Below are 288,358 nucleotides of genomic sequence, written 5' to 3'. Positions count from 1 at the left end.
CATCACTCAAAACTTTTATGATCGTTCAAGCCACCGCCTTTGTTCTTAATGGCCCCCAGTAGGCAAGGGTGTGCGAGATCCATCTGTGTCGCAGAAAGGATTGCAGTACCTCAGTTGGAAGTCATAAGCTGGTGTGCTAGATGTGCAGTCCAAATTCTTTGTTCCCCAGAGAGAAGCTGAGTTAGGAGTTTCCTTTTAATTTTATGACACTGTACAAGGGAAGGGTTTATAGCATGTCTCAGCGTTTCCTACCCATTTGGTATTATGTCTTCTGCCCAATGTGTGGAGTTGCTCAGCTAGTTTTTGGATTTCTTTCAGAGGGTACTTCTCTCAGTATAGCTGTACATCTGGTGCATCCACAGAAGAAGGGATGTTCAGGAGCCTCCTATATTGCCATCTTGGTCAGATCTCCAAATGCTAGATATTTCTACTAGACATTGAGAAAATGGCTCACTCGGTACATGCCCTAACCTCTTCTACAATGCCAGGGCTAAAAAGCTTAAAAATGATTTCCCAATCTCTTTCACCCAGGTTTCCAGATTTTATTGGACTCTGGCATCCACTTGTGTTGGTGACTTGGAACAGCAGTGGCATAGTCTGGGATAGCAGCTGGAAGAGCAACTTCCTAAATTGGCAGACTATTTTTTGTTCATAGCAGAAGCTCTGGAACTGATAGTTGTGGTGATGGCGTCTTTCTGATATTACAGCATCCTAACTGTGGCAAAGGAAACAATCCCTTGACAGCCAGTATCAGTCTGGGAACCATTCCTGGAAGCTCAACCTACAATCTGTAAGCTGTTTAATACTCTGTTATGAACCTCTTTCTGCTTAAACTAGTTAGAGTGAATTTTTATTCCCCTTACCTAACAATGACCAAAATACTACTATTTCTTCTGGAGAAAATTTCCATCTTGGAAGAAGATAATTTGTAACCAAGATGGCAATTCAGAGACAGATTTCACTCCACATATTTGACTTTAAGTCAGTAAAGTGGGAAACACACTCATAAACAAAGAATGGCAAGCAATGGTTTGTAATGGGCTTCAGTGGGCATTTGGGGTATTGAAATTTGGTGTAGCATTTAAAAGTATATCTGAATTCCTTGACTATAACTTAGTTTAATAAAATAACATGCTACTGTTTTCTGCTATATATTCCTTCCTCTAAGGAATGTATCAGGCATTTTCCATATAAACACATTCAAGGAGAAGTAACTACTCATCTACATGTACTGCAGGCCCTGGAAAGGTCAAGCACTGGGTTTGAACTCTAATAGGAAGCAGAAGAGTACTCAGAATCCAGGTCTCTTTATGGCTGGGCCGTCAACACTCTTCTGCTGAATTTAGCTGCCCTTCTTTCCTCACCTCTGTGTCCTTGAAAGGCTCTTAGTATCACATCCTCTACCTTTAACCCTATTTCAAGTAGTGACTGATGAACAGCTGAGGAAGATGTGTGACACTTTCTGTGGCTTTGACTTCTATGATCCCATGATTATTTTCTAGGTGAACAAATAATAGCTATAAAATAGACCCAGTAAGTTTTTGTAGCAGATAGTCTACAGACAACAGATATTTATTGAATGCCAAAGGTATAAAGCATTCCAAGTAGTTGAGATACATTAAAAAATAAATAAACCAAGTTCTTGCTCTTAATTCACAGGCACTGACCATTTGACTTCTGACTGTTCCTGCTTACTTCTATCACAGAGATCAAATTGAAACAAAAAAAGGCACAGATGCAGACCTTAATCTAAGATGTGTTTCTACACCTACAAAATAAAACTCAGTGAAAATCCCTTTGACTACAATAAGTAATTCCCTCCCAACAGTTTATGCAGACCTAAAAAAGTCTAGAATTTAACCATTTTATACTCCCTCTGTGTGAAAAAACAAACAAATAATTCCTCTATGGAAATTTTCTGTATCTTGATAGGGCTTTGGGTAACCCTGGCTTTTGTATCAGTCAAAACTTATCTAATGGTACACTTGAGATTTGGATATCGCTGTGACATAAATTTTACCCAACATACATAAACTGAAAATAAACATTAAACTCCAATTATATGCATGCTGAAATATCTAGGAGTAAAGTATACTTATGTCTGCAACTTACTTTGCAATACATCAAAAATAAGATGGATGGATAGAAGGCAAATATAATACTATGTTAAGAATCAGACTCTAGGTAATAGGTTCTTTCAACAATTCTTTCAAATTTTCTTTATATTCAAAATTTTCATGAAAGTTTGGTTGATGGGGAGGGAATGGTCTCCTACAGACCAATCAATTTGCACAGTGGTGCCAATCCTGGGATCACAATGAGTTACACAGATAACTCTATGGAAAAAATAAAACATCAGCAGCAAATAACACAAATATGATAGATGATGAAGAAGTGCGATTTATTTTCTAGGCATATGGAGGACAGGGAGGAAAGAACATTAAAAAGCTTTTTTTTAACGTTTATTTATTATTGAGAGACAGAGAGACACAGAGCATGAGCAGGGGAGGGGTAGAGAGAGGGGGAGACATAGAATCTGAAATAGGCTCCAGGCTCTGAGCTGTCAGCACAGAGCCCAACGCAGGGCTTAAACTCACAAACTGTAAGCTCATGACCTGAGCCGAAGTCGGTTGCTTAACCAACTGAGCCACCCAGGCGCCCCAAAAAGCTCATTTAATATCACCCTGCTACAGAAAAACCTGCAACCACTAGCTGAAAACCATGAGGGAAGTTTTTTAAAAAATATCTGCAAGGTGTGGTTTTTTTTTTTTTAAGTATTTTTATTACACTTGAAAACGGAGGGTTTGGGGCGCCTGGGTGGCACAGTCGGTTAAGCGTCGACTTCAGCCAGGTCACGATCATCTCGCGGTCCGTGAGTTCGAGCCCCGAGTCAGGCTCTGGGCTGATGGCTCAGAGCCTGGAGCCTGTTTCCGATTCTGTGTCTCCCTCTCTCTCTGCCCCTCCCCCGTTCATGCTCTGTCTCTCTCTGTCCCAAAAATAAATAAACGTTGAAAAAAAAAAAAAAAAGGGTTTGGTTTCTGTTTCAGGGTAATAAACTGCCACTACTGCCTTCAAAGGAAGGGGATCACACTGAGTGAAGAGCCCTCTACTGTAGAGCACCTTGACAGGTTTGGAGGTAGGAGTAAGACAGGAAGAGAGAAGGAGGCAGAGGGAGAGGGAAGGGAAAGGGGGCAGGGAAATATGAAGGAAAGCTTAACAGAAAGAGGGAAAAGAATCTGAAGTCCAGGGCCAAGAAGGGAGAAAGAGGAACCAACTAGATAAAAGCTGAAACAAAAGAATTCAATAAAACCCCATGGTGGTGGGTGGCCAAAGGACGTTTTGAGACCTGAGAGGCTGCCTGATTCATTTGAGGTTTGCATTGCTGTTATAGAAACTCAGCTTGCTATCCTTTCTCCAAATCTTCACTAAAGGCTCTTAAAGTCATGAATGTTTAATGTGAATGGGCTTTTAGGCAGGGAGCTCAGTTTTGTTTCTGGGTCAATGGAGTGCAGAAATCCTGAGGAGGGCTTTAGACTCCCACAGGCCTTGGAATGAGAGGTGTCCAAGTCAATTTTATGGAAATCTCTAGGGCTCAGGATGAATGGGAAGTGGAGAGGGCAGACATTGGCTTATTCAAGTTAAAACTTGCCTGCAGAGGAAAAAAAATTTCAAACTCACTTTTTTTCTCATCCATTTTTAACCCAGAAAACCCTCATTGTCAGGTTTGGAAACTGAAGAGTCATCTTCAACTTTTGGTGAGTAGTCTCTTTTCATGGGGTAACACTGCCACCTACTGGTAATTGTAAAAAATACCTTTTATAATAGTTTTAAACTTGCAAACCTTAGAGAGAATTGGGTAACTTTAGAGTCTTTCATTTACTGGCAAATTCTTCCTTTGTGCTCAAACACAAACTTGTAGGAGATTCCTAGTCCTCAAAGACTTTATATTATCTAATGGCAAACTTAACAAAAGCACCTTCTTACCTTTCAGGATTCAGGCATCATTTCATCAGTATAATCTTTCTTGACAGTAGATTCCCATCCTTCTGAGACAGAAATTGACTACTCCCTCCCTTGGGCTCTACTCCACCCTGTACACATTTCTTTCTTACCACATACTACTGTACTTACTTTATTACAATTGTCTGTCTCCCATAACCAGACCATAAACTCCTTAAAATTTAAATACTGTATCTCTTCCACATTTATATCCCCAGTATCTGGAACAGAATCTGCACATTACAGCTAATATATGATAAATGAAAAAATTAATGACAATTAAAAAGCACAAGAAAGGCAAGCACCACTCTATAAAATTTTTATTAATTCAAAACAATTTTAAATACACATTTTAACTCTAAAAGTGCACATTATGTACTTCTTTGTGTAACTTTTACCTTGTCCAAAAAAACACATTTTTACAAAATCCATATATATGAAATCAGTAAAGAACAAATAGGAAGTTATGTTACCACATAATTTTCCCATCAGCGTATAAATGCATTAACTCTTGATTATCATAGGATAATCTAAAATAGGATATTAGTGGACTCTGTCATCAGCTCTTAAGAAAATCAAGTAAAAGGAAACACTCAGAGTAAATACATTTTATTTGATAATGAGTCAGCATTGCTAAGGTACAAAGGAATCTGAAGCTTGTATTACTTGAATTATCCATATTAGTTACATAACCCAGGATCAGAGAGTTGAGTTTGGGATCTATTGAGATCCTCGTATCAATTCTAGGGAACCGAGAGCACCCAGATATCTCCTTGGAAATTAATTTCCCTATGGGGAAAGATAATTGGCTCTCGACTAAGTCTGAGTATGAACAAAAACTAAAGAACTCCTGCCTTCAAAATTCTCTGGGAAGGCATTTCCAGGGAATATGGCCACTCACCTTCAGTCAAGATAGGGTCGAAGAATGTGCAAAAGAAGTGTCAGCCTTATGACCTGGCCCTGTTTCACAATGTTTCACAGGGCTCTGCGCACATGCACTGTTAGCAGATAACCTGGACACCTTACCTAAGCAAAATCTGATGTAAATTCCTTTATGTTCTTCCCATTTGCATCAGATGTTCCATTTACCATTCATTCTTCTTTCCTTCTTGTCTTCCTTTCTAAGGTTGATCTCATCCTTTCCCAGTTAAGTTCTGAGACCTTAATTCATAAACCACCTTTCTTTAGTCTTTCTCCTTTTCCTGCACCAGTTCCTCCTTATATATTAAAAAACTCTTCAAGAGTCCTGTTTCTGAAGATCCCAGTGACGTATCTTAATCTCTTCTTACTTTCACTGTTAACCTTCACAAAAGATTTTACTTACTGCTACAATTCTCTTCTCCTTTTATGGCACAATTCCTTGAAATCTGAGTTCTCCCAGATTCATGTGTTTGCAGTTTCCCCAAAATGACCAATAACCCCCCAGTTGTCAAACTCAGTTACTCCTACTCGATTTCTGAAGCCTTTGACAAAAGTGATTATTGCTCTTTACCAACACACGGTTCTCCCACTCTTCTGCACTCCATCCTCTTCATACTTCTGATCAGTTATCAGTTTCCTTCCCTGGAACCTCATCTGCCATCTACCTCTAAAATAGAAGGTAGAAGATGTACTAAACAGATTAGTCCTCATCTCGGTCTCATGTGACATACACTTCCTTAGGGATTTCATCCATTATGTATGTCCTCATTGACTTGGCAAAGACCTATTAATGGTCAACCATGTGACCAGTACTTCGTTCCTTGGAGCTTGTGATTTAGCAATGAACAAGAACTGACAAGATCCCCATTATCATTTATTGATATTCTAGTGTGCATGTGTGTTGGAAGGGAAGGGTGGATAGTGACAGATACTAAATAAATGAAAAGGGCAAATGGACAAGAAAGTATCAAAATAAATTTCTGAGCTTTGTCAGAAAAAGCCTCTGAGTTCAGCTTTCCCAAGGTTGGCATAGGTCAGCCCCAAAGCATCTAGCTACGGAGCTTGCCAGTTGAGGTTTCTGAGTCTGGGTGACGATCATGTCTCAGAGTAAGCTACCTAAGCTGAGTTGTCTCTAACTTCTGGCCAGATCTCTAACACCAACAGCCATGTCAGCCAAGAAACATCACTAGGCTCTGACCAAACTGCAGGAGAAGAGTCCAAATGCTGACAGGGAGAGCAGCAGGAACAACAAAGGACATCACCACAGCAACCAGAGGAGCCTTGAGACAGTACATGAATCTAAAAATTCTGACTTCTTCAAGCAATGAGATCATAGAAGCCACCTCTCCATCACAAACCCAGATGCTATCTTAAAGTGAAAAGCTAACAGAGACCCTGAGCAGTTATATTAAAACATTAAGCACTGTTGAAAGGAAATTTTTTAATTCTTACATGAGCCTAAGTTTTAAACCTGATTAAAACAATTTCCTTGTAATTTTTGCTGCTGTTATTTGTTTGCTCCCTCATACACTCATTCCCCCAGAGAACAGGTTGAGGACCACAAATGGTATATCAGAGCTGCTGATAGCAAATAAACTCTTCACTGTAGTTATGAGTTATGAAATGGGTAGACTCATGACATGGCCACATTTATGTCTCTAATTCTGACTTCTTGCTTGAGTTCCAGATCAGGATTGCTTTTTTTTTCTTTTTGTTTTTTAGGACTTTTTAAAAAATATTTGTTTGTTTATTTATTTTTGAGAGAGAGAGAGGGAAGGGCAGAGACAGGGAGACAAGAGAATCCCAAACAGGCCTGTGCTGTCACCACAGAGCCCGAACTCATGAACGGTGAGATCATGACCTGAGGCAAAATTAAGAGTTGTACACTCAAACAACTGAGTCAGCCAGGCACCCCCAGACCAGGATTTCTAAGTCTGGTGGCCAGAAACAAAATGTATCTCTCCCACCTACAGACCAACTTTTTCCTGAATCCTTTGAATCATTAAAATGAATTTCTGATTCTCCTAATCAATCACATTGAAAACTTTGGAGTCTCCAAACTGTCAGAAACCTAACCTGAAACACTGCTCAGATATGTTTATTTATATTCTCACTGCCATTCTACTAACTCAGGACCTCTTTAACTCCCATCTAAAACATTACAAAGTCTCGGGGCACTTGGGTGGCTCAGTAGGGTAAATGCTGACTTTGGCTCAGATCATGATCTCATGGTTCTTGAGTTCAAGCCCCGCAACAGGCTCTGTGCTGACAGCTCAGAGCCTGGAGCCTGCTTCAGATTCTGTGTGTGTGTGTGTGTGTGTGTGTGTGTGTGTGTGTGTGTGTCTCAAAAATACAATAAACATTTTAAAAGTTTTTTAAATAAATTATTACAAAGTCTCTTAACTGGTTTTCCTGGGGACAGGGCATGAGGATGGGCTTGTGGGAGTAAACACAAAGGGTACAGATGTTTGTATCACATATTAATACCCACAGAGAACACCTACCACAAAAGAGGCACAAACAACCAAGTATACAGAATACTAACCAACTGATATCTCGTAGCTTCTGCCACTGTCCCCTTAGTGCTGGCATAATGGACAAAGTAGCCATGGTGGCAGGGATGAACATTACACAAGGACCCAACAATATGGGCTCCTTCTCACCCAGGCTGATCCAATTACTACTGCAGATCATCCAACCTGCCAATAACAGAGACCAAAGCTGTGCCCCCCAATATGGCACATTCCCTCAAAGAGATCAACCAGGCACTTAGTATCAATTGATTACATTGGACCCTTTGCACTCTGGAAGGCACAGTGATTCACCTTGTTAAGAATCAACACATATTGGTAGTATGTGCCTTTCCTGACCAGTAGGATTTGCCCTTCCTGACCATAAGGCCTTAGCACCACTTCCTGAGAGCTAACAACATTTCAGGTCCATTCTAACTACATCCAATATAATATTACTTCAGACCAAGGGATCCTCTTTATAGTAAAGGATATAAGCAAAGACCATGGGATCTACTGGTCCTATCACATACTGCAACATTCAGAAGCTGCCAGCCTAAAAGCAAAGCCATTCTAAAGGCATGGCTGAAGCACCCCTTTGGAGGTGATATCATGAGGATAGTATCCACCCTCCTCCAAGATGCAGTTACACTCTAAATCAATAACCATTATATGGGGCCACACCTGTTATAAAATACATGCAGCAAGGAAACAAAGTGGGGGAAGCAGAAATGGCCTCACTTCCTATCATTCCCAGTGACCCATTTAGCAATTTAGATTTCCCTTCCCAGCAATGCTAGGTTCTAAGAACCTAGAGGTCCTGTTCTTATCAAGGGACACAGTCCATTAAACTGTAAGTTACAACCTCCACCTGGTCACTTCAAACACCTTGGTCCAAGAGACCAGAGGGCAAGCAAAGGAGTCACCAATCTGTCAGGAGTGATAGATTTTGGTCATCAGGAAGAGGTAGGACTTCTATTACTAAAGTGCAAGGAAATATATTTTTATCACCAAGATGACAAACATGTTTGTCATATTAAAGTATATATGAAAGGTATCTCTTCACACTCTTTTGCCCAGTTTTCACAACAAATGGACAGATACAACAGCCACAGTCTGGAGACTATAGTGAGCATGATGACTAGGCCTCAGAACCTCTCAGGTATAAGGGACTCAATGACCTCAGGTTATCTGCCTAGACCAGCAGAGGTATTGGCCAAAAGTAAGGGGAGATTTAGAATTGGTAGCAGAAGGATATAATGAATTATTAGTTGTGGCCCCAAGACCAGCTGTACCAAGAAAGCCTGGAGTTAAAGAGTTAAGTCCTACTTACCTACCACTACTATTTCCAGAAAGAGACCAACCATCCTAGAGAAGCTATTCCCAGATGAGGCAAACTTATCATATGAAGCAAACAGATGATAGTAGAAATTATCAGCATGCACTGTCCTGGATTTTCATAAGGAGCAGGGCACTCACCCCCAATGTATACAGTGAGAATACTGTATGCAGCAGCTCACAAATGGCATCTCCCCAGAAACTGCCCTCAATTGAAGGGAGCTTTCTCACGTCAAATAGAAGCTCACATCAAATAAATGGACCATGAGAGGTATAAGGGCCAACCCCGTTGCCTCAATTCAGGACAACTCTAAAGAGCCATCTCAGGTCCAGAGCTCCCCATTTAGAAGATGAACTGCATCACAGTTCAACAACTCTCTCTTGCAATCCTGCTTTATTTAACTCCCTTATGTGTGTTTTTCTCAAAAGTACCCCCAAATAGATCTTCTGCATGCACTCTCTGCCCTTTTGACATGTTCCTGTTCATCTTTGAGCAACTCCTTGCTTTCTGGCATGTTAAAACAAAGCAGGTTCACATTAAATGTTCCCTGCCCTGGAATTAGCCATTTCTAAAGTAGTATTCCTGAATTAGAAGAGAAATACTATAAAAGAAATTGTTGAACCTAGGTAAAAGCCTTTCAAATTTTTATTTTGAAAATCTTCAAGTTGACAGCTGGAGAAATCAGAATACTTCTTTAGAACTTACAGTAAGCATTTTCCAAGTCTGTCATTACCCAATGAGATTGAACCATGTGTGTATACTGTCAACTTTACCGTTTACCACTATTTCCTCTCTTTTTTATCTTCTCATATCCTACAGTTCCTATTCACTTTTGCTAGTATATTTCCTTAAGACTTCTCTACTCTCTGAATCCTCACACATCTGCAACTATCTTTCTCCCTGAGAAGTAACTGACAGTTTAGCCTACTATAGAATTCATGGGGTATAATTCCCTCACTAGTCCATTCACATTATCCTACCAGCATCTAGTCTCCAAAGTTGCACACAGGAAACTCAATCTCAGTCTGATTTTTTTTTCCTTTGCAAGTAACTTCTTTTTTCTGCATAGAATCCAGTAAGATTTTATCATTATCCTTAGAGTTTGAAAATTTTATAGGGATAAACATAATACCAGTTTTTCTTATCACCCTTAATTAAAATTTGGGTTGGTGTGAGGGATTAGGGTATCCTTCAAGATGCAAACTTAGATCTTTCTTCTGACATGAGGTCTTACTATTTTCTCTTTCTCCCTTTCCCCACTTGCACTTTCTCTCTCCAAATAAGTAAATAAATAAATTTTAAAACTTTATAAGACTTTTTATGAAAAACATTAGGGCCCACACATTTCAAATTGCTCACTCCAGAAGCAATTGCTTTCAACTCTTTCTGCTCTTTAGTATTTATCCCCAGTCTCTAAATAAATTCTTATAATCTTACATTCTTAGTGACTTTTAATCATAAGCTAATACCTACTAATAACATTTATTACAAAAGATGAGAATGTAGTTCTCTTTTACATACAACCACCATTGCATGCACGCACATGCAAAGATGATAGTAGAAATTATCAGCATGCACTGTCCTGGATTTTCATAAGGACCAGGGCACTCTCCCCCAATGTATACAGTGAGAAATATATTTTTATCTCACACTCACACACACACACACACACACACACACACACACACACACACAGGCTCCTTGGTTTTCTGAAATCTTATCATAATGATAGATCAAAATCCATTATTTTTCCCTACCCAATCTTTCTCCTCCATGCTGCCCCCACCCACTAACCAGATCTTTTCAAGGGCTGTAATATCAATACCACAGGATCGATGCAATAGGACACATATTCATTGTTTAGATTAATATCCATTGTTTATATTGACTATGTAAATACTACTGATATAGTATTTATCAATAGTTTACTACATAAAATTTACTACAATTATGTTCCCTAGTTAAAAATTATCTTTTTTCGTTTTTTGCTTTCCTGTATATTATATATATATATATATATATATATATATATATATATCCATCCCATATTCTCCAGAACTTGTGTAAATCTTTTCTCAATACACTCAAACCTATTAGGTATTTCATTAATTTCATCTTCTTGAAGAAGTCTCTTTGAGCCTTCTGACCTATTTCAACCTAAACTCATTTATTTCCAGGCCTGATGCACAGCTGTCATTTAGAATCTCTCTCCACCAATATTAGGTAAATTTTTTTGCCTCTCTTTTGTGTTAAGATTCTATTTGCTCAATTTTGTTTTCTTCTCCCTTGGTTTATGTCATTATTTTGATAATGCACAAGTTCCAGTAATTTCCATAGAAATACTATGTGAAAAATGAGTCTTTAAGTGAATGCCTCTGTCCCAATGTATCTTTTTGCATGTATTTGTTTTTAGTTTTTAGGTATTTCTTCCTCTTGATTTTTCCAACCCACTAATTCAGGGAGATCCCCAGGGTAAGTCTCCTTAAATTCATCTACTGAAGTTTTATTTCAAAGATTTTCGTGTGTGTGTGTGTGTGTGTGTGTGTGTGTGTGTGTGTGTGTATTGGTTAATTTTATGTGTAAACTTGACTGGCCATAGGGTACCCACAGGAAACATTATTTCTGAGTGCAGCCGTTTCCAGAGATTAGCATTTGAACTGGCAGACTCAGTGGACTGCCTTTCTCAATGTGGGTGGGTATTATCTAATCTATGGAGAGTCTACATAGAATAAAAGGTGGAGGAAAGAGGAATTTCCCCCTTTTTTCCTGCTTCATCTTTTGAGCTGAGACATCTCATCTTGCCTTCTCCTCACCTTAGACTGGGATTTACACCACTATCTCCTCTGGTTCTCAGGCTTTCAAATTTAGAATGGATTACTCCACTGGCTTTCTTGAGTCTCCAGCTTCAGGCAGCAGATCGTGGGAATTCTCAACCTCCACAGGTTCTGTTTCTCTGGAGAACCTGGACTACTACAGATTTTGGAACTGAGAGTGGGGTGCTGCTACAACAAATGCCTAATAATGTGCAAGTGGCTTTGGTACCGGTTAATGGATAGAGGCTGAAAAAGTTGAGAGATGCATACTCGAAATAGGAGCATTAAAGGGTAATTCTGGTGAGGGCGCAGAAAGAAAAGAGAAGAGCTGAAGAGAAAACCTCAGTCTTCTTAGAAAATAAATAATTCTGGGGCACCTGGGTGGCTCAGTGGTTGAGGGTCTGATTTCAGCTCAGTTCATGATGTCATGGTTCACAAGTTTGAGGCCCGCATCAGGCTCTGTGCTGACAGCACGGAGCTTGCTTAGGATTCTCTCCCTCTCTCTCTGTCCCTTCCCCCACTCACACTGTCTCTCAAAAATTAATAAAGATTTAAAAGTATACATTTAAATAATTCTGAGCAGAATGCTAGTAGAAATATGAACCATAAAGCCCACTATGATTAGGTTTCAGACAGAAATGAGGAACATGTTATTGGAAACTAAAGAAAAGATGATCCTTACTATAAAGTAGCAAAGAACTTGGCTGAATTGTGTTAATGTTTTAGTGTTTTGTGGAAGGCAGAACTTGAAAGCAATGAAACTGGGTATTTCCCTGAGGAGATCTTAAGCAAAGTGTTGATGGAGTGGCCTGGTTCCTCCTCACCACTTATGGTTAAATGCGAGGAGAGAGAAATAATAATAAGACAGAATTGTCAAGCCAAAAAAAAAAAAAGGAAGTAGAACTTAAAGGTTTGGAAAATGAGAAACTGTTTTTGGAAGAGGACACTAAAGGTATAGCAACCATCTGATAAGGAGATTAATACAAGTAGGAACCACAGACCTAAACATCCATCTCAACAGAAGCCAGGTGCTGTTCTTCCAGATAAGGAAAGAATAACACCACCACCACCCACTGCCAAGGTAAATCAAAGATCATCAGAGCTGCCACTTCCATCACAAGCACAGAGTGAAAGAGCCCAGGGGACAGAATGGTTTCAAAAGGTGAGGCTGCGTCTTAGAAGAGTCTAAACTAAGACAATATGGAATCTTACTTCTCTCAGTGAGAGAATTTACATTTTAATGTGTTCACAGTTTTATAGAAATTTCCACAGAGCAAACTATAACAAACATTTAAAAGTAAATATGTTACAATCCAGTCACTGATAATAATACTAAAAATAATTGTTAAATGATTTGAAACATCTTAATGACTTAAAAATTCTTGAACAAAGAGAAAAATCACAAACTCCCTAGAAATTAATGAAAAGGTAAATACATAAAAATTTATGGAACACAGCAAAAGCCATATTTTATGCATATTTTATGCAAAAGCATAAAAAGTTATGTCCCTAAACCCTTTCATTATGAAGACAAATGACTATAATAGCAGGAATGCTATATTTATTTTAAGGATTAAAAAAAAAAAAAGGCACAGGGGCACCTGGGTGACTCAGTCAGTTGGGTGTCCAACTTTGGCTCAGGTCATGATTTCATAATTCGTGGGTTCAAGCCCCGCATCGGGCTCTGTGCTGACAGCTCAGAGCCTGCAGCCTGCCTCAGATTCTCTCTCCGGCTCTCTCTGCCCCTCCCCCTCTTGTGCTCTGTCTCCAAAATAAATAAACATTAAATTTTTTTTTAAAGGAGAAAAAAAGGAAAATTGATAATTTCAAAATGTTTTTTTAATTGCTTAAGAATATAAAGCAAAACAAACGTTAGCAAGATTAGATGAAATGTATGATTTCCAAGAAAACACAAACCAAATAGAAACCAAATAGAAACCCCAAACTAATAACCAAAAAAGAGACTGGAAAGGTGACTATTATTTTAAATAACACACCCAAAATACCTTTAAATGTGAATTCTAACAATTAAGGAATAATTATAATGTTATTTAAATTTTTCCATATTGAAAAGGAAACCCTCATGTAATGCTGGTGGGAATGCAAACAGGTGCATGGAGAACACTATGGAGATTCCTCAAAAAGCTAAAAATATAACTACCTTATAATCCAGCAATTGCACTATTAGGTATTTACCCAAAGGATATAAAAATACAGATGCAAAAGGGAACATGGACCCCAATGTTTATAGCAACATTATCAACAATAGCCAAATAGCCAAACTATGGAAAGAGTCCAAATGCCCATCAACTGATGAGTGGATAAAGACGTGGTATATGTATATACACACATACACATACAATGGAATATTAGTCATCAAAAGGAATGAAACCTTGCCATTTGCAACAACGTGGATAGAGCTAGAATGTATCATGCTAAGCGAAATAAGTCAATCAGAAAAAGACAAATATCATATAATACCATTTATATTTGGAAGTTAAGAAACAAAACAGATGTACATACCGGAAGAGGGGGAGAGAAGAATGAAATGAAACACAAGAGACTCTTAACGACAGAGAACAAACTGAAGGTCGATGGAGGGAGGTGGGTGGGAGATGGGCTAGATGGGTGATGGGTATTAAGGAGGGCATTTATTGTGATGAACACGGGGTGTTGTATGTAAATGATGAATCACTGAATTCTACCACTGAAATCTATTAACTAAAATTAAAACATTTTTTGAAAAAAAAATAAATTATTCCATACCAAATAAAAGATGAAATGTTTCCCAATTCATTTCATAAAGCCAGCAAAACTTTATTACCAAAACTTAATTTAAAAAAAAAACCCAAAACTATTACCTTTCTAATTATTTAAGTTTCTAGGACTATATAAAAAATAATAACCCTAATACTTACTGACCAAGAAACTACTTACTTTGCTCATGAATCTGCAATTTAAAGAGGACACAAAGGATATAGCTTGTCTCTACACCACCAAGAAATTACTTACTTTGCTCATGAATCTGCAATTTAAACAGGACACAAAGGATATAGCTTGTCTCTACACCACTCAGCATCAACTGGGGTGGCTCAAAGGCTAGGGATTGAATTTAAATAAAGCCTCATTTACTAACACGTTTGGTGGCTGATGTTGTCAGATGAAACCTTGGCTGGTGCCAGAGTATCTCCACATAGCTTCTCTATGTGGCCTAGGCTTCCTTACTCTATGGTGGCTAGGTTCCAAAGGTAAGATCCTGACAGCCAGACAGAAACAGTATCACCTTTTATGACCTAGGCTTCCTTGAAAGTCATAAGGTATTACCTCTTCCACATTCTATTAATCAGTTCAAAGTCCAGCCCAGGTTCAAGAGCAAGGGAAATAAACTCAGTGGCATGGTTCTAGAAAAGCATGTGGGACCACAAATATTGTCGAAACCAATCTTCAAAAATACCGTATGCCACAGTCCACCTTCTGGCCACAGCAGTTCTCATCCTTCCAACATGCAAAAAATATACTCATTCCTTTCCCCAATATCCACATTATCAGGCTCAGGCTGGAAGTCCAGCCTGAACAGTTCCTTAAATATAGCCCCTGAGTACAGTTCCTCTTGATGTGAAGAGCTATACACAAAAAAAGAGAAGTTATCTGTCTCCACAAACATGAATACACAATGGTGGAGCAGGCATAAGTCCATTACAAGTTTGAAACTCAGTTGGGCATATGCTGCTAGTTCCTCAACTAGGGGTCAGTTGTACTGATGGGAGTGGTTTACTGTGGTTCATCTCTCCCCACTCTGGGCTATAGGTTTCATGGTAAATAGCCATGTTCTTGGCATGCTTCTTGTCTGTAGAAGTTTGAGATCCAAAGCCTCTTTTCATTTTGTACTATCTCTGTGCCTTCCAGTATAAATTAATATAAGACTTTTAAAGACTTGTGGATCAAGAGAATGAGAAAGCAAGCCACAGACTCAGAGAAGATATTTGCAAAAGACATATCTAATAAAGGACTGTTACCTAAAATATATGAAGAATTCTTAAAACTCAACAGTCAGAAAATGAATGACCAGATTAAAAAATGAGCAAGAGATATCAATAAACATCTAACAAAGAAGATATACAGATGGCAAATAACCATATAAAAAGACACTGAACATCATGTTATTAGGAAAGTACATATTAAAATAAAATACTACTACACACCTACTAGAATGGCTAAAATCCAGAAAACTGACAATACTGAATGCTGGTGAGGATATGGAATAACAGGAAATCTGATTCATTGTGGGTGAAAATGGAAAATGGTACAGACCCTTTAAAAGACAATTTGACAGTTTCTTACAAAATTAAATATATTCTTTTATAATACAATACAGCTATCACACTCCTTGGTATTAACCCAAAAGAGTTAAAAGCTTAGGTCCACACAAAAACCTGCACACGGTTTATAGCAGCTTTATTCGTAACTGCCAAACCTTAGAAACAACTAAGATGTCCTTCAGTAGGTGAATGGATAAACCAAGCAGACAACAGAATATTATTCAACGTTAAAAAGAAATGAGCTACCAAACCATGTAAAGACAGGGAAGAAATTTAAATGCATATTAATAAGTGAAAGAAGCAAATCCAACAAGGCTACGTACTGTATGACTCCAACTATATGACACTCTGGAAGAGGCAGAACTATGTAAAGAGTTAAGATTAGTTTGTCAGTTGGGAAAGCAAGCTGGTGCAGCCAGTCTGGAAAACAGTATGGAGATTCCTCAAAAAACTAAAAATAGAACTACCCTACGACCCAGCAATTGCCTACTAGGTATTTATCCAAGGGATACAGGTGTGCACCCCAATGTTTATAGCAGCACTATCGACAATAGCCAAAGTATGGAAACAGCCCAAATGTCCATCGATGGACGAATGGATAAAGATGTGGTGTATACACACACACACACACACGCACACACACACAATGGAGTATTACTCAGCAATCAAAAAGAATGAAATCTTGCCATTTGCAACTTCGTAGATGGAACTGGAGGGTATTATGCTAAGTGAAATTAGTCAGAGAAAGACAATATATGACTTCACTCATATGAGGACTTTAAGAGACAAAACAGATGAACATAAAGGAAGGGAAATAAAAATAATATAAAAACAGGGAGGGGGACAAAACATAAGAGGCTCATAAATATGGAGAGCAGAGGGTTACTGGAGGGGTTGTGGGAGGGGGGACGGGCTAAATGGGTAAGGGGCACTAAGGAATCTACTCCTGAAATCATTGCTTCACTATATGCTAATTTGCATGTAAATTTTAAAAAAAAGATTAGTTTGTCAGGGGTTGGTGGGGAGGGCTGGATGAAACAGGCAGAGCATAGAGGATTTTTAGGGCAGGAAGAATATTCTGTATGATACTCTAATGATGGAGGTGTCATTATACATTTGTCCAAACCCATAGAAAATACACCAAGAATGAATCCTAATGTAAACTATGGACTACGAGGAATAATGATGTGTCAATGCAGGCTCACTGATTTTTAACAAATGTACCACGCCAGTGCACAAGAGGGGCAGAGAGTATTTGGGAACTCTGCTTTCTGCTCGATTTTGTCCTAAACCTAAAACTTCTCTAAAAGCCTTTTTTTTTAACTGTGTGGGCTTCCTGTGAAGCATTGTATAATCCATTCTGTTACACAAAAGCCACACCCATAAATTTCAAAATAAATCCTTGAGCTTCCTATAAGGTCCTGAGGGACAGTGCTCTTAAAATTCTTAGAGAACCTTTTGTTTAATAAAGATCTGAGGTATTGCAGGTCCTCAGATCCTTAAAGAGACTATTGTCTTTGTGAGGCATGACATTAAAATCTCCAGAGGACTCAAAGAGTTTTATAATCATTCCCTTTGGCTTCATTGTTAAACTTAATTTTCTGACAATACCCTAGAATCTCTTTCCATTAGACATTTTTTTCCAAGTTTTTTTTTTAAGCTTTTTTTCCATTAGGCTTTTCTTAAGAATTATCTGCCATCTGGAGAAACTAGAAAAGAGAGTTTTATTTTTGAACTCAGTAAATTCTAGTTCCTTTATATTTAACAATTCTTTCCTTAGCTTATCTCTCTTAGCCCAATCAGACTACTTTACATGCCAGAGTGGCTTATGAACAACAAAAACTTATTTCTCATAGTTCTAGAAGCTAGAAGCCCAAGATCAGGGTGCCAGCATGGTTGGGTTCTGCTGAAGACTCCCTTCTACGTTGCAAACTGACAACTTGTCACTGTTTTCTTTCATGGTGGAAGAGGCTAGTCAGCTCTGTGGGGTCTCTTTTATAAAAACATATTATAAAATCCCATTTATGAGGGTTCCACACTCATGACCTAAGCACCACCCGAAGGTCCCAACTGTTAATATCATCGCACTGGGCACCAGGATTTAATCTAAGAATTTTGGAGGACACCCATATTCATACCATAGCACTCTCTCCTATCATATTTGACTACTAACAGCAAGAAACAGCTGGAAAATATCCCTGGAAATACCTTTCTCATGCAACTCATTACCATCATGCAAAACATTTCCTATTTTCCACATTACTATAAGTGACATTATTGCTAAGCTTTCTGCTATCACATATCAATAATCTTTTCATTATGTATCACCTAATGAGATATATATATATATATATATATATATATATATATATATATATATGTTTTTGTTTTTTTTTTTACTTTCCTTTAAATCTTCACTGACTTCCAGAGCACCTGGGTGGCTCAGTCAGTTGGGCATCCGACTCGATTTCGGCTCAGGTGATGATCTCATGGTTTGTGAGTTCAAGCCCTATGTCGGGAATCTGTGCTGATGGTATGGAGCTTGCTTGGGATTCTCTGCCTCTCTCTCTCTCTCTCTCTCTCTCTCTCCCTGCCCCTCCCCTACTTGCTCTCTCTCTCTCTCTCTCAAAATAAACAAATAAATATTTTTAAAAATAAATAAATAAATAAATAAACCTCCACTGACTTCCTCCTTAAGGGCTATCCCAGGCTTCCACCAACAGTCTCTTCAAAGTCCTCCCATCATCTGCCCACTGTCTAGTCTTGTCTAGTTTAGCTTCAGCTACTACTACATTTTTCGGTTTCTGTTATATGGCTCTCCATTTCCAAATACCAAAATCTATTTCAGTTTCTATGGCTGCATAACAAATTATCCCAAAATTTAGTGGCTTAAAAGACTATTTTGTTCAAGAATCTGCAATTTAGGCAGGGCTTTCTTCTGCCCCACTCAAAGGAGACATAAACAACAAAGAATTATATATACTATAACAGATTTAGAGTATATACGAGGGGCACAAATGAGGTAGCAGCTAATTAGCTCTGGAATATCATAGAAAAAGTAACACCTGAGCCCAAGTTGGGTGCTGACATGAAGAGGAGTAGGAATATCAAACAGGGAATCATATTTGAAAAACTGCAAGCATATTGGTATGAATATGTTCACTGAGGAAGGAGAACAGAAAGGTAAGAACTAGTAAGAGTTGAGGCTAGAAAGGAAGGCTGAGAACACTGTTTCTATAGGAGTTACTAATAAGAGGCCTGGGATCAAATCACTGTTAACACTACCAGAAGCTACAGGGGAGCAGCTGCTACTGGGAACTATTGGAGACTGAAGAACTGCAACCACTAAAGAAAGGCCCCTAAGATGAGAGTCAGTTATAAGAAAGAATGCTAAGAAGTGCTGTCATGGAGAGAGGTTGTCAAAAGGTACTTCAGTGATACCTGACAGAAAAGCCACCAGGAAGAAAAGCAAGAAATGTCCTCAACTAGAACAGCCAGAATGTCAGACTGGGGTTCCTTGAGCATTCTGTACCTCTAACTCAAACGCTCAACCTTTTTCTTGGAGAGAGAGGCCATTCCCACTATCTACTAACTAGGCAGAGGTAATAGTGACTATGAGAATTTCAATACAATTTCTCTCTGGAAAATCAAAAGAAACTCAGTGAGGCCTGCCGTTACTTATGCAGGCTGAATTATTCTCTCAGGTTCATGATGGAAAGCATAAACCTGGAAAAGAAGGTGGTATTTCTCTCTCTCTCCTTCCATCCCTCCCTCCTTCTCTGTGTATGTGTGTATATGTGCATGTGGACATGCCTTTCTCTCTTTAACCTATTAGATTTCTATATAACCACACATTAATAGCTTACATCAAAGCCACCAGAAGCCAATAGCATTAACCCTATACTAAATCCCGATTGTCTAGTACACGTTTTCTCCTTAAAAGTGAAGATTTTATTTGGCAGTGGCACTTTTTAGAATAGAAGTATGAACAACATTTAAGAAAAGATTATTACTCTATAAAATAAACACTATCTTAGTAAAACTTCCTTTCCTGAGAGAAAATCTAACTGCGCTTTGTGCCTAAAGGAGTCATGATAGCAACAGAAGATGCTGTCAGTTCCAATAGCTCAAGTGGACAAGAATTATAGCGGAAACTTCAAACAGAATCACTGGTGCAACAACTGTAACCACTCAGATAAGGATTTCAAATAGATATGTATGAAGAATGGAAGCAGAAAAAATGGTCTCCCGTTAAACTGACAAACCATGTGCACTACTCCCAGTAGTTTAAACTTCACTTATACTTAAAAACATGTTTATATAAAACTTAAATAGAAACTAATCAGATGAAAAAGGGGTTGGGGGGGTTGTTTGTTTAAGACTTGGATTCAGGGAGCTCTACCAGAAATTGGTAGATCACTATTTTACAATTTCAACACGGATATGACTCGGTTAGTTATCTGTGTTATCTGATTTCTGCCCCTGTAACCAACAGCCAATATATTGCTATAGCTTCTGTTAAGAAAGAAAAAAAAATCGAAAAGAGAAAGAAGCTCACTGACCAGAGACTGGCCATGGCCCCTATGTGGGCAGTGCCTTTGTGGCAGCATCTTATAGGCTTCTGACCTGGCTGCAGCTAGAGTGAGAGAACACTGGATCCAACAATCTCCAATTAGCTGTAAATGAGTTGGCAGAATTATATGGAACTGCACAGAACCACCATATCCAAGGAACTGCCTAGAACTGCTTTGTTGGCAGGGGCGGTGACCATAACAAGTTCTACACAGGCAAAGCTGTATCCCACTTTGGAATCTTGACATTAATATATTCTGTTCTCAGCTCTCAGACCTCAGCCCCATAACAGAGGGAACAGGAAAAGTCCCACTTGCCAACTTGCTACATTAGTCTATTCTGAAATTTACACTATTGTTTAATTATTGTTAATAATTAATTATTGTTAATTATTTAAATTATTGTTTATTTATTTAGTAGTTATATTTAAAAGCCTTTTTAAAATGAAAATCTTTAGATAAAATCTTGACTGTAGGGCAGAAAAAAATCCTTACATTCTTTCATGTATGCAGCAGTTTCTTTATCCCAAAATCATCCCTAGAGAAATCCTAATAAACCTAAAAGGACTCAGATTCCACTCCAAAATAAATAAATAAATAAATAAATAAATAAACATAAAGTTCCCCACTCTATCCAAAAGAAAATAAAACAAGATGTTTTTCCTCAGTTTAACTAAAAACCTTTGAAGGTCTTCTAGCTACAACATTACCATTTGGACTAGCTGAGTAGAATCTTGTGTAATCTATTCTCAGTAGTAAACAAATATATTTTGGAGGATAGACAAGCAGGAAAATAAAAATAATTGTGTTTGGGGATGTCTCGATGGCTCAGTCAGTTGAGTGTCCAACTTCGACTCGGGTCATGATATCACAGTTAATGCGTTTGAGCTCCAGGTAGGGCTCTGTGCTGACAGCTCAGAGCCTGGAGCCTGCTTTGGATTCTGGGTCTCCCTCTCTCTCTGCCCCTCCCCCACTCATGCTCTATCTCAAAAATAAATAAACAATAAAAGATTTTTTTAAAAAGTAATTGTGTTTGGACAGTGATCTGGGTAGGAGGAGGTTGGAAAAAAAAGGAGAACATTGCAAACTACAGCATTAGACACATACTACAAAGTACACTCTATCATACAGCTTAAAGATTCTCAAAAACAAATCTATTTTCTGCAAAATCTCCCTAAGACACCTCACAAAACTGCAAATTCATTTTGGAGGCAAGTGGTCTAACAATACAGAAACAAGAAAAGGGAAAACTGCACAACTAGAACAAAACATAGGGGAAAAGCTCCTTGCTATTGCTGGTCTTGGAAAGGACTTTATAGACATCAAAAGCACAAGCAACAAAAGTAAAAATAAATAAGTTGGACAATATCAAACTAAAAACTTCACAGCAAAAAAAAAATTAACAAAATAAAAAGGTAACCTAAAGAATGCAAGAAAATGTCTGCAAACCACATTTTGGTAATGGGTTAATATCCAAAATATACAAGGAACTCACACAACTCAATAGGGGAAAAAAAAAGCCAATTAAAAGAGTGGGCAGAGGACCTGAACAGAAATTTTTCCAAGGAAGACATAACAAATGGCCAAGAGGTATATGAAAAGATGCTCAATATCACTAATCATCAGGGAAATGCAAATCAAAACCACAATAAGATATCACCACACCTGTTAGAATGGCTAGTAACAAAATGACAACCATTGTGGCAAGGATGTGCACACTGTTCATGATAATGTAAATTGGTATGGCCACCCTGGAAAACTGTATGGAGGTTCCTCAAAAAATTAAAAATAGAAATATCATATAATCCAGCAACTCCACTTCTGGGTATTTATCTGAAGAAAACAAAAACACTAATTTGAAAAGATATATACACCCCTATGTTTACTGTGGTATTGTTTACAATAGTCAAGATAATGGAAGCAACCTAAGTGTCCATCAAAAGATGAATCGATAGGGGTGCCTGACTGGCTCAGTCAGTTAAACATCTGACTTCAGTCCAAGTCATAATCTCACAGTTCCTGAGTTTGAGCCCTGCATCAGGTTCTCCGCTATCAGTGCAGAGCCTGCTTTGGATCCTGTCTCCCTCTTTCTTTGCCCCTCCCCTGCTCTGTCTCTTTCTTCCTTTCTCTCTCTCTCTCTCTCTCTCTCTCTCTCTCAAAAATAAATAAACATTGGGGTGCCTGGGTGACTCAGTCGGTTAAGCGTCCGACTTTGGCTCAGGTCATGATCTCTCAGTTTGTGAGTTCGAGACCCACATCGGGCTCTGTGCTGACAGCTCAGAGCCTGGAGCCTGCTTCAGATTCTGTGTCTCTCTGTCTCTCAATAATAAATAAACGTTAAAAAAATTTTTTAAATAAAAAATAAATAAGCATTGAGCAATCCCTATCAAATAACACCAGCATTCTTCACAGAGCTAGAGCAAACAATACTAAAATTTGAATGGAACCAGAAAAAACCCCGAATAGCCAAAGCAATCCTGAAAAAGAAAACCAAAGCTAGAGACATCACAATCCCAGACTTCAAGCTGTATTACAAAGCTATAATCATCAAGACAGTATGGTATTGGCACAAAAACAGGCACTCAGATCAAGGGAACAGAACAGAGAACCCAGAAATGGACCCACAAACGTATGGGCAACTAATCTTTGACAAAGCAGGAAAGTATATCCAATGGAATAAAGACAGTCTCTTCAGCAAGTGGTGCTGGGAAAACTGGACAGCGACATGCAGAAAAATGAACCTGGACCACTTTCTTATACCGTACACAAAAATAAACTCAAAATGGATGAAAGATCTAAACATAAGACATGAAGCATCAAAATCCTTAAGGAGAAAGCACGCAAAAACTCTCTTTGACCTTGGCCGCAGAAACTTCTATTCAACACGTCTCCAGAGGCAAAGGAAACAAAAGCAAAAATGAACTATTGGGGCCTCATCAAAATAAAACACTTCTGCACAGTGAAGGAAACAATTAGCAAAACTAAAAGGCAACCGACGGAATGGGAGAAGATATTTGCAAATGACATATCAAATAAAGGGTTAGCATACAAAATCTATAAAGAACTTATCAAACTCAACACCCCCCCCAAAAAAAAAGCAAATAATCCAGTGAAGACATGGGCAGAAGACATGAACAGGCACTTCTCTAAAGAAGACATCCATATGGTAATAGACACATGAAAAAATGCTCAACATCACTCATCATCAGGGAAATACAAATCAAAACCACAATGAGATACCACTTCACACCTGTCAGAATGGCTAACATTAACAACTCAGGCAACAACAGATGTTGGCAAGAATGCAGAGAAAGAGGATCTCTTTTGCATTGTTGGTAGGAATGCAAACTGGTGCAGCCACTCTGGAAAACAGTATGGAGGTTCTTCAAAGAATTAAAAATAGAACTACCCAACGACCCAGCAATTGCACTACTAGGTATTTATCCCAGGGATCCAGGTGTACTGTTTCAAAGGGGCACATGCACCCCAATGTTGATAGCAGCACAACTGACAACAAAGTATGGAAAGAACCCAAATGTCCACTGGTGGATGAATGGATAAAGAAGATGTGGTGTGTGTGTGTGTGTGTGTGTGTGTGTGTGTGTGTGTGTGTGTATTACTTGGCAATCAGAAAGAATGAAATCTTGCCATTTGCAACTACGTGGATGAACTAGAGAGTATTATGCTAAGCGAATTAGAGAAAGACAAGTACCATAGGACTTCACTCATATGAGGACTTTAAGATACAAAACAGATTAATATAAGGGAAGGGAAGCAAAAATAATATAAAAACTGGGAGGGGACAAAGCATAAAACACTCTTAAATATGGAGAACAAACAGAAAGTTGCTGGAGGGGTTGTGGGAGGGGGAATGGGCTAAATGGGTAAGGGGCATTAAGGAATCTACTCCTGAAATCATTGTTGCATTATATGCTAACTTAGATGTAAATTAAAAAAATAATTAAAAATAAATAACAAATAAACATTGAAACAAATTTTTAAAAAGATGGATAAAATGTATATACACACATACATACATACACACACATACAAATATTACACAACATAAGAAAAGAATGAAATCTTTTTTTTAATGTTTATTTTTGAGAGAGAGAGACAGAGAGAGACAGAGTGTGAGCAGGGGAAGGGCAGAAAGAGAGGGAGACACAGAATCTGAAGCAGGCTCCAGACTCCGAGCTGTCAGCTCAGAGCCCGACGCAGGGATCGAACCCACGAACTGTGAGATCATGACCTGAGACGAAGTTGGACACATATGACGGAGCCACCCAGGCACCCCTGGGAAAGAATGAAATCTTGCCATTTGTGACAACATGGATGGACCTAGAGGGTCCTACACTAAGTGAACTAAGTCAGACACAGAAAGGCAAATAACATACAATTTCATTCATATGTGTAATCTTAAAAAATAGGGAAAAAAAGGAACAAACAGAAACGGATTCATAAATACAGAGAACTGGTGGCTGCCAGAGTGGAGGGGTGTGAGAGGTGGGCAAATAGGTGAAGGTACAAACTTCCAGTTATAAAATAAGTAAGTCACAGAGATGAAAAGTACAGCATAGGGAATATAGTCAATAATATTAAAATAATGTATGGTGACATATGGGGACTACACTTATCATGAGCACTGAGTAATGTATATAAATGTCAAATCACGGTGTATGTGAAACTAATATTGTATGTCAACTACACCTCAATAAAAATTTTTTAAAGAAAATAAAAGTACATCACAATTTAAAAAAAAACAAGAGACAAGGTAAGGATGTAGAGCAAAGGAAATCTTTGTGCACCATTGGTGGGAATGTAAACTGGTATACCCACCATGGAAAACAGTGTGTAGGTTCCTCAAACACTAAAAATAGAACTACCATATGATCTAGCATTCCCACTTCTGGGTATACACCCAAAGGAAATAAAATCAGGAACTTGAAGAAATATCTGCATCCCCATGTTCACTGCAGCATTATTCCTAATAGCCAAGATATGGAAACAACCTAAGTATCCATGGACAAATGAATAGATAAAGAAAATATGGTATGTATATGTGTATACACATACATACACACACACACGCGCACAATAGAATATTAGCCATTAGAAGGAAATCCTGCCATTTGCAACAACATGGATGGACCTTGAGGGCATTATGCGAAATGATGTAAGTCAGACAAAGACAAATACTATATAATCCCACTTATATATGGAATATGAAAAAAGCCAAGTTAAAAAAAAAAAGGAAAAAGCCAAGTTAATAGAAACAGAATAGAATGGTGGTTCGAGGGGCTGGGGGGGGGGGGGGAAATGGTAAGATGTTGGTCAAAAGTACAAACCTCAGTTATAAGATGAATAAGTTCTAAGGATCTGATGTATAGTAAGGTGACTACAGTTAAAAATAGTTTATATATTTGAAAATCACTAGATCTTAAATGTTCTCACTACACATACACAAAAACAATAATTATGTGAGGTGATAAAGGTGTTAACTAACCCTATTGTGGTGGTCATTTCACAAAATGTATCTGTAACAAATCATCACATTGTATACCTTAACCCTACACAATGTTATATATTAACTGTATCTCAATAAAGTGGGTAAAAAAAGAAAATGACTAACATAGAAAAAAATGATTAAGATATAACACACAAATAATGAGCAATTAGGGGCACCTGGGTGGTTCAGTTGGTTAAGTGTCTGACTCTTGATTTCAGCTCAAGTCATGATCTCATGGTTCATGAGTTCAAGCCCTGCACTGGGCTCTGCACTGACAGTGTAGAGCCTGTTTGATATTCTCTCTCTTCTTCTCTTTCTGCTCCTCCCCTGCTTGTGTTCTGCCCCCCTCTCTCCTTCTCTCTCTCTCTCTCAAAATAGATAAACTTAAAAAATAAAAAATGATTTTAAAAGAGCAATGAAAAATGTCTACTAATTTTACAAATTTATCCACCTGTGTTAATGTTTGCCTTCACTGACTAAACATTAATTTGGGAGAATATCAACTTGACTATAGGTACTTAAATATGTAAATTCAAAACCATGCCATATTAGAAAGTGTCTGGCTATCCTTCACATTCATACATTTCTCAGGTCTCAATAATAGCATTTCCTTGTAGGCTACAGTAAGAACTATGATCTTCACCTGAAGGGTCACAGAAAGTTATTGATACTTTTTAATTTTTTTTAATGTTTATTCATTTTTGAAAGATACAGACAGAGCACAAGTAGGAGTGGGGCGGAGAGAGAGGGGGACACAGAATCTGAAGCAGGCTCCAGGCTGTCAGCACAGAGCCCGACACGGGGCTCGAACTCACAAACCACGAGATCATGCCCTGAGCCAAAGTCGGACACTTAGCCAATTGAGCCACTTTTTAAGCACAAGAGGATACAACCAGATTTGCATTATAAAAGGAAGACCTCAATTGCAGTGTGGAGAATGAATTTCTGATGTGTGTGTGGGGGGGAAGGGTAGGGGGGGGGCTAGAAGGGGTAGACGAATGATCCTATTGTAAAAATTGGATAAAATAATATTGCAATGGTACATATTGAGTAGAATCTTGGATAATAATCTATGCCTAGATTATGGACTAGTGTGGTAGTAGCAGAAAAAATTAAAAGAATGAATTGCAGAGTATTTAGAATGTAAAAGTGACAGGACTTGACTTTGCATAGCATTTAGGAAATGAGGGTGAGGGAGCTCTCAAGGACAGATAGACAGCTGACCCTTAACACGGTGTGAACTGCACAAGTCCACTTACATGTGGATTTTGTACAGTAATGTAAATGTAGGTTTCTTTTTTAATGTTTCTTTATTTTTGAAAGAGAGCTCGTACATGCAAGCAGGCAAAGAAGGACAAAGGGAGGGAGAGAATCCCAAGTAGGCTCCATGCTGGGGGCGGGGAGAGCCGATGTGGCGCTCAATCTCACAACCATAAAATCATGACCTGAACCCAAATCAAGAGTCAGATGCTTAACCAATTGAGCCACCCAGGCACCCCACTCTCCCTTATTATTTTCTTAATAACATTCTCTTTTCTCTACCTCACTGTATTATAATAATACAGTATATAATACATATGACATACAAAATATGTGTTAATCAAACATTTATGTTACTGGTAAGGTTTTCAGTGAAGAGTAGGCTATTAGTAAAGTTTGGGGAGAGTCAAGTTATATGCAGATTTCCAAGTATGCAGGAGTCAGCACCCCTAACCCTCACATTCTTCAAGGGTCAAGTGTATACAGTTTATATAGATACATACACACACACACACATACACACACACACACACACACGCGCGCGCGCGCAACCATAAAACTTTGTTTTCAAAGGTAAAAAATATTTAAATATACAGTATAATATATTAATTCCCTACAATGGATGGCTGAACATAATTCTCTACCTCTCTTTGAATTAATACCCTTTGCAATATGACTTCATAGCTCTTCCCAACAAAAGATATAGTCTATTCCTTTATTTCTTGAATCTGAGCTAGCTTCTTCACTTGTTTTGCCAAGAGTCCAACAGAATCACATTATAAATTCTAAGCCAATTCCAAGTCTCTACTTCAGAAGTCCTTGCAATTCTGCTACCTTGCTTAGATCCCCAAAACTCTCATGTAAATAATTCTAGGTTAGCCTGCTGCAGGATGAGAGAGACACAATTGCCTCCAATGCCTCATCCAGGAGCTCACCACTCTCATAAACACAGCTATCGAGTTAAACTACAGCTGAACACAAATGTGAGGGAGCTGAGCTGAGACCATAACCACCCAGCTGATCCCAGCCTAACCTGCTGACCCACAAGATGGTGAGCTAAATAAATGATTGCTGTTTTAAGCCACTAAGCTTTGTTAAACCTTAGGAAATTTCCTATACAACAAAGGACAATCAATAAATCTACCTAAGCTTTTGAGAGATTTATAATAGCTAGATAGCTAGATTTAATGATTAAGTGAGTGATGACAACCAGAATGAAACCAAATGGCAATGAAGGAACATCACTAGCAGCCAAGCCTCTGCCTATACATCCTAAACTAAAGCTTTCGAGTAGATTAACCCACCCACATAGAACTCTCAGTCAGGCTCCCACTCAGGAAAGAAATCTATCAGAAGTATATCTACTTATTCAATAGTAAAGAAAACTCATGTCAGCTTCCAATAAACATCAATGTATCCTTTATTCTTAAATAAAAATAAGCTTGAAGAATTGCCAAACATATGAGGAAAACTGAGAGCAGGAAAGGAAATAAACTATTTTCAGAGATTAGTCCCAAAGATTATTAGTCCCAAAGAATATTCAGGGAGAAACAATGTAAAAAAAAATAAATTCTAACCAGTACCTTTACAGAATTTTAAGATAATGTATCTATAAAACATGAACAGGATGCCATAGAAACAAACAGCACTAAAGGAACAGAGTTCTTTGAAAACAAATGACTCCTGAAAACATTTTTAAACAGAAGAACTGAAAAATAAAGGACATTTCCTGAACATACAGCAAAATGAAAGAAAAATACAAGGAAACAAAAGATACAAGAAATAGAGAACAGATTCAACATGAGAGTAACTTCCAGCGAGAGAAAATCAAGAAAATACAGAGCAAATAAATAATAAAAGAAAATCTCAGAAAACTGAAGAAAAATACAAGCCTTCACATTGAAAAGGCTATATGAAATACCAATCAGATTAATAAAAATAAAATCAATATTTAAACATATTCTTTAGATTTCTGAGATGAATTATATAAGGAAAATATCTTAAAAGCTTCCAGAAAGGCAAGAAATAAGCAGGCATCAGGCTTCTCAGTAACAGCACAAAATTCTAGAAGGCAATGTGCCACGTCTTCAAAATTCTGAAGGAAAAATGTTTTGAACTTAAAGTTCTATCTATACCCACAGGTACATCAAGTATAAGAATCAAACAAAAACATTTTCAGGCACTTAAGAACCCTAAAATTTGTTACTAAGCAATGTTCTGAAGACACTGAAAACATTATTCAGTAAAACAAAGTGAGAAACAAAGAAAACATTGGATCTAAGACACAGAAGATCTAACCCAGGAACACAGAGAAGGGAAGATCCAGAATGACAACTATGTAGCCAATCCCGAGAGTAACAGATCCCAAGTGGAACAGAAAGACAAAAGTCTCTAAAAGAACTGTCACCAAGAAGAAAATGGATTTTATTTTTTTATTCTTCTTAAGTTTATTTACTTAGAGAGAGCGTGTGTGCATGAGCAGGGTTGGGGGGAGTGTGGAGGAGGGGGGGTTGAAGCAGAGAGGGAGAGCAAGAATCCCAAGCAGGCTCCACGCTATCAGCATAGGGCCGAATGCAGGGCTCAATCTCAAGAACCGTGAGATCATGATCTGAGCCAAGAGTTGAACACGTAACCGACTGAGCCAACCATGTACCCCAGAAAGTGGATTTTATAACCCAGTATGTCAGAGAAGCCAGATAATTTTCAGAATGAAGATAGCTTATTCTTTTGTCAATCAGAAGAAAAAACAGTAAGTCTTAACTCTAGAGGAAAAAATAATACATAAGAAAGTCAAGGTCCAATTATAAAGAAAATTAAAATATTACATAATTTTGAGGAATTTATGCAGAAGAAAAATAATCCATTTGACGGTGATCCTAGAAGCATTCTCCTTAGGGTGACGACTTTGGACATAAACAAAGAAATGTAATCACAACATACTATTTGGTTCTGTTTTATATAATCTTAATAAGTTGAATAGTTAAATGCTGTTCATTGGTTTTAACTTTTAGAATAAACTGAAAACATAAAACTATGATTACAGAAAAATTAGAACATTAACAGCAATTATTCACATAGTACTTATTTGGTACCAGGCCCTGTTTTAAATGCTTCACATATATTAAATCACTTAAGTAAGCATCATAATAATCTTGTGAAATAAGTACCATTATTATCCCCATTTTACAGTTGAGGAAAGTGAGGCACAGAAAGATTAATTAACTTGCCAGTTCATACAGCTAGGATGTCAGAGCTTGGGTAAAAACCAGGCAGCCTAGCTCTAATGTACATTCTAATCTACATTCTTAACAATGTCATACTTCTTTCTTTTAATAGAGTATAGACATTATCAACTGATAACTTTAGAGAAAATAGATATTTGGCAGAAGTTAAAAGGCAGAAAGGAGGTAAAAGAGATGAAGTAAAGGATATGAGTGATAATATCCTCACTTTATAGAATGAGAACTAAGAGATACCACTAAAAGTTAATGGAACAGGAAATGGAGTTTAGGTATATTGGAATTGCAAAGATAGAGGAAATAACATCAATAATATATAACTGTATAAAATCTGAAGTAGCACAAGAGTAGCATAAATGAACTAAATCCTCATCTTTTATGGCAAGTCATCAACAGCTATTGCCTTAGTTGATGAATCAAGAAATGATATAAGTACATTATTTTAAGTTATAGAGGCAACCATTAGGGGACAAAAATAATTAGAATTTTTTGCAGCATTTTAGATAGGCTAGTACAGTACAGCAGTTAAAAGTAAAGTATAAGCTCTGGATCAAAACTTCCTGGAATCAAAACCCCACCTCTCCACTTAATGTTAATAGCATTACTGAAGGTTACTCAATCTTCTCTGAGATTTCCTTATCTGAAAATGGCTAATTCATTTGGATATTATGAAGATTAAAAGAGTTAACAGATGTAGAGCGTTAGAACTGTGACTAACCCATGTAAGTCAGCCTGAAATAAAGGTTAGGTATCAGCTATGAATTAAAGGAAAGAACATAAACACATGAAGGAACACACACACACACACACACACACACACACACACACACACACACACTTACATGCAGTTCCTACTTAGCCAGTATCAAAAATCTCATCAGCAATAAGACTGCCACTACAAGCAGGAATAGATGTAGACTATCTCAGCACTGCTTCCGCTGGCCTGTAGAGTCATGCACTCTAGGGCAAGGTAGGGTCTAGCAATATTTGACAAGCTCAACTGTTAAGGTTCCACTTCTCTTTTATGTTGAGGGCTTACACCACCATTTGGGGAAGAACAGGCCTTAACAAGCTATACCCTTTAATGGGAAGAAATTATAAACAATCTGGGTTCCAGGATCCTGGTTCTTGAGCCAAACCTAGTGCCAAGAAGGCTACAACTTCACCTAAGAGGTGAAAACAGAATCAATATCCAGGTGTCCCCGAACAGCCTTACTTTCTCTATGTTTCTAGTGGTTAGAAAGACTGCTTCCCCATAGATTGCCTCTGAGGAGTAGAACTGGGGTTCTGATTTCTGTAGAAGACGTTAAAAATCATGGTCCCTGCCATATATCTCATTAGCTCACTAGGAAAAAAGGACACATATAAAAATATGACGAACTTTACAATACAGACAAGATAATGTGAGTGGAATAAAGACCAGAACTTTGCAAAATGAAATTGAGTAGAGAGAAGTCAAAGCATTTCAAATAAAAGGAATACAAAGAGCAAAAACAGTAAAGCAGCAACGCAAAAGGAAAGCTTAAGCAATGTAAGTACTTCAGTTTGACTGGAAAAAAATAGATTTATATGAAACTATACTGTAGAAGGCCACAGAGATGCTGCAGCCTTTGGGGATATGTACCAAGCAGAGATATGAAGGAGTAAGATATTTCAAAAAGTTTAATCTCTTTCTTTCTACACCTACTCTCCAGATGACTCAATTGGTCTCATAATTTTAAATATCATCTCTATGCTGATGACTCTCAGACCTCCTTCCTGAACTTCAGTCTAGTATACCCACATGAACCTGGACAGTCTTGCTCAGCATGGATGTCAAGCAGACATCACAAACTTAGCACATGTGAAGCTTAACTCCTCAAAATCCCCTGCCAAATCTGCCCCTCTCAGAGCTACCTACATCTCAATTAATGGCAATTCCATCCTTTAGCTGCTCAGGCCAAAGACCTTCAAATAATCCTTGACTCTTCTTTTCCTTTCATACCTTACATCCAAATCCATCAGAAAATTCTGTTAGCTCTACTTCAAATATTCTCAAACCAGAATACCTCTCACTACTCCCACTACTATCACTGAGGTCTGAACCACCATTATCTCTGACTGGGATTGGTGGTAAAGCTCCTAACTTTGATTTCCCTACTTCCCCTCTCTCCTTAATATGGGTAACAATGATTTTGCTAACACATAAGTCAGATCATTTCACTTGTATGTTCAAAGGCTAGCCATTCATTCAGAGTAATATCACACTCCTAATTGTGACCTACAAACCGTATCTTTCCAATCAATACCTCTCCCCTAACATACACCCTTAATTACTACTACTCGTCTTCCAGCTCACTATGATCCTCACCGCCCCCACCCCCTCATATTCAAACATGCCAGGCACACATGCATCTGAGGTCCTCTGCACCTGCTGTTCCCTTTGCCTGGAATACTCTTTCCCACAGATATTCCTTTCCCACTTCAATTCTTTATTCAAATGCTACCTTTACAAAAGGGTCTTCCTGCCCACTTTATCCAAAATGTCAACTTTCACGTTGACACCCCCCTTCATATGCCATCATTTTTTTTCATCTGCAGTCATCATTTAACACACTATTTATTTTGCTAATTTGTCATTCTTCTATCCTTACTAGACCAGGAGTCATACGTTTGTTTGTTTTGTTGATTATTACATCCTTAAGCTCTTAAAGAGTCCTTGGCACATAATAAGCACTCAATAAATATTTGTTAAGGGGCACTTGGGTGGCTCAGTCAGTTTAGTGTCTGACTTTGGCTCAAGTCATGATCTCACAATTCATGGGTTTAAGCACTCCACCAGGGTTCGAGCCCTGCATCAGGCTCCATGCTGACCGTGTGGAGCCTGCTTGGGATTCTCTCTCTTCCTCTCTCTCTGTCCCTCCCTGACTCTGTCTCTCTCAAAGTAAATAAACTTGAAAAAATAAATACATATTTGTTAAATAAATGAAAGAACATGGCAATGCTGTATAAAATACATTAGAAGGAGAAGTTATAGTTAGAATACCATATTCTCAAAAACATTTGTTGACTACCAACTATGATGCAAGGCTTCTAGCACATACAAAGATGAAAAAGACAATGATGAGGAGACACAATTAACTATAATCCAAAATAGCTGTTCAGGACTTTCATGTGAAAAGTTACAGAGAAAATGGTATAAAAACTGGACAGAAAATTCTATTGCTGGGGGACTAGTGTACTAATAGGCAGCAGGTGATCAGGTGCTATATTGGAGAGAGTGCCTTAAGAATGGAAAGGGTCAGATAAGATAAAGATCACTATAACGGACAGATATAGTTGACAGGATTTGGTGACTAGCTGAAAAGGGAAAGACTTGACCACTAAGAGTTAAGTGAAAGAAAAGAAAAGAAAAGAAAAGAAAGAAAAGAAAAGAAAAGAAAAGAAAAGAAAAGAAAAGAAAAGAAAAGAAAAGAAAGAAAGAAACAGAGAGGAGAGGAGAGGATGAGGTTTTAAGCAGATGTAAAATAAGTCCAACATTAGACACATTTTGTTTGAGGTAACAGCAGACCACATAAGAGAAAATTTTAGGACATAGCTCTAGATTCAGAACTATGACTCAGGGTTAAGAAATACAGACTTAAAAGTTATTTTCCGACAGAGAGATGACTGAACTGAAAAAGGTAAGATTTCTAAGCAAAAGACTAAAGGCAAAAGCCATGGGAAATAGGCAAACTTATAGACAGGAGGGGAAAGAGGTACAAATGAACATGACAGAGAAAAAGAGAGGAAGAAATAAAACCAGGACACCTATATATATATGTGTGTGTGTGTGTGTGTGTGTGTGTGTGTATGAACCATAGCTATAGCAATTTATCCAGGTTTTAAAAAAATAAGTTACCATCCATTTTCATATTTAATAATTTTGCAAACATGTTCATTTAGGTACTCAAAATTTCAGATGAAACCAAAGCAATATTTCAGTTCAATCTTATCTTAGAATTGTCAGACTGGTGTTAACGAGACATTTTCCTGGTAACTTCTGAAACAAAAAAAAAAACAAACAGTGTACTTTTGCACACTTAGTGGGGTATGCATAAGATAAAGGATATGATACAAGACTGTTACCGAGGAAACTACTTAACATGGTGACAAATTGCTCAGCCTTCTTTATAATGTAATTCAACCCTGCTCAGCATCTGCCCCAGTTCCATATATATAAGGAGTATTCAATATACATTCATTTATAATGATAGCAAACAGGACAAGTAAGAAAACATAGAAATAGGTAAATTTAAAATAATTAGTTCAGGGTAGAGAAGGGAAATGGGAAGTTACTGTTTAATGGGTATAGAGTTTCAGTTTGGAAAAATGAAAAAGTTCTAGAGATGAATGGTGGTGACAGCTGTACAATGTGAATATACTTAATGCCACTGAACTGTACACTTAAAATGGTAACTTTTATGTTATGTATATTTTTCTACAATTAACGAAAGTAACTACTTCAGCTCATATTCTGTGCTATAAGCTAAATGTTAATTCTCTAGGTACAATTGTTACACCAATATTTTTTAATCCCATGTCTCTGAATTCTGAAGTCATATAACTATACTTCAGTAATGAGGAGAAAAAGCTTTGTTCCAAGGTGAAACTGACAAAGAAAAATAGAGAACAAGATGAAAACAGGTGGGATTTTTTTTTTAACATTTTACCTTTTTTTTTTTTTTAATTTTTAAGTAACACCTATGCCCAATGTGGGGCTTGAACTCACAATCCCAAGATAAAGAGTCACATGCTCCACCAGATGAGCCAGACAGGGACCCCCAAAACAGGTATTTATAATTTAAAATAATTTTTATTAATTATTCTTCCTTAATTTTACTTACTTAGCTTAATATTAAATCTAGAATAAATTTAGCAACAACATATTAATAAGCCAACCATCTAATTTTTCTTGAAGTTTTTTTTTTTTTTTTTTTGAGAGAGAGAGAGCACATGAGCAAGGGAGAGGAGCAGAGGGAGAATACCAAGCAAGCTCCAAATTCAGCGTGGAGCCTGATGTGGGGTTCGATCCCACTACCCTGGAATCAAGACCTGAGCTGAAATCAAAAGTAAGATGCTCAAAAAAAAAAAGTTAGATGCTCAACCGACTAGGTCACCCAGTGCTCCCAACCATCTAATTTTTTAAAGGCTGAATTAAAAAGAAACGTTTCAAAGAGGCAAAATTTTAAATGTACTCACTACTAGTCTCATGGAAAATTAGCAACAGACATATGGGAATTAACAATCTTTAGCATACAACAGCTAAAGCAGTAACCAAATACAAAGAAAATGCTCATGTTATCTGGTATCTGGTCAGCTTTCTGTGCACTTGATTTTTACCTCTGCCAGGACTCTTCTCTCTGACACCTCCTCTGTCATACAAAATGTATTACCATATTTCCTACATTTGTAGTCCAAAACCTTGTTATCCCTGCTGGAAATGATGCAGTGCTTCACAACAACCCAAATGCTATTCATCCTTTAAGAAGAATAAATGAAGAAGAACAGAGATTGATTGAAGACTTGAATAAAGAAAAACTGTACAAATCAAATACTCCACCTCCACCTTCCTCTTCCACTTCCATTCACAAAGCATACAAGGAGCGCAATATTTACTCCCAGCTAAAAACAGCAGGAATATTGGGGCACCTGGGTGGCTCAGTTGGTTAAGTGTCTGACTTCAGCTCACGTCATGATCTCATGGTTTGTGAGTTCGAGCCCCGCGACGGGCTCTGTGCTAACAGCTCAGAGCATGGAGCCTGCTTCGGATTCTGTCTCCTCCTCTCTCTGACCCTCCCATGCTCATGCTCTGTCTCTGTCTCTCAATAATAAATAAACGTTAAAAAAATAAAAATAAAAAGCAGCAGGAATATAACTGTCCTTTGCAGCAAACATGGCCAACTGTTGACCAAAATGTATACACCTTCTTCTATAGTGTAAGGTTGTCCCTAAGAAGTAACTGTTTAGCCAAAAACAGCATTTCTCAGACCTTCTTACATCTAAGCAGTACCCCGTGACTAATTTTAGCCAATGGGAAGTAAGTAGAAGTAACATCATTTCTTTGCCAAAGCAATTACGAAGTGCCTCCTCCATTCTCCTTTCCCTCTGCTAGAAGAGGTCAATCACAAGGCATTTTAAGGATGGCAGAACCACAAGACAGAGGAATTTTGAGCAGGCAGAAGGAAAGCTGTTTCCTGAGAGGAAGACCTACACTGAACCATTAAGTGAAAAAATAGCTATTTTGTTAAAACATGGAAATTTTCATGTTTATCTGCTTCAGCAACTAATATCCTTATTAACTAGAGCCTTTCTCCTAAAAAGAAAAAAGAAGGGGAGGGAGGAAAAAACATCACCATAAAAATTAACTTTACACTTCGGTTTTAGTGACTCAGAGAAAAGCATTCCTCTTTGTGGCATCTGGAAGACCAGGAGCCTGATGGCTTTCTGTCCACTCGCTATAAGGGAAGCCTACAAACTGGCATGTTCCATCATACATACGTATTAATATGACAAACTAGGCAGGTGGAATGGGGGCGACATGAATAATTACAGCCAAGAGGTCAGATGTGGTAGACTGAATTTTCTTGTTGTACCCTATCCTGTCCACCTATTAGCAACCAACTCATGCTTTCAACATTCTGCCTTGAATTTTCCTTGCCCAATACTCACTTTTTTTAGTAACATTTGCTGTCTTCTGTGTTACTACAGACAACAGTTTTATCAAATATTTTTCTACTACATTATATAGTTTACCAGTTTTTCCGGCCTCCTATAATAGTTTTCTTGGTGACCACCACCCAGTCTCAAAGCCAATGACACATTTAAAATTTTTGTTACAGCAGCACCCTACTTCTAGGTACTCATTTTTATATTAATCAGATTTTGTACGCAAAATAAGCAAGTACAAAATCTCAGTAGCATACATAAAATAAACATATGATTTCTCACTTAGAAATAAGTTCTTCAGGTGAAATGAGGCAGCTCTGGTTTCATGCTGCAGGTGAAGTTGACATCTTCATGTTTCTCCATCTGGGTTCAATGGTGCCCAACAGATGACTGGGACATGTTTTATTATACAAAGGTTAGAAACTCCCTAAGTGGCAAAGAGAAACATTTAATGCCTTGTAAGGTCTACACTCAAAACTGGTGCACTGTCACTTCCTGCACTCTCTTGGCCAAAACAAGTTGCAAGACCAAGCCTCCCATTAATTGGAAGAGGAATTATACTCTTCCCATGGTGGTGGATGAAGGAGAAGTGAGGAACTGCTGAACAGCTATCTAATCTACCATAATACACCCTCCTGTACAGGAAAAAAACTGTGATTGTTGTGTAGCAAAAGCACATTAATATAAGAATGAAGAGAACACCTAAAACTCATAATTAACTATCAAATATTAGTAGAAAGATTGAGAGATGTGGGAGTAAAAGTCTTCATCTTTTATAAAAGGGAGTAGACAGATGATGTTTAATCGATCAAGGAGTGTAGGCAAAGCATGGAATTTAAAGTTACCTAAAGAACCAAACACCCAAATAGTTAAAAATGTTTGTCTCTGGGGATAGGCCTAACAATGGCAGGCAAGGAATGAGAATTGCTACTTTTCATCAAAAGTACTTTTTTGTTATTGTTACCATGTTCACGTATTACTCCAATTAAGAAAAAAAAGCAGTTAATCCTCTACTACAAAGTTCGTGCTTAAAGGGTAGATTTTAGAAATGTTAAAATCTTCCTGTAAATAAAGTGAATACTATGGAAGAAACTGTACCCTTCATGTGAATGAAAAATTTGTTATATTTTGTTTGTGGCATAGAAGTATGAGTTCCCCCCACCCCACTACACCCCTGTTAATATCCAATGTAAGTGAAGAAGTAGTTCACATTTCTAGCGAATCCAGTTAAAAGCTGACAATTTTTTATATTTAGAAATTCATTTGATAATATTGTGGCTTTTAAAAATTCTTAATTTGAAAAAAGTTACTTATAAAATTTAACACTTATGTGATACTCATAACATAAGGAATTGGCACAAATACAATCCACTGAAGAAGGTACACATAACAACAAAAGGAAAGTAGAAAACAAACACTAATATATTGTATCATTCAGAGAATAATTAACTCAAACTAGGAATAGAAAACATAGGTCATTCAGGTCAAGAATTCCAACCATGGCAGGGGTGCCTGGGTGGCTCATTTGGTTCAGAGTCCAACTCTTGATTTTGGCTCAGGTCATAATGTCACGGTTCGTGGGATCGAGCCCTGCATGGGGCTCCACACTGACAACACCAAGCCTGCTTGGGATTCTCTCTCTCCCTCCCTCCCTCTCTCTCTCTCTCTCTCTCTCTTTCTCTCTCTCTCTGCCCCTCCCCTGCTCATGCTCTCTAATAAATAAATATTAAAAAAAAAAAAAAGAATTCCAAACCATGGCAGACGTCACAATCAAACATGGCATTCTTCCCAGCAGAAAAAGAGAACAATCTCAAAATCCAAAATCCTCAACATAGTACTCCTTCACCTCTAAAACTGATTACACTTCGCGTATCAAGTGAAACCCCTTTGCCCTGGAGCAAAGTAACATTCCAATTAATGTTGTTGTATGAAAATATTCGCTTCATTTCTCCTTTTCAGCACCTAATAGGCTTAAGAGATTTCCCCAAAGGATTAAATATTAAATTCTACAATGAGAATATTGCAGTAATTGACCATGAAGGATATATGTCTTCATGACAGTCTTACAGCTATTCAACTAGTATAACCTGAAAAAGTCTAGTGAGTACACCAGGAGTAAAGAAAGCCAAAGAAAACTATTTGAAGACTAGTCAATAACTATCTAAAAGATCAGTTGTCAGCATAGGCTATTTTTGTTCAATACAGAGTTCAAGGAATCTCTGGATAAAGTCACTGAGCCATGGGACCCATGTACTAGAGAGAATTCAGAGTGGTTGCTGGCCTACACCTTGTTCTGAAGAAAGCTTCTTCTCTTCATCCTAATCGCCACATCCAGCACATTACTCCATCCTCCTAAATTCAGCTACGTGGACTATGGCAGTGGAAACCTCACTAAAATGGAGTCAGAAGGTTCAGCAGAGAAGCTCTCATGTCCTACCACTCATCAACTCCAAATCCAACAGGAAGAGATGCACCTTGCAGGTGGATACTACTCCACTGCTCCAGTAGGAAGATTAATCCATCCCAGCTTCTCAGTTGGCGGTAACCCAGTCACAGCTCAGCCAATGAAAAGTCACTATACTTTGAACTCCCAGTTTACTCCAAAGGACTTTTTGTTTATAACAGCCTTCCCAACGTCACCCTTTTATTCTACAGAAGAGTGTTCCTCTCCTTTTTCAGGTGGACTTGCCTACAGTTTTGTCATAATTTGCATGTCCTAGATTGCAATTCTCTGCTATTCCTGAATAAACCCATTGTTTGCTATTCCTGAATAAACTGGCAGTTTTATTTTTAAGGTTAACAGCAGGAACACTTTGCCTTAATCAATAGGAATGCCGCCAACTGTTCAGTATCCTATCTCCCAAAGATAACCCAGTCAGATTCTCTCAAGAATTTCAAATGAAGACAAAGAACAAATTTGCAAATGAAGGTATTGAGCTAGAATACCTTGTAGATTAGTAAAGACTAGCAGTTTGGGGCCCTAAGCAAAATGAAAAGGCAAAGGAAGCCTACCGAGAAAAATGAGAGAGACTACTGAACTCAGAGATAAAGAGAGTAAACTCAGTTCCTGTTTTTAGTTCCCCATTCTAATCTCTGGGAGGCTCAGGTATGCTCTGATGTCTGTTTATGGATGTCCTGTAAACTCCCTATAGTGTCTACAGGAAGGAAGGAAGGAAGGAAGGAAGGAAGGAAGGAAGGAAGGAAGGAAGGAAGGGATTAGGAAGGAAGGGATTAGGAAGGAAGGGATTAGGAAGGAAGGGATTAGGAAGGAAGGGATTAGGAAGGAAGGGATTAGGAAGGAAGGGAGGAAAGAAGGAAGAGAGTTAGGGAGGGAGGGAGGAAAGAAGGAAGAGAGAGAGGGAGGGAGGGAGGGAGGAAACAGAAAAGTCCCCTCATTACTTAAGCTAGTTAAGCAACCAAAGGACCCAATTTAAATGATTACTTAGAGACAATGCCCCTTGAGTAATAGTCCTATGTGGGATACTAGCTATAATGTGAGCTGTCAAACTCCAACTAAGGTAATTAAAATCAGCCACTTACTGGTTGTAACTAGAAGTCAAGGAACCCTATTGGTTGAATAAACTGCATCAAAAACAGCAATACTTGATTTTCAATATATTTTTAGCAACACAAGATACTCTAATTAAACACCCATCCACTGGAATAAAGGCAAGAAATCGATAATGCTATAAACACTTTAAACCTTTTTTTCTTTCCTATTTCTTTAAACTCTGAAAGGAATGAATGAAAAAAAAATAGCTCTGGGAGTGGACTTAAAGCACAGGTTTTAGCTAGCATGCCTGCTATTAGAACACAACATGGCCACAGCCCGCATGTATGAGAGCTCTTAGGTAAAGAAATGGTAACCTGGTATCCTACAAGTAATCCGGTTTTGTTTAGCCCACAGAATATTTGTAATTTGAATGAGCTGGCAATCAGTACATTTCACCCTTAAAAAAAAATAGTATGTTAATGTCTTCTGAAAATCTAAAAACCTTCCACCTTCCCAATGGGGGAAGCAACCTCGGTTAAGTTACAGTCCTCCCCACTTACTACCACATTGCTCAAGACCCAATTCTTCTCTCACTGCTTCTGTCTCTTAGAATATGTGCTATTAATTTCTGCTTTATTGATATAGATCTTCCAATTCACAAACTTGCACAACAAATTTCTGAAAATTTGGGAAAAAATTAGGGAAAAAAAAAAATGTGATCCTTTGTCTTGCAGTCAGTTCATCAGGGCAGACTTTCCCTGCCCTAAGACAAATTCCCTTCAATCCATCTTTTTCCTGTAATATGACCTCACCAGGAACTATTCCAATCCATCAGACAGGGTGGAGAGAAAGGAATCGGGTTCCCAATTCTATTTTCCCAGGAGGTTCCTGTGCCTCTAAGTAAATTTATGGATGCATGTTAAGAGATAATTGGAAGGAAATTATGTTATCTCCATTTGCCAACAGTGTCTGAAACCCAGACCTTGTTTAGAAAAAAAACATTTTTTCAAAAGATGCTTGTCTTTAGGCAATTTGCATGTTTATTGGTACCCTTAGTCACCTTTTCATGATGTAGCTAAAATAAAATCTGTCATGGTATTTTTTTCTGTTATAATATTGCAAGTGATTCAAAATAAAAGTTATATTTTTATAACTACTGTTTGACAACTTGCCAAATAATAATGGAGAAAGAGCTACAGTACAAATATATTTAATATCCTAATAACCTAATTGGAAAAAGCACTATGCTTGGCATGTTAGAAAAGAATACAATAAGAATACTGAATGTTTAATTTCTCTCCAAAAAAACACATTAATACAAATTAAGATAACTTCATGAAACTTGAATCAATCATAATAAGCATAAGAAAAATGGTACAAATACTTGACCATCAACAGACCAGACCAATCAACCCACCAGAGCACATTATCTATCTTGATATTATAGTCTTATCCACTATCCGTTGCCTGGGTTTCAGATCCAAATAAGTATGGGTAGTTGCTATAGTGACAATGTGCCACTTTTGGAACTACAAGCTTAGTACTACTGAGTACTTATGAGCTTTATAACGTCATTACTTCTTCCCACACTTTGAATCCTAGCTCAGAAATGATAACTTCATGCAATGCAATTTCATTCTGCTGATATAAAGTCAGTTTTGTTATTCTATCAAAAATAGTTTATACCTTATCAAGTATAGTATACATAAATGTCAAGAGAAATAATCTAACTCTATTAACATGCTAAGAATATACATACTCAATAAAGATTGAACTGATAATATTAAAAATGTCAGATTAATAAATTATATGCCATCATTGGAATATAGTTTTATTATTATAACTAGGCAAGACCATATCTTATTAATTTGTGTCTTAGCTTATTTTCATTAATAATAGTATAACTACCATTCTTCATTTAATATGAAAGTAAAAAAAAATTTTTTTTAAAACACTAAGAAACTCAATTTTATTTTATAACAGATTGATCTACTTTTATTTCCTTTAGGAACTATTCCCACTGATTAAAACTAAGAATTAATGGTATCTAAGGAAAATGTAGTTTGTTGCTAGCAAAATGCTAAGAATAAGGAAAAATAATCTCAAATCAATCAGAGAATATCTCCAGATCATCAAAAATAAGAGCCTGGAAACCCTCATACATTGCTTCTCGTATGGAAAAATGATAACAGCCACTTTGGAAAACACTTTGGCAGTTTCTCAAAAAGTCAGACATAGAACTATACCATACAACCTATCACTTTCATAGGTATCTACCCAAGAGAAATGAAAATATGTATCCACAAAAGTCTTGCATATGAATATTCACAGAAACATTCATAATCACCAAAATCTGGGAAATTAAATGTCCGTCAATTGGTGAATGGGTAGATTAAAAAAAATTCATAAAGTGGAATACTATTCAGCAATACAAAGGAATAGATTAATGACACATTACATCATGAATGAACCTCAAAAACATTACACTAAGTGAAAGAAGCAAGACACAAGAGATCAGGTATTATATAATTCTATTAACATGAAATGGTCAGAAAAGGCAAATTTATAGACACAAAAAGGACATTAGTAGCTATCTGAGGATAAGACTGGAAATTAGCTGTAAATGGGCATGAGGAATCTTATTAAAGAGATGAAAATGTTCTAAAACTAATTTACAGTGATGGCTGCACCATTTGGTAAAATTACTAAAAATCACTGACTTGTATACTTTAAATGCGTGAATTTTGTAACGTACAACTTATCTAAATAAGTTTTGTCTTCTTATTTAAGTCAGAAAATATCAGAGCTGCAGGGAACCTTGCCAAAACTCTCTATTTGTACAGACGGAGAAAATGAGGCCCAAAGAGGTTAAGCAAACTGTTTAAAGGTCACCTAGCTAGATCATGGCAAAAGCAAAAAAGATCAAAACCTAGCCTCATGCTCCAACTCAGTCCAGTGTTACATCTACTAAAAAATGTTCAAGGAATTTTTTTAATTATAATAATTACACAGAATTCTTTGAGACATGTTCTAGAAGCATCAAAATTTGAGAATCAAAAATTGATTAAAATATAACAAAAATCAACAAGTGTATGACATTCAGAAAAGTTAAAGCTACAAAAACTCAAAATTTGTCACTCTTTGAGGCCCTAAAACTTACTTTCAAAATTGGTAATCAAAGAACTAAACATTTTTTTTAACTTTCCAACAGAGGGTGTATTTCGGGGTAAGTAAATGTCGCCAGCTTATAAAAGTAAGCTTCTACTTTACAGAAGAATGCAAATTAATAAATTCAGATGGAATGAAAGAATTAGAAACTATCATTTTGCAACCCCTAATAAAATTATTGGGCGAGAATTATCAATTATTGTTAAGTCCATTAAGTGATAGGGGAGTTAGACATTTTTAGGAAGCAAAATAACACCTCATAGATTACTTTGTTTTAAGGAGAAAAACATAACAAAATACATAAATTTAGGAGGGAGATCATGATGTCACCAACATTATCAAGCCTTTAGCATTAATGTCTAGGTTTATTAGAAATTCAAGCACTAAAGAGGTAAGCTTAACACCAAGAGAAAGTAGTCAATTATAGAAGGGGAGATATTTTACAGGATAGTAAGTCTCCTCTCTTTAGCTAATCAGAAAGAAAAAAAATGTGTTGGGGGGATGACTATTCTAGATTAAAAGAGACTTGAAATACATAAAAAAAAAGTGTGGTCTTTAATTGGATTATGGTCTGTATAAAACAGCTGTAAAGGTCAATTGGGAGATAAATGGATAAATCTGAAAACACAGAATATTAGATATTAGAATATTACATAACATTAAGATGTTATAATTAAAACTGATATTTCTGCTATAGAGTTAATATGTTTTTATGGAGATGCATACTGAAGGACTTAGAAGTGGAATATCTATCTAGAGGTCTATGTTCACTTCAAAATATTTCAATGTTTACGAAATAAAAAATTAAAATCCAAGTCTCAACTTCCTAACTCACTGCTGTTTCCATTAAGTGTTCATTAATGTATTCATAAGGTATAATAATTACATAGATCACTTCCATACAGAGGTTGAGAAGTGACCTGCGATGGATAGCTTTTTTTCTCAGCAGAAAAGAACTCAGAGGTCACAACACAATATCGTTAGCAACATGGTACGTGCAAGGCACCAAAAACCATCGAAGCCGCATGAACGGAGAGCTGTGCCCTCAAAAAGTTAAAAATAATCTAGTAGAACAGCTTCTTGGTGTTTATCACAGAAGAACACGGCTGTTCCAAGATCGTAGCTAAGGCTCTGAAGCGGCAGCCTCACTAAAGCAATCCTCAATTATTACATAAAATCACTTATTCCTTTCTGACTTCACCGCCCCTTACAACCAGTTAACTACTTCCCAAGCTGTGATCAAGTAAAATGGGACACTTATTCAAAAACCCTTCTCTCAAATTAGGGGCGCCAAACTAAAGAAAACCTTTATCATAACCACAAGCTTCTTTTCAAGTGGGGCCTTTAAATCTCACAATGGGGAACTCAGAGACTCCCTCAAACCCTTAAGAGGCTAATAAATCATCTAACCAGACCTCACTGCCTTTTCTTCCCCCTCTCCCTCAAAATCCAAAGGGTGGCGCTGTCCTCACTCCTTCCCCACAGACCAGGTGTGCGCGGAGGTCACCTGCACGATGCGACCAGTATGGAAGGTCCACCTTCGGCCTTGGTCTGGGCTCTCGGCCGCGCCGCGCCGCCCCGCCCCGAGTTACTCCTCTCCCGACACAGCCCGTCCAAGTTAGCCCGAGAGTCCACCCGCCTCCCTCTGCTTAGTGGCTCTCTCTCAGAAATCTCAGAAACTCTTTTAACAATACTCTGGGCAGATGGATCGGCTGAGAAACACCTCGCACGCTGGCACTCTGGCTGAGTCCTTAGCCCAAGAACTAAGAAACTTAGAATGAGAAGCATCACGACCCCTCGTACTGACCCTAGTTCCTCCACTTCCACAGCCTGAACGCCCAAATTAACTAACTTACACTCTTGACGGGGCTCAGTCGCCGCCAGGAGCTGGGACGAGCCGCCTAGCGCAGGAACCAACCGCGCTTCCCGCCCCGCCCCGCCGGCCTTCGTGCGTCAAGAGTCACGTGCCGCATCTCCCTTCCCTGCCGGCAACTGGGCGCTCCCCTCTTCCGGAAGTCGCGCTCAGCCTCGCCGGCTCCTCCCACCACCGGTGACGTCAAACTCAGCTTCTACCACTGCTCTGCCTCCGCGTCCAGGCGCGGGGAGGGTTGCTGTTTCCTTAGGAAAAGTCCTGCCGCTTCCGAGGCACTAAACATTACAGGCGAGCGTTTTGAAGTTACTGAGTGTATACACTTTGGACACGCGTGAGTAGAGTTTAAGGAGCCAGAAGCTGGCTATCTAGAAGCCACACCCGCAGAGGCCTTCCCCCCTCTCCGCAATTTCTGTTGCATTTGGTTCAGCCGAGACCCACGACGGTTCCGCCCCCTTCTTCCTTGTCATTGATGTTGTTGTTCTTGTCAGTGCCGCAGCCCCGACCGCCGGGAGCTCGAACCCGAGCCGGGGCCGCCCGGGTGCCGCGGTGGCGGCGGCAGCGGCTGCGGCTGCAGCAGCTGCGACGGCTGCGGGGGCTGCTCCGGGGACTGCGGGGACGGCCGGGGGCTGGCAGGCGGCGGCGGGGCCGGATGGCTCTGTGCGGGCAGGCGGCAGGCGCCGCGTCGCTGCCCAGCGAGCTGATCGTGCACATCTTCTCCTTCCTGCCCGCGCCTGACCGGCTGCGGGCCTCGGCTTCCTGCTCGCACTGGCGCGAGTGCCTCTTCTACCCTGCTCTGTGGCCCCAGCTCCGCATCTGCCTCCGCGTTTCCCCCGCGGAGCAGCCTCGGCTCGAATTCCTCATGCGCAAGTGCGGCTGGTTCGTGCGAGAGCTGCGTGTTGAGTTCGCCGCCGAGAATTACCTGAGCGGTGGCGGCGGCCCAGGCGACGGAGGCGGCGCGGATCCTGGGACTGGCGGGGAAGAAGTCGAGGCCCTGCAGCTCTCAACCCGTTGGCTGGAAGTGCTGCGCACCTACTTAGAGCTGGTACTGTGCGTGCTGGTCAGCATCCGGAACAACAGGTAGGCTCATCATGGACCTCCATCCATCCTCCTTTTCCCCCTCCCCCTCTCCCGGGGCCCCGTGTCGCTTCCTCCCTCTCGCCCCGAAAAAGATTCAGTGAGGATACGCCTGGCAGCTTTGGCGTTGCTTTCTTTCTTCAGTGACTGCGGGTGTCACTTTCAACCCGGCGATTTCTTTTAGGCGGGAGGTCATAACGGGACTCATCATAACACTTTATAAACATTGATGGACTTGGTGTTTGTCAGACATCACTTCTGGCGCCTTCCAGGCACTGTCTCATTCATCCTCTCGGTGGCCCTGGGATGAAGCTGACAGGCGCCGTCATTCTTCATTTTACAGATGAGAGAACTGAAGCTTGGAGGGTGAGGCCTGTGAATGAGTCTTGAGAAAAACAAAACATAACCCAGTGTTTCTGACCCTGAACCTGTCCATTCAAGATAGTTCGTAGTGGGGGAAGAAGTAGGTATACAGCTGGTGTCTCATAGTTACAAGACTGCGTAAAAGCAATCTTTGACAGCCATTTTCTTACCAGGAATAGTTTTCATTAACTGGGCCAGGCACTAAGAGTAGGAGTGTTTGTTAGAGGGGTGGGGGAAGAGCCTGATCATCAGGGTTGGAAGTCCCTCCCCTTGCACTTCCAGACTCAATTTATCCCCAGTGATTCACCTAAAAGTAGCACAGTACAGCTTAGTGTTTGCGTGTGCTAGGGGAACTGGCCAGTGTCTGCAAAGAGTAAGCACATAACTGGCCTGGTTTTGCATCAGGACTTGACTGTCATTCTGGGACTAACTTCCTGTTTTCTGACTTATTATCTTTATCAGCATTTTCCTTTATTTGCCTGTTGTCCTTTCCAAAATCCTATTCGTTTTTTGTATCTGGATATTCTAACCAACCTTAAAATTAAACTATGAGTTGGAAAAAAGTTCAAAAGTTCCAAAAGGAGCAACTTTCATAGTAATGATCGTTTAGCAGTTTACAAGTACATTATCTTATTTGATCCTTTCAGTGACCCTGTGAGTTAGGCAAGGCAGCTATTAATCCTATTTTATAGAAAGGAAACTGACGCTTAACAGGGTCAAGTGATAAACGCATTGTCATACATCATTTTCTACAAGAGCAGTGTCCTTCCTTTTGCAATAAATGAATTGTGTTGAACAGCATGAATTATGTTGAACAGGGTTGAGAGAAGGTGCTGATTTAATGCTAGGTAGATAGATATAGATATACTGTGTCTGAATCAAGAGTGGGAGGTAAGCAGAAAGCTCCAAGTTGTACCTGGAGCATGGCTCCATCTTTCCAGTGGCCTGTGTATTTCCCCAGCTTTTCACATCAAGCCATAACATTTTCGTACATTGATTGGATGTAGCAAGAGAGGCTGTTTGAAGCTGTAAATTAGAGACTCTCAGTTGAATGTATGGCTAGAGGACCAAACGACCCAGAGTTTAAAAGATTCAGAGTCAGTGAGCGCTTAAAATACTGATGAGACCAAGAGTGGAAGTGAATTCAGTGAGCACTAATTAGATTTTTCTGTTCTGAGATCAGATGGCACTTCTGAGCAACCATCCAAAAAAAAAAAAAAAAAAAAATTGTGTGCCTTTGGTCCAAGTATGATCAAGCCTTACATAGTACCTAGTTCCTTTTAAGTGTTTTAATAACTGGTTGGTTGGATGCATGGATAACGTTATATAGGCAAAATAGTGATATATCACCTCTTCCTTTTGTTAATTCTTCTCTCCCTACTTCCCTTACCACTGCTGGATTTTTTGGTTTGTTTTTTTTTTTTTCAGCCTTATTGAGATATAATTGACAAATACAAGTGTACCTACCACCTTTATTAGCATCCTAATCTACCTGTGTATATTGCCACCTCATGCCTGCCCTTTTGGTTTATCTATCACTTCTGTACAAATATAGCACACTGTCATCCCTGATTTTAAGGTATTCTTGTCATTTACTCTACGGATGGTGCTGTGTGTTGTGCTGCTTGGTAGCACATTCATTGTATGTGTCTGGAATCAAAGTATAGTGTTATTACATATATTATCTGTACTAATGATATTTCAAAGGGTTTTTTAAAATAAACTATGTGCTTGGAAATAAGTTAATTTAACCTTTATTTTTGAAAATGTCTGGAGATATTTTAGTAATATTAAAAGTACTAACATGAATGTTAAAAGCATAAATGGGACTAGTTTTCTTTAAATTGTAACAAATTTGAAAATGTTTTAGATCAAGTTGCTTATTTGGTAACTCTGGTAAAGCCTATACTTATTTCCTTCTGTAAGCACTTAACCTACAGATTCAGGGTCAGTAAAGAAGAAAACCATTTCATTTAGAGTTTTTTGGTCTTTCCAAAAACATTAAATTTAACAACTAATGAAAAAAAGGAACATTTAATATTGTTCTTTACACTTCCAACTTAAATTTACAGTGGTTTTGCTTTACAATATCTGCCATTTTGTAAGTACCAAAGGGGGTTTGAAACCTACCAGTTCACAAGTATTATGCTTCCAATCTTTGTGGTAAATTCCTTTATACAATTTACACAACTCAGACAGTTATTTTGTTGTGTTCCAGTTATTTTCATGCACCCCAGGAAAAGAACTAAAACTATAACCTTGGATTGTGGGAACTTTTCAAGGGTACTCTTCCAAGAGGATAATTGGCATTGGTTTTTGCTTGATTCCTGGGTTTTATATGCACATGTACTCTCAGAGTGACCATAGCCTCTTTATAGGTATCTTAGGTGTTAGGAACAACTGACGAAGATCAAGGATGTCCAGAAATGTCTCTCAAAGGGTAAAACACAGTCCTCCAGGTTTCAGAGCTCCCTTCCCTTCAGGAGCCTACAATATCTGCCATTATTGTAAGAAACGGAAAGTAAGAACAGAAATACAGGAGGTATTTCTCATTCATCTGTATTGTAAGTTAAATAGGCAGAATTTCTTCTGCAGTTCTGTAAGAAATTGTTCTTAAAAGTTCAAAACAACTCAGATACCACTTTTCGGATTTAATCTAGTTATTGAGTAGTGCTCGTTTGACTACTTGGGAAAAATGAGAGTTCATGGACAATAAAATTAATGACAATAGCTAATAGACTAAGATACTAAAAATACTTATTTTTAAACAGCAGGCATAGGTTCATTGCCATGATCTAGTTTATGCTTTTCTAGACTGTATAAGTATTTTACAATTCACTTTGTATGAAATTCTAAATTGGGGGAAGTACTTTTTTTAAAGATGAGTACCACAGTAGGCCAGAGAGATTTTATACGAGGGTAATTTTCCTCTTAAAAATCTGGGCTACAGCTCCCAACTACATGTATGTAGATTGACCATTTCATGGTTATGTCTGCTTATATAACCTCTCACTAGTAAAAGATCTATTAATAATAGATCTGGTTGTATTGATTTGGCATGTTCAGTGAAGAAGAGTCTTAACACTTTGTATTGTTTTCTCAACATCAGTCTACCAAAATCCAAAAACAGGCCATTTAAAAATACATCTTAAATTAGGTTAAAAATTCTTTGGACATTTCATATTGTTATCTAAGACAGTAGGGAATACCTTTGAAGATGTTGTGTTCAACAATCCTCAGCCTTATTTTTCTTGAAATATTTTCCCCCACCATAGTGTAGTAAATACATGTAATAATAGCATCTTACTTGTGAGAGCTTTTATTATTCACTTAAAGAAGCCCATTTGAAGAATAAATATTAACATATACTGGGACTCTGACCAGTGTACCGTGTCCAAGAGACGGTTGCCCATAGAGAAGAGAGGTGAGATGATGCATACCCAACAGACTCCTTACCTTAAAACTGACAAATTAAAGTGGTTCCATAGGGATAGCCTCAAGGTCATTGAGAAATGAGGAGACTATCCTGTTAAAGAAACTAACCTCCTCAGAGAGCTGCTGAGAATTAGGGTTCTCTGTAGTCCATAGATACATTCTTACAATGACTGAGAACTGATAGATGGAGGATAGGAAATAAAGCAAAGGACTGCCAAAGTAAAATATTATTTTTTCTGTGTTAAATGAAGCTGTAGAGCAGCTTTTGAATGAAGTGATTAAATTATTTTCATTTTAATATGTTAGTTCTGAGGCAGCCTTGGAAGAGTTCACCCCACTTGATCAATATACATAGGGCCTAAATGATAGCTATTAAAAAAAATATCTGTTTTTTCCTCCAAATATTGAGAGCCTACTAGGTGCCAAACAGTGAAAACAAACTCACATTCTCATGGACTCAACATTCTAGAAGAGAAAGAAACAATAAATGAAAGAAAGATTATTTCAGATGTGAAATAAAATAAAATCTAAATGTAAAAGAAGACTATGTAATAGTGACTAGATGGCAAGGGAAAACCTGTCCAAAAAGCAACACTTGAGATGCAATATGAGTGACAGAAGTCACCCATCTGAAGATTTGAGCAAATACCAAATTAAACAGGAAAAAAAAAATTAAACACCAAAGCCTTAGGCCAGACAAATTTTTGATGTGATGGAACAGTAGGAAATTATGGCAGGACCATGAGAATGAAAGTGGGAGGGTTGTCAAGATGCTGTCTGAGTTGTAGAGGGAGGAAGAGATGGAGTTGGTTATGTGGGCTTGTGGAATGAAGTTTGAGCTACATTCTAAGAATAGAAGAAGTCACCAAGAAATATTTAAGGGCAAGAGTAATGTGATCTAATTTGGCTTTTAAGACAATCACTCTGGTTGCTGTGTAATGAATGAACTATACGAGAGAACAAGAGATGATGCGAGGAGACTTGGGAAACTTTTGCAATAAACTAGGCAGACATGATGGTAGCTTAGAGTATGGTTGGAGACAATGGAGATGAAGAAAAGTGGATAGATGTAGAATGTATTTTGGAAGTACAGTCAAGAGGACATTATTCTCTGTAAGAATCACTGATTTCTTGTCCTTAGTATTGTTAAAATGAACTTTTAATAAATAGCATGTTCAATAGCAATTTTAAACGTCAGTCTTAAGCTTTTGTTGTCTGTAATCTCTGGGATGTAACGATGATGGTGATTCTTAGAAGGTAATTGAGTAAGTGAATTGTAAACAAGTGCTAGAAGATTGCTTTTAGTTAATGGATCCTAATAAAGCTAATAAAGAATACTATTATAGGCCGATGACTTACTTCAGGTCCCTAAAATTGTGCTGTATAGTTTGAAAGCCACTAGTCACATATAGCTTTTTTATAGCTTTTTAATTTTTAATTTCTTAAAATTAAAGATTAGTTAGGCACACTAGCCACATTTCAAGTGCTCAAGGGGCGCCTGGGTGGCTCAATTGGTTAAGCGTCTGACTTTGGCTCAGGTCATGGTCTCACTGTCTGTGAGTTCGAGCCCCACGTCAGGCTCTGTGCTGACAGCTCAGAGCCTGGAGCCTGCTTCCGATTCTGTGTCTCCCTCTCTCTCTCTGACCCTCCCCCATTCATGCTCTGTCTCTCTCTGTCTCAAAAATAAATAAACATTAAAAAAAATTTTTTTTTTTTTTAAAAGTGCTCAGTAGCCCAGTGTAGCTACTGGCTACCATTATTGGACAACATGGAAGAGTATTGCCATGATGACAGAGAGTTATATTGGACCACTGTTCGCTAAAGGGTTTGTTTTTGTTTGTTTCTTTTGGCTATGATCATTCATTAGCATTTGTGAGAGAAGGAAATATGTTACCAAAAGTGTTATGTGGATACAAACATACTTGGTATTAAACATGGACTAAGAAAAGAATTGACCTGAAAGAATTTCGTGCAGTGGTGTAGATTATTTTAACTTTTATCCGGTTAGAAAAGTAAAATGTTACATTTTATGAGCCCCTTTACAGCACTGGGAAAGGTTTTAACCTTTTTAAGAACATTTCTTTGAAGTACCAAGTTTTTATGTATTCCCTTTTGCCATAGTTCATTAGACTTGGCTGTATTAACTTTAATTTAGGGTGGCTATGTTTTGCATTTTTCCACTGATACTATTTATTTACATCAAAGAAATAATTTGGAGCTTCTGAAATGGAAGGAAATATAGTAGTTATTGCCACTAATGAAGTTCCCCAATTCTGAACCACAAAAGAGAGAACAATAAGGTCATTATGACCAAGATACCAGAAATTTTGGGGTCCCAGTTATATTAAACAGTCCAACAGAAATCCCAGAAAAAGATAAAAGGTTTTCTGGCCTCTGTAGTTAGACCTTGAGGAATATTTCTTAGGCTCATAGGTGGTTAATATTATTTTCAAAGCATTCCCTGAACTAACTCAATGAATCCACAGGCATACCTTGTTTTATTGTGCTTTGCTTCTTATTGCACTTCACAGATGTGTTGTTTTTGTTTTTGTGTTTACAGATTGACATTTTGTGGCAACCCCACATTGAACAAGTCTGCTGGCACCATTTTTCCAACAGCACTTGCTCACCTTGTGTCTCTGTGTCACATTTTGGTAATTCTTACAATATTTCAAACTTTTTCATGATAATTAGATTTGTTATGGTGATCTGTGGTCGGTGATCTTTGATGTTACAATTGTAATTATTTTAGGGTGCCACAAACCATTTCCATATAAGACAACAAACTTAATCAGTAAATGTTGTGTGTTTTGACTGCTCCAATTACCAGCCATTCCCTAGCCTTTTTCCTTCTCCTCGGGCCTCCCTGAATCCCTGAGATACCACAGTATTGAAATTAGGCCAATTAATAACTCTGAAATGGCCCTGAGTGACAGGAAGAATCACATGCCTCTTCCTTTATTTTTTTAACTTTTTTTTTTTTTAAGTTTATTTATTTAGAGAAAGAGAGAATGAAGAGGGAGGGTCAGAGAGGCAGGGGGACAGAGGATCCCAAAGTGGGCTCTGTGCTGACAGCAGAGAGCCCCACGCAGGTCTCAAACTCATGAACCATGAGATCATGACCTGAACTAAAGTCAGACACTCAATGACTGAGCCACCCAAGTGCCCTTCTCTCGCTTTAAATCAGAAGCTAAAAATGATTAAGCTTAGTGAGGAAGGCATGTCAAAGGCCAAGACAGACCAAAGGCTAGACGTCTTGTGCCAAATAGTTAGCCAAGTTGTGAATACCAAAGAAAAGTTAGTGAAGGAAATTAAGAGTGCTATCCCAGGGAACACACAAATGATAAGTGGAACAGCCTTATTGCTGATAAGGAGAAAGTTTTAGTGGTCTGTATAGAAGATAAAAACAGCCACATTCCCTTAAGCCAAAGCCTAATCCAGAACAAGGCTCTAACTCTCTTCAGTTCTGTGAAGGCTGAGAGAGGTGAAGAAGGTACAAAAGAAAACTTTGAAACTAGCAGAAGTTGGTTCATGACATTTAAGGAAAAAAGCCTTCCCCATAACATCAAGGTGCAAGGTATAGTAGCAATTGCTGATGTAGAAGCTGTAGCAAGTTATCCAGAAGATCTAGCTAAGATAATTAATGAAGATGGCTACCCTAAGCAACAGATTTTCAACATAGACAAAACAGCCTTCTGTTGGGAGAAGATGCCATCTAAGACTTTCAGAGCTAGGGAGGGAGAAGTCATTGCCTCGCTTCAAAGCTTCAAAAGACAGCTTGGCTCTTTTATCAGGGGCTAATGAAACTGATGACATCTAAGTTGAAAACGGTGCTCACTGACTATTCTAAAAATCCTAGAGCCTTTGAAAATTATAGTAAATCTATTCTACCTGTGCTCTGTAAATGGAACAGCAAAGCCTGAATGAACAGCATATCTGTTTACAACATGGTTTGCTGAATATTTTGAGCCCACTGGTTGGACCAGTGGGGGGAAAAAAAATCCTTTCAAAATATTACAACTCATTGGGGCGCCTGGGTGGTTCAGTCAGTTAAGCAGCCAGTTTCAGCTCAGGTCATGATCTCACAGTTCCTGAGTTCAAGTCCCACATCTGGCTCTGTCTGTACTGACAGTTTGGGATTCTCTCTCTCCTCCACTTGTGATCTCTCTCTCATAATAAATAAATAAACTGAAAAGAAATAGTTCATTGACAATGCACCTGTTCACCCAAGATCTCTGATGGAATTGTACAATGAAATTAATGTTGTTTTCAATGACTGGTAGTTCAACATCCATTCTGTAGCCCAAGGAGTAATTTTGACTTTCAAGCCATACTATTTTTAAAAATATATATTATAAGGCTATAACTGCCATAAATCATGATTCCTCTGATAATCTGGACAGGGTAAGTTGAAAACCTGGAAAAGAATCACCACTCTAGGTGTCATTAAGAACATTCATAATTCATGAGAAGAGGTCAGACTACCATCATTAAAGGAGTTTGGAAGAACTTGATTCCAATCCTCATGGGTGACCTTAAGGGGTTCAAGATTTTGGTGGAGGAAGTAACTGCAGATGTGGTGGAAATAGCAAGAGAACTAGAATTAGAAGTGGAACATAAAGATGTGACTGAATTAGTGCAAACTCATGATAAAACATTAATGAATGAAGAGTTGCTTCTTATGGATGGGCAAAGAGAGTGGTTTCTTGAAATAGAATCTACTGCTGATGAAAATGCTGTCACGATTATTGAAATGACAACAGAGGATTTGGAATATTACATACTTCGTTGATAAAGCAGGATGGTTTGAGAGGATTGACTCCATTGTGGGTAAAATGCTATCAAACAGCATTGCATACTAAAGAGAAATAATTTGTGCAATGAAGAGTCAATTGATGTAGCAAACTTTATTGTCTTAAGAAATTGCCACATCTACCCTATCCTTTAGCAACCACCACCCTGATCAGTCAGCAGCCATCAGCATGGAGGTAAGACTCTCCACCAGTAAAAACATTTGGTGAAAGCTCAGATGATGGTTAGCATTTTTTAACAATAAAGTTTTTTTTTCTAATTTTTTTAAATGTTTGTTTATTTCTGAGAGAGAGACAGAGCATGAGCACAGAGGGGCAGAGAGAGACACACACAGAATGGGAAGCAGGCTCCAGGCTCCGAACTGTCAGCACAGAGCCAGCCACAGGGCTCCAACTCACAAACCATGAGAGCATGACCTGAGCCACCCAGGTGCCTCAGCAATAAACTATTTTATAATTAAGGCATGTACACTTAGACATAATACTCTTGTGTACTTGATAGACTACAGTATAGCATAAAAATAACTTGTATATGCACTGACTGGGAAACCAAAAAATTCATTTGACTTAGCTTTTTATTATGGTATTTGCTTTATTGTGATGATCTTGAACCAGACCCATAATATCTTAAAGATATGCCTGTATATGTGTAGGTTTTTATAAAAGGCTGTCAAAAATTCTCATGGTTGTTTAATTCATAGGGAAATTCTTATACTAAAAAGAAAACTAGCCCTTTTCATGAAATTTTAATATGCATATATGTTTTGTAAAACATACAATTTAAATACGTATATTAAAATTGTATGTCCATTTAACTATGGTTGAAAAGGTAATGCAGATAAATGCAGGGGCACCTGGGTGGCTCATTTGGTTAAGTGTCTGACTCTTGACTTCTGCTCAGGTAATGATCTTACAGTCATAGGATCAAGCCGCATGTCAGGGCTCTGCACTATCCAGAGCCTGCTGGGGATTCTCTCTCTCCCTCTCTCTTTGCCACTCCCTCCAGCTCTCGCTCTTCAAAATAAATAAATAAACTTTTTAAAAGTGCATATAACTGGTTTGAGAAAAGAAGTTTCACTTTTCTGGCAAATATGATATTTTAGAGGGATTCCTAATGCATCTTGTACCTAATGTACACCTGTACCCTAAATTTGTAATACGTTAGGTATAGCTAAATAGATCCTAATTTTTGTCATGAACTAAGGTAAATATATTATTCAACAAGTATTTATTGAATGCCAGGCCCTGTTGTAGCAACCGGGGATACAACAGTAGTCAAAGAGTCCTGCCATCATAGAGCATATTCTAGTGGGGAAAAAAAAAAGACAAAAAACAAGTAAGTAAAATATATAGTATCATAGTTCATAATACATGCAGTGAGGCAAAATGAAGCAGTGAAGGGAAATGGGAATGGTGGAAGTAGAAAGGAGTGTTGCTGTGTAAAATAAGGGAATTTAAGAAACATCTCAACCACTGAAATAGTATTTGAAAGAAGTAAGGGAGGGAGCAGCCTTCTGTGTCTCTCTGGAAAGTCATTCTTGGAGTAAGTAGCAGTTAAATGGAGGAACTCAACTGCGGGACTTTGACCAAGGGAGTGCTTAAGTATGATAGCAGAAAATGCCTTGGAATATAGAACACTGCCCGCCACATATGGGGAATGGTGATGTGGAAATCGGTAGCCCTTTATTAGGCTCTTATAAAGACTTTGACTTTTACTCTAAGAGGAGGAGCCATGAAAAAGTTTTGAACTGAGGAGTGACATATATACTATTTCAAAAGGAACATTCTAACAGAACAAACTGATGGTTTCTAGAGGGAAGGGGGATAGAGGAATGGGTAAAATGGATGAAGGAGAGTAGGAAATACAGGTTTCCAGTTATGGAATGAATAAGTAATGGGAATAAAAGGCATAGCATAGGGAATATAGTCAGTGATGCTGTAATAGCATTGTATGGTGACATGGTAACTATACTTTTGGTGAGCATAACATAACATATAGAGAAGTTGAATCTGTTTTGTACACCTGAAACTAATGTAATATTGTGGGTCAACCATACTCAAAAGATTTTTAAAAAAAGGAACATTCTAGATGCTGTGTTGGAAATCGTTTGTAGCAGGACAAGGGTAGAAGCAACAGGTGAGTCAGGAGGCCTTTGCAATGATCCAGGCAAGGATGATGGTGCTGTGGACCAGTGTGGGAGCAGTGAAAGTGATGAGTAGTCTGATTGTATATTTTTATCTGGAGGCCTTCTAGAAGGAGAATGTAAGTATAAGAAATTAGACATAATTGTCCAGCTAATATTATAATGCCCTTTTAATTGCTACTCCCTAAATATGTCTAAACATATTTTTCCTTTGGCCATTTTTACTCATTTTGTTTTCCTTTTGCATTAATGGTTTGTACTTTCTTTAAAAAAGAAAATACCCAGCGTGTGAACAGTTTACTTTCTGAAAATATGGCTTATCTTTGGTATTCAACTCCTTGTACCGCGAAGTACTTTCAAACAGTGCCCTGTTCATATAGTTCTTATGTAAATTTGAGTCAGTCTGTTGAATTGCCCCAGAAACTTCCTGGTCTCCCTTACTGCAGTCACTTGGAATTTTCCTTTCCCTCTTTTCTCCTCCCTCATTTCCTGCTTCATGTAAACCCATTACTTCTTTGAATTTGCTTACATCTGGCCCTCATATGAGCTATGGGCTCAAGATGGTAGGACTAAGTAGAAAGGAAAAAGCAGGTAGTGCTCTACACAAGGATTCTTCCTTCCCTTTGCCCCAAATCACTGGTCTCATCACCTGTAACCGTAGGCCCAGATAAATCTGTTTTCCTACCCAGACATTCCTCATGTGTACTCTTCTTCTTTTACATCTCTTAATCTGGGAAAAGGGAAGAAACAAAGTAGAATTGAACTACTTTATTCAGATGTTGCTAGTAACTTCAAAAAAGAATCTCATTCTTATAAACCTCAAAAGGACTATTTTGGTTAAAGGCAAAGGAGAAAGGTAATCACCTGAAGCAAGAGACTTTGCTCCTCCATAGCTTATACCCACCTTCTCAAGCCTAACACCCTCCTGATACCAAACTCCTATTAGAGTCACCACTACAGTCATGGGGCTCGGTAAGACCCAGTTGTATTGCCAGCACTGCAAAGAGCTGAATACATGTGTTCCCCTAAAATGCTAAACTAGTTTTCCCAGAGAAACAGCAATATTAAGCAACCATAAGGATATGTACCATTATTATTCCTATTTTACAGATGGTGAAACTGAGGCACAGAGTAAAGTGAACTTGCCAGTTACACAGAGAAATGACTGCCTGATTTTCTAACTCTTTTAATGAAATTTTCGAACACACACAAAAAATAGACACAAAGAACCTATCATTCAGATTCAGTCATTAAGGATTTTGCCACATTTGCTTTCTTAAGTGTTTTAAAACAAGTCCAACATATTGATGTCATTTTACACTACACACTCAGTATGAAGCTCTGGAAGTAGTGGGCTTTTTTTTATATAAACACAATGCCAGTTATACACATTAATAAAGTTATTAATAATTCCTTATTCTCACCTGATTTTTTTTAAACCTTTATTTCTATGCCAAGAGTCTAAACTTATGGACATATGGACCTTAACTGCTATAATTTTTCACATCATTGGCACACAATATATATTCTAATAATTGAATGAACAAACAGTAGGAGAACAGTGTATAGGCTGAGTTTCTAAGGTATAAGTACTTAATGATCTGACAGCTCTGGTTTTTTGAAATAGGATTAAAGAAGAATGCAGTTAAGTTGAAGAAATAAATTATCTTTTGGCAATAGTACAGTCTTTTGCATGTTCCAGAAGATTGATTATCAAACATTATATGTGATTTTGTACTTTCACAACACATCTTTAGGACTTGGAGAGGGACTGGTGATAGTAAATTGTATCCTCTTATTATTACCATAGAAACAGAGCTAAATTAACTTGAAGGATTCAGATGAAAGAAAAAGTTTGTAACTAACTGTAATACTTTTCCAATGTTTTTATTACATGCCTTTTGAGCAAATGCATGTTATGTACATTGGGCAGGAAAGAACCCTGTTTGTTTCTTTAGTTCATTCACTGACTCAGCAATAAATAAATGAATACATAAATAAAATAGGTCACAGATTTCATATTTAAGTAAAAGGATTATGTGGCGCAGATGATTTGTTACTGCTATTGTCTCTTAGCTTCAAAATGAGTCATCTGTTTATTGCCATGGTTCAGTATGTTCTATTCTAACTTTGTTGCCTAGATGTTCTTTTCAGTCCCTTATTTACCATCTGAAACAATAATGAGCCGCCTGAAGGCTATATGCAGTTTTCTTGCCTTCACCATATGATCTATAATATGATTTCAACATGATACACTTGAAGGCTGCTGTTGAGTTGTCAGTGGGGTTTTTTGTTTTGTTTTGCTAGGTTTAAAAGTAAATTGTTGTTTTCTGTATCACTTAATTAAAATTTTCTTTATTTGGAGTGGAACAATAAGTACCTAAAAACATTTTTCCACAAATGGCCATCATATACTACTCTAAAATATGCCACTTATAATTTTTATAATAACTTTCAAAAAGACAATTATATTCTAGGACATGGTTTAATTATAAGGAACAACATGAAATGGGAGTCAGAACCCAGGTCCTCTACTTAGCTCTGCCCTAACTAGTATTACAGTCTTAGACAAGTCACCTCAGTTTCCTGATCTGTAAAGAGATGATTGAATTTGATGATTCCAAAAATCATTCTAGCTTCAAATGTGTGTTTATGATTACATAAACACATACATGATTTCCATATGGAAAGTTTATGCATTATTATTAATTTTACTATAATAAGATTATTACCATTGCATTGCTGCAAATAGAATTTTTTATATATGTTTGTTTATTTTTGAAATAGATGGGATGGGGATGGAAGATAGGGGCAGAGAGAGGGAAACAGAGGATCCAAAGCAGTCTCTGCACTTATAGCAGCGAGCCCAATAAGGGGCTCGAACTTACAAACCATGAGATCATGACCTGAGCTGAAATCAAGAGTCGGACGCTTAAATGACCGAACAGGCACCCCACCAGAATTTTTTTTTAATCTTTGTTTATTTTGAGAGAGAGAGAGGCAGAGCATGAGCAGGGGAGGGGCAGAGAGAGAGGGAGACACAGGATCCAAAGCAGGTTCCAGGCTCCAAGCTATCAACACAGAGTCCAACATGGGGCTCCAAACCACAAACTGGGAGATCATGACCTGACCCGAAGTTGGACACTTAATGGAGTGAGCCACCCAGGCCATCCCCTCAACAGAATTTTTTTAAATTTCCTTTGACTGGCATGTTTTGAACATTGCTGGGATGTTGAAAAATATTATATAGATGGAGCTAAAACAGAAATATCCCAAAGAGTCTCCTTACATTAACTTGTCAAATTTTACTAATGTGCAGGTTGTTAGTTTCTGTAATGATTTTAAAATGAATTAACTTATGGGACTCTTGGGTGGCTCAGTCAGTTAGCGTCCGATTTCAGCTTAGGTCATGATCTGACAGCTCATGAGTTCAAGCCCTACTTCAGACTCTGATGACAGCTCAGAGCTTGGAGCTTACTTTGGATTCTGTGTCTCCCTCTTTTGGCTCTCTGGCCCTCCCCTGCTCACACTCACTGGCTATGTCTCTTTCTCTCTCTAAAAAACAAATAAACATTAAAAAAACTTTAATGATTTAACTTCTTATAATGATTAAAACAAAAAAGCTACATAAACCTAGTTTAAATTTATTCTCTCTGTCCCAGTTGAAGATGGCAATGTAGGAAGACTTTGAACTCACTTCCTCCAAATTACACCTATTAATAGGTCAGTTCCTCCTGAAGAAGATCTAACTAAGGACTGAACAGGTACTGAAAAACCAAAGGTAAAGAGAATGGCAAGAGAAAGCAAGAGAGACAGAGACATGCCATGGCATTAAAGAGTTACTGGCATATACAGCCACAGCTCCACCCAACCAGCAAAATCACCAATGCACACACAGTCTGCTCAGGGTACACTGTACACAAGACCACTCCTTCAGCTTTAGGAGAAGTAGTTGTTTCGCCTAATGCATACAAACACAGACAGTCAAGCAAACTCGGGAGACAGAGGAATATGCTCTATAAGAAAGAACAGGGGGGAAAAAAAACACCTCAGAAAAGGAACTAAATGAAACAGAGATCAACAATCTGCCTGATAAAGAACTTAAAGTAATGATCATAAAGATACTCAATGGGTTGGAAAAAAAAAAATAGAAGAACTCAGTGAGACCTTCAATAAAAATATAGAAAATACTAAAATGCTAAAAAGAGATCATTGTAATTTTAAACAGGGTTAATACAATAACTGAAGTAAAAAACACAGAAGAAGGGGTGCCTGCCTGAGTGGCTCAGTCAGTTAAGCCTTCAACTCTTGATTTTGCCTCAGGTCGTGATCTCATTATCTCATTTTAATTATTATGCACTGTGGTGTGGACCTTTTGGGTTCATCTTGTTTGGAACTCTCTGTGTTTCTTGGAGATGGAAGTCTATTTACCTCCCTACCTTAGGGGAGTTTTCAGTTATTATTTCTTCAGATAAGTTTCTACACCTTTCTCTCTGTTTCTTTTGGGACTACTATAGTGCAAATGTTTGTTTACTTGATTTTATCTAAGAGATCTCTTAATCTATCCTCATTTTAAAAAATTCTTTTTTCTTTTTGCGATTCAGCTTGTGTGCTATTACTCTATCTTCCAGATTGCTGATGTTTTCTGCATCCTCAAAAATTACTGTTGATTCCCTCTAATGTGGGTTTTTTTGTTTTGTTTTTTTTTAGAGAAAGAACAAGTACCCACACATGAATGGGGTAGGGGCATGTGAGAGAGACAATCTTAAACAGGCTCCATGCCTAGCATCGAGCCCGACACAGGGCTCAATCTCACAACCATGAGATCATGACCTGAGCCAAAATCAAGACTCTGCCACTTAACTGACTGAGCTACCTAGGCACTCCTGGGTTTTTTGTTTGTTTTTTTAAGAATGTGTTTGAACTTAAATGACCATCAAGTTAATGTAGACTGCTGTTTACTTAGGATGACATGTATGAACCTCATGATAACCACAAAGCCAAAACCTATGATAGACACACCAAAAATAAAGTGAAATATGGCACAAAAACAGACACTCAGATCAATGGAACAGAATAGAGAACCCAGAAATGGACCCACAAACGTATGGCCAAGTAATCTTTGACAAAGCAGGAAAGAATATCCAATGGAATAAAGACAGTCTCTTCAGCAAGTGGTGCTGGGAAAACTGGACAGCGACATGTGGAAGAATGAACCTCGGCCACTTTCTCACACCATACACAAAAATAAACTCAAAATGGATGAAAGACCTAAATGTAAGACAGGAAGCCATCAAAATCCTTGAGGAGAAAGCAGGCAAAAACCTCTTTGAACTTGCCCGCAGCAACTTCTTACTCAACATGTCTCCGGAGGCAAGGGAAACAAAAGCAAAAATGAACTATTGGGACCTCATCAAAATAAAAAGCTTCTGCACAGCGAAGGAAACAATCAGCAAAACTAAAAGGCAACCGACAGAATGGCAGAAGATATTTGCAAATGACATATCAGATAAAGGGTTAGTATCCAAAATCTACAAAGAACCTATCAAACTCAATACCCAAAAAACAAATAATCCAGTGGAGACATGGGCAAAAGACATGAATAAACACTTCTCCAAAGAAGACATCCAGATGGCCAACCAACACATGAAAAAATGTTCAACATCAGTCATCCTCAGGGAAATACAAATCAAAACCACAATGAGATACCACGGTACACCCGTCAGAATGGCTAACATTAACAACTCAGGCAACAACAGATGTTGGCGAGGATGCAGAGAAAGAGGATCTCTTTTGCATTGTTGGTGGGAATGCAAGCTGGTGCAGCCACTCTGGAAAACAGTATGGAGGTTCCTCAAAAAACTAAAAATAGAACTACCCTATGACCCAGCAATTGCACTACTAGGCATTTATCCAAGAGATACAGGTGTGCTATTTCGAAGGGGAACATGCACCCCCATGTTTATAGCAGCACTATCAACAATAGCCAAAGTATGGAAAGAGCCCAAATGTCCATCAGTGGATGAATGGATAAAGAAGATGTGGTATATATATACAATGGAGTATTACTCGGCAATCAAAAAGAATGAAATCTTGCATTTGCAACTACGTGGATGGAACTGGAGGGTATTATGCTAAGTGAAATCAGTCAGAGAAAGACAAAAATCATATGACTTCATTCATATGAGGACTTTAAGAGACAAAACAGATGAACATAAGGGAAGGGAAACAAAAATAACAAAAACAGGGAGGGGGGACAAAACAGAAGAGACTCATAAATATGGAGAACAAACTGAGGGTTACTGGAGGGGTTTTGGGAGGGGGGATGGGCTAAATGGGTAAGGGGCACTAAGGAATCTACTCCTGAAATCATTGCTTCACTGTATGCTAACTAAGTGTGATATAAATTTTTAAAAATAAACAAAGTTAAAAAAAATAAGGCAAAAAAATTTAAAAATAAAGCCAAATACAACACTAGAGATACTTATCCATCACAGAGAGAACAAGAGAAGCAGAAAAGAACAATGAACTACAAAAACAACCAGAAAACAAATTTAATAAATGGTAGTAAGTATATACTTATCAGTCATTACTTTAAATGTAAGTGGCCTAAATGCTCCAATCAAAAGACATGGAGTGGTAGAATGGATAAAAACAGTAAGACCCATCTACATTGCTTCCTACAAGAGACTCATCTCAGACCTAAAGATGCTTACAGACTGAAAGTGAAGGGACAGGAAACATTCACCATGTAAATGAAAGTGAAAAAAAAAAATTTGGGGTAGCATTACTTAGACAAAATAGACTTTTTTTTCTTTTTTTTTGAGAGAGAGCACAAGCAGGGGAGGGGCAGAGAGTGCGGACAGAGGATTTGAAGTGGGCTCTGCGCTGACAGGCTGACAGCGGCAAGCCCGATATGGGGTTCGAGCTCATGAACTGCAAGATCATGACTTGAACCGGTTGGATGTTCAATTGACTGAGCCACCCAGGTACCCCCAAAATAGACTTTTAAACAAAGATTGTAATAAAAGAGAAGGGCATTACATAATAATAAAGAGATCAATCCATCAAGAAAATAGAGGACTTTAACATTCCACTTACATCAATGGATGGATCATCCAGACAGAAAATCAATATGACATATTGTACCATCTGGACATAACAGATATATACAGACCGTTCCATATAAAAACAACAGAATACACATTCTTTTCAAGTATAAATAAAATACTCTCCAGAGTAGATGACATATTAGGCCATTAAACAAGCCTCAATAAATTTAAGATCAAAATCATACCGTGTATCTTTTCCAAAACAACAATATGAACCTAGAAATGAATCACAGGGGAAAAAAACAAAAAACAGGAAAACCACAAAAATGTCAAGACTAAACGACATAACCTCTAAACAACCAAGGGATCAATGAAGCAGTCAAAGAATAAATAAAAAAATACATGGCGACAAATGAAAATGAACACACGACAGTCCAAAATCTCTGGGACACATCATAAGCAGTTTGGAGAGGGAAGTATATAGCAATATAGGCCTAAGAAATAAGAAAAAAAATCAATCTAATTTTACACATAAAGGAACTAGAAAGAGAACAAACAAAACCCAAGGTGAGTAGAAGAAAGGAAATACTAAAGATCAGGACAGAAGTAAATGACATAGAGACTTAGAAGAAGAAGGAGGGGGAGGGGAAAGAAAAAGAAGAGGAAGAAGGAGAAGAAAGAAAAGAAAAAGGAAAAAAAAAAGCAAACTCAAGAGCTGGTTCTTTGCAAAGATAAACAAGATTGACAAACGCTTAGATTGATTAAGAAAAAAAGAGAAAAGACCCAAATAAAGCCAGAAATGAGAAAGAAGTAACTGATACCACAGAAATATAAAGGATTGCATAGCAATCACACAAAAAAAAAGAAATGAGAGGCATCCATATTGGTAAAGAAGTTGTTAAACTGTCACTTATTTGCAGATGACATGATGCTATACATAGAAAAATCCTAAAGATTCCACGAAAAAAAACTACTAGAAAAAATGAATTCAGTAAAGTGGCAGGATAAAAAATTAATAACTAGAAATTGGTAGTGTTTCTAGACAACAAAAGTGAAGTCACAGAAATTAAAAAAAAAAAAACACTACTTATAGTTGTACCAAAAAGAATAAAGTACCTGGGAATAAACTTAACCAAAGAGATGAAAGACCTATACTCTATGAACTATAAAACACTGATAAAAGAAACTGTAGACACTAAGAAATGGAAAGATATTCCAAGTTCATGGATGAGAATATTGTCAAAATGTCCATATTACCCAAAGCAATCTACAGAGTTACTGAAATCATTCTCAAAACACCAACAGTATTTTTCACAGAACTTAAACAAATAACACTGAAATTTGTATGGAACAACAAAAGACCCTGAATAGCCAAAGCAATCCTAAGAAAGAACAAAACTGGAGGTATCACAATTCTGGACTTCAAGTTATGATACAAAGTTGTAGTAATCAAAATAGTACAGTACTGGCACAAAAATAGACACAGAGCAATGGAACAGAATATAAAACCCAGAAATAAACCCACACTTATATGCTTAATTAATCTTCAACAAAGCAGGAAAGAATATCCAAAGGGGAAAAGAGAGTCTGACTCTTAATTTTGGCTCCAGTCATAATCTCACGGTTGTGAGATCAAGCCTTGCATAGGGCTCCTTGCTGGGCATGGAGCCTGCGTGGGATTCTCTTTCTCCCTCTCTTTCTGCCCCTGCCCTGTTCATGCACTCGCTCGCTCACGCTCTCTCTCTCTCTGGCTCTCGCTCTCTCTCAAAATAAATAAACACTAAAAAAAATTTCCGAAGTAAAGCATTTTTATTTTCTCTAAAAACTGGGAAACTCTGGTGTTTTCTGTGGTGGTGGTAATTTTGACAGCTGTGATTTGATTGAGAACTGGCATTTCTGGGGCATCTGGGTGGCTGAGTCTGTTAAGTGTCTGACTTCAGCTCACGTCATGATCTCGCAGCTTCACGAGTTTGACACCTGCATTGGGCTCTCTGCTGTCAGTGCAGAGCTCCTTTTAGACCCTCTGTCCCCCTCCCTTTCCACTCCCCGACTCATTCTCATTCTCCTCTCTCTCTATCAAAAGTAAACATTTTTAAAAAGTGGCATTTCTGATAGAAAAGGCTTTTTCTTGGAATATGAAAGCTTGCCAGCAAAAGTGACAAACAGCCCTCTAGGCCCAAAATAAATTAGGTGTTGGTCTTATTATACTTATTTTGATTCTCTAACCTACTTTTGTGTGAATCTTTCATAGTAATCTCTGTCATTGGTTGACATCTGCTTGTTCTTTCTGACCTTACATACACATAGAAGTAGCTCCTAAAATCTGGCAGTTTTGATAAGGGATATACATTGGTAAATGTGGTTAATAATATCTTCTGTCAACAGATCTAGAATTTTTGTTGTTTCAGTGGTGTGTTTGTGTGTGTGTGTGTTTGTGTGTGTGTGTGTGTATAAATATCCCTACAGGACTCTAGGCCTACATCATTGGTACCTAATCTTTTTTGGTTAATCTATGAAGAGCTGATGAAAGCTAGTGATCCTTCTTCCAGAAAGTGCACATGAACTCAGCATTTTACCATCAGTTTCTAGGATGGACCCCACGAACTGTAAAGCCCAATTTTTGTATCATCTGGATGTATTTTAGATTATAGTGATTTTTAATTTTATAAAACTGTAAACTAGTTTTCCTTATTAAATTTGTCTTTTTTTTTTGCTATTTCATAACAATATTATTTCTTAACACACATTGAAATTTTGAAAATTGGTAAGTAGATAATGTTCATCAGAAAATAGACATCATCAAGATTTATATTAGTAGCTAAGCTACTTTTCACTCATTCCTTTTCCATCCTAACCCCAAGTATAATATAAATCAGTCTGTGGATAATTCAGTTTAAATTTATATAAATGAATAATGCTTTAAAATCTATCAGTGAGAGACTCCTATTCATCATTCCAAGACCAATTAATTTCAGTAGTCTTATAGTTGAAAATGTTATTCTCATTAAAAGTAGTAATGCTAGAAGTCTTAGAAACTCTGCAAATAAATTGAGCCAATACTGCAGGCATACATTGTAGCTGTTAAATTTCAAGAATAATCCAAAATAGATGGGTGGTCATTTGAGCCAGAATGACAAAAGAGTTTTAAATTTATGGGAGAAAATGGTTACTACTCATTTACTCTCTTTGTTTTTATTTCTAACTGAACCCTTTCACTCAGTGCTCAGTTCGATGACTAGGAATTTATAGAATCAGAGAACTTTACAGGTGAAGATGACTTAGACCAGAGGTTTAGTGATATGAGAACTTAGAGCAAGATTTCAAATAATATGATTAAAGTATCATCATGTTTATAGAGGAAGAAATTAGATGTTGCTAAAGTGATAGGTTTTTGTCTTTTTAAATAACTTAAAAATTATTTTATTTCACAAAACTGTAGTCAGTGGATTTTTTGCATTTTGGACACTTGATTTCTCATTCAGTGCTCTTTCAAACACCACCTTTATTTCTCCTGAGCAACCCTTTACAAATATGGATAACATTATTCTTGCTGGTTATAATGTAATATTTAATATATATAATATTTAATATAAATGTAATATTTAACTTTTTTTTAGCATCATTACCTAATACTGTGAGCTTAGCAATGAGCATTACTTGGTAAATAGATTCCAGCCAGGGAAAGAAAGCTATTGGGTTGGGAGGGATAAATAAGTTTGATGTGGGAATTAAAAAGACAAAATATTTTATACAAATTTGTAGTACTAGGAGTTGTGAGGTCATTTTGGGGTAATAGATTATTTGATTACATAGCAAGAAATAATTTTAGTCACAAATGAAAAGGAAAGTAGAAATAGAAAAAACGTTTTATGATTTAGATTCATTAAAACCAAATAACATCTGTGAAGTGACATAAAGAAATTGGGGGGAAAGTGTACTTTTATGTGCTAATAACTCTGATGGAATATAGTCACCATAATGCCAAGAACTGTCAAAAATGTCAAAACTTTTTGTTGATAGTCTTGGCTATTAGCCATGATTGTGAAAGACAGTTTTTCTGCTTTTTTTTTTTTGTTTGGTTGTTTTTTGTTTGTTTGTTTGTTTGTTACATATATACAGACTTGTATATTCCATCTGGGAGATAGGTGTTCTTTATTTACCACATATAGAACAGCAAAAGTAAAACCACAATTCATTAAATGAACTCCCAGTTCCACTTGTGGCACCTTGATATGTAGGAGTCTCTGATAATTATACTTAAGAAAATGTTTGGACTAAATAGATTGAAGTAGTAGAAAAAAGGAGATTAGAGAAGGACAGAAGAGAAGATAGAATGTGGATGATCTCTTTCTCCACTATAGCAGGGACAGACGAAGGCAGGAAGAAAGTAATAACCAGACCTTGATGCCAGTGATACAGATTGAAATGTTTGGGAAAAGTAAAAAAATAAACACCAGCCTAGTCATCTTAAACTTTGGGAGCCTAATTGTTAGTTAATAAGTGGAGAAAACTTGCCATGTAGACATATATAATTCATGGTTAATTTCATTTCACCTGCCTATATATCTTTCCATTCCTGTTTCTCTCAAGAGAATGAAAAAATGAGGATTTCTCCTCCCTGGGGGAGGACTTGCTTTTGAATCAGTCATGGCTGGGGTGCTTGGTTGCCCCCAAGCATCCGACTCTTGGTTCTGGCTCAGGTCATGATTTCAGGGTTCATGAGACGGAGCCCCACATCGGGCTCTGCACTGACAGCACAGAGCCTGCTTGGGAGTCTCTCTCTGCCCCTCCCCCACGCTCTCTCTCACTTGCTCTCTCTCAGAATAAACAAACTTGAATCAGTCGTGCTGGCAGGTTGCTTTTTTCCACGTCTGAGATACAAATAGCAGTGGAGATTAAATATGATGTCTTCAAGATAAATGAGTTACAGTCAATGGAAAGTTAGAGATGACATCACAGGTGAAGAAAGATGAGCTTATTTGCTCCATTCATTCAAACTGGTTTTCCTCTTGATCATTTGTACGTTTTTTTCAAGTTGATGGATTTGACTTGTATTTGAGTTAATAGGAGAGGTGGAGGAAGACCACATGTTTTTTTATAGGTACTTTATAATATCTGCAATATACATTGGCAGTATAGTCAAGGTGTGTTTGGAGTTGTAGAATTTTTTTTAATTATATATAACATTTTCTGAAGTCACCTCCTACTTTTTTATAGTTAAAAACTACTCATTGGTCTTAGAGTTTATATTGTTACATATAGTCAGAAAGCTGAAAAGTGATGTTGGTGTTCTGCTAAATATTTTAACCATAAAACCAGCAGTATTAGCTATATACCCTTAATTATATTTCTGCTGATGACAGTATGTTTTTAAATGAAGCTAACCAGAAAACTAGAATATGCACATTATATTCTTTTTGTTTGTTTATTTATTTTGAGAGAGAGAGAGAGAGCATGCAAGCAGGGGAGTAGAGGGGGCAGAGAGAGAGAGAGAGAGAGAGAGAGAGAGAGAGAGAGAGAATCTCAAGCAGGCTCCCAACTGTAGGCACAGAGCCTAGCGTGGCCCAAACCATGAGATCATGACCTGAGCTGAAATCAAGACTCGGACACTGAACTGACTGAGCCACCCAGGTGCCCCTGCACATTGTATTCTTTAGAGCAGCACTGTACAACAAAAATATAATACAGACCACACGTGATTTAAATTTTTCAAGTAGCCACATTAAATAGTAAAAAGAAATGATGAAATTAACTTTAGTATATTTGACCTAATATATCCAAATATTATCATTTGAATATGTGACCAATATAAAATATTAATGAGATTTTATAGTTTTTGTATTAAGTCTTCTAAATGTATTTTTATACTTAGAGCACATCTCAGTTCTGACTAGCCATGTTTCAAGTATTTAGTAACTATATTCCCCATATTACATGGTGCAGATTTAGAATATGACAAGAAGAATATCACTAGTATGAAATTAATAATTCAGGTTGGTTTCCATCTGTCACGGGTCCCTTAAAATATCTTTTTATTTGTGAAAAGATTTTTTATCTTTTCATAAATGATAAATTTAAATACATTTGTGGAGGCATCTTGGTAGTAAACTCAGTGAAATATTTTCTACTCACCTGGTATTATCACCTTACTGTTCTATGGAACTATATGAAGAAATGTTTCTAAGCCCTTTGAGGTGCTAACCTTTTCCTTACTCTCTCCCTTTAAAGGAGATTTAGTTCTCTATTTCATAAAAGAACTCCTGATAGGAAAAAAAGTCAAAGTAATGGAGAACATAATTATTGTTAATAGCTGTCAATACTCATAAACTAATCTTTAATCTCCCTTTACATAGAAGATCTATCCAGAAGAAAACTTTTTTTTTAAGTCAATTGAAAACATTACCCTTAAAATAATTCTCTTATGTGATTATCTTTACAAAATCTATCCCAGGCCCACGTCCCCTTATTTTTGATTACTATTTCTATTTAGGTAACTCTTGAGCTTACCTTCCCAAAATATTCATTTGTTTACCAGATATTCATTGAACACCTATCTTGTGCCAAAAATTATTGCTAGGTACTTATAAGAAACAAGAGTTTACCCCTTTAATGAGAGAGGTAACAAATCACAGTAAAGCATATTACCATTTAATAAAGACATTTTATAAAGTCCCAAGAAATGGCTAAAACTACAGAGGCTGAGAGGATTGCCTCAGAAAAGGCTTTGATAGAGTAGTTGGCATTCAGGTATCTATTCAGAAGGCTGAATAGAAATTTACCAGGCAGACCAGGAGAGGGAATACTATTACATTTAAAGAATAGTAAGTAGCCCAGTATAGCATTTTTTGAACCACATTTTGAAGGATCTTACTGTACCAAGCTAGCCATTTGCCTGTTTCTGATAGCCAGTTAGGGGTATGATCCCTTAGGAATTTTTAATCAAGGCAATACAGAATTCAGGTTTGTGTGCACCTGTGATCAGGAATATTCCTGCTTGCCCAGGAACCTGTTGGGAGACAAGCCTCCTTGTGCCTCAGGGCAGACCTGCCAACGTTGGTCTAACTGTATCCTGAAGCAGCCCTATGAACGAACTCCATCCTTATTCAGCCATGGTCTGAGGGCAGTCCCACACACCTAAAAACCCAGCAGATGGCACACCTGTCAGTGCCCCCAGACACAGGCCTGCAGAATCTGGTCCCAGCCATAGACCCTGAAACAACCCTGACACTCAGTTCTAGCCCCTCTCATCTGCAATCCTGGGTACCCCTGCCCTCCCTGAGTCCCAGAACAGGAGCCTATCTCAGGGATCTGGTGGAAATCACTCCTGCCCACACACCTAGTAACTGGCAGCTGTTTGCAGACCTAATAGCAGAGCTTTGTCCCAGCACCAGCCCTACTGACAAAGGACTCAGAGGCAGTCCTGTCCACCAGGAGACCAGACAGGATCCACACCTGCCAAGGTGTCTGGTAATGGGGTCCACAAACCATAGACCCCAGTGCAGGTCCAGCAGCAGCCATGTGACCTGGCTTCACCAACTTGAATGTGGTCCTGGATGCAATCTCATAGTCTGGAGACCCAACAGGAGGAGGTCAAACTTGTCTATAAAAATTGGAAGAAGTATTTGCTCCCCCAGATACACAAGACACCGATTCAAGACCACATAGATCATTAAAAATCAGGCAAACATGGAACCACCAAAGGAAACTTATAAAGCTCAAGTAACCATCCCCAAGGAAATAGAGATCTATGAATTGCCTGACAATTCAAAATAATAATCTTTAGGGCGCCTGGGTGGCTCAGTCAGCTAGGCGTCCGACTTCAGCCCATGATCTCACAATTCATGAGTTCAAGCCCCACCTCAGGCTCTGTGCTGACAGCTCAGAGCCTGAAGCCTGCTTTGTATTCTGTGTCTCCCTCGCTCTCCGCCCTTCCCCCACTCATGCTCACTCTCTTGCTCTCTCTCAAATACACATTAAATTTTAAAAAAAATAATAATCATCTTCAAGAAGCTCAGTTACATGTAAGAAAACAGACAACTGAATAAAATCAGGAAAACAATGCATAAGCATTTTTCCATGGTCATTAAAATATTGATTTCTGGAACTAAGCTTTATACTTCAGTCTTCATTTTGTAAAGCTTATGCCGTTCTTGTATTATGTTGCTTTTCATTGTGTGTAAAAAACAATCTGAAAGTAGTTCATTGGATTCTAAGTGAGTTATAAGGTAGAAACTTTTCTAGGTATCCCTTCTATTTTCTATTTTTAATATTTATATTTTTACATATTATTTAGTTAGACAGTCATTTTAAATTACTTTTCTTGTAGGAACCTCCAGAAGTTTAGCCTTTTTGGAGACATAAGTGTTCTACAACAGCAAGGAAGTTTGTCAAATACATACCTCAGCAAGGTGGACCCTGATGGCAAAAAAATTAAACAGTAAGTTGTATAGTTAGTGGAAGGGGGTTTACATTAATAATAATTTTAGTTTTTCTGAGAAATTATAAGATACAATGAGAAGAGTAATATTTTTTCTAAGAAGAACATATGTCCTATAAATTGGAAATACTTTAACTATAAAATATGCCATTCCACAGCATAAATCTTTAAGACAAATCATAGAATTTGGGTAATTATTACGATTTAAAACTGCTATTTATCTGTTTGCCTTCTCTGTAACATAAATTGTATATCATCAATCTTTTCTACCATACTGTTGCAAAATGCTGCTTTCCTAGGGTAAAGAACGTATTTTTATGTGTTTAATAGAGTTTATTCATTATATTTTAATGTTAATTTTAATGGTAGAAATAATATGGTAATACTATTTATGTGTTGGATAGACATTTACTGAGAGAAAATGGATCTCAGCATTGCATGCCATTTCATTGCCCACTTTCAAAAGTCAGTGTTTAGAGGTTAGAGCTAAATGTTAACAGGATCATTGTGGCATGTGTTTTCCTTACAGAATTCAGCAGCTGTTTGAAGAAATACTGAGTAATAGTAGGCAACTGAAATGGCTGTCCTGTGGGTTTATGCTGGAAATAGTAACCCCAACCTCACTGTCATCTCTCTCAAACTCTATTGCCAACACCATGGAGCACCTGAGTTTGCTGGACAACAATATTCCTGGTAACAGCACCCTGATCACCACAGTCGAACTGGAGCGATTTGTGAATCTACGCTCACTTGCCCTGGATTTCTGTGACTTTACAGCCGAGATGGCAAGAGTCTTAACCGATAGCAACCATGTGCCTTTGCAGCGACTGTCTCTCCTGGTCCACAACGTTTCCGTGATGCACAAGTCTCTGGACAACATGCCAAATGATGAGCATTGGAAAGCCTTGTCACGAAAGAGCACCAGCCTCCGGGTCTATATAATGGCCTTTGATATCAAGAGTGAAGATATGTTAAAGATTCTGAAACCCAGTATACCACTAGAGAGGATTCATTTTGACAGCTACATCACTTGTGTTTCAGGAGCTATTGTTGATCTTATATCCAGGCAGTATGATAAGTTCCTCACTCATTTTATATTAATGAATGATGTGATTGACACGTCTGGTTTTCCAGATCTTAGTGACAACCGAAATGAAGATCCATTGGTTTTATTAGCATGGAGGTGCACAAAGCTCTCTCTTCTGGCAATTCACGGTAGGTGATTTATCTAAGAAAACAAACAGATCTACTTGAAGTAGATATGTTTCTTCCCCTAATCACAAGATCTCTTAACACCATAATACAGAAGGAGAAAGTATGATTTCTTTATTGCTTGCTGCCTCATCTTCTAGATTCTAGATTTTAACATACTAATTTGTATGATATTTTTTAAACAATGGTTCCATTAAATGGGTATATGCTTTTTTTCTTACCGACGCCTTTCATTTTAATGTTAACTATTCTCATTTAGAGAGAGTTGCTATTCTGACAAGTAGAAGAACATTTTACTTCCTTTTCTGGAACATGTAACACATTTACAGAATACAAAACAGAAAGACTATATGAATGTCTTAAACTCACTTTATTAGTTGTGTTTTATTATGTTTTTAAATTAATTTTGAGCCTGCATTAGTGTAGGACTGTGTGTGTCTTTCTGTTCAAGTTTTGCTTCGTAATTTGGCCAGTCATCAGAGGTAGCAGCAAAGAATAGATCAGTATTAAAGATAATAAAATAGGGATTTTTTACAGACAAAGAAATACCAGGTTATTGAAAGGTTAATTTCAGCCAGTCTAACCTTTTTTTTTTCTTTTAAGAAATTAGAAATTAGATACAGCCAAAGCCCCTGTCATCCACTCCCCTTTATTCTTTCCCAGAGATCATCAATATCCTCAAGTTAGTACAAGTTAGTACAAGTTTCTGTAACTGTTTTATACTTTACATACAATTCTCTACTCTACTCACAATTAACAATTTTAGCTTTGAAGTGTCACTTCATAACTTTGGACAGTGAAGCATCATAGGAGAGGATTTTTTTAGTAACTAAAAACAACAGTTTCGTATGTATTGTTAATGGATACATATGTATGAAATAAAAATTTATGATACAGCACTATCCAAAGCTAGTTATACTTTAAATGTCCTCAATCTTACTAAGTGCAGTGATAATCAGAATAGGATTACAGGATCTACCAATGCACCACCCACGGTGATGGTTTTGGAAACAATATCAAACTTAGTCTTTTTTTTTTTTTTTTCCTGAGCTAAACAATCATACTTCCTTTTCCAATCTCAATATATTTTTAAAGGAAAAGGGCCAAAGTAATAAGTGACATACAAGTTTGTGGAAAGGACTAACTTATCAAATAGACAAAATAAAATGCAAGGAAATGACAGTTCTTATCTTTTGTTTATTTTTAAGGTTATACAGTGTGGGCACACAACCTCATTGCCATTGCTCGTCTTCGTGGCTCTGATCTAAAAGTACTTGAAGTCACTGAAGAAAGCATTGATTTTGACCAAGGTGAACTGGCCGACCAGGATGTGGATCCAGTGCATAACCTTATTGAGCAGGTATCCCTGGGCCTGGGTCAACCTTGGCACGCGGTCATGGACATCGAATCACTCAGTGTCTTCACTGAACCAAATCGTCATTTTTACAGAGAGATGCAAAGCTTCAGCGAAGACATTTAGCTTTTTTTAAAAATGTACAATTCCTGTGGTTACATATGCAAGTAGGGTCCTATTATGTTTTTTTCAGTAGTGTGAATTAATCCCTTTGTGCTGTGTTTAATCAGTATTAGCTTTATAGAATTATATATGTATATTCTACTTCTTGATCAAAGAACGTAGTCGGGTATTGGTTTAGAAGTTCAAAGTGATAGTGTATAGGGCTTTCACGGTTAATGGACTTGTTATCCAACCTTAAGGATATACAACCGAAGGTTGTCTGAGGTTGCTGGCTAACTTTATTTTTCACTGAGTTACTCTGCCTTTTGATGTTTTTATTCTTTGTGTGTCAGAGTTCAGAGCTCAGGAGCCAAAATATTTTTATACATATATAGATATATATCCATAGCCTGGTGGATTTGTATGCAATGCACCGCATTCATGCATTGTGACAGCATTTCATTAATTCTTATTTGAAATGGAAGAAGGGAGGATAGTATGATCCCAAATGAGTTATCTTTAACAGAAAAGCCAAGACTTTAACTTTCATTACATATATAATAGTTGATATCACCAATTACCATCCAGAATTTTGTATAGTACTAGGTTAGAACACTGCTTAATCCTTTTTTTAAAAAAATGCATTTACCTAAATGTGAATACTCAAATTGTTAGACTTTTTAAAAACTATATCTGACATAATTTATTCATCAATTACATTATACATTCAAGTTAGCTTTTTAGCCCAGATTTCAAATAGTGGAGGAAGAAACTGTATTCCAGGGTAAAACCTCCTAAAGCAAAATCTTTAAAAAACAGAGCTGTAAACACACATGCTTGCAAACAAACATTAGTCGTGAAATCCCTAGCAACGAGTCACTGGATTTTTCTCTGTCAGCGCGCGTGTCAGCTGCCAAAGAATAGACTTAACTGAAGAAGTGCCCACATGCTGGCAGGGGCCGGCCCACTCTGGCCAGCCAGATACTGCTAGATTGTAATATTTAAGGTCGAATTTCGACCTGTGGTACACAGCTGTGCTGTGGCTCAGTCAGCAACCTCAGAACTCTGAAAAAAACAAAACAAAAAAAAGAAAAAAAAACCATGCACCTGTTTCACTGTGAATAGTGAATGTAAAGGAAAGAAAGGAAAAACTGAAAACTTGTTCTATCACAGGTATGAGCTGCTATGATACATGAAGAACATTCCATGAAGTATGTTTTAAAACCTTGTTATATCTGAGAGGCTTTAAAAGCCGATTTAACTGTTTCAGGGCAACCGCGGTACAGACGTGGTCTCTGTGAGACTTCCACCTGACCCCAGTTTTAAGTGGTACGAATGTTGTGCATTTAATGTTAAAGGACAGTCTGCAATAATAAAGTAAGTAGCCAACGTGGGTGCCCAGCAGTGCTGAGACCTGGCTGCTCTATTGTAAGCTTTGGAAACACAATTTATGCAACAGATGTCCAGATATGATTCTATTTATGGAAAAAGTTTATATGTATTTTACAAATGGTTTTACCATCTTATATTAAAATGACCTTTTGACAGGTGTGCACTGTTTTGTCTCCAGTGAGCACATACCATGAGGATTTTATATGTACATCAGTAGTGTGAATCCACTGGCACAGTGTGTGTAAATGCCAGATGTGGTGAGATTTTATCTTATAAATGTGATCGGATAAAATAAATCCTGACAGAAACTGTAAGGAAACCAGCTGAATGTTTGACCTGATGACTGATGTTGTATGGTTTATGTTAAATGTATATTCTTTTAATCAACGAATAAAGCATTAAAAAGTGATCATTGTAATATACTTTATTGTATGCAAAGCATGAAAACTTTTAGTGTTAAATAAACTGCAATAATCCTTATATTATGTATAATCATGTTAGCTCCTGTTGCTCCTATTGTAGTCGGGTACAGCAAAGCTTAAATTTGGGTATAGTTCATAAAAAGTTTTAAATAGTTTGAAGCGTCTTAATTTTTTTTTGTTTTGTTTTGTTTTACTAACTGGCAAAATACAAGCTTAAGAGCAAACAATAGGCTGGTTAGCACAAAACCCAAGTGTATTATGCATTTAGAATACATTACTGATACGGTAAAACTTAATTTATAGACTATATATAGGAACTTTTTACAGTTCCTGTACTGGATGCAAAAATACTTTAGTATGCCAGTATTAAGCAGTTCATAAGTCCCTATATTGCTTTAGTTTGGCTTTGTAATCTCTATTCTTGCTTGCTGAGACAAACAGCTGTCATTTATGAGAAAGCAAATGGCTCTCTTCCTTCATCTATCTTTCCTTACTCATTCCAGACACTGACTCTTCTCTAGGCACTCCCTCATCTTGGAATAATCTGGTGTTCACAAGCAACTGTCATTATACCTACTGCTTCCTTGTTTCCTAACCATATCTTTTTTGAGTGAATCAACATGTTTATGTATTTAAAATACAAAAATAGTAACCAAAATGTACAAAAAAAATGTGTTAATATCTATGAATAGCATACAAGTGAAGGCTGGTATAGTAGAGCACTAACCTAGGCGGCAGCACGTTTTATACTCTAAGCTCTAATGCTACATGAGCAGACTCTCCCTTGAGCTTCAGTTCTATCATCTGTAAAATTAGGGATTGAAGTTAGTTATCTAAAACTCTGATTCTTCACTAAAAGTTTTAACTGTTGTTAGCCTAGCAGCTCAGAGACATACACGATCATCTTGGAGCAAATGTATTAAATAAAATATTTTCAAAACCTAGTTTACTGAACTATATGAAATTTACATAGCTAAAATTACCTTCCCATTTCCCCCACCACCCTAGGAATAAAGAAGATAGGGAGTCGGTGGGATGGGTCTTGGTAAGGACAGTGTGCTCATAGCTGAACATACAAATTCAGAAACTAACTTGCTTGGGGCTTATGGCATGAATCAGGTGGGATCTTTATGAAGCCAGTAACATAAAGTGGTGCTAATGGAGTAACACACAAGCAAATGTGAATAACATCCAGCCATCAAACCACAATGTTTATATCAATGCTTCCCAATCTTTTTCATGTCCTGACATATACAGAATACATTGTACAGCAACTGGTATAAACTAGAAAAAACTGGAGGTGGGGGGGGGGGGGGAATCATTGTTTGATTATATAATTGATGAGAAAAAAAAATGCAGAGGATTGGGGGTAAAATACTAAATTTGTATAGAACTTTCAAATAAAATGTCAAATGTTTTAACTGGTAACCTCTTAAAACTTTTAATAGTGTCATCAATGAGAAACACCCCACAAATAGGTGATAATTTTTAAACTTTTTTTTCACAACCATTCAAAACTTTATGCAGGTAAAATTATACTTAAATCTAACAACCCTAAACATAATAATGGTAAACGTAATGTTGAGATTTCTTGTAATGTGAATTAATTTCAAATTCAAGTGATTTTTTTCACTGAGGTATTTCAAAATAATGACGAAGCTCTAATTTGTAGTCTCCCACACGTAACCCTGCAGCTAGTTTAGTGACCACTGAGAGCACACACCAGCCACAGACAGAAAATAGCTGATTTATATGCAAGCAGTTAGAAACCTGCAGGGAGCCCTCCTCCCACACCTGAGCTTCCAAGCCCCTCACAGCCAACCAGCTACATCCGGGGTTTCACACCTGGGCTTCCTACCTGCTCCATGGACACTTGGGACATACTTCTCTCACAGCTTCATAGACACTCCTTGCCCTTGATGGACAAATAGAGCCTCTGCATCACACAGGTGAGTAGTGAGTACCCGAGTCCACTCTCTATCCAGGGCACACTGTCAGACCCGGCTCCACTCTAGCTGTACGCCAAGAAGAAAATGAAAGCATCAGGAGGCAACCAGCCAGGGCTCCTAGCCACCCCAGAACTCAGCCTGGAAGGGCATCACTCTCGTACAATCTACTAGGTAGCCTGGGCTGCTGGTTGTGAAAAGAAAATGGGAGGTATACTGTGAACAAATTTTCAGTTGAATCATCCTTCCTGTCTGAAAGATAACAAAATTACACAAATGAGGGCAATAAAATGCCAAGTGTTGACAAGGAAGAGGAAACACATTTGGAACCTGAATATCCGCTTTAAAGAGCAAATTTGAGGGGTGCCTGGGTGGCTCAGTGGGTTAAGCATCTGACTTTGGCTCAGGTCATGAGCTCACAGTCTGTGAGTTCAAGCCCCACATCAGGCTCTGTGCTGACAGCTCAGAGCCTGGAGCCTGCTTCGGATTCTGTCTCTCTCTCTCCACCCCTCCCTTGCTCATGCTGTCTCTCTCTGTCTCAAAAATAAATATTTAAAATAAACTTCATATATTGAAAAAAAAATGGAAACCAATTTGACAATAAACTTCATATATTGAAAAAAAAATAAATAAAATAAATATTTTAAAAATATTAATTAATTAATTAAGAGCAAATTCACAGTATCTTGTAAAGTTGAAGTTGCCTTTGCCCTATGACCCAGGAATATCACTTCTAGATACATTCTCTAACACCACCACCCATGGGATCAGACACAGTGCTTCTGTGGACTTACAGCCCTGGCCTGACCTTCCTTCAGCCCTCCTGACCCAGAAACTAGAACTGCTGCATGGCCCACATGCTTTGAGTCTCCTGCCTACACCAGCACCTGGACTCCCACTGCCTGCCCGGAGTGTGTGCACACTGGCCCTGTTGATCCCAAGGGTCACTCATGGGGCTGCCATTGTCTGGCCCACCCACTGGCCCTGAAGGCCTCCCATCTGTCACCCTAACTCCAACTACATACTGGTTGCCATTTGCCTGTTCCCCACGTGCAGCATGGACAGAGAACTTCTCTGCTGTCCCAGGGGCTGAACCACACTCTCACCAAGAAAGGCTGAACACCCCCCTACTCCAAGGTTGTCCTACAATGAGGGCCCACCCTCAGACCTAGGGGGCCATTACAGAGTTTCTTTATACTCTTATCATACAATATTGTATAATTCTTTATATTAAGCTTTCCCTGTTTACTGTGTGGTTTGTCTCCTGATTTCACCCAGACTGCTACATAACCATTCCAATTATCCCGCAGCTTTTTATAAAAATATAATATACTGTTGTTAATGAGTCTTTCATGGATTATTTTCTGCAACAAAAATATAGGGGCATCTGGGTGGCTCAGTCAGTTAAGCATCCAACTCTTGGTTTCAGCTCAGGTCATGATCGCACAGTTCATGGGATCGAGCCCCACATCAGGCTCTGTGCTGACATGATGGAGCTTGCTTGGGATCCTGGCTCTGGCTCTCTCTGCCCCTCCCCTGCTCGCTCTCAATCTCTCTCAAAAATTAATAAACATTTAATACATATACATATATATATAATTTAACATGTATAATTTTAGAAAGCTGTGCTAACTTTTTTCTCCTACATTTAGCTTTTATACATAATAAATGCATAAGTAATCAAAAATATAAGTTTAAATTGGTATAACTTATCAGAACTGTGTCTTTTCTAAGTAAGTTCTAGGTCCACCATGGGGCTTGACCTCACAACCACAAGATCAAGAGTTGCATGCTCTACCAACTGAGCCAGCCAAGCCCCCCCAGAACTGTATTTCTTAATGAATGAGGCTGGAGTTTTTTGGTGGGTTTTTTTGGGCTTTTTGTTTTTTTCCAGTTCATACTCCATGGATGGATGTTACTTGCTCCTGAAATGAGTCAGGTCCAACATCAATTCCATTACCTATTTTTCATTTTTATAAACACAAGTACTAAAACATCTTTTTCCCATAAATAAGGAGATGGGAAGACAAAGAGTTTTTGTTACAGCAGTGGCACTCATTCTTCAAAGTCCTAAAATTTTAAGACCAAAAAAATACAGTGAAATATCATCAAAAATTATTTTAGGGGTGCTTGGCTGGCTCAGTCAGTAAAGCATGTGACTCTTGATGTTAGTGTCATGAGTTCAAGCCCCGCGTTGGACACAAAGCTTACCTTAAAAAAAATTGGGACTGCCTGGGTGGCTTAGTCAGTTAAGTATCCAACTTAGGCTCAGGTCACGATCCCACAGTTTGTGAGTTTGAGCCCTGCCTGCATCAGGCTCTGTGCTGACAGCTCAGAGCCTGGAGCCTGCTTCAGATTCTGTGTCTCCTCTGCCCCTCTCTGGTTCTTGTTCTCTCTCAAAAATTAACATTTAAAAAAAATTTTTTTAACTGAAAAAGAATGTTTTTAATTAAAATTCTTTTAGATAAGTCAATCAGTTGAAAGAAATCATTAGAGTTATTTACTTTCTCAGTACTGACACTAATATTTCAAACAGTCTCTCTAGAGTTTCAAAGGTTTGTACACCTTAGTATGACACATCATAGTGGCATTAGAACCACATTAAAGGTATGTGTTTCTTTTGTAAAATGGGAGAAGAATAACTGCAAAAGGGAGGGTAGGAAAAAGAACCTGCATCTTCTTCATAAATTCATCCTTGGGAAGAACATCTCTGGAAGAGAATACACACTGAAGATAAAATGCTGGCAACTTTCCCAAAAGCATACTACTTGGAAATTCTTTGCATACTCAGAGGGATGTACCCATTTGAAAACTACAGCTCTAGAGAACTACTGCTTATACGACAAAGAAACAAATACTAAGATGCTTATTTCCACATATTTACAATGAAAAATCAGCAGCAACCTAATGTCCATTAATAAGAGAATGAATTTGTTGTGCATATCCAGAGTGGAATACTATACAGCAGTCAAAAAGAACTAACTGGATCTACATTTATTAGTATGGAAGATCTCAAAATAATATTGAGTGAAAAAAACCAACAGCTGAAGGATACATGTAATGATGATATTGATGTACATTTTTTAAAGGCAAGAAAAATAAATCATACATAAACACATTTAACTGGAAAAAAAAACATTCACATCCTCTTTACAAGAGTGCTCACCTCTGGGGCATGAGAGCAAGAATTGGTATGGGCATGAGGGCAACTGCATCTGTGACATTTTTTCTTGAAAGAAAATATATAGTAAATGCTAAGTTTGCTCTATCTAGGTAGTAAGTAAAAGGGAATTCATTATATTATTTTGTTCTTTCTTGTCTGTATTTTTTAAATATTTATAATTGAAAATGTCAGTATGACCCAAATTACCAATAAGTGCATGTTTACTATTGATTTGGCTCATGATCTGGCCAAGTCTAAAATGTGACCAAGGCAAGACAGAATATAGCCTCTCTCTCACTCATGGATGAATGCATCACAGTAAAATGAAAGAGGCTCAAATCTCTACTGAGAGTTTAAAGTCTAGGTTAGGTTGTAAGCAGAATGTTTTAATATGTCACTGCAATCAATATTTCAATTTATAGCACTATTCTCTTTAGAGTAATTCTTATTTAATACAGGCATTAAATAAAACAACTTTAGCTATTTGGAGTATAGCCAAGGATCCAGAAGTACGTATAAAACCCTTGTGGGAAGGGCGCCTGGGTGGCTCAGTCAGTTGAGCAACCAACACTTGATTTTGGCCAAGGTCATGATCTCTGGGTCATGGGATAGAGTCCCACATTAGGCTCTGAGCTGACAGCACAGAGCCTGCTTGGGATTCTCTCTCTCTCTCTCTCTCTCTCTCTCTGCCCCTCCCCCACCATGTGCTCAGCCTCTCTCTCAAAACAACAACAAAAAACAAACAAAAAAACCTTGTGGGAACAAGCTACTACCTGCACTAATGCTTAAAGGCATCCCATCAGAAAAGCCACTTCCACTTCCTTTTAGCTCGCTTATTCTTACTTCCAGAATAATTCTAATAAGACTATTCATCTCATTTCTCAGACCGCAGCAGATGAGATGTGGAGGAAAGGAGTGACTCTGAAAAGGAACAGAAGTTTATACACCTGCAAAGAGAACATAACTAAAGCCATTTTGGAGGAACTTGAAACAGACTCAAATACCCCTGTAATAAGCTTGAAATACATGGCAGTGATAAATATGTCATGACCCTGAACCAATAGGAAAATGTATTATCTTCAGAACATCTGTATAGTAACTTAGTGGAACATTTAGTACATTTCAGGAAGGTTTTCACACAACATAGTTAAAAGTGTGTGTTTAAAAGAATGGACTTTAATCAAAAATATTCATTTAAGTGAAACTTTCTGAGAAAACATTGATTAAATTAGCTAGGAAACAAGATGACATGTGCTGAATAACTGCTGTGTGCCAACCACTGTAATAACCACCTCACTAGAAAGCACTCTACTTAATCCTCACAGCGACCCTGTCGTACATATCACACCTATTTCACATATGAGTAAATGGAGGCAGAAAAAGGTTAAGAATCTTGTCCAAGGTCATAAAACTAGTCGGTGGTAGAGCAATATTTGAACCCAAATAAAACCCCCTATATTATACAACTTCTATTCTAACACTCATAAATAATATAACTATACTGTTATTTGGCAGACAATACAGTTTTTCAACTTAGTTTTTCAAAAACATAGATATTCCATTTTTTGAAGCTCCATATTCTCCATGCCCAGTATTCTTGCTGTATTTCCTGAACTGTGTTAACCACCCTTGGTATATTTCAGCATGTGTGTGCGCATTCACCAACCAATTCTAGTGACTCACAAAGCAACAGAATAATTCATGCAGGAAGTACATGAATTTATTTCTAGCACATATGAAGTGTGGTGTGTATGTGTGAAAAGATCTGAAAATGCAAAGAATAGAATGTGAAAATGTAAACTATAGAATCTATGTGTATAATTTTCTTTTACTCTTATTTTCAATAAGAAACATTATACAATTAATATATGGTTAGCCTACCTACTAGCAAGAGACAAGCAGGATAAAATTTGTCACTACCTTGTAACTGTAATTATTTCTGGAAGCTAAAAACTCTAGTTACTTGGGAATGAATATATATATTATTCAATATATTAAATATTTTATCCAATATATATATTGAATATATAAACACAGTTAATATAATGTTTATAAGGGACCAAAATTATACATTGTTTATATATTGTGTATATGTATATAAAAAATAGATATATAGAATATACAAACATAGCTAAGATAATGTTTGTAAAGGACCAAAATATTGTCTGTTAACTGACTTGAACATGTTTTCTACTAAATTAGTAAAATCAACAGACTATTTTGACATCTTACAATCCAAAGGGTCATCAAATTAACAGATCTAAATTTTTCAGACTAACGTTTTTAGATTAATGTTGTTACAATGTCCATACTACCCAAAGTGATCTATAGATTCAATGCAATTCCTATTCAAAATTCCAATGGCATTTTCCATAGAAATAGAAAAAAATAAATCCTAAAATTTCTATGAAACCACAAAAGACTCCAAATGGCCAAAGGAATCTTGAGAAAGAACAAACCTGGAGGCATCACACTTCCTGACTTCAAACTATATTACCAAGCTATAATAAACAATCAGTAAAGTTTTGGCATACAAACAAACACATATTCCAAAGGAACAAAATAGAGAACCCGGAAATAAACACATCCATATATGGTCAATTAAGTTTCCACAAAGGCACCAAGAATATACAATGGGGAAAAGGCAGTCTCGTCAATAAACATTACCTGGAAAACTGGATACTCACATGCAAACAAGTAAAACCGGACCTCTATCTAATACCATATATAAAAATCAACTCAAAATGGATTAACAACTTGCACATAAACCTGAAATCATAAAACTCCGAGAAGAAAACATAGTTGGGGGTAAGCTCCTTGACACTGGTCATGCAGTATTTTAGATCTGACACCAAGCAAAAGCAATAAAAGTAAAAATAAACAAGTGGAACTACATCAAACTAAACAGCTTATGTATAGCAAGGAAACCATCAACAAAATGAAAAGGCAACTTACGGAACGAAAGAAAATAGTTGTAAACCATGTACCTAAAAAGGGGTTAATATCCAAAATATACAAGGAACTCATACAGCTCAACAGCAAAAAAACAAATAACCCAATTAAGAAATGGGCAGAGAGGGGAGACTGGGTGGCTCAGTCGGTTAAGCATCTGACTTCAGCTCAAGTCACAATCTTGCGGTTCATGAGTTCGAGCCCAGTGTCAGGCTCTGGGCTGATGGCTCATCAGAGCCTGGAGCCTGCTTCCAATTCTGTGTCTCCCTCTCTCTCTGCCCCTCCCCGTTCATGTTCTGTCTCTCTCTGTCTCAAAAATAAATAAACGTTACAAAAAAAAAAAAAAGAAAAGAAATGGGCAGAGAATTGGGACATTTTTTTCCAAAGAAGACATACCAATGACCAACAAGTATATAAAAAGATATACCACATCACTAATCATCATGGAAATGCAAATCAAAACTGCAATGATACCACCTGTTATCTATTATAAAAAACGACAAGAGATAACAAATGCTGGTGAAGATATAGATAATAGGGAACCTTGTACACGTTGGTGGGAATGTAAACTGGTATGGCTACTATGGAAAAATAGCATGAAAGTTCCTCACAAAATTAAAAGCAAAACTACTATATGATCCAGCAATCCCACTTAAGGGTATATACCTAAAGGAAATGAAATCAGTAGCTTCAAGAGATACTTGCACTCCAATGTTCATTGCAGAGCATTATTTACAATAGCCAAGACACTGTAATGTGGAAACTAAGTGTTCATTGATAGATGAATAAATTGTGGCATATGTACAATGGAATATTTTTCAGCTCTAAAAAAGGAAATCTTTCCATTTGCAACAACTTGGATGAACCTGGCGGGCATATGCTAAGTGAAATAAGTGGGAAAACAGAAACAGAGAGTAGAATGATCACTGTCAGGGGTTGGGGGTTGGGGGTTGGGAAAATAGGAAGAGGCTGCTTAAAGGGTATAAACTTTTAGTTGTAAGATGAGTTAAGGCACAACATGGTGAACAGAGTTCATAATACTGTATTTTATAAGTGAAATTTACTAAAAGAGTAGAACTTAAGATTTCTCACACAAGGGCGCCTGGGTGGCTCAGTCAGTTAAGCATCTGATGGGTCATGATCTCATGGTTCAGGAGTTCAAGCCCCCCATCAGGCTCTGCACTGACAGCATGGAGCCTGCTTAGGATTCTCTCTCTCCCTCTGTCTCTCTCTCTGCCCCCCACCCTCAAAATAAATAAACATTAAAAAAAGTTTTAAATCCTCAATTTGTTCTAGCAACCACATCATACTATTGTGCTAGATACATACTATGCTCCGTTAACTTAAAATCCATGCATCCTTGACATAGGAACTACTACCAAAACAATTCCTGAGCTCTGAAAATGATACTTCACACCTATCCTGCACCAATATTTTTTTTACATTTTCCACACAAAGGTGAGTACTATACAGCAAGTTGGAAACCTTAAAAAAAAAAATAGCTTTCTAGAAAAGAGGTGCAAGATTGTTCCCGTGTGTAATAGACCCTATTGTTTCTGCCTGCCCAGCAATCCATACAGAACCCTTCTTCTAACAAAAAATTTATTCCATGTAATGCAGACTGGGATTATCCTGTCCAGCAAAAGGAGAGAGCTCCTGATCCCATCCTCCAACCACCAAACGCTGGTTTGGAAATGAAACTTTACTCCAAGGCAGAAAAGTAAGAGCCATCTCCAGGAACTCTGCTGGAAATTTCAAAATAAAGGCTATCTCTCTTCCTGGGATTTTAAACACTAACTATCGCATCCATATAAATCTAAAGATGCTGCAACTACATGGGCAGATAATATCTCTGGGAATAAAACTAACAGAGAAAAGTGGAGCTAAGAGATTAGAAGAGAAAGACCACATTTTGATGACATAATTTAAGCCACTGGATATAACTGTGAAATTCTCAGTTACACAAACCAGCATTTATTCCATTGATTTTTCTCAAACTCTTCAGTTGCATTTGTCTTACAAGCAAGAAACATAATACAATGTAGTAAGCTTAACTGTTCTTTACAGACAGTTATCAGAGAGCTCCCATATTCCACCAAAAAACACACCATCTCTTTTGTAGCACTCATATCAAATTGTCGAAGTAGCTGCTACTTGGGAAAAAAAAAAATAGGAAGCTTAGTTTGCAAAGGTTATAAGGCTAGATGCTTTTTTAAATAGATTCATAGTAAACCCTGAACCACACCTGAAGCAGAATAAAATCATCAAGTATACTCACAAAATAATTTGTATCATCTTAATCATGTCTACAAACTGTCTGGCTTTAAAAAGAAAAAACTTTTTTTTTTTTTCAACTAACCTGGTTCCAAAGAATGTGATCTCCTTTCCTCTTAACAATCCTCTGTCCCCAGTCCCAAATTCTGGCCCCAGAATATGTTTTAGGAATATATCCCTAAAAAATTATCCTAAATCTAGTGGGGTAAAGATATTATGCAGAAAGATATTAAACTTTCATTATTTAATTCTTTAAAAATTCTAAAAAAAAAAAAAAAAGATTAGGCGTTCAACAAGAAAAAAATAGTCAAGTAAACTATATTCACAAAAAGGAAAGTAAAACAACCATTAAAAATGATTTTACAAAGACTAATAAAAATTATTTCTATTAGATTACAGTTAAGAATATAAAGTTATAGACACACATAATTACAATAATACAAAAGACATGTGAAGGGTAAAAAGACTGAAGGAAGTACAACATAAATGCAAAAAGTGGTTTTGCTTTGCTGGGTGGTGACCTTGGACTTTCTTGTGCTTTTGACCATTTTAACTTTTCTTATAGGACCATGTATTCTACTGAATTTTCTACTGAAATTTTCCACTGAAAAAAATCAGAACGTCAAAGTGGAAGAAAAAGTTATCCAAACAGGACCAAAGGTATTCTTTTCTGAAATGTCCAAGCTTACTGCCTATCAGTCCAAAATAACGAATGCTCAGTTCACTATCTTGAACTCTGACCTACTCCTTTAACTATCCTTGCAGATGGTGACAACAGCAACAATAGAAAACTTAAGCTTCAAGGTAACAGACTAAGTACGTCCATTTACACCACCTGCCCTTCAAGGCCCCACTGAAATAAACACAAAGAAGAGCCAAGAGAAATAGACCCCCATAAAGATGAAAAGAATGAAAGAGGTCACCAACAAATGACGTTTCAAAATTTTCTGGAGGACAAAAGAACAGATGGGATTAGGTTGGGGGATAAAATAGGTCAAGAAAGCTACAGCCTAGAATCTGTTATCAGGGGCTGAGAGTCAGTATGCCTGATAGAGTCTGAAGATGGGCTCAGAGCCAGTTAGTATACTGTGTACACAACTGGGGTATGAGTGTGAAAATAGGGAGATTACTTGAAGATCTGCACAAAGATCACCTAAAAGTTGGTACCACCATTTCCCTGCACAACCCAAGCACAAGGCAGTGAGCCAGGACTGGTCTCCAGCTAAAATACTAGAGAGATACTCCCTAAAGAAATTAAGCCATTTGGAATAAGCAAAACTTCTAGAGTGAATGGCGGTATCCTAGATGAAGGAAGCCCTTCTAATTCTGTTATCTGGAGGACCTACACCCAATTAGCCAGCTCCCTATCAGTCATCCTAAGGAAAAACCTGTCAGTCACAGATTCTGTCTCCACCCCCACCCTCCATCTCCCACCACCTGTCCCAACACACACAAAGATCTCCCAGGAAGAAACCAAACAAGAAAACTATCCTTTGTTGCACAGTATGAGTTATGTATAAGCTAGAATCAGCTAACCAGTTCGTCTTCAAACTCAAGGCTAACCAAGTATATAAGGAGAAAAAGCCCAAGATAAATAAGAAGAATTATTAACCCTAGAGAAAAGAAATAAATCAGAAAAACACTTTTAAGAAACCTCTAATTTACAACAGAGAAACTCAAAAGATTAGATCTTCACAAAAAGGACAGGATCTATGAAAAAAGTAGAAAAGAGAATTTAAAATGTTCTCAAAGAGTAATGATTGCTGAAAACAAAAACTTTTATGTGAAAGATTGGAAAATATACTTGAGAAAATTTTCCAGGAAAAAAAAAAGAGAGAGGGGGAGGGAAAGAGATGAAAAATTTGAGAGAAAAAGTAAAAAAGGAACTTACCAAAAAAAAAAAAAAAAAAATCCCAGAGTTTTGGGACACACACCTTCATAGTTTAAGTGCCTAACCCAATGTGGCAGCCAGGAGTACACCAGTCATATCCCGCCTTCAAGAGAGAAACTGCTGCAAGTATCGTCAGCTGCCGGCCTCTAGCTGCTGCACCTTCAGCATTCACACCAAGATTGGGTTCTCTCTAGGGGTGCTCCCGCCCAGGAACAGAACATGCAAGGGTCCTAGAGCAGAGCCATTCTTACCCAGTGAGGGACTCCTCTAACCAGGCAATCTTTGTCCTGGGGATTGCCATGGGCCCAGCTCGGGCTCTCCTGGAGCCGCACTAGAATCAGAGGCTCTTCCTACACGCCCCTCCTTCCTTCCCTCCTCTCCTCTTCACAGATGTCAATCTGAATCACAATCTGAAAGGTCCTCTCCACCTAATTCTGCACTATCTCCCCTTAATCCTTCACAGGTGTTCTCCTTCAATAAATCTCTTCAATGTCTAATTCCATCTTGGAATCTGCTCAGAGGACCTGGACTAGCCAGAAATGAGTGAAAAAAGTCTCACATGTAGATGCAATCTGTGGTTTTTAGAACACCAAAGATAGGGGCACCTGGGTGGCTCAGTCGGTTGAGTGTCCGACTTCGGCTCAGGTCATGATCTCGCAGTCTGTGAGTTCGAGCCCCATGTCGGGTTCTGTGCTGACAGCTCAGAGCCTGGAGCCTGCTTCGGATTCTGTGTCTCCCTCTCTCTCTCTGTCCCTCGCCCACTCATGCTCTGTCTCTCTCTGTCAAAAATAAACAACAACAAAAAAAACACCAAAGATAAAGAAAAAAACCTAAAAAGTTGTATAAGAAAAAATCAGGTTACCAACAAAGACAACAGAATCAAAAAAAATTTTAAGTTTATTTTTATTTATTTTGAGAGATAGAGGAGCAAGCAGGGAAGGGACAGAGAGAGAGAGAGAAACAGAATAGCAAGCAAACTCTGTGCCTCAAACTCACAAACCGTGAGATCATAACCTGAGCTGAAAGCAAGAGTCGGACGCTTAACTGACTGAACCACCCAGGCGTCCTCAGAATCAAATTTCCTTCAGACCTCTCGGCAGCAACAATGGATGTTAAAAAAAAAGAACAATATATTGATATTAACTGGTACTAAAATGATGTAAAAAGAACAATGTATTCAAAATTCTGACTTAGAATTCTATACCGGTATAAACTAACACCAAAAAAGGGAGTGGAGGGTTGAGATTTTAGGCATGAGGAAGATTCAGATTTCACGTTCCCTACATCCTTTTTAAAGAAATAACTTGAGAGTGAACTCTAGCAAAACACTTAAATTTAAAAAACAAAAACAAAAAACCCCAGCAAGATAGAGGCTCTATGAAACAGAGGAGTAATTCCAAGAAATCAGCAAAAAGGCAGGCTCTGCTCATAGGCCTAGAAATCAGCCTGGTTTGCAACAGGAGGACAAAGGACTCCAAGACTAAAATGTTTAAAAAGAAAACAGGGGCACCTGGATGGCTTAGTCGGTTAGGGTAAGTGTCTGACTTCGGCTCAGGCCATGATCTCATGGTCCATGGGTTTGAGCCCTGAGTCAGGTTCTGTGCTGACAGCTCAGACCCTGGATCCTGCTTCAGATTCTGTGTCTCCCTCTCTCTCTCTCTCTGCCCTTCCCCTGCTCGTGTTCTGTCTCTCTCTCTCTCTCAAAAATAAACATTTAAAAAAAAATTTTTTAATAAAAAGAACATACAAATAGTAAAACACACAACAGAAAAGACATGAAGAATTTTTTAATTAACACATGATAATGGCAAGTAATATGAGGGAGAGAAAAAAAGAAGGGAGAGGACTTGGCTCAAGTATAAAGTTAACCAAAATATGTCATTATTTTAGGCTATTATTGATAAACACAGGAAAAGAGAGTGGGGTAAGAAAAAAATCACTCATTGACCTTGATATTTAAGAATATTCTCTTAAGGGTGACCCAGAAATGATACTGGGATTCACAGAGAAGGAAATGTAAACTTAATACATAATTTGGCCTGATAGTGAACAATATTTAAATAATGATAATGATGTAAATGCTGTTTATTTTGAATTTTAGTTCAACTATGGACCAAGTATAGAAGATGGTTATGCTTGTAGGCATATTATTATTAGCAACCCTGAAAATATAATGTATAGCTAAAAGAAAATAGGATTTTGACCAGAGTTGGGGAAGTGGGGAGAGGAATAAAGGAAAAACTATTAACAAAGGTTTAATTTAAAATTACAAAGGTAACAACAGACAACTTTAACTTGGATAAATATCAAAAATGAAGAGGAAAGGAGAATGGGAATAGCAAGAGTGTGTGGGAGTCCTAATTTTTCATCTCAAGGAATCAATACATGAACTGATAAATGTAATAAATCAAGTTGATAAATCAAGGATCAGAGGCATAAGCATACCTTCTAAAATTCTAAAACCACCAGAATTAAATAGGAAAAAAGAATTAAAAGAGAGCCTAACTAGGAAGTATAATTGGGAAAAAGAAATAAATGGGAGAAAACTTGCTATTCATCCTAAAATACTATTATTTGATTTATCCCCATTTGGTTACAGTTCTTTAATTAAAAAATATTTTAAAGCTAAATATGTTCATTTACTCTGGAACCCCAAAGTATTCTAAACTACTAGGCCCATATCAAGTCTTTCTGTCTTCTACCGTGCTCTCAACTGTTCTCCTTGCCTCCTCTATGATTTTGCTTCTTCACTTTATTGCTGTTCTCTCTCGTGTTTGATTTGCCCTCTCTTCTCTCTTCTCTTCTGTCTTAAGTCAAGATAGTTCTCCTCCATCCTGGTGCAAACAAAAAAGTTCCACTTGAATGGAATGTTCTCCATCACTATTGTTTCTCTTTTTCCTTTGACTTTACAAATTTCCAAGTAGTCTAGGGATGCCTGGGTGGCTCAGTTAAGCGTCTAACTTCGGCTCTCTGTATGATCTCACAGTTCGTGAGTTCAAGCCCTGTGTCTTAGCGCAGAGCCTGCTTCAGATTCTGTGTCTCCCTCTCTCTCTCTGCCACTCCCCTACTTGTGCTTTCTTGTTTAAAAATAATAAATAAGCATTAAAAAAAAGTAATCTATTTCCCCTAAAACCTGACTTTTAAACACTAAGTGTAATGATAGTCTTATAGTCCTCAATCTTCATAATACTTTATCCAAACAATTCATTTCATGAAGCCTTTCTGTTTAGCCCTTTTTCCTAAGGCAAAGGTGAGAATGGAGAGGAAGTAGAAATACCTCACAAGAAGTGTTCCAGAGAACACCTGGGGAAATGCTGGCACAAAGGATTCCAATACAAGTACAGATTGCTTTGTTCAATAACATTTAATCTTTAGAAAACAAATGAACATAAGGGATGAACATAAGCAAAAATAATATAAAAACAGCAGGGGACAAAACATAAGAGACTCTTACATATAGAGAACAGAGGGTTGCTGGAGGGATGGGGGGGGGGGATGGGTAAATAGGCAAGGGGCATTAAGGAAGACACTTGTCAGGATGAGCACTGGGTGTTATACACAGGGGATGAATTACTGGATTCTACTCCTGAAATCATTATTGCACTATATGCAAACTAACTTGGATGTAAATTAAAAAAAAAAAAAAAAAAAGAATATTTAATCTTCTGTGTTTTGGCACTGAAGAAAACTTCCAAGTAAACAACTAAACTAAAATCAACCAGCTTCTCAACATAAGTATTGTAATATTTATTAGCTATACTTATCTTTCCTTTCATAATCATATTAATGTGCACGAAGACTAATAATAGAATACAAACCTGAGTTAAGGAAACATTCAAAAGATATTAAACTGAGTCCCAATACAATATTCCTATAGTGAATTTCAACATTCCCCACTAAAAACAGTAAATATCTTACAAATTAAAAGAAAAGCAAGCCAGAAAGAAAACCGTACAGGATGCTACTGAGTGAACTGTGAACACCCAGTGAACTGAGTGAAGATCCAAATTCTAAAACCTTACCATTAAACAATATCCCAGTTTTCTTTGAAATATAATCAACGTTGAGGCACCTGGGTGGCTCAGTTGGTTAAGCATCAGACGACAGTTCAGGCCATGATTTCACACTTGCCGGGTTCGAGCCCCACGTGGGGCTCTGCGCTGACAGCTCAGCCCCTGGAGCCTGCTTTGGATTGTGTCTCCCTCTCTCTCTGTCCCTCCCCGGCTTGTGCGCACTCTCTCGCTCTCAAAAATAAATAAAACTTTAAAATATATATATAATTAATGCTGACTTTTAAGTGTATTAACCTGTTGCTTTGGTCATTCACGTTCACTTCGAAGAAAGAGTGCACATTCTTGGTAAGATAATCAAATGGGCAAAACCCATATAAAGCACTAGTTTTGAGCCCCAAAGCTATTGGGAAAAGTGAAAAAACTAACTTAGTGAGTCATATTTAGGGAAAAGTAGCTGATTTTATTATTATCAATACCAAACAAGTCTTTAAGTCAATTAAAATTTATTTAATTAAGCATAAAGTTACTTTCACATTTGTCTACAACATAGTAAATACAGTTCTTGGCAAAAAGACACAGTCTTTGGAGTTTAAAACATCCCCAACTGCAAGATTACATATATAAAACTCCCATTATTGTTTATGTGATAGTGAATTCATTAATCAAATTAAAATAATTATACTATCTAGAATAAAATAAAAAGGAAATAATTTACTCATAAGATTCATATTTAAATCATCTTTATTTACAAAATACTATCCTGAGAATTAAAATTCCATTAAGCTTCAATTTGAGCAAAAGTATAATTACTTAAGTAACAGCAGTTACTTAAACTGAAAATGAGAGAGAAGTCAAAATTACTTTTGAAGAGAGACCAAAAATATTGTCAAGTTTCTTGTTGTGGTTCTGGATGTTCAGTAGTAGGCTCATTTGAAGGTGGAATCAACCCTGATGGGAACTCACTTCTACTTTCTGGATGTGGGGGTGGGGGGAAAAATCCAGCTCTTGGGGGAAGATAATGAGGAAAACCTCTCGGTGCATAGACATTTCTCACTGTTCAAAGAGATTGGTAAAAGACATTTTTTAACTTTAAACACCTGTACCGCAGCCCTAATAAGTGATCAGCTTATAACTTACAGTACCTATATTTATATTCAAAAAGTGACACCAGAATAATTATTTGAGCTAACAAATGAATTTTTACAACACTGAGAAAAAAACAGACTCTCTCTCTTCAACTGCGTAGGATTGAAGGGAATATCATTAATTTTAGACAGTTTTAATTTTATGAAAACCTAACATCTTAACATTTTTGAAAAGAACAGAAATGATTTCAAAATATATAAACATTACTTTTAAAAGTTTTTATGTAATGTAATTTTCACCAGACTTAAAATTCAGATCACTAATTTCCAATTCTAATTGGATATTATCCTAAAACATTTAGTTATATCAAAGACTGTCTTGGAATTCCCCGAAATTCACTTTAATTCACCTTAAACTTTAAAATAGAGGAGAAATAAGGTGAGAAATAACCATATCAGGCACATAACAACCTTCTGCCTAGTGTTTGGTAACCATGTGTTTATTCTACAGAAACCTATAGTCCTAAATGGCAATGTATAGATATAAAAGCTAAAAATGATTCCTTTTTTCTTATATGTGACGCTATGAAAAAATTTCAGTGAATTCAACAATTAGTCCAAACACGATAAACATATTTTAGGTTTTAAATAAGTAGGACTACATAGGAACTACTTATGAAAAAGACTTTTAAAAACACTTTAGCCAGTAATTTTAATGTTAAAATATATGTTGTAATTATTTTTACTAATTGATGCAGTAACCAGTTTCTATCAAATAAGATATAAATAATTTTGGTCTTAACATAAGACTGCTACAAAGGCCAATGATTTTCCCAATTACTGAAACACAGAGTAATTCCCGTATCATTAGGATGAATCAAGTTGAGGCCTCATTACAGTCTACTAATAGTTGGCTACCTTCCCAATTTGAAGAATAACAGTATACTTGTGGTGAGAAAACTTAATATATGAATAGGAAATAGAATTATATCTTTGATTTACTCTATAAAACACATATTAAGTTCAAAGAAAAAAACATACCTGCAAATGGAGGATGTGGTGGGCCAGGGAAATCCCTTGGTGGGAAAAAATCTCGGGAAGCTCCATACATGCTCCCTGGAGGAGGTGGAGGAAAAGGAGGACCTCTTCTCATGAAGGGGCCCCTTGTATCCATTGGAAACAATGGACCCCTGACTGGAGCAAGAGGTGGAGGAACAAAGCCAAGGCCAGTTGCTTCACTTTCGGCAGGGAGAGATGAATCAGGCACATTTAAATTCTATAACAAATTGACATACAGCAGTCACTAAAACAACAGCAAAATTTGTAGTAATGTTCCTGAAAACCTTAGGTTTAAAAGAAAGCACCTAGGCACCTCGCCAGAAAGCAGTCTATAACAGTCTTAACAGTCCCCTGAGAAAGATTCAGTTTTCTACATCAGACTGATTTTTGCTATCACAAATATTAACTCAAAAGAAAACAGTTTTAACCAAAACAAAGTAATATTCTGGCTAAAGATAAAACAGAGAGGGTACCTGGATGGCTCAGTCGGTTAAGCATCCAACTTGATTTGGGCTCAGGTCTTGATCTCACAATTTGTGAGATCAAGCCCCACAATGGGCTTGTGCTGACAATGTGGAGCCTGTTTGGTATTCTCTCTCTCCTGTCTCTCTGCCCTTCCCCCTATTCACACGCTCACTCTCTCAAAATAAATAAATAAATAAAACTTGAAAAAAAAGAAAAATAGTTGAAGAGTATCAAAATATACATTCTTTATCAAGCATATACTGAAAAAAAGAAAAGGTGTTTATATTTTCAACATAAAGTGACCAAAAGCAAAAATTGTAAACATAGTAACAAAAATATACTTTAAAACATTGAAATAAAAATCCAAGGGGGAAAAATCCAAATTCTCGTTTAACTTTAGTAAACTAAGACTCTAGTCTGTAAATTGTACTTTTTCACCACAGAGTACAATCCAGAAAAGAAACAGCTATAATGCTATGCAGGAAGTATATATAGTTGTCAAAATGGGAGAAGTAGTTTTGTATCAACAACTATATTGCCAGCTAAATTTCTATTCTAGTAAACCAAGAGACTGGAAAGCTCCTGAATACATGGATAAAATTCCACTTTCAATACTTACACCAAGATCGTCTTTGCTATCATTTCTACTGGATTCCATTTCTGAAGACATTCGCCCATCTAAACATAAAAATTAAACCAATTAAAATACATAACTGTGGGGGGACCTGGGTGGCTCAGTCAGTTAGGCATCTAATTTCAGCTCAGGTCATGATCTCGTGGTCTGTGAGTTCAAGCCCCGTGTCAGGCTCTGTGCTGACAGCTCACAGCCTGCTTCAGATTCTGTGTCTCCCCCTCTCTCTCTGCCCCTCCCCGCCTCATGTTCTGTCTCTCTCTGTCTCTGAAAAATGAATAAACCTTGAAAAAAAATTTTTTAATACATAACTGATCACTCCATTCCTAGAATACCTCCAGATCACAAAGAATTGATATTTCCCCACTCCCCCTGTGAGTACCTAAACCAGCCTGATACCAGCATCCTGCATTAGGGCCACAAGAACAGCTTCAGGACACTGGAAATTTTGGCACATTCAAAGTTCTGCAAAGGCACATGGCAGAGATTTTTGTGGCTTGTTCCTAGGCAACCCTGCTGTAAGAGCATCATAAGGAGATTTCTGGAAGGTAGCATCCCTCTACCTTCTTCCTCCTTTCCTTCCTTTCCTTTCTCCCTCCCTCTCTTCTTCCCTCCTTCCTTTCACTATTTCATTCTACCTTCCTAATTCCTCCATCAAGTAACACAGACTAGCCTTTGAACTTAGCCATTATTTGAAATAAGTGTTCCTGGACTTTGTTATCATCAAGAACTGCTCAGTCTATGAGAAGGTAAATTCAAACAACCCTCTTCTCTGACCACAACTACCTATCCTTGCCTAGCCTACTCATTTAGTTATTCTCACTACACCTGTTCTTGTCACTGAAGCTTCCAGTCCTTTGGTCTAACTCTTCAGTTTCCTCCTCTCCTCATTTTCTTCCCTAATTAACTGGACTTCAAAGTCCATCACTGCATCCAGTCATCAATGTCCTTACCCCACTGGCCATATTTTACATGTGCTTGACAATGTTCCAGCCCTAGATTAATCCAAGTCTCCGATTCCATTCTGCCTATATCTGAGCTATTTACCACTTCTGAGGGTAAAATAAACCATAGATTCGTGCATAGATAGGCTCTACTCCAAGCTGATGGATTTCTAGCCATACTGTCAGCTGCTTAGTGATTAACTTTCTTTCTGTATCTTCCACATCATGTTTCTGCTCAGCATTTTAAACCTCCATTCTCTTCAAACCTACTACACTAAGTACCTTAGAAACTCCCTTAACTTTTTGTAATCAAACAAATAAATGTATCAGCAACTATATTCCTATCATCTTTCCTCCTATTATCATGGAAAAGGATCCTTATAGATGATTTTTGACCCTGATTCTGTGCTCAGAATCCCACCCTTACAGCTTCCTCAGAGATCTTCCTCTCTGTTACCTCCCTCCTCCCTTTCAGCTAAACCCATTCTATTAGCAAGTCTCTCCCAACTACATGAGACAGAAAAATGAGACAGAAAAAGGAAATTCCCCTACAGCTATCCTTCTCTTCTGTAATCAATAACTGTTCTATATATATTGTTTGGAGTGCCTCTCATTTTGTGCTGCTCACACTGCCATCTATTTACAACATCCACTACTCCACTGAAATTACTTTTGTGGAAAATTAAAAGACACTTTAGTCCTCATTTTATATTATTTCTCATCCTTGTTGACTACTCTCTCCCTCTTTAAATCTTCTCAGCCTTCAATTTTTGTAATGGTACCCTTCTTTCTCTCTATCTGTCCTTGCTAGTCACTCTTCAATCTCTTTGGTGGGCTCCACTACCTTAACATCCTTAACATCTTTAAATGGTGGTCTTCTCAGAGTTCTACCTCAGCCCTATTCTTTCATTCTCTTTTGAAAAATCCCATCCATTCCTACAGCTGTAATTTGATATATACTACTAATGATTTCCAGACATGTAATTCAGATCTAGATATTTCCCCTAGGACCGGAAAGCTTGAACTGCCTATTTGAATATTCATACAGGTGTATCACAGGTGTCGCTAATTTTTTAAGTTCAAAATGCAACTTATAATCTTTCTTGTCAAACTTGCTGCTGCTCCTTTTTCAATGAATGGCCCAGATGCCACAGCCAGGAACCTGGGCATCAGCCAAGACTCCTCGTCTCCCCCACAATCCCACATGCTTTCAATCCTAAATCCTCCTAATTCTATTTTATCTAGGTCTGTTCACATCTATCTCTCCCCTCTGTTAAAACACCGCCCTCACCCATGTAGATTCCTGTCACAGTCTCCTAAAAAGCTACCCTGCCTCCAATCTTGACTGCTCCCTCCAATCCATTCACATAATACAACGACAGTAATTTCTCTAAAATACAGATCTGATGATGTTGTCATTTTTAAATCCTTTAATATGTTCCATTACCCTATGAATATGGTCCAAATTTTTACCAGCTTTGCAAAGCCCTAAGAACTCTACGCACTGCTTAACCTTTTTACTACTTGTTTCAGTATTCCCTGACTCACACTGCGTGTGGCAGCCATAATTTATTAGGACGTCTTAACTCTTAATAGCATCCTTAAAGATGCTATTCTCTTCTCCTAGAACATGATTGCCATTATTTTGATCCAACTAATTCTGGACCTTTAATTCTCAGCTTAAATGTACTCCAGGAAAATTCTAACTATCCCACACTCGAAACACCAATACCTCATCTTGGTAAGTGCCCCATATGGTCCCATAGCATTTTGTATTCATTACTTTGTTACTGTGTAGTGTAACTGCATATAGGTCTTTACTAGACCTCAAGTTATAAGGAATGCTGAGCTCTATTCACCACTGAAATACAGCAACTACCATAACACCTGTCAAATGGTAAGCTTTCTATAGACATTTAGTGCATCAAAAGTTAGATCCACTACCATCTCATTTCAATAATGGATAGGGATCAAGACCATGGCTCTGGACACAGACAAGCTTGAGTTCAAGTCTTGCTCTGATACTTCCTACCTGAGCACCATTTTGAGACTTGATTTGTTCATCTATAAAATGAGACAATAGCGTCTACTTCATAGGTTCATTGTGAAGATTAAATAATTCACTTTCATTCAACAAATGTTTATGAGCACTAGAGCTAATCAGATTTTAATATGTTTCAATCAGAACTCTCATCATTCTTCTCCATGTGACATATACTGACAAACCAATAATAATATTTATTATTATATATTTATAGAACTTTTACAAAAGTTTATACAGAACTTTTCTATTTACAAAGTACTTCAACACATATTAATTCACTTAACCTCATAAGACTTTGTCAAGTGATTAATATCTCAGTTTTATAACCATTATTCATCAATGACTTGAGCTCTTTTCTTTGTTTTTACTTATGCTGTTCATCATTACTGACACAGATCCCCACCTCTCAACCAATTTTTCAAATTCCCTCAAAAGCAGCTCAAATGCTACCTCCTTCAGGGAGTTTTCCTTGATCCTTCAACTACATGAGAGTTCTCTCAGTAAACACAGCATATTTTCTAATGGAACGTACTATTCTGATCAGTATTAATTAAAGATAAAGATTTCTTTCTCCACATTTAATTACTAGCTTCTTACAAGCAGAAACTACATCTTATTATAATTATGTTATCTGCCATATCATGTAGGGCACCTTCTAAATAGTAGTCACTTAAAAATTATCTGATTAATTGGATATTATTCAATAACAACAAAAAAAGGACATGTAAAAAATCTTAAATAGCAGTTGTTTAAAAATAAATATTTAATCACATAATACTTTCACTCCATTAAGCTTGAATTAATGGGGGAAAACAATTCAAAATCCAAAGAGTTAGAAAGAATTTATTTCATTATAACTAATAAGAGAAAATCCAGGCCATACATCTGCTTCTTTGCTTATTATTCAAAAAAGATTGATTTTCTACAATAAATAAAATTCCGTTTGCTGAGGAAACCTTCTACCAATAAATTTATTTTAATTTTCTATTTACTTTTCATTTTTTTAATGTTAAACAGTTCTGACTGGTACACTGGATATATATATTTCCCAACTTCAGTGGTTTGCTGTGAGGTGGTTTAAAGAAAAGAGTGCCTGGGGAGACTGACTGGCTCAGGTGGTTGAGTGACCAACTTTGGCTCAGGTCATGATCTCACAGTTCATGGGTTCGAGCCCTGCGTCAGGCTCTATGCTGACAGCTCAGAGCCTGGAGCCTGCTTTGGATTCTGTGTCTCTTTCTCTCTCTGCCTCTCCCATGCCTGTGTTCTCTCAAAAATAAATAAATATTTTAAAAAAAAATTTTTTTTTAAAAAGAGTGCCTGACAAATAGTAGGTTACTCAGTAAATGTTAGTTAAATCTAAGTAAGAAATGACTAAATAAGGTAACTGGTTAAACCAGCAACAGAGCATGCATCCAAATTATTTTTCTGGTGGATTTTCACATATCCATTTACACTAGCTTACCCTCCCTGATTACAAAACAGGATACATGTAAGTGGACTGGAAAAATTTTTATAATTAATCATGGAATAGAGTAAAATTTGCCATCAGAGGTACATATAGTAGACCCATTACAATAGTGCCCAAACCAACCATTAACATATATGCAGATGCCACGGGTACAAACAATATATCAAGAAACATAAAACTAGAAAGTTTTCAGGAAAGATTTTGGCATTAAGAGGTATTGGAGGTAGGGGAACCTGGGTGGCTAAGTCCATTGAGTATCCGACTTCAGCTCAGGTCATGATCTCATGGTTCATGAGTTTGAGCCCCCATGTCGGCCTCTCTGCTGAAAGCTCAGAGCCTGGAGCCTGCTTCAGATTCTCTGTCTTCCTCTCTCTCTGACCCTTCCCCACTCGTTCTGTCTCTCTCTCTCTCTCAAAAATAAATAAACATTAAAAAAATTTTTTTTTTAAAAGAGCTATTAGAGGTAGCAGTTACTAGTCCTTTTTTCAGCTCCCAATTCTTTAGTGTGCCATCATTATTAAAAAACACATACACATACACAAAGTATTTCTTACCCAATTTATCCAAAGATGGCATATTAAAACTTCTGAGTTCTGCTGGTCCAGACAGTCTACCAGAATTAGAATAAAATCTGTCTTGCCTTTGTGGAGGAAGAGATGGATCAGGATATGGTTGGCCTAGAAAATAAGTTTTTAAAATATTTTCATCAATATAAAAATACATCAAGTTTACTTACGTTTAATATATTGAATATAGACATTTCTCTTGCTTCCTAAAAATTGACCTATACTCTTGGTAGACAATAGTAAGTAATTTTAGGAAAATTATTCACTAAAGGCAGTAACTTTACCTTTGCAGTAAATACAATTATAATATGCTACTCTAGATTTTGAAAGTTTCAGTTCAGTGAAGGAAGTAAATACATCAACATATCAAAAACATCACTGAGAAGATCACTACTGACAAAGAAAAAAGAGAGTATGTTGTAAGCATATCAAGAAATTTAGCAGAATAGACGATGATAAAAGAAATAGTCACCAAAGCAAGAAGTATTATTCAGAGGTCATCAAGGATGAAATTTTTAGTAACTTCAATATTTTGGAATTTAGCATCCCTCCAAAATGAAAGGGGAAGATCTCTCACTCAATAGATGAATGGAAGGTTCACAATGCTCAGATTAAGGACACCTAGACAGACACAAATCTGGGCACAGACTCTGACTCAGGTGCTTCTACAGCTAAACCACCTTTGCCCCCAGGTGTCACTTATGATAACAAAATGATCATTCCTGGGTCCTTGTACAACTCCTCATTCTTGAAAAAATATAAGTAGTCCATCTCAGCTAGGCAACGGCAGATTTTTATACATTAGGTATGATATGCCCAACTCCAAAAATAAGAGGAAAGTCAAAGGGGGTGAATTATGTGACTCTCTCTTATCCAGATGGATAAGGAAAAACAGCTGCAAATTGCCTTCCGTGACTATTCTAAGCAGCAATTCATAATGCGAACTCCATACAATGTTGGATAGGTCACCCCTCATCTGACTCAGCCACAAGGGACCTTACTGACACACCTCTCCCACACAAAGCCATGAAAACCACTTGGCATCAACCAGAGTTAATAGAATTATATTTAATGAGCTCCCAAGGGTCAAAGGATGTGCATTAGGAGAGAAAGATCTGGACAGTCTCATGCTCATTTCCTCCCCCTTTCAGAATCTTAGCAAAAAGCTGTCTCTATGAGTCTGAATTAGCCCAGTGAAAAGAAAGGCCAATATAACCACTGAGATCTAAAAGGAGTTTTCCCTTTCTACCGCAAACATGGGATTAATTAAATGGCAGAATTTGGCCAAGGGGATAAAAATGGGTAAACCTGAAAACTTCCCAGCTCTTTCTTAATCAAGCCTCAAGATACCATACCGTATCATTATTTTGCTTCTAAATTACATCTCCACAATATCAGCAACCTCAGAAATAAAAAATTTTGCTACAAGCTTACTATTTTATAAATCATATACCCATGTTGCCCTCCACTGGCCAATATAATTAACTCCTTAAATCTACCAAGACCTATTGTGTACGTGGCAGTAGTGATACAAAGCTGGTTTTGATACAGTCCATGCTTTCATAGTCTAATGGTGACAGAAATAAATACAGTGTGGTCAATGCGTTAATAAAGAGGTATACAAATTATATGAGTGGTAGCCTAATGAATTTTGATTGGAGGAATCAGAAATGGTGTTGTTACCAAGGAGGTGAAGCTTGCCCTGAGAGAAAAGGACAGATGAACAAGTAAACAGGGTATTATGCTCAAACACAAATATACACATACACACATAAACACGCCCACAAACATACACACATGCAATATGATAAAGCTATAACCAATGAGACTAAAATAGAGAAAATAAAGACATAGTTCCTTGCTTGCTTGCTTACCTTTGTTTTTTTACCACCCTTATAAAAGAAGACATGATTAAGAAGAAAGAATGGGAGAAGGAAAAGGATCAGGGGGAAAAAATGAATAAAGGCTGCCAATAAGTGTACACAGCATTCTGAAGCAGTTTCATAAACTAAGAATTTGAATAAAATCCAAGATGTCTACGCCAAATAAAAATGCTGTCTATCTCTTTTCATTCCATAACAAATCTTGGACTGTGATAGTTCCCTCAGTACCTATTTTAATAATCTGGGGTTCTATCACATAAGAGAAACATCAAGTTGGTTAACAAGAGAAGCATAAAGATGGATAAAGGATTGGGATTTTTTTTTAGGTTTAATACTGCCTAATAACCAAGTACAATAAACATCTTCACTCACAACATGAAAAAAATAGTTTATCCTAATAATTAAGGAATTTAAATGGAATGAAAAGCAAAATTTCCAGAAAGCAGATGATAGCAGCATTGATACAGATAGGTTACGAGTCTGGAATAAAAAGACCAATGGTATAGAAAGAATGTCAAAGAAATAGATCTATGCAAATATGGACATTTAAAATAAAAGTAATATCTCAAGTTGATGAACCAATATATAATACTAAAATAACTGTCTATTCAATGGAATAAAATAATTCCTCGCACTAAACATTAATACAGAAATCAAATCCAAATTGAAAACTTAAAAATTAAAACAAAATTTTAAGATTTTTGAAAGAAAGAAAACAGAGAATATCATTTTGATCTAGGGACAGGCCTTAAACAAAACAAAAATTCCATAAAAATAAACATGGATTAACTTACCTATAAGAAAATTTGAAACTTATGTATAACAAGAGCATGCATAATAACAAACCAATAGAGTATTGCAAAAGACAAAAGATTAGTATCCAAAATGTACTAAGATTCCCATGAAGGGGGTCCTGGGTGGCTCAGTAGTTAAGCGTCTGACTTTAGCTCAGGTCATGATCTCACAGTTGGTGAATTCAAGCCCTGCATCAGGCTCTCTGCTGTCAGTACGGAGTCTGTTTGGGATCCTCTTTCTCCCTGCTCCTCCCCTGCTTGTGTACATGCTCTCTCTCTCTCTCTCAAAAATAATTAAAAAAAAAAAAAAATTAAAAAAAAAAAAAAGAATTGCTAGCAAGCAGGAAATAAAATGGGTCAGGCAATTTGCAGCAAATAAATACAGGTAATACAAATGACCAATAAACATGAAAAGATGTTCAAGCTCACTAATCAAAGAACTACAAATAAAAAGGAGACAATAATTTTAACTCCTATTGCTGGAAATATTCAAAAAGTTTTATATCAAGTATTGGAGAAATAAGTACTCTCAAATCCTTTATGTACAGCCACTCTTGAGGACAATATGGCAACATCTATTAACACTAAAAACAGGGCACCTTGGTGGCTCAGTCAGTTGAGTATCCACTCTTGATTTCAGCTCAGGTCATGATCCCATGGTTTCTGGGATTAAGCCTTGCAACAGCCTCTGCACTGAGCATGGAGCCTGTTTGGGATTCTCTCCCTCTCTCTCTGCCCCTACCCTGCTTGTGCACGCACATTCTTTCTCTCTAAAATAAATAAACATTTTAAAAAATGATTCTCTCTCCCTCCCTCTCTCCTGCTCATGCTCTCTCTCTCTCTCTCTCTCTCTCTCTCAAATAACAAAGAAAAGGAAGGAAAGGAAAGGAAAGGAAAGGAAAGGAAAGGAAAGGAAAGGAAAGGAAAGGAAGGGAAAATATGCTTATCCTATTACTCAGCAATTTCATTTCTTCAGCTCATCTCTAAATAACATATATGCAAGGGGTGTTAACTGCAGCATTGTTACTAACAGTGAAACACTGGAAACACCCTAAATGCTCATCAAAGAACACTGGATAAATACATTGTGGTATATTTATATACAGAAATACTATATAGTAATTAAGGTAATAAACTTTATATTAAAATAGAAAGAAATCAAGAACATAATGTTGCTAAAAAACTTGATAAAATAGAAAAAAACTTTTTTTTTTAATTATATATGGTCTGTAAGTTTACACACACTAAATGCACGAGTAGTCACCTCTGGGAAAGAAGGATAGTAATGGCTCCAGGAAAGGAAGTAGAATAACCTCATTTATATAGTGTGCTATTTTTTTCTTTATATGTTTTATTTACATGTTCTCTCTCTCTCTCTCTCTCTCTCTCTCTCTCACACACACACACACCTGACGCAAATATTAACATGCAATTTTAGAAGGTAATAGGCAAGATTTTACATTATCTTTGTTTTTGTTCCTTTTTCCATAAAACAGGAGTAACACTCCTGAGTGTTAGAACAATCAATAAAAAGCACTTAACATAATAACTGGTGCAAAATAAGCATCCAAAGTAACTACATGAGAAATTAAACATTTTATATTTATAAACCATATTAAAGCATAATAGTGACTGGTCTCATTCAAATTTATGACCATAAATTTCAAATAGATACTCAACACTGCCCTGTAATCATACTACACTCCAGTGAAGTTTGAGTTCCTTCACTCTACTAAATGGCTATTGTGTATCTTTTTCTCTCTCTTCAAATCTCTGACAACTCCCTCCGCTCATCCCAAGTTAATGATCTTGCCACACCAAGAATTGATGGAACTAGACAGCTTCACTCACCCTTACCCAGTCTCTACATCTGTACCTACTTGTGCCTTCCTTCTTTTTCAAATGAATAAAGTGACTTAGCTCCTATCTAATTTCTCACTTACACTCTGGATCCCATCCTTTCTGTTTACCACTCAAGTGTTTCACTTTTATAATTATACTCTCTCCCATACATCATCAATTTCACTTTCTACCTTGCATTATTCCCATCAGTAAATAAATGTTGCAATATTTTCCATCTTAAAAAAAAAAAAAACTCTCCCTCCCAGCTACCATTTCATCTCTCGCTTTTACTGAAAGCAAAATTTTTGGGGGCGCCTGGGTGGCTCAGTCGGTTGCGCATCCGACTTCAGCTCGGGTCATGATCTCGCAGTTGTCGCGTTCGAGCCCCGCGTCGGGCTCTGAGCTGACAGCTCAGAGCCTGGAGCCTGCTTCGAGTTCTGTGTTTCCCTCTCTATCTGCCTCTCCCCTGCTCATGCTCTGTCCTCTGTCTCAAAAATAAAGATAAACATTTAAAAAAATTAAAAAAAAAAAAGAAAGCAAAATTTTTCAAAACATCGTCTACATTTCTCCCCGCATCCTACTCTCTCCTCAATCTACTCTCTTCATAAAGATTGGAAAACTAAAGATTTTTAGAGTTAATTAAACATGTATAGCAGTAACCTGTCTACCAAACACAACCAATACAAATCATTAGAATTTATATAGGATCATTACAAGAAGTGATAGTGATACAGGAGATACATACTCCAAAACAAGGGGTAGCCCAAAAATAAAAAACTTTTAAGCAAATACCATTCCCTAAGAGGATAAAAGCATCATTGAAGCTGTTAGGACACCTTATTAAGTATATGAAGACTCCAAAATCTCAACAAGGAGATCAAAATGGGCCTAACTTAAGACCAACTCTTATTTCATCAAGTGAATCTTGTATAAAAGAATGTTCACCATGAAGAACAATTATCTGCATAAAAGTTTACAAATTAGAGCCAGTAAAGTAAAAATCTATGCCTGCACTTCTAATGCTATCTAAAGTTGGCTTTATGCTGCTTTTGTTTCTCAAGGTAAAATTTAAAACTATCATCCTCAATTTGGCTGTATGTATCTCTTATTCAGCCCTTCAAGAAATAAAGCATGTTTTTAAACATCCAAGGCTGAAGACCAGACTTAATTCATAATACTATTAAAGAGCTGCTAAATCTCTTTGCTACCCCTCGCGTATCTTATCCAAACTAGTAAAAGATAAGCAATGACAAAAATAAGAGAAACTACATACATACTTCTTGCTCTTTTAACAGAAACTCTAAAAATATTAAAGCTTTAAAAAAGGAGGGGAAGTGACATAATCCTCCTTTAATTTACATCTGTCTACTCTAGCAGAGAATTAAGATTCTTCATTCTTTTCTATTACTTCTTCCTGATGGAAAAGGAGGCTGTGTGGCCAGTTATAGGAGCATAAGGATATTGAAATTAGTGCACTAAAATCAAAAGGAGCACTGAAATCAAGAAAACCAAGGAATAAAAAAATGAAAAAAAACCAAAACTTTGTTTCATTAAAGTATCTGTGGTTTTCTTACTCTTTTTTCTCAGCTAAAATACTACCAAAAATATTTATATGAATTTAGACATAAGAATTACCTTTCTTGTTGGATTCTTACTAGATTCATTTATGTATGACAAATCATTACTCTGATTAATACCTGCAGTAGAAATTAACTATAACTTCTTTGTGGTATAATTCTCAAGAATTATTTAAAAGGCTAAAAGCCAAGGTTTCTGCAGATTTGTTCCCTCATGGTCAAAAAGATATCATTTAAAGTCTAGCAGCATTAGTTTTCTTATTTGAATTATTTGCTACTAATACTGTTGAAACATGTCACTAATCATAATTTATATAAGATACAAGAATATTTTAAGATTCATGACTCTTAAAACATAATGGTAAATGCTAAATGTTAGTTAAGAGACAGTATTTTAAGATTTTCTAAAAACTCACTTAAATTATTACTCTTTGTTTTATAAAAAAAAAAGAACAAGTGCAAAGAAAGCAAGGCAATTACTTAGGAACCATTTATTAGAAAAACTAAACAAAAAATTACATTATTTCTTTCTTCTAAAGAGTAATTTTAGGGGCACCTGGGTGGCTCAGTCGGTTGAGCGTCCGACTTCAGCTCAGGTCATGATCTCACAGTTTGTGAGTTTGAGCCCCAGGTCGGGCTCTGTGCTGACAGCTCAGAGCCTGAAGCCTGCTTCAAGTTCTATGTCTCCCTATCTCTCTCTCTCTGCCCCTCCTGCCCCTGCTCACACTGCTTTCTCTCTCTCTCAAAAATAAACATTTTAAAAAAATTTTAAAGAGTAATTTTAAAATCTAAGACATTATAGTATACAAATATATTTTTTACATATAGTTATACAAGTGAAAACACATTGTAAAAGTATAATCCCTCTGATATACTGCATTCATGATCTCAATTCTTCACCATCCTTGTACCTTTGTCTTCAAGAGGCAGAATATATTTCCTGCCCAGTGATTCTAAATTATGTCATGTGACTTGCTTTGGTCAATCAAATGTTAGCTGTTCTGACTCAGAGAGATTTAAAAAAGCAAAAAGCATGTTTTTGCTTTTCTACTCCTGTACTTCAGCAACAAGAATGACAGACTCAAAGAATGAAGCTCCATTTCTTATGGAGCAAAGCACTTGACTGAGTCAAGTAAGTCACTTTGGTTAAATTTCTGTTGCATAAATTCTTATTTATTAAGAACTTACAGGGGTACCTGAGTGGCTCAGTCAGTTAAACATCCAATCCAACTCTTGATTTCGGCTTAGGTTATGATCTCATGGTTCGTGAGACCAAGCCCCATGTCAAAACCTGTGTCAAGCCCGCCTCCAGCCCCACCACCAGCCCTGCATCAGGTCCCGGAACAGGCCCCACAAGTAGAGTCTGGAGCCTACTTGGGATTCTCTCTCTCCCTCTCTCTCTGCCCCTCTCCTGCTCCTGCACTCTCTTGCTCTTTCTCTGTCTCTCTCTCAAAATAAATAAACTTAAAAAAAAAAAAAATGAACTTGTAATGGGTGAGTTATTTAGAACATATTCTTGTTAAAATTCTAATCCAATTATTGTATGATAGGTGAATGTTAACTTATTTACATTATCCATCAATAACATTTTTTTCCTGCAAAGTTGAAAAGATTTCTAAGTTCCTAAGATGAAGAAAAATGAACTGAAAACAGCCTTGATCTGAATGCTAGTTATACAAATGTGCTCAAATTATGAAAAGACCAAGTTATATGCTAAAGAATACTTGCACTTCCTGTATATGTACTGTATCCAATAAAAAGGATTTAATTTTTACTTTTGATTTTAAAATAAGGATTCCCAGAAAGCTGCAAAAATAATACAGAGGGAAAAAATAATAATAATACAGAGAAGTCCTACACACCCTTTACCCCATTTCCCCCAATCTTCCGTAACTAGTGTGCAATATAATAACCAGGAAACTAATACTAATACAATGCAAGTACATAGTTCATGCCAACTTATCACATGTGTACATGTGTGTAATCACCACCACACTCAAGATACTGAACTATTCCATCACCAGAAAGATCTCCCTCATACTACCCTTTATAGTCTCATCCACACACCTTCCCTTACTATCTCTAACCCATGGGAAACCCCTAATCTGTTTTCCATTTCTATCATTTTGTCGGTTCGAAAATGTGATATATATGTAATTATACAGTAGCTGACCTTCAGAGATTGTTTTCATTCAACATAGTGCCCTTGAAATGTATCCAAGTTGTTCATGCATCAACAGTTCATTATTTCTAGTTTTATTTCACTGTAAACACAGAATACCGTATATAATTTCAATTATTTTCAATTTGTTTCATGGCCCAGGATATGATTTATCTTAGGAAATGTTCCTTTGGGGCTTGGAAAGCATGTATATTCTGCTGCTATTGGGTGGCATATTCTATAAATGTAGATTAGATCCTATTGGTAACAGTATTATTCAGTTCTTGCATATCCTTGCCAAATTGTCTAGTTGTTCTACCAACTGTAAAGAGAGATCCTGAAGCCTTCAACTATAATGGTACATTTACGTTTCTCCTTTCAGTTCTGTCACTTTTTACTTCACATATTTTGTAGCTCTCTTGCTTGCTATATAGACATTTGTGTTTGCTATGTCTTCTTGATGCTTTTTATCATTCTGTGATGTTTTTCTGTCTCTGGTAATTTTCTTTGCTTTTAAGTTTACTTTATCTGATGTTAATAATAACCACTAGTGCTGTCTTCTGATTAATATTTGCATAGTACTACCTTTTCCCATCCTTTTATTTTCAACCTATCTACTTATACTATTATATTTGAATGAGTTTTGTACTCAGCAAATAGTTGAGTCATGGTTGGTTTTTTAATTCATTCTACCAATTTGTCTTTTAACTGCTGATGTTAGACAATTTACAATCAATGTAATTGGTAATACGTTAGGGCTTAAGTCGTTTTTTTTGTTTCTATTTGCTCCCTATATCCCCTCTTCAAAGTATTTAACAGTGCAAAAACAAATGATTCCTTAGAATTATAGAATTTCTTATATTTCTGCTTACTTGTCTTAAATAAAAAAAAAAATTTTTTAATTCTTGCCAAGTTCTAACATGTTAAGGAAATATATGAAATTTACAAAGCATGCTTCATAGGACTACATTATAGAAAATCTCAGATAACTACAGAATCTATATTCCTCAGAAATTCAGTTATTTCAGTTGCCATTTTTTAACATCAGTGTTTTTTAAACTAAAAAGATGACCCTCATGTCAGAATGATCATTCGTCTTCAAAGCAGCTACTATAAAATTATGCTCATGACGTTTAAAAAATGCTTACAATGAATAAAAAGATAAGAAATCTCAGCAGACAGTAAAAGTATTTAAAAATGAAAATTCTAAAACTGAAAAATACACTATCTAAAATAAAACTTTTCCACAGGGCATTTGGGTGGCTCAGTCGGTTAAGCCTCCAACATCGGCTCAGGTCATGATCTCACAGTTCGTGAATTCGAGCCTTGCGTCAAGCTCTGTGCTGACAGCTCAGAGCCTGGAGCCGGCTTCGGATTCTGGGTCTCCCTCTCTCTCTGCCCCTCCCCTGCTCACGCTCTCTCGCTCTCTCTCTCTCTCCTTCAGAAATAAACATTAAAAAAATTTTTTAAATAAAATAAAATAAAACTTTTCCTAGATAGGTTTAATATATATTAATAGCAAAATGAAAAAAACAAAAATACATTTTTTTTAATTAAAAAATATTAATAGCAGAATGGAGATGACAGAGAGAAGAGTCAGTAAACTTAAAGACAGATCAATAGAAATTATTCAACTTTCAAAAGAAGGAAAAAAACCTGGAAACAAAATGAAAAGAGACTTAGGTATCTATCAGATAATACCAAAAGTCTAAAATTATAGGCTTCAGGCAATTTTTAAAGGACATGTAAAAAATTTTCTAATTTTATGAATGAACAATAACAAAGTCAATACTGAGTTCCAGTCTCAGCTATCTACCTAGCTACTTTAACCTAAGACTGCCAACTAATCTCTTGGAGGACTGCGTGCTCTTTCCATATAATAAGGGCAGTGGTTTTATATGGATTAGTGGTTTTTAGATTTAGCTATTCCTCAGAACCTTCAAGAGAGTATTTTAGAAATATAGGCCTTACCTCTGAAGTTCATGTTCCAAAGGTCTGATCTGAAGGGGGACCCAGATATGTCTGCATTTTCCTTGAAGTTTCTTAGGCTACTTCTGAAGGTAAGCCAACTTTGAAAACCACTACACCAGATTTTACTTGGAGAGTTAGCACATGTGACAGGGATTCTTGGTATTAATAGCTTGTAAATTCTCAAAGGAAAGTTCTCTATACAGATGTAGCGATATGATAATACACCAAAATCTTGCAATCAAGTTCTTAGAGAAAGGGGCTGTAGTTTATTATCTTTATTTTTATCATAGCAAAACTTTTTAGTGAATGTTAAAGTCAAGAAAGAATCTTTGAAAGATGTTCTATGCCACTCCCCTAAAAGATTCTTTTTTTTTTTTTGAGAGACAGAGCATGCAAGCAGGGGAAAGAGGGAGAGGGAGAGGGAGAGGGAGAGGAGAGGGAGAGGGAGAGGAGAGGGAGGGAGGGAGAGGGAGGGAGGGGAGGGAGGGAGGAGGGAGAGAGGGAGAGAGAGAGAGAGAGAGAGAGAGAGAGTCTTAAGCAGGTTCCACACTCAGAGCAGAGCCTGACATGGGGCTTGATCCTACAACCCTGGGATCACGACCCGAGCCTAAATCAAGAATCAGACACCCAATCAACTGAGCCACTCAGGCTCCGTAAGAGCCACCATTTCTTAGAACATATACACACTACTACTACAGCAAGAGCTGATTCTTGGAATTAAAGTTATTTTACCATGATATTCTTACTCTCTCCAACTCCTCAGGAAGGAATCTGAAGTAGTATGTTTTTTTAAATTTATACAAAGCAGGCATAGCTCACTTCACATAAGAGGTGTCCCTGAAACACTGCATAAATAAAAGTTTAGCAAACTAAAAAATTTTAAATACATTCGTTGGGAGAGTAAGAACTATTAAAAGAATAGCAGTTATTGCCTTCCTTCAGGATATTCTGCTGTGACTGTTCCGGTAAATATATTTATTTTAGCAGTTAATCTAAGGTATACTGTTTAATGAAGAAAGACAATTACAAGAAGGTGAATAGTGTAATTGCACAGAAGTGATGAGGGAATTTTTCTGTTTATGAACATATACCAAAAAAAAAAAAAAAATCCCTAAAATATATAAAACTAAATACCTGGAAAAGCATGCTAAGATGATGAGGGAGATTTTTTTCACTTTCCTAATTACACATTTCTTCGTTGTTTGGACTTTCTAAAATAAACATGTATTACTTCTATGAGCAATAAAAATAATAAAGATATTCCATGAGAGGGTTGGGAGGGAAACAAAGCAGCTTTCTGTAACATGAACAATTACCCCTAATTATTATGGTTAGAAATTTGTGTTATTATTGTTTTCCAATATGTATCAGTTTTTCTTAAAACAGGACATACATGTACTCCTCTTTTCTTCCATTCTTCTGTGTTTCATATACTGCTTACCTTTGAAATATAAATAATTACACTCTCTCCATACCTGATGGAGGGATCATCATCCTACGATCCTGGTCCCATGGAGGTGAAAGGGACCCAGTGTCAGAAGGTGCTCTATGGGCATCAGCTAACCTATCACAGCTTGATTCTCCTCTTTCATTGGTATTCTGATGGTCCAGAGGATTCCCTGGGCCTCTTGAGCCTAATTAAAGAAAAAATTACAATTCTGTTTTATCTAAAAAAGTATTATAAGACCTATCATCAAATGAAATCCAGGCAGCTTTTAAAAAGTGAAAACAATCAGATTCCAATGAAGTTTCCCTAAGACATATTAGACTGTAATTCCATCCTACCAAAGCCTAGGACAAAGACTAGGACAATGAGGAAAAAATAATCTTGCCATGTGTATAAACAAATAATTGCCTATAAAAGTCATTTATAAATGTTACCACCATCATCATTTACATAGAAAATCAGTGGCTAAATTATAAATTATAAATACTAACTCTGAAAAATAAAAGTATGAAGTGAATTACAAAGTAAAGACCTCTATATCAGATGGAATAACATAATTATGAGGTTTTTGTTGCTTACACTAATATGCCAATAGTCAAAAAGAGCATGATTCTTTTAACACAGTCATCTTAGAGGTTATATACCCATTTCAATAATTCTACAACTATTCAAAGTATTTTTAGAACAACTCTTTTAGAAATGTACTTGGATTAACTTAAGAGACACTCAAGAAATCGCATCTCAATGCTGAAACAGGATTCTACTTCTGTCCGAAAATGATTTTAACCAGTCTGATTACAAACTTTATACCCACCAGATAAATTTGGCTTTAAAGGGCTTTTAGCAATTTCTGAATATCAAATTCACCTTCAAAAAGAGCTCACAACTCTGAAGGCAAGTCTAAAACAAAAGTTTCAAAAACAACAGCACTGTTGGAATAAATACTTTGGACAAGGTAACACTCATTTGGGTAAGGAATTCTGGCATGCTTACATTTATAAAGAAAGACCATCATTATAAAGTTCCCTTCTTATGACCACAAAAAACACAGTACCTCAATTAATATCACATATTCAATTAAAATGGAAAAAACAAATACAAAAAATTTTTTAACATTAAATAACAAAATATGTTATTACTTCATTTATCTGTCACTGAGGGGGGAATGCGGTCTTCTCAAAACTATATTGCCCAGAAAACAAAAGCTTTTTTTCTTTTTAACCTCCTAAGGAATAGATTTTTTTAAAAAAATTTAATAGAAATCTTTCTAAAATGTCTCCACAGTTCAGTACACCTTTAAGAGACTAAAACTAATTCAACTTTTCTTGGTAGCTTGTACAAATCAATATAAGAATCTTTTTTAAAAAATACATAATAATCTTTAAAAAAAATTTTATCTGCTCTCTTTTGTAGTCAGGAGGTAAACTGACTTTTATATTCTGAAAGTAAGTCAACTATCTCTTTTCCTCATAGTTGTATATTCCCCAAATCTTTCTTTCCAGCTTGTTCATCCTTCTAATAAGGTCATTAGAAGAAAAAGGCTAGGAAAGCAGAAAATTAAACTGGAAAAAAAATGTGCGTCAATTAGGCTGAGTTCATCTAGTGTGAAGCACAGATCTTTAAAGAAGATATTCAAAGACCTTCTCTTGATTGCTTCCTTTCAGAAGACCAAAATACAGGCCAACCAACTGACTACCAGGGAAAAAATTACAAACTTAAAAATGCTAAAGGTTAAAATTTTCATTTAGACTAAAAGTTACATGAAATTTACTCTAAAAAATTATTTTCCTTATGTTCCATCTGATTCAAACATATATCTCATTCAAACTTTCAAATTTAAAAAGATAATAAAAGGAAGGAAAAGGGCACTATTCACCCTTCTTCAGTGAGTCACAGTAACTTTTACTCCAAAGCAACTCTTTTAAGACCTACTAATAACTTACCTAAAACTTCTGTAGCTCTTCTAACAAACAGTAAAACACCCTTGCAAATAATCTAAACACATCATTTCTCAAAAGTAATAAAAAGGAGAGGAAAGTAATTTAAATAGGAGAGGAGAAATCAAAGGTAATTCTTACTTATTACAAATATCCAATTGACTACAAGCAATCCTTGACTTATGTCATTCAACTTCTAGTGATTCACATTTGCAATTTAGCCAATTATACCTTTATTTCTAGGGAACTATTTTTCAGATTGCTGGCTGCAAACCATCATGGTGCATGAAATTAGTCTTAATGAGCAACTTTTTTAAATGAAATGGAACAGAAATGAACACAAAATACCAGAAAGCGTCAAAAATAGTAAGGGTAGTACTACTTCATGTAAATGGTTTCTATTACATTTATGTTGGCATGTAATGTGACATGATATAAAACATATTTCTTAATATAGGTTAAAAAAACAGGGGGAAAATGGATTTGAGGGCACACATGTGAATTTCAAAATTAGTCTCCTTCCTAAAATGCTCAAAGGAAAGGTCTCCCAGGGCTCCAAGTGTCAGTATGCAACTCACTCTTTCCCTAGGAGTTTTCAGTTCAAAGCCAACACAAGCAAAAGTTCTCTCTGAAATATCCCCAGGCTGTGGGTCCAATCAGCAGTGGGACTGGGAAGTGGGAGGGACCAATGGGAAGTATACCAAACTGAGGATACAAAGACGTAAAGAGGAAATGGGCAAAGGGAGAATATCCCATAACCCATAGAAATTTTGTTTTCTCATTCTTTGAAGGGAATCCCAAAGAAAGAGCTCCAAAAATATTTAAAATAATGGCAGTTTCAACGGAACAGGACAGCATCCCTGAGAGACTATTTTTGGTAAGTAGTATCCATTTGAGTATATGAGCTGTGAGAAGTTGGATTTAGTTTGGTGTTTTTATTTAGTCTCATTACTTTCTGTTCCTACCTCAGACTCAACATGCTAGATTCACTGATAAAAAGGGGGGAATAGAAACACAACACTGATGAAGAATGTTATTAGCTCTTATACAACACAGATTTGGGGCTAAAAACCTAAGACTTTTGACTTGGGAATGAACAGCACTGTTTACCTTTTAATTTTGCCACAATTCAAGGGAAAATTTTAAGCAACTTGACAAAGTGAGGTGAGAAATCAAAAGAGGAAAACTCCAGGTACACAGGTAACGCCAGGATGAGCGCTGATGAAGTAAATGGAGAAAGACCAAGAGCTAATGCATAGGCTTGAAGTAGCTGCTAAAATTTGCAAAACCCCATACAGGGTAACAAAGCAATCCTGGGTCAGTTTCTCAAAGTATTAAATCATTTCCGTCTCCCTTAAGGCTCCCATTAAAACTCTTCTTGAGAAGTACTCAAGATAGTACTTCTGTATTACTCCACTCTAAAAAGAAGGTTCTTTCTTTTACTTTCTGATTTTCTAAAATAAAAAGATCATGATAATGAAATAAAAAAAGATTTTAGAAATTCTACATTTTAATAATGTTTTGTTAAAATACAATTTTATGCTAGGTTATATTGTTATCATATTTCATGTATTCTTTATAAAGTGTTGTATTATGTAGTATAATATATAGTTTTTAAGAAGTCAAATGATCTAAAAAGATTAAGGGCTTGACCAAAACATAACCTACTATACCTGTTTCTAAGAGAAAAATATATTAAAATTACATGTCATAGAGCTCCTTTTCCAAACAAAAATAACCCACAATAAGTGCAAGGAATGCCTGTATTTTCCAAAGATTTATTTTAAAGATCATTTTAAAGATAAGTTGAGATGAAAATATAAAGTAAGGAAGAAATCTAGAGTAATAAAGATGTTTAAACAATATACCTCTTCCTCCTCCCCCTGGAAGCAAAGGTGAGAGTCTGAGTGGACCCTCCAACAAAGTTGGAGGGGAGAGAAAAGCTCTCGTTTCAGATGAAGGTCGACCCAATGGTGAGGGACCATATGGGGAATGCTCTGGAATAATTAAAACAGCATATTTAAATTCATAGTTTCAGTTAGCTACACTATAGATTAGAATCCCATTTCAACAATTTCCATCAAGTCACCCTATTGTCAATTTAAGTTTAATCCACATCCTAAACACTTAGCATGCTCTGGGTTTTATTAATACAGGATAGAATTAAATATGGAACCCTGTGGTTTAAAGTCTGTCTAAGTGGACAGTGTCCACTACAGTGTCCAAGTGGACACTGTAGTCAAGAAAAATATTATTCTCTTGGTAATAATACACTTAAGTAACCATACAATATTAGGCAAAGGATACTGGTGATATTTTAGAACCATGAGAGGATTTGGGGGCCATGAAGTTTGTTTGGTTTTGCTTTTAATGGCAGTATGCTTCCAGACATTTCAGCTGATAAGAGTTGTAATACGGAAGGGCTCAGTTGAAATTAGGGCCAGATAGGCTAGGCCATGTTGAGCCATGAATTATTTGAGTGAAGCTCAGATTTTTCAAAATAGAAATGCAAAATCCTCTGAGGCATCAGAAACAACTTTTGGTTCATTACCACTGAAAATTCAGTTTACATATACTTATTTATCAAATAAATCACTTTCTAAACCATATAACCAGGAGCCCTATCATTTTACAAACTTCACCACTCCCAAGTAATGATTATGCTTCCAAAGATCTAAAATCAACATCAGAAAGCAAACTTAAATACCACCAAAATAATACTTTTTAAATATGTTAAATTTTATTATGTAGTTTATATAACGGTCAAATGCAATTACAACAAACGATCAAAGCATTATTTAATCTTTACGAGACTTCTGCATTACGTTCAGTCAAGAATTCCTTCTGTATAATTGCCCCCCACTCCAACCTTTGTTACTATTTGAAATTAATAACCTGTTATTTTGTAATGTAAAAACATTTTCATTCTAATGAAATTAGACTCTCAAAAGTGATTTTTACAACTTTGAAATGGTTATTAAAATGGGATTCTACCTATATAAAGTTAGGTTTATTTTCCCTGCCTTAGATGCTTAATTCCAATTCAACCAAAAATTATTTTGAAAAATTTAAACTACTTGGAACAGTATGAGATCATTAAAGATGCTAACTCATTAATGAATAGACAAAAATATTAAATACATCTTCCAAAGACCTGGTCCTCTCTTGGAGGTAATTAAAGCAATCAAATCTCAGATTATTAATGTTTTCCCACCTTCTTAATTGATACTTTTAAATAATTAAAAACATCTGTTTTAAATCTTGTTTTTATAATTCAAGCAAATCCCAATGAGTAGTGGATATATAAACAGTCACAATGTTATTCCCTTTAAGCACTCCTTACTCATTTTCCCAAGAAATATTGAGTACCTTACTACATGCCTTTCACTTTGCTTTTCAAAGAGCTCAATGTGCTAAATATACATCATCTTACAAAAGCCCACTAAGAAATAAAGGCAGCAATTATTTACATTATTTCCAGGGTAACAAAACTCAGAAACTTGGGAGATTTTGAAAGAACTCGGATTAGAATCCTGGCTCCAAAATCTAAAATATTTATAAATAATAGTATTAATTTACACTAATATAAAAGGTATGTGCAATATATACATATATATGTATTTTAAATGAGGGTTTAAAAAAAAAAAAAGACTACCTCTGCCAAATGCTGTATTTGGAACATCAAGTGCATAAGGATCTTTTTCTAAAAGTTCAAATTTAAACTCTGTTTCAGTTAATCTGCAAATAAAGAACAAACATCTCTAAGTTACTCATCTAAGAAAAGCACCCACATTTCAAGAAAAATGCCTCTTCCAAGTACAAGGATCTCTTCACTATCTCAATATTTACACAGAAGAAACAAATCTTTTAAAATTATTCTGACCAGTAATAAATGGAATTGTTGAATCACTAAATCATACACCTGAAATATAACACTGTGTATTAACTACACTGTAATTAAAATTAAGAAAGAAAACAAAATAAACAAATAAATCAATATTCTGACCAAAACACCTTTTCATAACAGGTAACAGGGTTCTTTCTGCCTAGTGATAGTGACGTTTTATTGAGGTTTGAAATCACTTTGTTTTGTTCTGTGTTCAAAACTAGACTTCAGTGAATACTATTACACAGAATCCAAATTTTAGAAATAGCAGGGCTTTCCAAGGTCAACCAGTTCTAATGTATCAGTTTACAAGTAAGGAAACTGAGCTAAAAGTTTACATGATTTATTCAAAATTAAAGTAACAGGATTAAAACACAGGGTTCCTAGCTCTGCATCACACCTGCTTTCCATTGTAATGTTACCCAAATGATTCTAATCACAACACAAAATAGGAATCCAGTGAACTCATCCTACTTTATTCCTAAACCTTTTATCTTAAAATTGTGACATTTTAAAGGAATCTTATTTCTAGTTCTTGATCATAAGATCTGACATAGAACATTTAATCATGCAGTTTTAATTTCAAAGTAGAAAAGACAAGCAAAAAGATTACACTATCATGGAATAATGTTAATGGTACATTCTGGCAAGAAATCAGAACACCTGGGAAGAGATGTTTGCTCCTAGAAAAGCATTTATTCTTCCCTTCAATCATACATTGTAAGCTTTTATTCTTTCATTTTATTATTGCATGGCAATGTCACCCAATAAAATTAAACAAGAGAATGAGAGAAATAATAAAAATGGATTCTACCCATATCTACTAAAAGATGCCAGTACTCTGAGAATTACCACATCAGAGATCTATCTTTTCTCTTTCCATCCCTTGTAACTGCCTTCTTCCTACTCTAGTTTAAAAAAAAAAAACAAACTGGGGTGGCGGGGCGGTGCCTGGGTGGCTCAGTTGGTTAAGCCACCAACTCCTGATTTCAGCTGAGGTCACAATCTCATAGTTGGTGAGATCGAGCACCGTGTTGGGCTCTGCACTGCTGCTTGGGATTCTTTCTTTCTCCCTCTCTCTCTCTCTCTCTCTCTCTCTCTCTCTCTCTCTGCCTGCCCCTGCTCACATGCGCTCTCTCTCTCTCAAATAAATACACATGAAAAAAAAATTTTTTAAGTTATGCTTTTTACAGAAGAACATGTAAACAATTTACTTCTCTTAAAGTAACCTAAGACAAATGTTTCGAACAAAAAAATCTAGTACCTTATAATAAAACTAATAAATATTTCACCACTAGATATGCTGGATTCACTGCAAGTTTGTCCCTACAAAAATATTATATAATAAACAAAATACAACTAAAAATAAAGTAATAAATAAAGCTTAAAGTGTTCCCACTAAGATACTTACTTTTGTCTACTGTGAGCATTTTCTTTCCTTAAATCATTAAGATTTCTTTCAGCAGTCCGAGCTGCCAACTTAAAGAAAACAATACATTTTCATTTTTTTAAATGCATTTTTAAAATAACACTTATACAAATGTAAAATGGAAGATAAGCATTCACACATATCACAATACATTAGAATGCATTTCAGTAAACTCAGTGTAAAAAATTTTTAACTTACAGAATTTTTTTTAAAGGAAATGAGTTTCCTATAACCAAAAGACATGAGTCTAAGGCTGGAGTTTGATCATGTACTTCCCAATAAATGCGGTTATCCAGATGTGAAGGCAAGAATTAGCACTATTTGGTGCTGTCAATATCCAAATAACATGACAGAAGCAATGTAAGAGGACCCAAGCTTAGGGTGATGGGAATGGAGACTCAGAATCATTATGCACAGGTACTCTGGCTATAAAAGCAGATAACCAACTCTGGAGAGAAATCACTATAATTCTGTGAAACCATAAAGATCTAAAACAGTTTCACAACATGCCTGTACAGGCCATTTTTTTAAATCGCTGAATATAACCAAAGCATGCAGTCTGTTTGTTAAGATCATATTCCCATTCTCATAAGCTTTTACATTGGTCTAGTGATACTTTTATCTAATAAAAGATTCGGGGTGCCTGGGTGGCTCAGTTGGTTAAGCATCTATCTGACTCTTGATTTCGGCTCTGGTCATGATCTCACAGTGTGTGAGATGCAGCCCTGCATCGGGCTCTGTGCTGACATCGCAACACCTACTCAGGATTCTCTCTCCCTCTCTCTCTGCCCCTCTCCCACCCATGCACAAGCACTCTCAAAAACAAGTAAATAAACTTAAAAAAAAAAAAAAATTAGAAAATCAGAGTATGTATGCTATGGGAAAAAAACTTACACTTACAATAAACAGCAAGAACATACAATATTCCTAAATAGTTTGTGGGCAAAGATTAAACTTGTATGGAATACTATATGTTTCCCAGTCATTCTGTGAACTCTCTAGTTAAACAGCAGCAGCGTATGGAGCATCAGACCTGTCCAAACTAACGCAACGCACTGGGGCAAACTTATCTATTATACAAAGGCAAATTAACTCAACCTAGAACCATAACTTTTTACAGGTTAAAAGAACTGTACTATTAAACGTATTCACTTAAAATTGTGAACTACACATTAGAATTGACTTTAACAGGCCAAAGAATAAAGAATGTTAAATACACACACACAAACAAAACAAAACAAAACCCTAGCTTAACCATATTTTAGCATTCATTATCAAAAAGATTCCAATGTAAATCATTTTCTAGTATATAATGATATAATCAATTTTGTACTAACAAAAACAATACTACACAATAACAATCTTAGTTAATAAAATATCAATCCATTCATTTAGCAATGTGTTTTAACAACACAGAATCAAAACTACTTCTAAATGTTTTCTACACAGTATAGTATTACATATTTACTCTTAATTATAGGAGACAAAACAATACAAAGTTACTAAGTCAAAAAAAGTAAATCCTAGTATGATCATAGTGCTATCAATATTAAAGATAAATCTACAAAAAATATATAAGAATAAACAGATGCTAAATGATTACAGGCTTTTAAAAAGTTTACACTTCAAAGGTTAGGTAAAACTATAATTTCAATGAATGACCACATTGTATTCAGATATTACTTACAATATGCAAAAAAGCATTCTATTAAGTGCAGGTGTTAAGCCCTTATCTTAAGAAGCTTAAATCTGTGGTAAGGACAACTATTGTACTTGTCACAGAACACATAAAAACAAAGTATTATATGAGTTCAAAGGAAGAAAACATTAACTCTAATAGGAGGGAGCAAAGAAATGCTCAAAGGAAAAAGTAACATCCAAAATTATAAAATTATTTATAACAGTAAAAAAGTGTAAACAAACTAAACATTTGTCAAATGGGAAAGGTTTACATAAATTATAAAATATTCATAGAAAAATATCTATAATATATTAAGAAAGCAAGAACATAAAAACACTAATATATAGTATAATTTCATTTTTTAAAACATATACATGATTTATGTCTAAATATACTTAAAATATAGAATAAATTAAAGTGATACTGCTGATTACTTCTTGGTATATCCTTTGTAAATAGTCTGAACTTTTTTTATTTAGTGAGTATACATTACTTTTATAAAATCTAAAAAAATCTTCATTTTTAGACATTAAGGGTATTTTCTGCATATTTTAACATAAAGTCTGTCATTTACTAAACTAGAAATTCAATGTATAATAACAGAGAAGCCACAGATTTAGAATCTAAAAAGTCAGAATTTTAATCTCTATTCTTCATTCTTTGATCATGTGACTTTGGGCTATTTCCCCACCTGTAAAACTTAATTTATAATATCTATTTTATAGAGTTGTTGTGTGAATTCAATGAGTAATATACACAAAATGCCTTTAAGTACAGTGCCTAGAGCATTAAGAGATTAGCAAACATCAATTCCTCTCATCATGAAAAAATAATCTTTTTCTTTTTAATTTTATTTTTTATTTTTTTAAATTTACATCCAAATTAGTTAGCATATAGTGCAACAATGATTTCAGGAGTAGATTCCTTAGTGCCCCTTAACCATTTAGCCCATCCCCCCTCCCACAACCCCTCCAGTAACCCTCAGTTTGTTCTCCATATTTATGAGTCTCTTCTGTCATTAAAAAATAATCTTTATCTTAGTATTCTGACTGTGGTGCGGAATGATGAAAAAAACTAAATTCATCTCCAAGCCCAGTCTAATTCATTAACAAATCTTCCACTTGAGCCCTCAACACAAAATCTGAGAAACGGGAAAAGCTTTGACATTCAACATGTCTAATTTCTCAACCTATACCAGAATCTCCACTCCAAGAAACATCCACCACTAAGAAATATCTCCCAAGCTTCAGTGTAACAAGAGTCTAGTAACAGTTAACATACACTGAGTGCTTACTACTGTCAGGCACCTAACAGGCTTACATGAGTTATTTATTCATCACTATAACTCTATAAAATAGGTACTACTGATATGTCTACCTTATAGGTAAAGAAACAGGTAAAGAAACAATTGTTGTTGTTACAGGTGTTGGAACCAGGATAACAACCAAAACTGGGTAACTCCAGACCCCATGTGTTCACACATTGCACAAACTGTCTCTGCTTTAAGACTCCTAGGGACAAGTCCTCTGAAGGCCAGCTATTAACAACAGTTCTACAAATTAGATGGATCATTCTCACAATTAGTCAAAAGCCACATCCTTATCATTTCCTCATAGAGTTCTTCTGGAACACTGACATGCCACTTCTCATGATGATCTTTTTCTTGATGTGTATCAAGTAATTCAACACTGAGAATCAGATAACTGAATTGTAAAGCTTTTACAACTAGAAGAGGCTTTCGATATCACTTAGTTCAATACGTTGTTTTACAGACGAGTAAACAGGCCCAGTAATTTTAAGTAAGTTGTCCACAAGTAAATTAGTGGCAATCCAATGCTCTCAAAACAATCCATAAACACTGCATCACCTCCCCCAAAAGAGTATAAGCTCCTTGCAAAGTAAAAACAGAGAAGGAAAAATCAGATTTTGTGAATAACTATTATAACCAAGTATTTAGTTCATAAAAAACATAATTTCACTACCAGCAAAATTAAAAGAAATTTATTTAACACTACCTTAATTTTTGGTGTGAAAGTGTATCTTTTAAACGGCTCATTTAAATTAGAAAAAAGAACAATCTGACAAAGAGAATTTAATACTTACCCAATTATCATGTGCTTTTTTCTCATGGGAGATAATCTGAAAAAGAAATTCATTAAAATACTACTGATTTTCTTAGGTAAAAAATCTCACACTACCACTACGATTTAGTACACAATTCATAAACTCGAAAATAACTCAAGCATCTCTGAAAGTCAGTAACATTTTTAAAGCAAATTTTCATATACACATGACTACTCTATCACATTTTTAAAACAAAAACTGAATGTAAAGACAATTTTTGTCTAGTATATTTTTGTTTTATGCAAAAATCAACTACAATGAGTTGCTGACTAAGAGATAATTAGTCCAAGTAAATACGAGACTCCAGTGCTGATATATGTTTATTTATTTACTTAATCCATATTCCCAAAGAAGCAGGAGACATGCCAATTTGAAACAATTTTAAAACATGGCAATTTTAAACTCTTGGGGCACCTTTGTGGCTGGGTCAGTAGAGCATCCGACTTTGGCTCAGGTCATGATCTCACAGTTTGCGAGTTTCAGCCCCACATTGGGCTCGCTTCTATCGGCCTGTGAGCGCAGAGCCCACCTCAGATCCTCTGTCCCCCTCTGTTTACCCCTCCCCTGCTTGTACTCTCCCCCAAAGTAAATTTTTTTAAATAATAAATAAGTAAATAAAGAAACAAACAAGTATTTTATTTCAGAACACTTGGCTCCCTATAAATGTTCCACAGCCACATGCAAAACCTCAAGAGACGTGGTACAACTATCAAGTAACTATACTCTTGCATCAAAACAGAGATACCAATTCGAACAAATCAGAATTGTTTAATACACACACACACACACACACACACACACACACACACACACACATATACCTGCCCTTGATAAGAATGAATGGTTCTCTCCAATTCTTCTTCAAGATCTTTGGCTCGTTTTCTACAAGGAATAATCATTCTACTATTAACATGTACTAAGAAATGACAGAACACTATGTCTACTGAAAATATTAATTAAAACACCTAGAGTGTTTAATGTAAAAATAACTCCAGAACTCCACACTAATCACCTTTAAGACGTTCTAAAGTAGTATATTTTTTCCTAATATAATTTTAATATTAATTATGCTTTAAGAGTACTACTACTTGGGTTTACCTAAAACCAAAGGTTATGCCAAGATTTATATGGTATATTGCTTTGTTTTTATTACTAAGAAGCATGCACTTGGAAGAATTATTCAGATGTCTGTAATCTTAACAGAACTCTAGGAAATTAAAAGTCTCTGTGAAATAAAATGTTACTTATTACCTTTATACAACTAATAAGATAATTCCTTCTTTTGGACAAAATCCAAGTTTACTCTTCCTAATGTAAAATTAAATATCACAACTATTTGGGATACTGCTAAAACTTGCCCCTTATTTTCTCTAGGTTTTCTATGATTTCCACGGAACTAATGACAAATGAACAAGGGAAAAACTAGACTTATCAATACTTCAGAAGTGGCTCACTCTTCTCTTTGAGGCATACTTCTCAAATTCATTAATATTGTATATTTTCTTCCCCATTATAGAACCAAAGAGGAAAGACCTTGAAATTAATGGATATTCATAAATTTCTTGATATTAACATAAAATAGGATTTCCCTATTTTAATGCGAGAGATTTAAAATCATGTACACTGAAAGGGAAACATTTCTCCTTTTATATTTTCTGTATAATTGCATAATAAAGCAAGATATACAAATGAAAAATAATGACAAATATCTTGGGTTTATTTGGGGGAGCTGCCTTATTATTTTTTCTAGTATTAGGTTTTTGGATACCCTCCCCACCTGAAAAAGAAAAGAGTAAAAAATGTTCAATACCTATAGGTCTCCAGCTCTTCAGCTGCATGACTGATCTTTTCATCTGCTTTGGAAAGTTTCTCCTCTTTCTCTAATCGGTAATTTTCCTCTACTGTTAATTTCCTTGAAACAAAAAGTGTTTTGTTTTGTTTTTTACTGTATGTCATAAGATAATCAATTATATCTTTTTAATAATATCACAACTGGTGTTTCTCATAAAACAATTTGCATAAGACCACTAAAAACATCACATGCAAGAAAAAAAAAGTAGCTGCATAAATATTCCTGGTGTGGAAATTAATATTATAAACTCAAATTATAAACCACCTTGTCTAATATAGTACTATTAACACAAAAGATTCAAGAGTTTTCTATAAGACTTTTATCATGAAAATAAGATCAAAAGTAAATATTAGTAAAAACTATCATGACTATATATTATTTATCAAGCCTTCTTGTATAAAGCAGCGTGACATTTATTAGACAAGAAGTCACCAAGTAATAAACTGAATTTCAATAATTTTTAAATTGGTTGTTAAGTTGTTAACACGGTGATTAAGCTTCTAAGACAGTTTACACGCATTTAAAAAAAAATTATAATGAACCCAAAGTAAATAAAAGTAGTCCTATCTACTACTTTTAGTTCTTTTAATAAAAACAGCTAACTTACTGAGCCATTAGCATGTGCCAGAAATTGTTCTTAGACTTTTACATGTATTACTACCCTATGTAATTATCACAACAGCTCTATAAGAAGGGAAAGGAAACACAGAAAAACTAAATAAGTGAACCTAGGCATAGAGCTAGCAAGTAGTGACTCCATTATACTCTATTACCCCTGTGTTTCACATGGTATCATCAGTAACACTGGTCCCTCAAGAAATACTGAACACCACAGGAAAACACATATGGAGTCCTAAATGTGAATGTCTCCCCTTCTTCACGAACTTTGGGGAAGAACATGACAAACTATTGAAGAAATCCTACACGGTAGCAGTAAATGTTTTATATTCCATAAACTACATTACCAATTGCTAAGAAATTACTCCCTAGGTCAATCGTTTCATAGGGTTAGAAGAAAATAAGTCATCTCCTCAGAAAAAGCATCAAAGTATGATGGGCTTGGACATGGAAGGAAGTGTGTTTTACAAACCCTAGATTTAAAAAATGGCCAGAATTGTCTGCTGTAGAGAGGTAAAGTCTATGAACCTCCCCTTGAATTTGGATAGATTCATTAATAATGAAAATGGCATTATAAAAGAAGCCTGATGATATGATCAAAAAATAATCACATCTTACTTCACATATCTAAAGCCACATATCAACTTGTATGCTATACTATTTCACTTCTCTCCAATATTTGAGTGATGAATGTTTTAATTTAAATGTAAGAATGGAATACACAGTATTTTGGGAAATTGAAGATATTTCACATTAATGAATTGATACACATACAGGGACAGGATTCTATTCAGTGTCCCATCCTTGCTCTTGAATATCTACAGAGAACACCTTTTTTTTTGAAATTTTAAATATTCCTCATGAGAATTCTATCATCAACCATGTATTTTTATTTTGTTCAAAAGATATACTCAGAAGTATTCCTTTCACCTCAAAATAATCCCATTTGTATCCAAATTTTACTTATAATATCTTTCATCCTAACCTAAAAAGGGTGCACGCCTAAGTTTACTGAAAGAAGCCATGAGTCATCCACTCTATAGCTCTTCCATTTAGTCAAGTTTATTTTTCTTTCATATCCTGGGCAGTCCCAACTGGTCCAGAAGTCCATGATGAACAGCAAGTTTTTGATTTTTAATGGATTCCAAAGAATAATTAAGTATACAGGCTGGCAATGACAGAGCTTAACAAATCCCCCATCATCCTGATGGCAATGGAATGTTGGTATTTTCTACCAGTTTCCAAATATATAAAACAGAATCTCATTCCCACTACTCATGTTCTATAAAGTCATCCCAAATCCTAAATTAGAAAATGCTGAACCATTGCTCTTAAAGGAAACAGAGTTAGGTTTCTGGGTGCTCTGTTCACAGCATTTTCATCAACCCACCAACATGTAACCCTGTGTTCTGTTTTTCAGTTTAAAGATACCTTAGTTAACATATATTGTTGGTTCATTACTAATGAACTCACAGCCAACATCATTATAACTCAGGCTGAACATAGCTTCTCTGACACAGGTGCTGTCTCTATAAGACACACCACAGTCTTCTTGCACTTAGGAACACTAAACAGCATTTTAGCATGATACCTGGGGATCATTTTAAAACAGCTAAATCAAAAAAAAATAATAATAATAAATAAAATAATAAAATAAAATAGATAAATCACAAACAAAAAGCACAAAAATGTGGCATTACATATAGTGCAGAAAAGGACACTTGTTTACAAAATGAGAGCTGAAATAAGAAGGAAGACTGGGAACATACACACTGAGAGATTCAAATTTCTTGCTATTCTGTGCATGTCTGAGAATGACCACTAAAGCTCCTGAGTACTGGTTTTAGGATAAAAATAAGTTTTCATTGGTACAGGTCATGATCTCATGGCTCATGAGTTTGAGCCCCGCGTCAGGCTATTTGTTGTCTGCTTGTAGCCTAGAGTCTGCTTCGGATTCTGTGTCTCTCTCGCTCTCTCTCTCTGCCCCTCCTCTGCTCACACTCTCGCTCTTTCAATAATAAATTTTTTTAAAAATTAAAAATAAGTTTTCATGGGGCACCTGTGGCTTAGTTAAGTGTCCTACTCGTGATTTCCACTCATGGTCAAGAGATCGAGTGGTGACTCAGGCTTTGCGCTGGTCATGGAGCCTGCTTAAGAGTCTTTCCCTCTCCCTCTGCCTAACCGCCATATGGATACACACACAAGCACGCTTTCGCTCTCTCAAAAAAAAAAAAAAAAAAAATACAGGGGCGCCTGGGTGGCTCAGTCGGTTAAGTGGCCAACTTCGGCTCAGGTCATGATCTTGCGGTCCGTGAGTTCGAGTCCCGCATTGGGCTCTGTGCTGACAGCTCAGAGCCTGCAGCCTGTTTCAGATTCTGTGTCTCCCTCTCTCTGACCCTCCCCCGTTCATGCTCTGTCTCTGTCTCAAAAATAAATAAACGTTAAAAAAAATTTTTTTTTTTAAATACGAAGTTTACACAAGTAGGCGAATTTGCAAATACAGAATCTATACATGATGAAGATCAACTGTAATAACTTTCATTAAAGGGGCTTGAAATTATATTAATTAAATCAAGGAACATTTTATTTCCTTTTATGATGAAAAATATGTCCTATAGTAGTATTTGAAAATCTGGAGTCTCCATATAGATATCTTAACAGTCATTTGTGCATCTATGCATTTAGAGATCAGTACACACAAGCACAGAAATCTCTCAATCCAATATATAAAGGTACTAAACATATCTATTCATACACTCAACATTTATTGAACATTTATTGAATAACTACCATGTGCCAAGACATAATATTAGGCACTGGAAATACCGAAGAAAAGAGAATAAAGTAATTCTCTTACGGAGTTGACATTTAATGTTGGGGGGGGGGGAGGCCAATAAATCATCAGAGGACTTTAAGGGCTATGAAGAAATATAAAGCAAGATAAGGGATAAGGGAATTGCAGGTATTATCTTAGTTAGGGTAGCCAGGGAAGGAGTCTCTGAAGCAACATATGAACCTAGATCCAAATGAAATGAAGGATTCAACCTTATACAGGGGAATGCCAGTCCAAGAAAAGGAGCAAGTACAAAAGGCCCTGAGGTATAGATGTGCTTGGCATACTAATGATCATCAAGACCAGTGTGGCTGGAGGGTAATGAAGGAAAACTAAAATGAATAAGCTAAAATTAAAGAGATAACCAGCAAAAAAAAAAAAAAAAAAAAAAGAGGTAGACAAAGGTCAGATCTTACAGAGTCTTGTAGGCCATCTAAAAGCTTTGGATTAAATTCTTACTGTGATATGAAGGCACCTGGGAGTTTGCAAACAAGACTGTGACAACACCCATACTTTATGCTTCAGAAGGGTCATGCCACTGAAAACAACTATGCAGGAGGTCGAGTGGAAAGAGACTATTTATGAGGCTACGACAATAAACCAGGCACTAACTGATGATGGTTTAGATCAGGGTCTAGTAGGGAAGGTAGTAAAAAATGGTCAGATTCAGAATAAAAAGTATTTCAAGATCAAGTAACCTTCTTAAAAATGAACTGATGAAATATTACCCAATCATAAATTGAGCGCTCTGAGTATCACATAAGCTGAATATGCATTAAACTATTTTACTTGCCATACAGTGGAGATATGAACAAAATCTTTATTACCTGTGAAGTGTCATTTCATTTTCTTGATACAGTTCAGTCATTACTTTAAGTTTCTGCTGAAGCTTTTGATTCTCGTTTTCAAATTGTGTATTTTCTGACTGCAGAGATGCTTGTTCAGTCTGGAGATTTTTAATACATTCTATAGAAAATGTTTAAAAATCATAATTAAAGGAGTAAATATTTCTAGATGCACATTCACATTTTATAAAGATAAAAATTAGCAAAAAATAATAAATTATTCATAAATTCTTTCCAACAACAGAAAGTTTATAAGGGATTTTGTTCACCTAAATGCTTTTTAATATTTTAATTAAAGAACTATATAAACTGTTATAATTTTTTTTTTTTACTCCAAGATTTCCCAAAACCTTCAATATTCTATTTCTAGCATTTAATTTTCAGTTAGGAAACCAAAAAATAGTAAAATTTCTCAAGAAAGTTTTGGAGATGAGAGTTCTGAAGGGAAATATTTTAGTTCAACATTTCCTATGAAACTACTTAAACATGATGAACGCCTATTTTTATCTCATAAAAAGTGTACTAGTTAATAACTTAACTTCTAGCCAGCCCTCCTTTTAAGCAAAATTTGGATATATGTAACAGGTCAGGCCAGAAATTTGGATCTTCTGATAAGAAATCCTACAAAATCATGCTAGCTTAATCCAGATCAAGATTGGAGAGGGACACCTGGATGGCTCGGACAGTTAAATGTCAGACTTTGGCTCAGATCATGATTTGGTGGTTCATGGGTTTGAGCCCGACATTGGGCTCGGTGCTTGGGATTCTCTCTCTCTCCCTGCCCCTCCCCCACCTCAAAATAAATAAATAAACTTAAAAAAAAAGATTGGGGAGAAAAATACCAGTTTTAGCTTGTTAACTGCTAACCCACCTAAAAGAACTATCTAGGAAAACAAAAAATAATTCTAAACAATGAATGCTATATAATTAGTACATCAATTGTTTTTATTTTTTATTTTTGTTAAATTTTTTTTTAATGTTTATTTATTTTGAAGGAGAGAGACACAGAGTGCGAGCAGGGGAGGGACAGAGAAAAAGAGGGGGAGACATAGAATCCAAAGAAGGCTCCAGGCTCCGAACTGTCAGCACAGAGCCCAATGTGGGGCTTGAACTACGAACCACGAGATCATGACCCGAGTGAAAGTTGGATGCTTAACCGAATGAGCCACCCAGGTACCCCCATCAATTGTTTTTAAAACCTCATTTCTCTTCCAACATCATAACCTCACCTTCTGAATTCCTCTAAAATTGAAATGCCATCTCCCAAAACATGTGTATGAATCATCACCACAAATCTTTTTTTTTTTTTTTTTTTTTTAAAGTAGGCTCCATGCCCAAGGTGGGGCTTGAACTCAACCTGAGGTTAAGAGTTGCATGCTTTACTGACTGAGCCAGTCAGGTACCCCCACCACAAATCTTAATACAGAACAAAACTTACTCTGTTTCAAAATCACAAAATCATACTAACATACATTAAAATTTTAGTAATGGCATACTACTTATTCTAATGGTATATAATCATTCATCTATTAATTAAACGTATATATCAAAAGGATAGCTTAAAATAAATATGCTACCATTAAATGATTTTAATGTCACACGTGGTCTTTCCACAGAAATTTTTAAATCTACATTAGAAGAAATCTGTCAACCTAGGCTTTAAGCCATTGCCAAGAACTGTCACGTAACAGACATTACTGTTGAATATCATGTGGTAAAACTGGATCATAGGGATGATCTTATAAAAGTTAATAGTTTTAATTTACTACTTTTTAATATCTAAAACCATGTTACACATACAACACTGAAATTCAAAGGTAAGTAGAGTTTTACATGTTTTTTAAAATAATTTCATTAGTTAAGATTGGAGAGGGGTGCCTAGATGGCCCAGTCAGTTGAGCGTCTGACTTTTGGTTTTGGCTCAGATCATGATCAGGTTTGTGGGGTCGAGCCACGAGTTGGGCTCTAAACTGACACTGTGGAGCTTACTTCGGATTCTCTCCCTCTCTCTCTCAAAATACATAAATTAACTTTAAAAAATAAATAATTTCATTATTTTTATTTCATATGATATGGAAGAAACTGATAGGACTTTACCAACAACAAAAAACTTAGTACTAATTTTTCACAAATTAGAAATAAAAGTCAAAAAAACAATCAAATTGGACCTTTGCATAACTGATTCAATTAATAGTAACTTTCTGCAAAAGTACCTTTATTTATAAAGACTTTAAAAGTATACAGATATCCTACCTGTAAGCTCTTCCTTTGTTTTATCTGCTTCAGATAATTGAATGTAAATTTGGTTTCTTTCTCCTTCTAAGGTTTTTAAAGATGCATTTAACTTTAGAGAATGGGAAAAGGAAAAAAACAACATTAATCAGTTATTCCAAAAAAGGAAAAACAAAAAATCTCAATATATCATTCCAACCTTTTAAAGTTCTATTACTTTGATGAAATGATCACCTAGAATGCAATAACCAACAATGCAGCTTCCATCTCGAAAAGTTAACAAAGTGATTAGTAGTCGTAAATGTCAAAAGAGAGGTAGAGAAGATCAGTGTCCCATCCTTAAAAAGTGGCTATTTTCATTCTATTTACCTTCAACCCGTAAGTTTTAATTAAAGTAACCTTCAAACTACAGTACCACAACTTCACATAGATCAGTAAAGATCAAGATACCACTACTATGATGCAAAAGAAAAGGGATAAACCAGAAGAAAATGAACCAAGCATTTACTTCTCAAATTCGGATATGGGGCAACAGGAATAGGAAAATACTAAGACCAGAGAAAGAAGAATGTTCAGACAGAAATATGAAAAAAAATATGCTAAACATTTTTTATTTATTCCTTACCTTAAAAAATTTGTGCAGACCTTAAAATTTTTTATTATGATAAATTCTAAAAATAACAATATGAATTTCTAAAGTTATTATAAAAAGAAAAAAGCAACTGATAAAGAAAATTCTGCTCACTTTGGAAAATCTGGAATCACTTCTATGGTAACTATAAAACAGACTTTTTAAAATAGTTACTAAGGACATATGGCTTTAATCCAAATTCTATTTCTTTTCTCTATCTTTATATTTATATAGTAATGCAAACCTTAGCAGCATGAATGAGTTTCTTCAAAGCTCCTTTTGGTTGATTATCTATAATAAAAAATAAAAACAACATTAAATTGGGAAAATAGTGCCATGCCACAACAGACATCCAAATGATTTTACTAGTTCATGCAACTAGAGCCTTGTAATCTCTATTCTTGCTACAATAAAGAATTTGAAATAAGGCAGAATGGCCTTGGACATGCTCCCAAGAAGATAAACAAAAAAGCACTGCAAGTACCATAATATTGTCAAACAGATTCTTCACGACTCTCTCTAGAAACAAATTTGTAACAAGAATCTGGTATTCACCCAATACACTCCACCGTCTCAACTATTCTTAGGATCCTTCAGCATATAAAATATAAGTGGAATTATACTCCAAATTAAAATAACAATAAACGAGCATGCATTTTCTATTACAAAAAGAATTGCTTCTTGCAAGACAAAGCAGAAGTAAAAAAGTACAAACAGAACCAACCGTATGGGACTGTAATTTTCTTCCAAGCATTAATGCTATCATCAAAGAAAAATTTTTTAAAAATCATACCTTCTGTTCCTTAATACATGTGTTAATATGTAAGGGGTACAGAGAGAAAAAAGAGAAAGGTCACAAAAATCAGAAGAGCTACAACGGGGAGAAACTAGTGAAAGATGCACAAAACACTTCTGTACTCTTTTTGCAACTTCCAATGAATCTATAATCATGTCGACATAAAATTCTCTTTTCAAGTCAAAAGAATTGGTTTGAAAATACAGGGAGCAGCTACAGTGAACCTAACTCCTGCCTGAGTTTCCAGACCACAACCAGCAATGGTGATAACAATTTGGGGTGGCCAAGATTAAAGTACTGAGCCATCTAATTAATATAAAGTATCCTCAGGCATTCACCAGTATAACACTCATTTTTCAAACTACCCACCATCCACCCAATTAGCAGACATGGCAGGAAAAATAGGCCCTGAAATGATTATGATGCAATGTGAAAATTGCTATAATGAGGATTTGTACAACATATAAAAAGAACAGGAAGGAAAGAGGCTGTAAGTCTGTCTGAGGACATGGAGAAAGATTACTGAAAAAGCTGTATCCCAACTGAAGCTTAACAATAAGGAACGGTGTGAGAGGGACAGAGTATTAGAGACAAATGGAGAAGATGTGCCAAACGAGAACTGTATAAAGAACATGGTACACATAGGAAACTAAAAGCAAATACAAGAGCTACTTATCATTTTTAGCAAAAGAGGATGAATCACGACTTCATACCCAACTGCATACCATTTTCTGATTCACTCTTCATTTCCAATTCCAAGTTATCATCATTTGTTAGGTCTTCTCCAAGCACAGCAGCCCAATCTTTCATCTTTATCAAACGTTCAGTCAGAGACTTGACATTTAGTAAAGAGAGAAAAACAGAAAGAGAAGGTAATAATGCCTTTTGCTAACTGATTTACAACTTCTGAATATGTAGTTATAGTTTAAAAATCAATCTACATAGATAACAGTACATGACCTCTTATTCACCAGCTGATATTGAGACATATACTCTGAAAAACTATAATATTTATTGACTATTAAACTCTGCAAGTTAAAAACCACACTTGGTTATTCCTAAATCAAATACGATACTGGATAATGGTCCATTTTTGCTAAATATACTGCCTGACTATAAAGTAACAAAATATTTACTATATTACATTCTTTCCATACCACAAATAACAGTAGCCATTAACCAAACAGTAAATTTTGTGTGAGGTCAAACACCTGCAAGTGAGGTACATGATATATAAAAAATACACAGGCGAGCCTGGGTTCTATCATAAAATAGAACCTGAACTGGTACATTACAGGTTTTCCAACAGTACTTTTTTGATTTTCTTGAATAAAGAAAGAATTTTCATTGTAAATAATGAAATGACTATGCCATATATTTCTGTGGAAGGACCTACCTAAAAACCCACTCTGCTCTGTAATTTCTACCCTTTGATCTGTCCCTCTTGAGAGTTCCAGGCAAAAATAACATGGCCTAAAGCTTTGAGTAGAGCTTGAGATTAGCATCTCATTCTTATTCTGCTTAGGAAGAATCTCAAGTTCTTTAGTAGAGTAAGTTTAGGGAAAAAATAAAAGAACATGCCAAATCATGAAAACAACTAAAGCTGGAATCTTCAAAAAATTCATAGCAACAACGTAAAGAGGATAAATGAATGGGTTTCAAGATGGCAATGTTCACTTCACTGCATAGATTACAGAATGTTAGTTTTATATCTTATTACTTGATACTCACACCTGAGTATGTCTGCAGCTTGAAAGCATAAGATTTAAAAGAGAAGGCAGGAAAAAGGGCTAGAAAGGGCAAATAAGGAGTAAGGAAAAGTGAATAAATCCTAAAAGTAAAAATAAGTTACCATATTCTTATTAGAGTCAAGTTTCAATTAGACTTATTTTTTGAAAAGTATTTATCTCTGTGAGAGTACATACAATAGCTAATCTAGGTATTACAGATATTCAGCCAATACATATAACTTCATCTGTCCAATTTCTAAAATTCTTTCCAACCTCTTTTTATCAAAAGAAACAGATGGCAGTCTAAAAGACAAAGGTAAAATCCATTATTCTTTTTTCTCTTCACTCAATACCTAGGCTAAAATACAAAGGAAAGGACAAAAAGGACATACAGAATGTTGATATATAGACTCCAAATCTAAAAGTCTTCAAGGAGCATTTGGGAGCAAGATGATAATATCAGTACAAATTAAAATGAATGCCCAAGAAGTACACACCCTCTAATTTGACCAAATAAATTATAAAAATAAAAGTTTCAAAAAACAAAAATTTTCAAATTTCAGAATTAGTATAACATTCTAGCTGCCTCAGTCACTAAAACCAGAAGGCCCATTTACCTTGATCTGATTTTCTTTATCATACAGAACTTGCTCTGCATATGCTTTGGACTCTTCAAATGTTATTTTCTGTTTATTAAGTTGACCCACTTGTTCTTTCCATTCTTCAGCTTCTTGTAAAAGCTAAAATTCAAACCCAACCAAGAAAAAAAAAAGCAACTTGTTATGTTTCATACTTAGGTGTGAATGAATTTATTTATATATACATACACGACTTTTTTTAATTTTTTTTAACATTTATATATTTTTGAAAGACACAGAGAGAAGGAGCACTAGTGGGGAGAAGCAGAGAGAGAGAGAGGGAGACATAGAATCTGAAGCAGGCTCCAGGCTCTGAGTTGTCAGCACAAAGCCCAATGTGGAGCTCAAACCCACCAACTGTGAGATCATGACCTGAGCTGAAGTCGGACGCTTAACCAACTGAGCCACTCAGGTGCCCATAGATATAACTTTAATAGATGTTATATGACACAATGTGTTGCTGAGAAGGGAAGGAGAGGGTTAGACAGGAGGAAAGAAGGGAAGGAAGGGTGGGGTCCTGTTTTCAAAGAACTTTCAAGAGGGGTAATGTAAAATAAGAGACACTTAAATATTGTTCAACTGATTTACATAATAAGTTTTTATTAAATAAGAGGTTTTTTGAGACATACATATGTTAGATTTGGTCATTTCTTACCATCCCTTAAATAATATATAACATGCCATAACTTATTTGTACTAAAATTTGCTTTTTAAATCATGTGCTGTTTTGTAGTTAGGATAACTGAACTTCAAGAGATACCATTAATATGGAATACATCAAATTCTGCATAAACAATCTTTTACTTAGTATATACTTTTATAGAAAAAATTTTCTGAACATGATACAAAAAGGAAGGATCGTTATAAAACACAGATTTTACTACATAACACTTAAAAACCTCACAAATCAAAAAATAACAAAATCTAAAAGCAAGTAACTAGAAAGGAACTCTTAAAAATATATGCGGCAAAGGATTAATAATCTTAAGATGCAAAGAGCTGTTAGAAGTCAAAAGAAAAATAAGAAAAAAAATGAATGAGCAAGCAATTCACAAAAGAAATGGCCCATAGAAATATAAAAGTCCAAATCTATTAAAACTTTAAAACTCTATTCTATCAAACAATAATTATTGGATTTCTCTGCAAAACTAAGGCATCTTTCCTAGCACAAGAAAACTAAACTTTTTCTATGCGTGTATAACACAATAAGAGAACACCAACAGATTAAAAAAAAATGAGGATTTTCTTGAAGAAAAAACTTTGAATCTGGTTATTAGTGGACTCTAGTGAATGACTAAAGAAATTGCATACCCAGCATGCAGTCTTAAGAAGTTAGAGGAGTATATTAGAACATGGCATCAGTGAACATAGGATAGTTTATTTTAAGAACTTGAGTGATTAAAAAGGAGTTAAATGAAAGTAGATGTAAAGAATAAGACAATCTAGGTGAAAATTTTTCAAAATAGAAAAGGTCAGTTTTGATTATAACAGCAAATTTAACACAGCATTTACAACCACTTTCTCCTGAAATCTACTAAGATAAGAATAAATTTACTAAAAGATTTGGGGGGGGGGGAAGAAGCATAAACCCACAAGAAAAAAGAAAACAGGTGATGAAGAAAAAGGTAATTCTAGAAGTGGAAAGCAGAAAGAGATATAAGTATAGTAAGAAATACAGCAGAGCAGACAAATCTGAAATCTACATAGAAGATGGGAAAGTCCAAATGTAAGTTGACTTAATACAACCCAAAATGCTTAGAATTTGGAGGCACCAATACTAGGGCTATAAGTAGGATTGAAAAGAGGAAGACTGAAAGTTTGTATAAAAAATGAAAAACAAAAAACAAAAAAACAAAAAGTCCTTGCACATACATACACATACATTTTGACTCTCCATCCATCCTTCCCACTCACCCATATCTCTCACATGCATGTGCGCACACACACGCACACACATATACGTCTGGCAAAAGCCTAGAAGGTTATTTTCTGGAGAGGTGGAAAATGAAACTCTGGGACACTTGGCCCAGGTGAAAGTGTGAGTAAAATATTGAAAACATAAAAGGATAAAGTAAAAGCTGACTTACTGGATAGTGACACACCAACAACCCCCACCTGTCTTAGCTGCTTGCCACACTGTTGACAAACAGGCTTATCCCTCTCAAACAGAAACTGTGGAGGAATTATCCCTGTGGAAAATGATCTTCAAATACCAACAACTGGGGATCTTCCAAGGAAACACCCTAGCCAGATTACCCTACAGAACAGCCTCCCAGTAACACACACTGAGCTTCCAATTAGATATGAAGAGCTTCACTATCAAATGAGCAGACTGCCATGAATCACCTAATAACTGACTTTAAAAAGAAACTTGGTGGGGTCCTTGGGTGGCTTAGTCGGTTAAGCATCTGACTTTGGCTCTGTCATGCTCTCACGGTCTGTAGATTCGAGCCCCGCATCGGGATCTGTGCTGACAGCTCAGGACCTGGAGCCTGCTTCGGATTTTGTCCCTCCCTTGCTCATACTGTCTCTCTCTCTCAAAAATAAGCAAACATTAAAAAAAAAAAAAAAAAAAGAAACTCATAGATAAAAGACATAGACCAAAACAGAAAATAAAGGAATTCAAAGTAAACAGAACAACTCAGGGAACTGAAAAACACTTCAAAAAAGAAAATAATAATAATAACAATATCCTCAGCAAGCTAAGACACAGCATCCATAAATGAAAAAAAGGCATAAGCAAAACAGGGGCACCTGGGTGGCTCAGTTGTTAAATGTCTGACTTCGGCTCAGGTCATGATCTGGAGGCTCAGGAGTTCGAACCCCGCATCAGGCACAGTTCTGACAGCTCAGAGCCTGGAGCCTGCTTCAGATTCTGTGTCTCCCTCTCTTTCTGCCCTTCCCCCCACTCGTGCTCTGTCTCTCTCAAAAATAAATAAAAACATTAAAAAAAAGAAAAGGCAAAAACAAAATAAAAAAGACCACTTACAATTGAAAAATATAGGAGAATAAGTCAACAAAACTTGCAAAGAAAGAAAACAAAGAGGACATCTTTTGGGGGTGGGGGCAGGGGAGAGTGCGTGCATGCACACATACAAGCAGGGGAGGAGCAGAGAGTGAAAGAGAGAGAGAGAGAGAGACAGAGTCTCAGGCAGACTCCACGCTCACTCAGCCTGAGCCTGACATGGGGCTCAAACCCAAGACCTTGGGGTCATGACGTGAGCCAAAATCAAGAGTCAGACACTCAACCAACTGAGGCACCCACACAGCCCAAGAGGACATATTTAAATAACTACTATATAATCATACAAAAAATCCCAGAAAAAGCATGAAATAATTTCCCAGAACTGAATCAAAACCAAGAGTTTCCATATTAAGAGTATGAAAAAAGACTCACACATCATCATGACATTTCAGAGAATTAGAAACAAGGAAAGATATAAAATCTTCCTGGGATGGAACAGGTGGCTGGCTCAGTCAGTCTGTCCATCCGACTCTTGATTTTGACGTAGGCCATGATCTCACAGTTTTGAGATTGAGCCCTATGTCAGGCTCCGAGCGGATTCTCTTTTCCTCTCTCTGCCTCTCTCAAAATAAATAAATATTTAAAATCTTTCAGGGAGGAAAAGAGCAGATCACAAAAAGATTCAGCAATCCAAATCTCATCTGACTTCTCAAAACCAATACTGGAAAGTGAAGACAATGGACCAATATCAAAATTTCAAGAAAAAAAACTTTTCCAATCCAGAAGATATCCAACCAAAATGTCAATAACCTTGAGAGAAGACATTCTTAGGCATGCAAAGTTTTTAAAAGTTACCTTCTATACCTATCTCTCAGAAAGCTAATCAAGAAAATTAACCACAAAAGACCAAGTCTTAGATACAGGAAATAGAAGATCCAACACAGGAGAAAGACAAGGGAATAGATGGGAGTGAAGTGAAATCTCAGGACAACAGAATCATTAACAGACCTAGAGAAAAAGTTCCTATTGGACCAGGAGGATGGAAGGCCTCAGGAAGGATTGCTTCAAGAAAAAAATAAAATTAGTACATTAACAAAGCATTTGAATGCACAAAGTTATTCAGCATCTCCAGAAGACAGATCTCCATGGTATATAGGAAACAAAACTAACCCTAGAGCAAATACAATTTTGGGTAAAACACAACATGTAGTAAGAGCATATCACGTGGCTTAGCTACAACATTTAGAGAACTGTAAATAATGCAATCAAATGAAAAACTGTCCCATGGAAAACTTTTAACTGTATTGGGAGAATAGTGAGACAGTAAATATATGTGGGTGTGTGGGAGTTTCTCTACATATGAAGAAGGAAGAAGCTAAATCCTCATTTGCTCTAACCACCAGAACTGCTTCTATCTTTAGGCCCCGGACCCATAGCTTCAATCATTCTCATGGATATTCGCTGCCTTCCTTCACTCTGGCTTTAAGGAGTTGGTCCTAAATCCTATTTGCTGTGATTATTAAAATTTGCCCTGGCTCGTTTTCACTACTGGAGGAAAAAGGTAACAGGAGTATACGCTTTTGCACCCTATATAAAAGACATATCAAAGGATATTCAGGAGACTGTCCTCCTTTCCTGCTTTCCGGGGAAAGCCTAATCTTGCCCCCAGGACGGGTCAGTCATGAGTATGCCCAGAACATTTATAACTATGTAGCCACAGTTAAAGAGTCCCTACAGAGTACAAACCTGTTTCTGGCTTTCCTGAAGTTGGGAATTTTCACTCAAAGCATCTTTTATAGCTATCTTAAGTCGTTCTTCATTCATTTGAAATATTTTGAAGGTCGTTTTGGCCTAAGTAAAACACAACATATCAAGCTTATAGGAATTAATTTAATATTATAACTCTTTTATACATACTCCCTAAAACATGGAATTAAAGTAAAAAAAAAAAAAACATGACAATATTAATAGGAAAGACAGTACAGGCTACCAGAAAAAAGGCTACCAGGATCCAGTCAAGGCTCTGCCACTACCTTGCCATGTGACCTTGGACAAATGATTTAGCCTCTTTTAACCTTTTATGTGCTTTCTAGCATATTTTGTTAACCTTTTATTATCTGCCTCTTTTTTTTAAATATGAAATTTATTGTCAAATTGGTTTCCATACAACACCCAGTGCTCATCCCAAAAGATGCCCCCCTCAATACCCATCACCCACCCTCCTCTCCCTCCCACCCCCCATCAACCCTCAGTTTGTTCTCAGTTTTTAACAGTCTCTTATGCTTTGGCTCCCTCTCTCTCTAACCTCTTTTTTTTTTTTCTTCCCCTCCCCCATGCACTTCTGTTAAGTTTCTCAGGATCCACATAAGAGTGAAACCATATGGTATCTGTCTTTCTCTGTATGGCTTATTTCACTTAGCATCACACTCTCCAGTTCCATCCACGTTGCTACAAAAGGCCATATCTCATTTTTTCTCATTGCCACGTAGTATTCCATTGTGTATATAAACCACAATTTCTTTATCCATTCATCAGTTGATGGACATTTAGGCTCTTTCCATAATTTGGCTATTGTTGAGAGTGCTGCTATAAACATTGGGGTGCAAGTGCCCCTATGCATCAGCACTCCTGTATCCCTTGGGTAAATTCCTAGCAGTGCAACTGCTGGGTCATAGGGTAGGTCTATTTTTAATTTTCTGAGGAACCTGCACACTGTTGTCCAGAGTGGCTGCACCACTTTGCATTCCCACCAACAGTGCAAGAGGGCTCCCGTTTCTCCACATCCTCACCAGCATCTATAGTCTCCTGATTTGTTCATTTTGGCCACTCTGACTGGCGTGAGGTGATATCTGAGTGTGGTTTTGAGGAGACTATAGATGCTGGAGAGGATGTGGAGAAACGGGAACCCTCTTGCACTGTTGGTGGGAATGCAAAGTGGTGCAGCCACTCTGGAAAGCAGTGTGGAGGTTCCTCAGAAAATTAAAAATAGACCTACCCTATGACCCAGCAATAGCACTGCTAGGAATTTACCCAAGGGATACAGGAGTGCTGATGCATAGGGGCACTTGCACCCCAATGTTTATAGCAGCACTCTCAACAATAGCCAAATTATGGAAAGAGCCTAAATGTCCATCAACTGATGAATGGATAAAGAAATTGTGGTTTATACACACAATGGAATACTACGTGGCAATGAGAAAAAATGAGATATGGCCTTTTGTAGGAACGTGGATGGAACTGGAGAGTGTGATGCTAAGTGAAATAAGCCATACAGAGAAAGACAGATACCATATGGTTTCACTCTTATGTGGATCCTGAGAAACTTAACAGAAACCCATGGGGGAGGGGAAGGAAAAAAAAAAAAAAAAGAGGTTAGAGTGGGAGAGAGCCAAAGCATAAGAGACTGTTAAAAACTGAGAACAAACTGAGGGTTGATGGGGGGTGGGAGGGAGGGGAGGGCGGGTGATGGGTATTGAGGAGGGCACCTTCTGGGATGAGCACTGGGTATTGTATGGAAACCAATTTGACAATAAATTTCATATATTAAAAAAATAAATAAATAAATATAGTCTCCTGATTTGTTCATTTTAGCCATTCTGACTGGCGTGAGATGATATCTGAGTGTGGTTTTGATTTGTATTTCCCTGATGGGGAGCGATTTCATCTGCCTGTTGGCCATCTGGATGTCTTCTTTAGAGAAATGTCTATTCATGTTTTCTGCTCATTTCTTACTACATTATTTGTTTTTCGGGTGTGGAGTTTGGTGAGCTCTTTATAGATTTTGGATACTAGCCCTTTGTCTGATATGTCATTTGCAAATATCTTTTCCCATTCCATTGGTTGCCTTTTAGTTTTGTTGATTGCTTCCTTTGCAGTGCAGAAGCTTTTATCTTCATGAGGTCCCAATAGTTCATTTTTGCTTTTAACTCCCTTGCCTTTGGGGATGTGTCAAGTAAGAAATTGCTGCGGCTGAGGTCAGAGAGGTTTTTTCCTGCTTTCTTCTCTAGGGTTTTGATGGTTTCCTGTCTCAGATTCAGGCCCTTTATCCATTTTGAGTTTGTTTTTGTGAATGGTGTGAGAAAGTGGTCTAGTTTCAACCTTCTGCATGTTGCTGTCCAGTTCTCCCAGCACCATTTGTTAAAGAGACTGTCTTTTTCCATTGGATATTCTTTCCTGCTTTGTCAAAGATTAGTTGGCTATACTTTTGTGGGTCTAATTCTGGGGTTTCTATTCAATTCCATTGGTCTATGTGTCTGTCTTTGTGCCAATACCATGCTGCTTGATGATTACAGCTTTGTAGTAGAGGCTAAAGTCTGGGATTGTGATGCCTCCTGCTTTGGTCTTCTTCTTCAAAATTACTTGGGCTATTCGGGGCCTTTTGTGGTTCCATACAAATTTTAGGATTGCTTGTTCTAGCTTTGAAAAGAATGCTGGTGCAATTTTGATTGGGATTGCATTGAATGTGTAGATAGCTTTGGGTAGTATTGACATTTTAACAATATTTATTCTTCCAATCCATGAGCACGGAATGTTTTTCCATTTCTTTATATCTTCTTCAACTTCCTTCATAAGCTTTCTATAGTTTTCAGCATACAGATCTTTTACATCTTTGGATAGGTTTATTCCTAGGTATTTTATGCTTCTTGGTGCACTTGTGAATGGGATCAGTTTCTTTATTTGTCTTTCTGTTGCTCCATTATTAATGTCTAAGAATGCAACTGATTCCTGTACATTGATTTTGTATCCTGCAACTTTGCTGAATTCACATATCACTCCTAGCAGACTTTTGGTGGAGTCTATCAGATTTTCCATGTATAATACCATGTCATCTGCAAAAAGTGAAAACTGACTTCATCTTTGCCAAATTTGATGCCTTTGATTTCCTTTTGTTGTCTGATTGCTGATGCTAACACTTCCAACACTATGTTAAACAATAGCGGTGAGAGTGGACATCCCTGTCATGTTCGTGATCTCAGGGAGAAAGCTCTCAGTTTTTCCCCACTGAGGATGATATTAGCTGTGGGCTTTACATAAATGGCTTTTATGATATTTAAGTATGTTCCTTCTATCCCGACTCCCTCGAGGGTTTTTACTAAGAAGGGATGCTGAATTTGGTCAAATGCTTTTTCTGCATCGATTGACAGGATCATATGGTTCTTATCTTTTCTTTTATTAATGTGATGTATCACATTGATTGATTTGCGAATGTTGAACCACCCTGCAGCCCAGGAATGAATCCCACTTGATCATGGTGAATAATTCTTTTTATATGCTGTTGAATTCAATTTGCAAGTATCTTATTGAGAATTTTTGCATCCATATTCATCAGGGATATTGGCCTGTAGTTCTCTTTTTTTTGCTGGGTCTCTGTCTCGTTTAGGAATCAAAGTAATGCTGGCTTCATAGAATGAGTCTTCATAGAATGAGGGAAGTTTTCCTTCCCTTTCTATTTTTTTGGAACAGTTTGAGAAGGATAGGTATTATCTCTGCTTTAAATGTCTGGTAGAATTCCCCAGAGAAGCCATCTGGTCCTGGACTCTTATTTGTTGGGAGATTTTGGATAACTGATTCAATTTCCTCACTGGTTATGGGTCTGTTCAAGTTTTCTATTTCTTCCTGTTTGAGTTCTGGAAGTGTGTGGGTGCTTAGGAATGTGTCCATTTCTTCCAGGTTGTCCAGTTTGTTGGCATACTAATTTTTCGTAGTATTCCCTGATAATGGCTTGTGTTTCTGAGGGATTGGTTGTAATAATTCCATTTTCATTCATGATTTTATCTATTTGGGTCATCTCCCTTTTCTTTTTGAGAAGCCTGGCTAGAGGTTTATCCATTTTGTTTATTTTTTCAAAAAACCAACTCTTGGTTTCATTGATCTGCTCTACAGTTTTTGTAGATCCTATATTGTTTATTTCTGCTCTGATCTTTATTATTTCTCTTCTTCTGCTGGGTTTGGGGTGTCTTTGCTGTTCTGTTTCTATTTCTTTTAGGTGTGCTGTTAGATTTTGTATTTGGGATTTTTCTTGTTTCTTGAGATAGGCCTGGATTGCAATGTAGTTTCCTCTCAGGACTGCCTTCGCTGCATCCCAAAGCGTTTGGATTCTTGTATTTTCATTTTCATTTGTTTCCATATATTTTTAAATTTCTTCTCTAATTGCCTGGTTGACCCATTCATTCTTTAGTAGCGTGTTCTTTAACCTCCATGCTTTTGGAGGTTTTCCAGACTTTTTCCTGCGGTTGATTTCAAGCTTCATAGCACTGTGGTCTAAAAATGTGTATGGTATGATCTCAATTCTTTTATACTTATGAAGGGCTGTTTTTTGACTCAGTATGTGATCTATTTTGGAGAACGCTCCATGTGCACTCGAGAAGAAAGTATATTCTGTTGCTTTGGGATGCAGAGTTCTAAATATATCTGTCAAGTCCATCTGATCCAATGTATCATTCAGGGCCCTTGTTTCTTTATTGATCCTGTGTCTAGATGATCTATCCAATATTGTAAGTGGAGTACTAAAGTCCACATTCTTATCAATAAGGTTGCTTATGTTTGTGATTAATTGTTTTATATATTTGGGGGCTCCCATATTCGGCATACAGACATTTATCATTGTTAGCTCTTCCTGATGGATAGACCCTGTAATTATTATATAATGCCCTTCTTCATCTCTTGTTACAGCCTTTAATTTAAAGTCTAGTTTGTCTGATATGAGTATGGCTACTCCAGCTTTCTTTTGACTTCCAGTAGCATGATAGATAGTTCTCCATTCCCTCACTTTCAATATGAAGGTGTCCTCAGGTCTAAAATGAGTCTCTTGTAGACAACAATAGATGGATCTTGTTTTTTTATCCATTCTGATACCCTATGTCTTCTGGTTGGAGCATTTAGTCCATTTGCATTCAGTGTTATTATAGAAAGATATGGGTTTAGAGTCATTGTGATGTCTGTAGGTTTTATGCTTGTAGTGATGTCTCTGGTATTTTGTGGTCCTTGCAACATTTCACTCACAGAATCCCCCTTAGGATCTCTTGTAGGGCTGATTTAGTGGTGATAAATTCCTTCAGTTTGTGTTTGGGAAGACCTTTATCTCTCCTTCTATTCTAAATGACAGACTTGCTGGATAAAGGATTCTCAGCCGCAATTTTTTCTGTTTATCACATTGAAGATTTCCTGCCATTCCTTTCTGGCCTGCGAAGTTTCAGTAGATAGGTCTGTCATTAATCTTATCGGTCTCCCTTTATAGGTTAGAGCATGTTTATCCCTCGCTGCTTTCAGAAATTTCTCTTTATCCTTGTATTTTGCCAGTTTCACTATGCTATGTCGTGCAGAAGATAGATTCAAGTTACATCTGAAGGGAGTTCTCTGTGCCTCTTGGATTTCAATGCCTTTTTCCTTTCCCAGATCAGGGAAGTTCTCAGCTATGATTTGTTCAAGTACACCTTCAGCCCCTTTCTCTCTCTTCCTCCTCTGGAATCCCTATTATACGGATATTGTTGTGTTTCATCACATCACTTAGTTCTCTAATTCTCCCCTCATACTCCTGGATTTTTTTATCTCTTTTTCTCAGCTTCCTCTTTTTCCATAATTTTATCTTCTAATTCACCTATTTTCTCCTCTTCAATCCGAGCTATGGTCGCCTCCATTTTATTTTGCACCTCATTTATAGCAATTTTTAGCTCCTCCTGTTTCTTAGGCCCTTGATCTCTGTAGCAACAGATTCTCTGCTGTCCTCTATACTTTTTTCAAGCCCAGAGATTAATTTTATGACTATTATTTTAAATTCATGTTCCATTATATTGCTTAAATCATTTTTGATCAATTCGTTAGCTGTCGCTACTTCCTGGAGTTTCTTTTGAGGAGCATTGCTCCGTTTCATCATCTTGGGTAGTCCTTGAGGTAGCTCCAAACTGCAGGGCACCTCCCCGTGCTGTCCGGAGAAAGTTGTGTTGGTGGGCGGGGCCACAGTCAGACCCGATGTCTGCCCCCAGGCTGCCGCTGGGGCCACAGTCAGACTGCTGTGTACCTTATCTTCCCCTCATCCAGGGGCAGGACCCACTGTGGAGTGGTGTGGCCCCTGTCTGGGCTGCCTGCATACTGCCAGGCTTGTGGTGCTGCTTTGATGGGATCTGGCATATTAGCCGGGGTGGATCCACAAGGTGCACAGGGCGGGAGGGGCAGGCTTAGCTCGCTTTGCAGTTGTTGTCCCCCGTGGGAGGGGCCCTGCGGCACCAGGAGGGAGGCAGACCCAATGGAGGGATGGATCCACAGAAGCACAGGGTTGGGAGTTTGCGCTGTGCAAGCAAGTTCGGTGATGGGAACTGTTTCCCTTTGGAATTTCGGCTGGGGGATGGGAGAGGGAGATGGCGCTTCCCAGAGCTTTTGTTCCCCAGCCGAGCTGAACTTTGTCTTCCAGGGCTCAGCAACTCTCTCTCCCGGCGTTGTCCTGCCCTCCACACTCTCTGAGAGCAGAGCTGTTGACTATTAACATTCCAGATGTTAAGTCCCGCTGGCTGTCAGAACTCACTCTGTCCAGCCCCTCTGCTTTTGCAAGCCAGACTCGGGAGCTCTGCCTTGCCTGACGGACTCCCCCTCCACTGCCCCGACTCCCTCTTGCCAGTCCATGTAGCACACACTGCCTCTCCGACCTTCCTACCCTCTCCCTGGGCCTCTAGTCTACGCTTGGCTCCAGAGAGTCTGTTCTGCCAGTCTTCTGGCGGTTTTCTGGGTTATTTAGGCAGATGTGGGTGGAATCTAAGTGGTCAGCATGACGTGGTGAGCCCAGCATCCTCCTACGCTGCCATCTTCCTTGTCTATCTATTATCTGCCTCTCTTAACAGAATTTAAACTTACTGAGAGCTTTTCTATTTTATCCACTAATGGTAAGTGCCAAGCACTTTCAACGGTGGTACACAGCAAGAGCTCAATAAATACTTGTCAAATAAAATAAAATGAAGTTTCCTAAAGTACCTTCAATAAAAGAACTATATCTACGACACCTATATCTCAAATTCTAGTATTATATCTCTTTCTTGAATCATAAAATAATAAAATTAAAATGATTTTCAAAAGCAACAGACCTTCTAGACTAATTCAACTTACTTCAGCCACTTGTGATTTGAGAGATTTTGATTCATCCTCTAGAGACTGTATCCTTTTTGAAATATCCACCATCTGGAAAGACAGTATCAATCTATAAACAAGTATTCACTAAATTTTTTTGGTTTCCAAGAGGCCATATATCTTAGATATATTGTTATCCTAACACTTTCACTCAAAAAATGCGGACTTAAAATTAAGAAAACTTGTCAGCCATATGCTTAAAGGGATTTTATATGAAAGTTAGACAACAGTAATTCATTTCATGTTTACTCTTCATAACATTTAATTTCTATAGGCTCAAGATAAATCCCCTAACATCACATCTTACTAAATAATCTCACACACATCTAGATCTTCCTTACTACAGATTTTAAAATAACAAATAAAGGAAAGTTAAAATGTTTTCAAAATGACTTATGAACAATAAAAAAATCCACTAAGTATGTGATAATTCAACTTTATTTATGTAAGCTACTTCCATAGTACACATAGAAAATTTCTGTAAGAATACGCAAGAAACTTAACATGGTAACGGTAACCTGTAACAAATAAAAAAGCTACTGGATCTGGAAATTTTTACTCTCCCCTTAACAGCCTTCTGTATTTTTTGGGATTTTTTAGAGTACATATAATACTTTAACTGATACCTATTAAGTTTTTTAAACTCAATAAATTTCCTTTTCCTGCAGTCTCCTCAAACACAAATACCTTACCAATTCATCTTGTTCAGAATGCTTAGATTTCTCTTCTTTTAATTGGTTTTCCAGAAAAAGTATTTCATCCTCAAGTTCAGATTTAGAGCTGTTCAGCTTTTCATAGACTGCCTAAAAGAGAAAGCCAACTTTATAAGATAGACATAGGATTTTTTGGTTATGATAAAGCAGATGAGTATAATCAAATACATAATCAAATACATTTCAAATTAAATAAATTTCATTTACATATTAGTTCATTTTTATAATATTTAAATAACAGCAATACTAGCAGAGGTCAGCAAACTTTTTCTATAAAAAGCAAGCGAGTAAATATTTTAGGCCTGTAGGCCATGTAGTCTTGGTCCCAACAACCCAACTCTGAGCATGTAGTGAGAAAGCAAAGACATTATGTAAATAAATGAGCATAACTGTGTTCCAATAACATTTATTTACAGGGGCACCTGGGTGACTCAGTCGGTTAAGTGTCCGACTCTTGATTTCAGGTCAGGTCATGATTTCATGGTCGTGAGATGGAGCCCCATGTCAGGCTCCACACTGGGCATGGAGCCTGCTTAAGATTCTCTCTCCCTCCCCCTCTGCCACTCGTGCACTTGCATGTACTCTCTCTCTCTCTAAAAAAAAAAAAAAAAAAAATTTTTAATTTTATTTACAAAAAAGTAGAGAAACCAAACAATCTGATTAAAAATGGCAGAGGACCTACATAGACATTTTTCCAAAGAGGACACGTAGGTGGCCAACAAAGAAATGAAAAGATCCCCAACATCACTGATCATAAGGGAAATGCAAATCAAAACTACAATGAGGTATCATCTCACACCTGTAAAAATGGCTAAAATCAAAAAGACAAAAAATAACAAGTGTTGGCAAGGATACGGAAAAAAAGGAACCCTTGTGCACTGTTGCTGGGAATGTAAACTGGTACAGCCACCGTGGAAAACGGTATGGAGATGTCTCAAAAAGTTAAAAGCAGAAATACTATATGATCCAATAATTCTACTGCTGAGTATTTATTCAAAGAAAACTAAAAGACTAATTCAAAAAGATATACACACCCATATGTTTATTGCACCCTTATTTACAATAGCCAAAATATGGAAGCAACATTAAGTGTCCATCAACGGATGAATGAATAAAGAAGATGTGGTATATAAACAAAATGGAATATCATATATCCATAAAAAAGGAAGAGACCTTGCCATTTATGACAATGTAAATGGACCTAGAGATATTATGCTAAGTGGAATAAGTCACACTGAAAAAGACTAATACCAAATGATTTCATTCATATGTGGAATCTAAAAAACAAAACAGGGGCGCCTGGGTGGCTCGGTCAGTTGAGCATCCGACTTCAGCTCAGGTCATGATCTCACGGTCTGTGAGTTCGAGCCCCGTGTTGGGCTCTGTGCTGACAGCTCAGAGCCTGGAGCCTGTTTCGGATTCTGTGTCTCCCTCTCTCTCTGCCCCTCCCCTGTTCATGCTCTGTCTCTCTCTGTCTCAAAAATAAATAAACGTTAAAAAAAATTTAAAAATAAAAAAATAAAAAATAAAAAACAAAACAAATAAACAAAAAGCAGAATCAGATCTATAAAATCGGAGAACAGACTGATGGTTGCCACAGGAAAGGCAGTGGGGAGATAAGCAAAATGGGTGAAAGGGAGTAGGAGATACAGATTTACAGTTATGGAATGAATAAATCATGGCAATAAGAGGTATAGCACAGAAAATATAGTCGAGACTATAATAGCATTGTAAGGTGACAGATGGTAGTTGCACCTGTGATGAGCATAGCATTAAAGTATAGTGATAATGAATCACCATGTTGTAACATTTGTGTCAACTACACTCAAATAAAAAAATTAAAAAACAAAAATAAAACAGAACAGGTGCAGAACCCAGAATATACTTTGCCAACCTCTGCTCTAAAGCATTATAAAGGAAAAAATGAGAAGTCTGATTTAATATAATTAAAGATATAATAAAAAATACAAGATTGCTTCATAGTAATATTCTGAATTGAATTATGACATATTTTCTGGGACTTTTTAATTTTAAATGATTAATCACTGAATTATTCCAATTTGATTTTAAACACTGTAACAAACATACCTCTGATATTTGTGATCGTTCAACAAACTTGTTTAAAAAAAAAAACCAAAAGATTCAAAGAATTTAATGGAAGCCAAGAAAAAAGAAAGAACAAGTACATACTATATTATAGTAGTTAAAAGTTATTTCTATATATTTTCCCAAATTTGGTTACTTGATTATATGAATTCCCAGATTTGAGTCAAAATTAGTCTATTGTTTCGATTTTATCTACCAATTCAACCATGAAATTTTTGTAATTCTATCACATATAGTTTATGCTCAATTACATTTACCAATTTTAAAAATAAACACTACATGGTTCTTCAAATTACTAAAATCAGACAAAAACTTCCAAAATGTTCATTTTAATTTTACTGCTAGATCATGTAAATTCAATGCCTTAAAAATAAATTGGTGTGTTTTATTTTACCCACAATACTACCAAACTTGAATAAATGCTTTTGCTGTCCAGTTTTTGCTCTTCTGTTAGCCGGCTAAATTCCTTATACAGTTCCTTTTTTTTTTTTTTAATCAAACTAGTAAGTTACTACTGGAACAGTAGTTAAAACAGGTCAATAAATAAAATAATTTCAACATGTTCTTGAGGATATCAATAGGTAACAAATGAAGAAGGAAAAGATTAAGAAATATATTTCATTTGGAATTCTATTCATAACTTCCTTTGGACTCTACTAGTTAATTCTGAAACATGACCTATAGACTTTTTTAGTTTTTATTTTAATTCCAGTGAGTTAACATCCACTGTTATACTTACAGACTTTCTGATGATTTTGGACACCAGTGATTCATAACAGCCAAGCTGCACTAACTAAATATGCACACCAAAGGTACTAAGTCCATTGTTTTCTACTTTATTTAAGTATGCTTTTTACAACACTTCCAACTCTAACCAGTAATAAGACACTCCTATTATTTACCTTAATTTGTTGCAGCTTAGCTAAATGACAAATTTTTAGTATTTCCCTTCTTACTACTGGCCAAATCATACCTGGCTCAGGAGAGCTGATTATACATATCTCTTCCAAACTCCACATTCAGTAACATCATGTTGGTACCTTGAAACTGGGAATATTTACACAATCGAACCCAGCAAATGCTACAAATAAGGACTCTGGCTTTTCAGAGAGCCAGCTGTTAAACATTTACCAGAACATCACTGCTTAAAGCTTTGGTCTAGGGGGCCCTGAGTGGCTTAGTCAGTTTAGCATCCAGCTCAACTCTTGACTTGGGCTAGGTCAGGATCTCACGATTTGTGGGTTCAAGACTCACGTCTCTGCGCTGACAATGCAGAGCCTGCTTGGGATTCAATCTCTCCTTCTCTCTGCCCCTCCCCTGCTCGCACATCCTCTCTCTCTCAAAAATAAACATTAAAAAAAAAAGACAAAAAAACTTTGGCCTAATTCTAGTCAGCTCTTGATACACTGGGAATGAAGTAAAGGCAAGTACTACCATAATTTACATAATTTAGCTACTCCTAAATTTATGAAAACAAATCCTATTTTTCCTTTCTAGAGAAAACTGGGTCAAAAAAAGGGATGGTTACCTTAATACATTTCTCAAGAATGAAGAATAAAGAGCTTGTATATGGCCTTAGATTCTAGTAAACTGGTAAACTGAATATGCCTCACTCAAAACAAGTTAGCAAGAGAGCTCAAATTTTTAAATATTTTATTAAAAATTTATAAAATTAAATATTTATAAAATATTTAATTAATAGTTTAAAATATTTTATACTAATGTTCTATTTCTTATAGTTAATGTTTTATTTAAGTTTTAACATCTAGAAATGCTCTTACACATTTAACACAGTTTTGAGAAGATACACTGTTCTTGAAATTTGTTATTCAGTAAGAATCTTTCTCCCAGCTTTTTTTTTTTTAATGTTTATTTATTTATTTTAAAGAGAGAGAGAGAGCATGCATATGCAAGCAGAGGAAGGGCAGACAGAAGGAGAGAATCCCAAGCAAGCTCCATACTGACCAATAGCAGAGCTCGATGCAGGGCTCAGACTCACGAACCATCAAGTCATGGCCTAAGCCAAAATCAAGAGTCGGCTGCTTAACTGACTGAGGCACCCAGGTGCCCCACCCCCATCTTTTATAATTATATGTATTATTTGTTTTTACCTCCAAACTTTGCGCTTCTGTTGACTCCTTCTCAAAGCTGGCATCCTTCAAAGATGATTCTAAGCCTTCATACTGAAAGAAAGCAACACTGTAAGGAAAAGCTCTATAAATTTTATTCCATATTTATCTGAATAGGCATCTAAGAAGCAGACAAAATCCACTTCCACGTGTATGTTAAATTTACTTCAATTTACTTAGCTTTAAGTTCTTCAAATATGACCACTATAATAGAGACTGGGCAGCTAACACACTGGCTTGAACAACAAATGACAGAACTTCACCCTTAAAACTAAGAGAACTGTCCCAAGTCCCTATTCACTGAAGAGAAACTAACTCAAACTGGCCATCAAAATTTTCACTTGTAGTTCAAATCATACAACAAATAAAGTAGGCAATATTAAATCTTTAAAGGTGCAAAATAAGGAAAATGAAACATACAATGAGATAAGATTTGGCAAAATGCACTTATTTCAATGCTTTAAAAAAAAGGTGATTAAATAGAAGATTAGGCTATTTGGACCAACCTTCCACACTAAGAACAAAAGATGGTCGAAAACAAAACACAACAAAACAAAAACAACAGGACATGTCTGAAGGCCTTGGAGAGCAAACCAAATAGTGAGAATTTATGATAGAACAGGGTATCCTCAGAGAACCAAGTCCAACATTTGACAATTCTTTCTCCCTGCCCAAAAGCAGAGGATGATAGGACAAGAAACCCAGCAGAGATTTTTGTAGAAGTGGGGACCTGAGAGGGAAAAACTTGGGAGTTTAAGACCTAATGAATAGGATAAGCCACAAAGCTCAGGTTTTATGATGGGGCTCTGTGGTAGGCTGAAAAAAGACCTCTCCAAATTCTGTCCTAATCCCAAAATTTCCAGATGTGATTAAGTTAAGGATCTTCAGATGGGGTAAATATACAGGATTATCTTGGTGGCCCCAACATAATCCCAAGAGTCCTTAGAAGAGGGAGGTAAGAGGATCAAAGTTAGGAGAAGAGACAATGGGAAGATGGAAACAGAGACTGGAGCAATATAGCTAAGAGCCAAGGAATATGGACAGCCTCTAGAAGGTGAAAGAGGCAAGGAAAAGATTCTCTCCTGGTGCCTCCAAAAGGAAAGAGATCTGCTGACACCTTCATTTTAGTTTTATATAAGACTGGTTTTAGATGTATGACCTCCAATGCTATAAGAAAATAAGCCTGTGTTACTTTATGTTACTAAGTTTGTGATAATTTGGTACAGCAGCAATGCAAAACTAATACCAACCCACACTGGCTATCTTATAAGAAAGTCTAAACCAGAAACAGACCAATGCCTTGAAATGAGGCCAAATTTCCAAACATTTTAATCTGTAATTAAAGTAATCTACGATTTGTAATGTTTCAGCCTAGCTGCCTATGAGAAGCAACAGCAAATCCTCACTACAGAAACATCACCCACAACTTCAAATTTTTCTCTACAAATAACCTGGCATTGACCAACACAAGATTTGACTAAGAACCAAGAGAAAAAATGAGCAAGAGAAACAGACTCTTGAGGGATGCAAATAATAGAGTTTTCAGTCAGACATTAAAATAAGTAAGTTTGGGGCACCTGGGTGGCTCAGTGGGTTAAGCCTCTGAATTTGGCTCAGGTCATGATTTCACATTTGTGGGTTTGAGCCCTGCATCTAACAGCTCAGAGCCTGAAGCCTGCTTTGGATTCTGTGTCTCCCTCTCTCTCTCTGCCCCTCCCCTGCTTGTGTTCTATCTCTCTCTCTCAAAAAATAAAATAAAATAATGTTTAAAAATTTTTTTTTAATTTTAAAAAAATGTAAAATCTTAAAAAAGAAAAAAAATTCCAGCTAATCCATTTGCAGAAATTGCAAGCTGATCCCAAAATTCACAGAAAATGTAAAGGACTCGGTGAGAATAGTCAAAATGATCTTGAAAAAAAAATGAACAAAGTTAGAAGACTTACACTTCCCAACTTCAAACCTTTCGACAAAACTACACTAATCAAGACAGTGTGGACTTGGTATAAAGATAGACATAACAGATCAATGAAATTGACTGAAGGGTGGAAACTTCACAACTTTAGTCAATTGATTTTCAACAAGTTACCAAGATAATTCAGTGCAGAAAGAACAGTCCTTTCAACAAATAATGCTAGGAAAAACTGGATATCCACATGCCAAAGAATGAAGCTGGACCCCTACCTAATATAATTTACAAAAATTAATTCCAAACAAATAAAAACCTAAACATAAGAACTAATCCCATAAAACTTTTAGAAGGAAATATAGGTGCAAATCTTTGTGAGTTGTTTTAGGCAATGGTTTCTTAGATATGACACCAAAAAAAGTATAACCAACAAAAAAAAAGTAGATAAACTGAGCATCATCAAAATTAAAAACATTTGGGGCCACTGGGTGGTTCAGTCAGTTAAGCATCCAACTCTTGGTTTTGGCTCAGGTCCTGATCTCCTGGGTTCAGGGCTCAGGTCCCACATTAGGGTCCATGGTGACAATGCAGTTTGCTTGGGATCCTCTCTCTCCCTCTCCCTCTCCCTCTACCCCTGCCCCGCTTGTGCTCATGCATGAGCACATTCTCTCTCTCAAAACAATAAATAAAACTTTAAAATAAAAAAACAAATTGAAAACATTTATGTTTCAGGAGCACCTGGGTGGCTCAGTTGGTTAAGGTTTCAACTTCAGCTCAAGTCATGATCTCACAGTTTGTGAGTTCGAGCCCCATGTCAGGCTCTACTGACAGCTTAGAGCCTGGAGCCTGCTTCAGATTTTGTGAGTCCCTCTCTCTCTGCCCCTCCCCACTCACACACTCTCTCTCTCTCTCAAAAATAAATTAAATAAAATTAATTTATTAAAATAAACATTTAAAAAAATTTTTAATAAAAAAAATTTATGCTTCAAAGATACCACCAAGAGAGTGAAGATTGACAACCCACAGAAATGAGAGAAAATACTTGCAAATCACATAATCTAATGAGAATTTCACATCTGAAATATACAAAGTTACAACTTGATAGTAAGATGAAAGACCAATTTAAAAATAGGCAAAGGAACTGCAGAGACATTTCTCAAGAAAAGATAAACAGTCAATGAGCACATGAAAAGATAAGTGCTCCTCATAATTAGCCATCAGAAAAATGCAAATTAAAATCACAGTGAGATACAGCTTCATACTCACTAGGATGGCTAAAATCAAAAAGACAGATAGCAACAAGTGTTTGGAAAGATGTGGAGAAACTAGAACACTCACAAACTTGTGGTAGGAATGTAAACTGGTATAGCCACTATAGAAAACAATTTGGCAGTTCCTAAAAAGTTAAACACATATCCATCAATTGCACTCATAGGAATATACACCAAAGAATTGAAAACACATATTCACATAAAACTTGTACACAAATGTCCATAGCACCATCACTTGTAGCAGCCAAAAACAGAATAACCCAACTGACAAACACATATATAAATTGTGGCAAAGAAGAGTATTTGGCAAAAAAAAAAGTACTGATTCGTTCTACAACATGGATGAACCTTGAAAACATAATGTAAGTGAAAAAAGCCAGTCACAAAGGACTATATATTATATGATTCTATTTATGTGAAACGTCCAGAATAGGTGAATCTAATGTTTATTTATTTTTTTTTTGAGAGAGAGACAGAGAGAGAGAGAGAGAGAGAGAGAGAGAGAGAGAATGAGTGGAGGAGGGGCAGAGAGAGGGAGACACAGAATCCAAAGCAGGCTCCAGGCTCTGAGCTGTCAGCAAAGAGCCCGATGTGGGGACTCGAAGTCACAAACTGTGAGATCATGACCTGAGCTCAAGAAGGACATTTAAACAGACTGAGCCACCCAAGTGCCCCAGAACCGGCAAATCTATACACAACATGGATGAAACTTGAAAACATTTTACTAAGTGAAAAAAAAAACCAGACACAAAGAACCACATGTTGTATGATTCCATTTATGTGAAATGGAACACAGAGCAAACAAAGTTATAGAAAAAAAAAAAGGTAGATAAGTTGTCTAGGGCTTGGGAGTAGGGGAAACTGGGTGAAGGGTGATAACTAAGGGCTACAGGGCCTCTTTGGGGGTAATAAAAATGTACAAAAATTATGGCAATGGATGAACAGCTGTAAATATACTAAAAGCCAGTCATTTGTATACTATAAATGGCTGAACTGCATAGTGGGTAAATTATATTACAACAAAGCTGTTAAGAAAAAGCTATACTATCGGGGTGCCTGAGTGGCTCAGTTGGTTGAGTGTCCGACTCTTGATTTCAGCTCAGGTCATGATCCCAGGGTGTAAGACCAAGCCCTGCCTCGGGCTCCATGCTTAGTTCTCAGCATAGAGGCTGCTTAGGATTTTCTCTGTCTCCCTCTGTTCTTCTCACCCACTTGCGTGTTCTCTCTAAAATTTTTTTAAAAATTTTTTTAATTTTTAAAAACAAAGAAAAAGCTATACTATTTAGATGACTTTCAAAACTCACCAGATACCAGGGAATAAATCTAATAAAACATGATGAGGACCTCAACACAAAAATTTAAACAATAACAGAGAGGTTTTAAAAGATGTTAATAAAGGGATATACTATATAGTCCACGGATAAGAACTCAACATTGTAAAAATGTCAGTCCTCTCCAAATTGATCTATATATTCAATGTAATCCCAACTGAATTCCTAGCAGCCTATGTGTGTAAACTGATGAACTGATTTAAAATCTATATAGAACAGCAAAGTACCAAGATCACCAAGACAATCTTTAAAAACAAACATGGAGGTTTACACTGTCAGCTATCAAGAATCGTTATAAAAAGATAGATTAAAAAGCATGATATTGGCACAAGAATTTAAAAAACTGACCAACAGAACAGAAGATATTATAGAAATACTCAAATATATACAGCACTTGATTTAAGATGACACCACGGAACAAAGGAAAAGATGGTCTTTTCCATAAACGGTACTGGTAAATTCAACATCCATCTGAGAAACACTGAATCTTGACTTCCAAATCACACCATTACAAATTCAATTACAGGTGAATTAAAGACTAATTAAATTTGGGTTAAACTGTTTTCCCCAAAATTTATATGTTGAAGCCTCAGTACCTCATAATGTGACCGTATTTGGAGACAGGCCCTTTAGAGGTGACTAAGTTAAAATAAAGGCTTAAGGATGGGCCCTAATCTAATCACATGATGTTCTATAAAAAGAAGAAATTTGGACACAAAGAGAGATACCAGAAAGAAGCACCTGGACAGAGGAAAGACCAGGGGAGGTCCAGGAAAGCAGGCAGCCACATGCAAGCTAAGGAGAGGAGCCTCGTAAGAAATCAAACCTGTCAACCCTTTGATCTTAGACTTCTAGCCTCCAGAACTGTGAAAAAATTAATTTCTGTTGGGTAAGCCACCTGGTCTGTGATATTTTGTTATGGTGGCTCTACCAAATTTATACAAAGACTAAATGAGAAAAGTAAAACAAAGCTTCTGAAAGTAGCACAGAAGAATATCTTCATAACCTTAAGTAGACAAAAATTCTTAAATAAGAAACAAAAAGCAGGCATCATAAAGACAAGATTAACAAATGAGACTAGGTTAAAATTAAGAACTTCCGCTTACCATTGAAATAAAAAGGCAAACCACACAGTGAAGGAAAATATTTGCAATACATATACCTAACAAAGGACTTGTGTTCAAATATAGAAAATATTCTACATATCAAAAAAGAGATAACCATACCTTTTCAAATAAGAAAAATAAAAACAAAACAAAAAACCCTTAAACAGGCAACTTCACAAAAAAGATATCCAAACAACCAATAAACATATGAAAAAGGTGCTTAACCTCATTAGGGAAATGAAAATGAAACCACAATAAAACATCACTATGCTCTTACCACAGTGGTTACAATTAGTAAGACTGGTAATATGAAGAGCAACTGAACTCTCACACTTTGCAAACAAGCATTAATAAACTTACACAGAAGTTTCTGCACTGCAAAGTGTAAAGTCTTCCAGCTCTAACACGTATGTAACATTTTCAAAAATGTCTTACCTCTTTCTGAACAAGGCTAAATTTTTCAAGTAGTTTACATTTTTCATCAAGCAGTGTAGAAAGTTCTATAGCCAGCTTGTTCTCTCTTCCTGAAAAAAAAAATTGTATTATATGTAAATTGTTTTAAGTTTCAAAATTATGAACAATAATGATGAGATCTATAATAGAAAAAAGAGCTTACCCACATAAAGCCGGCTTCTAACCTGAAAAAAAAATTCAACAAAATTATATTAAAACAAATACATATTTAAGTAAATCTGACTTATTTAACTTCTATTACCAACTTAAAAATAACTGGTTTCTGGGGCGCCTAAGTGGTTCAGTTGGTTAAGTGACTGACTTCGGTTCAGGTCATGATCTTGTGGTTCGTGAGTTCGAGCCCCACATCGGGCTCTGTGCTGACAGCTGGAGCCTGGAGCCAGCTTCAGATTCTGTGTCTCCCTCTCTCTCTGTCCCTCCCCCTCTTGCAGTCTCTTTTGCAAGTGCGTCCTCGCACTTTCTCTCTCAAAAATAAACATTTTTTTAAAAGTTAACATAAATAACTGGTTTCTTACTGCCTTAGTATGAATATACATTAACTGAGAGTGTTCTTTTTCCAATGGAAAAAATGCTACATATTAAAGTCTCTCTATTGAAGATTCACATTGTATATAAGCATAGTGAAGGTTCTGAAATAACTCAATCTTAAAGATAGCAGTTTCATTTCATTTAGTCCATTGTTCTTCAAATATATTTTACCCTAAAACAGGTTCCTTCCTATTTCAGGAAGCCCTTATTAACATCATGTTTTCCAAAATAACAGTTTGAGAAATGTTTACCACAGGACCATGGATCTGAATAGACTTCAAAAAATGAAGGAAAAACTCCATTTGTAAAGGGATCAGGCTTAGGGAACTTAAATGGGGACTTAAATCATCTACAAAGATGTATAGGTATAAAATTAAAAAACAAAAGTTTTAAGGTCAAGGTACAGTGGAATCAGTATTGATGAGGACTAAATCAGTGCACTGAATCACATTAAGGAACGATCTCAAAAGGTAACAGGAAGCTGAAAAAAATTAAAAAACAAAAGTTAAGACACATGGAAGACAGAAGCAGAAGGGACAAAATCCAAAAAATAGTCTCAAAAAGAGAAAACGAAATGTAAAATGCAGAAGATAACTCCTAAAATTAAAAGAAGATAAAACAGGGGCACCTGGGTGGCTCAGTCAGTTCAGCATCCATCTCTTGATTTCAGCTCAGGTCATCACCCGAGGGTGATGGGGACTGTGCTCCATATCAGGCTCCACGCTGAAGAGTGGAGCCTGCATAAGATTCTCTCCCTCTCTCAGCATGTCTGTGTGGCTCAGTCGGTTGAGCAACCCACTCATGATTTCAGCTCAGGTCATGAACCCAGGGTTGTGGGACAGAGCCATGCATCAGGCTCCATGCTGACTGAGTGTGAAGATTCTCTCTCCCTCTGCCCCTCTCTCCTTCTTGCACTCTCTCTAAAATAATTTTTTTATTACAAAAAAAAAAAAAAAAGATTCTCTCTGTCTCTCTCTCCTCTCCCCCACTTGTGCTTTCTCTCCCTCTAAAACAATAATTAATAAAAATAAATAAACAAGCAAACAAGCTCTCATATTAAAAGATTCCAGAGAATTCTAAAAATATTTAAAAATATTCAAACTTAGACACATTATATTGAAATAACAATGTCAACTTAAAAGATTCTAAAAGCTTTCACAGAGAACAGATCATTTATAAATAAGAATCACACTGCCATTAGACCTTTTAATAAGTAACATGAAATGTAAAAAGACAAGGAAGTAAGGCTTTTGAAGTATTAAAAGGACAGAACTTTGAACCTAGAATGTTTATATCAAACAAATTACCATTTCAAGTGAGGACTTAATTCAAATATCCTCAAGCACTCAAAATAAAGTCGCAGAAGGTTTGCCACGCAAAGATCTACACTAAAAATTTTGAAAGAAGCATTCAAATATGGGAAGAAGTAAATCCAGGAGACCCTCAAGAGATACATCAAGTAAGGGCCAAGTATCTTGGCAATAATTTTTGTGGTTTGTAAGGGATAGGGACAGAGTAGAGGAGAAAATTAAAAACAAAGAAAAGAAGAAATATATCTGAGTAGTAAAGTGAAAGAAACCAATGGATGTGAGAGTATGTTAAGGTTCTTCACTGTAAAAAGATTTACTTACCAATGTAAAAGAATTTAAACATAAAAAGTGGAATAAACGAACAAAGCTGAAAGAATTTAGTCCAAATATATCAATAATCATAACACATGTAGACAGACTAAACAGTGAAAAAACAAGAGATTGCCAGAATAGACATAAAAGAAATTTACAGAGGTACCTGGTTGGCTCAAACAGTTAAGCATCGGACTCTTTATTTTGGCTCAGATCATCAGGCTCATGATTTTTTTTCTTAATTGTTAATTTATTCTTTTAATTTACATCCAAGTTAGTTAGGATCTAGTGCAACTATGATTTCAGGAGTAGATTCCTTAATGCCCCTTACCCATTTAGCCCATCCCCCCTCCCACAACCCCTCCAGTAACCCTCTGTTTGTTCTCCATATTTAAGAGTCTCTTATGTTTTTGTCTGCTTCCCTGTTTTTATATTATTTTTGCTTCCTCTCCCTTATGCTCAGCTGTTTTGTATCTTAAAGTCCTCATATGAGTGAAGTCATATGATATTTGTCTTTCTCTGACTAATTTCGCTTAGCATAATACCCTCTGGTTCCATCCACATAGTTGCAAATGGCAAGATTTCATTCCTTTTGATTACCATTGTACACATCTTCTTTATCCATTCATCCATTGATGGACATTTGAGTTCTTTCCATACTTTGGCTATTGTTGATAGTGCTGTTTAGAAACACTGGGGTGCACGTGCCCCTTAGAAAGAGCATACCTGTATCCCTTGCATAAATACCTACTAGTACAATTGCTGGGTCATAGGGTAATTCTATTTTTAATTTTTTGAGGAACCTCCATACTGTTTTCCGGAGTAGTTGTATCAGTTTGCATTCCCACCAGCAGTGCAAAAGAGATCCTCTTTCTCCGCATCCTCGCCAACATCTGTTGTTGCCTGAGTTGTTAATGTTAGCCATTCTGGCAGGTGTGAGGTGGTATCTCATTGTGGTTTTGATTTGTATTTCCCTGATGATGAGTGACACTGAGCATCATTTCATGTATCTGTTGGCCATGTGGATGTCTTCTTTGGAGAAGTGTCTATTCATGTCTTTAGCCCATTTCTTCACTGGATTATTTGTTTTTTGGGTGTTGAGTTTGATAAGTTCTTTATAGATTTTGGAGACTAACCCTTTATCTGATATGTTATTTGCAAATATCTTCTCCCATTCTCTCAGTTGCCTTTTAGTTTTGCTGAATATTTCCTTCACTGTGCAGAAGCTTTTAATTTTGATGAGGTCCTAATAGTTCATTTTTGCTTTTGTTTCCCTTGCCTCCGGAGACATGTTGAGTACGAAGTTGCTGCAGCCAAGGTCAAAGAGGTTCTCGCCTGCTTTCACCTCAAGGATTTTAATGGCTTCCTGTCTTACATTTAGGTCTTTCATCCATTTTGAATTTATTTTTGTGTATGGTGTAAGAAAGTGGTCCAGGTTCATTTTTCTGCATGCCCTGTCCAGTTTTCCCAGCACCACTTGCTGAAGAGGCTGTCTTCATTCCATTGGATATTCTTTCCTGCTTTGTCAAAGATTAGTTGGCCATACATTTGTGGGTCCATTTCTGGGTTCTTTATTCTGTTCCATTGATTTGAGTGTCTGTTTTTGTGCCAGTAGCGAACTGTCTTGATGATTACAGCTTTGTAATACAGCTTGAAGTCTGGGCTTGTGATGCCTCCTGCTTTGGTTTTCTGTTTCAAGATTGCTTTGGCTATTTGGGGTCTTTTCTGGTTCCATACAAATTTTAGGATTGTTTGTTCTACCTCTGTGAAGAATGCTGGTGTTATTTTGATAAGGATTGCATTGAATATATACATTGCTTTGCGTAGTATTGACATTTGAATAATATTTGTTCTTCCTATCCAGGAACATGGAATATTTTTCCATTTTTTTGTGTCTTCTTCAATTTCTTTCATAAGCTTTCTATAGTTTTCAGTGTGTAGATTTTTCACCTCTTTGGTTAGATTTATTCCTAAATAGTTTATAGTTTTTGGTGCAATTGCAAATGGGATCGATTCCTTGATTTCTCTATTGCTTCATTGTTGGTGTATAGGAATGCAACCGATTTCTGTGCATTGATTTTATATCCTGTCACTTTGCTGAAAGGCTCATGACTTTATGACTCATGAGTTCCAGTCCAGCATCAGGTTCTGCACTGAAATGTGGAGCCTGCTTAGAATTCTCTCTCTGCCCCTCCCCCGCGTGCTCGCTCATGCACGCTCTCTCTCTCTCTCTCTCTCTCTCTCCCTCTCTCCAGTCCCTCCCCCCTCTCTCCCTCTCTCTCTCAAAATAAATAAACTTAAAAAAAAAAAAAGAAATTTACACAGGATGCACATTAAGTAGAACACCATAGAAAGGCTAAAATGTACAAGGACAGAAAAAGACCTATCAAATATCACCCAAAAAAGTTGCTATGGCTATAAAAATGAGAGATAAAAGAAACCTTAAGACAAAAGAATCACTAACATTAAAGAGAGTTACCAGATACTGACAAAAGGTTCAATCCACCAATAAGAGATATAGCAATTCTAAACATGTATCCATCTTATAAAATATGCTCAAAATATGTTAAGCAACAATTGCAGAACTACAAAAAAATTATAAATCTATCAAGAGAGTGAAATTCAGTCAAATTCTCTTCATTCTTGATAGATAAAAGAAAGGAAACAAGAAAAGAACAAGAATATAATACATGAACAACACAAATTAGTCTTCCCCTAATTGATGAGATACAGAATGATATACATGTATTTGCTCTCAACAGTAATCAGTGGAAAAGAATAAAAAAAAAAAAAAAAGATCTACACAGTCCATGCATTTGAACTCTTAATATGTGGCATGGCAGATGAGCAGGAAAATGGTTGTATCTTGGAGTTAAAATTAGACCGAATCTTTACCCCATTCCAGGCAAAAAATTACATTCAAGATGGATCAAGGACATGCTAAATGCAAAATTTTCAAAGAATTTCTATTCTCTGATAGCAGACAAAAACACGGTAAGGAAGATGAAACGATGTTTCATACTGTGACACTGGCAACAAGGATAGCTTAAAAGGTACAAACTCACAACTAGTAGCAAATAAGCCCAGAGATCTAATGCACAGTATAGTAACTATAAACAACACTGTATTATAATCATCAAATCTGCTAAAAGACTAGAACTTAATTATTCCAACCATAGAAAAAAATTAACACATAATGTAACAGAGGTGCTAATTATCACTAAAATGGAAATTATAATATATAAATGTATCAACATTTATAACATTAATTAACATGTGTACACCTTAGATTGAGAAAATGTTACATGTCAAGTATACTTAGACAAAAACAAAGAAATTATGAAAAATATTTTAAAAAGGAAAAAAAAACAGGTGTGCTCAGTTGGTTAGGCATCCAACTCCTGATTTTGGATCAGGTCATGACAGCACAGAGCCTACTTGGGATTCTCTCTTCCTCTGTCTCTGTACCCCCAAAATAAATAAATAAACATTTAAAACAGAAAAAAGAAAAAGGAAATGGAAAATGGACAAAAGACTTGAGGAGGCAGTGTACAAACTAAACAAATGGCCTTTTAACACATGAAAAGATGCTCAACCACTGTGGGAATCCAAGAAATACAAATTACAACCACAATAAGAAAATAAGTGCATACCTTCAAACATGGCTAAAATTTAAAAGTCAGTCAATATCGAGTGTTAGTAAGTACGTGAAAACAACTAGAACACTCATTAATTTCTGGTAAAAGTGTCAACTAGTATGAAGACAACTTTGAAAAATAAATTTGGTACATCTACTAAAACTGAGTACATCTACATATGCTATGATGCAGCTATCTCTCTCCTAGTTATATAAACAAGAGAAATGTATACATATGTTTCCCAAACAGCCCATAAAAATGTACATAGCAACACTTTCCATACTAGCCCCAAACTGGAAACAACCCAAATATTCATCAACAACAGAATGTTAAATAAAATGTGGCATATTCATAATCAATCAATCAAACTAAAGACACCATCAAGAATATCTAAACTACTCATAGAAAAATGGCAAAAGACCTAAATAATTATTTCCAAAAAGAACAAATACAAATGGCCAATGAATTTATAAAGAGATTTCAATCTACTTGGTGATCAAGAAATTAAAATCAAGACTATGATAAAACTCCATTTTATACCCACTCAAAATGGCAATAATAAAGAATGTCAACAATAACAAATGTTGGAGAAGAAAGAGAACAAGTGGATCTCTAGGAGCTCCTATATATTGCTTGTGTGAGTGTAAACTGGTATAGACAATTTGGAAAAGAATTTGTCATTATCTTTTCAAAGTAAAACCTCCACATACCCTATAACCCAGTAATCTCACATTGTTTACTCCCAAGAAAAACTTATAAATATACTACAGGAGGCATGTATAAGAATATACACAGCAGCACTATTTGTAACAGAAAAAAACGTGGAAATAACCCAGATGTCCAAAACCATAAAATCTACATATAAACTGTAGCATATGCTTACAATGTAATATTCTAAAGCACTCAATATGGAAAAAACCATAGCCCCATCCAAATATATGGATAAATCTTAGCAACAGAGGATGGACTAAAAAAGTTACAAGATATGTCTTATGGCATTATACCAAATAAGATTATATATTATACTTGAGAAATATATGCAGATATGACCACCAAAAAAAAAGAAAAAAAATTTAAGGCATGGGAATAATAAACACAGGATCCAGAACAAGGTTACCTCTAGCACAAGGAGAAAAGGGGATGAAATGAGGGAAGATCACCTAATGTAAGTGATAGTCCATGTTTTGGTTTCAAGTTGAGTGGTAAATTCACAGATTCTTAGTATATTGTTAACAATAAACACAGATATAAATAAATAAATAAATAAATAAATAAATAAATAAATAAATAAATAAGAAATACAGGTAGGGTATTAGTGTAGAATACTTCTACAAATAAAGTCTTTAACATTTTTACACTTAGAAAAATTCTTCTAAATCCATATTCAATTTCTAGTAGCCACACATTAACACGAGGAATACACATAACAGGCTAATACGTTTGCTTAAAATAAAAGATAGATTTCTTTTTTTTAACTTTTTTTAAAATGTTTATTTCTTTTTGAAGGAGAGACAGAACATGAGTGGAGGAGGGGCAGAGAGAGAGAGAGAGACACAGAATCCAAAGCAGGTTCCAGGCTCTGAGCTGTTGGCACAGAGCCCAACACAGGGCTTGAACTCACAAACCGCGAAATCATGACCTGTGCCAAGTTGGACAATTAACCAACGGACCCACCCAAGAGCCCCAAAAGATATATTTCTTATGTTAATTGTTCAACCTGAAGACAAATGAATATTCTCTTACTATTGGTTACTTACCGATCGAAAACTTCTCCACAAAAACAAGAGAACAGCAAAAACTCCAACAACACCTGCACATATTACCATTTCCCATGGGAAACCATAGGGATTAGGACCTGGTCTCATATCTTCAGGCAACACTGCCACAACCTTCAAGACAAAGAAAATTAACTTCTTAAAAATGCACGTTTGATAAAAAGTGTCGATTACAAACTGCTTGCTATACGTGGAATGTTTGTGGCCCCACAAAATTCCTATGTCGCAACCAAATCCCCAGTGTGATGGTTATTTGGAAGTGGGGCTTTAGGGGTGGTGATTAGATCATGAGAGTGGAACCCTCATGAATGGGATTAGTGCCCTTATAAAAGAGACCACAGAGAGTTCCCTTGACCTTTCCACCATGTGAGGTTATAAGAAGAATGAATCAGGAAGCATATCCTCACCAGACCCAGGATCTGCTCCACCTTGATCTTGGCCTTCTCAGCCTCCAGAACTGAGAACAATGTTACTTGTTTAACAGCCACCCAGTCTGTGGTATTTTATTATAGGACCCCACATAAACTAAGACACAAACATAAGTACAGGTTTATGTGTAAACACTCTTAACACCCATTTCATGAAATAAGCTGCCAGACTACCAAACAGAAGGTATCACGTGTATTTTTCTGGCAATTTTCAATCATCAAGTGATGAAAAATAGCAGTATGGTGAAACGCAATGATTTCAAAACTGGAGTTCTACAGAGATGCCTCAGATTTCTGAGAATAAGAGGAGGAGAGACGGCCAAAGAAAGAATCTGAGCTCAGGTGTTCTTATCCTGCTATCAACCAGTTTAGGTTTTATGTATAGAATATACTGGGTTCCATTTAAGATTTCCCCATGGGGGGGGAAAAATAGATCTGCAGCTTAGAGAAAAAAAAAAAAGTTTGAAAACCAATGATGAAGCTTTGGGTTTAGAATCTGAATGCCTCTGTCTACCCTATTTCTGTGGCTCCATTCTCTCTCTTATCTATCATGGGATTAATGCTGTTTGAACATGCATGACAGGTACTCAGGAAAGGTTAACCATTTCCATCAATCCTCTTTCAAAGACCATGATTTTGTAACCATGGCCTTTCTATACTACTTCTCTCCCTCGCAGGTCTTCAGCACAAAACAGCTTAAGGCTTTTACAATTCCTTCTATATTTCATCTTTCTCTGGGTCAGCTCATTATTCATCCTCACCCAATGGGGTTATTCTTTTCTTTGTTACCAGGCCCCAAACATTACTCAAACACAGAAAGGAGAATAGTACGGAGAAAAAGAAAAATGTCCTTTTAAGAAAAAACCTGGAGAAAAAGAAAAATGTCCTTTTAAGAAAAAACCTGCAGTCTAATCAGGTCTGTTTCTTTCCAGCATTCAACCCAAAACCCATATGAAAAATCTTTACTTTCTAAGATCTTTCTACCTAGAACAACACCCTTTAATGTCTATTCTCATTTCCCAGATCTGTTTTATAACTCTGATCCATATTAAGATCCCCTTCCAAACTACTGTCTATTGTTCATTAATCTGTATTAAATAAACCTGATTATACCTCTTCTAAAAAAAACAAAAACAAAAACAAAAAAAACAAAAAACAAACCTTTAATTTCTGCCTCTCCCTACATTACCCCCGTTACTAGTTCACCAGAAATGTGTTAGTATTTTTTAAAAATTTCCATCAAAGAAAAGCCCAGGACCAGATGGATTTACTAGTGAATTCCACCAAAAGTTTACAAAAGAATTAATTCCAATCATTCTCAGACTCTTCCAAGAAACAAAAGAGGAGAGAACTTTTCCTAATTCATTCCATGAGGCCAGTATTACCCTAGTATGACAGCCAAACAAATATATCACAGGAAAAGAAAAACACACAGCAATATATGATGTAAATGCCAAAGTTCTCAACCAAATAATAGCAAACCAAATCTAATAGTATACAGAATGAATTATATACCAAGTGCCATTTATACCAGAGTACAAGGTTGGTTCAACAAATAAAAATAAATCAATATTATATACCATATTAGTAGGAAAAAAAAATCACACAATCATCTCAACAGACACAGAAAAGACATTTAACAAAATCCAACATCCTTTATGATCAAAACATTCAACAAATTAGGACTGAAGGGAATTTTCTCAACCTAATAAGGGACATCTATGAAAAACCAACAGCTAACATCTTACTTAATGATGAAAAATTGAAAGCTTTTACCTCAAAGCTGGAACAAGGGGGACACCTAGCTGGCTCAGTCAGAAGAGCATGTGACTCTTAATCTCAAAGTCATATAAGTCTGAGCCCCACGTTTGGTATAGAGATTATATGAATAAGTAAATATTAAAATAAAATCATGACCAAGAAAAGGATATTCACTCTCTCCATATTCACTCAATATTGTACTGGAGGTTCTGGCCAAGGCAATTAAGCAAGAAAAAAAAATCAAAGACACCTATATTGTAAAGGAAAAACTAAAACTACCCCCATTTGAAGATCACATAATCTTACATACAGAAAATCCTAAATAATCTTAAAATTCTAAAATAAGAAGTCTTAATAAGAAACTATTAGTGCTAATAAGCAAGGTCAGCAACATTGTAGGATACAAAAAGCAATACAGAAAAATCCGTCCTATTTTCTATACAATAGCAATAAACAATCTGAAAATGAAATTTAGAAAATTGCTATTTACAATAGCATCAAAAAGAGTAAGAGACTTAGGAATAAAGCAAACTTTATACTTTGAAAACTACCAAACACTGTTGAAAGAAATTTAAGTTCTAAACAAATAGAAAGACATTCTATGTTTCAAATTAGAAGACTTAATACTGTCCTGATGGCAATACTCCCCAAACTGATCTACAAAATCAATGCAATCCCTATCAATAGTCCAATTGCCTCTTCTGCAAAAAAAGGACAGACTGATCCTAAAATTTATAGAGAAATGCAAGGTATATAGCAGTTCCTTCTCTATAGCTATATAACCATACACAGGCAGACAAACGAAAAAAAAAAGAAAAGAAAACAATGTTGGAGTACTCACACTCCCCTATCACAAAACTTGCCATAAAGCTATCATAATCAAGACAGTTTAGCAACGGCCTAAGGATAGACATATAAACAATGGAACAGAAATGAGTATCCAGAAATAAATTTATGGTCAACTGATTTTCAACAGCAGTATCAAAATAAATCAGTAAAGAAAGAACAGGCCTTTCAACAAATGTTACTAGTACAAGTGGATCTCATACCATAATTCGAAATGGGTCACAGACCCTAACGTTAGAGCTAAAACTCTTAAAAGGAATCATAGTTGTAAATCTTTGTGACCTTTTTTTTTTTTGGAAGTTTATTTATTTATTTTGAGAGAAAGAAGGGGGGGGGGGAGGGAGACAGAGAGAAAGAGGGAAAGAGATAGAATCCCAAGCAGGCTCTATGCTGTGAGTGCAAAGCCTGATGCAGGGCTCAAACCCACCAACCGTAAGATGAAATCATGAGCTGAAATCAAGAGTCAGAGGCCTAACCAACTGAGCCACCCAGGATCCCTGTAACCGCATTTTAAGCAATGGTTTCTTAGATATGACACCAAAAGCACAAACGACCAAAGAAAAAATAAATTAGTTTTCATCAAAATGTAAAACCTTTGTGCTTCAAAACTTTTTTACTGTATTTATTTATTTTGAGAGAGAGTGCACAAGCAGTGGAGGGGCAGAGAGAGAAGGAGAGAAAGATAGTCCCAAGTGGCGCTCAAACTCACAAACTGTGAGATCATGACCTGAGCTGAAATCAAGAGCCGGACAGTTAACCAACTGAGCCACCCAGGGACCCCAAATCTTCACGCTTCAAAGGTCACCATCAAAAGAGTGAAAAGATGGGGCAGCTGGGTGGCTCAGTTGGTTGGACGTCCAACTTCGGCTCAGGTCACGATCTTGTGGTTCGTGAGTTCGAGCCCTGTCAGGCTCTGTGCTACCAGCTCAGAACCTGGAGCCTGCTTCAGATTCTGTCTCTCCCTCTCTCTCTCTCTCTCTCTCTCTCTCTCTCTCTCTGCCCTTCCCCTGCTCACTCTGTCTCTCTCCCTCTCCTTCAAAAATAAATAAACATTAAAATAATAATAATAATAATAAAATAAAATAAATAAATAAATAAAAATTAAAAATAATAATTTTTTTAAAGTGAAAATACAATCCACAGACTGGGAGAAAATATCTGCAAATCATGTATGTGATAAGGATCCTGTATCCTGAATATATTAAAAAAACTCTTATGACTCCAACAACAAAAAGGCAAATAACCCAACTTTTTTTAAATCGGTAAAAGAAAGGAATAGATATTTCTCCAAGGACGATACACAAATAGTGAATAAGCATATGTACAAATGCTCAACATCATTAAAATTAGAGGAATGGAAATCCAAACCACAATGAGATACCACTTTACACTCACTAAGGTGGCTAAAAACAAACAAAAAAAAATTATTGGAGAGCATGTAGAAAAATTAAAACATTGCTGGTGGAGATGTAAAGTAGTGTAGTGTCTGTGGAAAACAAAAACTTAAACATATGGTAAATATGACCCAGTAATTCCACTCCTAAGTATATACCCATGAGAACTGAAGACATTCACAAAAAAACTTATACACAAATGCCCACAGCAGTATTACTCATAATAGCCAAAAAAGTGAAAACAACCCAAATGTCCATTAACTATACGGATATTCAAAATGTGGCATGTCCATACAATGGAATATTTTTCGGCCATAAAAAGGAATGAAGTACTATTACTAGCTACAATATGGATGAATCTTGAAAGTATGCTAAGTAAAAGAAGTCATAAAGGCCACACATTACAGGATTCCATTTACATGAAATGTCCAGAATTGACCAATTCATAGAGACAAAAAGTCGATTAGTAGCTGTCAAGGGATGGAGAGAGGGGAGAATTGAGAATGACTGCTAATAAGTACAGGGTTTCTTTTGGGGGTGATGGAAATATTCTGGAATTGTGGTGATGGCTGCACAACATAGTGAATATACAAAAAAAAAAAAAAAAAAATCACTGGACACTATAGGGGCACCTGGGTGGCTCAGTAGGTTGAGCGTCCGCCTTCAGCTCCGATCATGATCTCACAGTTCATGAGTTCGAGCCCCACTCGGGCTCTGTGCTGACAGCTCAGAGCCTGGAGCCTGCTTTGGATTCTGTGTCTCCCTCTCTCTGCCCCCCCCCCCCCCACTCATGCTGTCTGTCTTTCTCTCTCTCTCTCAAAAATAAATAAACAATGGGGCGCCTGGGTGGCGCAGTCGGTTAAGTGTCCGACTTCAGCCAGGTCACGATCTCGCAGTCCGGGAGTTCAAGCCCCGCGTCAGGCTCTGGGCTGATGGCTCAGAGCCTGGAGCCTGTTTCCGATTCTGTGTCTCCCTCTCTCTCTGCCCCTCCCCCCGTTCATGCTCTGTCTCTCTCTGTCCCAAAAATAAATAAACGTTGAAAAAAAAAAAATTTTTTAATAAATAAATAAATAAACATTGAAAAAAAATTTTTTAAAGATAAAAAAATCACTGGACACTATAAAAGACTGAATCTTATGTGAACTATAGCTGAACAAAAAAATATTTTAACTAAAAAAATAAATAAATAAAAAGCAGAACGATGTTGTGCCATCCTAGCCCCCAGGCCCATGTGGTGAGCATAGCAGTTTTTAGCAAAGAAATCATCCAGGTAAAAATACATTCACAGGAGAAAAAATTCTGCAAGAATTCTGCAATTCCTCATGTGTCTCTCCATTCACAGTCCTATAAAAACTAAGTTTTGATTATTGTTTTCAGTGAAGAAAAGGAAATATGTACAATCAGAAATCATCACTCATGCCACAATATACTTCTCTTCCAATAAACCCTCTTTCTGTGAATGAAGAAGCTGCCATAGCCAGAAACCTGGGAGTCATTCTAGATGCCTTCTCTCTCTCATTCTTCACATCCAACGGACAAAATCCTACCCATTTTGGCTCTTAGCTACTAAATATTTTCCCCATTCAATATCCTCTTCTTTATCACTACTTGACAACTCTGTCATCTCTTCCCTACACCCTGTTTCTAGTTTTGTTTTCCTTACATTTCATCTATACACTACTATTAGGAAGCTCTATTTAAACCGAAAGTCTAACCACTGAAATTCTTCAAATGCTCTCCAGCACCTACATCAACTGGAACCTACTTATGTCTCCAGCAACCATTATTGCACATCATTCCGAGCCCAGTTTGTACTCTAGTAAAACTGAGTTCCCTGCACAGACGATGTTGTTTCATGCCTCCTCTGCTTAAGCTACTCGGTTAGCCTGGAAAGGCTTTCCTAAACACTCAAGAAAATACAATCTCTCCCACCCTTCAATTTCCTTAGCACTTTCTGTGTATGCTTTGATAAGCACTTCATCGGTTTCTACTTTGTACTGTTTTTTGTTTTTATCTTCTCTCCTTTAACAGACAGCATGATACCAGAGGCCCAAACTCAGTCCATTTAGATTCTCCACAGAACTGTCATACACACACACACACACACACACACACACGCGCGCGCGCGCGCGCGCACACACACACACACACACAAAATCACTATACACGCTATAATTGAATGACTGAATACCATAACAGTATTTTTAATACAGATAACAAGAAACCAATAATCGCAACTGCCTCAATATTTTAAAAGACTTTTTAATGCAAATAGTTTAAAACATAGGGATAGAAGTGCCCCAAAATAGGTCACCAAAGACACCGATAAACACTTGAGAAAAATCTATGCAACCTGATTATAAACTGATCTTAAAAATATATAGAAATTTTGAACACTGGGAGTTCAAGATCTCCAGATTTTACATTAACACGACGTTTTATACTAAACACACACACACACATACACACACACACAAAGAAACGAAGAACAATCTCAAAGTAAAGTATCTCAAAAGAGCATTCTTTAGTAAAAGAAAACGCAGAATTATAATCCCAACTCCCCATCCAGGCTTAGGTGTCCTTTCAAGACAACTAGAAGTTTCAGCACTAAAGGGAATTCATTTCAGAGGATCAGTCCTTAAGTTTCTCACAGTGGGAGAACCACGTGTCACTGACCCGTGTTCAAAATAAATAACATGACGGAAAGGGAAATCGTTTTCGGAACCCGAAAACATTTAACACACCTTTGCAAAATCCCGCTAGGCAAATGCTCTTTTCACCTTCCTGATCTCCTGGTCCCCTTCCATCACCTAAAAAACCACCTAAGCCGCCTATGAACCAGCCTCGGACACAGGCCCGAGCCCGACAGCAGGTGAGGACTGGCTTCAGGACCTCTAGCCACGGCCGCTCAGACCTCAAAGCCAAAGTCGGCGGCTTCCTTCCCCGGGAGGCTCCTGCGACCCCTGGGCCAAGTAACACTGATCGCGCCTGGACTCACCCTGCGTAGCTTTTCCAGTACCAGACCCAAGTACGACTGAGGGGCAGACCCGGGCCCCTCCATGGCGCCAAGGCTGCCTCAGCTATAGCGGCCGCAGCCCGGGCCTGGCGGAACCACAACAAGCAGCAGAGAACACACAGCTTTCAGTCCGGAACCCAAACCTGCACCGGGCAACAGGAGCAGACCACTGCTGAGCCGGCTGCGGGGGGTTGCTGGAGAGAAAGAAGCCGACAAGCCTCAAGTGTGCAACGCTCTCCAACCGGGAAGCCTCGCCTCTAGTTACACTCTATGTTCTGAACATCCGGAGGTCCATACCCATCCCTCAGGAGCCTGCAACTAGCCCTCTCCTCACCGTCCACCCCTCGATTTGGTTTCGGCCAGGCCGAGGCGGGTAGGCTGGGAGGCGGGGACACCAGGATGCGGTAAGTTTCCCCTCCATCTTCGCGCGAGGTCCGTAGACGTGTCCTTGCCTTTCGTTCTTAAAGGGGCCGGCGCTCTACCTGGCCAAGCCGACCACCCTTGGAAGTGGAGGGTCTCGAAGCAGAGACAGTGGAATTTGGCCTCAGGCTCTGCGCTGTAGTGTGGGCCACTAGCCCAGAAGAGTGGGGTTACGGCTCAGGACTCTCCCCCCCGCCCCCAAAATCTGGCCGCAGTAGCGGCGAGGCTTCTCTTGGAGATCCCTAGGCGTGAAGCCTCACGGGGTGAGCGCGGCGCGGCCCCTCGACCCAAGGGCAGACGCCAGGCCAAACACCAGCTCCCAGCACTTTCCTCTCGCAGAACGTCAAGAGTCACCCCCACTGAAGCCCTGACGGCATCGTACCCCGGGGAACGCTGCTGGCCCAAGGAAACCGGCAGCCGCCTTCTTTCCAGTCAGAAAATGGCCTGCAGGGCCCGTGCCTGTGCGCACTGCCAACCGCGTCCGGACTTTGGACTTTGGACAGGAAGGCGTCTCGGGTCAGCTGTGGTTCAGACAGAGTTTAACCTCTCCCACGCTAGAGAACTTCGATCGGGTCTCCACTGCCCAGAGGAGGTTCGAGTGGTTTACGCATGTCTACCTAAGTTACCTGGGCACTTGCTAGACAGAACTGTCTTAAACTCTATGAGCTCCTCGTTGCCCAAATGCCAAAGCAGACCCCTGTGGACCTTGGCTGGACGACTGCTGTTCTCCTCTGAGAAGGGGAGCAAAAAGTAGCAGCTGAAAGTAGCACCTTGCCTTCTAAATTTAGGACCCTATTTTTAGGTATGTTGAATAAAGTACGGAGGGCTGGATTTGTTCGTGGGAGACTTTTAGCTGACATAGGTGTAAAGGATAACCCCTGGGTCTTCCTTGCCAGCAATGATAATCCTCAACAAGCTCGGCTTTCTACAAGTCGTCAGGGAAGCGACAAAAAGGAGCAGATGCTTCTTCCTAAACAGGTCACCCGAGAAAACTCAATAGTTGAACAAAATCTTGAATCCTTAGGAAATTTCCCTAATGTAAGCTGGCAGCCACAGTTGTGCCAGAAAGAAAAAAAAAAAAAAATGGCCAAGTTCACAGCAAATGATTTGAGGGCCCAAATGGGGCCTAGTTTTTTGGAACTCAAAGTGCTCTCTTTTGCCACATCAGCCTAAGGAGTTTCAGGAACAATCGGTATCAGAAACAGAAATTGCTTAATAATTCTCCATTTTTAAGATATTACACAACCTTCATATATGCTGGTCAGTGTGTATTGAAATTAAATTACGTTAATAGCTTATTAAAGTCAAAACAGAAGCATAACCAGAATTTTATACTTAAAATTTCAGAGAATCTTAGAACAATGCATTTAGAGCATTGTATTACTTGATAAAAATTCTTTAATGTCTGAACATTTTCAGGAAACTCTAAAATCATTTTCAGCTTTCAGGACTTATTTATAACCTAAAACATTTTTTTAACTCTTTTGCCCACCCCTAAAGCAGTCTGTGCCCTTTTCCAATTTTTCAATAATTACCATTCCAAATATTAGGAACATAGATTAGGGACAAAAGAATAAACGAAGTTTTTGAAAACTCTAAAAGATTCCCCTGTAGCAAAAACACAGTAAAACTTAAATTCGGTGCCAAATTCAAACCTAATTTCTCTTTTGTACACTTAATAGTCATATAGAAACTTACCTCTTCCTCTAGATCTTTCAATTCCATTTTTTAAAAAGTTCATGTTAAAATATCTTAACATATAAATAAAGTTCTACTAAGTTCCCCATATCCTTGAGAAAGATTTCACATTCTAATACATCCTGCACTCTTCTGTTTAACACTGACTGATCCTGTTTTGACACTTGTGTGGTAAAGGGGTACTGTAGGTGGAGTTGTGACTACCAACCTATAATCCAATTTCATGGACATCACTCCTTATTAAATTTTTTTTCCTTAAATATCATTTGCATTAGTATCCTCTTAAAAATCTACAATTGAAAAGAGATATCCTGAATTTGATAACTGATAAAAGTTAAATTGAATGTTTTATTTATAGTCTATTCATATAGAATACATAGTTTTAACTATATAAAAGACATTCAAAGATTGTTCTCAAGAAGACATGGGATTTTGCTGTCTTATCTAGGCCTGCTTTGAAGGAAATGGAGAACAAATGCTCCTGTGTTAGTCACAGTAACATTAGAAACATGCTAACCAGTAAACTTTGTCCTCAACCTAGAAATTGATTTCCCTTATGCGGGCCCTGTTGCAAAGCTGTAAGTACTAGTTACGCCCATTTAATTAAACATAATTAAACGATGTCGCAGGCTATAGGATCTAGTCCCTTGGAAGAAAACCAAACATGCTGAGCCACGCTTTCATTCTGTGTACTAGCGATTTAAGAGTTGTTCTCAGAGCATATTGAATCAGGAGTTACCTGTTGAACAAGAGCTAGGTAATTTCCATTGTTTACTCCACATATAAATGAAACATTCTAGTTAGGAATAGATAAATGTTAGAATTCAAAGAGTCTCCTCAATTATGAAATAACCTAGATAAAAAGTATTAATTCCTATTACAAACAATTCAAAGAAAGTTATGTTGTGTACAAAATCCAACTGAAATTACTAACAAATAGAAACAATTACCTGAAACATCTAGATAAAAGAAAAGGAAACCCTTTCACCTAAATTTAACTGGAAAATTGCTCAGATTTTCCATTTACTTGCAGCTTTTCAAAACTATGAGAGTTTAGTAGATGCACGAAGATTGTTAGAATTCTAGACCTGGCAGGAAGTCTTCAGGGCATTTGGTCCAAATATTATGAACTTAAAGCCCTATAAAGGCCGAACAGGTGAAATAAATATGCAGGGAAATGAAGAATTCCTGTGTATTCAATGCAAGCACTATTCCCCTTGAGTTTTTTTGGCCATGTGAAAATGAAAGACTATATATTACAGTCTTCTACTTTTTCAAGAGAACCCAGAAATTCAGATTTTTGTATTAACTCACCTTTTAAATGTTGGCAACTGGTTCATAATTTTTTAAACAATGCACAAGTCAGCTTTAACCAGCAGTCTGTCATCTGGTCTCAGCTTCTGATGCTAGAGTTTTAAACTTGAGACTGCCCTACAGAATAAGTGACTTTCCAAGGTCACGAGATAATTTTTTTTAAAAAATGTTTTTCTAATTTTCTTTATTTTTGAGGAAGAGAGAGAGAGAGAGAGAGAGACAGAGTGTGAGTGGGGGAGGGGCAGAGAGAGAGAGAGAGACACAGAATCCAAAGCAAGCTCCAGGCTCTGAGCTAGAGCCCGACATAGGGTTCGAACTCCCAGACCTCGAGATCGTGACCTGAGCCAAAGTCGGACGCTTAACTGACTGAGCCACCCAGGCACCCCAAGGTCACAAGATAATTAACACAAAACTAAATTCAATATTTCATGTCTAAAAAATGTCAACCAAAATAGTTAAAGTAAAATGTGTTTAACTATATCTAGTGAGTCCACAAAAATAAACATACTTAGCATAGCCTTTACTAAATAGCACTTAGGAGCAGTGAATATAGCATACTGATTAATAAATTATTGTTATTTTTTAATTTAGTAATTTCACTAGTATAATTTGAGAGGGAAGGGTTGACATGGGAGGGATGTGTCAAGAGGACATACAAATAAGCAGAACTAATTCCATAGGGAGTTGAAAGTTTTATTATATCTTTTTATTTTTTTTAATGTTTATTATTTATTTTTGAGAGAGACAGACAGAGTGTGAGCGGGCAATGGGCATAGAGAAAGGGAGACAAAGCAGGCTCCAGGCTCTGAGCTGTCAGTACAGACCCGACACAGGGCTCGAACTCAAACAAACCACGAGATCATGATCTGAGCAGAAGTCAGATGCTTAACCGACTGACCCACCCAGGCGCCCCTATTATGACTTTTTATAATCATTACTATTAGTTTTTCTTTTCTCTTATGATGGAGCAGATTTCTAAGTAAAGTTTTTAATCAACATTTTTAAGACCAAATCATACAGAGTAAATTAATCACTATTCTGGGCTTATTTACCAGGTAAGGTCAACTCTCTGGAACTTAGCAAAGAAATAAAGTGAAGAGGAAGCCTCTGAAAACAAAATGGTATATGTTATTAAGCCCAGTTTTCACTAAGATTCTTATCACAGTCACCACCATCTACCTGGTCACCCAAGCTAGAAACCTGGTAAGTTATCCTCACTTTTCCATTTTCCTCCCATGCTACATTCAATCAATCATTAAATCCAATGAATTCTGTCTACAAAAGATCTATCTAGTTTGTCCTTTCAATTATTTTAACAACCACCATCAGATATTAGATCAAAAGTTTAAAAACGTGGCTAGTGGGCCAAACTCGATCCAAAGAACGTTTTGTCTGACCAATATGGTACTTCTTTTTGTTTGTTTTAAAGTGTATTTATCTATTTTTGAGAGAAAGAACAGAGGGGAGGGGCAGAGAGAGAGGGAGAGAATCCCAAGTGGGCTCTGTACTGACTCAGGGCTCAATCTCACACAGTGAGATAATGACCTGACCTGAAATCAAAAGAGTGAAATGCTTGGGGCGCCTGGGTGGCGCAGTCGGTTAAGCGTCCGACTTCAGCTCGGGTCACGATCTCGCGGTCCATGAGTTCCAGCCCCGCGTCAGGCTCTGGGCTGATGGCTCAGAGCCTGGAGCCTGCTTCCGATTCTGTGTCTCCCTCTCTCTCTGCCCCTCCCCCATTCATGCTCTGTCTCTCTCTGTCCCCAAAATAAATAAACATTAAAAAAAAAAAAAAAAAGAGTGAAATGCTTAACCACCTGAGCTACCCAGGTGGCCCCTAGTATTTCTTTTTAATGTGAATATTTGCTAGCATTAAAAATCAAGAGATTTCACACAAAATATCCATATTTCCACTTTTCTTGAAATATCAGAAAATCTGGTAAAACCAGGCTAAAGGTAAATAGCAGCTACATCCTTTGGAGAAAGCATACACACTCTAGTTAGTTACAGGTCTCATCTTTACCTATGCTTCACTCATTTCATTTGAGTTTATATACCCTGTTCTAGACCTTCACCATTTATTTCCTAAACTAATACAATAAGTCTTCCTTTTAACATTTTATTTTATTATTTTTTTAAGTTTATTTATTTATTTTGAGAAAGCAAGCACAAGCAGGGGAGGGGCAGAGAAAGAGGGAGAGAGAGAGAATCCCAAGCAGGCTCTGCACTCTTAGTGTAGATGTGGGGCTGAGTGCCTGATATGGGGCTCAAACTCACGACCCTGTGATCATGAACTGAGCCGAAATCAAGAGCCAGGCACCCAACCAACTGAGCCATCCAGGCACCCCTAAGATTTTATTTTTAAGTAATCTCTACACCCAATGTGGGGCTTGAACTCACAACCCCAAGATCAAGAGGCGCATGCTCTACTGACTGAGCCAGCCAGGCACTACCCCACTTTTTTTTTTTTTTTTTTTACAGATTTTACAATGCAATAAATTCTTGACCAGGCCTGCCTTTGGTCTTTACCTGTTTAATCCTTATTTGATATTTGATAATATTGACAGATAGACTTTATAAATGCAACTTTTTCATTTTACTCACTGCTTAAAACTTCAATAGTGCCCCATTATCTACAAGATAGAGTTCAAATTCCTATTATAATATTTGAAGCTATTCTTGATTTAATCCCTATATAATCTTCATTATCATCCTATTTTTAATTAGACTAAATTGGTTATAATTCTCCAAAAATGCATGATCTATTCCACTTACTTTTAAAAATGCTGTCTCCTCAACCTAGAATGCCCATCTTTTCTTTGTGTGGCTAACTCCTCCTCTTCCTTCAAGGTAAGCTCAAGTATGATCTCTAAGACACTTTCCCAGGCTTCTCTTCCCCCCACCATATCCAGCTACCACTTCTGGTCAGTCTACTAGAGCATCCGTAGGGTGATTAATGTATCAGTAGCCTCCTTTGTCTATTACAGAACTGTATTATAATTATTGCTTTTTTTACCTATGTCCTCCAACTAGAGTAAGCTCCTTAAGGCAACTACTGTTCAATTACATCTTAAAATGTAAGAAGATAAAAGTGCTTCTTCAATTATTTATATGTTAGAGTAGATGAGAAAAGGAAATAACATTTGTAAAAGGCCTTCTATGTGCCAAGTACTATAGCTAAGCCCTGTGGAATATCTCATTTACAATAAATGAGATAGGATTTAATAGGATTTACAATAAAGGGGTGCCTGGGTGGCTCATTCAGTTGAGCATCCAACTCTTGATTTCAGCTCGAGTCATGATCTCACAGTTTATGAGATTGAGCCCCGCATTGGGCTCCGTGCTGGCAGCATGGAGCCTGTTGGGATTCTCTCTCTCTCCCTCTCTCTCTGCCCCTCCCTCTGCCACCCGCACTTTCAAAAGTAAGTAAATAAACATTTTTTTTAAGTGGAAGATTTTGGAATTTTTGTTATGGCTTGGTTAAATTTTGAGATATTTGTTGCTTTTGTAAGAGTCTTATAATGTACCATTTTGAGATCCCAGCTATCATTCAGATATTAACAATTTGCTTAAGATTCATTTTAGCTCCTATTATTTCCAAGCTATATCATTCAGTATAATTCTCCTGATTTGAAAAAAAAAGGGAATAAAATAGAAAGAAAGAAAAAACAATGCTCATGATCAACAAAACTTAAGGAAAGGGTAAAAAAATCCTTAACAATATCCATGCAACAAAACATTCATGTAAGGAGAAATCCTACATGTAAGATTTTATAGAAAGACCAACATTATGTAACATTTGCATAAGAGGATTCACTTAAACATCATTTTCAGTTACTCCTATATTTAGAAAATAGGTAATTTTATTGGAAAAGATTTAAAAGGTCAACTTACCCTTTCTGTAAGAATTATAATTGATGAAAATGCAGAATTCATGAAATCATAAATGTCAATTTGAAATAAGTATTTCAGAATCTGATACTCAGAAGCATGTTCTGTCAATTTATAAATAAAAATATGTTAACACTTGATGTGATATAACTTTTGCATCTAATTTCTTCCTTAATTGCTGCATTAGAGAACAAATAACTTGTTTCTTACCTTTTTGAGCAATATAATTTTGAGAAGACAGAGAGTAATCAGTTGAAAACATTTGATTGTTTGGCAGGGTATTTTCCACAGATCTGTCTATTTCCTGCTGAGTAGGTCCTTCAGTATCCAGTGATGTTTTTGATTTTTCATCATTATTTTTAGAAGATGGAGTTTTGAAATGTACTTCTTTATTAATTCTTGTGGTTAACTCTATTTCAGATACCATATCTGTGAATAAATATAGAATTGTTTAGGGGGGTTTGTTGTGGGCTTCCTTTTGTTTTCTAGGCAGGTCATTCTTTGAATTTTTGTGGTCATTGTGATACTTCATTACAGAAAGAATTCCATAAAACATAAACCTCAGCTTGCATTAGTTCCTACTGTGAATGTAATTAATTACCACAGACTTAGTGCCTTAAACAATACAAATATATTCTCTTAGAGTTCTGGAGATCAAAAGTCCCAAAACCAGGGTGTTGGCAGGGCTGTGTTCTTTCTGTTGGCTCTAGAGGAGAAATCTATCTCCTTGCCTTTTCTACTTTTTTGAGGCCACCTGCATCTCTTAGCTCATGGCTCCTTCTTTCATATTCAAAGTCAGCAGTACAGCATCTTGTAACCTCTCCCTTACTCTAACCCTCCTTCCTTCCACCTGTAACAAACCTTGTGATACTGGGATAATCTCTCCTTCTCACATCTGCAATATGACATTTTGCCATGTTAAGTAACATATTCACAGGGTCTGGGAATTAAGACATGAACATTTTTGAATAGTCATTATTTAGCCTACCACAGTGCTTTTCTTTATTCTTTTACCAAGGAAGAATTTTTAAGACTGTATACAATTCTATTCTCTACATTGCCTTTTTGTCCTAAAAACTATTAAAAAAAATAAAAAATAACATAACTGTCAACAAAGATGCTGTTGTGCTATTATATAAGCTTATGACTAAGAATAAGACATTAAATAGCTCTCCATAGGATTTCTTTCATGTTAGATATATTTATTATCCAAGAAAGTATAATATTTAAATCCTATTGCAAAAATATATATCCGCGCCATTCAAGAAAATTAGTTACGATAGATTTTTCTTACTTTATCTGTTAGAGAACCAGAAATAGTCAAAATGACCAAAATTATTTACCATATCTACAGCTTCATTTTTTATACAAAAGATTTATTTAAAAACCAGTAAGACCCTACTACATCATGACCTTGTCACACTGGGCTTTTAACACAAGACTTGCTCTACAATACTGGGAGGGGGCACATAAAACAAATCAAATTGATTCAGAAGCATAGCAATTAAGAAATAAAGTAAATTTATTTTTTATTTGTTTTAATGTTTACTTATTTTTGAAAGAGAGAGAGAGCAAGATAGTGACCTGAGCCAAAGTCGGATGCTTAACCGACTGAGCCACCTAGGTGCCCCCCAATGAAAGTAAATTTCCTTTAATGAGAACTCAGAATTAAACTTCAGAGGGACTCAACATCATACTTCCATTCGGGGACTTGATACAAAAATTTAATTTGAACTGCTATTAGCAGGTGGCAGGAACCACTTTCAAATGAATCTTCAAATTAGAAAATACTGTTTCACCACCTGTTGGGGATAAGTTGCAAATGGAATAATTTAGTATGGTGAGTAGCTATTTTGATGATCACCTCGCCTGGATACTTTCCCATAACCATTCTGCTGGTTGCTGTAATCACCATATATATGGTAGTTGTTGTAACCAGTGTAATAATACACTCCATAACCGCCTATTCTATATAATGAATAGAACAAACTGAGCCAGTTACACAAAGAAAGACAATATTAAAGTTCACAACAATTAACTTCCAAGTTCTGAAACCTAGTCCACTAGGTTATACATGTCTACAGTCCATAGTTGCCAGGATGTACTATTAAATATAAAAGCCATTATCACTCAAAGTTTTAATGAGATTGCTCCAAAGAAGAAAGAAAGCCCACTACCAAAGAAACTATATTAGCCATTTGCACAGAAAGGTACCCATAGTCTTAGGATATTTGAAACAAATTTGAAAATGACAAGGCACCAATCAAATCTCAGGTATTGTACTTTTTCCATTCCCTTGGAGCTTTGTTAATTTCAAAGTCCAATTTTTGTTTCCCCTTTCAGCCCATGTCCAGTTTATAGCATATCATATTATCCAGCAGGTATATTAGAAAACAATGAATAGGGGCGCCTGGGTGGCTCAGTCGGTTGAGCGACCGACTTCGGCTCAGGTCATGATCTCGCGGTTTGTGAGTTCGAGCCCCACGTCGGGCTCTGTGCTGACAGCTCGGAGTCTGGAGCCTGTTTCAGATTCTGTGTCTCCCTCTCTCTCTAACCCTCCCCTGTTCATGCTCTGTCTCTCTCTGTCTCAAAAATAAATAAAACATTAAAAAAAAAAAGAAAACAATGAATAAATAGAAGCTTTATAAATCCTAAAATCAAATACATCCTTTATATCAAGTGAAAAATTTGAAAGATATGATTGAGAGCAATCTTTATTCATTAATAATTATAAAATGTTTTATATTTTATTTTTTTAAAGGTTCTGAAGTTTGCAATTTTTAAAAACTTGTTAGTTTATTTATTTTTGAGAGAGAGAGAGAAAGAGAGAAACAAAGCATGAACAGGGGAGGTACAGGGAGAGAGAGAGACACGGAATCCAAAGCAGGTTCCAGGCTCTGAGCTTTCAGCACAGAGCCTGACATGGGGCTTGAACTGACAAACCTTGAGATCATGATCAAGCCAAAGTCAGACACTTAACCGACTGAGCCACCCAAGGACCTCATAGGATATTTTCTATTTTAAAGCACATTATATAATTTACTAATTTACTAGAGTATGTTGTATAAAAAATATATAGATAGTATAAGTTCACACTATATTCTTGACTTTATTTAAGTTATTTTGGCAATTAAGAAAAATTGACAGCATAAAAATAACATTTTGTATGTTTATGTTGATGAAATAGGGAAAATACTGATACTTTTAAGTAGAATATAAAAGTAAAAAACTCAAGATATTCTCATTCAACTGTTAGTAAAATACATTCTTCCATGAGTATACACAGGTATGTGCTTATTTTCACTTTCAGACCCAAAACACCATAAAGTTGTGCTTAGAAATCAAATTAAAATCAACATGGGGCACCCAAGTGGCTCAGTTGGTTAAGTGTCCAACTTCTGCTCAGGTGATAATCTCACAGTTCATGGGTTCAAGCCCCGCATTGGACTCTGTGCTGACAGCTCAGAGCCTGGAGCCTGCTTCAGATTCTCTCTCTCTCTCTCTCTCTCTCTCTCTCTCTCTCTCTCTCTCTCTCTCTCCCCCTCCCCCACTCGCACTCTGTGTCTCTCTCTCTCAAAAATAAATAAGCATAGCAATTAAAATCAATACTAAATTACGTTTTAGATTTCATTCATATACTATGAATGTGTCTGGCAGAGGCAAAGCTACATGTTTTCTTAATTTGGTAATCTCATGGAATTAACATCTTGCTTCAATGAGTGTCCTAAATTTGAGAGGGAATTCAAGAAATTATAAATCTTCTCACTGCTTTTTTACAGAAGTCATAAATCTGTACTGTCAGAGAAAAAATTTATATAAGTTTTGCATTTCAGTGTAAGAAGGCTAATAGAGATTTAATTAAAATATTCCTGATTTTTCTGATGTTATGCTACATATTAAATATTTAAATGTGTATACCTTTCAATGATAATATACCTGAGTTCAAATTTATAATGAAAATATATATGCGTGTCTTTTGAGAACCTTCATTTTAAAAGGATTATCTGGGGCGCCTGGGTGGCTCAGTCGGTTAAGCATCCAACTTCAACTCCAGATCATGATCTCACAGTTTGTGGGTTTGAGCCCCACATCGGGCTCTGTGCTGATGGCTCAGAGCCTGGAGCCTATTTCAGATTCTGTGTCTACCTCTCTCTCTGCCCCTCCCCTACTCGTGCTCTGCCCCTCTCTGTCTTTAAAAAATAGATAAATGTTAAACTAATTAATTAATTAGTTAATTAATTAAAGGATTATCCTTGGGGCACCTCAGTGGTTCAGTTGGTTGAGCATCCAACTTTGAATCAGGTCACGATCTCACAGTTTTTGAGTTCTAGCCCTACATTGGGCTCTCTGCTGTCAGCACAAAGCCTGCCTTGGATTCAGTCTTCCTCTCTCTCTGCCCCTCCCCCCTTGCAGGACTCTCTCTCAAAAATAAACATTTAAAAGGATTATCCTTCCCCAAAATTAATTTAAAAAAATTTTTAATTTGAAACATATATGTCAAAGCTTACCACATTTGTATTGTTGCATCATATATTCATGTGCATACTAATAGCCATTTATTTTAAGACAATTCAATTTTCAAACATAGTTTAAACCAATCATTTGACTGAATTAACTAATCAGAGTTAAAGGGGAAAAAAGTTCTAACCATTCCTAGCCTAAAGTATTCAGGTAAAATGTGGGAGTTACTTCTCAGTTACTTTTTTGTTTTTACACTTATTTATTTATTTTGAGAGAGAGAGAGAGAGAGAGAGAGAGAGAGAGAGAGAGAGAGAGAGAGAGAGCATGAGCAGGGGAGGGGCACAGAAAGAGAAAGAAAATCCCAAGCAGGCTCTGCATTGCCAGCACAGAGCCCGATGCGGGGCTCAAACCTACAAATCATGAGATCATGACCTGAGCCAAAACCAAGAGTCAGATGCTTGGTTATTTTTTAAGACAAGGATAGGAAAGTATCAGTGCAGTTCTGAAAAGCAGTATTATTGCTTATAATAAGACAATTATTCAGTGTCTATTGCTCTTTCAATTATGAATTTAACATGGCACTTTGGTGCTGTCACTTATTTAGCCTTGTTCAAAAGATGAAAGTCCCAAGTAGGCAAACACAAATCAGTAACTTACTCTTACCTGTGGACATAAAAGTTAAAACTGAGCAATCAGCTCAGGAACCTGAATACAATGGGACTGTTGTAAATGCAGGATTCAGTGATCTACAATGATGTTTAATGGCATTAGGGGGAAAAAAAAAGGCTTAGTCTATTATTAATTACACTGAAACTTGTATGTGTTTAAATTCTTTTAAAATATTGTTTTAATTGCATTTAAAATAAATACATATGTTAAGAAAAATGAATACTTCCCATAATATCTTTTAATTAAATTAATTAAATTAATTTCAGGGTATTATTTTCACATGACTTAAACCAAAGCTTTAGGACTTATATTAGATGTGTAAATCTTGGTGACTCAGTTGGTTAAACATCCAACTCTTGATTTTGGCTCAGATCATGATCTCCTGGTTAGTGAGATTGAGCCCCAAATGGGGCTCAGCGCTGACAGCAAGGAGCCCTCTTGGGATTTTCTCCCACTCTTTCTGCCCCTCCCCTACTTGTGCACGCTTATGCACACATACACACGCTCTCTCTCTCAAAATAAACATTTTTTAAGAAGGATTTACATTAGATACAGATATGCCTTTCTTACAATTGTTTGTAAACAGAATTTTAAGTCAAATAACATAATGAAGAACGTTTTATATTTAGCTATACTTGGAAAATTCATTTAAATAAGTTCAATTGGAGTCCTTTTGTAAAATAGTTAATATTGCAATATAAATAACTTCCCTAATTTACGTGTTTTGTAAATACCTATATCAGTATATTAGTTTTTCTGTAAATCTGGTTATCTCAGGTTTCAGCCTTTCATAAATATTGATTTAAGATCCAGTGATTCATTTTTTTAATGCAATCTTTCTGATTAACACAAGTTTTCACTTGATATTTCCTAAAGGAGTTATTGAAATTATCTAAAAATATTGGCTGCTATAGCTGTTTCTCCAATAGCCAGAAAGTAGGGCCTATGGATTTATCTGAATCCTTTTAGTATTACCTTTTTAAAATAAATTTTAGGGGCACCTGGGTGGCTCAGTCAGTTGAGTGTCTAACTCTTGACTTCGGCTTAGGTCGTGGTCTTATGTTTCATGAGTTTGAGCCTCACATGGGGCTCTGTGCTGCCAGTGAAGAGCCTGCTTGTGATTCTGTCTACCTCTCTCTTCGCCCCTCCCCTGCTTGCCCTCTATCTCTCTCGAAAAGAGGGAAGGAAGGAAGGAAGGAAGGAAGGAAGGAAGGAAGGAAGATTAAAAAAATAAATAAATTTTACATGACCCCAGGTTGTTTTGCATTTAATTAATATCGTAATATTTTGGAATAATCTACTTTATATATATAGAATGACCTATCTTTTTTAGAAGCTTAAAGGAATTTCCTAATATTTGCATAAAATCCCTCAAAATTAGTTGTAATTGCATAAATGTCCTATTCTCGTTTGATCTCCTGTTTTCATATTTAGAAATTCTCACCAAAATAATATAAAAACAGGGAGGGAGACAAAACCTAAGAGACTCTTAAATATAGAGAAATATAGAGAACAAACTGAGGGTTGCTGGAGGGGTTGTGGCTAGGGGAATGGGCTAAATGGGTAGGGGGCATTAAGGAAGACACTGGGATGAGCACTGGGTGATGAATCACTGGAATCTACTCCTGAAATCATTATTGCACTATATGCTAACTAACTTGGATATAAATTTAAAAATAAATAAATAAATAAATAAAAATTAAAAAAAAAAAAAAGAAGTTCTCCTAGCATCACTATATGAAATAATAAATAAATTCTACTAAAGTGATGTTCAGTATGCCTTGGAGTTTTTATAAATATGCTTAAAATATTTTCATATATCTATATTTTAAATCTTCTTTATTTCATATTGTTTTGATATTGTTTTGCTTTATTTTAGTCTCATTTATTCTTCTCAATTACTCTTATCTGCTTTTTCACAAATATTCCTTTAGGATCCAACAAGTGTAGAACAAAATCATTTCCTCTTTAGGCTTTGACAATCTATTTTTAGTCATGCATTACACGTACCCATTTCTCATTTAGCAAAGGGTAAGAATATAAGTCTACATTCTGGTTGAAGGTATTAATTCAGTTAAGAGCTCACATTTTGGAGACTATTAAGAAATAACATATAGTTCTTCTGAAAATTCAAGAAAATCAATCATTTCTAATGGAAATTATGTGTTTCCTGAGTGTGCAACATTGTTGATCTCTTCTTATGAAAGGTTATCTATCATCCTAAGGTTCAGTTGTTCCTGTATTATTGGCCAATATTTGCAGTTTCTAATCTGTCCATCAGAGAGACATCAGAATGGAAATGTGAGAAAGCCATTTTATATAATTCTTTACTTAAAGTAGAATCCACGTTTCTAATCATAGAAATTGCTAAATACTTAGATGCTAGATCTAGAAGTATCCTGTGATACTCTGCCCCTTTCCATAGTTTTCTGTTTAGCTCCCAGAATTGATAGAAAACCGTTCAAATATAGTTATATTGGGAAGGTGTTAATAAGCTAAAAAGTTAATGTAAATGAGCAGAAACCCTCATTAATGAAAATAGAAAGTCAGTGCACATTGTCAAAATTAATCAAAGCAGAACAATATAAAGATTCTATTTAGAAAATAGAGATAAATACTAAAAGAAATTTGCTTCAAAGAAAGAAAGAAAGAAAGAAAGAAAGAAAGAAAGAAAGAAAAAAAAATTATTGTCCCTGGGACAGAGGAGAGAGTAGAGGTGGACAGAAGCAACAAGTTGCTTTTGTATAAAAAGAAAAAAAATAGGCTTAGCACTATTTATATAAAACCTGTTTACATATACTACTTTGATAAAAATTAAAATTTATTGTAAAATACCTTAAGATCTTCTTGGAATATCTATGTATCTCCAATCATTCTTTTTACCTTGGTATTTTATTTTATAATACTAAGATCTAATTCCCAGAGTAAACCAGAAATTAATAAAAGGGTAGTTGATAAGATTGTTATTGACTTTTGAATATGCTGAGAAACATGGATTTCTGGATTTTTTTAATCTGATTTGTACTTATAAGAATAAATTATGTTTAAAAAATAAGTTACATAATAGATATTTTTATACAAACCTGACTGACTGTATCTGCTTTTCAGCATCATAACTTTCATATTATCTGTTTGATAATTTTCAACTGAAAATTCTTCTGTTTCATCATTGTCAACTACATTATTTTCATCCTGCATCTGTTTGGGAGATGGCAATTCTGTTTCCTTTGGAATGTCCTGGAAGTTCCAAGGATTGTCAAAATTATATAAGAAATTTTTAAAATATGGTAATGTATCAGAATCATCTGTTTTCTCTAAGACTCTTTCATTCCCTACTTGATCTTCAGTTTCTATAATTTTTATTGTTTTTATTTCTTGTTCCTTTTCAGGGTCAAATTTACTTTTTGGAAGATGTTCATGTTTATCTCCTCCACTTCCTTCTTCACTTTTTCCATCATCTGACATAATTTTATCTTCATTGGTATATACAAAGCCTAGCATACCAAAACCAAAATCAAACCAATGTGGTTTGAGAATTGAGCTATCATTGGTGATTGTGTCTTCTTTTTCTGTTAATGTTTCTGTGCATGGAACTGTAGATTCTTCCTCAGATGGTATGGAATTAGGAGCGTCTTGTAGTGGTGAACTTCTGTCTTCGGGCAATAATTCAAGCCCTGTATCCTCACCTCCAAAACCTAAATAACTTGTAAAACCACCCCCAAACCAACCAGTGGCTTGAGGACTGATGGAACCTAGTTCAGACTGTTTCTTTGGCACTGAATTGAATTCCGATTCTGGTTCTTGATTTTGTTCTGTCTGGGGCTCATCATTATTTAATTCCTCTAGGTCATTCTCATCTTTTCCTGCTACTTTTCTGCTTGGAAATGAACTTTCTTGTAGAGGTTCAACAACTGATTCAAAAGTCTTTCCTTTAGCTTGTTCTCTTCCAAATCCAAACCATCCTTTCACTTCAGACACAGTTGAGGATGGTGGGATATGAACCACTTCAGGAATAGAATCCTCTTCCAGACTTCCAGCTTCCACTTCTTCCCAATCTTTTGATTCACTAGAACTTCTGATATCTTCAGGAGCCTCCAATGCTGGAAATTGATCTTCCAACAAAATACTTTCAGAAGTTGAATAAAATCCAGATTCTGTCTGAAAATCGTTTTCATATACACTTAATTTTTGGTCTTTATCTTCTTCATAAGGATATATGTTTTTGCCATCACTGTCTTCATTTTCAAATGTGTAGCTTACTCCAAGAAGACAAAGAAAATCAGATTCCTAATAGAAAAAAAATTATGATTGACATAAATACACTAAAATTCCTTATTCCTCCCTAAATCATTTAAAATGAATGACTGTGATTCTCCCAAGACCATAAAACTAGCTCGACACACAGCATAAACTAAAATCAGATCTCCTAACCTCAAACATTTATATCAAAACTGACTGCTCAGGGTCGATGATATACCTAAATGAAAAAATCAAGGCTTTGAGTATATTCTGAAAATAAACTCCTGATGAAAATGTATATATGTCCACAAAATCTTGCTTCTCCTAAGAGTGCACTGAACAGGCACATTCAGCTGCGTGGTGATTTAAGAGACGGGAATTTCACAGCACATGATGACAGTTCAGACAGACCAGAGACTGTAAAGCATGGAGGCCTGGTTAAAAGTTGCAGTACGGCACAAAAACAGACACTCAGATCAATGAAACAGAATAGAGAACCCAGAAATGGACCCACAAACGTATGGCCAACTAATCTTTGACAAAACAGGAAAGAATATCCAGTGGGATGAAGACAGTCTTTTCAGCAAGTGGTGCTGGGAAAACTGGACAGCAACATGCAGAAAAATGAACCTGGACCACTTTCTTACACCATACACAAAAATAAACTCAAAATGGATGAAAGACCTAAATGTAAGACAGGAAGCCATCAATACTAAAGGAGAAAGCAGACAAAAACTTCTTTGATCTTGCCTTCAGCAACTTCTTACTCAACATGTCTCCAGAGGCAAAGGAAACAAAAGCAAAAATGAACTACTGGGACCTCATCAAAATAAAAATCTTCTGCACAGCAAAGGAAACAATCAGGAAAACTAAAAGGCAACCAACAGAATGGGAGAAGATATTTGCAAATGACACATCAGATAAAGGGTTAGTATCCAAAATCTATAATGAACTTATCAAAGTCAACACCCAAAAACAAATAATCCAGTGAAGACATGGGCAGAAGACATGAATAGACACTTCTCCAAAGAAGACATCCAGATGGCCAACTGACACATGAAAAACTGCTCAACATCAGTCATCATCAGGGAAATTCAAATCAAAACCACAATGAGGTACCACCTCACACCTGTCAGAATGGCTAACATGAACAACTCAGGCAACAACAGATGTTGGCAAGGATGCAGAGAAAGAGGATCTCTTTTGCATTGTTGGTGGGAATGCAAATTGATGCAGCCACTCTGGAAAACAGTATGGAGGTTCCTCAAAAAAATTAAAAATAGAACTACCCTATGACCCAGCAATTGCACTAGTAGGTATTTATCCAAGGGATACAGGTGTGCTGTTTCTAAGGGGCACATGCACCCCGATGCTTATAGCAGCACTATCAACAATAGCCAAAGTATGGAAAGAGCCCAAATGTCCATCGATGGATGAATGGATAAAGAAGATGTGGTAGGGGCGCCTGGGTGGCGCAGTCGGTTAAGCGTCCGACTTGAGCCAGGTCACGATCTCGCGGTTCGTGAGTTCGAGCCCCGCGTCAGGCTCTGGGCTGATGGCTCAGAGCCTGGAGCCTGTTTCCGATTCTGTGTCTCCCTCTCTCTCTGCCCCTCCCCCGTTCATGCTCTGTCTCTCTCTGTCCCAAAAATAAATAAAAACGTTGAAGAAGATGTGGTATATATATGTACAATGGGGTATTACTCGGCAACCAAAAAGAATGAAATCTTGCCATTTGCAACTATGTGGATGGAACTAGAGGGTAGTATACTAAGTGAAATTAGTCAGTCAGAGAAAGACAAATATATGACTTCACTCATATGAGGACTTTAAGACATAGAACAGATGAACACAAGAGAAGGGAAGCAAAAATAATATAAAAACAGGGAGGGGGACAAAACAGAAGAGACTCTTAAATATGAAGAACAAACAGAGGGTACTAGAGGGGTTGTGGGTAAGGGGCATTAAGGAATCTACTCCTGAAATCATTGTTGCACTAGATGCTAACTAATTTGGATGTAAATTTAAAAAAAATTTTTTTTAATTGCACTAAAACATTTAGGCTTCTTTTATTGAGATATTACATAGCCAGTTGAGGTGGGGAATCCTCTTGTTCATCTCACAGAACAACCAAATAATCAAGAAGAAAAATGGTTAAGTTATTATTATTACTACTATTTTTTTTTTAATTTTAAATAGTCTCCATACCCAATGTGGGGATTGAACTCACAACCCAGAGTTCAAGAGTCACGTGCTCTACTGACTGGGCCAGCCAAGGACCCCAAAATTGTTATTTTTTAATCTCATGGTATGAAACAGTGATATGTGCTGCTCTTTGGATATGATCATTATGAAATGAGAATACAGTTCAGAACTTTTAAAAAGTAAACTTCAATATTAACATTTTACAATGTTTTAGGCACTGCAATCTAGTAAGTGCTTGAGAACAGACTCTGGAACCAACCATCTGGGTTTAAATACTGACCCTGCCAAGTTCATCTCTGTGATCTTGGGTGAATTATATGACCTTTCTATGCCTCAGTTTCCTCATCTGTAAAATGAGAATAATGACAGTACCTACTTTATAGGGGTGTTGTGTTGTGAGGATTAAATGAATGAAATGCTTGGAATAGTAGCTGTCTATAGTAAACACTAAACTAACCTAGCCCAAGTAACACTACCTCAGATGACCCAGTAATGCAAGGGGGAAAAAGCCCCCAACACCTTGCTTCTATTCAGTGCAATTCTGAAAGGCCATCCCAGGTTCAGAATTCCTTGAATCAACTGAGACCTTTGTTGTGACTACATCACAGTTCAACTTCTCTGTCTGCCCAAAGCTGCTTTTTCTTTTGATCCCTCACAGGTGCTATTCCTGAGTTTTCCCCAGGAAACCTCATGAGTGCAAAGGTCTACCTCAGAGTCTGTTCCCAGGGAACTTGACCTAAGAATGTAGGGTGTCTGTATACTTACTATGTGTTCTGCATTGTTCTAGATGCTGAAATTCTACAGTAAACAAAAGGGAAACAAAGTAATTATGAATCTAGTAAGTGCTATGGAGGACATAAACTGGAATCTGTGGTTAAGATGCAGTAATTCCACAAGAATCATGAAAGCCTCTCTGAAGCACTGATGCTTAAGTGGTGACATGAAGGATAAGAAAGAACCAGCCAAGTGAAAAACTTGGGGGAAAGAATTTCAACAAAGGCAACAGCCTGTTTGGGTCTCTGGGCTGGGAAAGTGTTTGGCATGTTCTAAGAACAGTCAATAGGTGAGTGTGGCCTGGGGCATAGTGAGCGAGGGGAGAGCAGGAGCAGCTCAAGTAGGGCCAGGGTGAGGAGTCAGGGCTTGATTCTAGGTTCAATAGAAAGCCATTAAATGGCTGTAAAGCAAAGGAATGGCATCTGATTTTTTTTTGGGGGGGGGGGGGTTGGTTTTTGTTCTTATGAGATCCATTGCTCCATTCCTTTTTGGAGAATGATTTGAAGAGAGCAAATGTAGAGATGAGGAAATCATTTAGAAGGCTATTGTAGTATTCTATTTTCTTTGTTTTTTTAATAGGCTTCATGCTCAGCACAGAGCCCAATTCGGGGCTTGAACTTACAACCCTGAGATCAAGACCTGAGCTGAGATCAAGAGTCAGATGCTCAACTGACTGAGCCACCTAGGCGCCCCTATTGTAGTATTTTTTTTTTTAATTTTTTAAGTATATATTTATTTTTTGTATTTTAAGTATATATTTATTTTTTGAGAGAGACAGAGACAGCATGAGCAAGGGAGGGGCAGAGAGAGAGAGAACGAGAGAGAGAGTCCCAAGCAGGCTCCACACCACCAGCATAGAGCCAGATCTGGGGCTCAAACCCACATAACTGAAGGTCATGACCTGAGGCCCAAACCAAGAATTGGAAACCTTACTGACTGAGCCACCCAGGCACACAGTATAGTATTCTAATCAAGCTACCCTATGACCCAGCAATAGCACTGCTAGGAATTTACCCAAGGGATACAGGAGTGCTGATGCATAGGGGCACTTGTACCCCAATGTTTAGAGCAGCACTTTCAACAATAGCCTAATTATGGAAAGAGCCTAAATGTCCATCAACTGATGAATGGATAAGGAAATTGTGGTTTATATACACAATGGAATACTACGTGAAATGAGAAAGAATGAAATATGGCCTTTTGTAGCAACATGGATAGAACTGGAGAGTGTTATGCTAAGTGAAATAAGTCATACAGAGAAAGACAAATACCATGTTTTCACTCTTATGTGGATCCCAAGAAACTTAACAGAAGACCATGGGGGAGGGGCAAGAAAAAAAAAGTTAGAGAGGGAGGGAGCCAAACCATAAGAGACTCTTAAAAACTGAGAGTAAACTGAGGGTTGATGGGGGGTGGGAAGGAGGAGAAACTGGGTGATGGGCACTGAGGAGGGCACCTGTTGGGATGAGCACTGGCTGTTTTATAGAAACCAATTTGACAACAAATTTCATATTAAAAAAAAAAAAGAAATGATGAGGCCTTGGATTAGGGCTATGGGGAGAGTGAAAATGATGAGTAGACAATATACTCCATATATATTTTGGAGATAAAACTGACAGTATCAGGGATACCTGGCTGGCTCAGTCAGCAGAGAATGTGACTCTTGAGCTCAGCGCCATAAGTTCAAGCCCCACATTGGGCATGGAATCTACTTTTAAATAAATAAATAAATAAATAAATAAATAAATAAGAATTCTGTCTTTAAAAACAAAAACGAAAATTGACAGTACCAGAAATTATACAGTAAATTGACTGTTAATACAGTACCAGAAATTATACAGTAAATTGACAGTTTGCATGACTAGGCTGACTCACTTCACACTGACTTTATTTAAGGTGAGTTGCCTTAGCCTAGAATCTGAATTAAATGGGCTAATCAGACTCATATATTGAAAAGTCACCTTCTGGGGGCACCTGGGTGGCTCAGTCAGTTGGGCATTGACTCTTGATTTTAGCTCTGGCCACGATCTCATGGTTTGTGATTAAGAGTGAGAAGTCTGCTTGGGATTCTCTCTCTCTTCTTCTTTCTCTGTCTCTCCCCAGCTTGTGCGCGCTCGCTCTCTCTCTCTCTCTCTGTCTCAAAATAACTGAAAATAAAACTATAAATAAATAAATAAATAAATAAATAAATAAATAAATAAATAAATATTTTTAAAATTAAGTGAAAAGTCACCTTCTGATTCCCTTTCTCATTATCAAGCCCAACATTATCAAATCCAACATTATCGAGCTCACTTAAAACTCAATAGCAAAAGAGGTTGCACAGATATAAGACCCAGAGGGAGTGATGGGAAATAAATTTTGTCCCAGTAGGATAATAACATTAGTAATAATATCTAATACTTATATAGCACTTACTAAATGCTGTTCTATATACTTTACCTATGTTCATCTTTCCCCATAAATTTGTGAAGTAGCACCATAATATAATCATTATCTTTATTTTACAGATGAGAAAATTAAGGCATACAAAGCCATAGTCAGGCTTTGAACTCAGTCTACTTCCAGAATCTATGTTCTTCACTACTACACTCTACTGCCTGTCATTTTTTCAGAAAGCAATATGCCTGTCATCAACTTTGTCTTAACCTAATTTTATTCACATATTCAAACTATTCTTAGAGTGAGTTCCCAAACCAACTATTTTATGTATTCACTATACAAGATACTTAACCAATAGACACTTATACTACAGAAAACTATTTTAGCCAAGAAAATTTACATGCAATTAACAACGGAAATGTTATTTAATACTCACTTTAGTTGATATCTGAACTTCCTCAGATATGAACACCTCTTCAGTCTGGACTGCGTCTCTGGGAAAATATCCAAAGTCCTTTCCTTTCTACCAAAATGAAGAATTAAGATTAACAAGGAAGAGTTATCAAAGCAATAATAATTATTGGGCCTAATTTTGTCCCGTGTCCTTGGCTTTCATCTATATTAAATCACAAACATTAATTGGCTTTCATTTGCTGTCTAAAAGAAAGTAAGTGAAATCATATTCCTTTTTTTTTTTTTAAGATTTTCTTTTTAGGGGTGCCTGGCTCAGTCTGTTTAAACGTCTGTCTTTTTTTTTTTTTTTAAGTGAGCAGCAGGCAGAAGTTTATTAGAGTATAAGATCAGAAAGTAAGAATACCATGGGAGCTCTCTTTACACAGAAGTGGCATTCAAAAGTGAATACCCTGTGTCTGACTCTTGATTTCAGCTCAGGTCATGATCTCACAATTCATGGGATCAAGCCCCACATAAAGCTCTGTGCTGACAGTGCAGAGCCTGCTTGGGATTCTTTTCCTCTCTCTCTCTCTGCCCTTCCCCATTTCTCTCTCTCTCTCTTTCTCCCTCTATCTCTTTCATTTAAAAAAGATTTTGTTTTTAAGTAATCTCTACACCCTATGTGGGACTCAGATTTACATCCCCCAAGACCAAGAGTCACCTGCTTTACTAACTGAGCCAGCCAGATGTGCCTGTTATTCAAAACAATAGTATTAATTTGAGGGAACAAAGAGCCAAGTTGTAAAATGTCACTTTTTTAAACTTCAGAGGGAAAACCATCCTACATACTCATTTTCTTCCTTTTTATGTTTGTTAATGACCTTCCTTACCCAGGTGGACCACAGATTTACACTAGTAAATATGGGCTATCAAAAGGCAGAAGAATGGTGGCAGTAGCCAAGTTAGATGGAGCTGTGACATATTCAGCATTTTTTAGGATAACAGAATCAAGTAAGATGTTTAACTCTGAAGGGCCAAGATGGATTCATCAATACAGCAAAGATCTGTAAGTCCTCCAGGGAGGATTTGGTTCCATAAAACTTTTCTGGGGCTACCTTGGTAGCAGAGATCTTCTTAATCCAGTTTAATTACATGTAGGATGTCCCCTGAGAGTGAAGGTTTCAGCACTCTTAGCCCATTTCCTATCCCGAGCAAAGTGGAAACGTGTTTTGGCCCTTTCATCCAGCACCATTACATCTCAACTGTGATTCTCCAGCTCTGCAGTTGCGGCAGCTGTTTGGAAACTGACAGTCTGTGGGTGAATTCCATAGTGTGGTCTCTTAAACAGCTGCCTGCCTGGGTTAATCACCTAATGCACAAAACTAAGTATGCTTGAAACTTCACCCTGGCTCTACACATTGCATGCCACTTTTGTGTGGAACTATCATTCTCATACATAGTAAGCAAGAAAGAATGCTTTCTTTTTCTCTTATGATACCTACTGTGTCATTTTTCTTACAGCTGCATTGGTTGCCTCTAATGTGTTCAAAGACATACACTGGCATGTTTAAAGGACTATAGCAGTAAGGAATCTTGGGAACTACAGAAGCCAAATAATTCTGGCCATTGAGAGTCAGCCGTTCAGTCATACAGCCCCTGCTGCTAAAAAAGCAGGATAGATCCAAGTAGAATCTTCTCCTTCAAATAGTGATCACAAAGGCTACACAACAGAGAAATCTGATGCATATTCAAAATGGAAATGATGGGGGCGCCTGGGTGGCTCAGTCGGTTAAGCGTCCGACTTCAGCTCAGGTCACGATCTCGCAGTCCGTGAGTTCGAGCCCCACGTTGGGCTCTGGGCTGACAGCTCAGAGCCTGGAGCCTGCTTCCAATTCTGTGTCTCCCTCTTTCTGACCCTCCCCCGTTCATGCTCTGTCTCTCTCTGTCTCAAAAATAAATAAATGTTTAAAAAAAAATGGAAATGATGTGTGCATCAGGTGGGTCATGCTTGTTCAGCTTGGGAGTAAAATTGCTTACCATAGCATCTTTTCATTATCGTTGGTATTGCCTAGATGTCCCATAATCTCCGCTGGCACTTTTAAAGTAATTTTATTCTCCAAGTAAATATAAAACCTAAGTTCAGAAACTATGCATGCTACATAAAAATAATTTCAAGGCACTCTTAACTTCTCTATCCCAACCAAACTGCCTTCCCAAAACACTCCTTTTATAGAAATTCTGAAACCAAGACTGAACATGACCATTTTTCGTTTGTTTAAATGTGTTAAATATTTAAATTAATAAATATTTTAAATATATATTACATATATGTTATATATGTAAAGTGCTTTGAAATTATTAAAGTTCCTTTAGAGATGAAAAGCAGCTTTTCTGTGCAAGCTAGTCATTTACTCTACATTCAGTTTTTAAGACTAGATACTTACACTTCCTGCCCACAAATCTTCCCTTTCTCCTGCAAGTTTAACATAAACAGATATCTCTTCTCCCTTAGTGAAGTTCAGGTATCGGCAGTCAGGTCCTCTGTAATCTCTCATGGCTAAGACTCTGCTTATTAAAGCTATGTAAACATGTGAAGAAAAACACACAATTTAAATTAAAATGTTATTTATCTCCCTCCCATCTTGCCCTCCTCCAGTATATCCTATGTATTTCCAAATGCTAATTGCTTCATATCATTTATCACCTCAAAAACCTACATTGACTTCCCACTGCACACAGAATAAATTCTAAGCTCTTTGGCTTGGTGTCCAAGGCTATCCATAACCTGCTCCTCTTCCTTATTTAAAATGACTTCCTCTTATTCCTTTACAGTCAAGTTCATCTGTCCATTGTCCCTGAAATATGTTATTACCATCTTGTCAGGAAGGAAAGGTAAAGATAATTCGTTTTCTTCCTGGTACCTACTACAGTAGTTAGTCTCCCTTATTTGAGGGAGATACATTCCAAGACCTCTGTGTCTGAAACCACAGATAGGGCCAAACCCTACATACTATGTTTTTCCCTATGTATACATACATATAATAAAGTTTAATTTATAAATTAGGTACAGTAAGAGATTAAAAACAATAACTAATAGTAAAATTGAACAGTTATAACAATATACTATAATAAAGTTATGTGATGCTGGGGCATCTGGGTGACTCAGTCGGTTAAGTGTCCAACTGCAGCTCAGGTCATGATCTCACAATCATGAGTTTGAGCCCCGCATTGGGCTCTGTGCTGACAGCTCAGTGCCTGGAGTCTGCTTCAGACTCTGTGTCTCTCTCTCTCGCTCTCTGCCCTTCCCCTGTTCTCTCTCTCACAAAAATAAACATTAAAAAAAAATTTTTAAATAAAATAAAAGTTATGTGATGTGATCTCTTTCTCAAAATATCTTATTTTACTGTACTTACTCTTCTTGCAATGATGTGAGATGATAGAATGACTAAATAAAATGAGATAAAGTGAGGTACATGAGGTAAGCACTGTGACGTAGCATTAGGCTACTATTGACATTCTGACTGTATGTCAGAAGCAAGATCATCTGCTTCTGGGCCATGGTTGACCGCAGGTAACTAGAACCATGGAAAGTGACCCATGGGTAAAGGGGACTACAGTATATTCTAGGCATTATGATAGCTCTTTCATATCTTTATTTTATTGAATCCTCAAAACAGACCTATAAGGTCAATAATCTTGTATCGATCTAACAAATGATCCTTTAAACCTTAGAAAGTTGGTCGCACACTTGATAAATGGTGGAGCCAGATTTGCACTGAGGTTATTTGCACTGCAACATCTGCCTTCCATATTCTGAGCTTTTTCTTTCTGCTCTTTCCTTCAGAAACTCTTCAGTCTCTCTTCATGGTCAACTCATATTCTACTTCTTCTATGAGACATCCTGAATTGGTCCATCCTTTTCTGCCCTTCTCTGAACTTCAATATTACCTATTATTCTTATGCTGTATTGATATTTACTTTTTCATGTTGACCTGTCACTAGAATGAAAATTCCTGGAGGGCAAGAAATTTATCTGACATTTCATTTTATTCTTAGGTATACACTCCTACCCCCCCAGACCCAACAAATAATAGGCCCTCAATAATTATGAATGGTCATAACCCCATATACTAGATCTAGCCCTTCAATACATAAAGTAATATACATATTACCTATTATAATTATACTAACATATGTAAAACATTTTGATTAAGTCATACAATTAAAGTTAAAATAATGTTATAAATTACTATGAATTTGAATGTTCCTTTCTGTGTTTGGTGTCTGGCCCTAAGGAAACTAAGATGAAGAATAAAAAAGGAAAGAAAGATTATTATTGTTATAAAACATCATCTAGTAAATCTCTATATATCAAATTGCATATCCAAATGATTAAGGAAAATGTATACTCATAAAAATTTACTTATAAATTATTTACATTTCTACTAATAATATTTTGGATTTTTAATTTACATATTGCAAATTAAAAATAATTCTCACATACTGGAGAGATAGAATATATGTAAAACAATTGTAATATATTGTGATACTATTCCTTTTGCACCATAATGCTAATAACAGAAAATAACTTCTTAACCAGTAAAATGAAAATTAATTTTTCTTTGTAAAAGAAAGGAGAAATTTAATGTTCAAGGATATAAATAAAATTATGCACTCCTAACACTGATTTTAATATTTTTACATAATAAATGAACACAAAAATGATTGTTTGATAAAGTTTAGACAATAATACAAATCAATACAAGTCAATTATACCTATCTTAAAAACTAGGAAAAGTGCTGATTTGTTTGTTTTTGAGGCCTGGATTAATATCTTTATAATTTCTGATATATTTATATATCAGGCTGATCTTTGCCCCTTGATATATTTATATTAAAAACTATTACAAAATGCTTTGCTTCTAGCATTTTCTTTTTTTAGTGAAGTATATTTTATAGCTGCAAATATTTCTCAATGATATTAATGCTTACTTCTATCATACATGCCCACAATAACATATTATGTCATTTCAGAACCTCAGTTTAAGAGGAAAAGAAGGCAAAAAAGAAAAACAAACTTACTTTCACATTCCAAGTCACCACATTTTTTAAAGTCTGCCAGCAGTTTTGTGCCCTCCAGACACTTTGTCAGAGAAATTACCAAAAGGAGAGTTCTGTGAACTCCAAGCGCCGCCATGCTAAAACAAGCAGGAATCTCAAACAAGGTTTAAACCAATTGTTTAGGCCATAGACCTGTTTATGCCAGTCAAAACAAGAGATATCCCACTTTCTCTACTAAATTTAAGACAAAAAGTTTTGTTTTTTTTTAAATCTCTTGATAATTACATTTTTCAATTGGTGTTTAGATTTAACTTGAGGGACAAACGCTGTCTGTTCACAATCTGCAGTGTCAGGTCTCCAGATAATACATAATGGTTTAATAATTAACAGATTTTTAGTTGGACTCATGGATTGTAAAAGTGACCTGTGTAAAACCATCTGACTTAAAGGTACCTTGCATTCAACAGGACAGTTCTTAAACCTGTTTTAGAATTCATCTCTTTCTGTTAAAGTCTTCAGGTAGATCAATCAATAAATGCAAACTGAGTATTTGTCTCATGCAAATACCAACATCAATGGAGAAAGTATATAGTTATATGTAGAAGCAGTAATAATTTATATTAAAAGCATGGTTTTGAAAAATGATGAAGGTTATTTGAAAAAAGTCCCACTTTCATATTTTAAAAACCTTCAGTGTTACTGTGAAGTTGAAAATTGTAAGAGTAATAGTTAATTGGGGCACCTGGGTGGCTCAGTTGGTAAAACGTCTGACTCTTGATTTCTTTTCAGGTCATGATCTCACATTTTGTAGGTTTGAGCGAGCCCCATGTTGGGCTCTGTGCTGACAGTGCAGAACCTGCTTGGGATTCTCTCTCTCCCTCTTTCTCTGCTCCTCCCTGGTGCGTGTGTACTCTCTCTCAAAATAAATAAATAAACATTAAAAAAAAAAAAACGAAGAGGGGAGCCTGGGTGGCTCAGTTGGTTAAGCGTCCGACTTCAGCTCAGGTCATGATCTCATGGCTTGTGAGTTCAAGTTGCACATCAGGCTGCGTGCTGACAGCTCAAGCCTGGAGCCTGCTTCAGATTCTGTGTCTCCATCTGTCTCTGCCCCTTGCCTGCTCATGCTCTGTCTCTCTCCCTCTCTCTCTCTCAAAAATAAACATTAAAAATTAAAAAAAATAATAATAAAAAGTAATAAAATAAAAATAAAAATAATAAGAAGAAAACTAGTTAAAATGTTGTAAGTACTTCATATGTTCCAGGTATTGTCTTAAACAATTGTATGATTTAACTCCCACATCAACTGTCTAAGGTAGGTAATATTATCATCCCCATTTTGCATATGAGGTAACTGAGGTACACAGAGATAGATTAAATCACTTGCCGATAGCCACACAGTGAGTGGAGAAGAAATTTAAATCTAGACACTCGACTCCCCCTATTCATACACTATACTTTGCCACAACAGAATGATGTCTATTACCATCTGAAACAAAACTATTCCAGACACAACAAGTACAGTATTATTCCATGTATTTAAAATTGCATATTTCTGGGGCACCAGGGTGGCTCAGTCAGTTAAGCTAAGGTCATGACTCAGCTTTTTTTTTTTTTAAAAAAAAGCTCAGCTGAGGTCATGATCTCACGGTTTGTGAGTTTGAGCCCCTCATCGAGTTCTGTGCTGATGGCTCAGAGCCTGGAGCCGGCTTCAGATTCTGTGTCACTCTCTCTCTCTGCCCCCCCCCCGCCCCCCCCCCCCCGGCTGGTGCTCTGTCTCTCTCTGTCTCTCAAAAATGAATAAATGTTTAAAAATTTTTTAAATAAAATAAAATTGGATATTTCTGTCACTAGAGAGAGATATCTACAAGAATCCTCCCCCATACAGTGAGAACATATAGTATGATTCCAAGTTGTGTTCACTTTTTCTTTGTACTTTATTTGCCTTTTTTTTTTTAAATCAGGGACATAGCAAAAATAAATAAACAAAAAAATCAGGGGCATATCTTGTTGTAAAATAACAATAAAGCTATGAAAATCAGTTATTTGAATGTTATTGCTGCTTAAAAAGGATCAAAGCCCTATATTGGGACTTTCTGTGTAAAACACTAGATCTCAGTAGATCTGGGGAAACCACACCTGTCTACTTCAATCTTGAGAAAGTATTTTTCTAAGTCCTTCTTTGCTGTACCTCTTCTCTATATTTGGGCATGCCACAGTGTACATGGTTTGCAGAATATAGCAGTTGTGTGACACCACACTTCCCTCTAGTGCTTGACGTAAATAAATATCTAGCACCTGAGCAAGCTAAGGTGAAGGGCTTTTATTTCAGGATCCTAAAACAAAACAAAACAAAAACAGTGTTTTTTGTTCGTTTTCCAAAAACAAACTTTAGTAAGAAGCCGCCTGTGTCAGATCAAAGATTTTTACATCTTTAGAAAGAATCTGATACAGCATGAATTTGAGGATCATTTGGCTTGCAATCAGAACACTGCATAGTTATATACATGCACACCCAAAAAGCTTTAGGTTAGTTTCTTGAAAACTTTTACACGTCTAGAAACTTGTCAAAGATATTTAAAGAAGGATTAACTCTTCAGCTTCAAAATTTGGCACAGAATTATTTGCATAATTTATAATATCAAATCAAGAATATTTCTTAAAATTATTTATACTTTTTGTATTCAATATTAAAGACATTACAGCTAAATTGTGAACTAATTACTTTAATTTTGTTTTCTAAGACTTTTTTTTTTTAATTTTAAGCAATCTCTACACCCAGTATGGGACTTGAACTCACAACCCCAAGATTAAGAGTCACATGCTTATTTTGTTTTAAGTTAGGAACCCAGCTAAATTTAAATTGTCTATTGATTGGCTTTAAGGAAATGTGAGTCAAGAAAAACAGGAGAAAATTCTTGCCTAAGATACTAGCCTGGAGATTTTCTTCTACTAGAAATGTTCCTACTTTCTTACTATATAATATACTCAGATTATTTCACTGTATTTTCAGATCATCACTTAAATATAATTTAACAAGATATCTGAAATGTGGTAGCATAATGTCAACCATCTCTAACAGACCCAAGTGTAGATGTGGTACGTGAAAGAGATAAGAACATTTGGTTTACAGAAACCAAAGCATCAGGGCACCTGGCTGCCTCAGTTGGTTAAATATTCACCTTCAGCTCAGGTCATGATCTCACAGTTTGTGGGTTCAAGCCCCACATCAGGCTCTGTGCTGACTATTCAGAACCTGGAGCCTGCTTTAGATTCTGTGTCTCCCTCTCTCTGCCCCTCTCCCACTGGCACACTGTCTCTCTCTTAAAAATAAACGTTTAAAAATTTTTAAATAAGAAACCATAGCATCAATTTTTACCATAAAGATGATCATATTATGCTATTTAGATATTATCTAATTGCTGATGCATTTTTCAGGTCAAGTGTTGGGTCAATATTAAAATATAATACTGCTAGACATTTAGATGGTTAACAGACACATGAAAAGATGCTCAACATCACTCATCATCCAGGAAATACAAATCAAAACCACAATGAGATACCACCTCACACCTGTCAGAATGGCTAACATGAACAACTCAGGCAGCAACAGATGTTGGCAAGGATGCAGAGAAAGAGGATCTCTTTTGCACTGCTGGTGGTAATGCAAATTGGTGCAGCCACTCTGGAAAACAGTATGGAGGTTCCTCAAAAAATTAAAAATAGAACTACCTTACAACACAGCAACTGCACTACTAGGTATTTATCCAAAGGATACAAAAATGCTGATTTGAAGGGGCACATACACCCCAATGTTTATAGCAACACTATCAACAATAGCCAAATTGTGGAAAGAGCCCAAATGTCCATTGACTGACAAATGGATAAAAGAAGATGTATGTATATCACAATGGAGGAGCACTTTGGTGGCTCAGTCAGTTAAGCAATTGACTTTATCTCGGTTCATATTCTCTCTGTTTGTGAGTTTGAGCCCCAGGTTGGGCTCTCTGCTGTCAGCACAGAACTTGCTTCAGATCCTGTCTCCTCTCTCTGCCCCTCCCCCACTGGTTCCCTCCCTCTCTCTCTCTCAAAAATAAACACACTTTAAAAAAATAAATATATATGGAAATGCAAGCTGGCGCAGCCACTCTGGAAAACAGTACAGAGGTTCCTGAGAAAACTAAAAATAGAATTACCCTATGACCCAGCAATTGCACTACTAGGCATTTATCCAAGGGATACAGGTGTGCTGTTTTGAAGGGACACATGCACCCCCATGTTTATAGCAGCACTGTCAACAATGGCCAAAATATGGAAAGAGCCCAAATGTCCATGGATGGATGAATGGATAAAGAAGATGTGGTATATATACACAATGGAGTATTACTCGGCAATCAAAAAGAATGAAATCTTGCCATTTGCAACTATGTGGATGGAACTGGAGGGTATTATGCTAAGTAAAATTAGTCAGCCAGAGAAAGACAAAAATCATATGACTTCACTCACATGAGGACTTTAAGAGACAAAACAGATGAACATAAGGGAAGGGAAACAAAAATAATATAAAAACAGGGAGGGGGGACAAAACAGAAGAGACTCATAAATATGAAGAGCAAACTGAGGGTTACTGGAGGGGTTGTGGGAGGTGGGATGGGCTAAATGGGTAAGGGGCATTAAGGAATCTACTCCTGAAATCGTTGTTGCACTATATGCTAACTAATTTGGATGTAAATTTTTAAAAATTTAAAAAAAATTAAAAAAATAAATATCATAAATTGCAATATATATACATACATATATATAAACACATACACAATGGAATACTACTCAGCAATCAAAAAGAATGAGATCTTGCCATTTGCAACAATGTGGATGGAAATGGAGTGTATTATGTAAAGTGAAATAAGTCATAGAAAGATAAATATCATATGATTTCACTCATATGTGGAATTTAAGAAACAAAACAGATGAATATACAGGAAGGGAAGGAAAAATAAGTTGCAAACAGAGAAGGAGGCAAACCGTAAGAGACGCTTAACAGAGAACAAACTGAGGGTTGCTGGAGGGGTGTTGGGTGGGGGGATGGGCAAATGGGTGATAGTCATTAAGGCAGGCACTTGTTGGGATGAGGACTGGGTGTTGTATGTAAGTGATGAATCACTAAATTCTACTCCTGAAACCGTTACTACACTATTAACTTTCTTTGATTTAAATAAAATTAAAATAAATAAATTTTTTTTAATTTAAATTAAAAAATAAAATATAATACTGCTGCTGAGGAAGATTTCATGGTAACACTCAGTCAGAAATACTGATTTGGAAGAACTATGGCATTCTTCAGAGACGATACAGGAGATAAGAGTACTTACTGTATAAAGCTAAAGAATGAATCATCAAAGCCACACATGTTCAGTATCTTAGAGCTAATATCACAAAGCAATCCTTTCCATGACAATACAAAGACAAAATCATGAATGCTGTGCTTCTGCTTGGTTATGTTATTTCTGATACTATATAATCAGAAATACTATATGTCTCTGATACTATATAATCTGATACTACACTATCTTGTCTCTTAGTACATCAGATTTCCTAAAATGGGAACATATTTTCTTTACCCAGCTGCCTGTTGCTCTATAAATACGTAAGATAGAGAAACTTGATTAGAAGTTACATGGGATAAGCTGAACTAATTAAGCTGGGATAGTTTTTACTAGGGAGAGGGTACTAGAACAAAGCCTTTGAAAACAGTTACCATGGTAGATAGATGTGCAGTGAGAGATAGGCCCAAGAAAGATTAAGATTCAGACTGGTGTGGAAGACATAGAGATGGCCCTTCCATATTCTCTCTTTAAGGTAAGACCTTCTGCTCACCTGCAGGGAGTACAGGTAGCAGATAGGCTCTGGCAGACAACGACTTCAAGGTCTGTCTCAGCTGCAGAGAGCCACCTTACCCAAGATCACCCCTTCCTGCATGATCTGGCGAATCTAGTGGATAAATGACAAGAGAGTACAAAGGTGCGAGGCATTTCAGCCCATTTGAGACACTCTGACAGGCATTCCTCACTCCAGAGTTCCCTGTTGGGTTAACTGAAGCTTTGTAGAGCTGCACTGTAGTTTGACTTCACCTTTTGCCTAATCCTGCTTTCTCCCCCTTCCTTTCATTAGTGGTGATCCCTTGAACCCCTAACTCTTTTCAGCATCTATTTCTAGAGAACACAACCTCAGACACTAGTGATCCAAAGACACAAAAGTGGGAGGTGGCAGAACATGCACATTTGGGGCCACGATATGTGCTTGTCACTCCATGGCTCCTTTTACCTTTGTTGCTTTTGTGTTGCTGAAGGCCATGTTTTAATTCTGCCCGCTTTTTCTTATTCTGTCAGTATTGGAGTTCTAACAGGAGATAGACGGGTGTTCCATTTTGAGAGATGGCACTACTCTATCATTGAGGAAATTTTCATGAAGGGCTGTTTGCAACAGTGTGGACACTGTTCAGGGTTCAGGGAAACCAACAAGGCATGTAACATCCCCAGCATGAAGGAACAGTGACCACTGTCTGGAGAGAACTATGGGAGAGGGCTGCCGAACAGGAACTCGAAGACATCAGTAAAGGAACTCAGTCAGGAAAACTTCACTCTTACTTTTCTGAACTCCCAGGGGTAACTTTCATTGACCAAATCCAGCCAGATGCCAGAGAATAAGGAAACCCTTTGAAGTAGCACTAAAGATCTGTGTTCCAGGGACACAGAACACAGGGGCAGAGTGAAGAGTGGATTAGGAGGAGCAATGAGAGAATATCCCACCCACTGTCATTATTCCTTTACTATGTGTTTTTTTTTTAATAGTATGCAACATCTTCAACATCTTCAACATACGTGTGAGATATTTGCTGATCAGGGGGCTGAATTGATTAGTCTCATCTATGTATTGGAAAGGAATTTAATTTTGTTGAGCACCAACTTTGTACTAGTGAGCTTAATATTTCAAATATAAAAAAATTTCAAATATAAATCTTATCCTTCAGGGTAAACATTATTTATCGAATGCCGATAATGTGTCAGACACTCTTCTAGGGACTGGAGATATAGGAGTGAACAGGACAAAGTCCTTGCTTTCATGGACCTCGCATGCTAATGAAGGAAGGCAGAAAAGAACAAGCAAACAAATAAATGAACAAGATAAGTGCACGTAGTGATAAGTTACTGTGGAGAAAAGTGTCTACTTAGATAAAGTTGTCAGGGAGGGCATCTCTAGAGAGTGACATTTGACTTAAGATAGGGGAATAGGAAGACAGAACATTTTGTGCAGACAGAAGAATTAAGGAGGAGATCATACTTCATTGTCTGAAGCTTGATTACCAATGATTTAAAGAAAAAAATGAAGGAATCATATCAGATGCATTCCAGTATGTAAGAGACAAAGCTTTAAGGTGACAAATAGGGGCTCCTGGGTGACTCAGTTAAGCATCTGATTCTTGGTTTCGGCTCAGGTCATGATCTCACAGTTCATGAGTTCAAGCCCTGTGTCAGGCTCTGACCTGACAGTGCAGAACCAACTTGGATTCTCTCTCTCTCTGACCCTCCCACTCTCTCGCTCTCAAAAAAACATAATAATAATAATAACAAACTTTTTTTTAAAAAGTCAGAAATACCTTGGTATGTACAATCAAGAAACAGAAAGGCAAGTGGAAGTGGTAGATGAAGTAGGAGACATAGAGGTCCAATCATGCAGGGACTTTTGGCTGTGGAAGTAAGTGTAAGTTTTACTCTAAGTGCAATGGGAAGCCATAGGAAGTTTTAAGGAAGGGAATGACATTATTTGTATTTTTATCATATAACTTCATGTTTTTGTTTTGCTAACTTCTACTTATTCTTCAAGTACCTTAGATTAAATCTTTTAATAAATACATGACTCAATAACTTTTTATTGAAAGAATGAAAGAATACATGCATGAATGAATAAATGAATTGATTTCAAGAGCAAGATTCTTTATGCTTCATGACTAAATGAAATTCTACCTTCCGTTGTGCTGCTCAACTGCTGTCTCCCATTTCAAACAGAAAGTCAGATAATCCTTTTGATTGAATTTTCTTTTAAAAATATGACAAAAAAATAAAATAAAATAAATATTACAAAAAGAATTAGGTCCATATGTATCTTTGTCATGGTTTCATATTAGTAGCAGCAGTAAGAGTGTAAATATCCAGCAAACAAAGTTTTAGAAAGCCTTTGGATTCCCAAATACTGTAGGAAATGCTTAACAGGCTGCTATATGAATAGGTTAATGAGCAAAATTAATTCCTATTAATTTCCAATCATCAATAGCTTAGTGTCTTTTAAGAACCAATATGGGTCAATTTTATATACTCTTATGCCATCTCTTCCAAAATCATCCTCCTTCACTCTGCTGCTATCCTGTCCACATTTATGCAACATTTCCTTCTTGCCTCTTTTGGTGTCCACCTCCCTAAGTACCTCATCCCCCAGGTGTCTTTTTTTCTTTTTTTTAAGACTTTACTTTTAGGGGCTCCTGGGTGGCCCAGTCGGTTAAGCATCAGACTTCGGCTCAGGTCATGATCTCACAAGAGGGGCTCCCTCTCTCTCTGCCCCTCCCCTGCTTGCATGCACACACACACACTCTCTCAAAAACAAAAATAAAAGATAAACACAAAGCAAGGGAGAAGGAAAAGTCAAGGATGACTCTGTTTCCTAGTTGGACAACTGAGAGAGAACGTGGAGGTGCCATTTACTGAGACAGGAGCACAGGAGAGGAGCAGGTTTGGAAGAGAGACAGAGGAAGATCATGAATTTGGTTCAGGACGTGTTAAGTAAATGAAAGTAAAGCAATGCAAATTATTTCCAGAAAAAAAAAAATTAAAATTTGATGGTTTTAAAAAAGTACTCATAAGCCTGTTTTCAAAAGCCTTATTAATTTTGAAACAATTTTGGAACTTCAGAAAAGTTGCTAATACAGAGTTCCTGTATACCCTTCACCCAGCTTCCCCCAAGTCAACACCTTATATAATCTTATATATAGGTCTAGTACAATGTTCAAACATAATAAATTAACATTAGTACAATATATTAACTAAACTACAGACTTTACTATAATTTCCCTAGTTTTCTAACTAATGTCCTCCTTCTGTTCAAAGATCAAATCCAAGACACTATATTGTATTTAGTTGTCCTATCCCCTCAATCTTCTATGACAACCTTCTGTGACAGTCTCTTATTCTTTCCTTGCTTTTCAAAGATTGACACTTTTTAATGTCCCTCAATTTGCATTTATCTGCTGCTTTCTCATGATTACACTAAAGTTGTAGAGTTTGTGGGAAGAATATCAGAGTGGTGTACCCTCCTCATCACAGCCTATCAGAGGGGTATACATGGTATCAATATGTCTGTTACTGGTTATATTAACCTTGATTACTTAAGTTCTGCCAGGTGTCTCCAACATAAAGTAACTATTTTTCCTCTTCCATATTCTGTTCATTTGAAGGGAGTTACTAAGTCCAGCCTACTTTCAAGAGAGAAGAAGCTAACTCCACCTCTTCGAGGGAGGAATATCAAAGCACTCAACAGTAAGTTGTCCAACAGTAAGAAAACTGGCCCATGGTCTGTAATATATTTACTTATCGTTCAACCCTATCATATGTGTAAAATAGTTTCAAAATTGATAACCCATACCCTGTGGTAAACAAGTTTATAAGAATTAGATGTTTAGGTATAAGTCTTTTTATCTTTAGTCTTACAGTAACTAATCAAAACACTTTTTACAGTTATTTAAGTCAGCTCCTTTCTTTCCCATCCCTGTTAGTGTGGTTGTGTCATACAGTTATAATTCAATTAGATTTATTTGCCATAGCCTACATTCCATCTTGGGTCTCCCTGCCATTCAAGTTGATTTTTTTTAATTTGCATACAGTAAAATTAACTCTTTATAGCATTCAATTCTATGGGTTTTGATAAATGCATAGTCATGTATCCACTACTACTGTACCATACAGAACAGTTCAAAGTCATTTTATTTTATTTATTTTATTTTTTTAATGTTTATTTTTTATTTTTGAGAGAAAGTGCTGCAGGGGAGGTGCAGAGAGAGAAAGGGACAGAGGGTCCATAGTGGGCTCCTCATTGACAGCAGAGAGCCCAATGTGGAGCTCCATCACAAACCACGAGATTGTGACCTGAGCCTAAGTCAGACACTCAACCAACTGAGCTACCCAGGCATGCTTCAAAGTCATTTTATTATTATTATTTAAAAATTTTTTTTATTTTTTTTATTTAATTTACATCCAAGTTAGTTAGCATCTAGTGCAACAATGATTTTAGGAGTAGATTCCTTAGTGCCCCTTACCCATTTAGCCCATCCCCCCTCCCACAACCCTCCAGTAACCCTCTGTTTGTTCTCCATATTTAAAAGTCTCTTATGTTTTTGTCCCCCTCCCTGTTTTTATATTATTTTTGCTTCCCTTCCCTTATGTTCATCTGTTCTGTGTCTTAAAGTACTCATATGAGTGAAGTCATATGATATTTGTCTTTCTCTGACTGACTAATTTCACTTAGCATACTACCCTCTAGTTCTATCCACATAGTTGCAAATGGCAAGATTTCATTCTTTTTGGTTGCCGAGTAATACTCCATTGTACATATATACCACATCTTCTTTATCCATTCATCCATCGATGGACATTTGGGCTTTTTCCATACTTTGGCTGTTGTTGATAGTGCTGCTATAAGCATCGGGGTGCATGTGCCCCTTAGAAACAGCACACCTGTATCCCTTGGATAAATACCTACTAGTGCAATTGCTGGGTTGTAGCAATTTTTATTTTTTAATTCTTTGAGGAACCTCCATACTGTTTTCCAGAGTGGCTGCACCAGTTTGCATTCCCACCAACAATGCGAAAGAGATCCTCTTTCTCTGCATCCCCGCCAACATCTGTTGTTGCCTGAGTTGTTCATGTTAGCCATTCTAACAGCTGTGAGGTGGTATCTCATTATGGTTTTGATTTGTATTTCCTGGATGATGAGTGATGTTGAGCATTTTTTCATGTGTCGGTTGGCTATCTGGATGTCTTCTTTGGAGAAGTGTCTTTTCATGTTTTTTGCCCATTTCTTCATTGGATTATTTATTTTTTGGGTGTTGAGTTTGATAAATTCGTTATAGATTTTGGATACTAACTCTTTATCTGATATGCCATTTGCAAATATCTTTTCCCATTCTGTTGGTTGCCTGTTAGTTTTGCTGATTGTTTCCTTTGCTGTGCAGAAGCTTTTCATTTTGATGACTCCTCAAAGTCATTTTAAAGTTAACATTTAATCCAAAAACTTATTTTATCTGAATTATGCGGAGAATTCTTAATTTTGCCAATTCTTTTCCTGACGTTTATTAATTATTTAGCAAAATAGAAAGATACTTAAAATATAAGATTACTGAAAGCAAAATAAATATATCTTTTGATCATTTCAAGATAAAATTCCAATAAAGGTTACCTTTGAACCTTTCTACCAGTTCAAAGTTTAAGGTGCTTAAACAAATAAATGTATCTTTTGTGACTTTTTTTCATTAGTCAAAGATTAAATAAATCACACAAATGTGACACCGAGCATGTAAAAAGAAATGCAAAATAAAAATCAATTATAAGACTCACCGAATTTAATTAAAATACATTTGGAAATATAATAACTGGTTTTTAAAATGTTATTTCTTACATAAATAATATCCATGACCCATTCTGATCCCAATACACTGCCAGGCAATTTTGTCTGCTTTTATATAACAGTCCTCCACATAACCTCCTAATGACGTGGTGGCAGAAGGTGGCAGTGAGGAAGGAAGAGAGAAGTAACTGGAAGGTTAGAAAGGGAAAAAAAGCAGAAACCTCAGTCTCTGCGGCCTTAAATGAGGGCTGAATGAGGTGAGATGGATGCAGCCTGGCTCCAGGCTGTGAATCCTGGCCTCTCCTCCACAGGCAGCCTCACAGAGCAGAAGAGATTAGAGATAGAATGGATCCAACAGTTCAAGCACACACATTTTTTCTTCTCCTAAGCCTGTATCTACAGGATAACACTCAATGATTCACCACACACAAACCTCCTATTTAGTTTAAAAAAGAACAAAAGTAGGGGCACCTGGGTGGCTCAGTTAGTTGGGCGTCTAACTCCAGCTCAGATTATGATCTCGTGGTTTGTGGGTTCGAGCCCTGGGCAGGGCTCTGCAGCCTGGAGCCTGCTTTGGATTCTGTGTCTCCCTCTCTCTCTCTACCCCTCTCCCGCTTTCTCTCTCTCTCTCTCTCTCTCTCTCTCTCTCTCTCTCTCTCTCTCTCAAAAATGAATAAACATTAAAAAAATAAAAAAGAGCAAAAGTATACAATCTGACTAACCTCAGGAATAAGCACTGGTACCGTTCTAATTCAGCCAACTGTATTAACAATGTACTGTTAATGATAAAGACAATAAGAATTCATTTGAGAAGGTATTTTCCAAGGCTTTGTCCATCAACCCGAATTAATCCACTAAATCTACTCTAATTGTACTGCTAAATATACCCAGGCTTTAGCCTCAGGAGTAACTGTGACTTGAGTTCACCATAGCTTCATAGAAGGCAATCATATAACAAAGGCCTCAAACATTTTGTATTACTATCACGGTAGGAGTTTATTTTAAATTTCTCCAAGACAATATTTTTAAACACTATTTATCATTTATGATGTATACGAGTCTACACTTTTCATTACAACAAGATTTCACACAACAACTATCTTAAGTGTATGTTTTTTGGCACCAAAAAATAATTTACTTGACATCAAATCAATAAGATCCAGGGCATTTACTAACTTAAAAAGTTTTTTGGGGGGGGGCGCCTAGGTGACTCAGTGGGTTAAGCATCCAACTTTGGCTCAGGTCATTATCTCACAGACAGTGAGTTCAAGACCCACATCGGACTCTGTGCTGACAGCTCAGATCCTGGAGCCTGCTTCAGATTCTGTGTCTCCCTCTCTTTCTGTCCCTCCCATGCTCGTGCTCTGTCTCTCTCTCTCTCAAAAAATAAACATTAAAAAAAAGTTATTTTTGTGGGGCAAGGTTGCTAGTTGAGATCCTAGAAAACGTGGCCTGATGTCATCCTGGCCAGTGACTCTGAGGAGCTGACAATTTATGGGTTTTTTCCTGGGTCATGTGAGATTATGTTCTGTTTATTTATCTCCCACAATGTGATGAAAGAAATCTTGGGAATTTATCTTCACAAGCCACACTATTTTGGAAGTTTCTGGAATTATCTGAAAATTGTTTTTATTATGGTTTGTGTAGGAATGACAAATTCCTTTCCCAGTTACAATTTTTAAAGCATGTTAATCATGTCCTTGCTCATTTCAATAGTGCAGATCTTACCACCCAAGGAAACTCCAAACAAGGTCTCTACTATTGGATTAACTTTACTGCTCTCAATTTTTTTCCCATAAGTTACCTCTCTGGACTAAGCTAATGCTTAGTCTAACTGAAGGGACATCTGATAGCAACTCTTAGTTAACCTCATAAACAGTGAGAATAAGTGAGTATTTAGTATTTGGATTTGGAACATATTATGAGATCCTGGGAAATAATTGCCAATACTTTTCAAATAGCATGTTTCTTAAACTTGCAGTAAAATGAATTTCTATTTCTCAGCACATATGTAAATTGATGGCAAAAGGAATGATCTTGAAGGCAAGAGAGATTTGGTTGGGATTTCAAGTTTCCTACAGATAACTACAGAAGCAAAAATTCACATTACAATCATTGCATACTATGACTAAACTTGACTCTGTCATAACTTCTAATATGTTTTCAAGATCTCATACCTATGCCATCTTAAACATCTCATTCCTAAAGCCCTCAGTGAAGAAAATTTGCATCTTTCAGCATTAAAGTTCCTTGTGATTAGTCCTCCTGAACTTTTAAGCATGTGCATTATTAGAAACAACACTACAGGAGGCCATGACATTGTCACTAGTATAGCTATGAGGTGTATGAGTCTGTGACTCACCTGGACAGGACAAAGTACAGAGATATCCCTCTAAACTCTTGGGAAAGTAATGACTCTACAAATGTCTTCTGTGTATCATTCTTCGTGGCCCTTTTTCTTCCTCTTATCCTCACCCCATTTCCTCCTTCAAAAAAGTACAATTTTGGCTTTGTGAAGTGCTGCTAGTTTTGACATCAGTCTAGGATTCTGAATCGAATGTCATTTCCCACCATAGTTGTATGATAAAAATATAAAAACAGGGTTTCTGTGTGTTTATAAGGAATTTTTATTATTTTTTAAATTGATTTCTTAAAGTTTATTTTGAGAGAGAGAGAGAGCACATGCAAGTGGGGGAGGGGTAGAGAGAAAGAGAGAGAAAGAATCCCAAGTAGTCTCCGCACTGTCGCACAGAGCTTGATCTTACCAATCACAAGTTCATGGCCTGAGTTGAAACCAAGAGTCGAACGCTTAACCTACTGGGCCACCCAGGCGCCCCTATGAAGGATTTTTTAAAATAGCCTCATTGGCTTGTTACAAGTATAAATACTATATAAACTCTATCAGTTTCAGTAATAAAGTAGGTTCTGATATATAATTAATATTCCTATTAATTACAAAAGAAATATGTGAGGGGTGCCTGAGTGGCTTAGTCGGTAAAGCATCCAACTTCTGCTCAGGTCATGATCTCATGATTGGTGAGTTTGAGCCCCACATGGGGCTCTCTGCTGTCAGCACAGAGCTTACTTTGGATCTTCTGTCCCACTCACACTCTGCCCCTCCCCTGCTCATGCCCTCTCACTCTCTCTCTCAAAAATAAACATTACAAAAAAAAGAAATATGTAAAACAATGATTAAATAAATAAAAAGTACAGAGGAGTTTTACCATTATTCTTTGAGCTTCCAAAATATCTAGAAATACTTTAACAATGTAGCTACCTGGAAAAATGTAGGAACATGGTTTGAAATAATAAAAATGTAGCTGAAGAAGTACTTTTTATTTTGGAAAATACTAAGACCTGATATCGTGAATAGAAACAAGAGAAATGCCATCTGTACTATCTTTGTTTAAAATCTACAAGTACCCAGTTTCCAGTAGGTCACCAAACTATAACTTTATAGAATTATAACAAAATTTATCATGGTCTTCTAATATAACTTTATGAATTTTCATATACGCCCCCAAGGATACATGGAATATTTCCACATTTTTTAATTAGTTATATTTCCAGAGCTGTCTACCTGCTAGATGATGGGCATGGGTACTTTGAAGATTATGGGTAGTTGGAAATAAACTTACCCCTGTGATTTCCAGAATTAAACAACTCTTAAAAAGTCATTATTAAACAGAACTGTATTATTAAGGGTAAGCTAAGATATGCTATGGCAACAAATAAACCACAAAAATCTCTTTGACTTAAAAAAGCAATGGCTGGGGCACCTGGGTGGCTCAGTCGATTAAGCGTCTGACTTCAGATCAGGTCATGATTTCTCAGTCTCTGAGTTCGAGCCCTGCATCGGGCTCTGTGCTGACAGCTCAGAGCCTGGAGCCTGCTTCTGATTCTGGGTCTCCCTCTCTCTCTGCCCCTCTCCTGCTCACACTCTGTCTCTCTTTCTCAAAAATAAACAAACATTAAAAAAAAAAATCAATGGCTTCTTTCTTACTCACAAACTCAGTCATCCAACTTCACTTGGTGGCTTTCTTCCACATGGTATCTCAGGGATCCAGGATCCTTCCATTTTGTGATTTTGCCATCTTGAACATGTAGCCTCTGAAGTTAATATAGAAGGAGTAGAGAATGTGTGAATGATAACGGATGGATTGTTTTAAAGCTCCTTTTGATGCTTTTTTTTAATGTTCATTTATTTTTGAGAGAGAGAAAAAGAGGGAGAGAATAAGTAGGGGAGGGGCAGACAGAGAGGGGACAGAGGATCCAAAGCAGGCTCTGTGCTGACAGCAGAGTATTATCTCCTCTGCCTACTACCACTGGATAGAACCTAATCACATGGCTACAAACTAACTCCAAGGAAGGCTAAGAAATGTATACCCACAAAGAAGAAATACTTGGTGCCTAGATAGTGTCTAGCCAGGTTTCCATCACAAAAAACCCTATAATATGTTCTGTGCAAAAATTTATTGTTAGTCCTGAACTAGGCCTATAGAAAGATGTGTAACATTTATCTTGGCTTCTGTAATTTCAGCAATAGCATGACTTCTTTAAATGAACACTAAACTGTGATTTTGTTCAAATAGGTAAGTACTGAACAACTGTGAGTATGAGGTCATGTTCCCTGACAATATGTAGAACATGTAGAACTCTTCTATCTTGCCTATTAATGCTGAATCATATGCTTTAACTCAGCAGAATGGAGATGAGACTGATACTGTTTTATGAAAGCTGAGGAGTTCAAGAGGTCTAATGATTAAATAGAAAGTTATCTCCCAGACCTACCTTGAAGGTAACCCAAAGGAGGGCTTGAGGACAGTCCAAGAATTCTCAAAAATTAATTTTGCAATTCTCCAACACACAGAATGATCCAGCCATAATGTTCTAAATCAGCACTGTCCTATAGAAATAAACAGTGAGCCATATATGTAATGTTCTAATACCCACATTAAAGATAAAAAGAATCAGGTGAAATTTGAGTATATTTTATTTAAGCTAATATAATTACAGTGTCATTATTTAATTATATAACTATTAATTTCCTATTCATTGCTGTAACAAATTACAAGACAATGGCTTAAAACAAACACATTTGTGGCACCTGGGTGGCTCAGTTGGTTGAGCCTCCGACTTCGGCTTCGGTCTTGATCTCATGGTTTGTGAGTTCAAGAACCACATCGGTCTCCTGCTATCAGTGTGGAGCCCTCTTCAGATCCTCTGTCCCCTTCTCTCTCTCTGCCTCTCTCTCTCTCTCAAAAAAAAAAAAAAAATAAACATTTTAAAAAATAATTTAAAATAAATAAATAAAACACATTTAGTTATTTAATTATTCACTAATTCACCTATTTTTCTGTAGGTCAAAATTCCAATGAAACCCTCACTTGGCAAAAATCAAGGTGTTGGCAGGGCTCTGTTCTCTCCTGGAAGCTCAACAGGAGAATCTGTTTCCTTGCGTTTTCCACCTTCTTGGAGGCCCCTTCCTGTATCTCAAAGCCCATTAACATTGCATCCCTCTTTGTCTTTTTTCTGTAGTCACATCTTCCTTTCCATTTTTAAGAACTCTTGTGTTGGACTGTCAATCTAACTCTATAATTTGGGAATTCTTTTTATCAAACTGTTCATAAGCAAAATAAACATAATCTTACTATCCCAACTGCTCATAAGCAAAATAAACATAATCTTATTATCCCATGTCCGACTTCTGCTCAGGTCATGATCTCATGGTTCTTGAGTTCCAGCCCTGCCATGAGTTCGAGCCCCGAGTTGGGCTCTGTGCTGACAGCTCAGGGCCTGGAGCCTACTTCCGATTCTGTGTCTCCCTCTCTCTCTGCTCCTCCCCGGCTCACACTCTGTCTCTCTCTCAAAAATAAATAAAGATTAAAAAAAATTTTTTTTAAACAACCCACAAATCTCAGTGACTTAATACAATAAAAATTTGTGTTTTTTTCACACTTCTGTCTGATGTGAGCTGTCCTTGATGTAGCTAACATAGCTATACCATCTGAAATATGAGGCATCCAAGGTCACTATGGAAGAAGAGAGATGGAGAATCACATCCAATGCTATTAAAGACCAGAACTGCAAGTAGTTTATATTACTTCTGTCTACATTCTGTTGGCCAAAATGAAGTACAAAATGAAGTACAACAAAATGAAGTACAAAATGAAGTACAACAAAATGAAGTTGGCCAAAATGAAATTAAGTGGCTCCACTTAATTGCAAGTGAGAGGAGAGGAGGTAAGTTTCATCTTTCTGTCTGCCCAGGAATAATGATTACACAGTATCACCTCTGACTTAGAGGTAGAGCTTTTCACACTCCAGAGTTCCCCAACTGGGACATGGACCTCTGGGGTACATTCTTACAAATGTCAGGTTCATGAAGTTTTCTTTACCATTCTCAAGGGAGCATTTTTTACTATCTTGGAAACTCCACTCTCATTTGACTATTTTTTTTTTTTTAATTTTTAACGTTTATTTAGTTTTGAGAGACAGAGCTTGAGTGGGGGAGGAGCAGAGAGATAGAGGGAGACACAGAATCTGAAGCAGGCTCCAGGCTCTGAGCTGTCAGCACAGAGCCCGACACGGGGCTCAAACCCATGAAACCCAAGATTATGATCTAAGCCAAAGTCAGAAGTCCAACCAACTAAGCCACCTCTCATTTGACTATTTTTTAATGTGTACTAATTTTTAATTTTTATTTTCAACTGAGAAGATTAGAAGTTAAAATTCAAACCTGCAGAAGTGAAGGGATATCAAACAGAGTAATTAATTGTCATTAGTCAGGGTTTTCCTGAGAAATAGAACAATAGTATGGAAGGCTATATGTAAAGAGATTATAAGGAATTGGCTGAAAAGTTCTAGGATGGGCAGTCAGCAAGCTGAAGATCCAAAAGAGCCTATGATGTAGTTCCAATCCAAGTTTGTAGGTTTGAGATTCAGGAGACCCAGTAGTGTTTCAGTCCAAAAACCAGCAAGCTCAGAACTCAAGAGCCAATCATTCAGTCCAAGTCCAAAGGCTGAAAAAAACCTTATGTGCAGTTCATAGTAGTTAGGCAGGAGGGGTTCCCTCTTACTTGTAGGAGGGGCAGCCTTTTTGTTCTATTCAGGCCATTGGATGAGGGCCACTCATATTAGGGAGGGCAATCTGCTCTACTCAGTCCACCAATTCAAATGTTAATCTCACCCAAAATACCCTAACAGGGGTACCTGGGTGGCTCAGTCGGTTAAGCAATGGACTTGATTTTGGCTCAGGTCACAGGTCATGATCTCAGGTTGTGAGATAGAGCCCCCAAGTTGGGCTCTGCTCTGAGCGAGGAGCCTGCTTGGGACTCTCTCTCTCTCTCTCTCTCTCTCTCTCTCTCTCTCTCTCTCTCTCTCTCCTTTCTCTCTCTGCCCTGCCCCTGCTCATGTGTGAGTGCACTCTCTCTCTCTCTCTCAAAGTAAATAAACTTAAAAAAATAAAAGACACCTTCACAGACACATCAAGAACAATTTTTAACCAAAAATCTGGGTACTCGTGGCCCAGTCAAGTTGATACATAATATTAACCATCACATAATCCAAAAAGCAGAGGATGAACTTGAGTGCTTATTTAATATCCAGATTTTTATTACTATGCAAATGAAAATCAGCATTCTAGTGTCTCTTGTGGTCCAGAAACCCCATAAAAAAACCAAAAAAACCCAACTTTGATACATGTATCAAAAAAGTTATAATAAAGCCATCATTGGTACAGTGTCACTTAAAACAAAATTTTCAGAGGGGTGCCTAGGTGGCTCAGTCAGTTAAGCATCTGACTCTTGGTTTTGGCTCAGGTCATGATCTCATGGTTCTAAGGGATCCAGCCCCACATCGGGCTCTGTGCTAGCAGCACAGAGCCTGCTTGGGATTCTCTCTCTCCCTCTCTGCCCCTCACCAGCTTGCACCCTTTCTCTCTTTCTCTCAAAATAAATAAATAAACTTAAAAAAAATAAAAAAGAATGAGTTGTCCCAGAAACCTCCAAAAGTGCCCCTTAGTATCCCTGCTTTCTATCATGATAAGCTCATCTTGTACATTTCCTGCCCTAGATCTAGGGTCAGCCATTTCTTCAAGGAGCCCTGCTTCTTTTTGTTGGAATTTAGCATTCAGAGACTACAGCACTGGGATGCCTCACTACTTTTGGACTGTCATTATTTCTATGCCCACTCTGTAGACAAAGCTAGGAAACATGTGAATTTTTGAAAGAACACTAAATTATGAATTCATATAGTTATTTCCAAATCAAATGAAATTAGAGTTTTCCCTTAAATTCTTTGATTTTATATTTTTATTTATATTTTATATTTTTGTATCTTTTATTACACAGAAAATATTTAATGAAATTAACATAATTACTTGTTTATGCATTATATATATACATATATACATATATATACACATATATACATATATACATATGTGTGTGTGTGTCTATATATATATATATATATACACATATACATATACATAGTGCACAAAGTAGTTTCAAAGTGACAATACTAATATTACCACTAACAATAGAACTACCAATTACAACTGACTATTTTATTTACTTAAGATATATCCTGCCAGGAAGGTATATCAAATGATTGAGTTTTAAAGTCATTTCAAATACTTTTTTCTGTGTGGTTATACCATCAATGATATACTCCAAAGTTCACTTGTATCTATTTGTTTCACATTTTTAGGGATTTTCTTTTCCTTTTGATTCAAGTTTATTTTTTTTTTTTTAATTTACATCCAAGTTAGTTACTATCTAGTGCAATAATGATTTCAGGAGTAGATTCCTTAATGCCCCTTACCCATTTAGCCCATCCCCCCTCCCACAACCCCTCCAGCAACCCTCTGTTTGTTCTCCATATTTAAGAGTCTCTTATGTTTTGTCCCCCCTCCCTGTTTTTATATTATTTTTGCTTCCCTTCCCTTATGTTCATCTGTTCTGTGTCTTAAAGTACTCATATGAGTGAAGTCATATGATATTTGTCTTTCTGACTAATTTTGCTTAGCATACTACCCTCTAGTTCCATCCACATAGTTGCAAATGGCAAGATTTCATCCTTTTTGTTGCCAAGTAATACTCCATTGTATATATATATACCATATCTTCTTTATCCATTCATCCATCGATGGACATTGGGTTCTTTCCATACTTTAGCTATTGTTGATAGTGCTGCTATAAGCATTGGGGTGTATGTGCCCCTTAGAAACAGTACACCTGTATCCCTTGGATAAATACCTACTAGTGCAATTGCTGGGTCATTGGGTAGTTCTATTTTTAGAGGAACCTCCATACTGTTTTCCAGAGTGGCTGCACCAGCTTGCATTCCCACCAACAATGCAAAAGAGATTCTCTTTTTCTGCATCCTTACCAACATCTGTTGTTGCCTGAGTTGTTCATTTTAGCCATTCTGACAGGTGTGAGGTGGTATCTCATTGTGGTTTTGATTTGTATTTCCTGGATGATGAGTGATGAGCATTTTTTCATGTGTTGGTTGGCCATCTGGATGTCTTCTTTGGAGAAGTGTCTATTCATGTCTTCTTTCCATGTCTTCACTGGATTGTTTTTTTTGGGGTGTTGAGTTTGATAAGTTCGTTATAGATTTTGGATACTAACCTTTTATCTGATGTGTCATTTGCAAATATCTTCTCCCATTCCGTCGGTTGCCTTTTAGTTTTGCTGATTGTTTCCTTCGCCGTGCAGAAGCTTTTTATTTTGATGAAGTCCCGATAGTTCATTTTTGCTTTTGTTTCCCTTGCCTTTGGAGATGTGTTGAGTAAGAAGTTGCTGCAGCTGAGGTCAAATCTTCCAGATTGTCCATTTTATTGGCATATAATTCCTCACAATATTCTCGTACTATTGTTTGTATTTCTGCTGTGTTGGTTGTGATCTCTCCTCTTTCATTCTTGATTTTATTTGGGTCCTTTCCTTTTTCTTTTTGATCAAACTGGCTAGGGGTTTATCAATTTTGTTAATTCTTTCAAAGAACCAGCTACTGGTTTCATTGATCTGTTCTGTTTTTTGGTGTCAATAGCATTGATTTCTGCTCTAATCTTTATTATTTCCTGTCTTCTGCTGGTTTGGGGTTTTATTTGCTGTTCTTGTTCCAGCTCTGTAAGGTGTAAGGTTAGGTTGTTGATTCAAGTTTTTTATATGAACCATTCACATGGTTCCAAAGTCAAAACTATAAAACAGAATGTAGTAAGCGAAGTCTTTTCAACCCTTTTTGTCCCTCAATTTCACAAAAAAAGGGCTTTTTTTAAGGGTACAGAATTGGACCAAATTGTTAAGAAAGCCTGATACCAGAGGGAGGTTCAACAGAGCATTGTTGGTAATAGCCATAGGGGGAAAAATTAGCTATTAATGAATTAAGACTTATCATTCAAATCAGTTAAACATGTTATTGGTCCAACCTATAACAAAAAGAAATTTTCTTGTGGTGCCTGGCTGGCTCAGGCAGAACATGCGACCCTTGATTTCAGGGTCATGAATTTGACCCCCACATTGTGTAGAGATTAAATAAATTTTAAAAAAAGAAATTTTCATCTTTCTGGTGAAGTGCCTTACTTGGTTTCTTTAACTATGATTCAATCAGTCACTGGAGAGAGGAAAATAGTCACACAAGTCTTCACTATAAACAAGAGGAAAACAAAGCAGCTTCCTGCAGACTGGAAAAATATCTCCAAATTTTCTATTTATAAACAACTAACTGAATATATGATGCAAGGAAAAATTCCTATTCAAAATAGCAAATGACACATGCACACAAACCCTAGGCCTACACTTAATAAAAATGTGCAGAACCTATAGGAAGAAAACTAAAATTTTACTAACATATATGATAGAATAAATGGAGAGAAACACTAGTTTGTTTAGTCAGAGTCAATATTCTAAAGATGTTGATTATTCCTAAGTTATAAATTCAATACAATCAACGTCAAAATTAGTTTTTTAGAAACTTGAAAAGTGATTCTAAAGTTTTCATTAAAGTACATATTGGGGCGCCTGGGTGGCGCAGTCGGTTAAGCGTCCGACTTCAGCCAGGTCACGATCTCGCGGTCCGTGAGTTTGAGCCCCGCGTCAGGCTCTGGGCTGATGGCTCAGAGCCTGGAGCCTGTTTCCGATTCTGTGTCTCCCTCTCTCTCTGCCCCTCCCCCGTTCATGCTCTGTCTCTCTCTGTCCCCAAAAAAATAAACGTTGAAAAAAAAAATTTAAAGTACATATTGTCTTGGAACATTTGGAAAAGTATAATTGGGGGCATCCCTACCTGTGTGCCCCTAATCCCAGCTGGTCTGACTGCAACCCCTTGAGTGACAACCCTAGCTCCCTGAACAACCCCACTTCCACCCCAACAAGAAGAAAGGAACTATCGTGAGCCAGGAGAAACTCGCCACACTGCAGGCACAAGTACACACGGGTGGAAAAGGAACTGCTTGCAGAAAGAAGGTGGTTCACAGAATAGCTACAGCAGAAGAGAAAAAATCTTTAGTTCTCCTGAAAGAATATTAGGAGTCAACAATATCTCTCACACTGAAGAGGTGACTATATTTACAAATCAAGGAACAGTGAGGCATTATCACAACTCTAAAGTTCAGGTGTCTCTGGCAGCCAGTACTTTCACCATTACAGGCCATGTTGAGGCAAAACTGCTGACAGAAAGCCTACCCAGCATCTTAACCCAGCTTGGTACAGACAGTGGGACTAATGTAAGGAGACTGGCAGAAGTTCTGTCTAAACTCTCTGGGGATGGAAAAGCATCACTTGCTACTGAAGAGACTGATAATGAAGTTCCAGATCTTGTGGATAATTTTCATGCATTTCCAAGAATGCAACAATGTGATTGGAAGTTGGCTTCTGAAGAAGACAGAACTCAAAGAAGTTACTGGGAGATGCTACTTTACAGTAGCATCTGCTACTATTTATAACTGCTTTTTAAAATTTTGTTCATGAACCTGATAAAATCTAGATCTGATAGTTTTAAGCCCAAGTCCCCTAGCCACTAGCAGCTCTTTTCAGTTTTTTGCTTGTCACAATTCATTCTTCACAGCTAATTAAGCTGAAGAAGCCTGGGAATAAATTTTGAAACAGAGGTTAATGAAGTTCTTTGCCTAGTTAAAAAAACAACACATAATTGGGGGAGAATTTAGCACACTAGATATTAAAACCTACCATAACACAACCTTAGTGCAACAGCACTCGATTGAATAGAGTCTATAAATAGACCAATGAAAATATGTAAATTTGCTCTATGATTACATTTCAATATAGGGAGAAAGACAAAACTATTCAATAATTATATTGGGATTATTAATAGCAACTTTTTTGAAAAAGTTGATTCCTATATCTTTTTATTTAACGAATCATTTTATGATAAATTAAAAATTAAATGTAAAACAACCTGAATTATAAATGTCCTAGGAAGTATATTTGACTCTTTATTATGACAGGTAAGCTGAGAAAAGTGTCCTTATTAAAAAACATTAAGTGATGGACTTTAATATGCTCAAAAGACATACAAAAAATTGTAATTAAAAACAAAATATGGGGCCGCCTGTGTGGCTCAGTTGGTTAAGCATCCGACTTCGGCTCAGGTCATGATCTCACGGTTCGTGGGTTCAAGTCCTGCGTCAGGCCCTCTGACAGCTCAGAGCCGGGAACCTGCTTCGGATTGTGTCTTCTTTTCTCCTTGCCCCTCCCCTTGCTTGTGCTGTCTCAAAAATAAATAAATGTTAAAAAAAAAAAAAAGCAAGAAATCTTAAAAGCATTTATGAGAGCCCAAGGAAACTGCTTTCAACTTAAAGGAAGAAGGTGAAAGAGTTTTTGCAGGGACAAATACCAAACAACTCAAATACTGTATCTGAGAAATGAATCAAAGGAAAAGAAATGAGATCCATAAAAATATCCCTTAAGTAAGCATTTTATGCACGATAAAATTGATGTTGTGGATTGTTGGACCAGAAAAGGAAGAAGCCACAGGCACTGAACTTTCCCTTTTAACTTAAAAATCAGGTGCCTTATATATACCATGAGAAATGTTTACATATGTTCATCAAAACACATGGACAAGTATGTTGGTAGTAGCACTGTTCATACTGGCTTCAAACTATGTGGAAACCACACAAATGCCCATCAAGAATGGAATGGATACACAGATTGTGGAATATGCACAAAGTGGAGTAATGCACAACAAAAAAAGATAATTACAAACTGCAAAATTAATGAACCTCACAAACCTAATGTTGAACAAATATAGAAGAATCTGTTTATATAAAACATAAAACAGGCAATAACCATTATCCTGATTCCTAACAAAATGCCATGTTCATAGAGTGGAAGACTCAGTGGGGTCGATTCCCAAATTAATCTGTAGATTCAAAGCAATTCAGTCAAAATCCCAACAGTTTTTTTGTGTGTGTGGATATTCAAAGGGTGACTTTGAAATTTATATGAAAAAGCAATAGGCAAGAATACCAGCAGAGTCAAGTAAAGCAAGGTGGAAGAATCTGCTCTATCTGATATTAAGACTTAATATGAAGCTAAGGTATGCAAGACAGTGGTATCAACTCAAGCATAGAATAGACCAATGGAACAGATTAGAGAGCTTAGAAAGAGAATGAATATATGGATACTAGATACAAAAGATGGTACTGCAGAGTAATGTAGAAGGCACAAACTTTTCAGTAACTGAGATTGGGCAATTTTACATTCACCTGGAAAAAAGAAATGAGAAATAACCCCAAAATCACAGCATACACAAAAACCAATTCCAGGGAAATAATCGAGTTACATAAGAAAAGGTAACACAGCTTCTTAAAGATAAAATATGAGACTATTTTCTTGACCTTGAAATGAGGAGAGGCACTTAAATTTTTAAATTTTTTAAAATGTTTATTTATTTTTGAGAGAGAGAGAGTGGGGAGAGGGCTAGAGAGACAGGGAGTCACAGAATCTGAAGCAGGCTCCAGGCTCTGATCTGTCAGCACTAAGCCTGACACGAGGCTCTAACCCACCAACTGCGAGAGGAGAGGAATTTTAAATAAGACACATAAGGAATTAACCATAAAAATATGGATAAACTTAATATTATAATCAAGAAATCTTTTTTAAGTTTATTTGAGAGAGTGGGGGAGGGGCAGAGAGAATCCCTCCGAGTCCACGTGGACAGGGCCAACAGCACAAAGCCCGATGCAGGGCTCGAACCCATGAACCATGAGATCAAGACCTGAGCCAAAATCAAGTCAGATGCTTAACTGACTGAACCACCCAGGTGCCCTACAAATTTTTTTTTTAACTTTATATATTTATTTTGAGACAGAGAGCATGAGCAGGGAAGGGACAGAGAGGAGAGACAATCCCAAGCAGGCTCAGTGCTGTCAGCACAGAACCGGATGTGGGGCTCGAAATCATGAAACTGAGAGAGATCATGACCTGAGCCAAAATCAAGAGTCAAGACACTTAACCGAGCCACCCAGGAGCCCCTAATCAAGAAATCTTCTTAATCAAAAAAAAAATACCATTAAAAAAGTGAAAAGCCAAGCTACAAAGTAGAAGATATTTGCAGTGCATATATTCAATAGACTTATTTCCAGAATAAATACAGAACTCTTAAAATCAAGAAGAGACAGTCCCCAAAGAGGATATCTAAAGGTTTTTTCAAAAAATGGAAAACATAACCACATTAGTCATCTAGAAAATCCACATTAAAAAATATGTAACTTGTGACCTAGTGATTACACTCTTAAATATACCATATATCCATGCATATGTTTACCAAGACATGAATGTTCTATAGCAGACTTGTAAGACCCTAAAATTGAAAACAATCTCAATATCCATATATTGGTGATAGATATTAAGTGACATACAAAAATGAGTCACAGAAACATGTGGGCAAAAGAAGTCAAAATACAAAATACATTATGATCTCATTTATGTAGAGTAAAAAATAGGAGATGAAAAAATAAACCAATGTTGAGAATGCATGAATCACTTTCAAAACTATGAAGGAAAGCAAGTAAGTGACTACCATAAAGTCAGGATAGCGTTGTATAGAAGATAAACTAACACACTGTAAAATTTTGAAATTTGAGCAAACATTGATTTGAATCTGGGCAGCACTAAACTCCTGTCAAGAGCTAGGGGAAAGGCTCTTATAGAGCAGACAGGAAGCAAAGCAAGGAAATTATTTGATTGGCTATAGCTGAAGCAATTGCCTTATCTGTGAAAGCCAAGTTGCTGTTTGTGATTGGCTGTCTGTAGGTTTTTCAATTTCCTAACCTTGAGACACCTCAAGGAATTTACTCTGTTTTAGGTTTTAGTTTGCTGAAGTAGGCTGCCATGGATTAGAGCTTCCTTGTTTTAGTACGTGGTCATGGTAGGGCAGGAAAGGGAGGGAGAAATCATTGGAAGGGATTCTTGGGTCCTGGCAATATTCTAGTTCTTCACCTCAGCAATTACATATGTGTTAGCATTCTGACAATTCATAAAGTTGTATATAGTGTCTGTTAATCTCAATAAAAGAGCAATCTGTTTATCCATGTATGAGTCAGTTACTTAGGAATACATTTCCCAAATGATATCTAAGACCTTTATGGAAAAACATTAAAGGAAACTGAATAATGGAGATATTCATGTTCAGAGTTTGGGTCACTCCTAACCCACTCATATCCACTATCCCCAAACCTGTTCATTCTAGTCCTCATCTCAGCTAATGGCAATTAATTTCTAGTTGTTCAGGTAAAATCTTTACTCATCCTGACTTCTCACAACCACCACAGTCCACCAGCATATCCCCTGGGAAATATCTTTACCCAAAACCTGATGACCACTTTTACAACTTAAACATCTTGGTTTAAGTCATTTATTTTGCCTAATTATTGCAATAGTCTCGTTTCTGTTCCTGCTCTTGGCCCCATTTCATCTTTTCTCAGCACAGCAGCCAGAGTAATTCTGTTAACATAAATTTTATTATCACTTCACCTAAAAATCCCTATAGACTTAAAATGGCCTGTAATGCTTTGTACCAGCTGCTCACCTACCCCCATTACCTCTCTGAAATACTTTACAACCTTTCTCCTTGGTTACTCTGCTCCAGCCGTAATGGCTCCTAGCTGCATCTTGGTTCACTGTTTGAAACAAGCATACTTTATGTGCTGGAAGAGATGCAACTAAAGTTTGAAAGACAGAATGAATCACAGAAGCCATGTTAAGGACTTGTCGTAATTTACTTATAAATTGCCTATAATGCACAAGGTCCCATCCTAAGTATTTGAAATAGAGCAATGGGTTAAAAATAATTTTAAAAACCTTGTTCTCAAGCGTGCATTCAAGTGAGAAGCAAATAAACCGAAGTTCAATGTTAACTATATGATACAATGGTAAATGTTATGAAAATAAAGCAAGTGGACAGTGATGGCAAGTAGTGATTTTAAGAAAATCAGAGTACTCAAATGGCAATAGGAAGCAGTTGTAGGCATTTGAGTATCATTTTTTGGAAAAGATAATGCTAGGGGACATAAAAATATTTAAGAAATTTTCATATTTCTCAGGTTTATTTTTTATCAAGTTGCAGTCTTCTTCACTGACATATTAGTACGAAGATCCAACCATGTAATTTGTTTTCTAGGCTAAGTGCTTTAATGGAATTACCTCAAGAAGGAAAACTGGTTAAGACTTTACTCAAGGATTTAAAGTTCTTCTTTTTTTGGGGGGGGTGGAGGGTACCTGGGTGGCTCAGTTGGTTAAGCAGCTAACTTCGACTCAGGTCATGATCTCACGGCTGGAGTTCAAGCCCCGTGTCCGGCTCTGTGCTGACAGCTCAGAGCCTGGAGTCTGCTTCGGATTCTGTCTCCCTTTTTCTCTGCCTCCCTTGCTTGCTCTTTCTCAAAAATAAACAATAAAAAAAATTTTTTTAAACGTTTTAAGTAATTGAACCCCAAAACATTTTAATGACTTGTTCTGACAAACACTGGTTCGTGTTACTTCACCATATAATCATTAGTAGCTTTACTTTCAAATTTATGTCAATTTATAATTTATTACTTTGGTGGGATTTGTTTAACGTAATTACTAAAGTGTATTTGTGTATTTACTGGAGTTCTAGAAATAGTGCATAAATGAGCCCTATTTGGAAATACAACTCACTGAAGATCAAACTATCTTCTATGTGCAAACCTTGGGATTTCAGTTAATCAAGATGTTTCCTAAACAGCTCCTTTGATGTCTCCAAACTAATTTCAGTCCTTAGTCTTGAGCCCTATCCATCTTCTGCTTCTAAATTTTCCATTAACAAGAATTTGTAACATCCAACAGGAGGACCCCATTATCTCTTTTCCCTAGGAAACTGTCATTACTTTTACATTCTTCTTGTATCTTTGTAAGGAACCAATTACATGGTTCTCTGAAAATAAATTCCATATAATTTCACTTCTAAGGACAAAGCATTAATTGGAAACATCAAAAAATCAAAGACACCCCCCACCACCACCACCACCAAAAAAAAAAAAAAAATCCTTCAGTTTTAAAAATGAAGTCTTCCAGGGGTACCTGGGTGGCTCAGTCAGTTAAGTGGCTGACTTCGGTTCAGGTCATGACCTCATGGTTCACAAGTTCAAGCCCCACATTGGGCTCTGTGCTGACAGCCCAGATCCTGGAGCCTGCTTCAGATTCTGTGTCTCCCTCTCTCTCTCAAAAACAAATAAAACATTAAAAAAAAAAAAAAAAAACTTCCAATTTAGAAGTGCATATCACTAGTTATAAAATTTAAAATGGAATTCTTGGGGTGCCTGGGTGGCTTAGTCAGTTAAGTATCTGACTCTGATCTTGCAGTTTGTGAGTTTGAGCCCGCATGGGACTCCACGCTGACCACCTGGAACCTGCTTTGGATTCTGTGGTCTCCCTCTCTCTCTGTCCCTCCCCCTTCTCTGTCTCTCTCTCAAAAATAAGCGTTAAAAAAAAGAATTTAAAATAGAATTGTGTGTGTGTATGTATGTGTGTGTGTGTATATATATATATATATATATATATAAATTTAAGATAATTAAAAATTGAAATTCCAAAGATCTTTTTTTCTCTCCATGCATTACAGCCCCATTACCACTTTCAACAACTGAGCTTAAAGCCAAAATTAATTCCTGAAAAGCATCATGACAAGTGTTCAAGTTTTCCAGGTAAAAATGAGTGAAAACTTAATTTTTACAAAGGACCTTAATACATACAATTATTTTAGATTCATCTAATAAGGAAATTAAGAACCAGGTTACATTTACGGTCATCCCTTTTAAATTTTTACCAACCTTTTCCTTATCATGTTATACAGGATAAAATTTATACTGCATCCCAGAAATTATTAAAACCCCCGGATGAAGTTACTCGCTGGAAACTAGCCCAGGAACGCAGGTAGCTAGCTCTGCAGTTTCAAAAGTTCCACTCACTTACTGTTTAATAATTATTCCAAGAAGGGATTTTTTTTAGAGTACTTGAATATGTCCTCTTATATTTTTACAGTGCTGGAAATACTTATTGTTTTCACTGTCACCATTTACTTGTCAAGGGAAGAAATAATATTCAGTCAAGCCTAATACCAGTCGATGTTATGAACTCAAAGGCCATTTGCAATTAAAGTGCTCTCTTGTGTAAAAGCATCAAAAAGTTAATACAAGTACTAGTCTTAAGCAGTCACACAAGTCTAAGCCACATTTATTTGCACATGTATAGTAATGGCAACAGATACTCCAAATTCATACAAATTGATAAAACAACAAAGTTAATCACTTGGTACACTTGTGTGTTATCTTGCTTACAGATTCAAGTGTAGATGAACTTCCTTCATTCTGTAAACTTTCATACAATACTTAAACAAAAACTCTTGAAAACACATATTGGCATGTTTCAGTTAGAGCCAACACAAAAGTTAAGACAAGACCACAAACTCAAAAACCAAGTTTAGAGTATACTTTTCTACCTCCCTCCCCTACAAAGTGATTATTTTCTTCAATAGATGTATATGCTATATCACACAAGTAGCCATGGAGACAAAAGAATGATGCTCCCATAATCATGAAGAAAATGCGAACCAAATTATACTGTTTTAAGTTATCTACCAAATATATGATTTATATATGAGAAACAGGGGGAAATGCTTAGATTAAAATAACAAGGGAGATTAGAAAAAAAATAGTAAATGACTTTGAGAACTATGTTCCCCCTGAAAACTGCAAAGATCTGACTTTGACAACTCAAAATAATCATCTAAGGCAAGTAAAAGTGAAGAAACCTTCAAAGACATTCTAATCACGTTCAGTATCTAGTGATAAAAGCTGAAAATGATATCAAGAGGGTATTTATTATACAAGTGTCAACGAGGACATCCCAAAACTAATGAAAGAAATGCACATTTATTTCTACAAAAGCAAAGTATGGTACAGAATTAGAAGGGAACAGACTTAAAGATTTACCTATTAAAATATACAGATTCTTACTGAAGAGTATAGGATTATTTAAAAAAGATGACAAGGGATGTTAATCTTTTTTTATTATTATTATTTGTACATATTTTGGAACCTCACATAATTTTGATAAATAACTCTTACAAAATTATGCAAAAAGTACAAGAATGTCTGGTAAACAAACAGTCTGTATTTTCCAAAAAGATTTTTTACAACATGCAATTCTTAAGGCAGCATCCTCCTTACAAGGGAAGGTAATCCTTTTACTCATCAAGAAATCTTCTGCTGCAAAGAATAGGCTAAGAAAGCCTGGCTTCTTCCATTAACGCCTTTTGTCTTTCCTGTCTGATTTTCGGTCTCTTTCACTTCTTGAAGATCTTTTGCCTGATCGACTACTCTCTGATATAGACCTCTTTCTGTCGGACCGAGAATTCTTATCCTTTGATCCTTTTGTATCTCTACTACTACCACCTTTCGAAGATTTGTGACTTCTTTCTAGTCCTGATGTATCCCTTCGCTTCCGATCCACGCTCCTTCTGTGCTTTCTATCTCTATTATGTCCCCGGCCCCTACTCCGACTTCTACTCTCACTACTGCTAGTAGTGCTGCTGCTACTGTCTCTGCTGCTGCTGCCACTGGTGCTGGAGCTGCTACTGGAACTACTTCGACTGCTACTGCTGCCACTGCTGGAACTGCTTCCACTGCTGCTACTGGTTGAGCTGCTACTGGAACTACTACTGCTACTGCTGCGACTTCTACTCTTGCTGGTTTTATTTCTAGCTCGACCTCTACTTCTGCTCCTAGTTTTGGTTTTGCTCTTGCTCTCTGGATGAACTGTTAAGACTGACTCTACCGTCACCTCAGTGAGTTTTACAGATTCCACAGGAAACTCCTTCCTTTCAGGTAGTAAATGCCCTTGCTCCTGAATAACCTGAATTGGTGGCTGTAAAACAGCTAATGGCAAAGTCTCAGGATGAGAAAGAGGCTGAGGTTGGAGTACTGCTTGGGATTGGGGCTGGGGCTGGGTCTGGGGCTGGGTCTGGGTCTGGGTCTGGGGCTGGGGCTGGGGCTGGGTCTGGGTCTGGGTCTGGGTCTGGGTCTGGGTCTGGGTCTGGGACTGGGACTGGGACTGGGGTTGGGGCTGGGGCTCAGGCTGAAGCTGAGGCTCAGGCTGGGGCTGAGGCTGAGGCAGGGGCTGGAGGTGAGCTACAGGCTCAGGCTGAGGCTCAGATTCTTTCTCTTCTTTCTCCTCAGGCTCATTTTCCATTTCTAGAGCACAGGCATTCTCTTTCATGGGAGAAAGAGATTTACATTCTTTATCTGGCTCAACTTCAAATTCCATTTCTGGCTCCAGTTCTTTGCTAGTTTCATTTTCTGAAGGTTCTACACTTCCAACTTGATTGATTTCCATTACCTCCTGCTCAGTAATTACATTTTTGACACTCTCAACCATCTCTAGCACATCCATAACTTCGTCAGGTTGACTATCCTGCTGCTTCTCACTTTCCCTTATCTCAGTTTCCTCCTCCATCTTGACCTCCATTTCCTGTTTTTGTTCCTCCTCCTCCTGTTCTTTCTCTGCATCACTATGTACTATACCTATTTCCTTTTCCTCTTCCTCTCCTGCTTCCTCTATTTCTACATCATTGTGCTGATTACCTGTCTCCTCCAACTCTTCCTCTCGCTGAGCCACCTTACCCTCTTCTTGTTCCGCCTTCTGTTCTTCATTACGCACCACCTGATGCTCTTTTTCCTTCATTGATTGTCTTCTAGGCCTAGCCTCCATTTTATTTATTTGTTCTGCAAATTCGATGCGTCTACCTTCAAATAAAGCTAAAGGGTAAAAACATACATGTATAAATAATTAAAAATCCTCAAACTCACAATTTGACACTTAGTCACAAATTGTCATCAAGCTTTATCTAAATGTCTTTTTGTAAAGAGATAATGACACAAGACTGATTATAGCAAGCAATTACAAATTGACATAAAATGACACAAGCAAAGATCCCCCCAAAAACCTATTATCAGTAGGCAACTACACCACATTATCCAACTGATGGAAAAACAAAACAATTTTTTGCCATTTTACTTCATGCTGGATGAGAAATAAATTTTGTTTGAAATACAATCATTTTTATGCTATCATATCATGCATTAATTTTTCTGATCCCAGAAAAACACTAATCATCTAATCACCATCTCAGCAGTGTCTATCCTTCCATGTGTGCTCTATGGATTACATCAATGTTCACTTTTGTCTTGCTTCATTAGCATTTATATCTGGCTAAAAAGAAATCCTCTCATTCAGACACCTAAGAAATCTATGTAAATACTGCCTAAAACATGGTAAGTTTCAGGTTAAATTCCATCATAAATCAAACACTCCTGCTTCAAACCCATTACGATCTCACAGAATCTTTAAAAAAAAAAAAAAACTACTGATACACAATTACAGGAAACATGTATACGTTGAGTGTGTCACCTTATTCATTAAGAAAATTTCACTGTATCTCTACATGTACACTTACCATTCATTTTTCTCTGTGACTCTTCTATTAATTTTTGGGTAGCTGGACACATTCTTCCAGGAATATAGAACAAATGGGGCTTTGTCTTAGTTCTTATATATTTAATTATCTTGGCATTATGCTCATTCCATTCCTCTTGCTAAAGAAAAGGTAAAAGGTCAGGTTTTTGTAAACATGAAGGATTACCAATCTTAGAATTCCAATTCCGAACTACTACTCACCAGCTGCGCAAGCTCAACCTTCTGTTCTAAAAGCCGCAGTTCTGTCTGTTTAGCACGCCTCTCTTCAAACAGTTCTCTCCTCTCATTTTCAACTTGTTTTCTTTCTTCTTCTGCCTGCACTTCAAGTTTTTGTTCAATTTCCTGGCGCCTCTTTTGCTGAAAATAAAGGATGATCTTTAACAACTTATTACATATCGTGATTATATGAAACATTACAATTTTACTAAGTTATCTGTATAGGTTTCATATTTGCAATTCAGGATACCAGCTAATTCAAACTTAGTACTTAGCATTTGAAGCTAATCCCAATTTCTCTTTCATGAAAGGCAGACTGAAGCCTTTCCATTTAAAAATTGAAATACCATGGACATTAGCCATACTATCAATAACTGTTCCATTTAACATAACTTTTAAATAAGGTTCTTTCATAATTAACCTAAAAAAGAAGAGCACTGTCTTTGTAAGTTATCTTTAGTTATTCTTTCTCCTGAATCAAAGAATAAGACAGAAGGGACATCCTATTTTCGAACATGATGCTTTGAAGCCTTTTATATTCTCTAGGGAAGTTAACATATAAAAACTATAATAGAACTTTATTAATCTATAACTGAATTGTTATCTCCCTTTCCACCACAGTTCTCCCTTGAGAATAACTTGGGTGTTCAACACCAAGGACACAGTTTTGTAGGTTTAATAAAACAAAAACTTCTACCAAGATTGCATAGTTAAACAAACTGTGGAAGGCAGGGAATGTTTAGGCTTTTACTTCCAGAGTGCTATGTGGAATTAGTGAACTACAATGCTGATTGAGTTCCACTCCCTTGTTTGAAAGAAAGTACTTTGGGGCCTAAAGAATGACAAGTCTTCTCCAAGACCACAAAATAAGACTGTTGTAGAGCTGGGATCAGAACCCAATTCTCCTGAGTCACAGACCAAGGCTCTTGGCTCTATAAAGAGAAGTTCATTCTGTTACTTCACAGGACCTCAAAAAGAGACCAGCTAAAAATATAACAAATTCAGAACATTTTACAAGTTTTTTTCTCAGCTTCATTTTAGGCTTACAATTCAGTCTCAAGAGCATTTCCACTCTTTTCAAAACATGTAATAAACTACTTTGATAACTTAAAGGAAGCAAAGGAAAATTGTAAATACCCTTTCAGTAGCAACAGTGGATTCTTGTTTAAATTTCTGAAGAGTGCCCATCAACAAGCCAAATATTCGTCGGTTCCTAAAGAACAAAGAAAAATTCAATTTCAGTAGGTTCCACTTTTAAGCTCACCATTTCCTAAAAGAAACATACTACAGGCACTTGAACAATTTTTAAAGATAAATTTTCCTAAAATTGCATTATTTGACAGCAATTTTCTCACACATAAAAAACTAAAGATACCTTTGCTTTCCCTTTTCATCCATATTTTGATCCTGGATAAGGTCTCTACGTGTGCGTTCTTTGGAGGTAGCTACAACTGAAGACTGCAAAGCTGGCTGCAGGAGAAAACAAATCTCAGTAATTTAACAAGCATATTCAAGGGTGGCACTCCAAAACATACTAAGATGGTATAGAAAGTTCTTTTGATCTCAGTTACCTTTTTAACATCATCATCCTCTGGGTCGCTTTCTTGGCGTGATTCTCTTCTTGTCCGACGCTCCCCGCCCAGCCTAACATAGAAGAATTTTAAAGGCCAAATTTTAAAATTTGATTTAAGTGCATACCAAGGTCAAGTGATTACTTTTATTATGACTTATTTCTAGAAGTCTCATTTTATCAGTCTCCATCCCATTCTACTCTATCCTCTGGTAGTAAAAGGATAAAGTGTGTCACCAATGCTTAATCCAAATATTGATATCCTGTGTTTCTCAAGTGGTTAAATTTTTATAGTACAAAGCAGAAAAGTGGCACAAACTATTTTCTCAATCTTATTCTTCTCATGATCTTTATTTTGGTAAAATGTCTGTTATTGTTAGCGAAGAACTGAGTTCTGAGGGACATCGGCTTAGTTCAGTCAAACGTAAAGGGAACAGAATCAAGGGAAGTGGTATACTGCTCAACTCTAACACAATTGAACAATATTTATTAAATACTTAAACTTACATGCTACCTCAGAAAAGAGCATACAAGAATGTCTTCGGAACCTTTCCTCCAACGTACCTAGTGACTGCCCCTTCAAGGTCTCTCTGTTTGGCTGGGGGTCCTCCTCCACTATCTGAGAATCCACGCCTGCAATTAAAAATGTGCAACAGAAAACACTTGAAATTTAAGATAAATGATATTTCCCTTTAGCAAGACAATTTGAGTTTTAAAAAAAACCCTTCTAATTATAGCAACCACAAACAAGCATTCACTCCAAGATGCTTTTTAGCACTATTTTAAAAACCACAAAAATGAACCAAGTTTACACAAAGCTGGTAGTTAATGTATTCTTCAGTCTCTAGTTTTACATATAAATGAAGTTCCAAGACAAGTACACGGAAAACTACAGCTGATCACAGCTTTAAACAAAACACAAACATTTCTAACATTGACCCTACCACGAATCTTTAGACCAACACTTAATTTAGTATTAAGTCTGTACAATCTTAGCATGTAAATTAAGTCCTAAGAAAATCTTACCTCAGCAATAAACTACCACGTCCTCTACCTCCACCAGGACCAGAAAGGGCCAGCAATCTGGCTTGGATAGGCCTAAAAGATATTTACAAACCAGTAAGAAAACCATGTGGACTTATTTAATGTTACCCCACATTCCACGGATGCGGTACATCATAGAGAAAAATGACCAGAAAGGTTCAAATTACACGGTTTCAAATACACGTGCTTGAAACCAGACAGGAAATACTACTTTAACTCCCTTGTTTTTTACAAAATCAGCATCACAGGAATTATATTTACCTCATTGCCACTACCCATTAATAAGCTTGGATCAGGCCCGAATTTCGCCAACTCCAAGGAAGCTGCACGTGGGCAAAAGCCTGCGGGGGAGAGGCGGCGGCCCGCGTCCCAGGAGGGTCTCTGGACCAGCACCAGGCCGGGAAGCCGCCGGATGGGGAAGGGGCTTTGTGCTGCAGTTCCCGGCCTGCAGGGTCGAGGGCGGGAATCGGCAGCCCAGGCCTTCCAACACGGCAGGAAGCCATCCGGCATGGCTAGGACCCACTTTCCTTCCTCGCGCACCTGAGCCCCGAAACCTACGTCGAGGACCTGGGAGACTCCTCACCTCGTCCAGGACGGGGTTCTCCCGCCTTCCCGGGAACAGGCCTCGATGTTCTAGTCTTCTCAAGGCTGGCCGCCCTTCCCGCCCCCAATTCACCCCAGCTTGCTAGCTATCTCTCGGACCCGGCATTTCTCATCCACCTCTTACCTCACGTCATTCGGATCCCGTCCAGTGAGCTTGCGAATATTCTCATCCACGTTCTTTAGGCTCTCTTTGGCCTTTTCTAGCTGCTCCTGCAAAGTTCTCACCGCGACCGCCATCTTCTCTCTGCAGCAGGCTTCCAGACTGCTCTACAGGCCGCGCCTGACTGTGTCGCGCTGCGAGACGCGAGAGGACTGACAGCAGGGCCCAGCCAATGACTATAGGCGTTGTTTTTCGGCCTCAACCACTCAGCGTCCGGAAGGGGGAGAAGCTGACGGCCTCTGTGGCTCGGGGCCAATGAAAAGTCTTCTAGGTGGTTGCCTCCCTCCCCAATTAGAAGCGGGTGGCGGGGCCCCGCTTCTAGCGCAGAGCAGGGGCCCGTTTGAGACTTCCTGGGTCCTCGAAGACGCCGGCTCACGGATCTGCTCTTGTGGCGCGGCGCGCAGAGTTTTCCAGCCCTTTTAACCTGTGATAGGACGTGCTCTGTATCGTTTTAACCACCTAATCACATCAGTGAGATGGAGGCGAGTCTATTTAACCCTCTCCCCAGTAAATGATCAGATTAGGAAAGGGTGCGGCCATTCTGTTGGTGCGCATGCCCAGAGAGGAGTTGGAGGGGTGGCGCAGTCCTCCCTTCATTGGATTAAACCAAAATGAGGGAAGCAAAAAATGAACATGAAAAATCATTAATCGTAATAGCTAACAATTATTTTGTTCGATACTAAATGAAACGTTTTACATGTCCCTCACAAACCAAAAGCTTGAATAAGCTGCCTGTTATTACTGATAAGGAAATTGAATCAGTAGATACTGTAACTATCTCTAGGTCACGCCAGCTGAGAATCGGTGTCTGATCAGACCCTCGCAAGGGTATACTAGATGAAAATACCGACGAAAAGACTGCAGGTATTCTCTACACCCGGCCTATACAACTGGTTTAAGATGGGGTCTGAAGTAGCGGCCCTATTGTTAGTTGTGTGTGTACGACAGTGTCCTCTAGCTCGTGGTTCTGCTCCGTGTACAGAGCCAACATGAGAACTGTTTTGTTCCAGAAATACATTTACAAATTACAGCTCAGAAAATATTTCCCCAAGAAACAGTGTTATAAATTACCTTGGTTCTCATCGTCTATTAGCCGGGCATCAACCTTGCACCAAGCATTAGACAACACTATTTAACTCTAGTTACCATTTTAATTCGTCTCTTTAAAAGCTCCTATTGAGCATCACCAGTAATCCAGGCTCTGAAGATAAAACCTAGAACAAGATCAATGTGATTCCTGCTTCTGTGGAGTTTGTAGGCTCTTCAAGGAGCAAAAATCATTCATGTAACTCATTCACTCATTCAATAAGTATTTGCTGAGCACTTACCATGTGCCAGGCACTTTTCTAGGTACTTTCATAGTGTGCAAAAAGATCTTTGTCTTCAAGGAGCTTGGAGACAGACAATAAACATAAGTAAATTACAAAACATGTTAGAAATGGACAAGTGCTATAGGAAAAAAAAGTAAAACTGGGTAAATGGGATAAGGGTTGATAAATAAGAAATTAATTATGATTGTAAACATACTTAGTCTCCAATGATCCTTACTACAAGGCTGTGTAATAGATTGAACATGAAGCATAAGATTGTGGTAATAGTAGATCCTAACCACCAAATGTAACAATGTTTACATGGGAAAATGCTTTTATTTTATTTTTTAAATATTTTTTGGGAGAGTGCAAGTGGGGAAGGGACAGAGTGGAGGGGGGAGAGTATCTGGAACAAGCTCTATACTGACAGCAGAGAGCCCAATGTGGGGCTCAAACTCAAGAGCCCTGAGAGATTGTGACTTGAGCTGAAGTGGGATGCTCAACTGACTGAGACACCCAGGTGCCCCCATGAGAAAATGCTTTTAGAGGCAACCAAAAACATAGGATCTGTTCCTACTTCCATAGGACCTATTACTAGGATTCTAGACAATTCAACAATTGATGGTGGTGATGAAGGGAGAATGCAGTCAGGACATAAGAGAGCTGATTTCATATATGGAAATATTAGTGCTGGAAAAAGTAAGATTATGGTTGCAAAATAATCTTCGAAATTCACTACTATTGTTAAATAACAAAAACTAAACAATAAATTTTAAAGATCTAATTAGCTTTATTAATTGATTCATGAATTGGGCAGCATCCCATCTGGCAAGCAGAGGGGGGAGCTCCAAAAGGCTACAAAAAGAGAAAGATTTTTAGAGGTAGGACAAGGAAGTCATAAATAAAAAAGGATTATTTGAGGTGAGGTCACCTTCCTTTGGGGACAAAAGGGCTTATAAAGTGGCTTACTACATCTATCTTTGGGGGTTAGAGAGGGCCTCTGTGACAGATTACCTTATTGGTGCCGGCCAGAAATATTCGTAACTGACCAGTTAAGACTACATTTCTGGTGGAGGTAAACTCCAGTTTGGTGAGGGGCCTAACATAAATGACTCCATTTTGGGCCTGTGGTTTTCTTTCTAATAGTGTTTTCAAAGGCTTAGGTGGAATTTTTATGTGATGCTCTAAAAACTGATCCAGGGGCACCTGGGTCGCTCAGTCAGTTAGGCTTCTGACTTGATCTCAGCTCAGGTCTTGATCTCAGGGTCTTGAGTTCAAGCCCTGTGCTGGGCTTTGGACTGGGCAGAAAGACTACTTAAAAAAAAAAAAGAAAGAAAGAAAGAAAGAAAAAAGCTGCCATAATTCTAATTATGGAACATGATCTTAAATATCTGTGGAAGAATATGGAGAATTGAGAGGTTCTTGTTAACAACTTGAGAAAACTCAGTATGTTAATTTGGGGGAAACATTAATTGGGGGAAAAAATCTTCCTTGTGAATTACTAAGTAAAGAAACAATCACAGGCTTAGCAACACTTTTAAGCCAGAATTTGCCAAAATTTAAGAGGTGCACATGATCTAGCTATGTATTTGCATCTGTGTAGTAGTTAAATCCCACATCTGCCGTAGATTCTTATGAACTACTTCTCACAGTGAAGTTGCTTTTTTTTTTCTTCTTCCTCCTTCTCTTCTTTTTTAAATTTTTATTTCTTTTGAGAGAGAGACAGAGAGCATAAGCTGAGGAGGGACAGGAGAGAGACACAGAATCAGAAGCAGGCTCCTGGCTCTGAGCTGTCCGGTACAGAGTCTGGAACCACAAGATCATGACCTGAGCTGAAGCCCCACTAGCCAACTGAGCCACCCAGGTGCCCCTGTATTTTGTTTCAAGTACGTCCTGTTCTTTGCTTACTTCATCCCGTTTGACCCTTATACCCCACTCCCAGTAAACTTCCTTGTGGCCATAATGACTCTAAATCTTTGTGCATACCCAGGCTTAATCCACAATGGATTGGGCTAATTTCTCAATATATCTAAACTTTGTAGCCTGAAAAAATGATTTATTCATTTTTTTTAACAACTTTTCTCCCTATTGAACATGTGGCAAAAATAAAAGCTTTTGATGAAGCTAATTGTCAGTTCTAACACATAGCTAGGTAACACACGGACGGCAGCGGGAGCTCCTTTTGTTTTATTTTATGCTGCTCCCTCTCTCCCCCGCCTTCGATATCGTCTGGAGGAGGAACCTTTACCCTATGGGGACGCGAGGAGTTCAGCACGGAAAAGGAACTCTGTGATCATAGAGCTGGCGGAATGCCGGGGTAGAGGGGACCGGAAGTTGGTTTTCGCCCCCCGCCCAGGGGCCGGATAGGGTCTCCGCTGACTCCGTTTGGTTCCGGCTGCTGTCAGATTCCGTCGTTGGGCCTGAGGGCTTGTTGGCCCTGGGGTGGGCTCGCCCCGGTACCGGCCTCACTCTTGTAGCAGCCTTGGGGAAACTGAGCGAATTCCTGGTCTCCTAGCAACCAGGGACCGGCTGTGGACTGAAGGAGCTGCGGCGCCACAGTGCAAATCGCTCAGGCGCTAGCCGGAACCCTTGAGCCCGGCCGAAACGGGAGCCTAAACTCTGCGCTTGGAAGAATAAGCAGGAAATGGCGGACGAGGCGTTGTTTTTGCTTCTACATAACGAGATGGTTTCTGGAGTGTACAAGTCCGCGGAGCAGGGGGAGGTGGTGAGTTCTCCCACAGGCCCTTGAGGTCCTTTCGCGGTGACACTTTTTGTTTCTTCTCAGTTCTTTCCTTCAATCCCTGTCCTATCGCCACCCAAAACCTCCCGAAGTGTAGACAAACTGGTCCACTTCCAAGTATCCTAAGACTAGAACCTGTGAGCTGTCTTCAGTCTTTAATCCTCTTCTCTTTCGCATTTTCTGTTTGACACTTTTTTTGGGTCCAGGCCCATATCTGATTCCTGCAGGTCACAAAATTTCTTACTTTTAGCCTTGTTGCTACCATGATTTATGGCAGGGTTCATTGCAACGCTGATTTTGGCACCCCTACTTAATTCTGTCACTTCCAGCACTACCACTGGACATACTTGAGAATCAACCCCTATCCCCTCTCCGTAACCCTCAGTATTCACGCTTCTCGAAGACAGAAGGCTAATGAGATTTAAGATTAAAGGAAAATTTGCAGGCGTTACTATAATTAGGAAACAAATTTAATTTTAAAAAATGTTATCTAGTGCCCTTATGTGTCAGAGGTGGTTTTGTGTGTTGGGAATATAGTAATGAACGAAACAGTGACTCCATTTTCCTGGAGGTTACCTCTAATATGTGGGAATCCTCATTCATTCACTGATTCATTCAGAAAATATTTATCAGGTGTATTGTGAGCCTGACACTGTGCTAGATAAGATCATAGTTACTGGGGAATAGGGGTTCAATGAATAATTAATGTATTGGGTAGTAATTAGGAATAGAATCATGGAGTTGTAATGATTATTAAAAATGAGATATTCCTAAGTCATGCTCAAGTCAGAAGCTCTTTGTATAATGCTGTTGATAAAGATGGGTGGAAAGTGGGCAAAAGTAAAGGCACAGATGTATGAAAGAGTGTGGAGTATTTATGCTTAAATATTTCACTGTGACTAAATTGAATGATTGGAGAGTGAGAAGTGTTGAAAGCTGAAGCTGGAAGGAGTCCTGTATGATTAAAGAATTTGACCTTCTCCGTGGAGAATTTTTAAAGAGGGAAAAGACATGGTCCATTTGCATTTTAGGAAGATAATCCCGTGTTTAGGTTAGAGAGAGAGGATGTTTGTAGTGAGAAGAGTTGTTAATTCAGGGGTCCAGGCAGGAGATGATGAAGATCTGAATTAAGACAGAAGAAGAGAGAATGGTTTGTAAAATAGGAGGTAGAATCTCAAGGACTCAGTTAAGTATAGGAGTGAAAGCTCAGCGTGGAGCCTGCCTGGGATTTTCTCTGTTTCCCTCTGCTCCTCTCCTCTGCTCATGCATTCTCTCTCTCTCAAAAAATGAAATAAAATAAGTATATAAATAAATAAGTAAATAAGTAAAATAACATTAAAACAAAATCCTGGGTCATGAGTTCAAGCCCTGTGGATCTGTGCTGAGCATGAAGCTAAACACATACATACATACATACATACATACACAAACAAACAAACAAACAAGCAAATAAACAAACTACTTTAAAAATAAATGAATAAATAAGCAAATACACAAACTACTTTAAAAATAAATGAATAAACTAATAATACCTTTCTTTTCTTATTGCACTTTGTTTACAGTAAGGAATTGAAAGTACATATAAGCCAAAAGGATTTTTAAAAGTTACGTAGCATAGGTGCCTGGCTAGCTCAGTCCATACAGTATGTGATTCCTAATCTCAAGGTCCTGAGTTCAAACTTGGGCTTGGAGCCTGGTTAAAAAAAAAAAAAAAAAAAAAATTAGGTGGCTGTGAAGACTAGAATCCATGTTGGAATCTAGGTGTATGACGGTTCATTTTGTTAGTGTCTCTACTTTGAGTGTATTTCAAATTTTTCATAATAAATGTAAAAGAAAGACACGTAATCCTGACATTAAGCTGTAGTTTTTATATACCTTTTCAGAGATGAAGTCATTAAATTCTGAAGTGAAATAAAGGGGGGTGCCTGACTGGCTCAGTTGGTGGAGCACATGGCTTTTGATCTCCGGGTTGTGGGTTTGAGCCCCACATTAGGTGTAGAGATTGCTTAAATAAATAAAATAAACTTTGAAGTGAAATAAAGGAAAGAACCAGTAGTTTTTAGCCTTCAAATCAATGATTTTCAAACTATGCTTGGAGAGGAATTAAATTTTTAAAAATGGTGTAATTGGACATTTACCAATTTATGGAGAATAGATTTTTTAAAAGGTTAATAGAGAATAAAATATTCTCAAGTTTAATTTTCTTTAAAAGTTTGGTACCCACTCGTGAGCATTCACAGATGCCAAAGTGAATGAACAAGTAGCAAAATCAGGAGGTATTTACTAGGGCATAATTCAAAAGCTTATGTGATCATAGTATTTGAGAATGTCTACATAAACATAGTTTCTGCTAATCAACATACTCTTGGGTGATTCTACAAAAAACGTATTGTTCCACAAAACTTATGGGTTACTTATTCTACCTGAGCATGCTTGTTTGTTCTCACCTGAACATGTTTTGAAATTAGTTGGAGAATAACAGAAAAACGAATGACTGTGATAGTATATTTGTGTGCAGAGCATTATGACAGCATAGGACCCAAAGGAGTGTCAAGGAAGGCTTTTGGGAGAATGTGATACTTGAACTGAATTTAAAGGGTGTATAGTCTGTGGAACAGCATGTGCTAAGGAGTGGATGCGCATGGAACTCTGGAGTTGCTGCAGAAATTTCAGAGTGGAAGAAGGAGAGATGTTTGTGGATATATGGCTGTTAGTAAATCTGGTTAACTAACCAGGATCATTTAAGGAAAGGCACATAATGCCATGCTGAGGAGTTGAACTTTATTTTGAAGAAAGAGGAGAGGGTGTTAAAAGGTTCAGTAGAGAAATAACCTGATTTGTTTTTTAGAAAGTCTATATCAGAAATATAGGAGGTAAATCAAAGGAAGAAAAAACTAGAGACAAAGAGGTAATTTGGAAGGCATTAACTGGAAACCAGTAGGGAAAAGAGAAGGGCTAACTAAGTAGTAAGGATAGAGAGAGATGGATTTTGAAAGCATGTAGATAATAGGTTTCGTAGGACTGCAGTGCATGTGGAAGGTTGGGAATAAAGAGGTAAAGTAAATGGCAGTTTTCTGGTTGGGGTAACTAGATGAATAGTGGTTCTTTTAATGAAGTTAAGGAATTTTAGAGGCAGCACAGGATGAGGACATTAAAATAATATCATTTTGAATATGCCTTATTTGAGGAAACTGTGGGACCTCTAGATGGCTCTGTCCCATGAAGTCTGTACTATAAAAGTACAGATTTAGTTGTCACAACCTCATTAGTAGAATACATGGTTCCTTAAAAAAAAGTTGAGCAAATAATGATGCCTATGGAAGTTTCCACTTCCACTAAGAAGTGGAAACAGGCTCCATTATATAAATATCCATGCCACCTTGGAGCTGTATTCTAGCAGAGGGTGGGGATAGAGGGACATGGACAATGTGAAATTAGTAAGGTATATAGTATGTGAAATGATGAAAGAAGTTCTTTGGAGACAAATTAAGCAGAGAAATGAGATAGGGCATCAGTTATCACCTACGTGGGGCTGGAACTCACAACCCTGAGATCAAGAGTCATATGCTCTACCCACTGAGCCAGCCAGGCACCCTACTTTTAGAGGCTTTTTAAAACACAGATTACACTGGGTTTCAGAATTTGCAGCTTTTGATGCTAATGTTGCTGGTTTTGGGGCATGCTTTGAGAATCATCAGAATAGAGAATTTCCAAAGGGGAATAATTTAGTTTTAAAGAAGATAGTAAAAAAGAGCCTCACTGATGTGGGTGGGTGGGAGGATGGGTGAAATAGATAAGGATGATTAAGAATATATTTATTGTGGTGAGCACTGAGTAATCTATTAGAATTGTTGAATGATTATATTGTACACCTGAAAAAGCAGGGCGGGGCGGGGGTGGGGTGGGGATGGACCTCATGAGATGGTGACATGTGAGTGAAGACTTGAAGCAAGGGAATTGGTCATGTGGCTATCTGGAAGAAGAGTTGCCCATGCAGGAACCCTGAGGTGGGAGCATGCCTGGCATATTCAAGGACAGTAAGAACACTGTAGCTAGAGCCCATGTGAGTGAAGAAAAGTAGAAAGTTGAGACCTGAGGGGTAGAGAAATCTGGATTGTAGAGAACTTTGTAGACGATCCAGAGGATTTTGAGAGTCTTCAGCATAGCGGTGGTATTTACAGTCTGAAGACTGGATGAGATTGTCAAAGAAAAACCAAAGCAATTGCATGATTTCTGACATAGGATGGTGGGATCATCAACTAAGACACATTGAGGACTGGAAAGCTTGGATGACTCTAAGAGACATTTTGAAGCCAGGAACAATAGAATTTAATGACTGCCCAAAGGGAGTGACTGGTGGAAAGGTGATACTTTGACTTCATTTCTATAACTGAGGAGAGAAGAATAGTTGAAAATGGAAAAAAAATGTGTAGAGGGAGTAATTAGGCAGAGGCTTTGGCGTTTCTGAGAAGTAGTAACAGTTCCCTGTTTACCTTATTGCCTTATGAAATGATTAGTACTAAGATAATTGAACTATAACTTATAATTCACTTTTTCTTAGAATATTTTAGTAAAAAAAGTATAAGTACTTTTATATTTTTAGTCAACATCTTAAAACAATTTTTGAATACTGATATTTTGGTATTCTAAAAATATTCAAAACAATTATTTTTTAAAATAGGAAAATGGACGCTGTATTACTAAGCTGGAAAACATGGGGTTTCGAGTGGGACAAGGATTGATAGAAAGGTGAGCAGTATGGATTTGAAAATTTTCTTCCAGGTAGGTTATAAACAAAGATGATCCATTTCAAAAGATTGCATAAAATTTGAAGTACTTTAATTTTAATTTCTAAATTTTATTTATCCTGTGTTCTTTAACTCACAGATTGAAATTTCTCTTTCGTTCTGATGCCATTTTAACTCGGTTAAAACTTTTAATATCAGAAGAAAATATATATTTGTATTTTAGACTTTTTTCCTAAAAACTTTGGTGTACTATCTAAAATCTTGTTGCATTTTTGGGGTGCCTGGGTGGCTCAGTTGGTTGAGTGTCCGACTCTTGATTTTGGCTCAAGTCATGATCTCACAGTTTGTGGGTTCAAGCCCCATGTTGGTGTTAGGCTGACAGCGTTGGGTGCGGGGCTGATATCTTGGAGCCTGCTTGGGATTCTCGGTCTCCCTCTCTCTCTGCCCCTTCCTTGCTTGCACTCTCAAAAATAAATAAGCATTTTTTAAAAGCTTATTAAAATAAATAATAAAATCTTGCTGCCTTTTTTACTTAAGGTCTAGTAGGTTCTTTAACCTAAATGGATTTTTGTTTAAATGCAAGGGATGGAAATTCTTTAGAGTCTATGTTAATGTATGTACTAATTTTTCAATTTATAGATCCAGTCTTAAGGTCTTATTCCTTTCTCATTATTTGAATAGCTGAACTCTGGTTATATTTTATATAACAATACCGTGATTATGCCCAGCTTTTTTTTTTTTTTAATGTGCTAGAATTAGTTTTACTTAAAATTGCAGCTTGCTATTAGACTAATTTTCATACTGTAATTGCATAACAGAATGTAAATTGAGATGAGATCTCCTTTGCTTGGTGCTTATCACTTTGTGACCATCAATAAATGTTCAGTGCTGTTCTGGCATTTCAAAATTAGTGAATAATGTGACCCTCCTGCTTTCTTTGGAGGAAAAATACTGATTACTTTTAGTTGATCTTTTTAGGTTTACAAAAGATACTGCCAGGTTCAAGGATGAATTAGATATCATGAAGTTCATTTGTAAAGATTTTTGGACTACAGTATTCAAGAAACAAATCGACAATCTAAGGACAAATCATCAGGTATTTAGGCAAATTAAGGCCTATTTTTTAAAGTCCTTTGACTTAATATAAATGTCCTATTTTAGTTATTTATTATATAAAACTTAAAATAATTTCTAGTCAACTTTGAAATGTTTCTCTTACATGTTATTAATACATCATGATTTTTTTTCTCTAATAGGATACAGTGTATAAGAACAAATAGATAGTTATCAGTAATGATAGCTGTTTCTTTCTCCCAAATAAAAACGTTATCTTAAGTTTTAAAAAGTAGCAGAATGTCAGAATGATAAAGGTTTTAGGATTTGGTTCCTTAGTTATCATTACTTAATGGTGATTATATGTAGAACCACAAATATATCATGTTTGTCTTTAGAGTAATTTCTGATGTCTAATTTATAGAGCATATTTAAGTAACTCTTGCATTATTTGTTGCATTGTTGGTCATTTTTCTATTAAAATAATTTGTTAAATAAAATTTAATAGATTGGGGCACCTGGGTGGCTCAGTTGGTTAAGCTCCGACTTTAGTTCGGGTCATGATCTCACAGTTTGTGAGTTCGAGCCCCACATCAGGCTCTGTGCTGACATCTCAGAGCCTGGAGTCTGCTTCGGATTCTGTGTGTCTCTCTCCCTGTCCCTCTTCCTCCCTCCTTCTCTCTCTCTCTCTCTCTCTCTCTCTATGTCCCTCCCTGACTCATACTCTGTCTCTCTCAAAAATAAGTAAAGATTAAAAAAAAATTTAAGAAAAAATATAATAGATAAAATTTAATAGATTGCGTGGAAAATTATGCATTTAAATAGATTTATAAAACTCAAGGAAATATTTTAGAGTGGATTTGGCATTTTGATTAAATATTAGAAAATGAAAATAATGTATCTAGTAGTTACCAGAATTTTTCATTTTTTTATATAACAATATTACTGTTACCTTGTAAGTATTGAAATGCTAATGAGAGGAAGTGAATTTGGTTATTGGCTTTCTAGATATGAACTAATAATATATAACTGTTAATTCCACCTGGACATGTATTTCTGATTCCTTTGAGTTCTTTAAGGGTAGGAACTATCTTTTGCATCTTTATATAGTATCTTAAATCTTTCAATAAATATTAGCTTTATAAAGTTCTCAACAATTCTTCAGCCTACACACTGCAAAACTCTTTCATTTAAAGAAATTTGACCAATGGAAAGGAGAGTTTTAATAACTTAAAAACTCTTAATTGTTGTGAGGAGAAAATTTTTAAGGACTACAGCATACATTGACTCTGGATGTTTTTTCTGTTTTTGAAACAGGGCATCTATGTACTTCAGGACAACAAATTTCGTCTGCTTACTCAGATGTCTGCAGGAAAACAGTATTTAGAACATGCATCTAAGGTATTTATTGGAATAGAAGATTGGGATTTTCATAGGGAAGAGTATGATGTCAACCACAACAGAGTTTTGAATTTAAATTAGGTTTTAAAGTTGTTGTTTTTCTTGTTTAAGTGCTTTTCTGTGAAATAGGAGACAGGTGTTCATCATACTAAAATAATCTGTATTAATCAATAGCTGAGTAGGCTTATGATGACTAATGAAACACTATAACAAAATGCCATTGAAATGTAGATTAATGTTAGATTCTTGAATTTAGCATAGGTGTATCAGAAAAGATAGTCAAACTTATAAAACAGGTATTAACTGTGCAAAACTACTCACCTGAGTTTATATGTATAATATCCTTTAGCTAATTAAAAATTTTTTGAGGGGCGCCTGGGGTGGCTCAGTTTGGTTAAGCATCTGACTCTTGATTTTGGCTCAGGTCATGATCTCGCAGTTCATGAGATTGAGCCCTGCATCGGGCTTCGTGCTGTCAGTGCGGAGCTAGCTTAGGATTCTCTCTCTCCCGCTCTCTCTGCCCTCCCCTGCTCGCACCTGCATGTGCACTCTCTCTCTCAAAATAAATAAATAAACTTAAAACAAAAACTTTTCCCTGTTATTAACGTGTTTCTAAGAATACGTTTTTTGTGTTAAGTATATCTGTGTTTCTGTGTTTTGTCTAGTTTTTGTTTTTCAATCTCAGGTAGGAATCAGTAAGTAGATCAGCAGATATATTAAAGCTGACAAGTTTAATGTAAGGATTCTTTTGAGATGATTAAAATATCTGGGGCAGTATGAGCTATTATTTATCTGTAAACATTTATCTGTATATAAATTATCTAACAAAAGCATTATAGTTCTAGTGGAAAGAGCATGGAATTGGAACCAAATAAATCTAAATTTTAAACTATGCAATTTACAGTTTTGTGACATTGGATAAGTTATATAACCCCCTTTGGACCTTAATTCCCACATTAATAAAGTTGGTTATAATAGTACCTATATTATTAACAATCTCTAAAGTCCTTTCCAGGTCAAAATTTCATGACTCCAGATTTAATTACTGATCAGTACCCATTTATGTAATTATAACATTATCTATATTATTCATAGATATATTGTGTTATTGGCTGTCATGCAGTAGAAACATGTGCATAATCAAAAATTCCTTGGATAATTTATTTTTTGGTTCCTGTTCTTATCTGGCTTTCTGTGCTGTAGCTCAGCCCCATTCTCTTTTTTTTGTTTCCATATGACAGGGTTTCCCACATTGGTACTGTTGAGATTCTGAATGGGATAATTCTTTGTTATGGCAGATTGGCTGTAAGTCTTGAACAAATCAAGATTCTTGGTTGTAGAAAGCAGACACCAACTCTGATTGAATAGGGGAAAAAACATACAGAATTGATGAGAAAGCTCAGAAAGCAGGCAAGAACTGTAGAAGGTTAGGGCAGCCAGAAAGACAGCCCAAGTCACTCCTCAGGCAGGGTCTAGTTAGAGTCCTTTGCACTAACAGACACAAACCACGTTTGCTGCCTCTAGAACTAATTCTAACCTGTTTCCAGGTTGTTTTTTCACTCATTCTAGATTCAGAGTCTGTGACTGGAGCACCCAAGTCACGTGTCCATGGTTTAGTTGCCAGGAAGCTGGGAACTTGTTTTAACAATCATAATTTTCAATAACTTAAAAAATTCTTCCACTACCTTTTTTTAAACAGCAATGACTTATTAATAGGAAGGCTTGACTCAATGTCATATTTATCAATAGCATTGCTTTCTTAGTAAATCCTTAATATTCTTTACATTTTTCTTCCTTTCAGTATTTGGCATTTACCTGTGGCTTAATCAGAGGTGGCTTATCAAACTTGGGGATAAAAAGTATTGTAACGGCTGAAGTGTCTTCAATGCCTGCCTGTAAGTTGAATTCACATTTCTTAAAAATGTGATTATTTTTAGTGATTATTTTTCAAGTCTGGTGGTTTTTGTTTGTTTGTTTTTGTTAACTTAGAGTTAACTTAGAGGAAATTTAAAATGCTAAAACCATTTTGTTTTACTTTTACCAATTTTAACATTTAATGTAGTAATATGTAGCACCCCTATATTCATATTCAAAGATTTTAAAATTTATAATGGTAACAATTTAAGAAAGTAGGCTAAAGTAGTCCAAATTTATAAGACAGCTTAAGTGATGATTCTTAACTTTTAAAGGAAAAATTTCTGCATTATTCTTTTAAGATAGCAAATTGCCCTATAGCATTGAAAATGTCTTTTTTAAAAAGTTTTCTAGGGGCACCTGGGTGGCTCAGTCGGTTAAGCGTCCGACTTCGGCTCAGGTCATGATCTCGTGATTCGTGAGTTCAAGCCCCACATTGGGCTCTCTGCTGTCAGCGTGGGTCCTCTGTCCCTGTCTCTCTGCCCCTCCCCCACTCATGCTCTCTCTCTTTCTCTCTCTCTGTCTCAAAAATAAACACTGAAGTTTTCTAGAGTATGTCTATTATATATAAAGCTATATAAAGCCAACTAGTCTTTTACTGCTAAACTCCTTTCCAAAGATATTTTCACCAGAGCTACCAACCAAGAATAAAATTGACTTGAGCATCATTGTATTTCCTTTTTATTCACAATGATAATTAGCAGTGAAATACCCAAAAGGTAGGAATCACAAAGAGGAGAAGCAGACACCTATCTATTCACAAAACAAACAATCACCTCATAAAAATGAAATTTGCTTTGTTGAGTATTGTGAAAAGTGTGAAAAGTTGTTTGACATAGCAGGTTTCTCCATTGAAACTACTTTCTAATAGAACAGAAAATTGATGTTTAAGCTTGTTTTCTTTGTACCTAAGTCAAGGAATGATTTTTCATTTTTCTTTTTTTAGGTAAATTTCAGGTGATGATACAGAAGCTCTAAAACATACTGAAATGCAAGGCAAGGCTTCAACAGTGTAAAGAGATAAATTATTCGTGTATAAAGTATTTCAAGTAGTTGGACATTTGTATTGATACAAGCTATTTGCTAATTTATGTAATGAAAGATGCACTCTTAACCAGGAGTAAGATTGTATTTTATTAATTTAACACAGACCAAGTTAAAGCAGATAAAGACACATTCTACCATAACATAGATTTTACTAAAACTATTCAGAATGAAAACCTGATTTCAAACAACTAAACCCCAAGATTTAGAACCCTTATTTTAAACATTCATATTTGCTCAGACTGGTATGTATTTAACCACAGATAGAAAAGCAAAACTCAGGGTTTGATAAATTAGCATTAAGAAAAGTATGCATCAGGGGTGCTTGGTTGGCTCAGTTGGTTAAGTGTCTGACTTTGGCTCAGGTCATGAGCTCGTGGTTCATGAGGTTAAGCCCTGCGTTAGGCTCTGTGCTCACAGCTCGGAGCCTGGAGCCTGCTTCAGCTTCTGTGTCTCCCTCTCTCTCTGCCCCTCCCCCACTAGCACATGCACACATCCTCTCTTTCTCTCTCTCAAAAATATAAATAAAACATTACGAACTTTTTTTTAATTTAAAAAAGTATGTATCAATCAGAATCATCTCTGTAAAAATGAGCACATTTCAGTTTTGCTTTATGAATTTATTTTAGTTATTTAAGAAAAGCAAACAGTACACTAAATTAAACATTTTTTATTTTATTATAATTTATTTCTATTAAGAATTTTTATGCCTCTAAAAATTTTATTATATACATTGTGTATTATGTGTGTGATACATATATATACTGTATCTAACCGCCTAAATTGCAAAAAAGTTCATTTTACTTTAACAGAATTTAGTCCTTAATTTTACTTTAATAGAATTCAGTCCTTGAGAACTCCATTAATGTAATTAAAGTGTAATATAGATTAGTTTAAATGTGAATTCAGTGACTCCAGGGCCAAAGACTATTAGGCATTTTAGGAAGGAATTTTATACTTACTCCTGTTACAGTTTTGACTTTCACCTTTTTTCCCCATGTGTGGAAGGACTGGTGAAGGTTCTAACATCCTTATTTTTATTCCCTAATTACTATTTCCCAAGAGCAGAGGGGTGGATAATTGGCTTAGTCACACCAACATTCATTGGACAATGTCTATTCAGTGGGTTGGGTCAGTGCTCATCTAGTGTGTCTATCATCTCCTCTTCCATCTGATAACCGAGAGAAGACAAGTGTGAAGATGAAAGTCATCACATTGAGGATAGCAGGATGCATCAATAGGAAGCACCTTTATCGTGCTTCTGAATTAACCAATCCTGGAACTGCTTTACCTTTGGACTTTTTGTTACATGGGATAATAAATTCCTTATATTGTTCAATCCACTTTTGCTTCTGTATTTTGTTAGTTGTAGTCAAAAAGAAGTCTCTTCTAGCTGAGGCAAGGAGAGAGTTAGTTTATACAAAAAACAATATGGGAGAATTGAATTTCTTTTTCTCTCAGGAAGGGAGGGAAGAGAAGAACTTAAAGGTTTACATGTAAAATGATAAAACCATAAAGTACTAAAGATATTAGTTTTATCATCTTGTAGTAGAGAAGGACTTTTTAAAAAATCTACAATGTTATAAAGGAAAATAGTAAAAAAATTAATAACCTGTTCAAATGCTGTTAGGAAAATTGGATATCCACATGCAAGAAAATGAAATTGAATCCTTACTTTATACCATACATAAAAATTTACTCAAAGTGGATTATAGACTGATACTTAGGACCTGAAACCAAAAAACTCGTAGAACAGAGGAAAAGCTTCATAATGTTGGTCTTGGCAATATTTTCTTGGATTTGACACCAAAAACAAGCAACAAAAGCAAAAACACACAAATGGCACAACATCAAATTTAAAAGCTGCTATACATAAAGGAAACAGAGTGAAAAGGTAGCCTACCGAATGGGAAAAGTATTTGCAAACCATGTGTCTATAGGGGTTAATACCTAAAATATATAAGGAACTCTTACAGCTCAATAGCAAAAAACTAACCCAATTAAAAAATGGACAAAGGACTTAAACATATTTCTCCAAAGAAGATACACAAATGGCCAACACGTATATGAAGAGATGCTCAGTATCAGTAATCACCAGTGCAAATTGAAACCGTAATATCACCTCACACCTTTTAGGATGGCATTATCCAAAAAAAAATTTTTTGCAAGGATGTGGAGAATTTAGAACCCTTGTGCCCTGTTAGTGGGAATGTAAAATGATATAACTCCTATGGAAAATACTATGGAATTTCCGTTAACAACTAAAACTGGAACTGCTGTATGATGCAGCAATCCTGCTTGTGACTATTCAGAAGATTGAAATCAAGAACTTGAAGAGAGATTTGAACTCTCCTGTCTCTTGTGTTATTCACAATAGCCAAGAGGTAGAAACAACCTGCCCTTTAACAGATGAATGGATAAAGAAAATATGGTATATACATTCAGTGAAATACCATTCAACCTTAACCAAAAGAAGAAAGTCCTGTCATATGCCAGCATGGATGAACCTTAAGGACATGCTTAAGTGAAATAAGCCAGTCACAGAATGACCAAAAAAAAAAAAAAAAAAAAAAGGTTATCACTTTTACGAGGTACCCAAAGTGGTCAAATTCATAGAGGCAGAAAGTAGCATGTTGACAGGGCTGGGGAAAGAGAAATTAGGAGTTGTTCAAGGAGTACAGGATTTGTTTTATGCAAGATGAAAAAGTTCTAAGATCTGTATTGACAATGTGCATATAGTTAACAATACTGTAAACAAAAATTTAAGAAGGTAGATTTCATGTTAATGTGTTTTAATTTTTTTACTGCAGACAACTGTTGACAAAAATTTTAAAAACTATTTGCATGGCAGAAAACACTATTAAAATGTTAAAATAGGGGAAAATATAGTGCATATCATATTTGCCATAAGTGCATATCTGCCCTTTAAAAGAGCACATCAATGGGGCACCTGGGTGGCTTAGTTAAGTGTCCAGCTTTGGCTCAGGTCATGATCTCCCAGTTCCTGTGTTTGAGCCCTGCATCGGGCTCTGTGCTGACAGCTCAGAGCCTGGAGCCTGCTTCAGATTCTGTGTCTCCCTTTCTCTGCCCCTCCCCTTCTTGTGCTGTCTCTCTCTCGCAAAAATAAATAAACATTAAAAAAAAAAAAAAAAGTACATCAATTTAAAACACGGATATCCTTTAATGTGGCAATTCCATTTCTATAAATTTAACCTAAGAAAATAAACGAGGGTAAATGTGGTCAAAGGGTATAATCTTGTTATAAGATGAATAAGTTCTAGGGATGTAATGTATAACATGGTGACTATAGTTAACAATACTGTATACTTGAAAATTGCTGGGGATGCCTGGGTGGCTCACTTGGTTAACCATCTGGTTCTTGATCTCAGCTCAGGTCTTGATCTCCAGGGTCATGAGTTCAAGCCCTGTGCTGGGCTTTGCACTGAGCTTGAAGCCTACTTAAAAAAAAAAAAAAAAAAAAAAAAAAAGTTGCTAAGAGAGTAGATCTTAAGAGTTCTCACCACACACACAACATTTTGTTGAGTAAGTGGTGGATGTGTTCACTATTGTAATCATTTTGCAATATATATGCATATTAGTCCAGCACACTCTACACCTTACACTTAAAAGACAATGTTATATGTCAAATATATCTCAAGCTGGGAAAAATGAGTAGGCAAACTTGTATGTATAAGGATTTTCACTAGTTAAGTGTTCATTTTTTAAAAATGTGTTATTTATTTTTGAGAGAGTGCAAGTGGGGGTGGGGGCAGAGAGGGACAGAGGATCTGAAGTGGAATTTGCGCTGACAGCAGTCAGCCCAACATAGGGCTAGAACCCATGAACTGCGAGATCATGACCTGAGCCAAAGTTGGACACTCAACCAGTTGAGCCACCCAGGTGCCCCTAGTTAAGTGTTCATTGATGACACTTGATTAAATTATGGTACTGTCATACAAGGAAATACTGTGCTGCTGGTGAAAGGGAGGAACTAGATCAACATATATTTATGTAAATGAATGTTAATTGGTATTAAGAGAAGTTTGTTACAGGATACTGCGCATATAATGTATAAATATACATGATACTATCAAAAAGACTGGAAAGTTACAAGTAAATTGTATAATAAATGGAGATTTTTACTTTTAGCTTTATATTATTTGAGTTTTAAAGTAATCATCCCACAATCCCTAAGTCAGGAGGGCTAACTAGCAGAGGTCTTTGGTTAGGGAGAAAGACATTATGGAGGGTGCCATCTGGAAAGAGGATTTATTGTACACCAAGATGCCCAGTGCCACAGAGAAGAGATCATTTACTATGTGGAAGTCAAGCCAGTGGTGCAGATCATGAAGTATTTCAGCCATTTGTGCTGAGGAACCATGTAAGCTGTTGTTTTCTCTTTCAAAAAGGGGGAATCCATGGGTTATCAGTTATAGATCTGCCAGCAGAAGGAATACTTCTCCAGTCTCACCCAAAGTTGTACTGAGCCTCATCCAAACTGCCCCTTTTGGATAATAACCCCTTCTTTGAAGCAGTTCTTTTCTTTATTTTATCTATCTATCTATCTATCTATCTATCTATCTATCTATCTATCTATCTTTTGAGAGAGAACACAAGTGGAGGAGGGGCAAAAGGAGAGGGAGAGAATCTTAAGCAGGCTCCACACTCACTGTGAACCTGAGGCTGACCTCAATCTTAAGACTGAGATCATGACCAGAGCTGAAATCAAGACTGGATGCTTAACCGACTGAACCATCCAGGTGCCCCTGTAGCAGGAGTTCTTGGGAGGAATGTTGAAGGGGAAAACTCTCAGGACCCATATTTGGGATGGATGGGACAGTGGTGAAAACTCATTTCCTCATAGTATAGGGTTTGTATGTTTTTTAACCTTTTGGGGGCCAGGGACTCCTATTTGGCAGTGTGTTGATGTTTATGAACTCCTTCTCATAATGTTTTTAATGCACAAATAAAATACATAAGGCTACAAAGGAAACAATTGTACTGATATAATGTTATCAAAAAATTATTTTTTTTGAGAGAGAGCACAAACAGGGGAGGGGCAGAGAGAAAGAATCCTAAGCAGGCTCTGTGCTCAGTGTGGAGCCTGGTGCGGGGCTCAGTCTTATGACTGTGAGATCATAACCTGAGCTGAAGTCAAGACTTGGGTGCTTAACCCCCTGAGCCACCCAGGTGCACTTCAAAGTATTTAAAATGTGATGTAGGGGCAACTGGGTGGCTCAGTTGGTTAAGTGCTCAACTTTGGCTCAGGTCATGATCTCACAGTTTCAGTTTGAGCCCCGCGTCGGCCTTTGTGCTGACAGCTCAGAGCATGGAGCCTGCTTCAGATTCTGTGTCTTCCTCTTTCTCTGCCCCTCCCCTGCTTGCGCTTTGTCTCTCTCTCTCTCAAAAGTAAGTAAACATTAAAAAAAATGCGATATATGTGCTTTATGTTAAACAAGGCAATATATTTAAAATAGAGGCAAGGGGTGCCTGGCTGGCTTAGAAGAACATGTGACTCTTGATTGTGAGTTTGAGCCCCATGTTGGGTGTAGAGATTACCAAAGATAATAAACAAACAAACAAACTTAGAAATATATATATATATATAGAGAGAGAGAGAGAGACAAATTAAAATTAATTTTTATGTGAAGACATCAGAATGACAGCTGTTGTTTAGCTTGCCTAAGAACCTGTGGGGTGTTCTTTAAACTGAAGTAGTCTTGTGGCTCAGTTCCTTCCATTTATAGATCAGTCATACCTAGGTAATACCAGAAAGTAATGCAGATATTTGTGAAACCAGAGTGAGAACACACAACTACAATGTTTGGTGTTGGCTTCCAGGCCGATAGTAAGTTGGCACCAGAAGCTATAGACAGGAAATCTGCAGTCAGACATGATCTAAAGGCAGGTTTTATAACTACTGTATTCTGAACTACTGTGTGAATATTCTGAAACATCTGCAACTACACTTTGATATGAAAACATCTAGGACTTCTGATGCTAACTAACAAAGTCACAGGTATTGATGAATGATACTATGGTTTGTTTCCTATATTTATAACTGAAGGAAATGCTAAGTAAAAGGAGGATAGTAAAAATAGAGATGTAATTTTTTTCCTTTTCAAGTTCATGGGCTCCAGGTTAGAAACCTGCTAAAAGGGATAAAATCATAAGATTGGTGTAAACATTGAGATAATCTGTGTAAATAGCACAGTGCCTATTGTGTGTACATATGGAAATAATAAAAATATCACACAGAATGTTTTGGTTTATAAGCCTTTTGCAATTAGAAAGTGGCTTAGATTTCAGTATCCTTTTGCATGACTTCATCATAATTAGAGTCATCAAGGGCCCTTACTGAGTAGCATACCTGTTTTAAAGAGCAGAAAGTAGAAAAGTGTACCATATGAATGACAAACTATGAGGACAGCATAAAGTGTTTAGTCAGTGGCTTCTACTAACCATAATGACACAGCTTGAGTCCTTGTGTCTAGCAATCAAACCTTGTAACTGGAGATGTCATCAGAACTTTAGTCCATTTGGGCTACTATAACAGAATACTATAGGCTTATAAGAAACAGAAATTTATTTCCCACAGTTCTGGAGGCTGGGAAGGCCAAGATTAAGGGACAAGGAGATTCAGTGTCTGGTGAGTACCTGCTTCCTGGTTCACAGATGTTTTTGCTTGTGTCCTTATTTGGCAGAAGGGCACTAGCTAACTCTCTGGGGTCTTTTTTATAAGGGCACTAATCACATAATGAGGACAGAATTCTCATAATCTAATAATCACTTCCCAAAGACCCTGCCTCCTAATATCACTTTGAAGGTTATGATTTTAATATATGGATTTTGGGGGGACATAAGTATCCAGTCCACAGCAGGACCCAATATGCAGTGACAAAAGGAAACAAAATCCTAGAGCCAACGTTGCCTGGTGAACTGTTTCAAAGCTCTACTAGAATATAGCTATAGGATGGGAGTTCACTCAGGCCCTTAGACTGATTGCAGAAACTGGAATTGACACAGTTTTGGGGGTCATCAAATTTTAAGAAACTGGACAGAACCTACAAAAGCTTTTCAAAATGCTCTTTGAAAAATGAGCATTGTGATCAAGTATATTTTGGAAATCCATCCTCTTTTGTAGATCTTTAATGCACATTAATGACATTTTACAGGTTCTGAAAACCTCAATAATCAGCTTAATTTTATTTTATCTAGTACTTGATCACAGTACCATTTTTTTTTCAGAAACCCTAATAGCTCACATAAATCAATATTCTGGCGTCATTTGGGAAACTTTTTTTTTACAAATTTGATGGGAATTTGGTAACATATATAGGCAAAATATAATCTTGGCATGAACACAGGTCAACTTGACCTGTCTCAATAATTTCTAAAGCATTTTTCTTTTTTTTTTAATGTTTATTTTTTGAGAGAGAGAGAGAGAGAGAGAGAGCGCGCGCGCGCGCGCAGGTGGGGGAGGGGCAGAGAGAGAGGGAGACACAGAATCCGAAGCAGGCTGCAGGCTCTTGATATGTCAGCCCAGAGCCTGATGTGGAGCTCGAACTCACAAATTGTGAGATCATGACCTGGGCCAAAGTCGGAGGCTTAACAGACTAAGCCACCCAGGCACCCCTCTAAAACATTTTTTTATCTTTGTCCCCAGATGCTAGAACTGATAACCTGAACCACTTTTAATCTAATTCGGCCTCTAACTGCTTATTCTGCTAAAAGACACAGATGAAATAATCTTATTTTTAGAAATAGAAATGAATATAATTTTAATTAAAATATCACAATTTAATAAACATATAATATCCTCCTGAACAAAAGAAGTAATCTTTTATGTGGAAAAAAATTATAGGTGCAATCTAATTTACTTTGTCACTGCTCCCATCATAGACATGATTAAACTACCATTTGGTAGCTGTAATTTTCAAAATACCTCTAAATTTTATATTTTGGGCACCTGAGTGGCTCAGTTGGTTAAGTGTCCAACTTCAGCTCAGCTCACAGTCTCATGGCTTGTGGGTTTGAGCCCTGCGTCGGGCTCTGTGCTGACAGCTCAGAGCCTGGAGCTGCTTCAGATTCTGTGTCTGCCTCTCTGTGCCCCTCCCCTGCTCATGCTCTCTCTCTCAAAAATAAATAAATGTTAAAAATTTTAAAAATAAAAATAAAAAATTCACATTTAAGATGTGTAATTTTTCAGTAAGCTTAAGAGTTTCTTTTTAAAAAAAATTTTTTTAACGTTTATTCATTTTTGAGAGACAGAGACAGGGAAGGGCAGAAAAAGAGAGGGAGACAGAATCCAAAGCAGGCTCCAGGCTCTGAGCTGTCAGCACAGTGCCTGATGCGGGGCTTGAACTCACTTAACCAACAGAGCCACCCAAGCGCCCCTGAACTTTAAGGCTTTCTACCTAAGAGTTGGGGAAATTTTTCTCCTCAATTTCTCATTAAAATCAAAGGTACTTTTAATTGTGAAAGGCTTGATAAACACTAAAGCTATATTGGTAGTCTTCTTACTTTATTCTTAGGACATGAGTGGTTTAAAATGTCTTTAACTTTCATTTGTCTCTACACTCCTGAAAAATATCCTATGCCAGATGAGTCCTTATAAACATGAGTTCTCAGTTCACTATTAGAGATTCTGTGGCTTGCTGGAAAATAGAGGTGTAACTACTTAATTTATACCACTTGTCTTCTGCACACGCAAAATTGCCTTTTTTAATCTAGTCCATAGGAATTATGTTCTTCTGTGAGCAGCATGTGTAACAAGATGCTCAGCCACTAGTTATAGAAGAAATGTAAATTAAAAGAATAATTAATATTTCAACTTTATTAAATCAACCCCCAGCCCCTCACCCCCTAAGCATCAAATCAGCAAAAAATGTGAGGCTGTACACTGGTAACTGGGGTATAGGTTGGAAATCTAAACTCTTTAATGTAGACAGTGCTGGCTCCCTACCCGATATTCACTCTCTTTTCTAACGGAACCCCCATTTTTGGCAGGCCTGACAGTGTTATCAGCTAAAAAATTATACTTTCCAGCTTTCTTTATAATTAGAAAATTTTATAGATTGCTGGCAAATAATACATAAATTGAGGGTTTCTTGTAATGTTTTGCTCCCTTGATATAGACAAGAGGGAGTGGTGCCATTTTATTCTTTCTGGAATCTAGATATGAGGCAAGAGATAAAGCAACCATATCATGACTAAAAAGATGAAAGCTATTAAAATTGATGAAAGAGAAATCTGGACGTAGTCCAGGGCATTTAAGATATTGTAGAGCTGCTTTACCAACCCTGAACTTGTTACACCACAATTATTATGAGAAGCAAAAGTAAATCCCTAATTTTTAAAACCTCAGTTCAGTTTTCAAATGCAGTATTAACTGATAAACTCATTACTGGCAACCCTACTCTTGGGAACTTCTGGTCAAAGAAAGGAAAAAGTTTTATATATGAAGATATTCATGGTAGCATTTTCTATATGGGATTAACACTGAAAACAGATTAGATACCCAACAATGAGAGTGTTTAAATTATGGTAAAACACAATTTGGATTATTAGGCTATAATTTAAAAATCAGCTAAGATGTAACAAGATTCAAATACAAAATTTCTAGTCAATTTGTAACTCGTGGCAAAACTACTGGTAGCTTGGTCCACAGGTATTTCCAATCCCCTCTTCCTTTCACTCCCCTGCCCCCCCCCCCCTTTTCCTTTTCTACCTCTTACTGGAAAGACTGGAAAGGCTTACAATTTTGCTTCCCTACCCTTCTCCAAGCTACAGGTGATCCTGTTATACACTGTGGCCAACAGATGAACACAAATCTGCTGTGAATTTCTGGAGAAGGTTTTGCCTTCATGACAAAAGAATCAGATGTGAAAGGCTCTGACTCCTTCCCCCTTTTCTGGTCCTGAGTACAGACACATTGCCTTGAACTGCAGTGGCCATCTTGTTACCACAAGGGAAAGGCCAAAAGATTCTCAGAGACATTGGTATTGTGGGATCAATCATGGAACCAATGCTAGTAGCCATCTCCTCTAGCTCCTCTAGACTTCTTGTTGTGTGAGAAAAATAATCCCCTACTGAAAAGCCGTTGCTACTTGAATCTGTTAAAGTAGAAAATATTCCTAACCAACAAAGAAATAGATAAAAAATACATAAATTATAAGTGATATGAATAAGAGATTTGACAGACAAAATGATGTGTTAAGAAAAAGTATTATTGAAAATGATGTTAAAAAGTTAACAAGTTAAAAAGAGAGTGAGACAGAGCGTGAGCGGGGGAGGGGCAGAGAGAGAGGGAGACACAGAATCTGAAGCAGACTCCGGGCTCTGTGCTAATAGCACAGAGCCTGATGAGGGGCTCTAACCCACGAACTGTGAGATCAGGACCTGAGCCGAAGTTGGGCACTTAACCGACTGAGCCACCCAGGCACCCCAATCAAAATTATCTTAATTCTAATAGTAAGGACATTTATCCATTATCTTTTGTCAAGAGTCAAACAAGATTTTTTTTTTTTAATGTTTATTTATTTTGAGAGAGAAACAGAGAGGAGTGGCAGCGAGAGGAAGAAAGAGAATCCCAAGCAGGCTCTATAATGTCAGTGCATAGCCCAATGTGGGGCTTGATCACACAAACTGTGAGGTCACGACCTGAGCCAAAACCAAGAGTTGGACTCAACTGACTGAGCCATCCAGGTGCCCCAAAAAACACATTTACAAGAAAAGTTCATGTGTATATATGTAAAAACACAATGAAACAGCACCTCTGTACAATTTCACCATACAGTTTCTGTACAGGATGCTTCACCAATAAATGGCACTCAATTTGTTTTAAAAGCATGTGATTACAGAAAACTGTTTAAACTATTCATCAAAAACTCGCTGGGATTTTCCAAAGATACTTTGGATATTCAAAGCAATGCAATTTATCTTCTGAATATCAAGTTGAGATGCACAGGTTAAGATGAAGATCCTTCAAATAGTGCTGAAGATACTTGAGTTGTCACTGTATATCCTCAGACTCAGGCTGCCTTCATCACCAGTATCTTCCATTCCTGAGAGATCAACTACATCAAGATGGTTCATCAGCTAAATCACGTTGGTCAAAATACCTAATAAAGAATTTAACGTACGTTTAAAAAATGTTAATAGCACTATTTGTAATAGCAAAACACCACAAATAACCCAAATATCCATCAATAAGGGCACTGGTTGAATAAATAACAGTACATCAACACAGTGGAAGACTATGAGGCTTCTGTAAAGAAGGAATGAAGAAAATACCTACACTGCTATAGTGCAGTTTCTAGGATTTAATAGGTGAAAAAAAAAATGCAAGGTACAGAACAGTATGTTTAGTATGCTACATTTGTGAGCATGTGTACAAATGCAGATATATTTATATGTACTTGCTTATACTTTTAAAAAGAAACAATAAACGATAAACCAAAAATTTATAATAAAATGGAAAACTAAGGGGGAGAAAGGCTAAAGACGATAAAGGTGAATTCTAAAATATTTCAAATGTATCTTGAATTAAAATTTTAACTTTGGAATAATGTAAGTATTTTATGTAATTATAAAACAAGATAAAAAATAATCAAATGAAACAAAATTGCAGTAGAATGAAATATTTTTTACCTTCGCTGGTAATTAAACACAAGTAAATAAAAATAATTTACATCTTTTTATTATGAAAATGGAAATATTTATGTTAATTGAAAATGCCCAGTGTTGAATAGGAGATGGGCAGTCTCACTGACACGTTCTGGGAATACAGAAAGGTATCAGTTTCTGGAAGGGAAACTATTAATAAATATCTGTTTTAAAACTACATGCCTGGGTGGCTCAGTCAGTTAAGCATCTGACTCTTGATTTCTGCTCAGGTCATGATCTCACGGGTTGAGTTCAAGACCCACATTGGGCTCCATGCTGACAGTGCAGAGCCTGCTTAGGTTTCTCTTTCTCCCCTCTGCCCCCCCACCTCAAAATAAATAAATAAATAAACTTTAAAAAAAGTACATGCATAAATAAATAAAACTACATGGCATGCCTTTCAACTTACTTCTAGGAGTTTGCCCTCAGGAAATAATAGGATCTTCACTGAAGCATTACTTACAGAGAAAAACTAGAAATATAGGGAATTGTGGGGCACCTGGGTGGGTCAGTCGGCTGAGCGTCTGATTTCAGCTCAGGTCATGATCTCATGGTTTGTGAGTTTAAGCCCCACATCAGACTCTGTGCTGACAGCTCAGAGCCTGGAGCCTGCTTTGGATTCTCTGTCTCCCTCTCTCTGCCCCTTCCCTACTCACACTCCGTCTCTCTCTCAAAAATAAATAAACATTAAAAAAAAAATTTAAAAAAATAGGGAATTGCAATACATATAATATTGTTTCTTTACACCTTAATTTACTCTGCTTGAAAATGAAAACAATAGGGGCGCCTGGGTGGCTCAGTCAGTAAAGCGGCCGACTTCGGCTCATGTCATGATCTCGCGGTCTGTGAGTTTGAGCCCCGCGTCGGGCTCTGTGCTGACAGATAAGAGCCTGGAGCCTGTTTCAGATTCTGTGTCTCCCTCTCTCTGACCCTCCCCCGTTCATGCTCTGTCTCTCTCTGTCTCAAAAATAAATGTTAAAAAAAAAAAGAAAATGAAAACAATAGTCTCCATTAATAACACTATTATAAAGCAAGGAGCCAAGGGTTACTTACCTGCTAACCAGGCAGATTAATAAATTCAAAGCAGGAACCCGCTCATCATCTTTGCTGTCCTAAAGGGAAAAAAAAACAGAAAAATGTAGAGTTCTCCCTAATATTTCTGAAGCAAATTTGCTTTTAAGATGTAAAACATGAAAAATTTATTAGATAATAGTAATAATCACACGGCAATAGAAAACCTCAAAGAAAAAGGATAAAACTATGAGGAACATCTAACATGATCTTTTGAAAAAAGATCCTCAACAGGGAAAAGAAACAGTTGAAGGCTCAAAGGAGAATAACTTGGGAGAGAGATCTTTTCTTGTTCCAAGTAGAGGAGCAAAAAAAAAAAAAAAAAAAAAAGGAGCCTATATCCTAACTAGACAGTAGTGAAAAAAAATTATATAAAAATGTGTTAAAGAGCTTACAACTGAGGAGTGAAATCCTGGCTTCTAAATTAAAAATATATATATATTTTTTTTTAATGTTTATTTATTTTTGAGAGAGAGAGAGAGAGAAACAGAGTGTGAGCCGGGAGGGACAGAGAGAGAGGGAGACATAGAATCTGAAGCAGGCTCCAGGCTCTGAGCTGTCAGCACAGAGCCTGACGCGGGGCTCGAACCCATGAACTGTGAGATCATGACCTGAGCCGAAGTCGGACGCTTAACCACTGAGCCACCCAGGCACCCCTTCTAAATTAAGACATACCAGAGGGGCATCTAGGTGGCTCCATTGTTTGAGCATCCGACTTTGGCTCAGGTCGTGATCTCACGGTTTGTGAGTTCAAGTCCCATGTCGGGCTCTGTACTGACAGCTCAGAGCCTGGAGCCTGCTTCAGATTCTGTGTCCCCCTCTCTCTGCCCCTCCCCCACTTGTGTTCTGTCTCAGTCTCTCAAAAATAAATAAATAAATGTAAAAAAAATAACAGACATACCAGAAACCAGTTCAGGTAAGGGTTCTCAATTGTAATGAAGGTAGTTGCTGAACTGTATGTTTTATAAAGTGGTCTTACAGAGTATAAAATTTATTTATTCATTCATTCTTCATTTTAAGATTTTTTTTAAATTACTTTTTTAAAGTTTATTTTGGAGAGCTTGTGTGTGCACGAGCAGGAAAAAATGTGGAGAGAGAGGGAGAGAGTCCCAAGTAGGCCCTGTGTTGACAGTGCAGAGCCCCATGTGGGGTTCGATCCACAAACCATGGTGAGATCATGACCTGAGCAGAAATCAAGAGTCAGACACTTAACTGACTGAACCATCCAGGCACCCCAAGATTTTATTTTGTTAAAGTAATCTCCACACCCAACGTAGGGGCTTGAACTAACGACCCCACAATCAAGGGTCACATGGCCTGCCAACTGAGCCAGCCAGGCGCCCCTGATATTTATTTTTATACATTTCAAGATATAGTCACAATAACCTATTGAGTAATGTTGTAACAGACATATCCCATGTTAATTCAAACTCAGGACAAACTTCCATGGTGTTAGTGTACTCAACTCTATGTGTCAAGTGCTATATGGAACAAAGCTAAATAAAACCTACTACTTGCTAATAACACAGAAGATGAAATATCTGTATTAACTTTAATGAAAGGAAAAATGTGCTAAGTGCCCATAAAAAAGATACAAAGTATACTGGGAAAATAGAGGATACAGAGATTCTTCTTAATTGTTAGGATCAGGGAAAGTATCATAGAAAGTAGTGGAATATGAGGCGGCCTGGGAAGCTCAGCTGGTTAAGTGTATGACTTTGGCTCAGGTCATGATCTCAAGGTTTATGAGTTTTAGCCCTGCACTATTAGTGCAGAGCCTGCTTGGGATTCTCCCTTTCTCTCTGCACCTCCCCGGCTTGCACTCTCTCTCTCTCAAAATAAATCGATAAAAACTTAAAAAAAAGTAGTAGAATATGAGCCAGATTGTAAAAAGTAAATGGTATTTAGATGCAGAACTAGAAGCCTGAAAAGGCACTTCTGTAGAGGAAATAAATTCTAGGCACAAAACATGGGAAATATTTACTGAGTATTAGTAGCAAGTACATTTGGCTTGGAGTACAGGCCATATAAGTTAGTTTGGGCCATAGCATGGATGTTTAATAAAAATATTTTGGAGTAGTCAGTGGAGAACAAGTATACATTTTGTGGAAGGGAAAGAAGGGATGAAAGAAAAAATTACAAATGGGCTTAATCCAGCATAAAATTTATTTATAATGCTGCAGGCATGAGTTAGTTAAGCATCTGACTGGAGAAATTCAAAATAATCATTTTGTCAGAGACTGTTAGTTGACCATTCCAGCTTGTGTCCCCTTACTATTTAGCAAATGAAGCTCAGTTTTAGCAAAGGACACTGCCACCAGCTAAAAGTAAACATTTCCCACAGTTCCTTATGGCCATGTGACTAAATTTTGGCTAAATGAGCTATATAGCCAGATGTGCTTGTGGAACCTCTGGGAAACTTTATTAGAGGATACCTTTTCTTCTTTCTAGCTTCCTAAAAGCAAATAATATAGTGGCTGAAGCTCCAGCAGCTGTCCTGGATCATGAGGTGAGCTTGAAGATGGAAGCCATGAAGCAGAACTGAAAGGCCTGGGTTACTGCCATCTTAGATCTGATCTATCCACTTGTAGACTTTCCTTATTTAAATTTTTCTTTTTCTTTAAGTAGGCTCCACACAAAGCCCAATTTGGGGCTTGAACTCATGACCATGAGATCAAGCCTAGGAGGTAGACAATTAACTGATTGAGCTACCCAGGAACCCCTTAATATTTATTTCTTTTAAACTTGATTTAAGTCATCTCTACACTCAATGTGGGGCCTGAATGATAACCCCGAGATCAAGTCACATGCTCTTCAGACTAAGCCAGCCAGGCACCCCCAGACTTCTTTTATCTGAGAAAAAAACAGTTCCATTTTGTTTAACCTGTTATTTTAGGCCTATTTTTATTATGTGCCTAAATCTAACCTCCACTAATAAAATATTCCACTTTTTCCTATTTCAATGGGATCCTTTTTATCACCATATAAATTGAAGAGTGCTTTCAATTTGAAATAGTAAGTTGTAACTTACCACTAAGAGTCTTACTTCAGAGCACCTTCTTGCAAGCTGCCGAATCAGTGAATGAGCCTCAGGTAATAAAGGTTTTTCAAGACAAGCCAATAAAGCATAAAGCCACCTTCCCTAAACAGGATTTTAAAAGGTAGTAAGTAGCAAATACTACACTATAAGTTTAACTTAAAAATGTCCAATGTTGTGTCTGGTTATTTGCTATGGATAACTTTATGTAACATTTAACTGTATTATGTTTGGATACAGACAACAAAGGATCATCTAGACAGCCAGCTGATCTCTTTTGTATCCTCTTACTAGAAACACAGAACATCAGACACTTCAAAATACCCTTAGCCCTAAAGAGTTCATTTCAGAGGTTCTTACTATAAATGAAGTCCTAATTCATGACCAGAAAACTACATTAAGAAGTGTGTAAGTCCATGCAAAAATTAAGATACATTTTTTCCTCTTCCGTCCATAGACAGATACATGAATAATTTTATAATTTTATAACTCTGTCCCCTGTGTCTATACAAAGGAACTATACTCTAGATGAAATAATGTTTTGATACTTCTATACTTCTATTAAGTACCATGGCAAATGAAATCTATCCCCATCCTCTTTTAAAATGGTTTTTTCAGACCACTAAAAATAAATAAAATAAAATAGGTTTTTTTCTTTTCAATTACAAAAGGAATATATACTTAATGCAGAAAAACTGAAGAATACAAAAAGCACAAATAAACCTGCAATCCCACCATTCAGATAAAATTTTTGCTAAAACTTAAAAAATGTTCATCTTTTTCCTGTTTACACATACAACTTTTAAAAGATAAAGTTTTATCATTATTGTAACATTAATAGGGGGGCAATAACATTTTGTTACCATCTCTTTTACTTGCAATACATAATAAATATCTCCCAACATTGTTAAATGGGATTAACGAGGGAATGTTATTAATCTCAACATAGCACTTGTATAAATACTCTTTAACCAAGTACTTATCATACTTTCCTATCATAGCTGGTTTATTCTTTCTTTCCCCCAAACTCTGTGAGGTTATAATGATAGATATTATACCCCCAGGACTCAGTCTAGAGTTGGAACACAACAGGAGCTTAATTAAAATATTTGTGAAATGAATGTTCCATTTTGGATGCACCAAAACTTACTGAGCCAATTTCCTATTATTGAGCACTTAAGAGGTTTAATTTGTTGCTGTTATATAAAAAATAGTGTGATAAATATCCTTAAAATAAATTTTAGAGCATTTCTCATTGATTTCTTGGGCTAAATTCCTAGAAATAAAATGCTGGTATCAAAGCGTATGTATGTTCATAAAGGTTTCTGAGATATAACCACTAAATTTTACTCCATAAAAGATGTATCCAATTATATTTCTACCAGCAGTGTATATGACAGAGTTTAATCTGAGCAATACATCACTTTGGAGAAACCTAAAGAATATTAGAACAACGGTTACATAGCAATTTATGCAACAAAAGTAAATTAGCTTCTCAAGCAACCCCAAAATCAATAAAACTTTTTCCTAAACAAAAGATTCACATCTAGGTTTTTTTAAATAAATAGTAAGTGGAATTCTCTTCTATATCAAAAAAGCTATTGTACATTTAAACTTGACTCACATGTTCAGCACCACATTTACTATATATAGCTGGCATTCAAGTATTCAAATGGTGCTTAAACCTCTGATTGTCTAAGATTTATACTGAGAGTTTCCTTTTTTCAAAGGTCAGCAAACAGTGAGCACACTGTGGCAATACTAAAACATAAAACCCACCACAAAATCGCAAAAAATTTTCCTTAATACTTTTATATTTGGATGAAAAATGAGGCTGTATTTCTCAAAAAAATATTAAAGTAATCCCAAGTACAGAAATTTTCAAAAACAGTTCCATTTTCCTTTTGTTAGTATATGATAAGCAAACTTCATGATCTAGGTTTTTACTTTAAACACTGATATTCTCAATAGGAGTGTTCTGATGGTATGGTTACTTGGATACAGAAATTGAACACTGTTGATTTAAGAGACAGTTACTCAAAGTTAGACTCAAAGGATTAACTAGGTTACAAGTTAGTAAAGCAGTTGTCATTGGTTCAGAAACACTTCGATGGTTCCTCTGGCAAATACAGTTACTTTTTGGTAATATGCTTTCACTAATTAACAGGAAAAGCCAAACTTACCACCCTCTTCAGTGAGTAATCTTTAGAAGTTAAAAAATAAAAATAAAAAAAAATCTTACAGCACAGAGTTAAAAAAATAAAGATTAAAGGAAGAGAAGGAAAACAGGTCATGTAATACTGCTAAAAGGTCACTATCAGACAGAAAGAATTGATACAGAATTTAGAGTTCAATACACAGATCCCAATGAACAAGTAACACGAATATGAACAAAGTTTTCTATTGAAGGTATAGCTAATATACTAATGCATGGGAAAAATATTGTTTCACTGACACTGAAATATAAATTGTCTTTAATTTGAAATACTACTATAAATTCACTCAATTTGAAAACAGAAATTATAAAATGTTAGATTGAACCATACTGAATTACTGATAATCAAATGTTTTTAAACTACAGAAATAGCAAATGCATATGGTTCCAGAAAAATAGAGTTGCAGGGAAAAGAAATAAGAATCCTTTGCTGATGGCATTCTTAACTAGTTCATTCCTTTTGGAAAGCAATCTGGGAGAGTGTTACAAATGCTTATAAAACCTTGACCCAATAATTATATTCTAGCAATATCCTAAGAAATTGACAATTAAAATGAAATTAATATAAATGTTTATAATTTAGTCATGATTGTAAAATATAAGAAAGAACTCAAATGATCATAATGAGAGAATCAAAGTAAACTATAAGGCATTAAGACAATGGAAATTATGTGAATTATATTATCATACGGAAACATATATATGTAATATGAGCTAAAAATTCCAGAATAGTACGTTAATTACACTATGTAAAAGACATGTTTGAGCACTGAATCAAAACAGTGATTTATTTTTTTAATTTTTGTTTATTTTTAATTAAAAACATTTTTTTAATGCTTTTATTTATTTTTGAGAGAGAAAGACAAAGCCCGAGTTGGGGAGGAGCAGAAAGAGTGGGAGACACAGAATTGGAAGCAGGCTCCAGGCTCTGAGCTGTCAGCACAGAGCCCAATTTGGGGCTCAAACTCATAAACCGTGAGATCATGACCTGAGCGAAAGTCTGACGCTTAACCAACTGAGCCACCCAGGTGCCCCAACAGTGACTTATTTTGATTTATTTTTTAGAAGCAGTGATTTTAAACATTGTTTTCCCCTTAAGATAAGTACATGTAACATAGCAGAGACTTAAAAGAATAAAATACAAAAACAAAAAATGAAAATCTAGTGATAAAGGATATCACCATCATACTTATGTAAGAGCCTTATCTAAGCCAGTTGGCTGAATGGCAAGCTTAGAAATTTGTACACTATATAATGTTGGTTTATCTGTTTCTCCCAGACAGATTCTAAACTTCTGGAGGGCAAAGATTATATCTTATGCTTTGACAGGGAGCTTTGGAGCCTCAGGTACACTCTTTTACAAATATCTTTAACTATAAAAAATACATGTTTCTAAAAATCAAATCTAGCTTCAAAGGACAATAAAATTTCTTACTAGGGGATTAATGCAGATAATTCATTTATATAATGCCCATCAAACTGACCCCGTTTTTGAAGGTGAAAAATGAGCTGTGAATATAAAACTATAAAGTAGAGGGGCCATTGAAGCGTAGTTGTTAAGAGTATAGCCAGACTGCTGGGGTGTGAATCTCTGTTCTGCCAGTTATGAGATGTGTGATCTTAAGCAAGTTACTGAATCCTTATGTGCTCCAGTTTCCTTATCTGTAAAATGCAAATAACAGCTCATAGGTTACTGGAGGACTCAAGGAGTCACTATATTCAAAGTTCTTAGAGTAATGCCTGGCACATAGTGCTTGGTATTATTGTTGGCATTTACTATTCTTTTGTGGATTGGATTTCAAAGCCATTTGAGAAAATGTATTTCCAACTTTGTTAAGCCAGTCAAAATGGGACCTCCAGACTGGATGCCAGTTTGTGACTGTTTGTTACTACACTGCCATGAGATATGCTGCTTCTCTCAGGATATAAATCAACTCTTTAGTTGACTTTTTCTAAGGCAAGTCTTTTTCAACAAAAGAAGTAGCATGTTGATTTGCATGCTAGCATAAATTACTAATTTCAGTGCAAACAAACATAGTTTACATCATACACATAATTATACACAGGTATGATACATAAACACCTATACATAAACATGTTAGTCATATCTCATATATGAAATAAGTATGTATAATTTTGTCTGCATTATTAAAATAAAAAGAAGCAATACTACCAATTCTGGAGTAAAGTCTCTTTCTCCAAACCAATTACTCAGATATTCCAAGACACTAGTTACTGTTGCCTAAAAAAAGGAGAAAGGGGAAGTGGAAGAAATGAATTAGTAATAAAACAAAGACAAGCTCAACATGGGTTTCATTAAGTTGAGTTAGAAAACAACTCTGATATTTAAAATGGTCCCATTCTTTAGACTTCCAGAGAAAATTATGACTGTAGTTAGTAATTGGTTAGGTGGCTCACTCAGTGAGAAGACTTTTTAGACAAATATTCTTATATACTTTCAAGTATCAATATCTTGGTTTAAATCCTAGGATTTAGTTTGTAACTACTAATTTAGTTTACAAATACTCGAAAAATTCCATGTGCTCTTAAAAAAAATCTTTGCATAAATACCTTCAAGTTATTTTCATTAAGTCAAAGTAAAAATATAAAAAAAAAGTTACTGTGGAGAAAGATCTGTTTTAAAGCTATATAGACAGAATTTATTAAACTGTTGAAAATATTCTCTCGCTTATTCAAGTATAGTTGGACACTGAGAATGACTACTACAGCATTTAATGCAAATGATCAAGTAAGTGAAACTGTTAGCAAGTATATGATTTACAACAGCATATGACCCTTAAAAAAATTTATCTTCCAAGGGCACCTAGTGCTATGTGAAGGCAAAACAATCAAAATTTTTACTTGCTCTTTAAGTAGGTAATAGAATTCCTCATCCTAAAAGACTGAAGAACCAAAGTCCATTTTTCTCCCCTTTTGTCTAAGAAATTATTTTATTCTTTTTCTTTTTAATTTTTTTTTAATGCTTAATTTTGAGAGGTAAAGAGAGACAGACCTTAAGCAGGGGAGGGGCAGAAAGAAGGAGACAGAATCTGAGGCAGACTCCAGGCTCTAAGCTGTCAACACAGAGCCCAATGTTGGGCTTGAACTCACTAACTGCTAGATCATGACATGAGCCGAAGTCAGAGGCTTAATCAACTGAGCCACCCAGGTGCCCCTGTGTATTTCATAGCAATTTCACCTTCATTTTACTTCAAATCCCCAAATCTAAGACTTATAACTGAAATGTACACAATTGAATAGTTTAGCAAAATGATTTAGCATGAGCTCTGGAATTAGGTCAAACTGGGATTGAATCCCAGTGTTGCCATTAAATTTTGCTGAAAAACCATCTCCAATTCTGTTTCCTAATCCATAAAAGTTGGATATTAATAATAACTCCCCATAAAGGGTTATATTGGTGATTAAATAAGAACTGTTAAAGAGTTTAGGACAGAATCTTACATATTGTAAGTGTTTAATAAATGTATTCATAATACTTTCATACACATTGGAAATAAAAGAATAAATACATCCTTATTATGGATTTTACCTGATTCATTCTGCTAACAATACTAAGCAAGGGAGGAAAACCAATCTGAAAGAAAAATGAGACTGAAATTTACTAAATGGTATTATAAAGGAGGTATTGAAAAATGTTTTTCAATTTGACTACATAAATTTAAAGATAATGATTTTAGTAATTAAAATGTTAAAGTATGAAATTTCTTAAAATGATAATATGAAAAAATTGATACTATGACAATAACATGTTGTATACACTTTTTCAAAATCTTCAGCTAAAGCTAACATTTTAGGAATTAAAGGTACTTGACTTAGAGTGATTTTTTTTCAAACCTAATCTGATTCAGTTAAAAAAGTACGCTGAAGTTTAATGCTGGGATCCCTCATTATGAAAACAGCACTGATTTCTGAGAAAGTTAAGAGGATATGCATTAACTCTGCGTCCTTAAATGGTTCTTTCACATGATGTATTTTACTTGTATATATAAGTAAAATAAATACAATAAATTTTAATAAGTTTTAATTGTCAAATTAAAATACATATTGAAATGTAACATACATTATGGATATTACCCAGAAGAACAACAGATTGTGTAAGAAACAGTGTCAAGATAGCTAGCTTATAGATTTGAATTTACTTATACCCCTACCACCATGTGTAAGAGTGCCTATTTTCCCAACCCTTGTTGACACAGATTATCAAATTTCCTTTGTCAACGTTAGCTGGAAAATAGCAGCTCAGTGGACTTATATTTCTATTACAAGTGAATGCGGGCATCTTCTCATGTAACAGAAATTCATATTTTTCTTTCTGTGAGCTACTTATATCCTTAGCCTTTTCTGTTTTAATTGGGTTCTTGATCTTTTCATGATTTTTGGAGATTTTACATTTTTTGGACCAATTAGTTTTTGTTGTTTTGTGAAGTGTTGTTAACACTTCATCTTCAGAATATGAAATCTACTAAGCATTTTTTTTAGGTTTATTTATTTATTTTGAGAGAGGAAAAAAGAGTGCACGCATGCAAGTGGGGGAAGAATAGAGAGAAAGGGGGAGAGAGAGAATCCCAAGCAGTCTTCCCACTGTCAGGGCAGAGCCTGACGCAGGACTCAAACTCAGGAACCGTGAGATCATGACCTGAGCCACAACCAAGAGTCAAGAGTTGGATGCTTAACCAGTCAAGCCTCTCAGGTGCCCCTGAAATCTACTAAGCATTTTTAAGCATCTGTGTCATGTTTTCCTTTGTTTCCCTGACGACTCAAAACTCATAACCCAGGCTAAAAAAAAGCCCTGGGGGCACCTGAGCAGCTCAAGCATTCGACTTCCACTCAGGTCGTGATCTCACAGTTCTGAGTTTCAGCCCCGCATTGGGCCTTGCACTGAAAGCACACAGCCCACTTTAGATCCTCTGTCTCCTCTCTTTGCCCCTCCGTTGCTTGCACGCATGTGCACGTGTGCGTGGTTCTCTCTCAAAAATACAAATAAACATTAAAAAGAAAAAACAAAAACCCTGAATTTTATCTAACTCACAAAATTATCACATAGCTAAAACCTAAGAGATAAGAAGCCCACCTAAGAAAGGTCACAGTACACTGTTTCAAAAACTGGGCTGCACATTTTTAAGTTAAAGAGCCACTTAACTAAGTCATAGGTTGGCAAACATTTTCTGTAAAGAGGCAAACAGTAAGTATTTTAGGCTTTGCAGGCCACACACGGTCTCAGTCGCTTAGTATCTTAAAAAACAGTCGTAGCTCATTGGCTGCACAAAAACGGGCTGCAGACTAGATTCGGCCTAGGCTGTAGTTTGTGAAGTCTTTATGTTAAATTACACACCAAAATTAGAACACTTTTGTTTTGTTTATCCACATATCACCTACTTGTACATAATCGATTCCAGGACCTTCACTTGTAGCTGGTCCCACAGCCCCTTCAGCACATAACCTTTCACCCAGACAAAATTTTTTCCAGCCTTCTTCATCTTCAGACTTTGGCTAAAAGAAAAAGAAAAAAAAAAAAGGAATTTACTTATTTCTATGTATTTTTCTTTTACTGAATAGTAAAAAAAGAAGTGAGGTCCTCTGTATTCCCACAACTTCAACACAAAGATATGGTACCTGTTATGGGCTGAATTTTGTCTCACCAAAATTCGTATGTTGAAGCCCTAACTTCCAGTATCTTAGACTGTGACTGTATCTGGAGACAGGACCTTTATAATGGATTATATTAAAATCAGGTTTTTAGGGTGGGCTTTCATCCAATCTGACTACTGTCCTTATAAGAGGAAATTCAGACATACCAAGAGGCACTAGAGATGCTTGTGCACATAGGAAAGACCATGTGAGGACACAGCGAGAAGACAGCCATCTGCAAGCCAGAGAGGCCTCAAGAGGAGTCAAACCTACTAACACCTTGATCTGAGACTTCACAGTCTATAGAGCTGTGAGAAAATAAATTACTGTTTGTTAAAACACCCAATCTGTAGTATTTTGTTATGGCAGCTCTAGCAAACTAATACAGTGCCCAAGTGTTACACATTACGTGGGACATGTCTAGTTTGGATCACACTTTAATGGACACTAACAAGAGTAGGCTCAGAAAAGGGTGATAAAGATGGAAACTGGTATGGAAAAAAAACACACTAAGAATGTTTATAAGAACAAAGGATGTTTATACCAGGGAAAGAGACAGGATGACGTACTTCGCATACCTGGAAGGGCAGTTCAGTCAAAGAAAGAATAGGTTTATACTACACCATCAAATGTAGGACCAGTGGGGAGAGGCATTCAGCTCAATGTAACCACATTAAGAAACAATTTTTATTTGTACATATCAACTTGCACATTACTTTGCATAGGTACAGTTTTTCCCCCTGAGGATAAATAGCTTTCATTAGATTCTCAGGACAGATATGAGACCCCGAAAAGGTCTATTGTACTAAAACAATGTATTTGCCCTTTCCATTACTCCATTAGGTCAGAGACTATTTCTGCTTCAGGTAACACTGAATAATTCCCAGATTGTTAACTACAGCAGGTACTTTATAATAAATGATTGAATAGATCAATAAATGTTTATATTTACATAGTTGCTTTAAATGTCAGAATGCTTTAGACATTTTTCATTTCATTATTTACGTAACGATTACTTTTGCCATGATGAACATGTTATTGCTATTAATATTCCACTGTTTTGATGGACCAGAATTTATTCAATCAATTATGTTAGGTCATTTACATTTTTGACAAAATTACGTTGTTATAATGTTACTGATGCAGCTTCTTTTTAAATTAGTAAGCATGTACCCAAAAGTCCTGATGCTGAGCAAGAAAAAAAAAAAAATCTACACATCTACCCTTCCTCCCCTACCCCCTTTTTACCAGGAGGCCTCACAACACAGCAAAAGGCTTTATAGACAAACAAACTTCAATTTGAATTTCAGCTATCCCTTTTATGAGTTAAATGACTGTGGGCAAGTAACATTAGTTCATTTCACACTTTTCCTAGAGCAGAGCTTTCAATTGGTATGGAGAAGAAAGTTGAGTCTATATAGTGAATCTCTTAGCTTTCAGCTGGTAGTCCAAGGCTATGCAAGCAGCCTCCTCCATTTATCCCAATGTGTCACTATGTAAAAGACATTAGGAAGCACTGCCTATAGGAAGCTTCTAAAACCTGGAATCTACCAGCTACCTGAAACTGTGAGCAAAACTGTGCTGGGGCACACAATTTTCTCCTTTGAAGATAAATAACTTGTGTTTGATTCTCAGGAAGAACATGAGACTCCCTAAAACATTAAAAATATTGTCCTGGAACAATGTATCCATCTCTTCCCCAACTCCCCTTTTTATTCAGTAGTCCAGAGACTACTCCCGAAGAGTTTAAAATTATATCTAAGTTGATAAAGCACAGAAAATACTACTTTCTAGTATGCATGACGGGCTTTAGCAAAATGTCTGTGGTATGGCACCATTACCTCATTGAATCTTTTTGTAAATACTGAAAATATATTTATTTTCTTTCTTTAAAAAATATATTTATTTTCTAAAAAAGCAATGTCTAGAAGAACTCTTAAAATTTGTAGAGGCCTAACAATACCTATCCAAAGCCTCTCAAGATGCTATGGATTAAAACTGTCATAAAATAACAACTTGCATTACTGATTCTATATTTTTAAGACCACCAATATAATGGAATTGTTTCTATTAATGGTCAGTGAAAAGGAACAAAAATAATATAGGTTAAGTAGGTGAATCTTTAAAGACTGGCAATAAATAGGAACCATCTCAAATAGGTACACATTGTACAACTTAAACTTACATACCATGGTCACATTACTGTCCAACTGTTGTGATTTCCAGTGACTTCTATGTCTGATCACACTCTGAAGGAAGAGAAGTTAGACAAGTGATCTCCAGTGAATGGATAACTAAAAAGAAATCAGCTGTGCAACATTCTAACAATCCTGAAATTTGGAAAACATGTTTCAAACTGTATTATCTCTAATAATTATTATTTGGTAATTGATTCATAAATATTTTAACTTCATCCTTCAGAATAATGAATCTTATTTTTACAACTATGGTCTAAGAACAGAAATAAATCTTGATGGAGGAAGGGAGGGAGGGGAGAGAGGTTTAATTTGGTTTAAATAAAGTACACTTACCTGTCGAACAGATGAAAACTGTGCCACTTGTTGTTGTTGCCACTGAAGAGTGGGAGAATATCCTTCAGGAGCAGGCTGGCATCCTGAAAGCTAGAGATCAATTCATAAATATTACAGTAAATGTCAGTGGTATAAGTAGAATCTCATGCCTCTATAAAGTAAAAGCAGAATCAAGATGAAGAGTAATAAAGTAGATGATGAAGACCATATAAGAAAAATACTATACTTTTTGCACATGCAAAACATAGGCCTTTCACTTTACTATTTATGTTCAAATTTAAACATTAGTAAACGGGGAGCCCGGGTGGTTCAGGCTATGATCTCATGGTTCCTGAGTTTGAGCCTGGAGCCTGGTTTGGATTCTGTGTCTCCCTTTCTTTCTGCCCCTCCCCGACTTGAGCGCACGCGCTCGCTCTCTCTCTCTCTCTCTCTCTCTCTCAAACAAACACACATTAAACATTAGGAAATGATCCTTGCATAGTCACTTCAATAAGAGCAATCTGGAATGGTTCATAGTTGAAGTTTCTAAACTAAGAAATATTATATGAGTCCTGAAGATATAATCTAGTCCTATCTTTCTATAATAACAAAACTGTTTGGGGCGCCTGGGTGGCTCAGTTGGTTAAGTGTCTGACTTTAGCTTAGGTCGTGATCTTACGGTTTGTGGGTTCGAGCCCCATATCAAGCTCTGCGCCGATAGCTCAGAGCCTGGAGCCGGATTCTGATTTTTTGTCTCCCTCTCTCTCTCTGCCCTTCCCCTGCTCTCCCTCTGTCTCTCTCTCAAAATAAATAAACATTAAAAAAAAAAAACATTAAAAAAATAACAAAACTTTGGAAACAAATAGATACATCACAAATAAAGGATTTTGGTATGGGTAGAATGTTCTCAAATAATTTAAGACACTTGACTTTACAAGGGCTACTTCAGCTTCCTAAGACAGCACAACAGTTCAAAATTAATCACATACTGCCTTGAAATAAAACAGTACGGCCACTTTTTAAAAGCTAAGTATATAAGACCTTCTCTTCCATCAACTAAAAACTTATAAATAGGAATGATATGAAACATTACAGTATCTAAGTTAAAATTTCCTGATTATAAACATCAGATAAAGAAATTACTTAGAACATAAAAGGAAAAGGACTTAACACAATTTACAAACTGCTGCTTTCCTTTGACCTTAGGTTAAATAGTAAGTTCCCAAAGAGATCTTCTGTGACTACTTTATCTTGTTACTTATTGGTCATTATACATTTAATTTTCTTCATAGCAATAGTCACAATATATAATTATTACTTTGCTTGTTTGCTCTCTGTCTTCCTCAAGAGAATGTAAAGTCTGCTAGGGTAGGGATTTTTCTGTCTTATTCTCTGTTGTATTCCCAGTGAGTGGCACAACCTAGTTGCTTAATTAAAAAATATGCTGGATATGTGGTGCCTGGATGGCTCAGTCAGTTAAGCGTCTGACTCTTGATTTCAGCTCAGGTCATGATCTTGCAGTTCATGAGTTCAAGCCCCATATCAGGCGTGCTTGGGATTCTCTGTCTTCCTCTCTCTCTGCACCTCCCCTGCTTTCTCTCTCTTTCTCAAAATAAATAAATAAACACTTAAAAAAATACTCTGGATAATATAAATGAAAAACATGTTCAAGTAGTTAGAAAAAGAAACTTGAGTTTCTATTCTTAAAAAACAAAACCCAGTCAAATTCAAAACATGCAAACTATACTAAATAAGATTAAACACCAGTCCAAGAATAATTATGAAGACAACTGGGAAAAGGTTCCCTAAAAATAAAGGATAGTGTAAGTAACCTATTTAAAGAGTCCTTTAGGATTGGATCACCTCCTTAAAATATGATCAGAAAGTCTTCATGAATGCCAGGGTTACTGAAAACCTCTCTGGAAGCAGTAAATGCCAACTGTCCTTTTGGGGAAAAAGTACAAGTTAATGTCTAAAGTCACAGGGAGTAGTCAAATCTTACATATATCATCAGAGATACTGTGGGATACCATAGCATTGATCTTTCAATTCCGGCGGGGCGGGGGCGGGGAGGAAGAATCCCCCGCTGGGTAATATAACTTACAGAAACATTCACACTTTGCTTCCTTTTCAACTTCTTTGGGTCAATTTGAGCTACCACAACATCTGGGCATTGAGCTGCTTCAATCCTACAAACAAGTAATAAATCCAAGAAATGTGATTACGGCTGTGCTTCGTTCATGTGTAGTAAAACAAGCGATCCATTTCTACAGTTCTTAACGAAATTAGAAAACAAAGTTCAGAATTGCAATTGAAGTACTAAACAATATATTTCTGAAATTAACTGGACTGAAAGCAAGGGATTTAAGAGCACCAAACTTGACACAGGTAAAACTCGCCCATATAAAGATATAATCAAGTGATCCTGATTCGACCCTACCTCGCGAGAGATTGGGGACGGCCACAGAGGCGGGGGCAGAGCGCTTTATCACATTTAGGGGGCAGAGAGGACGACCAGCCCACCCTCAAGGGTCAGATCACTCACTGGACCCGCCTCAAGTATTCCTGAGGCGTGCTCGGGGGTACGGAGGGATCAAAACTTTCTGTCAAGTCGCAGGGCTCCACTGGCAACAGCCGGGGCATCAACTCTTCTACTGCAGACTCTGCTGGTATCCACGCCATGGTTTTTAATCCAGCAGTCCCATCCGGCGCATGCGCCAAATTTAGGTCACGACGCAGGCGCAGAAGTAGGCACCTTAGGCGCGGGGTTGAGGGAGGCAGGGCTTAGGGGGCGTAATTGTTCTTGAGGAAGCCTGCGGATTGTCCAAAAGTTAAGGTTTCGGTAGTGTAACGAAGACTGTGAATTTCGATTCTTGCAAAGATGGTTCTGAAGTATTTCTTCGTGTTTCCCTTTGTTTTCTCTTATAAGGCGAGGGTAAAGACTGAGGATTATTAACCTTTATACATCTGCAGTAATGAGGGATTCTTGAACTTTTTTGAGTTAACGAGCATGTTACTGTAATTACCATTTATTGAGTTCCAGATTCTTTTTTGTTTTAATTTTTTAAAACGTTTATTTATTTTGAGAGAGAGAGAGAAAGGGAGACACAGAATCCGAAGCAGGCTCCAGGCTCTGAGCTGTCAGCACAGAGCTAGATACCGGGCTGGATCTCAGGAACCCCAAGATCGTGACATGAAGTCCGATGCTCAACCGGCTGAGCCATCCAGGCGCCCCCAGATTCGTGTTTTTTTTTTTAAATTGTCTTCAAGAAACTTCTTTCTTTCTTTCTTTCTTTCTTTCTTTCTTTCTTTCTTTCTTTCCTACTTTCTCAGCTCTAGATTCTTAAACTCCTGGTAGACACATCAACTATATTTACTCATGTAATTTTTACAGCAATCTTTTAAAGTAAGTGATATTATCCACGTTTTGTAGGGGAGGAAATCAATGCAAAGAGGGGTTAAATACTACAACTGTGACTTTCTCCCGAAAAGAAAGAGCCATTTCCAACCCAGATTTATCTGATGCCAAATGAATGAAAAATTAATTTTCCAGAGAAATTTCTTGTGCTTGGTTACTTGAAAGATCACTTTATATTTGTCTGAAATGAATGTTAGTCCTTGAGTAGCCATCACTTTCTTCTTTTTTTTTTCTAGAAAGATCCCTTTGCTTAAATAAAAATAGTGAAAGGATAAAGCTAATGCCAATACTCAAAAGTTACCATGATTAATCTTAGAGCCAATCTGTGAGGTAGGTACTGTTATATCTCCATTTTATAGGTGAGGAAACAAGTCAGAAATGGAGTAAGTAACTTGCGCTGGGTAACAAATTCCAAGAAACAATGAAAGTATTATATTTCATTCTTTCTAAACAAGCTCTGAGTGAATACAATTGACTTTTATTTTCTAAGATTTATGTTTATTTTTAAGGTTGTTTTTTTTTTTTTAAAGACTGCTGTTAGCTTGCAAGCAATTGATTTCTTCTTTTTTTAAATGTTTATTTATTTATGTTGAGAGAAAGAGTGCTTGCACGTGCATGGGAGGGGGAGAGAGAGAGAGAGAGAGAGAGAGAGAGAGAGAGAAAATCGCAAGCAGATTCTGTGCTGTCAGTTCAGAGCCTGATGCAGGGGCTCGATCTCACAAACCATGAGATTGTGACCTGAGCCAAAATCAAGAGTTGGACACTCGACTAACAGAGCCACCCAGGTGCTCAAGGCAACTGGTTTCAAAACCAGAACGCAGCTTTCTCATTTGAAGATAAAGTCAAGACACACTCCTTAGGTTAAGTGCTGAAGAATTTGTACTTCTGAACAGTAACTAAACAATTGGGAGACTTGGAAACATATTGCTTGGCTGCAGTCAAACTAGAATGTTATTTGGTTAAAAACGTTACTGATTTTGTAGTAACTTTGTATGGTGACAGATGGTAACTACATTTATGGTGGTTAGCATTTCAAAACAACAATTTTTTTTTTACTGATTTTGTAAGAGACAAACTTAGAGGAAAATGTGGAGACTTCTGTCCCTAAGTGTTTTGGTAATAATCAAGAAAAAATTAGAAACAGTAAGTAATGACTTCATTTCTGGATTTTCTCACAATTTTTTTTTTTTTTGAAACTAACTTGTTAGAAATTTCCACTCATTTTTTGGAGAAAAGAACAGGTAATTACCTAGAAGACTAACCACCAGTGGAACCATGCTTAACACTGGACTCACTGTGTAAGTATGTGGCAGAACCACGCATGGAGGAGGAGAATAGCAGAATGGAACAAAGGTTGTCCTGGGAAATAATTATTTTCCAAAGAAGAGGTGAGTAATTAAGTACATGAATGAATTGAAATAGTTCTAAATTTTTGTTTTATTTTTGAATTATTTATTTATTTATTTTGAGAGAGAGAGAGAGAGAGAGAGAAGGAGATAGTGAGCAGGGCATGGGCAGAGAGAGAGGGAGAGAGAATCCCAAGCAGGCTCCACACTGTCAGCACGAAGCCTGATGCAGGGCACGACCTCACAAATCGTGAGATTATGACCTGAGCGGAAATCAAAAGTCAGATGTTTAACCGACTGAACCCCCCCAGGGGCCCGTAAAAATTTAAATACATAGGAATGAGTTCATTCAGGAAAGAGGAAAGTAAATTAAAAATTTATAAGAGTTGCTGGGCCTAATAATTAAACTGACATAAGAGTGATTAACAGGAGAAAAGCATTCAAATTTTGTTCAGTATTTCTTACATGTACGTTGGGCGCTTCACAAGAAAAATCAAGACCTAAACGAGTCAGGACTGAAAGCTTATATAATAGGTTGCACAAAGAGTAGTACATTTTGAAAAATGTAACAAGACAAAGGGGTCTGGGCTGGCACAGTTAATTGCGGGAAAGTAGGAAGATAAGAGTTTAGTTTAACAAGGTTTGTTTGTACATGTTTATCTTGGCTTCAAGTCCCCCTGTCTCTGGTGATAGTCCTGCTGGTATAGGAAGGTTACCTTTCACATGAGAGTTTTATTTCCTGCTTTCAGGAAGAAAGAGGAAAAGGAAGGTCAGAAGGTCCTTCTTGCATATGCTTTTTTAAAAAGTGCCTTTAAGTGCCAAAGTGGCATATTTGGGGGTGGCATGCTCTGAACCCCTATTCTACTTAGAAGAGGGACATCCTATGAAATTGGTTTGGGGTGCATATTTGGCTTTCTTTGGTTGGTTGATCCTAAATTGGAATCAGGGGAAAATATTAGAAAAGCTGTCAACTGTTAATCAAGTTCTGGGACAATTATTATGAGGTTTTTGTTTGGCTTCCTGGATTGTTGCTAGAGATAGCCATATGACATCCTACAAGTCTGACTTCTAGGCTGCTTTCCCTGGCGGGTTACTGTAGAATAATAGGTTGGTTTCCTGGGATGGTTGCTGCAGATTGTAGGTCAGAGTCCTCTATTTTTATATATATGTGGTCTGGCCGTTGCCCATTTGTATATTCAATCTCAGCAGGTAGAGGAGTTTTTTCAATACCTTATTACTAGAAGAAGTAGGTCATGTTGGAAAAATTGGAAGGAGGTCAGTATGGCTGATGCATAGAAAGTAGGGAGTGAATGGACCTGGACAGGGTTGTGAGAAATGTAGCTGTTTATAGTTATGCATGGGGCACCTTCTTGCTGTGTGCTGGGGTCTATCAATGCCCTCCAACCAAAGACTACCGGAACACTCCTGTAGTCACATGATTATGTGACCAGGGTATGTCTCCGTAAAAGGATGCTAATGCTAACTTATTTATCTTAGGATTGGGGCCTTGGTGATTTGGGGATGGTGGAGGAATTGAGGATAGTTTTGAGTCTGACTGCTACTTAAAAACGTATGGGTGAATTTTCGTGCCTGACCGTAAGCAGTTAAAAAGGCTTTACCTGGTAGGCTTCACAGGGCAAAACTGCCCTCCTGCACCAGCTTGGTGCACAGCCAGTGCACTGCAGTCTCTGAAGGGAGTTGCAGTCAAAGACTCAGTCCCACCTGGCTGGCCTTGCTGTTGTGCATAGTTGCATTCCTAGCCAGGTGTTCCCATTTGGAGGTCTCCTTATCAGGAAACTTACCCACTCTGTCACTATGCAGTACGTTTCCATTCCTGTCACCCTCTCCCCTTCCCCCCTCCCCAGACAATGGCCCTGGTTTCATAAATCTGCAGAAAGCTTTTGTTGGGGACTCCCTCAATAGTGAGATAACCTCCAGGTTTGCACTGATCCACCTGACCCTCAACCAGTGGGAGAGTTGGTTCCAGGGGGTAATGGGACAGACTCTTTCGCTTATACAGTCATAGGAAGTAATTAGAGGCTTCACTGTTATTTCCATTTTGGCTCATTTTTGTTTTAATTGCCTACTCTGACATCTGGCAGCTCAATTCTCTCTCCAGCTCATCTGAGCACTTGACAAATTCTGTGATTAGGTATCTTAATAATTTCTTACATAGAAGGCAGAATGAAAAAGGGAAGCTAATGCTATAATTGGTAAAGAAATAGCAGTCACTCAAAATAGCCAGTTAGGGAGGTATTTGGTCATTTTGTGGTTTGGACAATCTTCCTGATTTGTCTGAGTTCAGACACGTTTACAGAGTTGTCTTGTTTTTGTCTTGATCCTTCAGGGACACTAAGTGACCTTGTCTGATGCTGGTGTGCTGTGAATTGTTTTATATTTAACAGGAGAACAATATGGTCTTGCTGTGGGTGCCAGGACAGCTCCTAAAAACACCTAGGCCCGGTTGATAAAGCCAGGCCAGTTTCAGGCTCTTAGAAGCTGCTTTTCTGGGCGCCTGGGTGGCTCATTCGGTTAAGCATCAGACTTTGGCTCAGGTCATGATCTCTTTGTTTGTGGGTTCAAGCCCTGCATCGGGCACGGTGCTGACAACTCAGAGCCTGGAGTCTGCTTCAGATTCTGTGTCTCCCGCTCTCTCTGCCCCTCCTCCACTCATGGTCTGTCTCTGTCTCTCTCAAAAATACATAAACATTTTTTAAAAATTAAAAAAAAAAAAAAAGAAGTTCCTTTTCTTTCTCAGGACTAAATGTTCTATATAGATTATCTCATTTAATCCTTACAATATGTTGTTATCCTAAGTGGCAGGTTACTGTATTTATCTTCGCTTTCAGATGAAGACACTATGGAAACTCTGGAAACTCAGGAAAAGTTATGTGACATGCCTAGGTCACCCAACTAGGAAGTGGATGCAGTTGAGATTCTGTTCTGCGTGGTCAGACTTAAGGAGCCATTGCTCTAAATCCCTATTTTTCACAAGATACAGCTCAATAAAAGTTAGTAGCTAAATAGAGACTTAATGACCAGAGCAGAGAGAGGCATAGAGCCGAGAGAAGCAATGAAAAGATAAATATAAGGAGTGTGTCTTAATATACATCCTCTGGACATGAACAGTCTCTTTATCTCTCTGTCTCTAGGTCTCCATCTCTCATTCTCTTTGAGAATGCTGTCCTCCACCTTTGGGGTACAGATCCACAAAGAAGACTACAAAGCTAACTTGATATCAGAAAATCAAGTCAAGGACTAGTTTAATTATAGAACCTGAAACAAAACCAAAACTTTACTCCTCTTTTAAAGTAAAAATACAGGGGTGCCTGGATGGCTCAGTTGGTTAAGCATCCAACTTTGGCTTAGGTCATGATCTCACGGTTCATGGGTTCAAGCCCCACATCAGGCTCTGTGCTGATAGCTCA

The 288,358-nt window shown here is 36.9% G+C and overlaps 5 protein-coding genes, 1 long non-coding RNA gene and 1 pseudogene across 24 annotated transcripts; 3 read left to right on the top strand and 4 right to left on the bottom strand.

The window, feature by feature from the left end:
* Positions 1-46,157: 46,157 nt before the first annotated feature.
* FBXO33 (F-box protein 33) lies at positions 46,158-77,486 on the top strand. Its single transcript, XM_027065634.2, has 4 exons — positions 46,158-46,778; positions 72,907-73,017; positions 73,547-74,232; positions 75,438-77,486. The coding sequence occupies exons 1-4, from the start codon at positions 46,171-46,173 to the stop codon at positions 75,707-75,709; spliced, it is 1,677 nt and encodes a 558-aa protein (XP_026921435.1). The 5' UTR covers positions 46,158-46,170; the 3' UTR covers positions 75,710-77,486.
* On the bottom strand, positions 77,487-79,959 carry LOC128316023 (uncharacterized). Its single transcript, XR_008299382.1, has 2 exons — positions 79,358-79,959; positions 77,487-78,303 (listed from the first exon to the last, which is right to left on the bottom strand). It is a non-coding gene; the product is annotated as an uncharacterized LOC128316023 (long non-coding RNA).
* A 14,265-nt stretch (positions 79,960-94,224) lies between these two features.
* MIA2 (MIA SH3 domain ER export factor 2) lies at positions 94,225-202,884 on the bottom strand. Of its 13 annotated transcripts, XM_027065624.2 has the most exons (30): positions 202,553-202,883; positions 199,915-200,048; positions 197,514-197,600; positions 190,564-191,767; positions 182,561-182,779; positions 182,354-182,454; positions 167,568-167,699; positions 160,165-160,186; positions 159,984-160,072; positions 153,917-153,988; positions 151,788-151,814; positions 149,679-149,789; positions 148,966-149,037; positions 141,619-141,723; positions 136,887-137,009; positions 135,265-135,373; positions 133,988-134,034; positions 133,134-133,224; positions 130,863-131,001; positions 126,543-126,644; positions 125,554-125,614; positions 124,712-124,747; positions 120,910-120,977; positions 119,268-119,350; positions 117,481-117,609; positions 113,704-113,862; positions 101,989-102,111; positions 96,967-97,025; positions 95,865-96,099; positions 94,225-94,791 (listed from the first exon to the last, which is right to left on the bottom strand). In XM_027065624.2, the coding sequence occupies exons 1-30, from the start codon at positions 202,665-202,667 to the stop codon at positions 94,625-94,627; spliced, it is 4,221 nt and encodes a 1,406-aa protein (XP_026921425.1). In that variant the 5' UTR covers positions 202,668-202,883; the 3' UTR covers positions 94,225-94,624. The 13 variants fall into 13 exon arrangements, with proteins under 13 accessions (XP_026921425.1, XP_053080373.1, XP_053080372.1 ...); XM_053224398.1 differs by lacking the exon at positions 117,481-117,609 and having other exon boundaries at positions 202,553-202,884; XM_053224397.1 differs by lacking the exon at positions 151,788-151,814.
* Positions 202,885-210,256: 7,372 nt separating this feature from the next.
* On the top strand, positions 210,257-226,289 carry LOC106965518 (transcription factor BTF3-like; annotated as a pseudogene).
* Positions 226,290-232,885: 6,596 nt separating this feature from the next.
* On the bottom strand, positions 232,886-240,031 carry PNN (pinin, desmosome associated protein). Its single transcript, XM_015061565.3, has 9 exons — positions 239,772-240,031; positions 239,027-239,098; positions 238,565-238,633; positions 238,002-238,074; positions 237,806-237,900; positions 237,568-237,643; positions 236,416-236,571; positions 236,195-236,333; positions 232,886-235,496 (listed from the first exon to the last, which is right to left on the bottom strand). The coding sequence occupies exons 1-9, from the start codon at positions 239,882-239,884 to the stop codon at positions 233,986-233,988; spliced, it is 2,304 nt and encodes a 767-aa protein (XP_014917051.3). The 5' UTR covers positions 239,885-240,031; the 3' UTR covers positions 232,886-233,985.
* Positions 240,032-240,145: 114 nt separating this feature from the next.
* On the top strand, positions 240,146-255,360 carry TRAPPC6B (trafficking protein particle complex subunit 6B). Of its 2 annotated transcripts, none has more exons than XM_053224414.1 (6): positions 240,146-240,289; positions 248,539-248,606; positions 249,584-249,701; positions 250,976-251,059; positions 252,861-252,954; positions 253,920-255,360. In XM_053224414.1, the coding sequence occupies exons 1-6, from the start codon at positions 240,284-240,286 to the stop codon at positions 253,949-253,951; spliced, it is 402 nt and encodes a 133-aa protein (XP_053080389.1). In that variant the 5' UTR covers positions 240,146-240,283; the 3' UTR covers positions 253,952-255,360. The 2 variants fall into 2 exon arrangements, with proteins under 2 accessions (XP_053080389.1, XP_014917052.1); XM_015061566.3 differs by lacking the exon at positions 240,146-240,289 and adding an exon at positions 243,378-243,842.
* A 1,851-nt stretch (positions 255,361-257,211) lies between these two features.
* Positions 257,212-282,890, bottom strand: GEMIN2 (gem nuclear organelle associated protein 2). 6 transcript variants are annotated; one of them, XM_053224409.1, is made up of 10 exons: positions 282,712-282,889; positions 282,271-282,355; positions 280,188-280,277; positions 279,846-279,905; positions 277,405-277,518; positions 275,558-275,602; positions 274,181-274,249; positions 269,787-269,897; positions 266,738-266,796; positions 257,215-257,472 (listed from the first exon to the last, which is right to left on the bottom strand). In XM_053224409.1, the coding sequence occupies exons 1-10, from the start codon at positions 282,846-282,848 to the stop codon at positions 257,436-257,438; spliced, it is 807 nt and encodes a 268-aa protein (XP_053080384.1). In that variant the 5' UTR covers positions 282,849-282,889; the 3' UTR covers positions 257,215-257,435. The 6 variants fall into 6 exon arrangements, with proteins under 6 accessions (XP_053080387.1, XP_053080384.1, XP_014917053.1 ...); XM_015061567.3 differs by lacking the exon at positions 257,215-257,472 and adding an exon at positions 264,535-265,140 and having other exon boundaries at positions 282,712-282,888; XM_053224412.1 differs by lacking the exon at positions 269,787-269,897 and having other exon boundaries at positions 257,212-257,472.
* Positions 282,891-288,358: the final 5,468 nt, after the last annotated feature.

The sequence above is a fragment of the Acinonyx jubatus genome, chromosome B3 (genome assembly GCF_027475565.1).
Source record: "Acinonyx jubatus isolate Ajub_Pintada_27869175 chromosome B3, VMU_Ajub_asm_v1.0, whole genome shotgun sequence".
Taxonomy (NCBI): Eukaryota; Metazoa; Chordata; class Mammalia; order Carnivora; family Felidae; genus Acinonyx; species Acinonyx jubatus.
This window is presented reverse-complemented; position numbering and strand designations above follow the sequence as displayed.

What these genes read in the sequence shown, in the direction of transcription:
- FBXO33 (XM_027065634.2), top strand. Translation starts at nt 46,171, where the DNA reads ATGTTGTTGTTCTTGTCAGTGCCGCAGCCCCGACCGCCGGGAGCTCGA. An exon ending in GATGGCAAAAAAATTAAACA is followed by an intron (nt 73,018 to 73,546) that starts GTAAGTTGTATA and finishes TTTTCCTTACAG; the next exon opens with AATTCAGCAGCTGTTTGAAG. An exon ending in CTCTCTTCTGGCAATTCACG is followed by an intron (nt 74,233 to 75,437) that starts GTAGGTGATTTA and finishes TTTATTTTTAAG; the next exon opens with GTTATACAGTGTGGGCACAC.
- MIA2 (XM_027065624.2), bottom strand. Translation starts at nt 202,667, where the DNA reads ATGGCGGCGCTTGGAGTTCACAGAACTCTCCTTTTGGTAATTTCTCTG. An exon ending in TGTGGAGAAGTTTTCGATCG is followed by an intron (nt 160,187 to 167,567) that starts GTAAGTAACCAA and finishes TTTTTTTTTCAG; the next exon opens with GTTAGAAGCCGGCTTTATGT. An exon ending in GAAGAGTGAATCAGAAAATG is followed by an intron (nt 134,035 to 135,264) that starts GTATGCAGTTGG and finishes TTTTTATTATAG; the next exon opens with ATAATCAACCAAAAGGAGCT.
- PNN (XM_015061565.3), bottom strand. Translation starts at nt 239,884, where the DNA reads ATGGCGGTCGCGGTGAGAACTTTGCAGGAGCAGCTAGAAAAGGCCAAA. An exon ending in CGGGATCCGAATGACGTGAG is followed by an intron (nt 239,099 to 239,771) that starts GTAAGAGGTGGA and finishes AATATCTTTTAG; the next exon opens with GCCTATCCAAGCCAGATTGC. An exon ending in GATGAAAAGGGAAAGCAAAG is followed by an intron (nt 237,644 to 237,805) that starts GTATCTTTAGTT and finishes TTTGTTCTTTAG; the next exon opens with GAACCGACGAATATTTGGCT.
- TRAPPC6B (XM_015061566.3), top strand. Translation starts at nt 243,762, where the DNA reads ATGGCGGACGAGGCGTTGTTTTTGCTTCTACATAACGAGATGGTTTCT. An exon ending in GGACAAGGATTGATAGAAAG is followed by an intron (nt 248,607 to 249,583) that starts GTGAGCAGTATG and finishes TGATCTTTTTAG; the next exon opens with GTTTACAAAAGATACTGCCA. An exon ending in ATCTAAGGACAAATCATCAG is followed by an intron (nt 249,702 to 250,975) that starts GTATTTAGGCAA and finishes TTTTTGAAACAG; the next exon opens with GGCATCTATGTACTTCAGGA.
- GEMIN2 (XM_015061567.3), bottom strand. Translation starts at nt 282,848, where the DNA reads ATGGCGTGGATACCAGCAGAGTCTGCAGTAGAAGAGTTGATGCCCCGG. An exon ending in TTGTTAGCAGAATGAATCAG is followed by an intron (nt 274,250 to 275,557) that starts GTAAAATCCATA and finishes TCCTTTTTTTAG; the next exon opens with GCAACAGTAACTAGTGTCTT. An exon ending in CTGAAGTAAGACTCTTAGTG is followed by an intron (nt 266,797 to 269,786) that starts GTAAGTTACAAC and finishes TTTTCCCTTTAG; the next exon opens with GACAGCAAAGATGATGAGCG.